Source organism: Haematobia irritans, chromosome 1 (assembly GCF_050003625.1).
Source record: "Haematobia irritans isolate KBUSLIRL chromosome 1, ASM5000362v1, whole genome shotgun sequence".
NCBI lineage: Eukaryota > Metazoa > Arthropoda > Insecta > Diptera > Muscidae > Haematobia > Haematobia irritans.
In genome coordinates, this window is record NC_134397.1 from 105,696,718 (window position 1) to 105,983,592 (window position 286,875).

At 36.6% G+C, this 286,875-nt stretch overlaps 3 protein-coding genes, 8 long non-coding RNA genes and 1 pseudogene across 12 annotated transcripts; 7 read left to right on the forward strand and 5 right to left on the reverse strand.

Annotated features, from left to right (window-relative positions):
• Positions 1-40,840: 40,840 nt before the first annotated feature.
• On the forward strand, positions 40,841-42,615 carry LOC142221566 (uncharacterized). Its single transcript, XR_012718126.1, has 4 exons — positions 40,841-41,180; positions 41,246-41,659; positions 41,724-42,052; positions 42,117-42,615. It is a non-coding gene; the product is annotated as an uncharacterized LOC142221566 (long non-coding RNA).
• A 1,102-nt stretch (positions 42,616-43,717) lies between these two features.
• On the forward strand, positions 43,718-44,620 carry LOC142240890 (uncharacterized). Its single transcript, XR_012723426.1, has 2 exons — positions 43,718-44,349; positions 44,407-44,620. It is a non-coding gene; the product is annotated as an uncharacterized LOC142240890 (long non-coding RNA).
• Positions 44,621-46,640: 2,020 nt separating this feature from the next.
• Positions 46,641-47,945, forward strand: LOC142221568 (uncharacterized). Its single transcript, XR_012718127.1, has 3 exons — positions 46,641-46,969; positions 47,035-47,390; positions 47,455-47,945. It is a non-coding gene; the product is annotated as an uncharacterized LOC142221568 (long non-coding RNA).
• A 758-nt stretch (positions 47,946-48,703) lies between these two features.
• LOC142221567 (putative oligoribonuclease) lies at positions 48,704-49,954 on the forward strand. The gene is made up of 2 exons (XM_075291314.1): positions 48,704-49,203; positions 49,256-49,954. The coding sequence occupies exons 1-2, from the start codon at positions 48,773-48,775 to the stop codon at positions 49,461-49,463; spliced, it is 639 nt and encodes a 212-aa protein (XP_075147429.1). The 5' UTR covers positions 48,704-48,772; the 3' UTR covers positions 49,464-49,954.
• LOC142221569 (uncharacterized) lies at positions 49,839-52,694 on the reverse strand. The gene is made up of 2 exons (XR_012718128.1): positions 50,532-52,694; positions 49,839-50,462 (listed from the first exon to the last, which is right to left on the reverse strand). It is a non-coding gene; the product is annotated as an uncharacterized LOC142221569 (long non-coding RNA).
• Positions 52,695-54,083: 1,389 nt separating this feature from the next.
• Positions 54,084-56,900, forward strand: LOC142221570 (uncharacterized). The gene is made up of 5 exons (XM_075291315.1): positions 54,084-55,122; positions 55,959-56,027; positions 56,088-56,404; positions 56,491-56,650; positions 56,720-56,900. The coding sequence occupies exons 1-5, from the start codon at positions 54,243-54,245 to the stop codon at positions 56,827-56,829; spliced, it is 1,536 nt and encodes a 511-aa protein (XP_075147430.1). The 5' UTR covers positions 54,084-54,242; the 3' UTR covers positions 56,830-56,900.
• Positions 56,901-61,873: 4,973 nt separating this feature from the next.
• LOC142221572 (cytochrome b5-like) lies at positions 61,874-65,384 on the reverse strand (annotated as a pseudogene).
• A 3,740-nt stretch (positions 65,385-69,124) lies between these two features.
• Positions 69,125-221,858, reverse strand: MTA1-like (metastasis associated 1-like). Of its 2 annotated transcripts, XM_075291316.1 has the most exons (13): positions 221,670-221,858; positions 152,251-152,412; positions 80,318-80,425; positions 79,883-80,124; positions 79,427-79,747; positions 79,159-79,347; positions 74,522-74,776; positions 74,297-74,463; positions 73,992-74,242; positions 73,594-73,932; positions 73,401-73,528; positions 73,228-73,343; positions 69,125-70,343 (listed from the first exon to the last, which is right to left on the reverse strand). In XM_075291316.1, the coding sequence occupies exons 1-13, from the start codon at positions 221,695-221,697 to the stop codon at positions 70,211-70,213; spliced, it is 2,439 nt and encodes an 812-aa protein (XP_075147431.1). In that variant the 5' UTR covers positions 221,698-221,858; the 3' UTR covers positions 69,125-70,210. The 2 variants fall into 2 exon arrangements, with proteins under 2 accessions (XP_075147431.1, XP_075147432.1); XM_075291317.1 differs by lacking the exon at positions 80,318-80,425.
• On the reverse strand, positions 87,394-88,383 carry LOC142221574 (uncharacterized). Its single transcript, XR_012718130.1, has 4 exons — positions 88,271-88,383; positions 88,031-88,197; positions 87,693-87,934; positions 87,394-87,625 (listed from the first exon to the last, which is right to left on the reverse strand). It is a non-coding gene; the product is annotated as an uncharacterized LOC142221574 (long non-coding RNA).
• On the reverse strand, positions 92,530-93,627 carry LOC142221573 (uncharacterized). The gene is made up of 3 exons (XR_012718129.1): positions 93,304-93,627; positions 93,134-93,239; positions 92,530-93,068 (listed from the first exon to the last, which is right to left on the reverse strand). It is a non-coding gene; the product is annotated as an uncharacterized LOC142221573 (long non-coding RNA).
• Positions 221,859-277,159: 55,301 nt separating the features above from the next.
• Positions 277,160-277,729, forward strand: LOC142240899 (uncharacterized). The gene is made up of 3 exons (XR_012723429.1): positions 277,160-277,215; positions 277,282-277,495; positions 277,561-277,729. It is a non-coding gene; the product is annotated as an uncharacterized LOC142240899 (long non-coding RNA).
• Positions 277,730-280,705: 2,976 nt separating this feature from the next.
• LOC142240905 (uncharacterized) lies at positions 280,706-281,390 on the forward strand. The gene is made up of 3 exons (XR_012723430.1): positions 280,706-280,808; positions 280,969-281,069; positions 281,135-281,390. It is a non-coding gene; the product is annotated as an uncharacterized LOC142240905 (long non-coding RNA).
• Positions 281,391-286,875: the final 5,485 nt, after the last annotated feature.

Genomic DNA, 286,875 nt, shown 5'->3' on the forward strand with positions numbered 1-286,875 from the left:
TTATACAAACTAATTATGGTATGACAAACAAACGAACTGATTGGAATAACTTTAGACACATAATCACAAAGTCCATTAGTCATTCGCCGATAACTAATTCGAATGAATTTGAAGAAGAAGTGGAGGCGTTCACAAACCTGATATAAAATGCTGCGTGGCATAGTAGACCAGAACCATATAATGTAACTCATATGTGTTCTTATCCGAAACATATAATAAATCAAACTCAAAAGAATGCTTAGAAAAAGATGGCAACAAACACGGTCACCTGAAGACAAAAATATGTTAAATAATGCTACTAAAAAAGTACAATATTAAAAAGGAACGGAAAATGGCCTAAGAGCAGCATTGAACAAGCAGATGAGTTCGCACAAAACCTACAATCTATATTTTCAAATTACTCGCAAATACCAAATAATTCAAATCTAAATCTTCACCAACAATCGATCAATGTCGAAGTTCCTATTGACAACATTTCTTTTAGAGAAGTGTGGAACGAGGTCAAAAAACTCAAAAACAACAAATCTGGTGGTTTCGACCAATTAAAGAGTGATGTCCTTAAAAACTTACCATATCCATTCGAGGCATATTATACCTGACCACCAATTTGGCTTTCGCAAACAGCACTCGACTATCGAACAAGTGCATACGGTAACTGAAAATATAAATAACGCCTTTGAACAAAAAACAAGTTTGTTCCGCTGTTTTCTTGGACATTTCTCAGGCATTTGACGGTGTGTGGCATGAAGGTCTTCTTAGTAAGCTTGAAAGGTTGCTTCCAAAAAATTACTGTGAAATCTTAGGTTCATACCTCACTTACCGCTTTTATAGAGTACGTCATGACGACGAATTTACAAAACTCTACCCAATATGCAGGGGTACCACAAGGCAGCATTCTTGGCCCATTATTATATCTATTATATACTTATAATATGCCTGTAACCGAAAGGTGCTTCATAGGAACATTTGCCGATGATACGGTGTTAATGTCTTCGGGGAGAAATACGGATGAGTCCATAAGCCAACTCCAGGAAGGCCTCAACAAAGTTTATCAATGGACAACTGAATGGGGTCTTAAATTGAACAACAGCAAATCTCTACACGTCGACTTTGCAAAAATCACTACGCAATATAAGCCTCTATACATAAACACAGAGCAAGTACCGCATACAAATTCCGCAAAATATCTTGGATTTATACTGGATTCCAAATTAACTTGGAAATACCATATCGATAAAAAACGTGAAGAATTGGATATCAAATATCGAAACTTACAATGGTTAATGGGCAGAAATTCCGTTCTCTCAAATGATAATAAACTCCTAATATATAAGCAAACACTAAAGCCAACTTTGGGGTTGTGCATCAAGTAGTGCTATAGCAAAAATTCAAAAATTTCAGAACAAAGCAATAAGATCAGCATTTAATGCTCCATGGTATGTCCGAAATAAGGACCTGCATCGAGACTTACAAATAAGTACAGTTAAAGAGGAAATCTCGAGATACGCCCAAAAACATTATATGCGTCTTCAGCAACACGTAAACCGTGAAGCTGTAAAATTACTAGAACCATCATATCAACCTAGAAGACTACGGCGATTTTATCCTCGAGATCTAATTACACGTTTTACTACATAAAACCGAACTACATAACCAAATATTTTTTTTGTTTCCATACATTTTCTTAATTCAATAATTTCTTGAACTAAGATAATTTTACTATTACGTCTATCGACACCAACATATGAACTACTAGTTAGTCCTTTATTAGCTAGGGACTAGTTGTAGTATAAGTTAAGCATGAAGTTTGTACAATAATTGCTTAAATAAAAAAAATTTGAAAAATGAGCTCATGTGAAATGGTATGCGTGTCAAATAAAATAAAAAGCAATGATAAAAAGTCCGTTGACAATATGACAAGATCGCGTCTTTCTAATAAAAATTTAGAAGCCTTGATTTTTTAGTTACTTAAAACCATGAATTACAAAAGGATTAACACAAGTGTACGAAAATATACCTACTCTACTCAAAATCCTTAAGATGTTTTGCTGAGTAAGATAGCGATATGAAATCGCTTTTAATTTATTTTTGTCATAATGTTATGCATTTCTTTGGTTCATATGTTGTGTTGGTTTAACTAAAATGAATTATTAATTTTTAGTCGCTGTAGATTGTTAGATGTAATTCAACCTTGACTGTCACCTACTGACGCTGTTTCACCCCAATAAACACAGGATGAGCGTTTTTCAAATGCAACAAATTTTCAGTTTGAGGGTAAATGTAATTTTCAACATAAATTCAACTTGACTTGAAACAGCTCATCTTCAAATTGTTGGCGAATTTCTTGCAAAATTTGACGAAATTTTTGAAAAGATGTTGAAGATAATATGAGAAAACTTTGATAAAAGACTACCCTAAAATACAACGAAAAAACTATGTGGTTTTCAATACTTCTTTGCGCAACGAAGTTCGTGGACAATTGAAAGAAATAAAAAAATTGGAAAATTTTGGACATATGAATGAATGTACTCCAAACAGTCTTTAATAATTGGTAAGTGAAAATAAAAAATGAAATAATACTTTGAGGAAGTCACTAAATGTATATATTTTTGCCGAAAACTAAAATTATGTATTCTACGTTCTTGAAAACATTAACTGCTTCAAAGAGTTTATAATAATTGATAAGCTAATATGAAAAATTAAATCAACACTTTAGAGAAGTCACTGAATTTAAATCTCTTTGCAGAAAACTAAAATCTTTGGATGCTACATTCTTGCAAACATTAAGAAGCTGACCGATGAAAAATGAGTGGCTTATCGTCAAGAAAAATTTTCCAGAAACATTTCAAAATGCAACCAATTAAAATGTTAAAAACTTGATATTACTCCATATCAACAACTTCTGCTTGAAAATGTGCATCACATCGTCAGTTTAATTTACATCCTATCATCAACTTAAAAAGGATATTTTGTGAATTTCTTCTGCTGGAAATCTATTCTAACATGCGGTCCAACACGTTCAAATTGCCCGCATATTAATTACCCTGCCAACATTTTTTTAATTTGGCGGCGCACAGTGGGTTGAGCGGTAGGCAAAGTGGCGATTAATTCAGGAAAGCCGTAATTTTAAAATATTGTTATTTTTTATTGATGGATAGTCATAAATACATAAAAAGGCATAACTAGAAACAACAAAAAAAATTTTAAAAATTGTTGTTTTAATCTTTTATGGCCTTTTTGTGTATTTTGGAAAAAGTGGATCTTATATCACAACTTTCGCTGTAATTTTTCAAAGAAAAACGATAAATTATGAAAATGCAATTGAAAATTAGAGCATACTTAATGTGCTTTTAGAAAAAAAAAATAATAATTAATAAATATTTAATCTGTATTTATATACCCAAAATTTTAAATTAAAATCCGATTTTTTTTTTCAAATTCCGTAATTCCACATATTTTAAAAAAATTACATTAGAAAATATTATTATATCTTATTGATCAATATTCATAAAAAAAACATAGTATTCAAGTAAAACAAACAACCACTAAAGGAAAAAAATAATTTAAAAAAAATATAATTGTACGGTTTTTTTATTTACTTCATTTCATTAATTTTAAAAGTATTCATAATCATCATTTACTTCACAACCATTATAAAATTAATTTACTTAATAATAATAATTTTCTTCTTAATCATCATACAATTCGTTAACATAATCTGCATCTTCATTATCTTCATCATCTTCGTCACCATTATCATTTTCATTTTGGGTAAGAATAAGTAACTCCAATGCAGTCTGAGGCATTTGCTGCATTTTCATTTTGCAACTCTTCCTCTTGCTCGAAATAAATGGATCTGAACTGAAGAAATCTATTAAAGACGTCTTCTATTGTATTTTCCCGACTGAATTTACGGGAAAAGTGCTCCCTATACCTTTTGAAGTCCTTATTTCTGGCTTCCTGAGATTCTTCAGTTAGCTTACGAAGCTTTGTAAGTAATTTGGAATTAATTAATTATTTTTTTTTCGTGAGTGCGTGTGATTTATTTTTTAGCTTTGCCAATAATAAACTGTACACTCAGTAGCTACAATAACAAATACTAAACGGAATATAAAGACAAAAGCTAATAAGGTCAAAGTGATTTTTTGTTTGTTTTATTTTTTCATATATATTTTTAGCGACTGGAGTTATTTTACAAATTCTTTAATAAGTCAAAAAATGCAACAAAAAGGCAAAAAGAAGTTTTGGAATTTATAAGCTGAAACTTCATATTTTAAGAAAATATAAGCAGTTTTACCAAGTTTCACCGATAATTCAGTTGAAATCCAATACAAACATCAAAAATACCTCATTTTTGGAGCAATTTCCTTATATTTTTTTGCAATATTTCCAAAACATTTATCTAAACAAACAAATATTTATCATATGCTCAAATACCTGAAGTAGACGCTCCATTATAAAATTTTCACTTTTAGAAGTCTTAATTAAAAAAATTATCACTGGAAATATGCAAATTTTCACTTTTAACCAATGCGCGCAAAAATAATAATTATTATTGAACTTTGAAGACACACTGCAAATAAAGTAAACAACTAAGAACTTTTACTTTGGCATGTTGTGATGTAGAATTTTATCTTCTTTCACCCGGTACCAAATACGGTTATTAAAGTTAAAGTTCATCTTTTGAATTAATCGCCACTTTTGATGGATTTCAACCCTCTGTGCGGCGCCTCTAAGAATTCCCACCACGTCGAAAACAATCGTATACGACATCCAAAACTCGTCGGAAAAGCACCGTCGCTATTGAGAAGTTGTACCACGCCAAAAAAGTATCGCATGAGTGCAATTATTAGGTGCCTTTTTAATAAGTTTAGAACGACGCCAATAAGAGCCCCTTCAAACAATCAGAAAAAGTGCATTTTAAGATAGTTGTAACAGAATCATTGTGGTCAAGTAAAACACGATTGTTTAGATGTTTATTAATTTGATTAAACATTTATAAATTCTTATAAATATAACATTTATACCAGAGAACTGCAACCTGTGGCTTGTTTTCGTATTGCAATCTTACCCACAAAATGTCGGTGGCAGTGAGTAAGACACCAATTACCATGCGATCTTTTACATTCGGTTATGTTCTGGGTTTCACGTGAAAGACTTGCGGGGAGTTGTTCCCGTAGGTGTTGTTCTGCATGCAACTTTTCACCTCACAGATGGGAGAACTTTGCACGGACAATTTTTTAGTGGAATCTTTTATATTTGCAAAACGAAGGAATCAAAACAAAGCGAATCATTTATTTTCAATTTTTCATATGTTTTCTATATACTTCATAAATATTGGATGGTGAAGTAACATGAAAGCCATTTAAAAACAAGATTTAAAAATTATCACAAATTGTTCAAGAATCCCCTTTCACATTTTACAAAAAAATTGTGGTTGCTTAAAAGCAGCTGATTTTATGCATGTTCGAAAAGACTTTTGTAATTGAAAATATGTGTGTTAATGTTTTTTAGATTATAATGAATTATGTATGAATATGATAATAGGGCTGTTTTCTTTTTGCACTGGATAGAACTTTTGTATGGCAATCGTTGCACTGGTGTTCTATCCAGTGCAACTATCAGTGCAAGTCGCACCAGAGTCACCATTATATGCGAATTTTGTAGTTGTCAAAATATGAATTGGCAACTAACTAAAATACTGGGGAGGAACACATCTCAAGTGAATGTCACATACTGAAAAGAAGAAGAAACAAAAGCATGTAAATAAACAAAACAGAAGTATTTGTTTAAATTTTGTTTCACTGCAACAAAAACAGGAATATGTATCGAATTATGTAGAAATATCTAGTGGCCCAACTTTAAATGTAGCGTCTCTAACAACTTCCAATAAAGGAACTCTCACGGAAGTGACGATTTCATTTGGACATTTCGTCAAAGGCCTTCTCTGTATTTCGTGAGACTCACAATAATTATGGAGTTCGAAAAAATTTAACCGCGACTTAAATTTTTACAAAAACACCTTAAATGGCATGAGAATCAGTGAAATGTGTTTTATTTTCCTACAAATCAAAGTTTAAATTGCATGGCTCGGGTGGTGGAAGTTTAGTACGAAGGTCCAAAGAAAAGTCTTAATCCAAGAAATAAAAACAGTTCCTTCAATAATGGTGGGGGTAATATTATGGTCTGGGGGTCGTTTTTTGGACATGTTATGGCTCCGATCTATAGAGTATAGAGGGCACTATGCTTTTGGAAATCTTCAAAAACAGTTTGTCCCATGTAATATTACCATAACAATCACGGGAAATACCGTCTACATGGATTATTCAGTGCGATCATGATCTCCAGCTCTCGTATAGTGTGCTAAAACAACTTATTTCTAATGAAAAAGTGTGTGTACTTGTACTCTATGTTTCGAATTCAGGCCAATGTCGTTCGTATGTTTAATAAAAAAATAATGTATTATACCCTTCATTGTGGACCAAATTCATTGATACCATCTCAAGTTTGTTGCGAGCTATATAAAGGTTGATATTCCCATATGCATGAATTTGAATCTGCACCGATTTAGACAAAATTGTATACACTTCAACAAAATCTATGTACTTAATATTTGAATCTAACTTTATGGGACGAAACATAATTTTAGTCAAAAAAAAAAAAAAATAATAATAATAATAATAAGAAAATCTGAAGTCTGGCGGGGCAGACTATAATATACACAACTTTGTATTTAGATCCACATTTTGATAAAATCTCATTCCTTCAATTTTGTTGAGTGCTTTGTATAAAGGTTTATGTTGCTATTTACCTCACTCGATTTGGACAATGTATATTGTAATACTTCTATAACCCTAGAGAGATAACCTACGTCTGAGAGACGTATGCCTTTCTAATTTTTCGCTCTCCCTCTCTCGAAAGTTTGTGCAACACGATGCTGCTTTTGTTTTTCTCAGTCGTCTCCAGTAGCTTGCCGGTGGTGGTTATTTTGTCGTGGTAAGTTCGATACTCTTTGAGTTTTGGCGATCGCATACGTCTCAGAGACGTATGGTTAACTTTTGTGTGACTTTTACACTCAATTTGAATAAATTTGTTTTGTTCGTGATTTTGTATTTTCATTATTTAAACTAAGAACAATGGCCCGAAATAGATGTTTAAATGACACAGAAATAAATGCGTATTTGCAAGATTTATCGGACGATTCGAATTCGTCTGATGACAGTGAAACAGAAAATGAATTATTTGAAGATGATGTTCAGAGCGATGTCGAAGATGAGGAAATCGCCAGTGAAGATCCTGATATCAACACAGCTTTATTGGAGGACCAATTTACAGGATCTTCCAATTGTGTTTCTACTTCAGATAGCCGTATTCTTACGTTTTCTGAACCTACTATTAGAAGCAAAAGTAAGTACTGCTGGACAATGTCGAAAGGTAAAAACGCTGGCAGAGTTTCTTCATCCAACATTGTTCGAACGGCAAGAGGTCCTACTAGACAATGTAAATCATTGCTTGACCCCCTTTCCTGCTTTAACGCATTTTTTACCGACGAAATTATTCTGGAAATTGTAAAATGGACAAATGTGGAAATATCCCTGAAACGTGAAGACGGAATGACGAATGCAACTTATAGGGATACAAGTGAACACGAACTCCGCGCTTTGATTGGAATTCTCGCTTTGACAGCTGCGTTAAAAGATAACCATCTGGCAGCCGATGAAATATTTGATAATACCTACAGCGGAACGCTATATACTTCGGCTATGAGTCGCGAAAGGTTTAAATTTTTGATTCGATGCCTGCGAATGGATGACAAAGCATTGCGAGCTTCTCTTCAACCTACTGACCGGTTTTTGCCTGTCAGAAAAGTGTGGATATGTTCATTGAACAATGCCAAACCAGTTACACACCGGGGTCGCATACCACAAGCCAGACATGATTTTGTATTATAACCAAACAAAAGGAGGAGTCGACTCGCTCGACCAAATGTGTTCAATAATGTCGTGCTCAAGGAAAACTAACCGTTGGCCTATGGCAATATTTTACGGACTGCTCAACATAGCTTTTGTAAATTCATACGTTATTTATTGCCACAACCTGCAGTCTCCAAATCAAAAACCGTCTAGTCGAAGAAATTATATGAAAACTTTATCCAGTTCGTTGACATCGCCATGGATGGAAAAGCGCTTAGAGGCTCCTAGTTTGAGTAACGCTTTAAAGCGAAATATGAAAAATGCATTGCCTCAACAGGTTGAAAGAGACAATAATGGAAACAGAGAAGAACCTGAACCAAAGAAAAAAAGATACTGTTATTATTGCCCCTCCAAAATAAGGCGTATGTCTAAAATGGTGTGTGTAAAATGTACTAAGTCTATATGCGGGGAACATAGAAATGAAGTGTGCAAAACTTGTACCTAATTTGACCATACTTAATATTTTTTTTATTAATCATAAATGTTATATCTAAATAAGCTTAAAAAGCGAAAGAAATGTGTTCATTTTAGTTTTTAAGAAAACGGCAGTTCCTTTTACAAAATACTTGGATTTTTTTTTGTTTATTTTATAAGAATACTGAAAATGTGATTTTTTGTTAACTAATAAAAAAAAGTTTCGCCAATAACGCATTTAAATAATAAAGAAATATATAAAGAATACATGTAAGTACAAAAAAGGTAAAAAATATTTCCAAAAATGTTGTCACCATAAAGAAAAACTATGATACGTCCCACAGACGTATGGTTATCTTTTCCGTAGCTTCCAATAGGGTTATCTTTCTAGGGATAAAGAGTGCGACGCAGGGTATACATTTTTAGGCAATTTCGCAAAATTGAATTTATAATCGGTCGAAAGATTTATATTAGAGGTTTTTTAAGAATCAGTGACCATCAGCACGAAATAACATTATATGAAAATTTACTATAGAAATACATTTTCAATAAATATGCTAAATTCTGAGAAAATTTTCTATAGAAATAAAATTTTGACAAATTTTTCTATAGAAAAACAAGTAAGGAAAGTCTATAGTCGGACAGGGCCGACTATATTATACCCTGCACCACTTTGTGATCTACATTTTCGACACCATCTGAATTCCTTCAAATTTTTTGAGTGGTATATATAAAGATTTATGTTCCCATATACATGCATTTAAATCTGAACCGACAATATATTTAAGACCAAAATTCTATTGACTTAAAATTTATGTCGGCTAATGCCCTGGGGTGGAACACAATGTTAGTAAAAAACAAGTAAGTAAAGTCTAAAGTCGGGCTGGGCCGACTATATTATACCCTTCACCACTATGTATACCAACATTTGTGTTACCACCTTAACTACTTCAAATTTGCTGGGAGCTATGCAAAGGTTTGCATTTCCAGATACAAATACTTATAATGAAGAGAATATTTGTACAAAAACACTAGAATTAAAATCGGCTATCACCATGGGATGAAACACAATGTTAGTAAAAAATATGGGAAATATGAAGCGAGAGAAATTTTAATGCAAGTGTACAAAAGGACATTTATGATTTATCAGGCGATACATATGTATACCAAATATAGGAAAATTTTAGTAATATTTGCAATTTTTGCTACTCACCAGTGGCGATTTTAAAAGGATATTGGTAGATCTCGCCAAGATATGTGGTCAAGTGTGGGTTGTAACATATTATTTGGTCAAGTCGAGCGACTTGGAGCCTTATTTAAAAATCAACTGTTCTGTGGAAATTCTGGCACTACAGGATATGACTAAGATATGAGGAAATCATCACAGAGTTTTGTCTAAAGTGTGGGAATTTTGGTCATATTTGTAATAACTGGAAACACGAATATATGGGGGTTTTATCTAAATCTGAACCAAATCAGATCAAACTTTACACACTTAAATATCTAAAATATTAAAGATTTTAACCAAATTTAACACACATAACGACACCTAAATCTGAATCGATTTCAATCAAATTTACCAAGCATTGCTAGAATGTTAATTCTACTCTCTGTGCAAAACTTCACGAAAATCGGTAGTAAACTTTAGCCTCTGTTGTCATATGAGTCTAAATCGGACGAAAGATATATATGGGTGCTATATCTAAATTTGAACCGATTTCAATCAAATTTTGCACTCGTGACTATATGGCCAAGCGTTATGTTTGAGCAAAATTTCAACCAAATCAGGGTAAAACTCAGGCTGAATCCATATAAGTGCATATCGTACGAAAGATATATATGGAAGCTATATCTAAATCTGAACCGATTTCAATAAAATTTGGCACATTTGACTATACTACCAATTGTACTCCTAGTGCAAAATTTCTACCAAATTTGGGTTAAAATCTGGCTTCTAGGGCCGTATAAGTGGACGAAAGATATATATGGGAGCTATATCTAAATCTGAACCGATTTCTTCCAAAATCAATAGGGTTCTATTCTGACCCAAAACACATACTTGTGCCAAATTCGAAGTCGATTGGGCTTAAATTGCGACATAGACTTTGATTACAAAAATGTGTTCACGGACAGACGGACATGGCTATATCGACTCAGGAGCCCACCCTAAGCATTTTTGCCAAAGACACCATGTGTCTATCTCGTCTCCTTCTGGGTGTTGCAATCATATGCACTAACTTATAATACCCTGTTCAACAGTGTGGCGTAGGGTATAAAAATTTTATAAATTGTTGTTCATTAGGCCGTGAAGTACAAAAATATAAAAGCAGACATCTACTGCTGTTTTTAGCAGACTTTTATATACTCATATACTCGTATACTCATAGATACTGGAATTCGAGTCTGAATTTGGAAAATAAAGTTGTTAACTCGTTTTAAAGGATTTTAATAGCATATGGAGAACAAAAGCTGAAAAAATGAAAACTTAAAATTCCCTTCCTAGAAAGAAGTACACAAAACCGAAATTTAAAAAAAAATGTGTCTTAAAAATATCCTTACTAGTATTCTCCGCTTCTTTGGCTCGGATTAAAAAAAAAAATGAAAAAAAGGAAAGGGAAAAAGTAAATTTTTAAAGTAAAGACAAAATCTTTGTAACAGGACCTGCCTTTTTTTGAGTGTATACTGCTTAATTTTCATAAATAAGGAAATTCGGTTCATCTCCCAAACCTATACCAATGATACCCTTGCTTATGTTTACTAATTCGCATGGGGTGGTTTAGGGTATGATATAGTCGGCCCCGCCCAATACCGATATGGACCAATTTTTGTATGGTTGTTAGAAACCACATACTAACACCACGTACCAAATTTCAACCGGATCGGATGAATTTTGCCCCTCCAAGAGTCTCCGAAGGTCAAATCTGGGTATCGGTTTATATGGGGGCTATACGTGAAGTAATGCGATATGGCCCTTTTCCAATAAGATACGACCTATATCAATAACAACTTCTTGTGCCAAGTTTCAAGTCGATAGCTTGTTTCGAACGGAAGTTGGCGTGATTTCAACAGACGGACCGACCATCATCGGGTCGTATTTTTTCCAAAATGAGGCCGGTCAGGCAGTTACTGTGAATGGTGTTCGCCATCGTAAGATGATAACGAACTTTGTATGGCCCGAATTTGCCCCACAGCTAACGAAACAATGGCTCTTTTGCGCAACAAATTTAATGTCCGTGTTATCTCACGTAATGGCAATGTCAATTGACCGCCAAGATCATGTGATTTGACACCGTTGGACTTTTTTCTTTGTGGTTATTTGAGAGAAAAAGTGTACGTCGATAAGCCAGCAACAATTCAATAGCTAAAGGACGAGATAATTCGGCACATTAACGGCATAGAACCTCAATTATGCCCCAGCGTCATCGAAAATTTGGACCATCGGATGGAGGTGTGCCACCGAGGTCGCGGCGTCTATTTGGCCTATAGTTTGTTCCATACATAATTGAGTAATACGAATATACCATAATAAAATAAAATTACAATAATGTCCTAAATAGTTTGTGTTTTATTCAAAATCAACATCGGCCCTTGAAAATTTAACCACCCTATTCTTTATGGGGTCCTAGAGCAATTTTTCGATCTGTTACAAACGGAATGACAAACTTAAAAAACCACCATCTTATGGTGGAGGGTATAAAAATAGCATTTGGAATAGTATATAATAATAAAATTGCCTTCTTCATCATTATTTAGAAAATATTCACCAAGACAGTATGATTTTGGTTTGGATTTTGCGGTAAAATTTAAAATTTTCATGAATTTTTTAGATATTTACGCTTCATTTGTGTATAATTTTTCTATTCTTTAGTTAACCCTCTAATGCCCAATCCCGCCTTTAGGCGGGCTTCAATAAATAAGGAAGCTTTTAGTAAAACACACCTTAACACAATAAAAATGGGTAAAATAAAAAGAAAACAGTTGGAACTGTTCAAGAGGCTTTGCAGCATATACGGAATTTTACCTATAAAATTTTCTTGTTTAGTTTTCTTGCTTTTGTGTCGTTAACATTAAATATTTATTCAGATGGCCAAAAAATTGGGGCATTAGAGGGTTAATTATACAAACATAATCCAAAAATGAATAAAGTTAAGTTAATTTGCTGAAGAAATAATAATTCCGATAACTAAAATAAACCTAATTTTTTTAATGGTTACATTTTCTTAATACATTTTAAAATAATAAAAACTTTTGTCTTACACTTTTCGACATTTTTTATTTTCACGGCGAAAGCTTAGGGAAACCTTGAAAATAAAAAATGTAAAAACAAGTATAATGAAACTTAGTTTTTATTGATGGAACCATGAACGCCTAAATGTTTTTTAACATATTTAAAAATTTTGAAAGAAAATCTTCACTCCAGCGCCTCTAAAATGGGATTTCGTGATAAAGACTCCTTGCTCCAACAAGCAAACACCTCAAACACACGGCCTGGGATGTGAAAATATGGCTCCTTCACAACACTAAATATCTCAAAACGCAACCACAAAGCCCAGGTAGCAACCCCATTGAAAACTAGGATCTCATTTGGAACCGTGGATCGGACAAAACCAAATTTCATCTTGGACAGCCCTTAAAAAAAGTGTTACAAGAAGAATGGGGCAAAATCTCTCAAGAAACGTGTCGATGCCAAGACGACTGGAAGCCATTTGCGCTAACAAAGGGTACTATTCCAAATACTAAGTGGACCAAAATAATGTCTCATACAATGTGATTACTGATACGACGAATACTTTTGTGAGCTTTTTTTTTGTAGTTTTTTTGATTTAATGATTAAAAATAATACAATAAAATTAATTTCACGATTTTTGTTTACGTTTTGCTGTTATGTATATCCATGGAAACATTTTAATAAAACTTTTTCATATAAATGTTAAGCGGTTTGCGATTTCAAGATATAAAAAAGAATATTTTTGTGAGTCACTGTATATGTTTTGTTTTTGTTTTTTGTATGACTTGTTTTATGGTCTAAAACAGCAAGAAATCCCTTTCTCAACTAAATATACAAATAAACTTGCGATATTTGTTTGTGGCTGGTGGTGGTGATGTTTTTCTCTGCCTACAATTATTGGTATTTCGTTCCAAAGAAAAACTTATAAACCAAGGTGGCTATTAAACCCAAGACAAAAGGCATCAGCCATGACTCCATTACGATTCCTCGTTCTTTTGCTGAGTATTCCATGTGGGTTCGGATTTTTCTGGAACATTTGTACGCTCTTCAGCAACTAGTTAACCGATTTTGTATTGTTGCATCATTTCACGGGCATATGAACTGTGACCAACTTCTTCGAAATTTTCTGTAGCATCTTTACTAGCTTGTTCGATCAAGACTTCTTCACCACCAGGATGCTCATTGAGAAAAGGGGTCACGTCATACACGTTGTTGTGGATTATGAACCAATTCTTTTCTTTTGTAATATTTTTGGCAACTTCGGCGTGGGTAAATTATTTTACATTTTGCGATGACATGGTGTTTAATTAAATAATTTGTGGTATTAAGTTGAATTATATTTCCTGTATATTCTCTCCCTCTTGTGATGGCTGGCCGAAGTCTGTAATTCTACGTTAACTAGGCTTTTGTGATTTTGATGCAATTGGCATATCCATTTCTATACCACACATGCTTGTGGTATTAGCCACTTGTAAATCCACCACTTGAGCAAATTCCCATATTTCCACGCGTTTGGTTGATAAACATGACGCACTGAATCTGTTTCCACGCACGTAGCTGTTGCCAGCAGTCATTTGTTTTTGAAAGGCAAGCAGCAAATCCTTTAAAATTAATAATCACTCTTTCGTTTTTGGTACACTTATTTCTATAAATTGATTATTAAATGTATACCCCCTGTTCAAAGAAGCCACTGTGCCAGCCAAACGATAGAGATGTTTCCAATAGCTGCATTTAGCTACCAAAAGCAAAAAGCAAAAGCAAAGCACTGCATTAAGATCATTACAACTCTCAATTGCATTCTCTCAACATTAATTTGTATGTCAATACGTTAATTGATATGTACGCATCGATATGTACATCAGCTTGTGTGTAGCTTTGCTTTAAATCGATATGTGCATCGGCGTGTGTATGTTTTCACTTGTTGCACAAAATTTGCATATGATGACGTCACTAAGGGCCATAAAACGTAGCGGTGCAAATATTTGACGATCATTGCAAGCATACATATTTGTGTATTTTGTCTGCCTCATATGAATATGAATATTCTTTTTACTTTTAGTTGTTAAGAAAAATTGAAATAAACCAAATCGATTTCGCTAGAAAAAAATTGAAACACTTTTTATTCAAATTCAGCCTGTAAAAAAGCTTATAGGCTTTAACATTGGTGACCCCGACGTGATCCGGCAATCAAATCGAATAGTAACAAATTAATATCAATTCGGATATAATTTATTGATTTGGTTGAAAATCACGTTTATTGCATTGGATTTTCGTTGACTAAAAATTAATTCGAATTTTTGGGAAGAAATAAGAAATCAATTTAAAATCACACCAGCTCGTACCATTTCGTAACACATAGCATACTATCAACATCATGACCGGCAACACATCCTCGTCCACCGATGGAGCTGCAAAATCATCAGATTTGTCCCGATGTATGAAAATAGTAAAATCAATTGGTAAGCAATTAGCCGACATCAATGCACGTCTCACTGATGATGAGGTGACAACTTTGGACGATGCTGATCTCGCTGTTCGTTTGGACTATGTCGAAAGTTTAAACGCACAATTCGACCGGTCCATATCAACTTTGGAAGAGCTAAGTGAAGGTGATTATGACCATAGTATTCGAGCTGACTTCTTGACATCATTTTTCGGCGTAAAAGCAAAAATTAAACGTCAGCTAAATGCAAGTGTTAAAACTCGCTTCATGTTACCATCGTCCACAATTCGGCAATTTTCAGTGGATGAATCTACAAGTGTGCGGAGAAGCAGATTGCCAGAATTGAAAATACCCCAATTTAGCGGCTCTTACACCGATTGGCCCGATTTTTTTGCAATGTTCACAACAGTGGTCGCTAATGATATTGAAATTAGTAAGCTGGAAAAATTCCAGCACCTTCGTGCTAGCTTAGTGGGACCTGCGTTGGACACCATTTCATCGTTAGAACCCTCTGATGCAAGCTATGATGAGGCTATTAAATTATTAAAATCAAGATTTGATAATAAGCTTCTAAATTTTCAGACTCACATCAAGGAGATATTTGCACTTAAGCCAGTTGTGAAAGGTTCGGCCACAAGTCTACGCCAGCTAAGTGATAAGTTAAATGCCCGCATGAGAGCTCTTTGTACAATGTGCAGCAAGGAGGAAATTGCCGACGGCCTTCTAGTCCATTTGGTAACTACGAAACTAGACGTATCAACGCAAGCAAAGTGGGAAGAAAGCCTCCAAAATGAACAACTTCCATCATGGTCCTCGATGGCCACTTTTCTCGATCGTAAATGTAGAATGTTAGAAAATTTGGAACATTCCATGACACCCAAGGTAAATCACATAATAAATAAAAAGTCAAACAATAGCCGAAATGCCCTTGTTGCTTCTGGTAGCACAAACCCAATATGTGTTTTTTGCGATGGTAATGACCATTATATTACAAATTGCTCTCGTTTTTCGAATCTCTCTCCTACATTGCGCTTCAAAGAAGCTAAAAAATTAGATTTATGCCTCAATTGCTTGAGGAGAGGTCATCGCCTAACAAAATGTAAATATAGCCCATGTCGTCATTGCTCAATGAAGCACCATACTTTGTTACATATGAGTAATTCTGAATCGACCCCACCAAATGTACATCACAATCAGCCAGATAGCATACAGCAAGCAATAGCTCCACAGCTTTCTCCAACAACAACAACCACCCAATCGTCTCTTGTTTCGTCCAACACATCATCAAAAGCTTCGCCTTCTATAACTACCAATGATGTATTGCTTGTAACAGCAATTGTTTTAGTGAGAAACAAATTTGGAATTTTCGTCCCTTGTAGGGCTATTCTCGATTCTGCCTCCCAACTTAATTTTGTGACTAGTCGCTTCGCTGCTCAGGCGCATCTGCAACTAAATTCTTCCCAAATTTCAATTTCTGGAATTGGAGAGGGCAATTTCATTGCAGATAAGTGTACCGAAATTACGGTCAAGGCATGCCAAAATGAATATTCGGTTTCGTTTGTTGCTGTAGTAATTCCTACCATCACCGAATATCAACCAAATCCAAATATTGATTTGAATAGTTTCGACATTCCACAAAATATCAAATTAGCTGACCCGGATTTTTATAAACGTGGAAAAATTGATATTTTAATCGGCGCTGGTCTGTTTTTTGAATTGATGAGTGTGGGGCAAATAAGATTTGGAGATAATTCCCCAATTCTACAAAAAACTCAACTGGGATGGGTGGTATCGGGGGGAGGCGCCACCCACTCAAAATCTTGTTCGTTGGCAATCGCGTGCAAAGCTCATTCTGCTACAGATAACGAGTCACTGACAGATGTAATGAAAAGTTTTTGGGAAGTGGAACAAAATTTCGAGACTTTTATTGGCCAAATCGGCAAAGAAGAATTTTGTGAAAATCATTTTAAAGAAACGACTTTGAGATTAAGCACTGGTGCATACTCTGTCTCATTGCCTAAAAAGGAAACTATATCGAAGCTTGGAGAATCGTATGATCGTGCTTTTAATCGTTTTGTGAGTTTAGAAAAGAAACTCAATAAACAACAACAAATAAAAGAAAAATACATTGCATTTATGGATGAGTATTCCATGTTAGGACATATGTCGCTAATTACAAATATCCCCAAGTCTGTACAGACCTACTACCTGCCCCACCACTGCGTACACAAAGAGGATAGTACAACAACCAAGCTTCGGGTTGTCTTTGATGGCTCTGCCAAAACAACTACTGGTATTTCTCTAAATGACACCCTACACTCGGGGCCAACGATTCAACCAAAGCTTTTCGACACGCTATTGAGGTTTCGTTTTTTCAAAATTGCTCTCAGCGGGGATATATGTAAAATGTACCGATGTGTTCGTGTTTCTTACCCCGATGACTACCTGCAATGTATTTTATGGCGAAAAAGCCCACAAGAAGAAATAAAAATTTATAAATTGAACACTGTAACTTATGGTACCAAGCCAGCAGCATTCCTTGCAATACGTGCCATGCACCAGTTAGCTGCTGATGAAGAAGACGCATTTCCCGTCGGGTCAAAAATTCTCAAAAGAGACTTTTACGTAGATGATCTAATATCGGGTGGAAATTCTGTGTGCGGTGGAGGAAGTAATTGAAATAAGAAAGCAGGTAACAGAACTTTTAAATCGAGATAATTTTGAGATAAGGAAGTGGTGTACAAATGATTCTGAAGTTTTGGATGGTGTTCCAGTAGCTGAACGCGAAACATTTTTGAAGTTTCACGACGGGACCGACATTACAAAGACATTGGGTTTAGTATGGGACCCAAATTCTGACAGTTTTATTTTCGCACTGTCGCATATTGTGGATTCGAAACCTATTTCAAAAAGAACTGTGCTATCATCGATTGCTCGTTTGTATGACCCTCTGGGACTAGTGGGCCCAGTGATCACTAGAGCAAAGGTTTTTATGCAAAACCTATGGAAAAGCAATCTGGATTGGGATGAAAGTTTACCTCAGTTATTGCATTCGATTTGGCAAAATTATATATCATCTTTCTCACTGGTTCATAAATTTGTTTTTCCAAGACTTGTTTACATTCCAGGGTCAACAATACAAGTTCACGCATTTTGTGATGCTAGCTTATCGGCTTATGGAACATGTGTGTATGTGAGGTCGGAGTTGCAAAGCAAAATAAAAATCAATTTACTTTGCTCTAAATCTCGCGTAGCCCCCCTGAAAGCTCTCACAGTACCCAAGCTTGAGCTTTCTGCCGCAGCGCTGCTGGCAGATCTGCTAGAATCAATATCAAAATCAATTGGAATGGATTGCGAGTATTATTGTTGGTCCGACTCTATGGTCGTTTTATCGTGGCTACAGGAACAATCGTCAAATTATAATGTTTTTGTTGCTAACAGAGTAAGTCGCATCCAACAGTTAACTAATAATATGATTTGGCATTATGTACCAACGGCGTGTAACCCAGCCGACATTTTATCGAGAGGAGCCACCCCGGAAGAACTCCTCAAATCAAATCTTTGGAAGGGAGGACCAGATTTTTTATATAAAAGCTCAGATTATTGGCCACAACAACCAAACTTTTTGAACGAGCTGCCAGAGCGTCGACGTACTGCTCTAATAATTTCATCTAAATATGACTTAACTCTTCAATCGAAATACAAAAATTCATTTTATAAAATTCAACGTACTTTTGGATACATCTATCGGTTTTTTACTTTGAAAAAACCAACAAGATACTTTGGTGAGCTATCGGAATGTGAAATTAGAAAGGGGACACAACTTATGATTCGAAACATAGAGCTTGTGAATTTTTCATTGGAATATAAGGCCTTGCAGAAAGGGGAAAATATTAATTCTTCAAGCAAACTATTTTCACTTTCGCCCATTATAGATGCTGATGGACTAATAAGAGTCGGTGGCCGTTTGCAAAGCTCATTTTTACCGTATGATGCTCAGCATCCCATCATATTGCCGAAATCTCACCCAATAACTTCATCATTAATAACATATTATCATCACAAATTTTTACACGCAGGTCCACAAACTTTGCTAGCAAACATTCGACAAAAATACTGGCCTATTGGAGGTAGAAAAACTGTAAGCTCAACGATCAACAAATGTGTGAGGTGTTTTCGTTTAAAACCTAAAATTGCGGAGCATATAATGGGCAGCTTGCCGGAAGACCGAGTTCGGCCAACCCGAGCATTTTATATTACGGGCCTCGATTTTTGTGGACCTTTCTTTTATAAATCAGACGTCAGAATGCGACCACCTATAAAATGCTATGTTTGCATTTATGTTTGTTTTACAACAAAGGCAACGCATTTGGAATTGGTAAAGGATCTTTCAACGATATCCTTCCTATCTTCACTTAAAAGATTTATTTCACTTCGGGGAAAACCTAAAACCATTTGGTCCGATAATGCCACGAACTTCGTTGGGGCCAAAAATGAGCTGGCAGAATTGAGACAATTGTTTTTTGACCAATGCCGCATGCAGGAAATCTACAATCAATGTACTGAAGATGAAATAGTTTGGAAGTTTATACCGCCTAGATCGCCGGTGGCCACCGAAGTGCCGGTGGCACTTCGGTGGCCTTTGGGAGGCTGCGGTAAAGTCGGCAAAATACCACTTTTATAGAGCCGTGGGTCAAAATATTCTGAAATTTGACGAATTGCTAACATTGGTATGCCAAATTTCTGCTATACTTAATTCTCGTCCTTTGCATCCAATTACAGAAAACCCAAATGATCTCGAGGTGCTAACACCAGGCCATTTTTTAGTCGGTGGGCCACTTACCAGTTTTTCGGAGCCAGATGTTACAAATCTGAATATAAATACGTTAAGCAGATGGCAAAGGGTTTCCCAAATTCAACAAATTTTTTGGAAGAGATGGAGCAGTTCTTATTTAACTCTCTTGCAAGAGCGAGGAAAGTGGAGAAAATTAACAAATAATATTGCTATTGGAGCAATGGTTATGGTGAAAGATGAAAATCTTCCACCGCTTTAATGGAAGTTAGGTCGAATTGTGGACACAGTACCTGGAAAAGATGGAATTGTTCGAGTTGCTATAGTTAAGACTGCAAGTGGAACTTCTCGTCGACCTGTATCGAAACTGGCAATTTTACCAATAGAAGAAAATGTTGAAAGCCGTAACCTTCCAACGGGGGGAGAATGTTCAAAGAAGCCACTGTGCCAGCCAAACGATAGAGATGTTTCCAATAGCTGCATTTAGCTACCAAAAGCAAAAAGCAAAAGCAAAGCACTGCATTAAGATCATTACAACTCTCAATTGCATTCTCTCAACATTAATTTGTATGTCAATACGTTAATTGATATGTACGCATCGATATGTACATCAGCTTGTGTGTAGCTTTGCTTTAAATCGATATGTGCATCGGCGTGTGTATGTTTTCACTTGTTGCACAAAATTTGCATATGATGACGTCACTAAGGGCCATAAAACGTAGCGGTGCAAATATTTGACGATCATTGCAAGCATACATATTTGTGTATTTTGTCTGCCTCATATGAATATGAATATTCTTTTTACTTTTAGTTGTTAAGAAAAATTGAAATAAACCAAATCGATTTCGCTAGAAAAAAATTGAAACACTTTTTATTCAAATTCAGCCTGTAAAAAAGCGTATAGGCTTTAACACCCCCTATTTTTATTTGTAAACAATAACTTTGATTTTGACATTTGACGACCAAGTGTTGCCAATCAAAATCGAAAATTGAACTGGTTAGTCGTTTTGCGTTTTCTTTTTGCACTGGTTATCAGTGCAATAAGAAAACAGACCTAATGACTAAATTTTAAATAGAAACAAACACATTTTTGAACCAGATAAGACAAATTAAAACAATATTTTGATCATAGAGTCGCTGTAAACGATTGGACAACTTAACTTCTGCAAAGTGCCGCACGCAAGAGTCAGTCAATTATAATAAACTGCATTAAGGGTTGTTGCCGTCGATAGAATAAATGTAAGCTTCACAAAATGATTTGTTTTTATATATTTATAGAAGCATAAAATACATACATTTTTGGATTTTAAAGACGATGAAAATTCCTAGTTCCTCAAAATTAGCGTTGATTCTGAACAATAATAAACAAAAGATGCTTTGCCAAAAATGTAAGAACGATTTAAAAATTTTTATAAGTATTTTACAATCCAGTAGTTTTTCTTTAGATTGCAGAACATGAGTTTCTTCATATTTCCTTTTTACCACAAACTTAGAAATAAAAGAATTGTGCCACATATTTGATTATATGTTTACATTTTCCTCTGCAAATCATATGATTTGCAGACTTTGATTTTTCGAAGACTTTGCGATTTCGAAAAATCTTGTTTCACCGGAATCCAAGAACAACCAAACATATTTGGGGGGAAATCAAAGTGGAAGGTGAAATCTTTTTGAAGGGAAATCCAGAACATAGCCGATTAATTCAAATGCGAGAATAAAAACACCACTAGTATATAACAATGCAGTGTCTTGCAATCTTAAACGTATGCAGTGTCTTGCAATCTTAAACCAATCGACATCGTAACAACGCTCGGTAAACAAAAAACGAGTGTGACACTTAAGTATGATTGAACTCAACAACAACAATTACTAGCAGTTGGCATTAGGTTAGGTTAGGTTAGGTTAAAGTGGCAGCCCGATTAAGATTCAGGCTCACTTAGACTATTCAGTCCATTGTGATACCACATTAACTAAAAGTACCTATTACATATGGGCACTTCTAGTTTTAACCGCTGAACCTTCTTGATTATTTTTCTTTGTTGAACCAACCAGATTGTTCCAAAAACAGTAGCAGACTGCTTAAGTTAACGTTTTCCAGATCCGCCAGTAATCTGAAGCTATATGCTCCTAAAAGTTGCTTGCGCTTTACACAAAATGCAGGACACTCACACAAGAGGTGTTTAATTGATTCTTTTTCCTCCGCATCATGACAGCTCATACAATAGTCATTATACTTCGCGCCAATAGTTTTTGCAAAATCGCCTATCAGGCAGCGACCCGTTATAGCAGATATCAGGAGTGATATCTGACGTCTCGAGAACATTAGCATATCTAGTGTGCGGTTTAAGTTGAAATGGGGCCATATTTGCTTGGTGTCGTTACAACCCTTGCAATTCTCCCATCGAACATTTGCCATCATAACAGCCTTCTCACGCAGCATGAGCTTGCAGGTAGCTAGGGGCATACCAACAAATTCTAGTTCCCCTGGAATATGTAAGGTAGTCCCTAGCCTTGCCAACTCATCCGCTTCGCAGTTCCCCGGTATGTTCCTATGGCCAGGCACCCATATTAGGTGAATATTGTACTGCTCAGCCATCTCATTGAGAGATTTGCGGCAGTCGATGGCCGTTTTCGAGTTGAGGAACACAGAGTCCAAGGATTTTATTGCAGGTTGACTGTCTGAGTATATATTAATGCCCACATTTTTTGGAACATTACTTCTCAGCCAATTCGCCACCTCTCTTATTGCTAATATTTCAGCCTGAAAAACACTACAGTGATTAGGTAATCTTTTCGCTATTCGAAGTTCCAGATCATTAGAATATACTCCGAACCCCACTTGTCCATCCAATTTGGAGCCATCAGTGTAGAAATCTATATATTCTTTATTCCCCGGGGTCTGTGTGCACCACGCCTCACTGTTGGGGATTAGAGTCTCAAACTTTTTGTCGAAAAGTGGACTCGCCAAAGTGTAATCCACTACGTTAGGCACATCTGGCATTGTTTTGAGGACAGAACTGTGACCGTAACCTTTTTCCGACCACAGCGATAGTTCGCGCAACCGCACAGCCGTTGTTGCAGCTGACTGTTTGGCCAAAATGTCTAAAGGCAATAGATGCAGCACGACATTAAGGGAATTTGTTCCTGTCTTGCTGAATGCGCCTGAAATACACAAACACGCCATACGCTGAACTTTATCTAAACAAGTCGGTTTCTGAAGTGCCGGCCACCAGACTACAACACCATATAGCATTATAGGTCTAACCACTGCCGTGTATAGCCAATGCACAATTTTTGGTTTCAGTCCCCACTTTTTTCCTATTGCCTTTTTGCACGAGTACAAAGCTACAGTTGCCTTTCTCGCCCTTTCTTCAATATTAAGCTTAAAGTTCAGCTTCCTGTCCAAAATAACGCCAAGGTATTTTGCACATTCACCAAAGGGAATTTCAATACCCCCTAAGGAAATAGGCCTAACCGTGGGAGTTTTGCGATCGTTGCAGTACATGACTAATTCTGTCTTTGCAGGATTTACCCCAAGACCATTGTCTTTCGCCCATTTCTCAGTCATCCGGAGGGCCCTCTGAATAATATCTCTGATTGTGGATGGGAATTTTCCCCTGACTGCCAGAGCCACATCATCTGCGTATGCCACCACTTTTATCCTTTCTTTTTCTAGAGTAACCAGAAGGCTATTTATAGCAACATTCCAAAGAAGAGGTGATAGGACTCCTCCTTGGGGAGTGCCTCTGTTCACATACCTTTGTATGTTTGCTTGTCCTAGTGTGGCTGAAATACGTCTCTTCATTAGCAGTTCGTCTAACAGCCTGAGTATACATGGATCAACATTCAGAGTTGTCAGTCCATTTAATATCGAGCTCGGATGGACATTATTGAACGCCCCTTCGATGTCTAGAAACGCCACGATTGTGTATTCTTTGACAGATAGTGAGCTTTCAATAAAGCTGACTAGTTCATGTAGTGCGGTCTCAGTAGACCTGCCCTTCGAGTATGCATGCTGTCGTTTCGAGAACAAACTTGAATCGATGCTAGTTCTAAGATAAATATCTATCATCCTCTCCAGAGTCTTAAGTAGGAATGAGGATAAGCTGATTGGTCGGAAATCCTTCGCCCTCGAGTGAGAGGCTTTTCCCGCTTTAGGTATGAAAACGACTTTTGTTTCCCTCCACTTTCCTGGGATATATGATAAGTTGATACATCCTTTATATATCACCGACAACCAGGGGATAATTTTGTCAGTTACAGCTTGTAACTCCGCCGGAGTAATTCCATCAGGTCCAGGGGATTTGAATGGTCCAAAGCTATTTAGCGCCCATCTTATTCTAGTTTCCGATACAATTTCCTCGACAGGAAACGACCGCTGAGCAACTGTGGCACCGCCAGTACATGGTTCAACCGTCTGATTTCCAGGAAAATGTGTGTCCAATAGTACCTCCAGCGTCTCCTTACTGGACGTTGTCCAATTGCCCTCCGATGTTTTAATGAAACCTGGAGCGGAGTTGGTGGATGCTAGAACCTTCCGTAGTCTGGAAGCCTCGGACGTATTCTCAATACTGCTGCAGTAAGCATTCCAAGAGTTATGCTGAGCCTTTCTCAGTTCTCGCTTGTATCCTCTCAGATTCTTCTTGTAAGCGTCCCAGTCCTCAGGGGCTCTGGTGGACTTTGCCTTGTTAAAGAGCTTCCTGCAGGATTTCCTCATATTACTTAATTCCGTAGACCACCATGGTGGTCGATGTTTCCCCCTTGGCTTTCCTCTAGGGCATGCAGCTTTCAGTGAGATGTTGAAGGCCTTAGTAATCCGCTCCACTGCGTGTTCGATATCTTGCACATTTCTCATATTTGTCTCTGTTATTTCCGGTATCATCATATTGAACGATTCCCTATACCTATTCCAGTCAGCTTTCCTAACATTTGGCGGAAATATGATCTTGGTGATATGAACATCAAATTTGAAACTGATGTAGCGATGATCTGAGAAGCTGTGTTCACTTAAAACCTGCCACTCAGATATCATTTCATTTAGTTCTTGCGAGGCCAAGGTGATGTCCAAAACCTCTTGCCTGTTTTTAGTGACAAAGGTTGGGACATCTCCCTTGTTGCAAACTACCAGATTAGTACGCAAAATAAACTCTATTAGCGACTCTCCCCTTGCATTAGTATCACTACTTCCCCATATACTATGATGTGCATTCGCATCGCATCCCATAATGAGTTTCGTCTTTGTTTTCAGTGACTCCTCCACTAAGGTCTTAACGGCATATGGAGGCATCTCCCTGTCATGTCCCATGTAGACCGAAGATACCCAATATTTGCATTTGGCTATTTCTAAACTTGCAACGACAGTGTCTGTATTGCACATTGAAGGAAGCAGAAACAAGTTGAGCTCGTTTTTAGCAATTATACAGGCTCGATTTACATCATTACCAGTATACTGCAATAGTTTGAACCCCGGAGTACTTAATTCACATATTTTGTTTTTGTAAACATATGGTTCTTGAATAAGAACTATATCTATGTCCCCTTTCATCAGGAGAACTTTTAAGGCAGCACATGCAGCCTTACAATGATGAAGATTTATCTGGAGGATCCGTAGGACCATCGAGATTTTCAACAACCGTCACATCAGCCGCTTCGATCGAGTCATCAAGAATGTCCTCTTCAGAGATATCGGTGACTCTCGCAATAACCATAGGTTCGACTTTGGTGAGTTCTGAGGCAATAGAAGCCTCCTCACGCATACGGTATCTATCCATGTCTTCAACTTTGGTATCTCCCTCGACTTCGCAAGAGGATCCGCTTACTTCTGATTCAGACAGAGGCTTGTCCATTTCTGAATCCTTTAGCTGATCGTTTTTATACACCTTCATTTGGATATAATGAAAGCCATAACATACACGGCCCTGGGACTTTGCCAGATGTGGCAAAGACTGAGTGTTCAATATAAACACTGCATGCCGTCTTGGTCCATCCACTTCATCCAAACGGCCAACCTTCCAATCAGCTGTTGGAAGATCTGGATTGCATCGTTTCAGTCTATTTAAAATAGATTCAGGGTCAGAAGGGTTTGCAGGTATCCAGGCATGTGCTCTAGGTCTAGCCGGTATGTCTTTCTTCTCGACTAACTCTAGAGCAGCTCCTTCCCAAACTTCACCAATTAGTATCAGAGCAGCTTTAAAACATTCTATAGACCTCTGGTCCTCAAATGCGACTAGCTTAAATCGTCCTTGATACCAACCAGCCTCTTGGTGTCGAGGATCTGGGCCGGGAAACTTTTCCAGTACCTGTGAGTAGACGACAGATAGAGCATTCTCAATTTCCCCCCATTTTTGCTTTGGAACCATACCGTCCAATGCTCCTTTATTAATGATAGCCATCACAAGGCTATCTTTAGCAACTGAGGCAAACGATCTTTGATCCCTTTTGGAGGATGGCAGCTCATCCGGCGATCGTTCCCTTTTTCCAGTCTCAAGAATTCCTTGAGCCCATTTTAAGGAATCGCTTTGTTTAGCCGACAACGTGCTTGGGTCGACTGATCCTAACTTCTTTAGGATAAACAAAGCATTTCTGCGTTCCTTGAATCTCTTTCGTGAGGGATTACCTCCTTTTGATGTCGTTACCTTAGAAAAAGTTCGACTTGTCAGTGTGTCGCCACCTGTCGACCCGTCTACAGGTCGACTAATTGGGCCTAACTCTTGGTCATTGCCCAGATTTATAACTCCAGTCGATACCCGTCCACTGGGCCCTGAAGTTAGCAACCCAGTGGATGACTTGGAATTTCGCTGCATGGTGGCTTAATATCCCACCACACTTGAAATTCGTAGTAGGTACCTATTACTATGAGTTTATCCGCTATTGAAAAAACACGTCCGTTCCGTTCGACGGTTGAATAGGAAGTTGGCATTAGCTCAAGAGAATTGAGAGAGTACCAAATAAGAGAATACCAAATTGCAGAGTTATGGGTAACCAATTTGTGTGATTGCTTTACTACGATGTTTTCAAGAGACTAACACTCATACTAACAAACACCGACAGTCATCGGTTGCATTAGATATTGGTGGTTGAAATGTTTTTACCAATTGGTGTTTAAAGCTTGCAAATATTGGCGTTTACTAAATACACTGGTCGGTTGCGGTAGATCGCAGCCGTTCTCTCGCTGTTCGTTTGGACTATGTCGAAAGTTTAAACGCACAATTCGACCGGTCCATATCAACTTTGGAAGAGCTAAGTGAAGGTGATTATGACCATAGTATTCGAGCTGACTTCTTGACATCATTTTTCGGCGTAAAAGCAAAAATTAAACGTCAGCTAAATGCAAGTGTTAAAACTCGCTTCATGTTACCATCGTCCACAATTCGGCAATTTTCAGTGGATGAATCTACAAGTGTGCGGAGAAGCAGATTGCCAGAATTGAAAATACCCCAATTTAGCGGCTCTTACACCGATTGGCCCGATTTTTTTGCAATGTTCACAACAGTGGTCGCTAATGATATTGAAATTAGTAAGCTGGAAAAATTCCAGCACCTTCGTGCTAGCTTAGTGGGACCTGCGTTGGACACCATTTCATCGTTAGAACCCTCTGATGCAAGCTATGATGAGGCTATTAAATTATTAAAATCAAGATTTGATAATAAGCTTCTAAATTTTCAGACTCACATCAAGGAGATATTTGCACTTAAGCCAGTTGTGAAAGGTTCGGCCACAAGTCTACGCCAGCTAAGTGATAAGTTAAATGCCCGCATGAGAGCTCTTTGTACAATGTGCAGCAAGGAGGAAATTGCCGACGGCCTTCTAGTCCATTTGGTAACTACGAAACTAGACGTATCAACGCAAGCAAAGTGGGAAGAAAGCCTCCAAAATGAACAACTTCCATCATGGTCCTCGATGGCCACTTTTCTCGATCGTAAATGTAGAATGTTAGAAAATTTGGAACATTCCATGACACCCAAGGTAAATCACATAATAAATAAAAAGTCAAACAATAGCCGAAATGCCCTTGTTGCTTCTGGTAGCACAAACCCAATATGTGTTTTTTGCGATGGTAATGACCATTATATTACAAATTGCTCTCGTTTTTCGAATCTCTCTCCTACATTGCGCTTCAAAGAAGCTAAAAAATTAGATTTATGCCTCAATTGCTTGAGGAGAGGTCATCGCCTAACAAAATGTAAATATAGCCCATGTCGTCATTGCTCAATGAAGCACCATACTTTGTTACATATGAGTAATTCTGAATCGACCCCACCAAATGTACATCACAATCAGCCAGATAGCATACAGCAAGCAATAGCTCCACAGCTTTCTCCAACAACAACAACCACCCAATCGTCTCTTGTTTCGTCCAACACATCATCAAAAGCTTCGCCTTCTATAACTACCAATGATGTATTGCTTGCAACAGCAATTGTTTTAGTGAGAAACAAATTTGGAATTTTCGTCCCTTGTAGGGCTATTCTCGATTCTGCCTCCCAACTTAATTTTGTGACTAGTCGCTTCGCTGCTCAGTCGCATCTGCAACTAAATTCTTCCCAAATTTCAATTTCTGGAATTGGAGAGGGCAATTTCATTGCAGATAAGTGTACCGAAATTACGGTCAAGGCATGCCAAAATGAATATTCGGTTTCGTTTGTTGCTGTAGTAATTCCTACCATCACCGAATATCAACCAAATCCAAATATTGATTTGAATAGTTTCGACATTCCACAAAATATCAAATTAGCTGACCCGGATTTTTATAAACGTGGAAAAATTGATATTTTAATCGGCGCTGGTCTGTTTTTTGAATTGATGAGTGTGGGGCAAATAAGATTTGGAGATAATTCCCCAATTCTACAAAAAACTCAACTGGGATGGGTGGTATCGGGGGGAGGCGCCACCCACTCAAAATCTTGTTCGTTGGCAATCGCGTGCAAAGCTCATTCTGCTACAGATAACGAGTCACTGACAGATGTAATGAAAAGTTTTTGGGAAGTGGAACAAAATTTCGAGACTTTTATTGGCCAAATCGGCAAAGAAGAATTTTGTGAAAATCATTTTAAAGAAACGACTTTGAGATTAAGCACTGGTGCATACTCTGTCTCATTGCCTAAAAAGGAAACTATATCGAAGCTTGGAGAATCGTATGATCGTGCTTTTAATCGTTTTGTGAGTTTAGAAAAGAAACTCAATAAACAACAACAAATAAAAGAAAAATACATTGCATTTATGGATGAGTATTCCATGTTAGGACATATGTCGCTAATTACAAATATCCCCAAGTCTGTACAGACCTACTACCTGCCCCACCACTGCGTACACAAAGAGGATAGTACAACAACCAAGCTTCGGGTTGTCTTTGATGGCTCTGCCAAAACAACTACTGGTATTTCTCTAAATGACACCCTACACTCGGGGCCAACGATTCAACCAAAGCTTTTCGACACGCTATTGAGGTTTCGTTTTTTCAAAATTGCTCTCAGCGGGGATATATGTAAAATGTACCGATGTGTTCGTGTTTCTTACCCCGATGACTACCTGCAATGTATTTTATGGCGAAAAAGCCCACAAGAAGAAATACAAATTTATAAATTGAACACTGTAACTTATGGTACCAAGCCAGCAGCATTCCTTGCAATACGTGCCATGCACCAGTTAGCTGCTGATGAAGAAGACGCATTTCCCGTCGGGTCAAAAATTCTCAAAAGAGACTTTTACGTAGATGATCTAATATCGGGTGGAAATTCTGTGTGCGGTGGAGGAAGTAATTGAAATAAGAAAGCAGGTAACAGAACTTTTAAATCGAGATAATTTTGAGATAAGGAAGTGGTGTACAAATGATTCTGAAGTTTTGGATGGTGTTCCAGTAGCTGAACGCGAAACATTTTTGAAGTTTCACGACGGGACCGACATTACAAAGACATTGGGTTTAGTATGGGACCCAAATTCTGACAGTTTTATTTTCGCACTGTCGCATATTGTGGATTCGAAACCTATTTCAAAAAGAACTGTGCTATCATCGATTGCTCGTTTGTATGACCCTCTGGGACTAGTGGGCCCAGTGATCACTAGAGCAAAGGTTTTTATGCAAAACCTATGGAAAAGCAATCTGGATTGGGATGAAAGTTTACCTCAGTTATTGCATTCGATTTGGCAAAATTATATATCATCTTTCTCACTGGTTCATAAATTTGTTTTTCTAAGACTTGTTTACATTCCAGGGTCAACAATACAAGTTCACGCATTTTGTGATGCTAGCTTATCGGCTTAATCTCGCTCTTTGCTCTAAATCTCGCGTAGCCCCCCTTTGCTCTAAATCTCGCGTAGCCCCCCTGAAAGCTCTCACAGTACCCAAGCTTGAGCTTTCTGCCGCAGCGCTGCTGGCAGATCTGCTAGAATCAATATCAAAATCAATTGGAATGGATTGCGAGTATTATTGTTGGTCCGACTCTATGGTCGTTTTATCGTGGCTACAGGAACAATCGTCAAATTATAATGTTTTTGTTGCTAACAGAGTAAGTCGCATCCAACAGTTAACTAATAATATGATTTGGCATTATGTACCAACGGCGTGTAACCCAGCCGACATTTTATCGAGAGGAGCCACCCCGGAAGAACTCCTCAAATCAAATCTTTGGAAGGGAGGACCAGATTTTTTATATAAAAGCTCAGATTATTGGCCACAACAACCAAACTTTTTGAACGAGCTGCCAGAGCGTCGACGCACTGCTCTAATAATTTCATCTAAATATGACTTAACTCTTCAATCGAAATACAAAAATTCATTTTATAAAATTCAACGTACTTTTGGATACATCTATCGGTTTTTTACTTTGAAAAAACCAACAAGATACTTTGGTGAGCTATCGGAATGTGAAATTAGAAAGGGGACACAACTTATGATTCGAAACATACAGCTTGTGAATTTTTCATTGGAATATAAGGCCTTGCAGAAAGGGGAAAATATTAATTCTTCAAGCAAACTATTTTCACTTTCGCCCATTATAGATGCTGATGGACTAATAAGAGTCGGTGGCCGTTTGCAAAGCTCATTTTTACCGTATGATGCTCAGCATCCCATCATATTGCCGAAATCTCACCCAATAACTTCATCATTAATAACATATTATCATCACAAATTTTTACACGCAGGTCCACAAACTTTGCTAGCAAACATTCGACAAAAATACTGGCCTATTGGAGGTAGAAAAACTGTAAGCTCAACGATCAACAAATGTGTGAGGTGTTTTCGTTTAAAACCTAAAATTGCGGAGCATATAATGGGCAGCTTGCCGGAAGACCGAGTTCGGCCAACCCGAGCATTTTATATTACGGGCCTCGATTTTTGTGGACCTTTCTTTTATAAATCAGACGTCAGAATGCGACCACCTATAAAATGCTATGTTTGCATTTATGTTTGTTTTACAACAAAGGCAACGCATTTGGAATTGGTAAAGGATCTTCCAACGATATCCTTCCTATCTTCACTTAAAAGATTTATTTCACTTCGGGGAAAACCTAAAACCATTTGGTCCGATAATGCCACGAACTTCGTTGGGGCCAAAAATGAGCTGGCAGAATTTAGACAATTGTTTTTTGACCAATGCCGCATGCAGGAAATCTACAATCAATGTACTGAAGATGAAATAGTTTGGAAGTTTATACCGCCTAGATCGCCGGTGGCCACCGAAGTGCCGGTGGCACTTCGGTGGCCTTTGGGAGGCTGCGGTAAAGTCGGCAAAATACCACTTTTATAGAGCCGTGGGTCAAAATATTCTGAAATTTGACGAATTGCTAACATTGGTATGCCAAATTTCTGCTATACTTAATTCTCGTCCTTTGCATCCAATTACAGAAAACCCAAATGATCTCGAGGTGCTAACACCAGGCCATTTTTTAGTCGGTGGGCCACTTACCAGTTTTTCGGAGCCAGATGTTACAAATCTGAATATAAATACGTTAAGCAGATGGCAAAGGGTTTCCCAAATTCAACAAATTTTTTGGAAGAGATGGAGCAGTTCTTATTTAACTCTCTTGCAAGAGCGAGGAAAGTGGAGAAAATTAACAAATAATATTGCTATTGGAGCAATGGTTATGGTGAAAGATGAAAATCTTCCACCGCTTAAATGGAAGTTAGGTCGAATTGTGGACACAGTACCTGGAAAAGATGGAATTGTTCGAGTTGCTATAGTTAAGACTGCAAGTGGAACTTCTCGTCGACCTGTATCGAAACTGGCAATTTTACCAATAGAAGAAAATGTTGAAAGCCGTAACCTTCCAACGGGGGGAGAATGTTCAAAGAAGCCACTGTGCCAGCTAAACGATAGAGATGTTTCCAATAGCTGCATTTAGCTACCAAAAGCAAAAAGCAAAGCACTGCATTAAGATCATTACAACTCTCAATTGCATTCTCTCAACATTAATTTGTATGTCAATACGTTAATTGATATGTACGCATCGATATGTACATCAGCTTGTGTGTAGCTTTGCTTTAAATCGATATGTGCATCGGCGTGTGTATGTTTTCACTTGTTGCACAAAATTTGCATATGATGACGTCACTAAGGGCCATAAAACGTAGCGGTGCAAATATTTGACGATCATTGCAAGCATACATATTTGTGTATTTTGTCTGCCTCATATGAATATGAATATTCTTTTTACTTTTAGTTGTTAAGAAAAATTGAAATAAACCAAATCGATTTCGCTAGAAAAAAATTGAAACACTTTTTATTCAAATTCAGCCTGTAAAAAAGCTTATAGGCTTTAACACCCCCTATTTTTATTTGTAAACAATAACTTTGATTTTGACATTTGACGACCAAGTGTTGCCAATCAAAATCGAAAATTGAACTGGTTAGTCGTTTTGCGTTTTCTTTTTGCACTGGTTATCAGTGCAATAAGAAAACAGACCTAATGACTAAATTTTAAATAGAAACAAACACATTTTTGAACCAGATAAGACAAATTAAAACAATATTTTGATCATAGAGTCGCTGTAAACGATTGGACAACTTAACTTCTGCAAAGTGCCGCACGCAAGAGTCAGTCAATTATAATAAACTGCATTAAGGGTTGTTGCCGTCGATAGAATAAATGTAAGCTTCACAAAATGATTTGTTTTTATATATTTATAGAAGCATAAAATACATACATTTTTGGATTTTAAAGACGATGAAAATTCCTAGTTCCTCAAAATTAGCGTTGATTCTGAACAATAATAAACAAAAGATGCTTTGCCAAAAATGTAAGAACGATTTAAAAATTTTTATAAGTATTTTACAATCCAGTAGTTTTTCTTTAGATTGCAGAACATGAGTTTCTTCATATTTCCTTTTTACCACAAACTTAGAAATAAAAGAATTGTGCCACATATTTGATTATATGTTTACATTTTCCTCTGCAAATCATATGATTTGCAGACTTTGATTTTTCGAAGACTTTGCGATTTCGAAAAATCTTGTTTCACCGGAATCCAAGAACAACCAAACATATTTGGGGGGAAATCAAAGTGGAAGGTGAAATCTTTTTGAAGGGAAATCCAGAACATAGCCGATTAATTCAAATGCGAGAATAAAAACACCACTAGTATATAACAATGCAGTGTCTTGCAATCTTAAACGTATGCAGTGTCTTGCAATCTTAAACCAATCGACATCGTAACAACGCTCGGTAAACAAAAAACGAGTGTGACACTTAAGTATGATTGAACTCAACAACAACAATTACTAGCAGTTGGCATTAGCTCAAGAGAATTGAGAGAGTACCAAATAAGAGAATACCAAATTGCAGAGTTATGGGTAACCAATTTGTGTGATTGCTTTACTACGATGTTTTCAAGAGACTAACACTCATACTAACAAACACCGACAGTCATCGGTTGCATTAGATATTGGTGGTTGAAATGTTTTTACCAATTGGTGTTTAAAGCTTGCAAATATTGGCGTTTACTAAATACACTGGTCGGTTGCGGTAGATCGCAGCCGTTCTCTGGTATGTACTAGCATCCAGTGATACTAATGCAAGGGGAGAGTCGCTAATAGAGTTTATTTTGCGTACTAACCTGGTAGTTTGCAATAAGGGAGATGCACCAACCTTCGTCACCGAAAACAAGCAAGAGGTTTGGACGTCACATTGGCCTCTATAGAACTGTATGATACCATACCTGAATGACAAGTTTTGAGGGAACATAGCTTCTCAGATCATACACGCATCAGTTACAAATTTGATGTTCATACCAACAAGACCATATCCGCCAAATGTTAGGAAAGCTGCAATACCAGATAAAGGATGTATAAACTTAGCATATATTCTAGAAAAGTGGAGGGAAACAAAATTCGTTTTCATACCTAAAAGGGGAAAAGCCTCTCACTCGAGTGCGATGGATTTCCGAGCAATCAGCTTATCCTCATTCCTACGTAAGACTCTGGAGAGGATGATAGACATTTATCTTAGAACTAGCGTCGATTCAAGTTTGCTCTCGAAACGACAGCATACATACTCGAACGGCAGGTCTACTGAGACTGCATTGCATGAACTAGTCAGCTTTATTGAAAGCTCCCTATAGGTGAGTATTAAGTTCGAGTTTAGCCGCTAAAATCGTCATTTTTCACTAAAGTGAAAACTGAATCAGTAAATATACATATTTATTACAAATTTTATTATAACTTGTTGAGGAATAGCCCAAAGCAAATTTTAACAAATTTTGTATTCCTTAAAATAGATTATTAAAGAAAAGTAATCGTGAAAAAATGACGATTTTAGCGGCTAAACTCGAACTCACCTATAGGGAGCTTTCAATAAAGCTGACTATCGTGGCGTTTCCGAGCTCGATATTAAATGGACTGGCAACTCTGAATGTTGATCCAGGTATACTTAGATAGGCGGTAGGCGAATAATTCCCTTTTTCACGCTTCCTAGCGTTTTTGTTGTCAATACAGCATGCTTTGACAATATTAAACAATGAAGTTGAATAAAAACATACAATGGCTTGTTATTTGTTAAGTTATTTCAAGAAAAAATAATCTACACGAGTCCAGGTAATAGCAATTCCTAGTGGTGAGGTAAAAAAAATTGATAAGCGATTGCAACACTATACCAGTTTTCGCCAAGGAGTTAGAATAAGTTTTAATTTAGCGACACGCCGCTAGCCGTCACGGTATTCCGTCGCGGATTTTGGGCTTCCCATAAGAAATACACGTAAATAAAGGTGGAATTACATACCATGCGGTCATGCGTGCGTACGTTATATGCTATTGTCAAAAAAAGTTAAAATGTTGGAACTACAATTATTTGAGTTACACGACAAAAGTAACGTATGCATATGACGCATAAAGTTGACGAACTTTTAACTTTACAATGCGTCGGGTGGGTTGACAACATGTAAACAAATCAAGAAAGGAAAAACAATCTAAAATATGGACGAGAAATTATTGATTGAAGTTAAAATACATAAAGTCCTATGCTATAAAACGTGCGTGGAATACAAAAACATAACAAAAAGCGCAGAGGCAAGGAATGTAAACAGCAAATTCATTGGTGCTCCGACGCATGTTGTGTAACTCAATTGAAGAATCGTATTCGTCAACGCATTCGAATACAACGTACGCACGCATGACCGCATGGTATGTAATTCCACCTTAAGTGTTCGCCTACCGCCTATTGCTATGGTTATATTTACACACTTAGGCTGTTAGACGAACTTCTAATGCGGAGACGTATATCAACAACAATACACCCATAGAAAAATTATTACCATACGGGCTCAAATCGATACCGTACGTTATTGATAGTTAGCCAACCCTGTATGGTACAATATCAATACCGAATGGTACAGGCGGTACGCAAAGCATGAAAGTACCAATATGGTACTGAAAATAATACCTAAGCGGTACTATTATTTATACCATAAAGGTATTGATGTATAAACAGTGCGGTATTATTTAATAAAACACACCTAAAATGTCTTTGTTACGTACTTCATTTAATACATAACATACATACAAAAACCTAATCATACTTTCATGCAATGTTTTTCTCCCAATTCAGCTCCATGTCGCAATTCAGGCACTGCATCACTCAAGATGCAGTGAATAGATCGCAATAGAAATCAATATGATATTTGGAAATTTAAAATTTGCTGGGCTCAGTCTTGTAATAAGTCTGTCAATGGCAATATGCGCTAATTTCCCATCGGAAATTACATTTACTACATTTTTCAACCATAGTGACTTTTCATTATTCAACCGTCGAACTGAACGGACGTGTTTTTTAATAGCGGATTATTTCATCGTAATAAGTACTTATTCAGAATTTCACGTGTGGTGGAAAATTAAGCCACCGTGCGAAATGCAAAGTCATCCACTGGGCTACTAACTTCAGGGCCCAGTGGACGAGTATCGGCTGAAGTTATAAATTTGCAATGACCAAGAGTTAAGCCCAATTAGTCCACCTGTAGACGGGTCGACAGGTTGCGATAATTTGACAAGTCGAACCTTCCCTAAGGTAACGACATCAAAAGGAGGTAATCCCTCCAGAAAGAGATTTAAGGAACGCAGAAATGCCTTTTTTATCCTAAATAATTTATGATCAGTCGACCCAAGCACGTTGTCGACTAAGCAAAGCAATTCCTTATAATGGGCGCAAGGAATTCTTGAAGCTGGAAACAGAAAAAGATCGCCGTATGAACTGCCATCTTCCAAAAGGGATCAAAGATCGTGGTGCCTCAGTGGCAAAGACCAGCCTTGTGATGGCGATTGTGAATAGGGGAGCAGTGGACGGTATTGTTCCAAAGTACAAGTGGCGGGAATTCAGAATGCTTTGTCTGGCGTCTACACACAGGTGCTGGAAAAGTTTCCCGGTCCAGATCCTCGCCACCAAGAGGCTGATTGGTATCAAGGACGATTTAAGCTAGTTGCATTCGAGGACTAGTATAAATTAGTTTAAATAGTATAAATATGCATTGATACTAATTGGTTTGGGAAGAAGCTGCTCTACAGTTAAGGCCGGTATGCACCTCTAGCGAAAAATGTCATTCCCATAAGAAATGCATTGCTATTTATGCTAACGAAATATTCGGTAGCGTTCAATTTCGTAAACTGGTACGCACCTCTAATGAAAATAACAGGATTGTCAAAAGCATATTTTGGCAGCAAACATTTAATTTATTACAATCATTGTGTGCGTAAAAGTTTTAAAAGGTCTGTAAATAATAAACAATTTATTTGAGGAATATTTGGAACATATATTAACAATTTTTAAAAGCGATTAGCTGGTTTAAAAATTGTGTACACAGCCCTGTTTTTTTGTTGTAGACTTAAATAAATTTTTGCTACCGAAAATTTCGCTAAAGGTGCATACCGGCCTTTAGTCGGGAAGAAAGACATACCGGCTAGACGTAGAGCACACGCGTGGATACCTGCAAACTGTAATGGGAATCGATTATTATTCAATAAAAACACAAGTGTATTCTTTAGTGTCTAAATCAATTCTTTAGTCTTAGTTTACTAATACATATTTACATTCTTGATTTGACCAATGATAAATCATGGATTTACACACATTCTTACACACATATATTTTTCATTCTTACTTTTACTTTCTTTTACGTTATAATTGCATTTATGCTGACTGCGCTGCATTGCTGTACTTTGAACCCATTTGCCCATATTCTTGCTTAGTTCAATGTTCTATTTAAGAGTAACAAGAACGGAATATATAGGTCAGTTAGGCATATGCATATGTTGATGCAGTTACCGAATACTAAAGTATGTTGATGAACCAACATAATGAAATGTACAGCAGTTCTTGTACAACAACAAATGAATGGAATGTGTGAATGATCACACTACAAAACCCTCCTGACCCTGAATCTATTTTAAATAGACTGATACAATGCAATCCAGATCTTCCAACATCTGATTGGAAGGTTGGCCGTTTGGATGAAGTGGATGGACCAATACGGCCTGCAGTATTTATTTTGAATACTCAGTCTTTGCCACATCTCGCTAAGTCCCAGGGTCGTGTATGTTATGGCTTTCACTATATCCAAATGAAGGTATATAAAAACGATCAGCTAAAGGATTCAGAAATGGACAAGTCTCTGTCTGAATCAGTAATAAGCAGATCTTCTTGCGAAGTCGAGGGAGATACCAAAGATGCAGACATCGATAGACACCGTACGCGAGAGGAGTCTACTGCCCCAAAATTCACCAATGTTTGTGACGACGAAGGTTAGGTTAAAGTGGCAGCCCGATTACGATTCAGGCTCACTTAGACTATTCAGTCCATTGTGATACCACATTAACTAAAAGTACCTATTACATATGGGCACTTCTAGTTTTAACCGTTGAACCTTCTCGATTATTTTCTTCTGTTGAACCAACCAGATTGTTCCAAAAACATTAGCAGACTGCTTAAGTTAACGTTTTCCAGGTCCGCCAGTAATCTGAAGCTATATGCCCCTAAAATTTGCTTACGCCTTACACAAAATGCAGGACACTCACACAAGAGGTGTTTTATTCCTTTTCCTCCGCATCATGACAGCTCATACAATGGTCATTATACTTCGCACCAATAGTTTTTGCAAAATCGCCTATCAGGCAGCGACCCGTTATAGCAGATATCAGGAGTGATATCTGGCGTCTCGAGAACACTAGCATATCTAGTGTGCGGTTTAAGTTTAAATGGGGCCATGGGGGGTCGTTACAACCCTTACAATTCTCCCATCGAACATTTGCCATCATGACAGTAACCGTAACTTTTTTCCTACCACAGCGATAGCTCGCGCAACCGCACAGCCGTTGTTGCAGCTGACTGTTTGGCCGAAATGTCTAAAGGCAATAGATGCAGTATGACATTAAGGGAATGTGTTCCTGTCTTGCTGAATGCACCTGAGATACACAAGCACGCCATACGCTGAACTTTGTCTAAACTTGTCGGCTGGTGAAGTGCCGGCCACCAGACTACAACACCATATAGCATTATAGGTCTAACCACTGCCGTGTATAGCCAATGTACAATTTTTGGTTTTAGTCCCCACTTTTTCCCTATTGCCTTTTTGCACGAGTATAAAGCTACCGTTGCTTTCCTCGCCCTTTCTTCAATATTAAGCTTAAAGTTCAGCTTCCTGTCCAAAATAACACCAAGGTATTTTGCACACTCCCTAAAGGGAATTTCAATACCCCCTAAGGAAATGGGCCTAAACGTGGGAGTTTTGCGATCTTTGCAGTACATGACTAGTTCTGTCTTTGCAGGATTTACCCCAAGACCATTATCTTTCGCCCATTTCTCAGTTATCCGGAGGGCTCTCTGTATAATATCTCTAACTGTTGATGGGAATTTTCCCCTGACTGCTAGCGCCACATCATCTGCGTACGCCACCACTTGTATCCTTTCTTTTTCTAGGGAAACCAGAAGGTTTATAGCAACATTCCAAATAAGAGGTGATAGAACTCCTCCTTGAGGAGTGCCTCTGTTCACATACCTTTGTATGTTTGCTTGTCCTAGTGTGGCTGAAATGCGTCTCTTCCTTAGAAGTTCGTCTAACAGCCTAAGTATACCTGGATCAACATTTAGAGTTGTCAGTCCATTTAATATCGAGCTCGGATGGACGTTATTGAACGCCCCTTCGATGTCTAGAATGCCACGATTATGTATTCTTTGACAGATAGTGAGCTTTCAATAAAGCTGACTAGTTCATGTAATGCGGTCTCAGTAGAGCCACCCTTCGAGTATGCATGCTGTCGTCTCGAGAGCAAACTTGAATCAACGCTAGTTCTATGATAAATATCTATCATCCTCTCTAGAGTCTTAAGGCCGGTACTCTGTTCGGTTTTCGCGTTGAAACTCCATACAAACCCAAAAAATGCGAAAAATTTGCGAAATTTTTTCCATTTGTGATACTTTGTTTTTTCGTGTTGAAAAACTGACGTTTATAGCACGGCGCCATTTGCAATGTGAATTAAGAAATAATTTATTTATTAAAAACTATTTGTGCGGGTTTATAAATCAAACACGGACCATATTTTTGTTCCGAAACTATACAAAGGATCAAAGGAATAGCAGATCAATTGCCCAAGGAAAAATAAAATGTTATTTTGTAAAAACAAGCAACACCACCAACTTAATCCAATATCGCTCCCTGTAAAATAGCGCTCCAAGCTACCTAAAAAAACGCCGCTTTCTATGTGCGAAATAATGGTTTCCATAAAAATTTTTCGCAAGAATGAACATAGTACCGGCCTTTAAGTAGGAATGAGGATAAGCTGATAGGTCGCAAATCCTTCGCACTCGGGTGGGAGGCATTTCCCGCTCCAGGTATGAAAACGACTTTTGTTTCCCTCCACTTTCCTGGAATATATGCTAAGTTGATACATCCTCATCATTGTGTGCGTAAAAGTTTTAAAAGGTCTGTAAATAATAAACAATTTATTTGAGGAATATTTGGAACATATATTAACAATTTTTAAAAGCGATTAGCTGGTTTAAAATTTTTGTACACAGCCCTGTTTTTTTGTTGTAGACTTAAATAAATTTTTGCTACCAAAAATTTCGCTAAAGGTGCAGACCGGACTTATCTCTGTAACTAAGGTCTCAATTGCGAACGTAGTATTAGAGAAGCTTTGAAACACTCAGAAAAGTCACCAGCATTACTGAAGTGGGATAATCCACCGCTGAAAACCCTTTTGGTGTTCGGTCGAAGCAGGAATCGAACCCACGACCTTGTATATGCAAGGCGGGCATGCTAACCACTACACCACGGTGGCTCCCCTGTTGAGGGGAGCCACCGTGGTGTCTGTGTTTTGTTGAGAACGCGATTTTCTTAACTTGAATAATACCTTAATCCTTTGAAAAAATGTTTGAAAAATTGTTCAAATTCAGCATTTTTCAAACATTTATGTTTATTGGGACTTCACAGTTTTGTTCTCTTGATTTTCATACTCTCTGATTACACCATGGATAGTGTTACCAAGCTTCACAAAGTTTTTAATATTTTCTTAAGGCCTCCCAATAAACACAGGATGAGCGTTTTTCAAATGCAACACCTCTTCAGTTTGAGGGTAAATATCATTTTCAACATAAATTCAACTTGACTTGAAAAAGCTCATCTTCAATTCATCTTCAAATTGTTTGCGAATTACAACCAATTTGGCAAAATGTTGACGAAAACTTTGAAAATGTGTTGAAGATAATTGGAGAAAACTTTGACAAAACACTACCCTGAAATGCAACGAAAAAACCACATGGTTTTCAATACTACTTTTGACAACAAAGTTCGTGGAAGAAATACAAAAATGTGGAAATTTTTTAATAATCAATTGAAATTGCTTATAATAATTGGTAAGTAAAACTAAAACACGAAATTAAAACTTTAAGGAAGTCACTAAACTCAAATCTCTTTGCAGACAACTAAAATATTTGGATGCTGATTCTTGGACACATTAAGAGGCTGGCCGATGAAAAATGGTAGTGGCTTATCGAGAAGAGAAAGTTTCCATAAATCAAAGTGCAACCAAAAAAACTTGGTATTTATGCTTTTCTATATCAACAACTACTGGATGATAATTCGAAATTCACAAAATAACAAATTAAACCGATGATGCGATATAAATTAAACTATCGATGTGATATAGTTTAATTTATATCGCATCATCGGTTTAATTTGTTATTTTGTGAATTGAAATTGCTGGAAATTTATTCCAATTATCTGGACATCAAGTTCCTGAAAATTGCCAGTATTTTAATAACAACAATTTTGTAACACCAACGTTCTTGAGGAAATCACGAAGTACGTGGTCAGTTGGAAGAAATACAAATTGGTAAGTCAAAATAAAAAGTGAAATGAAAACATAATGGAAATCACAAAACTCGATTGTTTTGCAGAAAACTAAAATCATTGAATGGTATATTCTTGGAAGATGTTGGCCGATGAAAAACCGATGAAGGAAACAACAAAGAAAAGTTTTCAGAAAACTTACAAAGTGCAACCAATTAAAACAAAGTGCAACAATTCCTATATCAAGAACTTCTGGATGAAAATGTGCATCATCGGTTTAATTTGTTATTTTGTGAATTGAAATTGCTGGAAATTTATTCCAATTATCTGGTCATCAAGTTCCTGAAAATTGCCAGTATTTTAATAACAATTTTGTAACACCAACGTTCTTGAGGAAATCACGAAGTACGTGGTCAGTTGGAAGAAATACAAATTGGTAAGTCAAAATAAAAAGTGAAATGAAAACATAATGGAAATCACAAAACTCGATTGTTTTGCAGAAAACTAAAATCATTGAATGGTATATTCTTGGAAGATGTTGGCCGATGAAAAACCGATGAAGGAAACAACAAAGAAAAGTTTTCAGAAAACTTACAAAGTGCAATCAATTAAACCAAAGTGCAACAATTCCTATATCAAGAACTTCTGGATGAAAATGTGCATTACATCAATTTACATCCCGTCATCAATTTCATATTTTGTGATTTCCTCTTGCTGGAATCTATTTTAACACACAAGCCAGCAAGTTCCTCGATAGTAATTATTTCAAATTGCCAGCATATTAATGACACCAACATTATGGAGGAAATGGAATTATACATGTAAAAATGTTTAAGATATTTAAAGTTGTATTCATAGTTTTATTTATTAATACGTTTAATAAGATAATTACATTTTGATTGGTATTATATTATTATTTTTATATATTATTAATGTTATTTTTAAGATTATTATATTTGTTAACGAAAAAAATAATAAAATTTACAAAATCCCTAGAAATTTAGTATTGACTTTCAGTTAGAACTAGGATTGACTTTCATACAAATTGTGGTTTGAAAGTATTCGCAATAATGGTAATTTTTTATTTTTCTCACATTGAAAACTGTTTGAGAAATTATTGAGTAGCGATGCATTTCAATTTGAGGATTACAATTGAGAAATTATTGCTATTGTGTTGAATTTTACTGTTGAGGGTAATGTCTGTTTTTTGTTGAGAACGCGATTTTCTCAACAATTTCTCAACTTGAATATTACCCTAATCCTTTGAAAAAATGTTTGAAAAATTATTGAATTTTAGTATTTTTCAAACGTTTGTGTTTATTGGGCTGGTTATGCATCTAAAAATGTAGCGTAGCCGTAGCGTAACGGCAACGTATGATTTTTTGGCGATTAGCCTAATTGAAAAAAACGTAGCATATGATCAGATAGCAAGGCATATTAAAGAGGTAAAGTCATGCAATCAGGTGACTAATATCGACATTCATCTTGTCAAAGGCTTTGTTTACGTTTAGTAGGTTTGTTTACATTCTTTGTGTACATAAATATTACAATACAACAACACTACACATACAAAAAATGTCAACTTAAGTGACCTGCCATTTTAGTTTGACTTTCTAAATATCATGGGGTGTACACACGTTTGCTCGTGACTTTACCTTTAATTAATATGCCTTGATCAGATAGCTTTTAAACAAACTATCAAAAAGGGGCGCAAAAGGTTGATTTTCTTAAAATTCAAAATGAACTGGAGTGATATAGAAGTGAATCTAAGTCTTTTAAACTTGTGGAGACTATATAGAAAAAATAATTCTTTTCCAGGCTGTTGCTTTTTTTTCGGGAAGTCGGTATTCTGCACAGAATGTATTGTAAATACATTCATGCGATTGCACGCATAATATTAACTTCTCTTCATCCATTTTAAACGAACACAGCCCAGTTTTATGTTTTAATTAACTTTATTTTCACTAAATAACTTTTTCCCACTTCTTTCAATTGATGACGCTAGTTTTTTTTCGATCAGCTGATACGACAACGACACGAGGCCTTTATGCATCCAAAAACGGAACGTAAGCGTAGCGTGGCGTGTCAGCAGTTTGTTTTTGCTATACGACAGCCCATACAAACGATTACCCAACTTTTCCACAACGTAGACGTGTCGTATGATTCAGAAAAAACAAAAGTTGGCGTGTCGTTGTCGTATCAGCTGATCGAAAAAAACTAGCGTCATCAATTGAAAGAAGAGGGAAAAAGTTTTTTATTGAAAATAAAGTTAATTAAAACATAAAACTGGGCTGTGTTCGTTTAAAATGGATGAAGAGAAGTTAATATTATGCGTGCAATCGCATGAATGTATTTATAATAAATTCTGTGCAGAATACCGACTTCCCGAAAAAAAGCAACAGCCTGGAAAAGAATTGCGGAAGAAATAAATGTATATTTGGCATCACAAACACCCATAAGTACCACGCTGTAGTGCTTTTTGTAATTATAAAACATCCCTGCCAGCATTTCAAAGTTCCATTTCAACCTCATCGTTACCACAGACTCGTAAATGTCACTTCAACCATCATGAAAAGGTACATCAAAAAGTACATGCAAGTAATTTGCCATCCCTACTGTTAAAAAGCCATTTTTTTGTGAAACGCCAAGCGCAACCAGCTTGTTATATTTTAATTAAATAAAAACGAAAATAAAGTTCTGAAAACATAGATTATACGCTTAAAATTGTGAAAGGTATATTGGTGAACAATTTGGTGATTTTCCAAATGGAATAAAGTGATTGTTTTTCAGATATTTTACAGACACGCTGCCTCCATGGAATTAAAACACTGGTTGATAGACGCAGCAACATGTAACTCGCTACTTGTAACTCAACATCATCATTAATGCCAAAAATTATGTTAAATGTAATGTGATAGTGGTATAAATGTTATATTTTTAAGAATTTGTAAATGTTTAATCAAATTAATAAATATCTAAACAAATGTGTTTTACTCGACCACAATGATTCTTTTACAACTATCTTAAAATGCACTTTTTCTGATTGTTTGGAGGGTCCCTTATTGGCGTCGTTCTAAATTGATCTATAAAGGCACCTAATAATTGCACTCATGCGAAACATTTTTGTAGTAACTTGGCGTGGTACAACTTCTCAATAGTGACGGCTCTTTTCCGACGAGTTTTTGATGTCGTATATGATTGTTTTCGACGTAGTGGGGATTCTCAAAAGAGTCCCCAAATTCAAAAAATGTTGGCAGGGATAGAGCCAGAATTGGCCGGGCATTTCATTGCCACATGTTTTCCATCAATTGCTCCAACACAGTTTGGAATGTCCCACATTGTTTCAAAATCGTTAGCGATGTCTCGGAATTGGCTTGTGGTGGGTTCACTTATATATGTGGGAGACAGAACTCGCCATATAATTTCACACGTTTCTAAAACAATGTTCCGAACGGTGGTTTTCCCAAGTTTATGACTCCAGGCTATAGACTGGAGAGAACATCCATGAGCCAAATATCTGCAAAGTACAAAATAACCATTAGTTTAATTCCAAGATATAAGATGATCTTTGCTTACAGAAGTGTTATCGACAGTCGCTCTTCCGGCCCGATTCTTGCCTTGGGCTTATACAAATCATTTTGAAGTAAAATGAGCAATAAATTGAAAACTTCTTTACTCATACGAGTATGTTTGAAGAAATGGGAGCAACTCTAGTTTAGCTATACCTCGTAAAAAAAAAAATTTTTTTTTTGGGTCGATAGAGAATTAAATTTGACATCGAAATAAAAAGTAACCGGTTGGCGGTCGCAACCGGTTAACCGGTTATTCGAGCCTACAGTGTAAGCAAATAATCGTTAATAAAACCGGTTTTAGTGAACCGATTACTTTAAAATATACATCACTAGAAAGCTAAAGGTACAACTTGAGTTTATCCGGTTATCAGTTTAGGTTTTAGATGAAAAAATACGTGTTTTTGAACCTGTTTTTTTGACAAAACCGGCTTTTAATCCAAAAACGCTCGATGTAAAGGTACAATATTACTAATTGCATTGTGTAGCTAACACTTCTACCTATCCGCCAAAGTCATTTGCAAGCCGATATCTCCGTTAGAACCGGATATATTTGATCTGAAATTTAATTGTAACCGTAAAATTTGAATTTATCGTTAATAAAACCGGTTTTAGTGAACCGATTACTTTAAAATGTACATCACTAGAAAGCTAAAGGTACGACCTTTCAAATGAGGTACAGTTTAGGTTTTAGATGAAAAAATACGTGTTTTTGAACCGGTTTTTTGACAAAACTTGCTTTTAATCCAAAAACGCTCAATGTAAAGGTTCAAAATTACTAATTGCGATTATTTTGAAAATAATTTTCATTTTGTCTTTTCAAACCGGATATGGATAGGATCTTGGTAATATGTCTAATTGTAGGAATAAGAAAGCGCCGCAAGCAAAAATTTTTTCAAAAAAAATCGCGCGATTTTTTTGAAATAATTTTTATTTTTCAAACCGTATATGGATGGGATCCGGGTAATATGTCTAATTAAAGGAATAAGAAAGCGCCGCAGGCAAAAAATTTTTTCAAAAAAATCGCGCGATTTTTTTGAAAAATTTTTTTATTTTTCAACCCGTATATGAATATATAATAGTTAATATCACCGGTTATAGTAAAGATAGCAGCTTGACTTTGACCTTGCCGGAAAGGTAGAAGTGTTAGCTACACAATGCAATCCGTTATTTAGTACTTTTATATGGAGCAGTTTTTGAGATATAAGCTTATTTATAAAAAACCGGTTCCGAAAAATACAAGTTTTTACCCGTACAGCTGGAACGGATGAAGCCGATATAACGGTTCATACATCATTTTAAAGGTCTCTTCAAAACCTTTCTAGTGATGTACTTTCAAAAGTAATCGGATCTCTAGAACCGGATATATTAAGGATTTTTAACTTACACTTTAGAACCGAATAACCGGTTATCCGGTTACGACCGCCAAGAAAAAAAGTTGTTGTTGTAACCCAATAAACACAGGATGAGCGTTTTTCAAATGCAACACCTCTTCAGTTTGAGGGAAAATATAATTTTCAACATAAATTCAACTTGACTTGAAAAAGCTCATCTTCAATACATCTTCAAGTTGTTTGCGAATTACAACCAATTTGGCAAAATGTTGACGAAAACTTTGAAAATGTGTTGAAGATAATTGGAGAAAACTTTGACAAAACACTACCCTGAAATGCAACGAAAAAACCACATGGTTTTCAATACTACTTTGGTCAACAAAGTTCGTGGAAGAAATACAAAAATGTGGAAATTTTTTAATAATCAATTGAAATTGCTTATAATAATTGGTAAGTAAAACTAAAACACGAAATGAAAACTTTAAGGAAGTCACTAAACTCAAATCTCTTTGCAGAAGACTAAAATATTTGGATGCTGATTCTTGGACACATTAAGAGGCTGACCGATGAACAATGGTAGTGGCTTATCGAGAAGAGAAAGTTTCCATAAATCAAAGTGCAACCAAAAAAAATTGGTATTTATGCTTTTCCATATCAACAACTACTGGATGATAATTCGCATCACATCGATAGTTTAATTTACTTCGCATCATCGGTTTAATTTGTTATTTTGTGAATTGAAATTGCTGGAAATTTATTCCAATTATCTGGTCATCAAGTTCCTGAAAATTGCCAGTATTTTAATAACAACAATTTTGTAACACCAACGTTCTTGAGGAAATCACGACGTTCTTGGAAGAAATACAAATTGGTAAGTCAAAATAAAAAGTGAAATGAAAACATAATGGAAATCACAAAACTCGATTGTTTTGTAGAAAACTAAAATCATTGGATGGTATATTCTTGGAAGATGTTGGCCGATGAAAAACCAATGAAGGAAACAACAAAGAAAAGTTTTCAGAAAACTTACAAAGTGCAACAATTCCTATATCAAGAACTTCTGGATGAAAATGTGCATTACATCAATTTACATCCCGTCATCAGGTTGATATTTTGTGATTTCCTCTTGCTGGAATCTATTCTAACACACAAGCCAGCAAGTTCCTCGATAGTAATTATTTAAAATTGCCAGCATATTAATTAGTAGTTATTTGACACCAACATTATGGAGGAAATGGAATTATACATGTAAAAATGTTTAAGATATTTAAAGTTGTATTCATAGTTTTATTTATTAATACGTTTAATAAGATAATTACATTTTGATTGGTATTATATTATTATTTTTATATATTATTAATGTTATTTTTAAGATTATTATATTTGTTAACGAAAAAAATAATAAAATTACAAAATCCCTAGAAATTTAGTATTGACTTTCAGTTAGAACTAGGATTGACTTTCATACAAATTGTGGTTTGAAAGTATTCGCAACAATGCTAATTTTTTATTTTTCTCACGTTGAAAACTGTTTGAGAAATTATTGAGTAGCGATGCATTTCAATTTGAGGATTACAATTGAGAAATTATTGCTATTGTGTTGAATTTTACTGTTGAGGGTAATGTCTGTTTTTTGTTGAGAACGCGATTTTCTCAACAATTTCTCAACTTGAATATTACCCTAATCCTTTGAAAAAATGTTTGAAAAATTATTGAATTTTAGTATTTTTCAAACGTTTGTGTTTATTGGGAATCAACTCAAAGAGTACTACCATCTGTGAAGTTTTGAAAAAAATCTGAGAGGTATAGCTAAACTAGAGTTTAGCCAAGAAATGTTCACCATCATGTAGTTTCATATTCTGGAACACCTTTTTATGGTAACCACTTTTATTCCAATCTCTATTGATTGGGCGAACAGACCACCCTCTTTTTCGACGAGTTTTACATTTTTTATTTTTTCTATATAGTCTCCACAAGTTTAAAAGACTTAGATTCACATCTATATCACTCCAGTTCATTTCGAATTTTAAGAAAATCAACCTTTTGCGCCTCTTTTTGATAGTTTGTTTATAAGCTATCTGATCATATGCTACGTTTTTTTCAATTAGGCTAATCGCCAAAAAATCATACGTTGCCGTTACGCTACGGCTACGCTACATTTTTAGATGCATAACCAGGCCTTAACCAGGCCTTTAGTCAAGAGTCAAAAAGTGCCGTCAAACATTCTTACTACCTATCACGAGATACAAGCCAATGTTTAAAAACAGTTTTATATTCAATCCTTTATACAAGTTAATCTGTAGAAATATTAAAACGAAAGCTTCTATATATAGCATCCAAGACTCGCAAAAAATGAAATCCACAGATATTGTATGGATGGATTTGGAAATGACTGGGCTGGATGTGTTTAATGACAAAATAATTGAAATAGCCTGTTTGATAACCGACAAAGATATGAATATTATAGCTGAAGGACCATGTTTAGCAATAAATCATCCGATTGAAGTTTTTGAAACCATGAACGACTGGTGTAAAAAACACCACAATCAATCAGGACTTGTGGAGAGGTGCTTGCAATCAAAAATAACTACTATTAAGGCAGAAGAGCTAATAATAGATTTTTTCAAACACAACATACCTAGAGGAAAATGTTCTTTGGCTGGAAATTCTGTGTATATGGATAGGTAATTTTGCGTGAATTACATGTGCCGGCTTATATAGCAAATTTATTTTCAGGTTGTTTTTGCGAAAAGAGATGCCAGCAATCGACAATTATATGCATTATCGTATTATTGATGTATCAACGATAAAGGAATTGGCTAGAAGATGGAATCCCGAGGTTTTGGCTGGTGCTCCAGTTAAGGAATTAAAACATCGCAGTTTAGAAGACATACGAGAAAGTATAGAAGAATTAAGATATTACCGTAGAGCGTTTTTTAAGTAATGTATTACTTTAACTGATTCGTACTCCAAAAACTTGCCAACACCAACCAATCACGACACTCGTGGTTTTCACCATTAAGGCCGGTATTAAGTTCAACGTGCTAAATTAGCTATTTTATTGTTTACTAGTTTATTTTAAAGAAAAACTTTCATATGTTGCTTTGGATCATTCACCAAGTTACCAAAAAATAGCGGCTAAACTCGAACTTAATACCGACCTTTAAGAAGTTGTTTCAAGATTATGTGCATATTAGGAAAACATTAAACATAAGAAATCAGGGTCTTAAGAGAATATAGCCAGATATTAACACTGAAGAGTGGCAAATAAAGGTCCGCACTATACATTCTTTTTTTTAATCTTTGGTTATTCATGATATTTATCTCATTGTATTAATTTTAAGGTACAAATTATAGTAGGCTCGTCTAAGATGTTTTTTTTAATAAAAAATCTTAAATCAACACTCCCAAATAAACCACCCTATAATTAAAGAATTTGTATATTCAATTCAAAGATTTAATATCCAAATTTATTTGGTTTAACTTTACACTAATTTGCATAGCTGGCACAATTTTAAAGAAAACACGCACGCAATGCCATAATTTTGGTGTTCTACTCTCCATTATTGACCGAAATTTTCGTAAAATTAATTCACTAGTATAAATCATGGTGAAAGTTCAGTTATGTCCTGGATAGATGTATTACCGGTAATGAATGTATTGCTTTTGAAAGAAATATTGACCTAAAAACTTTGGTTTTATTTAGAGTACGACTTTTTTATATATAACTAAAAAAATATTTTTGTTTTGCACCTTACTGATTTTTTTGGTGATTTCTGCAACCCAGCTGACTACAGAAAAATTCAAAACAAGTATATACGGCCGTAAGTTCGCCCATGCCGAATCTTATGTACCCTCTACCATGGAGGTTACATAAGAAAGACTGTTGTCCACAATCGAATTACTTGGGTTGTGGTATCCTAAAACTTCTTAACATCGTTTTCTAAATTAGTCAATACGTGGTATATATTAGACAAAAAAGGTATGTATACGTAAGTCTACAAATAATTACGAATCGATATGGACTTTTGCACGGTACGTTCGGCCAGGCCGAATTTTATGTACCCTCCACCATGGAGGTTACATAAGAAAGACTGTCATCCACAATCGAATTACTTGGATTGTGGTATCTTAAAACTTCTTAACATCGTTTTCTAAATTAGTCAATACGTGGTATATATTAGACAAAGAAGGTATGTATACGTAAGTCTACAAATAATTACGAATCGATATGGACTTTTGTACGGTACGTAGAGAGCCAGAATTGAAATAAGGGGGTCGCTTATATGGAGGCTATACGTAAAAGTGGACCGAAGTGGCCCATTTGCAATACCATCTGACCTACTCAGATCGACTCAGAATTTCACCACGACCCAGAATATATATACTTTATGGGGTCTTAGAGCAATATTTCGATGTGTTACAAACGGAATGACAAAGTTAATATACCCCCATCCTATGGTGGAGGCTGTAAAAAATCGTGGAAATGAAATTGAAGTGGATATCCGATGTGTGTTAATGTAGTCGTGTTTTTGGCTTGGTCTTTAAAATAAAGTCTTGCAAATCGTTCCTTTTTTTTACTGATTGAGTATCGTGTTCAATAATTCCAAAGATACTCAGATTTATTGAAGTAAAATTATTGAATTTTAATAGATTTTTTATGTTTTATTTTTTGTGGCCACTATGTTTTTATAAAATTGTAAAGTCTAATTTTCCTCCACTATTAAGGGAACATTTTATTTGTACGAGAACTACTCGTAATCCACAATTAGTACTTCCTCATATGGTAACACAACTCGATGACGATCTTTTTTGGTGCGAACCATGCGAGCTTGGAACAATCTTCAACTGGAGTTACGCAACAGTTTACAGTTTAGTTTATTTATTGCCTCACATATAACAAGATTTATAATCTTATAATTACAGTACACTCATAGAAAAAAGTATGTTGTTAATAGCAAACGCTGTTTGCTATTTTCAGCAAACAAAATTCTGCTGTTTTAGCAGTTTTTTGCTAAAACAGCAAACAATCTGTTATTTTGGAACAGCAGACATACTGCAGAAATGTCATTAGTTTGCTGATATTTTCTGCTGATTCGAATAAAATTATAAATTTACTGCCGTCAATTGAACAATAGTAAAATGTTACACATTATATAACTACATTACATTAAACATTAAAAGCAAACTACTACAAACATTAAAAACAATTTGTATTTTTCGTTATGCAAAAACATTTGTCAACAAGCCATCCTTTTTAGTAACTTACATTTTTGTTAAAACGTTTTTTTAATTAATTGGACCCTGGGATTTGTGTACGCCTAACTTCTATGAATATGTAGCTAACATAACCACAAACCTAACATGTCAATGTTTTCGGTAGTCGATATTTTTGTAAAGTATTTTCCAATAAGAGCTGGTATTTTCGTATTCGAAGAAGAATTTAATGTTTTGAGATAAGTCTTCGGATATTTATTTCATAATAAAGCGAAAAGTACGCAGTTGATAATGAAAAGCAATTTCAACCAAATATATTCATGTGAATTCTGGATTGATAGCATTCTTTCACACGGTCCGACCGGAAGGTTTTAAAGTCGCAATATCTTGGTGGCTTATTATGATTGCCCAGCTTGGAAACGTTTTCTGCAAAAGAGTTGCTTATGTGACACGTAACTGTTAAAAGTTAGCGTTGTCCAGATCAACACCAACCAGTCAAAGATAATTGAGAAGAAGATGCAGTCTTGTCATAGCAAAACTGAAGCACCAGAGGACTCTGCCAACAAAATATCATAAAGTTTGCTCGACGTGTCTCTCAAATGTACTGCCGTTTGCGTCGGAAAATATCATTACATTTGTGTTTTTCATAAATTTCTGAATAAAAACCCACAAAAGCAGTACCAAAACGATTGTAGATTGTCATTGAGCTTAACATGGAATCGGGCAGCACTCAGTGATAATAGAGAAGTTCAGCACTGTGGTATCACAATGGCCTGAATAGTCTAAGTGAGCCTGATACATCGGGCTGCCACATAACCTAACCTAACCTATGGTTTTATGTGAATATTGCCGTTTAAATTTATTCTTGGGCAGCGCTGCTTTGGAAAAAATTGCAGCTCTGCCCGGAATAAATTTAAAACGGCAACCCAGCTAGCATTTGGGTGATTGTTTTGACAAAAATCATCTAAATGAGTCATATTCGAGTACTTTAGGAGACCAAAATCTGCTATGTCAGTTACGTGATTATAATACGATACGGAAATGACTCGCGCTAATGGGCGTAAAATGAGTTCGGTATAGAATTTAACAAAAAATAACAAAAATCTGACAAAAATCGTCTAGCGGAGTCATCTTCGAGTACTTTTGGTGATCAAAAACTGCTTAAACAGTTACGGGACCAGAAACTGACACGAAAATGACTCGCGCTAATGGACATAAATTGTGTTCGGTTTAAAATTGTCTAAAGGAGTCATCTTCGAGTACTTTTGGTGATCAAAAACTGATGTAACTGAGTTATTGCAAGTGTTTTTTTTTTTTATTTAAATCAGAATTTTAACGGGGCAATCTCTATAATATTGTCAGAAAATTAAAAAAAAAACTTAAACTTCTGTTCACTCCGAAATAGTCACTGAAAGGTAATAAATCTTTAACAAATTTAACTAAAAAAAGAGCCCAAATAAAAAGATTGGCAAAAAAAGAGGCAAATAATTTAATTTCACCAAAAAAAAAATAAATCTGAAAAAAAGACAGTGATTATTGAAGAGAACATTCAAGAATCTGAAGAGATTTGTGAACATGAGAATAAAAAAAGTGTTGATAGCGACAGTTTTGACAGTGACAGTGACAGTGAAAGTGAAAGTGAAAGTGAAAGTGAAAAAAGTGAATTTAATATATGTGAGGGACTAGCTAAGTGGGCAATTGAATTTAAAGTGAGCTTTGTTGCAATTAATGCTCTATTATTATTATTACTAAAATGTAACATGAAAGTTCCAAAGGACGCAAGGACACTTTTAAAAACGCCAAGTTTTACAGAGGAGAGAAAAGTAGGTGAAGGAACATACATTCACTATGGATTAAAAAATGGACTAACCGATTTTTTGGTTAGAAACAATTGGAAATCGTTGGATATTGTCCTAGATTTTGGCATTGATGGCTTGCCGTTATTTAAAAGCAGCTCTAAACAAGCTTGGCCGATTTTAGGAAGTGTTGTTGGATCAAGCTATGTATTTCTTATCGGTGTCGCAAAATAATATTTTTTCCGTTGAAGACTTCCAATATACACCATCTAGTAATGTTACAGCATGTAAGTTAAATTATAGGTAAATTTTATTGTTAATCTTTATACAGAAAACTTTATTTACAGTGCAACAAGTTTACGTCCCACAATCGGATAACATTGTAAGACTACTAATGGAACTGCGGACTGAAGTGGCTTCATTAAAAACTGAAGTTGTGGACTTAAAAAGAGAATTAAAGGAGTTTAAGGATGGAAACAAGACTAACCGATTTTTTGGTTAGAAACAATTGGAAATCGTTGGATATTGTCCTAGATTTTGGCATTGATGGCTTGCCGTTATTTAAAAGCAGCTCTAAACAAGCTTGGCCGATTTTAGGAAGTGTTGTTGGATCAAGCTATGTATTTCTTATCGGTGTGTTTGAAGGAATTTCAAAGCCCAGTTGCGCAAACAATTTTTTAAAAGATTTTATAACAGAACTTAATGCGCTTATGCAAGATGGATTAATTTTTGCTGATAAGTTTTTTAACATTAAAGTTCGTTGCTTTGTAATGGATGCGCCAGCTAAGTCCTTTGTTTTGGGAACTAAGGGACATAGTGGGTACTATTCCTGCACTCGATGTACACAGAAAGGACAAATGCTCAAGCACCGTTTAATTTTCCCGACCGAATGCGAATGTACGCTAAGAACCAATGACACTTTCAGGAATCGTCTTCAACCCGAACATCATTTGAGGCAGTCTGTTTCACCTTTAGAAACCCTAAATATAGATATTGTTCAACAGTGCTCTCTAGATTATATGCACGTTATATGTTTAGGTGTCATGAGAACATTATTAAATGCTTGGGTAAAGAAAAAAGGTGAAGATTATTCTTTAATGTCATGGAAATGCGAAACAATTTCAAAAGAGCTGTGTTTTAACTCAAATAATGTTACAAAGGAGTTCCAACGAAAACCACGCAGCTTAAGAGACCTTGAAAGATGGAAGGCAACAGAGTTAAGACAATTCCTTCTTTACACAGGGCCTTTTATATTAAGAAATGTTCTAAGTTCAGAGAGATATAACCATTTCTTAAAATTATCCTTGGCTTTGAGAATTCTTTTAGATTGTAATGACTGCAGAAAAAACAACAAATGTGCTGAAAAATTATTAAAATCATTCGTTAACGAAATTCCATTACTGTACGAATCTAGTTTTTTAACCTACAACTTCCACGCCTTGTTACATATTCATGAAGATGCTAAACGTTATGGCAATTTAGATGAAATTAGTGCTTTTAAGTTCGAAAACTATCTGCAAACAGTTAAACGCCAAGTAAGAAAGGGGCAAAACGTTGCAGCTCAAATTTATAAAAGACAGGTAGAAAAAAGTATGTACCTAGAAATGGAAGAAGAAAAAAATCAACAATTTATTGAGAAAATAAACAACGGCAACATTTTAAACGTAAATATAAACGGTTTTTATTTTTCATTACGAGAACCTGACAACTTTTGCCTAGTTCAGGATAAAATTGTTAAAATTGAAGTAATTAATAAAGAGAAAAATCTTTTAGTTCTTGTTGGAAAAGAAATAAACAATCTTAAGTCTCTTTTTTGCTTCCAATTGACTCAAAAAACTTTAACATATACTGTTCAGATGACATTGCCTTAAATAAACCAATTAAATTCACCGTTAACGATATTAATAAAAAAGTTGTATGTTTACGGAATTCTTGCGATAACAGCTACTTCTTTACACCTCTATTAAGCAATGTCGCAAAATAATATTTTTTCCATTTAAAACATTTTTTTAATTAAATTTTATAAATTTTTTTTTAATTTAATATGAATTGTTATTATTATTTTGTTTTGCATTTAAAATTATGAATAACTTTTATGAATTTATTCATTGAATGTAATTTTATATCTATATAAAAAGAAATCGTAAGTTATTGTTAATTGGCTATTGGTTCAATTCTTCAAAAGAGGTAGGTGTTGAGTTATAAACTTAACTCTCCAATAAGTTTTTATTTTTTATGATAGCATGCCATGACTTTGAATGTATATAGCTTTTGAACTAACATTTTCATATTACTCTGTAAATATACTTTGTTATTTTCACTTTACAATTAAGTATCAGTAGGCTGTGGTTATTTTGAAGAGTTTGAAATACATTTTATGAAAATAATTCTTCCGACAACATCTACTTCTTTAACCCTCTATTAAGCAATGTCGCAAAATAATATTTTTTCCGTTGAAGACTTCCAATATACACCATCTAGTAATGTTACAGCATGTAAGTTAAATTATAGGTAAATTTTATTGTTAATCTTTATACAGAAAACTTTATTTACAGTGCAACAAGTTTACGTCCCACAATCGGATAACATTGTAAGACTACTAATGGAACTGCGGACTGAAGTGGCTTCATTAAAAACTGAAGTTGTGGACTTAAAAAGAGAATTAAAGGAGTTTAAGGATGGAAACAAGCGGCAGCTTATAAAATTGACGGAGGAAGTTTTAGAAACAAAATTAGAATGCCGAAAACACCACGGTCAAAATTTAATAGTGGACGAATTGAATGAGGCCCAGAAACTTCCATTTAATAATAAAAATGATTTAAATGAATTTGAAAATTTGCTACAGGAAAATGAAGAAAAGCTAAAACAATTTGTAAGTATGAGAGACGACGAAACAAACTAACAAATAAATTTGATAATTAATTTATAATTTTTCTTAACACTTTTTACATTTTCTAGAAAGAGTTAATAGCAAAAACCGGCGGAGAAGGACCCGCACAATTTTTAAGGTCTTCAGTTCGGAAAGTATATTCCGATGAACTGGCCACATTATATAGCTGGAAGGGAACTAGCACTAAGCCCAGTGCTGAAAAATGTTTCATAATAACTTTAATTAAAAGTAAGTAAATATTTATAATACTAATAATAATTAAATTTTATTACAAGAAAATCTCTTATATATTTTTAGATATATGTCATCTTAAATACAAAACAACCGACAGGGAAATGAATGTCATATTACAAAAACATTTTGTCCATGCTAAGGATCGTCTGACAAAAAGGAAAAGAAATGACTAAATATATATGCATATATATATATTTTTTTTTAATTTTATAAAAAATGGATTGTTTTTGTTTTTCTTTTTTAATTTAAAGGAATATTAACAAATGATTTTTATTTATAATTTTGCTATTAAATAATATGTATTTTAACTAAAATAATAAATATTAATAATATTAAATATTTATATTAATAAAAACCACGTATTATTAATTAAAAGGAAAGGGTTCAGAAAACCGACTCAAAAATTCACTTAGAAGAGTCATTTGCGATTAGAAATATGACTATTAAATGACTCATAAATAGAGTAATATGTGACTCACTAAAGACTCGTAAGGGATTATAATCATAATTGAAAAACGACTCGAAAAAGAATCGCAGATGAGGTGTATTAAGACTAAAACTGATCAAAAAACGATTCAAAAAAGTCTTTAATGCTACTAGAAAATGATTCGAAGAAGTCTCTAAAATAATACAGAAGAAGACTCATAAATGATTTATAAAGAAGAGTCGCGGGTAGTCACGTTTTTCTCCCGACAAAAGAGTCTTTTATGTTCATAAAATGAGCTCATATTCTGCCTTTTTAATCGCCCAGTAGACTCGAAAAAGACTCGAATGTGCTTAAAAAACGACAAAAATGCTAGCTGGGAATATTCACATAAAACCATAATGAATATTCGATTTAAAATACACATACGTTTTATTTTAATTTTCTACAATCGTTTTGGTATTGCTTTTGTGGGTTTTTATTCAGAAACGACGCAAACGGCAGTACATTTGAGAGACACGTCGACGCAAACTTTATGATATTTTGTTGGCAGAGTCCTCTGGTGCTTCAGTTTTGCTTAGTGTTGGGAAAGTAACGAGTATTTGATTACAAGTACTCGTTACTGACTAATTTTTTGAGTACTCGTTACTAGTAAAAGAGTACTCAATATCTTCAATGCCAGTTTTTTTCTTCTGACGGTAAGTAAGTTGGCGGTTTGGAAGTAAAATTCTTGACTTCTTGGAAAATATTAATTGAAGTTTTCGAAAATCGTTTTATCAGTTAAAATAACACGAAAAGGATATATAGCTTCACCTTTGAGCAAAGTGAAAAATTTATCTGATTTCTTAAAAACGTTTGTATTTGAAAAAATTTGCTTTGGGTGTAGGAGGGAGCTATAATTTAAAGCATCACATGGATCACGTCTCATGCGAATAGTATGAATAATAATGTCGTTGACTTCAGCTGGTTCAATCCAATTGTTTTCAGAGAAGGTACCCAAGCTTATTCAAAAACCCTTGGAAAATTTCAATATTCCCAGTAAACACATACTTTTGAAAAATGCAAAATTTCAACAATTTTTCAAACATTTTTTCAAAGAATTAGGGTAATATTCAAGTTGAAAAATTGTTGAGAAAATCGCGTTCTCAACAAAAACAGACATTACCCTCAACAGTGAAATTCAACACATTAGTAATAATATCTCAAGTGTTATCCTCAAATTGAAATGCATCGCTACTCAATAATTTGTCAAACAATTTTCGATGCGAGTCAAATTCAAATTTAACATCGTTGCAAATACTTTTCAACCTAAATTTGTATGAATGATATCCCCACTTCAAATTGAAAGTCAAAGCCAAAATTCTATGAATTTTGTATAATTTATTCATTTTCATCAAAATAAAATATATGATAATACACTACACTACAATACCAATTGATAAATTATAATCTTATTAAACATATCAACAAATAAGAACAAAAAAAAAAAACAAACAACAAAACTTTAAATATCTTAAACATTATTAGTAAACACTTTTGCATTGATAATTCGATTTCCTTCCTTTTGGTGTCATAAAACAGCATTAAAATGTATTAACATGCGGCCAATTTGAAATTAGGAACGTACTGGACCGCGTGTTAGAATTGATTTCCAGCAGAAGGAATTCACAAAATATCCATTTTAAACTGATAATAGCATATGAATTAAACTGACGATGTGATGCACATTTTCATCCAGAAGTTGTTGATCTCAACAATTTGTTGTTTTTAACAATTTTAATTAGTTGCACTTGTAATGTTTCTGGAAACTTTTTCTTGTCGATAAGCCACTCATTTTTCATTTGTCAGCTTCTTAATGTTTGCAAGAATGTAGCATCCAAAGATTTTAGTTTTCTGCAAAGAGATATACATTTAGTGACTTCCTTAAAGTTTTATTTCATTTTTTATTTTCACTTACCTATTTTTATAAACTATTTGGTTATTTGTTTAAAATTTTCCATTTTTTTTATTTCTTGCAATTGACCACGAACTTCGTTGCACAAATAAGTATTGAAAACCACATGGTTTTTTCGTTGCATTTTAGGGTAGTGTTTTGTCAAAGTTTTCTCATATTATCTTCAACACCTTTTAAAAGATTTCGTCAACATTTTGGCAAATTGGAAGTAAAGGTAAGTACTATGTTCGCTTTTCGAGTTGAAATTTTCGCGGTTACTTTATTAAAACAGTTCAATATGAAGCAGACAAATTAACTCAATTGATGCGCAGTTTCTTGTTCCCCTAGATTTCGGCAAAACTTTACAGGAATATTTTGGTTTTAATTTATAATTTTGATTATTTCAGGAAAAGTAATGGCGAAAATAACGTGATTTTCAACTTGAAAACCGAACATAGTACCCACCTTAATTCGCAAACAATTTGAAGATGTATTGAAGATGAGCTATTTCAAGTCAAGTTGAATTTGTGTTGAAAATTATATTTACCCTCAAACTGAAAAGTTGTTGCATTTGAAAAACGCTCATACTGTGTTTATTGTGTTGGGTCTCACGATAAAAATGATCGCTAAATATTTTCATCCACTGTCAATGGTGGATTTAAAAAGTTTGCAAATTGCAAGCATCAGTAATACACAATGCCAGTTAGATATACCCTGACGAAAAAATACCAAATAGTGAATACGAAATTGGCTCTAAAAATTTGAATGATTGGTGAAAATCTTTTTCTAACGAGACCCATATATCTACAACACCACATTTTATAACACTAGAATAAAACTGGATAATGTAATTTGCTTTTCTATACTGTTTTTAAATTTAAAAAAGAGGATGATATTATTAAAAAGTGCCCACAATGTCTTTTTTATTTTTTTTACAAAAGTAACGAGTAGTAACGAGTACTCAATTGAAAAGTAACGAGTAGTCAAAAGTAATCAAAATTTACAACACTAGTTTTGCTATGACAAGACTGCATCTTCTCAATTATCTTTGGAACCAGCTCGAACCAGTGATGCCAGGAAGTTTTTTGAAAATTCCCCAGGCGGCTCCTAAAAATTCCCAAAATTTTTTCCCTACATTTTTCGCTACGGTAAAAAATTGACTAAATTCAAACAAATATGGCAAGAAAACAGCAAATATTTTTTAAAATAATAGTCAGGGATTATATCCTTCAATAAAGGGACCAAATGTGCAATAATATTGATGCTGACATTCTTAATCGGATTTCAAACTTTGCAACATCATTGCTCATTTTTAGCAATACCATCATTTTTTCTTGTGAACTTTAAAGGCTGCTCGTTTCTTCAGGTCAGCTTTTCCACAATTTACAAATTTTCCACAAGCAATGTACTGACATTTAAAATCGTCATTTTCTAGCCAATCCTTTAATTCAACAGTGAGCCAATTTGCACAAAAAGGTTGTTTTCTAAATGTTGCTGAAATGGTTTTTGTCAACTGCAGTTTATGGGCTCCTCACCGAATTGCTTAAAATTAATATATGTTGTGTCATTCGGTGAGCTGATTCCAACAAAGTGACCCATACCCGGGGGAAGTACCCGGGTCTTGAGATATAGCCCTCCAAAGGGTCAATAAAAACTTGATATATCTCTTTTGTTTTTTGTCCAATCTAGGCAAACTTGGTATCATATGAAAGCTTATTCAATGCACTTACCATATACTAACTCCACGTACCAAATTTCAACCGGATCGGATGAATTTTGCCCCTCCAAGAGATTCCGAAGGTCAAATCTGGGGATCGGTTTTATTTGATTTGGGCTATACGTAAAAGTGGTGCGATATGGCCCTTTTTCAATACCATTCGACCTACATCAATAACAACTTCTTGCGCCAAGTTTCAAGTCGATAGCTTGTTTCGTTCGGAAGTTAGCATGATTTCAACAGACGGACGGACATATTTAGACCGACTCAGAAACCACGACCCAGAATATCTTAGAGCAATATTTCGATCTGTTGCAAACGGAATGACAAACTTAAAATTCTACCATCCTATAGTGGAGGGTATAAAAATAGCATTTGGAATAGTATATAATAATAAAATTGCCTTTCTCACCATTATTTAGAAAATATTCACCAAGCCAGTATCATTTTGGTTACTTTTAGGAGGTCAAATCTGGGGGCTATATATAATTATGAACCGATATGGACCAATTTTTGCATGGTAGTTAGAAACCATATACTAACTCCACGTACCAAATTTCAACCGGATCGGATGAATTTTGCCCCTCCAAGAGGTTCCGAAGGTCAAATCTGGGGATCGGTTTTATTTGATTTGGGCTATACGTAAAAGTGGTGCGATATGGCCCTTTTTCAATACCATTCGACCTACATCAATAACAACTTCTTGCGCCAAGTTTCAAGTCGATAGCTTGTTTCGTTCGGAAGTTAGCATGATTTCAACAGACGGACGGACATATTTAGACCGACTCAGAAACCACGACCCAGAATATCTTAGAGCAATATTTCGATCTGTTACAAACGGAATGACAAACTTAAAATTCTACCATCCTATAGTGGAGGGTATAAAAATAGCATTTGGAATAGTATATAATAATAAAATTGCCTTTCTCACCATTATTTAGAAAATATTCACCAAGCCAGTATCATTTTGGTTACTTTTAGGATAATAAACTGTATTACGAACGCCATCAACACAAAAGAAAGTTTCGGCTAATTCGGGAAAATTAATAATTATTTTCAATGGTTAAGGAAAATTTCGTGGTTTGAAAAAAAAAAATTAAGTTCAAAATTGCAAGAATGCCTTTGCGGTAAAATTTTAAAGAATTTTGTAAATATTTACGCTTTATTAGTATATAATTTTTCTATTCTTTAGTTAATTATACAAACATAATCCAAAAATGATTAAGGTTAAGTTAATTTTCTGAAAAAATTATAATTCCGTTAACTAAAATAAACCTAGTTCAAGGCCAATTGTGTCCTAATTTTTTAATGGTTACATTTTCTTAATAAATTTTTAACAAATAAAAACTTTTGTCATAATAAAAAATATATATATAATTATATTCTGCTTTTACTGGATCATTTTCCAAAAAGGATCTTGCCTTTGCTCATTTAAATACAATTTTGATTAGTTTTACTTTAAATTAATCACACATTATATCTAAGCTTCACTGTCGAGTTGTTCTAAGAAACTATCAACATCTTATATTTTGCCACCCAATTTGAAAGCCATGAGTGAAACTGACTTTTGCGATTTTGGTGCAATCGGCTTACCCTTTCTGGTTCTTCACTAAGCCACTATATAATTCTGCAAAACCAGAATGGCGGCAGTCGCTGCATTACCAGTTGAAGCTGGAGTCATTTTTGTTGAGTAATTTATTTAAATATACTTTTCTTTGTTTCCATTAATTACAATTATAAAAAAATTAATGTTGAATAATTTCCTTACAACAAATTAATGTTCCTTACAACAAATTATTATAATTATCATGTTTACATGTGTTTTCTCTCTTTGACAAAGAATTTTCTACGAATTTCTATTGAAGAAATCTGCAAGAAAAATATTTTAAGAAAATTGTTTAAAAACAAAATGTTTTGAATAAAGTTTTCCGCGGTGTTTTTGTGTGTGTATAAATGGGTGCTTTTTTATAGAGGCAATTAAACAATTTAACTATGTATAAAATCATTAATTTTCTTTAGGTAGATTTTTGTTTTAAATTCCATTATACAATAGACACTTTGTAAAGAGTTAGAGAAAGTCAAATACAAAATTAATTTAATTTTACACGATACGATAGATGTATAAGGAAAAAAAAACGTTTAAGGACTTGCAAATAGAAATTATCCAGCAAATCGATTTGATGGAATGAAAGGTATACATGTATTGCAATGTACATATATGTTGTTGTTTTTTGTATGACTTGTTTTATGGTCTAGGTTAGGTTAGGTTAGGTTATGTGGCAGCCCGATGTATCAGGCTCACTTAGACTATTCAGTCCATTGTGATACCACATTGGTGAACTTCTCTCTGGTCTAAAAAACAATAAGAAATTAATTCTTATTGTGCGATTTTGTCACCACCATGATGGTGATGTTTTTCTCTGCCTATAATTATTGGGATTTAGTTCCAAAGAAAAACTTATAGACCAAGGTGGCTATTAATCCCAAGACGAGGGGCATCAGCCATGACTTCATTGACGATTCCTCGTTCTTGCTCAGAATTCCGTGTGGGTTCGGATTTTTCTGGAACATTTGTACGCTATTCAGCAACTAGTTCACCGATTTTGTATTGTTGCATCATTTCACGGGCACCTGAACTGTGACCAACATCTTCGAAATTTTCTTTAGCATCTTTCTCAAGACTTCTTCACCACCAGGATGCTCATTGAGAAAAGGGGTCATGTCATACACGTTGTTGTGGATTATGAACCAATTCTTTTCTTTTGTATTATTTTTGGCAACTTCAGCGCGGGTAAAGTATTTTACATTTTGCAATGACATGGTGTTTATGTTTAATTAAATAATTTGTGGTATTAAGTTGAATTATATTTCCTGTATATTCTCTCCCTCTTGTGATGGCTGACCGAAGTCTGTAATTCAGCATTACGTGAACTAGGCTTTTGTGATTTCGATGCAATTGGTATATCCATTTCAATTGATGGCCCTCCAATTGTCATGCCACCTATATATTTATATTTTATATTTTTATTTACGACAATACAATAAGCCAGAAAGGCCAATAATAGCGCATTGCCTCTATAACTAATTAATTATATAAAATCTAAAGTAAATTTATCATTTAATTAAATAACAATATTAATGAATTTTTAGAAAAAGTGTAGAATATATAAGTGCAAACCAAATAAGCAAAAATAAAGCAAATAATAAAAATAAAAATATGGCTAAAGGTTCAAATAATATCCACCAATACTTATTCCAGAAAATAAGGATAACTACCATTGGCAATGACAGACATTTTTATTAATTAATTTATTATATAAATCATTCATTCAAAAACCTCTGTAACAGGAATTGCTTAAATTGGTAAACAGTAAAGTTGAAGCACCTCAGTGTTAACGGGAGAGAATTCCAAATTCTAGCAACGGACACTATGTACGATCTCTCGAATGTAGAACAGGAAATCTGAGGTATGTTAATCTGTGGGTTCCTAACAGAATGGGAGAAAATAAATTTCGAGAGTAAACATGCTTGTTGTATTAGCATATCCATCTGCGCTAAATCCACCACTTGAGCAACTTCTCATACCTCCACGCATAGTACGACCTTGTTTGGGCGTTTTCATGGATCGTCCTTGTAGCTCTTTGGCTTTTTCTGTCTCACCGCTTGATACAACTTCTCCTCGTGTGCGTCCATCTCAACGACGGCTTTAATTTGCTAAATCAACACTCTCTATAACCCAGGGCCACAATTTCGTTAAAATAAATTAAATTTTCCAAAATTTCTTAAAGGGTTTTATTCATGCGTTTGGTTGATAAACATGATGCACTGAATCTGTTTCCACGCATGTAGCTGTTTGCCTGCCTTAAAAATTAATAATCAGTCTTTCGTTTTTGGTACACTTATTTCTTTAAATTGATTATTAAATTTATACCCCTATTTTTATTTGTAAACAAAAATTTTGTAAATCAAAATCAAAATTTGAACTGGTTAGACGTTTTGCGTTTTCTTTTAGCACTGGTTATCAGTGCAAAAAGAAAACAGCACTAATATTATTGAAAGAATTCTTAAATTCGATGACTTTCTGTATTATGAATACCAGAAAATAGGCTGAGGATTTTTTGTTGTTATAAATTCCTCATTTTTTGGAAATGTTTACAATTTTTTAATTATATTGGAATATCGACCCAATTGATCTTGAAATTGTGCAGACAAATTATTATTCTCATGTGCCAATACTGACTGCATTATTTTCATGCCAAACAAAAGTGTCCTGGTTATGTTTATTCGCAAATCTGTTATAAGCCCATTTCATTTTTTTAAATATTTTTTTTTGTAATTTAAGCTGTAATTATACAATTACAAATAATTCGTTGTATCAGATTAAATATACTGTCCCCAATTTCTGCCGATTATCGTAGGAATTGTTTTATGTAATGATTTAAATAACTGGAAATTTTAATGGGCGAAGGAGTATGGGTGTTTGTAGTGCTTCGTTACCACGGGCGCTTCTGTTATATACAAAATTAGAGCTTTTTCGTTGGTGCTACTAAAGCTTAATAAAGGGTGGTTAAATTGTAATGTGAACCCCACCTAAACGCCAAGTTTTTTTCCGAATTTTATTTGACATTTCTCTCAATTTCAGACTTACTCAATTTGAACCATGGACGTCGTGAAAGGGCAGAATGGTTCCAAGAAATGGCAACAGTGGATGATCAATTTTCGAAGAAAATCATTTTCAGTGATGAGGCACATTTTCACCTCAGTGGATTCGTCAATAAACAGAATTGCCGCATTTGGGCGAATGAGAATCGAAGAGTGATTGTCGAAAAACCAATGCACCCACAAAGAGTGGCTGTTTGGTGCGGTTTATGGGCTGGCGGCATCATCGGGCCGTATTTTTTCCAAAATGTGGCCGGTCAGGCAGTTACTGTAAATGGTGTTCGCTATCGTGAGATGATAACGAACTTTTTATGGCCCGAATTGGAAGATATGTATGTGGACGATATGTGGTTTCAGCAGGACGGTGCCACTTGCCACACAGCTAACGAAATAATGGCTCTTTTGCGCAACAAATTCAATGGCCGTGTTATCTCACGTAATGGCGGCGCCCATTTGGCCGATATTTTGTTCCATACATAATTGAGTAATACCAATATATCATAATAAAATAAAATTACAATAATTTCCTAAATAGTTTGTGTTTTATTTAAAATCAACATCGGCCCTTGAAATTTTAACCACCTTTCTTCTTCTGTAGTCTTGTTTATTTATAGAAGTCTGACCGTTGGCAAATACTTCAGCAGACAAGCGCACAAGCCATGTACCTAATAATTCGCACACGTAAATTATGTTTGTCATTGGCTGGGAATCGGAAACGGCAACCATTTTGATGCGATGCGATTTTTTTAATCTCCGAAAATTTGATCAATGATCAACACAAAAATCTGAAATAGATCTCAAATACAGAATACTTTTCTAAAAATGCAAGACTAACTCACTTCGCCTATGCTTTCGAAGACCACTATTGAGTAATATGTATATCTGGGTTACATTGACCTTTCGAAAGTCAGATATTTACTTGAACTTACCTCCTTATAGACAGCGAAGCATCGTGTCTATATAAATACTTATAAATTGCCTTTTAGACTATCCTTCGTCCTAAACCGTTCGTTCAATATTTTTTCACAGGTGAAAATCAAAACAAAACAAAAATTGCGGTTTCTTTTCTTTACTACGTTATTCTAGAGAATGAAAACTTACTGAATTGATCTTTACCGCCAAATTATGTTTAATTTTGACAAATGTCAACAAGCCAATGGTTTTATCATAAAAGATGTAAATAACAAAAATTGTACGCTTTGTATTTTCATGTTGAATGTTTTACATTTAAAATTACTTTTATTTTTAAGATGATAATGCTATACTAACTCTTCTGATTTTTCTTGCATTATGTTTCGAATAATCAATTGAAATTCTTAGATTCACTTTCAAGTTGTCTAATCTTATGTGTGTTTCTTTTCTTTTTTTTTATAATTACTTTAAAAAGTAAACGTAATTATATTGTAAAAGTGTTTTTTTTTTGAATTCTTATATAAATTTTGTTAATATTTTATTAATGTGATTTTTAATGCTATATAATATTAAGTTACATTTTACAACTATTAAATATATAAATATGTATTTATATTATATAAATTTAGTATTTTCTTTAATAAAAATAAAAGGAAACGGAAGAATAGACAAATGAGTCAGGGAAGGAGTGAGTGTGCTTATTTATTAAATATCTGTACATTTATAGTTTTTTTTTCTTGTGTTGTTGTGTATTCTTATGTTTCTTTTTCAAAGTTATTAATTTTCAATATATATAAATTTATTTTTTTGTTTTTCTATGGATGTGATTCTAAGACATTGTCCTAAAATTACGTATTTTAGGTGTGTGTTTGTTCTTAACTAGATATCGCCTGCTGAAATGAAATTCCATAGTATTTATATATACACACATATATATGTATGTCTGTATTTATAGCAAAAATCAGAGGAAGACATTGAACGGAAAAGTGCTGCGTTGCAGAATTAATAACAAACCAATTTGAAGCAGAGAGAATTTGTATGCAAATATATAGCAAGGAATATAAAAACAAGAGTAATATTTCTTCAATGTATTGTGATCTCGATTTGATTTAATTCTTTATATATTGGAAAATGTGTGGGAGTTCGTTCCTTGGCTATGTTAATGTATTTCATTTGTAATGAACTTTTAAATTGTTGTTACTCTATTTCTTCCGAGTTTTGAGATTTTTTATTTAAAAAAAGTACCTATTATATTGTGCAAATGAGCATTTTGACATGCTGTACCCTCTCCTGTTTTCTTAGATGTATATACACATGTGGTCAAAATAATAAGTACACGTTGGCATTTTTTCTTTTTTGTCCTAACTCTAACACATTTTTTGATTTGTATGTAAATAAAGTTCAATATTGGCAGTACTGTCATTGTCATTTATTTTTGTTTCCTGTGTTATATTTGTGATGAAGCGATTGGTCAAAAAATAAGTACATTATGCGTTTTTATATGAAAATTTCCAAATTTTGCAAAACGTTTGTTATTGTGTTTTTAGTGACGATGAATTGAATGCAAATAATAAAAAAATAATACAAATTAGTTACTAGATAAACCGAAAAAGTCATTGTAGTAGAAAAGAAAAAGACTGGTTTTAGCTCTAAGAATTGAGGGAATATCTCTTTGAACGACCGTCAAATCTTTTAAGAGATCGTTATTTTGTGTTCAAAAAGCCCTACAGAAAAAAAGTTCTGCGAAAACACGTGGAAAACCAAGCAAGACACTTCGAAGAACAGATAATATTTTTGTCACTCTTCCAAAAAAAGAACCTCTCGCTTTTATTTATTTGAACCTAACGTAACTTGTTATTAAATTACTAAGAGGAAATACTTTTTAATGAAAATTCCTGTACAGTAAATATAAGTCGTAAGTCTTGTTGTGCAGGATAAATAAATTAATAAATAAATAAAACATCCAGACAAGTTTCTGCTGAAATAGGCAATGATAGGTATGATCTATTTGGCAGCGATTAGTGCATGCCAAATTACCCGGCCGAACAGTCAGAAAAGTTCCTATGCTACGGAAAAAAAATTGTAAGATGATGGTCAGGAAGGGTAGGTGAGAGAAAACGGAGCGTGTGGAGCGATGGCACTAAAAAAAAAATATTCCGAAATGGTAGTAGTCGTAATGTTCGTCGACCACAAGGAAAAGAATTTCATATGCGCTTCACAAAAATGACGGTCAAGCATGGGAGCGGGAACATAGTGGTATGGGGCTGTTTTCTCTGGTATGGCCTAGGTCGAATTTATCGCATTACTTATAAAATGGCCGTTTTCGAATATAGAAATATATTGGAGAACACAATGATGCCGTACGCAGAAGAAAACATACCTCTAAGGTGGGTGTTTCAACAAGACAACGATTCAAAACTCACTTCTCGCTTTATTAAAAATTGGGTCCAAGACAATTGAAAACCTTTGGGGAGAGTTAAAACACAGAATTAGGAATGAAACATTTAAAAATAAACAACAACTTTGGAATTTTGTGAAGATTACATGGTAATGAAAACTTAGATGGAACCAGTCGGAAGCTTGTAAGCAGTATGTCAAAGCGAGTATAAAATGTTATCAAAATAAAGTTGGATACACTGGTTATTGATAATGTAACAAAATTATGTTCAATTTATACCAAAAAAATTCAAGTAGACCTGTATATTTCACGACTTTGGAAAATGTACTTATTATTTTGTCTATTCATTATTGACTCTTACTTTGCCTTATTTGGATTAGCTTTTCATTTCACTTGTCTTTTCCAGAAATTTATTTACTTTCAAGTTAAATGTATGTCAATAATATGAATTATAGACTTTATTTTGCTTTTCAATAAATATATATCTTAAATTTACCATGCAACATAAAAAACTCTACTGTACTTATTATTTTGGCAGCATGTGTAGTTATTTTGTTTGTAGATTTTGAAAAGAAAGAATAAATACATGTTATATTTAGACTGTCTGTGATTAGGCGGTTCTCAAATGTGCTTATTTTGGTAGATTCTCTTAATTGACACTTGCAATAATAATGACAATTATAATGATACGTGCAATAAAACAAATAAAATTCTCTGTCTAATTGTATATAAAGAGGAAATGATTATAAATGTTGACAAGCAACAGTAAAAAAGAATTTACTGAACACAATTCGAAGATGCAAAATCATCTAGAGTCAAAATTACAAAAACAACGAAAGACATACAAAAAAACCTAATAAAAGCAAATAAGACGTTTTCTACAATTATAAAATAAAATAACAACGATCTTTTAATTAAACAAATTTCTTTTAGAAATAAAAATGTTAAATCTCCAAACCCTATTAATTGTCTACCTGAACAATAGGTAATAGCGGGATTGAGCGATTAAATGTTTTCGGAATTATTATAATAAAATGTAGAACTAATTATATCTTTCTTACAAAGAATTATATAGCGTATGAGAAAATAATGGATTAATGTTGAATCGTATTGTTGGTGTATGCAAATATAATTCACGTGTAAAAAACTATACTCGTCGTTGTCCTTCAAGTTCATTATTTTATCATCTCTAAAATATGTGAAGCTCATCTTTATGCGAACAACTATACCATTAAATATTCCAAAAATATATATACAAATAGCAAGTTTTAATAGTCAAAAGAAAAAACTTCCAATGTATTGATATTGTTAATATCAATGTAGTTTCGTTTTGTGCAATACAATGGCGTTCTTCAATTTAAAAGGGCATCCATTGTGTAACGAAATGATTGGGATGGTAATTGTTGTTTTACGTTTGGAAGCCTTTGATGATGTTGTGAAATTTGCTGTTGCTGTTCAATTAATGATGATGATGTTGATGCATTTGACGTTAAGGACGCTGCTGATGACGGTCAGTCTAATATTACAACCTGTGATTCCATAGACCTAGTCGCCGTGACTAGAGGTTTTGCTAAAGGAATATTCCGCCAAGGTTTGCGAGCAGCTCGTCTTAGATCGGTAGGTGATAAAAATTTTCGCGCTCTCCTAAAATATGAAATTTATGTAAATATATAAGTTCAAATGTAAGTATTTGCATTTTGTTCAAACTCAAATTTTCAGATATAGAATACATAGGGACAAATATGCGGAGTGGAAATATCGTCCACCATAAATACACAAACGTTTCAATATTTTCTATCATTTTTAGTGGATTGGGATGTAGCCCGATTCTATTTTCATCATTATTTTATGAAAACTCATTCGAATAGTACAATCCCAATGAACTATACCAAAAGAAATTTGTCAGTAGACTGAGCATTCACCGTTGCTGAAATAGTAAACATTGTATAAATAAAATTCTATAAAATATAGAATTTTATTTAAACAAAAAAGATCGAATAAGAAACAACATAAATCAAGTAAACCTGTTTTAGTTTGACTGAAATAAACTAAAAGGAGCTAGCTCTCGCACCACGTTAAAAAATACCTCTGTAAAATAAATATATGTGCAAAAATTGTTTCATTCCTCTTTTGGACGAAAATAACGGTACTTAAATTTTTTACTTTTTAACGAGTTTATCACCCTCTATGCTATGATTACCATTAGCGATTTTGTCGCTAGACACCAATTCGATGTACCGTTATATGAATTTTGTAATGAAAGTTAGAAGTTCAATAGAAAATAGTTATATGTTATGTGCGCTGAAGAGTGCACAGGCTCATTACAGTTTCGTTGTGAATAATAAATATAGATTGTGGGTGAGTTCTTTTTATGTATTCAGAAGAAATTTAGTACAAATTTTTAATCTTTAGTGAAAAATGCTTCGAGGAAGTGAACTTTCAGAGGAAGAACTCGGAAAAAATTATCGGAATGGACCTAGCTGGAAAAAAATTGGAGAAATTGCATCGGCGACATATTGACACCGCAATACGATTAGCAATTTAAAACAAAAATCCTACAAACTATGGTTGTGCTAAACACAGTGGGCGCATTCCAACCATTGACCAAAGGACAAAGCGATATATTCGCCAACTTGCTGACAATGAAAATATGGGCTGCAGAGAAATAAAAGTAGAATTGGGTCTGAATGTGACTATACAACGAATGCAGCAAATTATCAAGCACGATATAGGACTAAAATACGAAAATAAAAATCCTAAACCGCGGTTAACACAACACCATAAAAATGTTTATATTTCTTTTGCTGAAAAATACAAGTTTTTTGACGAAGAAACGGTTATATTTAGCGACGAAATGAAATTCGATTTGGATGGTCTGATGGCCATCACAAATATTGGCGAGATTCTCGGTACCCTCATCAAACTTGCTATAAACGCACCCACGGGGGTGCATCTCTTATGGTATGGTCAGCTTTTGGAGCACAAGGAAAATCTAAAATTTGTTTTGTCCCCACTAAAATGAACGCAGAAATATATGTCGATTTATGGGAGAACAATTTAATAGATTTTGCAGATGAGTTATATGGTGAAGTTTGGACTTTCCAACATGATAATGCTCGCATCCATGTTGCACACCTCACAAAAAACTTTTTTAAGTCTCGTGATATACCTTTACTGGACTGGCCAGCGCTAAGTCCCGATCTAAATCCTATAGAAGATCTCTGGGGCATATTATCCGCTAAGGTATTTGCGAAGTCCAAGCAATATACAACACCCAAAGAACTGAAGTCAGCAATTACGGCAGAATGGGAAAAATCGATATGGCAACTCTTAAAAACTTGGTATGTTCTATGCCTCAATTTCTTCTAATTCTATGTCATACCAATTTGCTGGTTTTTCATTTCAAACTAATTAACAATTTCTCCACATTATTTATTGCTACAACATAATATCGAAGAACCATCATAATAACACGCAAAATCACTTTTCACTACGAAAATCTTCAAAACCTTATTAGGTTTTTTTGGTATGGGTTTTTTTGTAACCGTTTTTGTTTGCATGGGTTTTTTTGGAACCGTTTTTTTTTAGTATGCGGTATCGGTTTTTTTTTTGCAAAAAAAAAATTATTTTTGTTTTGTAAAGTGCAGTGGTTGGAAAATCGACTACGGATTTAGTTAAAGAATCGAAAACTTTGTCCTATCGATAGTGGTATTTTTGTTTGTATCAACTGATTTCTATGGTACCACCACATTGAATTTCAGCAAGTTCTAATAAACAACGGCAATACTATATCGTATTTATAAAATATAATTTTGCACATATTAATATTTTCTAAGACTAAAAATGTAAGTATGTATTTTCTGTCAAAGCAAACGTTAAGTAAAGATTAAGTTTATGTAATTTAGTAACGTACAGAAGTGTAAATAAAATAAGAAAAAAATCTTTTCAATTAAAGTTCTTTATAAGACTAGAACATAAATTTACACGTTGAACAAATATTTTTTAGGGTGGTATATTACGAGTAAGTCTTGTATTTATCCAAATTTAATTTAAGGATATTAGTGTGCAGGAGTATACAAGACTATTTTGGATTCTTTAATATGCTTTGGATAACATTTAAAGGCAGTTACAATTAGTTATTCGCTAGACCCTGAATTAGAAAAATGGCAGACGCCGACTGCTATTTTAGTGAACTTTTCTGAGAGTATAGATATACTGCAATATTCGAAAATGCATATACCCAATATTGATATCATTAATTGCTTAATCAAACTGAAAGCAATCATTTAGATTAATTGAATCCAATAAAATTTTATTTGGTTTGGTCTGGAGTGTAGCACATGTTTTTTCTGCTATGGGAGATACTCTACATTTAATTTATTCACATAATAACTTTCTAATGAATGCTAAGACCAAAAGGCTCTTAATGAATAAATAAAACTTATCCAAATTAATTTTTTTCTTAAACGAACAAGTCTCGAAGAGAAATTTTACATATTAGTGCTTCATAACAAATAACGATTCTTACTTGCTGGCTTCTGTTGCCCTAAAATAGACGTCATCCGGGGCATCCATCCAACTAATAACTTGTTTCCGGCCGTTCCCTGTACGGGCCATTTGAGCAATTTTTGGTTTCCCATTAAGCTATAAAATTAAATTTGCATTGAATTTAATGTATTTTTTTGTTTCTTTAAAACTTACATGGTGTCTGGAGAGCGGTTGTCCTGAGGCAGCCATCATAGCGGCAAATTGTTCGGGGCTCGGACAATGTGAAGGCATGGGATCCTTGTTGGGTCTTTTTGTAGGTGGGCCAGCTGGTACAATGGTCACTAAAGCTCCGAGAATACACGTTGATTTATTATTGAAGTTCAAAATGCAAATAAGTAAATGTTACCTTCTGTTCCATTAAGTTGAGTCTCTTCGTGTACTCTCTTACGAATTGCCGAAGGCGCTGGAGCTGGTACTATAGTTAAATCTTTTTCCAAATCTATTATTTTGTTTGGTATTCGATCATAAAGTAAACTACCATCTGGGGCTTTCGGTGGCTTTGGGAAAAAGACTATGTCGGGTTTTGGCATCTTATCTTTGGGTGTAAGTATCAGCCACTCGTGTGGCCCAGAACCGGGAGAACCCAAACGATTTGCAATTTTTGTCACACTTCCACGGTCTTTATTTTTTAGCAAAAGCAAATTCTTAATTTCCGCTTCAGATTTTCCACTCATTCGGTTGCTGACTGTAATAACATTTGGATTTTTTTAATTATCTTATTTTTAAGATCAAGAACAAACTTACATTCCTGTTTTACCAACTGAGTATTTATGGCATAAGATGTTTGTCTGGCCGCTCTTTTCGGCTTAATTAAATTTCTACACATAATACGTGCTAGTCTGGTCATGGCATTTGTGTGTAAATAGAATGCGGTACGAGTCTTCATAATGGGCCTTGGAGAACTTGAACTAATAGCAATACCATGTGCTTGGGCATAATGACGAGCCAAATGTGTTTTGAGCTTAAACTCTTTGCCGCAGTTGACAATCGAACATCTATGATAATAGGTTATAAGTAAGGCAAATATGGGTTTTAATAGCTATACATACTTGTGCATCTGACGATTAGACAAATCGCTGAGTTTTTCTTCGTCTTGATCTGGCATTTTCTTCTTATTTTCATCCATACTGCCATCATTCTTGCTCTTTAAACCACCATATTTTTTCCAATAATCCCAACAACTTTGACACAACCGGCCATTTGTCCAAGGATACCACTAAAACATATAACGAACCAATACTGATTTCGTCCATCGATTAAAATATAATACTAACTTGTGATGATTTTATAATAGCACACGACTCGCACGGCTTCCCCAAGTTTGAGACATCAGCACCTCCATTTGTTGTTCCATTATATAGGCTGTTACTCTTTGGACCAACTTTATTTGAATTATATTGCGGTATATAAACTTGCTTCAATTTTAATTCCGCTTCAACAGCTTTAACTCGTTTTTGTTGCACATATCGATCTGTGGTTTTCCACATATAATAATATTCTATTATCTGCTTTAAGGTTTTCCAGGGAAGCTTAAATAATAGAATAGATAAATAATTAAAACGGCCTTACATTACTTTTGCAAAACAAAGAAGAATGATCAAAATATTTCAACAGACTAATTCCCTACTCCATTATGTCATTCGAAAGTTTATATTCGTATTTTCAAACGAAAAAAAAAAAACATTGATTTCATTTCCCCTATTCAAAAAGCCAAACCAATTTATATCATGGTAACAGTAATTTTCAAGGAGGCTCTACTACCCTGTAGGAATGTCTCGAACTCACTCAAAATCAAACTAACTTTTTACTAACTAATTTGAGGCGACTTTAAGCTAACTCATTATTTATGCAGTCTTGAGTCAGTTGAATTTGGCCCAAACTCACTTTTTCTCGATCAGCAATGAGTTACCTTTTTACTCACTCCAAGCTGATGCATATTTAAGTGAAGTAAAGTCATGGAAACATTTCAAATAAACAAACAAAAAATATGTATTGACTTCTATAACTGTCAATTTGGATTTGGCTTTTTATATTTGTTTCAATTTAGCTTTTATTTTCAGAGAACTTTTGTAATTTTTTGTCACGGTTAGCGGTAAGTAGCATAGAAATGCATAATTCAAACGCAATTTAATAATTAAACTTTCCTTATTTCCACTAGAACCCATCATTATCATTGAAGGAATAAATGGAAACTTCGAATAAAAGTGTTAAATGGCTGTTAGAGGACGAAGATATTGGGAAATACACTTAACCCTTTTGGACTTCCCTGACGAATCCCACCCACTTCCATTCAGTGTGCGTCATTACAAAAGTAGGTACAGCTCCCTCTGAGTTAAACGAGAAAATTAACGCAACACTCAAACTCAAGACAAGATGAACTCAACTAATAATATCCGAATTTTTACTTACGTTATATTTTATTTATTGCAAAATAATTTTAAAAAATCTGAATTGTTATTATTTTTTAATTAATTCAAAATAAAATCAATCAAAAATAATAAAACAAAAACAAAATATTTTATTATCCACAAAGAGCTCACCATAAACTAATCAGTTAAGAGCTAACTCATAGTATGCTCATATATTATCAGCCTAAAGCTAACTCACTTTGAGCTAACTTTTGGTTAGATGAAGCTTATGCAGGTTTGAGTGAGGACTGACTCGTTCGAATGACAACACGTTTTAAAACTGAATAGGATTTTACATGGGAAATGAGTTAGGATTTGAGTCACCTGTGACTCAGTTATGACTAACAATTTGTTAACTTAAAGTCACCTCAATTTCCTACAGGGTAGCCATGAAATAGGAATACAATAACAACTCAGAACGATATCAAACCAATTTTTAGTTTTCAACTGAAATTTATAAACTTTCACTACATTTTGCTGTTATGTTTTGACATTCCCAGGCCAAAAACTTTAATTTTTGGAAATCAATGTACACACATTCGAATGAAACGAACTTTCAAAAATAGAAAAACACAAATTGATTCCAATTCGAGGTTGGTTGGTTGATTCCATACGAAACGTAAGGACTAATATGATAATGCACTTAACTTTTAAATTTGTCTATTACCAGATTTGTGGAGCTATATTCCCCATCTGATATTCAATTTGAGTTGTGCGAGCGACATAAAATTTCTATGACTATCGAAATATTCCGCCAATCCGCGTAAATCGCGGTGGAAATAAAAATGCAAATGGAATTTTTTGTGGCACCCTCTGCTTACATCCTTTTATAATTGTTTTTAACCATACACACAAAGAATAAAAACCAACTAAAAAATGATTGATATTTGTTACGTTTCCAATTAAAATATTAATTGATTTAATCGGAAATAATTTTCAATTACAAACGTATTTGAAAATTATTCCGTTTCCAATTACACATGTGATTGATCCAATCACCTTTGTGATTGAAATTGAGCGATGTAAAGAGCGAAAAGAGAACAAGAGAATGTGTATTTATTCAACAACGTATGATGGAGAGATCAGCCTGTGAAAGTAACTCGTAACGAACGGTTGGGTTTTTTCGCATAAATTGAAAAACATGATTGGCGACATTCTGTCTGCTGCGTTCGAAATGTGTGCATAAATATTTTGAACGCAACAACAAATCATAGCAAAGGGTTGAAATAAATAAAATGTGCAATAACAAATGTCCACGTGGTAAAGGTTTGAAAAAATATATGGCAGAACGCATTTGAAATTACCTGTGTTTTGCGGTATTGTAAAAATGGAAAACAATCTACATTTGTTGAAGGTAAGAAATTGTGAAATGTGAATACCGTTTTCCATTGAAGCCTGTTTTCATTAAACGGACTAAAATATTATATTTTGTGTTCATTTCTTTTAGTGAGCAATTTTATTTCGTGAAATTGATCAATCAAACCCATCAACTGCATCATTTTATTATATAGGAATATAAGAATATGTTTGCAATCAAAAGGTGGGTACCGTATTGATCTTTTAAAATTGTAAAATTTTTTCACTCCTAGTTTTCTGAAAACCTAGAACGGTATGGCCACGTTGGAATTTTCACCATGAAGTTGCGAAGTAGCGTTGGCATTAAATTGCTTTTATGTTTTACCTGCCTTTTTCGGTTTGAACTCAAGTAGAGAGCAGTATATCTGATATATAAACTAATGTAATGGTAAAAAAGTTCTTTCTTTTGGATTTAAAAATATGAAAAATATTCAAAAATAATAAAAATATGTATTTTCCATTTATATTTTTTTATTTCCAGAATTTGTAAAGTATCATCAATATAACACCAAAAATTACATTGTTTTGCCATTAGCTACAGAAGAAGAATATAAATCTGCAACCTGGAAATAAAAATTGAGCTTGATATCCTATGCAGGTAATGTTTAACAAAGTTAACTTTTAATTGAACAAAATTAAATTCGAGTTATTCAGTTTTCTTTCAGAAAAACTAATTTAGTTTACAGGCTGCTGATTTATTGGAAATCATGCTGACATGGTTATTATGATAAGGAAGATAATGATTTATATACTTTATATTTTAACCCTTTAGTTGTTATTGATCATAATTGTATGTCTAAGTTATTTTAGAACAAAACACACAAATAACAAAAACCAAATTCTTTAGTCTATAGCATAATTCAGAAAAATAAAATATTGAAGATGTTTTATAAGAAACGCATATTTTCAAATAAAACTAAATAATACTTCGGGGGCGCAATATATACATTGCCAATACCAATTATTAATTTAATTGAATCAATTAAATAGTTGATTGATTTTTGTCGCGAAATTAATTCAAATTTTAATTGAATCTATTAAAACTGTTTTATGTCAAAACCAATCATTTTTTTAATTGATTCAATCACACAATTAATCGATTGTGTGACAAAATTCATTTAAATTTGTAATTGAAAATCGTGGTGATTTTCAATCCAAATGGGTGATTGATACTATCATTTTCGTGATTGAAGACATTTCAATTTAAAAAATGATTGAATCCGCGAATTTTGTGATTGAAATAAAAAAAAAAATTTGTGTGTAGTTAGTAACTCTTGCCCTTGAATATCCTTTATTCAAATTTGACATTACCACCATCATCGTGTAAAGTACCTTAGTTCGGTTAAGGGAACTTAAGTTTGAAAGTCGATATTTTTATCGAAACACCCGAAAGCCTATATCAGTACTTATGCCTTTTCGAGGCGATCGTATGACATTTTCATTATAATCCATTATGGGCACAAAATTCTGAGTACTATTTTTAATATGCTTTTATTATAAGCATTATGCACATGTTTTATACCTATTGTGATTAATCGGTCGCTACGTGGATCAAATTACAAAATTACGCTCATTGAAAAAAGACTCTAATCTCTGGAGTTGGTATTATGCACACAAAATTATAATAAGAACAGAATAAAGTTCAAAGTTAACAGAATCGTACACTTTGTGCTTGGAATTCGTAGGTTCGATCATGTTAGTATGTAAATTATTCCTTAGACACAGTTTTGAACTGTATATTTTATTGCGAAGAAAGTACTCAGGTGATTAAATTTTACTATTTATGAGTTCAAGCAACGCTAGTACAGATATTTCTAAATGCACGATTTCAAAAAATGTCTGCCATTGTAGATTGGTGAATGTTATTTGAACATATAGGCATATTTTTGAACATTTTTTAATTTTTATTTTGCTATGAGGTGTGCCTTCCGTGTGAGAGTTTTTAACAATCAAATTTTTATTTTCCCTTATCGTATTGTTTTTTTTTTACATGTAATTAAATTTCTTATATAATTAAATTAGTTTTAGTGACAATGCGCTATTATTAGTCTACTGGCTTTTTGTCTTAATAAATAAATAGAAATGAAAAAACTAGCGGCCTTTGCTATGAATCAATGATGGGCGATTCAGCACACATTAATACTTACAAAATCTTGTCGGATATCATTGAAATCTTTGCCATATTTATCTAATGCTTCTTCGAAGAGATTTGCTTCTGAAGCACTCCAGTCTTCTATTTCATCTCGACATAAAACTGGACCAGTGGAAGGAACTAAGGAACACATTGCTTCTTCTATGGAATAATTATGTTTGTGCAAAGTGTCCATGGCGTGAAACTGTAGAGAAAAAAAGGTAAAGAAGCGAATGACAGAAACCATAAAAAAGGAAAAGTTGAAGAATTGTTTTTCCACACACCAATGTTATGTCTCGACTGGCTGCGGCCGCTGACATATGCAAGGATGGTTGTTTAACTGAACTACTACAGTCCAAAGCTCTTGCGAATGTACCAATAGAACGGGACACAACCAAAAATTGATCAATTTTTCGATCGTTTAGACTATGACGCGGAGTCCATATCAACGTCTCCAAATCTTCCAATTTACGATCATCCGTATGAGTGTCTTTAAGTTTAGCCGGAATTTCACTTTGATAACGGCTGCCAACACGTATTTCTCCCTTGTCGGCTAAGAGTGTTTTTTGTGTGGGGTCAAATACCAAGCAATAGAAAAAGGTATCCTAAAATAATTGGTTGAAAAGTTTTTAGTTTTATTGCAATCGTTGAATACAGAATAGGAGTCTTATTTATCACTACTTTTCACAACAACAAGATTGTTGTGGAGCAACTTGGAACATTGGAAATTTACGACTCACGTCTTTATTTATATAACTTTGCAGAGATTCCGTTTCATTTAACAATGTCACTGAACATTTTCCTCGGATTTGTGTGGCGGGTAAAGACTCTACTTGTCGTGAAAGAAATAATTCACGATGTTTGATTTGATAACGTTGTTTTACTGTTAAGGGTTCACTCTTTTCGGAGTTCCCACTATTTCCACCAGCAGCTTTATCACCAGTTGCACTTACAGGACTCGTACGTTCCTCATCAAGAGCAGCTAAAAGATAAAACACGAACAATTAATCAAAAATTTCACGAATATGAGGTATGCTACAAAAAATAAAATGAAAATACAGGTCTACGAGTGCTGTTTTGTCTCATTGCCGTTAATCTATTATGATTTATATGAAAATCTTTTTAATTTATGTCTATAATGTGTACAATTTAAAATTTATTTTCGAGATTGATACCTATCGAAGGATCTAACACAGCTTGTGCCGCCTGTTCTTCTCCTACTGGAGTTCTAAGCCATGTTTTCTTCAGCTTCATTGCCAGAGGGGAGTCTTCAGCAGTTGCCACTAAATAATTTGGAAAAAAAATTTATATTACGTTTTTGTAATAAAAGTGTTTGTATAGTTTAAGGAATAAATATAAATAATTTAATATACCAAAGCATAATGAAAACAGTTTTTGCACTGGAAAGCATTTACGTTCAAGATTTAAAACTACCGCTACAGAGTCGCACTGCAAATAAAGGGTTATTGGTTCAACTTATTGCTAGCTGAATACACCAATGTTGGAGCGCCGCCTCTTCATTGTATATCTCTCATTTCGTTGTATCTCGCTACACTACCAGCATTTCAAAGTTCCATTTCATCCTCATCGCTACCACCGACCCGTAAGTGACACTACAACAATCGCCAAATGTGATGGGGAAAGAGTATCAAAAAGTACGAAATGTCATGAAAGTATTTTGCCATCCCTATTTTTTACAAGAGCCATTTAACACCAAGCACAACTAGCTTATTATAATTTAAATAAAAACAAAAATGAAGTGCTGAAAATATAGTTATTACGCTTAAAATTGTGAAAGGTATATTGGTGAATAATTTTCGACTTTCCAAATGGAATAAAATGATAGTCTTTCAAATATTTTTCCAGATACGTTGCCTCCCCCCATCAAGAATAAACACTGATAGACGCTGGACCGTGCCAGCATTTTTTGAATTTGACGGCGCTTCTGAGAATCCCCACCACGTCGAACAGTTGTATACATGTGCGTGAAGATAAATTGTAAATAGCTAAGACAGAAACCAGACAGATTTAGCCGCGCACCGAATGGTTTAATTGAGTTATGCTAAGGCGACCAAAAAATTGTTATATATATTTTGACTACTTTGGACAAATAATAAATTAACTAAGCGACAAATTTGATGCCATAATAAAGGCCTAGGAGCCCACTTTCAGAAAATAAGGTCACATAGATCAAAAACACAATAACGATTGAGATATTGTAGAAATAAAACCGCACTAATGGATCCTTAATTTTTATAAATTCAGGCCACTGTGCAAAACTGGCCAGGATATTTTGGTATCAGGAGAAAGGTCATAACGTGAACTTTCTGGCTATATGGTCGCTATATTCGACAGCAATCCAGAAAATTGTGTTTTATCCAAGTTAATAGGAAATTACGAACTACGATAGAAATATAAAGAAAACTGGCCCACTGTGCATTTTAACATAGTTGTAAAAGAACCATTGTGGTCAAGTAAAACACGTTTGTTTGGGTGTTTATTAATTTGATTTAATATGTACAAATTATTCCATGTATAACATTTATGTGACGAGTTTTGGATATCGCATACGACTGTTTTGGACATGGTGGAGAATCTCAGAAGTGCCGTGAAATTCAAAAAATGTTGGCAAATTACTTGCCAATAATAATAAAATACTTGCAAACACCTAATCGGTATATACAGATATAAATCGATGGTCAATCAACTACGTATATATTTATCAAACTGTAATATTATGGCCTCGATTATCCGTCATTCGAATGATCAAGGCGGTTCGAGAATTTCAACAATTGAAATTGCCTCTTTCGAATGACGATTAAATTGGAAAATAGTCTCTAGATTCCCAATATTTAAGAGTAGTCTATACATAATAGGAGGGATCTACCGGGGTGCGATGGTTAGCATGCTCGCCTTGCATACGAGGGCAGTTCGGAAACTTCTTAGCCTAGCACAAAAAGCGCGGTATAAACAGAAAAAAGTTAAGTGTTTTGGAAACTTCCATCTCTGTTATGAACACATATTAAATTTTGTTTCGATCTGGCAACTCCTTCATATAGTAACAGGTGTTCAAAAAAGACGCATCCGCAATTTTTTTACAATGGAAAAATTAGAAATGCGTGCTGCCATTAAATATTTACATAAACAAGGTTTATCGGGACAAGAAATTCATAATGATATGGTGAATGTGTTAGGTGAAAGTGCTCCTTCATAGGCAACAGTAAAAAATTGGGTTGCTGAATTTAAACGTACAAGCATTGAAGATGAACCACGTAGTGGACGTCCAAAAACAGCAACAACAACAACAATTGTAGCCAAAGTGCATGATTTGGTATTAAATGATCGACGAATAACTGATAAGTCTCCGGTCTAGCAAAGAAAAACAGATTTTTTTGTCAAAATTAGTTTTTATTATTCAACATAGTTCAAGAAAAAGTCGCTGGGGGCCTGATCTGGAGAATACGGTGGGTGGGGAAGCAATTCGAAGCCCAATTCATGAATTTTTGCCATCGTTCTCAATGACTTGTGGCACGGTGCGTTGTCTTGGTGGAACAACACTTTTTTCTTCTTCATATGGGGCCGTTTTGCCGGGATTTCGACCTTCAAACGCTCCAATAAAGCCATATAATAGTCACTGTTGATGGTTTTTCCTTTTTTATCAATCGATAAAAATTATTCCATGCGCATCCCAAAAAACAGAGGCCATTACTTTGCCAGCGGACTTTTGAGTCTTTCCACGCTTCGGAGACGGTTCACCGGTCGCTGTCCACTCAGCCGACTGTCGATTGGACTCAGGAGATGGAGCCATGTTTCATCCATTGTCACATATCGACGGAAAAACTCGTGTGTATTACGAGTTAACAGCTGCAAACACCGCTCAGAATCATCAACACGTTGTTGTTTTTTATCAAATGTGAGCTGGCGCGGCACCCATTTTGCACAGAGCTTCCGCATATCCAAATATTGATTAATGATATGACCAACACGTTCCTTTGATATCTTTAAGGCCTCTGCTATTTCGAACAACTTTATTTTACGGTCATTCAAAATCATTTTGTGGATTTTTTTGATGTATTCGTCGGTAACCAACTCTTTCGGGCGTCTACTGCGTTCACCGTCCTCCGTGCTCATTTCACCACGCTTGAATTTTACATACCAATCAATTACTGTTTATTTCCCTGGGGCAGAGTCCGGAAACTCATTATCAAGCCAAGTTTTTTGCTTCCACCGTATTTTTTCCCCTTCAGAAAACGGTATTTTATCAAAACACGAAATTCCTTTTTTTATTTTTTTACCATAACAAAAGTTGCTTCACAAAAGACGCACTATCTAATAAACTAATTGACTTACAGATGTCGAATTTTGACACGAATCATTTGAAGGTTGGTACTATATAAAAATAATATGCATTTAATACTAGCGACGCCATCTATGTGTCAGACCGGGGACTTATCAGCCAACCTGTTAAAAGTGAGTGAAATTGCTAATATCATGGGCATCTCAAATGATCGAGTCCATTTAATCCTGCATGAAGAACTACAGATGAAAAAGCTTTCTACAAGATGGGTGCCGCATTTGTTAACAGTCGATCAAAAACGCATAAGAATGGATTTTAAGCGTCGTTTCATAACTGTTGATGAGACATGGATCCACCACTATACTCCAGAGACAAAAGAACAATCCAAACAATGGACTTTAGCTGGAGGAAGTGCCCCAAAGAAGGCAAAAACAATTCAATCGGCTGGTAAGGTTATGTCAACGGTTTTTTGGGACTTCAAAGGTATTTTATTGATTCACTATCTGCAAAAGGGTAACACAATAAATTCAGAGTACAATTGCAATATTAATGTACAAATTCGAGAAAAACGTCCTGGCTTACAACACAAAAATAATTTTTTAACAAGACAACGCACAAGAGTGTTTTAACAATGGCTAAAATCAACGAATTAAAGTACGAGTTGCTTGACCACCCACCTTATTCTACTGATTTAGCTCCCAGTTACCTTTACTTGTTCCCAAATCTAAAAAAAAATCCTTGCTGGTAAGCGTTTTACCTCAAATGAAGATGCAATTACAGTTGTAAACCACTATTTTGAAGACCTTGAGGAAAACTATTTTAATCAAGGGATAGAATTGCTAGAAGAGCGTTGGCCTAAGTGTATTGAAGTCAGGAGATTATATTGAAAAATAAAAATATTTTTGAAAAACTAACTATTCTCTTTCATTGATAGGCTAAGAAGTTTCCGAACCGCCTTCGTACACAGGGTCGTGGGTTCGAACCCAGTTTCGACCAATCACCAAAAAGTTTTTCAGCGGTGGATTATCCGACCTCAGTAATACTAGTGACATTTCTGAGTCAAAGCTTCTTTAAGTGGTTTCACTGCAATGTGGAACGCAGTTCGGACTCGGCTATTAAAAAGGAGGTTCCTTATCATTGAGCTTAACATAGAATCGGGCAGCACTCAGTGATAAGAGAGAAGTTCACCACTGTGGTTCACAATGGACTGAATAGTCTAAGTGAGCCTGAGATATCGGGCTGCCAAATAGTAGATTGATTTTTGTCGCGAAATTAATTAAAAATTTAATTGATTCAATTAAAACAATGATCGAATTTTATGTGAAAACCCAATCACTTTTTAATTGATTCAATCACACAATTAATTGATTCCATGACAAAAGGCAATTAAATTTTTAATTGAAAATCGTGTTGGTTTTCAATCAAAATAGGTGATTGATACTATTATTTTCGTGATTGAAGACATTTCAATTAAAAAAATGAATCTGCGATTTTCGTGATTGAAATCAAATTTTTTTACAAGATTTTCGCATGAAAAGTTGATTTTAACAATCTGTTATATATAAAGTATTTGGCACAGCCGCATAAAATAATTTACACCAAAGAAACTGAACATCTATTAGGGCTGTCATTCGGGATCGATTTCTATAAATCCTGGGATTCGGGATTTCCGGGATTCTTCAAATATTTTAAGTAATAACAATCTCCAGCGCTAAAAAATGTTATAAATTAAACCAATTTAGATTAATTCAATTTTATTATCAAAAAAAAAAAAAAAAAACAAAAGATAAGAGTAAACAAGTATATACAGCAGTAAGTTCGGCCGGACCGAATCTTTAATACCCACCATCATGAATCAAATATTATAGTTTCCTTTGACATTTTCGGGGGGGGTTTTATGACTGATATTCTCCCAGGCAGAGCAGTTCAATCAGAACACTTCCCAGTGCGCCTTCTATACCCTCAAGAAGAGAAATCAGTCTATATTGAGGCCTTACCAAATCGACCGATAAAAACTAAATCCGATAAACATTTTTGTGAGTCTAAAATATCAGTATATTTACAATTTCAGGCAAATCGGATAAAAACTACGGTTAGGTTAGGTTAGGTTAAAGTGGCAGCCCGATTAAATTTCAGGCTCACTTAGACTATTCAGTCCATTGTGATACCACATTTAACTAAAAGTACCTATTACATATGGGCACTTCTAGTCTTAACCACTGAACCTTCTCTATTATTTACTTTTGTGGAACCAACCAGATTGCTCCAAAAACATTAACAAACTGCTTAAGTTAACGTTTTCCAGGTCAGCCAGTAATCTAAAGCTATATGCTCCTAAAATTCGCTTACGCCTTACACAAAAAGCAGGACACTCACACAAGAGGTGTTTAATTGATTCCTTTTCCTCCACGTCATGACAGCTTATACAATAGTCATTATACTTCGCACCTATAGTTTTTGCAAATTCGCCTATCAGGCAGCGACCCGTTATAGCAGATATTAGGAGTGCTATCTGACGCCTTGAGAACACTAGCATATCTTGTGTGCGGTTTAAGTTTAAATGGGGCCATATTTGCTTGGTGTCGTTACAACCCTTGCAATTTTCCCATCGAATATTGGCCATCATAACAGCCTTCTCACGCAGTAAGAGCTTGCAGGTGGCCAGAGGCATACCAACAGATTCTAGTTCCCCTGGAATATGTAAGGTAGTTCCTAGCCTTGCTAACACATCTGCTTCACAGTTCCCCGGTATGTTCCTATGACCAGGCACCCATATTAGGTGAATATTGTACTGCTCAGCCATCTCGTTGAGAGATTTGCGGCAGTCTATGGCCGTTTTTGAGTTAAGGAACACAGAGTCAAAGGATTTTATTGCAGGTTGACTGTCTGAGTATATATTAATGCCAATATTTGTTGGAACATTACTTCTCAGCCAATTCACCACCTCTCTTATTGCCAATATTTCAGCCTGAAAAACACTACAGTGATTAGGTAATCTTTTCGCTATTCGAATTTCCAGATCTTTAGAATATACTCCGAACCCCACTTGTCCATTCAATTTGGAGCCATCAGTATAGAAATCTATATATCTTTTATTCCCCGGGGTCTGTGTACACCACGCCTCACTGTTGGGAATTAGAGTTTCAAACTTTTTGTCGAAAAGTGGTTTTGCCAGGGTGTAATCCACTACGTTAGGCACATCTGGCATTACTTTGAGGACCGAACTATGACCGTACATTTTTTCCGACCACAGCGATAGCTCGCGCAACCGCACAGCCGTTGTTGCAGCTGACTGTTTGGCCAAAATGTCTAAAGGCAATAGATGTAGTATGATATTAAGGGAGTCTGTTCCTGTCTTACTAAATGCGCCTGAGATACATAAGCTCGCCATACGCTGAACTTTATCTAAACAAGTCGGTTTCTGAAGTGCCGGCCACCAGACTAAACACCATATAGCATTATAGGTCTAACCACTGCCGTGTATAGCCAATGGACAATTTTTGGTCTTAGTCCCCACTTTTTCCCTATTGCCTTTTTGCACGAGTACAAAGCTACACACAAAAAAAATTTTTTTGATTTCAATCACGAAAATCGCGGATTCAATCATTTTTTTAATTGAAATGTCTTCAATCACGAAAATGATAGTATCAATCACCCATTTTGATTGAAAACCAACACGATTTTCAATTAAAAATTTAATTGACTTTTATCACGGAATCAATTAATTGTGTGATTGAATCAATTAAAAGCGTGATTGATTTTTAACATAAAATTCAATCACAGTTTTAATTGAATCAATTAAAATTTTAATTAATTTCGCGACAAAAATCAATCAACTATTTGATTCATTCAATTAAATAATTAATTGAAATTGGCTATAAATTTCAATCAAAAAATATATATTGCGACCCCAAAATCGTATTTAATTTTATTTGAAATAAAAGAAAATATGTGTTTCTTATAAAACATATTTAACATTTTATTATTTTTTGAATTATGCAATAAACAAATAAATTTGGTTCTTGTCATTTGTGGTTTGTTCTAATATAACTTACAAATACAATTACATAAATTATATAAATCATTATCTTCCTTATAATAATAACCATGTTAGCATGGTCCTTCTAATATGTAGATGCGCCTAGATTTCCAATAAATCAGCAGCCTGTAAGCTAAATTAGTTTTTCTGAAAGTAGACAGAATAATTCGAATTTAATTTTGTTAAATTAAAAGTTAATTTTGTTAAACATTACCTGCATAGAATATCAAGTTCATTTCTTAGTTCCAGGTTGCAGATTTATAATCTTCTTTTGCAGTTGTAGTCTTTTAGCATAAAAAGGTGTATTAAGGAGCTCGATAATTTAATTTTAGTAACAATTCCTTTCCAAAATTTCCGCACATTGAAATCGTCTATTAAAATTTGAACCAATCATAGACAAAAATAATGGGAAAGCAATGTAATATTTGGTATTATATTGATGATACTTTGCAAATTCTAAAAATAGAAAAAATATATAAATGGGAAATACATATTTTTATTATTTTCGGATATTTTTCATATTTTTAAATCCAAAAGAAAGAACTTTTTTACCATTACATAATTCAGCTCATTAGTTTATATATCAGATATACTGCTCTCTACTTGGGTTCAAACTGAAAAAGGCAGGTAAAACAAAAATACAATTTAATGCCAACGCCACTTCGCAACTTCAAGGTGAATCTTCCAACAAACCCATACCGCTCTTGGTTTTAAGAAAACTAGGAGTGAAAAAAATTATAATTTTAAAAGATCAATACGGTACCCACATTTTTGTTTCAAACATATTCTTACATATTTGATAAAATGATGGAGTTGATGGGATTGATTGGTCAATTTCACGAAATAAAATTGGTTACTAAAAGAAATGAATAAAAAATATATTATTTTAGTCCGTTTAATGTAAACAGGCTTCAATGGAAAACGGTATTCACATTTCACAATTTCTTACCTTCAATAAACGTAGATTGTTTTCCATTTTCACAATACCACAAAACACAAACACAGGTAATTTCAAATGCGTTCTCTCATATATCTTTTTCAAACCTTTACCACGTGTCCGTTTGTTGTTGCACACTTTATTTATTTCAACCCTTTGCTATGATTTGTTGTTGCGTTCAAAATATTTATGCACACATTTTGAATGCAGCAGACAGAATGTCGCCAATCATGTTTTTCAATTTACGCGAAAAACAAAAACCCAACCGTTCGTTACGAGTTACTTCCACAGACTGATCTCTCCATCATACATTGTTGAATAAATACCCATTCTCTTGTTCTCTTTTCGCTCTTTCCATTGCTCAAAATTATTCAGTTTCAATCACAAAGGTGATTGGATCAATCACATGTGTAATTGGAAACGGAAAAAATTTCAATCACGTTTGTAATTGAAAATTATTTCCGAATTGATTAATAAATTGATTGAATCAATTAATATTTTAATTGGAAACGTAACAAATATCAATCATTTTCTTAATTGGTTTTTATTCGGATTTGATTAAATAATTAATTGAATCAATTAACATATTAATTGAATCCGTTTCCAAATTCAATTAACTGTTTAATTGAAAAAATTTTGGTGATAATTTTTTGTGTGTACCGTGGCTTTTCTCGCCCTCTCTTCAATATTAAGCCTAAAATTCAGCTTCCTGTCCAAAATAACGCCAAGGTATTTTGCACACTCACCAAAGGGAATTTCAGTACCCCCTAAGGAAATGGGCCTAACCGTGGGAGTTTTGCGATCTTTGCAGTACATGACTATTTCTGTCTTTGCTGGATTTACACCAAGACCATTATCTTTCGCCCATTTCTCAGTCATCCGGAGAGCTCTCTGTATAATATCTCTGATTGTGGATGGGAATTTTCCCCTGACTGCTAGCGCCACATCATCTGCGTATGCCACCACTTTTATCCTTTCTTTTTCTAGAGAAACCAGAAGGTTGTTTATAGCAACATTCCAAAGAAGAGGTGATAGAACTCCTCCTTGGGGAGTGCCTCTGTTCACATACCTTTGTATGTTTGCTTGCCCTAGTGTGGCTGAAATACGTCTCTTTATTAGAAGTTCGTCTAACAGCCTAAGTATACCTGGATCAACATTCAGAGTTGTCAGTCCATTTAATATCGAGCTCGGATGGACATTATTGAACGCCCCTTCGATGTCTAGAAACGCCACGATTGTGTATTCTTTGACAGATAGTGAGCTTTCAATAAAGCTGACCAGTTCATGCAATGCGGTCTCAGTAGACCTGCCTTTCGAGTATGCATGCTGTCGTTTCGAGAGCAAACTTGAATCCACGCTAATTCTAAGATACATGTCTATCATCCTCTCCAGGGTCTTAAGTAGGAATGAGGATAAGCTGATTGGTCGGAAATCCTTCGCACTCGAGTGAGAGGCTTTTCCTGCTTTAGGTATGAAGACGACTTTTGTTTCCCTCCACTTTTCTGGAATATATGCTAAGTTTACACATTGTTTATATATCACCGTCAACCAGGGGATAATTCTTTCAGCCACTGCCTGTAACTCCGCCGGAGTAATTCCATCAGGTCCGGGGGATTTGAATGATCCAAAGCTATTTAAAGCCCATTTTATTCTAGATTCCGACACAATTTCCTCGATAGGAAGTGATCGCCGAGCCTGTTACACCGCCGGAACATGGTTCAACCGTCTGATTTCCAGGGAAGTGTGTGTCCAAAAGTACCTCCAACGTCTCCTCACTGGACGTTGTCCAATTTCCCTCCGATGTTTTAATGAAACCTGGAGCAGTGTTAGTGGATGCTAGTACCTTCCGTAGTCTGGAAGCCTCTGACGTATTCTCAATACTGCTACAGTAATCATCCCAAGAGTTTTGTTGAAACCTTCATCTTGTAAGTGTCCCAATCCTCCGGAGCTCTTGTGGACTTTGCTTTGTTAAAGAGCTTCCTGCAGGATTTCCTCATATTACTTAACTCCGTAGTCCACCATGGCGGCCGATTTTTTCCCCTTGGCTTTCCTCTAGGGCAAGCAGCTTTCAGTGAAATGTTGAAGGCCTTCGTAATCCGCTCCACTGCGTGTTCGATATCTTGCACAGTGTTCATATTTGTCTCCGGCATTTCCGGTATCATCAAATTGAACGATTCCCTATACCTATTCCAATCAGCTTTCCTAACATTTGGCGGAAATATGGTCTTTGAAGTACGAACAGCCAATCTGAAACTGATGTAGCGATGATCTGAGAAGCTATGTTCCCTCAAAACTTGCCACTCAGATATCTTATCATTCAGTTCCGGAGAGGTCAACGTTACGTCCAAAACCTCTTGTCTGTTCCTGGTGACGAAGGTTGGTGCATCTCCCTTATTGCAAACTACCAGGTTAGTACGCAAAATAAACCAGGGATCCGGAGCGGTCCATTTTTTTCGCTCCGCTCCGCTCCCGCTCCGGAGAAAAAAAAACCGCTCCGCTCCGAGAAAAAAAAATCGCTCCGCTCCGCTCCACGCTCCGCTCCTCTTCGAGAAAATTATAGTACAAGCATTGTATTATTTGTTCAATTGAGTTTTATTTTATTTAGAAAAATCGGGCGGTACATACATGGGAGGTATAGCTAAATCTGAACCGATTTCTTTGATTTTTTTGCACATATAGTTAGTGCTATAGAAGATTACATTTCGCCAACTTTGAGTAAGATCGGTTGATAAATAAGGGTTTTATGACCTAATTTGGCAAAATCGGGCGATACATATATATGGGACCTATATCTAAATCTTAACCGATTTCGATGAAATTTTCAGACTTAAAGGGTGATACAGAAGATTATTTTGTGCTAAATTTGACGACGATCGGTTAGTAAAAAAGTGCAACGTGACCCCATTTGTCGAAATCGGGCAATACATACATATGGGAGATGAGTTGTTCTTCAACCGTTGAACTGAACGGACGTGTTTTTTAATAGCGGAGTATTTCATCGTAATAAGTACTTATTACGAATTTCACGTGTGGTGGAAATAATAAACCACCATGCAGCGAAATTCAAAGTCATCCACTGGGTTGCTAACTTCAGGGCCCAGTGGACGGGTAACGACTGAAGTTATAAATTTGGGCATCGACCAAGAGTCAGGCCCAATTAGTCGACCTGTAGACGGGTCGACTGGCGGTGACACTTTGGCAAGTCGAACCTTTTCTAAGGTGACGACATCAAAAGGAGGCAATCCCTCTCGAAAGAGATTCAAGGAACGAAGAAATGCTTTGTTTATCCTAAAGAAATTAGGATCAGTCGACCCAAGCACGTTGTCGGCTAAGCAAAGCGATTCCTTAAAATGGGCTCAAGGAGTTCTTGAAGCTGGAAAAAGGGAACGATCACCGGATGAGCTGCCATCCTCTAAACGGGATCAAAGATCGTTTGCCTCAGTTGCAAAAGACAGCCTTGTGATGGCTATTATTAATAAAGGAGCATTGGACGGTATGATTCCAAGGCAAAAATGGGGGAAATTGAGAACGCGATGTCTGGTGTCTACTCAGAGGTGCGAAAAAAGTTTCCCGGACCAAGTCCTCGACGGCAAGATGCTGGATGGTATCAAGGACGATATAAGTTAATAGCTTTTGCAGACCAGAGGTCTATGGATTGCTTTAAAGCTGCATTGATGCTAATTGGTGAAGTTTGGGAAGGAGCCGCTTTGGAGTTAGTCGATAAAAAAGACATACCGGCTAAACCTAGAGCACATGCATGGATACCGGCAAACCCTCTTGATCCTGACCCAATAAACACAAACGTTTGAAAAATGCTAAATTTCAACAATTTTTCAAACATTTTTTCAAAGGATTAGGGTAATATTCAAGTTGAGAAATTGTTGAGAAAATCGCGTTCTCAACAAAAAACAGACATTACCCTCAACAGTGAAATTCAACACATTAGCAATAATATCTTAAGTGTTATCCTCAAATTGAAATGCATTGCTACTCAATAATTTGTCAAACAATTTTCGATGCGAGTCAAATTCAAAATTAACATCGTTGCAAATACTTTTCAACCTAAATTTGTATGAATGATATCCCCACTTCAAATTGAAAGTCAAAGCCAAAATTCTATGAATTTTGTATAATTTATTCATTTTCATCAAAATAAAATATATAATAATACACTACACTACATAATACACTACAATACCAATCGATAAATAATAATCTTATTAAACATATCAACAAATAAGAACAAAAAAAAAACAACAAAACTTTAAATATCTTAAACATTATTAGTAAACACTTTTGCATTGATAATTCGTTTTCCTTCCTTTTGGTGTCATAAAACAGCATTAACATTTATTAACAAGCGGGCAATTTGAAATTAGGAACGTACTGGACCGCGTGTTAGAATTGATTTCCAGCAGAAGGAATTCACAAACTATCCATTTTAAACTGATAATAGCATATGAATTAAACTGACGATGTGATGCCCATTTTCATCCAGAAGTTGTTGATTTCAACAATTTGTTGTTTTTAACAATTTTAATTGGTTGCACTTGTAATGTTTCTGGAAACTTTTTCTTGTCGATAAGCCACTCATTTTTCATTGGTCGGCTTCTTAATGTTTGCAAGAATGTAGCATCCAAAGATTTTGGTTTTCTGCAAAGAGATTTAAATTTAGTGACTTCTCTAAAGTGTTGATTTAATTTTTCATATTGACGTACCAATTATTATAAACTATTTGAAGCAGTTCCAGTTAATTGTCCACCATTTTTTCATCGGTCAGCTTTTTAATGTTTTCAAGAACGTAGAATCCATAATTTTAGTTTTCTGCAAAGAGATATACATTTAGTGACTTCCTTAAAGTTTTATTTCATTTTTTATTTTCACTTACCTATTTTTATAAACTATTTGGTTATTTGTCTAAAATTTTCCATTTTTTTATTTCTTGCAATTGACCACGAACTTCGTTGCACAAATAAGTATTGAAAACCACATGGGTTTTTCGTTGCATTTTAGGGTAGTGTTTAATCAAAGTTTTCTCATATTATCTTCAACAACTTTTCAAAGATTTCGTCAACATTTTGGCAAATTGGAAGTAATTCGCAAACAGTTTGAAGATGTATTGAATATGAGCTATTTCAAGTCAAGTTGAATTTATGTTGAAAATTATATTTACCCTCAAACTGAAAAGTTATTGCATTTGAAAAACGCTCATCCTGTGTTTATTGGGGAGTCAATACTAGAGAGACTAAAAGAATGTAACCCAGATCTTCCAACCGCCGATTGGAAGGTTGGTCGTTTGGATGAGGTGGATGGACCAAGACGACATGCGGTGTTTATATTAAACATAGAGTCGCTGCCACATCTAGCCCAGACCCAAGGACGCGTAAGTTATGGCTTTCATGATATCCATATGAAGGTATACAAAAGCGATCAGCCAAAGGATTCCGAAACGGACAAGCCTCCGGTAGAGTCAGCAGTGGAAAAAAATCACCAAAACTGAACCGCGGATTGTTGCGAGAGTCACCGAGATCTGTGAAGAGGAAGCCCTTGATGACTCAATTGAAGCGGCTGATGTGACGGTGGTTGAAAATTTGGATGGTTCTACGGTTCCTCCAGATAAATCTTCACCATTGTAAGGCCGCTTGTGCTGCCTTAAAAGTTCTCCTGATGAAAGGAGACATAGATATAGTTCTTATTCAAGAACCATACATATATAAGAACAAGATCTGTGAATTAAGCACTCCGGGTTTCAAACTTTTGCATAATACCGGTACCGATATAAATCGAGCATGTATAATTGCTAAAAACGAACTAAACTTGTTTCTGCTTCCTTCATTGAGCAATGCAGACACTGTCGTAGCCAGTCTAGAGATATCCACATGCAAATATTGGGTATCTTCGGTCTACATGGGACATGATAGGGAGATGCCACCCTGTGCCGTTAAGACCTTAGTTGAGGAGTCACTAAAAACAAAGACAAAACTCATTATGGGATGCGATGCAAATGCACATCATAGTATTTGGGGAAGTAGTGATACTAATGCAAGGGGAGAGTCGCTAATAGAGTTTATTTTGCGTACTAACCTGGTAGTTTGCAATAAGGGAGATGCACCAACCTTCGTCACCAGGAACAGACAAGAGGTTTTGGACGTAACGTTGACCTCTCCGGAACTGAATGATAAGATATCTGAGTGGCAAGTTTTGAGGGAACATAGCTTCTCAGATCATCGCTACATCAGTTTCAGATTGGCTGTTCGTACTTCAAAGACCATATTTCCGCCAAATGTTAGGAAAGCTGATTGGAATAGGTATAGGGAAAAGTTCAATTCGATGATACCGGAAATGCCGGAGACAAATATGAGCACTGTGCAAGATATCGAACACGCAGTGGAGCGGATTACTAAGGCCTTCAACATTTCACTGAAAGCTGCTTGCCCTAGAGGAAAGCCAAGGGGAAAAAATCGGCCGCCATGGTGGACTACGGAGTTAAGTAATATGAGGAAATCCTGCAGGAAGCTCTTTAACAAAGCAAAGTCCACAAGAGCTCCGGAGGATTGGGACACTTACAAGATGAATCTGAGAGAATATAAACGAGAACTGAGAAGGTCTCAACAAAACTCTTGGGATGATTACTGTAGCAGTATTGAGAATACGTCAGAGGCTTCCAGACTACGGAAGGTACTAGCATCCACTAACACCGCTCCAGGTTTCATTAAAACATCGGAGGGAAATTGGACAACGTCCAGTGAGGAGACGTTGGAGGTACTTTTGGACACACACTTCCCTGGAAATCAGACGGTTGAACCATGTTCCGGCGGTGTAACAGAGGCTCAGCGATCATTTCCTATCGAGGAAATTGTGTCGGAATCTAGAATAAAATGGGCTTTAAATAGCTTTGGACCATTCAAATCCCCCGGACCTGATGGAATTACTCCGGCGGAGTTACAGGCAGTGGCTGAAAGAGTTATCCCCTGGTTGACGGTCATATATAAACGATGTGTAAACTTAGCATATATTCCAGAAAAGTGGAGGGAAACAAAAGTCGTCTTCATACCTAAAGCAGGAAAAGCCTCTCACTCGAGTGCGAAGGATTTCCGACCAATCAGCTTATCCTCATTCCTACTTAAGACCCTGAAGAGGATGATAGACATGTATCTTAGAACTAGCGTGGATTCAAGTTTGCTCTCGAAACGACAGCATGCATACTCGAAGGGCAGGTCTACTGAGACCGCATTGCATGAACTAGTCAGCTTTATTGAAAGCTCACTATCTGTCAAAGAATACACAATCGTGGCGTTTCTAGACATCGAAGGGGCGTTCAATAATGTCCATCCGAGCTCGATATTAAATGGACTGACAACTCTGAATGTTGATCCAGGTATACTTAGGCTGTTAGACGAACTTCTAATAAAGAGACGTATTTCAGCCACACTAGGGCAAGCAAACATACAAAGGTATGTGAACAGAGGCACTCCCCAAGGAGGAGTTCTATCACCACTTCTTTGGAATGTTGCTATAAACAACCTTCTGGTTTCCCTAGAAAAAGAAAGGATAAAAGTGGTGGCATACGCAGATGATGTGGCGCTAGCAGTCAGGGGAAAATTCCCATCCACAATCAGAGATATTATACAGAGAGCTCTCCGGATGACTGAGAAATGGGCGAAAGATAATGGTCTTGGTGTAAATCCAGCAAAGACAGAACTAGTCATGTACTGCAAAGATCGTAAAACTCCCACGGTTAGGCCCATTTCCTTAGGGGGTACTGAAATTCCCTTTGGTGAGTGTGCAAAATACCTTGGCGTTATTTTGGACAGGAAGCTGAATTTTAGGCTTAATATTGAAGAGAGGGCGAGAAAAGCCACGGTAGCTTTGTACTCGTGCAAAAAGGCAATAGGGAAAAAGTGGGGACTAAAACCAAAAAGCTTATGTATCTCAGGCGCATTTAGTAAGACAGGAACAGACTCCCTTAATGTCATGCTACATCTATTGCCTTTAGACATTTTGGCCAAACAGTCAGCTGCAACAACGGCTGTGCGGTTGCGCGAGCTATCGCTGTGGTCGGAAAAAATGTACGGTCATAGTTCGGTCCTCAAAATAATGCCAGATGTGCCTAACGTAGTGGATTATACCCTGGCAAAACCACTTTTCGACAAAAAGTTTGAAACTCTAATTCCCAACAGTGAGGCGTGGTGTACACAGACCCCGGGGAATAAAAGATATATAGATTTCTATACTGATGGCTCCAAATTGAATGGACAAGTGGGGTTCGGAGTATATTCTAAAGATCTGGAAATTCGAATAGCGAAAAGATTACCTAATCACTGTAGTGTTTTTCAGGCTGAAATATTAGCAATAAGAGAGGTGGCGAATTGGCTGAGAAGTAATGTTCCAACAAATATTGGCATTAATATATACTCAGACAGTCAACCTGCAATAAAATCCTTGGACTCTGTGTTCCTCAACTCGAAAACGGCCATCGACTGCCGCAAATCTCTCAATGAGATGGCTGAGCAGTACAATATTCACCTAATATGGGTGCCTGGCCATAGGAACATACCGGGGAACTGCGAAGCGGATGAGTTGGCAAGGCTAGGGACTACCTTACATATTCCAGGGGAACTGGAATTTGTTGGTATGCCCCTAGCTACCTGCAAGCTCATGCTGCGTGAGAAGGCTGTTAGGATGGCAAATGTTCGATGGGAGAATTGCAAGGGTTGTAACGACACCAAGCAAATATGGCCCCATTTCAACTTAAACCGCACACTAGATATGCTAATGTTCTCGAGACGTCAGATATCACTCCTGATATCTGCTATAACGGGTCGCTGCCTGATAGGCGATTTTGCAAAAACTATTGGCGCGAAGTATAATGACTATTGTATGAGCTGTCATGATGCGGAGGAAAAAGAATCAATTAAACACCTCTTGTGTGAGTGTCCTGCACTTTGTGTAAAGCGCAAGCAACTTTTAGGAGCATATAGCTTCAGATTACTGGCGGATCTGGAAAACGTTAACTTAAGCAGTCTGCTAATGTTTTTGGAACAATCTGGTTGGTTCAACAAAGAAAAATAATCAAGAAGGTTCAGCGGTTAAAACTAGAAGTGCCCATATGTAATAGGTACTTTTAGTTAATGTGGTATCACAATGGACTGAATAGTCTAAGTGAGCCTGAATCTCAATCGGGCTGCCACTTTAACCTAACCTGTATATAGCCAATGGATAGCCAATGGACAATTTTTGGTCTTAGTCCCCACTTTTTCCCTATTGCCTTTTTGCACGAGTACAAAGCTACCGTGGCTTTTCTCGCCCTCTCTTCAATATTAAGCCTAAAATTCAGCTTCCTGTCCAAAATAACGCCAAGGTATTTTGCACACTCACCAAAGGGAATTTCAGTACCCCCTAAGGAAATGGGCCTAACCGTGGGAGTTTTGCGATCTTTGCAGTACATGACTATTTCTGTCTTTGCTGGATTTACACCAAGACCATTATCTTTCGCCCATTTCTCAGTCATCCGGAGAGCTCTCTGTATAATATCTCTGATTGTGGATGGGAATTTTCCCCTGACTGCTAGCGCCACATCATCTGCGTATGCCACCACTTTTATCCTTTCTTTTTCTAGAGAAACCAGAAGGTTGTTTATAGCAACATTCCAAAGAAGAGGTGATAGAACTCCTCCTTGGGGAGTGCCTCTGTTCACATACCTTTGTATGTTTGCTTGCCCTAGTGTGGCTGAAATACGTCTCTTTATTAGAAGTTCGTCTAACAGCCTAAGTATACCTGGATCAACATTCAGAGTTGTCAGTCCATTTAATATCGAGCTCGGATGGACATTATTGAACGCCCCTTCGATGTCTAGAAACGCCACGATTGTGTATTCTTTGACAGATAGTGAGCTTTCAATAAAGCTGACCAGTTCATGCAATGCGGTCTCAGTAGACCTGCCTTTCGAGTATGCATGCTGTCGTTTCGAGAGCAAACTTGAATCCACGCTAATTCTAAGATACATGTCTATCATCCTCTCCAGGGTCTTAAGTAGGAATGAGGATAAGCTGATTGGTCGGAAATCCTTCGCACTCGAGTGAGAGGCTTTTCCTGCTTTAGGTATGAAGACGACTTTTGTTTCCCTCCACTTTTCTGGAATATATGCTAAGTTTACACATTGTTTATATATCACCGTCAACCAGGGGATAATTCTTTCAGCCACTGCCTGTAACTCCGCCGGAGTAATTCCATCAGGTCCGGGGGATTTGAATGATCCAAAGCTATTTAAAGCCCATTTTATTCTAGATTCCGACACAATTTCCTCGATAGGAAGTGATCGCCGAGCCTGTTACACCGCCGGAACATGGTTCAACCGTCTGATTTCCAGGGAAGTGTGTGTCCAAAAGTACCTCCAACGTCTCCTCACTGGACGTTGTCCAATTTCCCTCCGATGTTTTAATGAAACCTGGAGCAGTGTTAGTGGATGCTAGTACCTTCCGTAGTCTGGAAACCTCTGACGTATTCTCAATACTGCTACAGTAATCATCCCAAGAGTTTTGTTGAAACCTTCATCTTGTAAGTGTCCCAATCCTCCGGAGCTCTTGTGGACTTTGCTTTGTTAAAGAGCTTCCTGCAGGATTTCCTCATATTACTTAACTCCGTAGTCCACCATGGCGGCCGATTTTTTCCCCTTGGCTTTCCTCTAGGGCAAGCAGCTTTCAGTGAAATGTTGAAGGCCTTCGTAATCCGCTCCACTGCGTGTTCGATATCTTGCACAGTGTTCATATTTGTCTCCGGCATTTCCGGTATCATCAAATTGAACGATTCCCTATACCTATTCCAATCAGCTTTCCTAACATTTGGCGGAAATATGGTCTTTGAAGTACGAACAGCCAATCTGAAACTGATGTAGCGATGATCTGAGAAGCTATGTTCCCTCAAAACTTGCCACTCAGATATCTTATCATTCAGTTCCGGAGAGGTCAACGTTACGTCCAAAACCTCTTGTCTGTTCCTGGTGACGAAGGTTGGTGCATCTCCCTTATTGCAAACTACCAGGTTAGTACGCAAAATAAACCAGGGATCCGGAGCGGTCCATTTTTTTCGCTCCGCTCCGCTCCCGCTCCGGAGAAAAAAAAAACCGCTCCGCTCCGAGAAAAAAAAATCGCTCCGCTCCGCTCCACGCTCCGCTCCTCTTCGAGAAAATTATAGTACAAGCATTGTATTATTTGTTCAATTGAGTTTTATTTTATTTAGAAAAATCGGGCGGTACATACATGGGAGGTATAGCTAAATCTGAACCGATTTCTTTGATTTTTTTGCACATATAGTTAGTGCTATAGAAGATTACATTTCGCCAACTTTGAGTAAGATCGGTTGATAAATAAGGGTTTTATGACCTAATTTGGCAAAATCGGGCGATACATATATATGGGACCTATATCTAAATCTTAACCGATTTCGATGAAATTTTCAGACTTAAAGGGTGATACAGAAGATTATTTTGTGCTAAATTTGACGACGATCGGTTAGTAAAAAAGTGCAACGTGACCCCATTTGTCGAAATCGGGCAATACATACATATGGGAGATGAGTTGTTCTTCAACCGTTGAACTGAACGGACGTGTTTTTTAATAGCGGAGTATTTCATCGTAATAAGTACTTATTACGAATTTCACGTGTGGTGGAAATAATAAACCACCATGCAGCGAAATTCAAAGTCATCCACTGGGTTGCTAACTTCAGGGCCCAGTGGACGGGTAACGACTGAAGTTATAAATTTGGGCATCGACCAAGAGTCAGGCCCAATTAGTCGACCTGTAGACGGGTCGACTGGCGGTGACACTTTGGCAAGTCGAACCTTTTCTAAGGTGACGACATCAAAAGGAGGCAATCCCTCTCGAAAGAGATTCAAGGAACGAAGAAATGCTTTGTTTATCCTAAAGAAATTAGGATCAGTCGACCCAAGCACGTTGTCGGCTAAGCAAAGCGATTCCTTAAAATGGGCTCAAGGAGTTCTTGAAGCTGGAAAAAGGGAACGATCACCGGATGAGCTGCCATCCTCTAAACGGGATCAAAGATCGTTTGCCTCAGTTGCAAAAGACAGCCTTGTGATGGCTATTATTAATAAAGGAGCATTGGACGGTATGATTCCAAGGCAAAAATGGGGGAAATTGAGAACGCGATGTCTGGTGTCTACTCAGAGGTGCGAAAAAAGTTTCCCGGACCAAGTCCTCGACGGCAAGATGCTGGATGGTATCAAGGACGATATAAGTTAATAGCTTTTGCAGACCAGAGGTCTATGGATTGCTTTAAAGCTGCATTGATGCTAATTGGTGAAGTTTGGGAAGGAGCCGCTTTGGAGTTAGTCGATAAAAAAGACATACCGGCTAAACCTAGAGCACATGCATGGATACCGGCAAACCCTCTTGATCCTGAGTCAATACTAGAGAGACTAAAAGAATGTAACCCAGATCTTCCAACCGCCGATTGGAAGGTTGGTCGTTTGGATGAGGTGGATGGACCAAGACGACATGCGGTGTTTATATTAAACATAGAGTCGCTGCCACATCTAGCCCAGACCCAAGGACGCGTAAGTTATGGCTTTCATGATATCCATATGAAGGTATACAAAAGCGATCAGCCAAAGGATTCCGAAACGGACAAGCCTCCGGTAGAGTCAGCAGTGGAAAAAAATCACCAAAACTGAACCGCGGATTGTTGCGAGAGTCACCGAGATCTGTGAAGAGGAAGCCCTTGATGACTCAATTGAAGCGGCTGATGTGACGGTGGTTGAAAATTTGGATGGTTCTACGGTTCCTCCAGATAAATCTTCACCATTGTAAGGCCGCTTGTGCTGCCTTAAAAGTTCTCCTGATGAAAGGAGACATAGATATAGTTCTTATTCAAGAACCATACATATATAAGAACAAGATCTGTGAATTAAGCACTCCGGGTTTCAAACTTTTGCATAATACCGGTACCGATATAAATCGAGCATGTATAATTGCTAAAAACGAACTAAACTTGTTTCTGCTTCCTTCATTGAGCAATGCAGACACTGTCGTAGCCAGTCTAGAGATATCCACATGCAAATATTGGGTATCTTCGGTCTACATGGGACATGATAGGGAGATGCCACCCTGTGCCGTTAAGACCTTAGTTGAGGAGTCACTAAAAACAAAGACAAAACTCATTATGGGATGCGATGCAAATGCACATCATAGTATTTGGGGAAGTAGTGATACTAATGCAAGGGGAGAGTCGCTAATAGAGTTTATTTTGCGTACTAACCTGGTAGTTTGCAATAAGGGAGATGCACCAACCTTCGTCACCAGGAACAGACAAGAGGTTTTGGACGTAACGTTGACCTCTCCGGAACTGAATGATAAGATATCTGAGTGGCAAGTTTTGAGGGAACATAGCTTCTCAGATCATCGCTACATCAGTTTCAGATTGGCTGTTCGTACTTCAAAGACCATATTTCCGCCAAATGTTAGGAAAGCTGATTGGAATAGGTATAGGGAAAAGTTCAATTCGATGATACCGGAAATGCCGGAGACAAATATGAGCACTGTGCAAGATACCGAACACGCAGTGGAGCGGATTACTAAGGCCTTCAACATTTCACTGAAAGCTGCTTGCCCTAGAGGAAAGCCAAGGGGAAAAAATCGGCCGCCATGGTGGACTACGGAGTTAAGTAATATGAGGAAATCCTGCAGGAAGCTCTTTAACAAAGCAAAGTCCACAAGAGCTCCGGAGGATTGGGACACTTACAAGATGAATCTGAGAGAATATAAACGAGAACTGAGAAGGTCTCAACAAAACTCTTGGGATGATTACTGTAGCAGTATTGAGAATACGTCAGAGGCTTCCAGACTACGGAAGGTACTAGCATCCACCAACACCGCTCCAGGTTTCATTAAAACATCGGAGGGAAATTGGACAACGTCCAGTGAGGAGACGTTGGAGGTACTTTTGGACACACACTTCCCTGGAAATCAGACGGTTGAACCATGTTCCGGCGGTGTAACAGAGGCTCAGCGATCATTTCCTATCGAGGAAATTGTGTCGGAATCTAGAATAAAATGGGCTTTAAATAGCTTTGGACCATTCAAATCCCCCGGACCTGATGGAATTACTCCGGCGGAGTTACAGGCAGTGGCTGAAAGAGTTATCCCCTGGTTGACGGTCATATATAAACGATGTGTAAACTTAGCATATATTCCAGAAAAGTGGAGGGAAACAAAAGTCGTCTTCATACCTAAAGCAGGAAAAGCCTCTCACTCGAGTGCGAAGGATTTCCGACCAATCAGCTTATCCTCATTCCTACTTAAGACCCTGGAGAGGATGATAGACATGTATCTTAGAACTAGCGTGGATTCAAGTTTGCTCTCGAAACGACAGCATGCATACTCGAAGGGCAGGTCTACTGAGACCGCATTGCATGAACTAGTCAGCTTTATTGAAAGCTCACTATCTGTCAAAGAATACACAATCGTGGCGTTTCTAGACATCGAAGGGGCGTTCAATAATGTCCATCCGAGCTCGATATTAAATGGACTGACAACTCTGAATGTTGATCCAGGTATACTTAGGCTGTTAGACGAACTTCTAATAAAGAGACGTATTTCAGCCACACTAGGGCAAGCAAACATACAAAGGTATGTGAACAGAGGCACTCCCCAAGGAGGAGTTCTATCACCTCTTCTTTGGAATGTTGCTATAAACAACCTTCTGGTTTCCCTAGAAAAAGAAAGGATAAAAGTGGTGGCATACGCAGATGATGTGGCGCTAGCAGTCAGGGGAAAATTCCCATCCACAATCAGAGATATTATACAGAGAGCTCTCCGGATGACTGAGAAATGGGCGAAAGATAATGGTCTTGGTGTAAATCCAGCAAAGACAGAACTAGTCATGTACTGCAAAGATCGTAAAACTCCCACGGTTAGGCCCATTTCCTTAGGGGGTACTGAAATTCCCTTTGGTGAGTGTGCAAAATACCTTGGCGTTATTTTGGACAGGAAGCTGAATTTTAGGCTTAATATTGAAGAGAGGGCGAGAAAAGCCACGGTAGCTTTGTACTCGTGCAAAAAGGCAATAGGGAAAAAGTGGGGACTAAAACCAAAAAGCTTATGTATCTCAGGCGCATTTAGTAAGACAGGAACAGACTCCCTTAATGTCATGCTACATCTATTGCCTTTAGACATTTTGGCCAAACAGTCAGCTGCAACAACGGCTGTGCGGTTGCGCGAGCTATCGCTGTGGTCGGAAAAAATGTACGGTCATAGTTCGGTCCTCAAAATAATGCCAGATGTGCCTAACGTAGTGGATTATACCCTGGCAAAACCACTTTTCGACAAAAAGTTTGAAACTCTAATTCCCAACAGTGAGGCGTGGTGTACACAGACCCCGGGGAATAAAAGATATATAGATTTCTATACTGATGGCTCCAAATTGAATGGACAAGTGGGGTTCGGAGTATATTCTAAAGATCTGGAAATTCGAATAGCGAAAAGATTACCTAATCACTGTAGTGTTTTTCAGGCTGAAATATTAGCAATAAGAGAGGTGGCGAATTGGCTGAGAAGTAATGTTCCAACAAATATTGGCATTAATATATACTCAGACAGTCAACCTGCAATAAAATCCTTGGACTCTGTGTTCCTCAACTCGAAAACGGCCATCGACTGCCGCAAATCTCTCAATGAGATGGCTGAGCAGTACAATATTCACCTAATATGGGTGCCTGGCCATAGGAACATACCGGGGAACTGCGAAGCGGATGAGTTGGCAAGGCTAGGGACTACCTTACATATTCCAGGGGAACTGGAATTTGTTGGTATGCCCCTAGCTACCTGCAAGCTCATGCTGCGTGAGAAGGCTGTTAGGATGGCAAATGTTCGATGGGAGAATTGCAAGGGTTGTAACGACACCAAGCAAATATGGCCCCATTTCAACTTAAACCGCACACTAGATATGCTAATGTTCTCGAGACGTCAGATATCACTCCTGATATCTGCTATAACGGGTCGCTGCCTGATAGGCGATTTTGCAAAAACTATTGGCGCGAAGTATAATGACTATTGTATGAGCTGTCATGATGCGGAGGAAAAAGAATCAATTAAACACCTCTTGTGTGAGTGTCCTGCACTTTGTGTAAAGCGCAAGCAACTTTTAGGAGCATATAGCTTCAGATTACTGGCGGATCTGGAAAACGTTAACTTAAGCAGTCTGCTAATGTTTTTGGAACAATCTGGTTGGTTCAACAAAGAAAAATAATCAAGAAGGTTAAGCGGTTAAAACTAGAAGTGCCCATATGTAATAGGTACTTTTAGTTAATGTGGTATCACAATGGACTGAATAGTCTAAGTGAGCCTGAATCTCAATCGGGCTGCCACTTTAACCTAACCTGTATATAGCCAATGGATAGCCAATTGACAATTTTTGGTCTTAGTCCCCACTTTTTCCCTATTGCCTTTTTGCACGAGTACAAAGCTACCGTGGCTTTTCTCGCCCTCTCTTCAATATTAAGGCTAAAATTCAGCTTCCTGTCCAAAATAACGCCAAGGTATTTTGCACACTCACCAAAGGGAATTTCAGTACCCCCTAAGGAAATGGGCCTAACCGTGGGAGTTTTGCGATCTTTGCAGTACATGACTATTTCTGTCTTTGCTGGATTTACACCAAGACCATTATCTTTCGCCCATTTCTCAGTCATCCGGAGAGCTCTCTGTATAATATCTCTGATTGTGGATGGGAATTTTCCCCTGACTGCTAGCGCCACATCATCTGCGTATGCCACCACTTGTATCCTTTCTTTTTCTAGAGAAACCAGAAGGTTGTTTATAGCAACATTCCAAAGAAGAGGTGATAGAACTCCTCCTTGGGGAGTGCCTCTGTTCACATACCTTTGTATGTTTGCTTGCCCTAGTGTGGCTGAAATACGTCTCTTTATTAGAAGTTCGTCTAACAGCCTAAGTATACCTGGATCAACATTCAGAGTTGTCAGTCCATTTAATATCGAGCTCGGATGGACATTATTGAACGCCCCTTCGATGTCTAGAAACGCCACGATTGTGTATTCTTTGACAGATAGTGAGCTTTCAATAAAGCTGACCAGTTCATGCAATGCGGTCTCAGTAGACCTGCCTTTCGAGTATGCATGCTGTCGTTTCGAGAGCAAACTTGAATCCACGCTAATTCTAAGATACATGTCTATCATCCTCTCCAGGGTCTTAAGTAGGAATGAGGATAAGCTGATTGGTCGGAAATCCTTCGCACTCGAGTGAGAGGCTTTTCCTGCTTTAGGTATGAAGACGACTTTTGTTTCCCTCCACTTTTCTGGAATATATGCTAAGTTTACACATTGTTTATATATCACCGTCAACCAGGGGATAATTCTTTCAGCCACTGCCTGTAACTCCGCCGGAGTAATTCCATCAGGTCCGGGGGATTTGAATGATCCAAAGCTATTTAAAGCCCATTTTATTCTAGATTCCGACACAATTTCCTCGATAGGAAGTGATCGCCGAGCCTGTTACACCGCCGGAACATGGTTCAACCGTCTGATTTCCAGGGAAGTGTGTGTCCAAAAGTACCTCCAACGTCTCCTCACTGGACGTTGTCCAATTTCCCTCCGATGTTTTAATGAAACCTGGAGCAGTGTTAGTGGATGCTAGTACCTTCCGTAGTCTGGAAGCCTCTGACGTATTCTCAATACTGCTACAGTAATCATCCCAAGAGTTTTGTTGAAACCTTCATCTTGTAAGTGTCCCAATCCTCCGGAGCTCTTGTGGACTTTGCTTTGTTAAAGAGCTTCCTGCAGGATTTCCTCATATTACTTAACTCCGTAGTCCACCATGGCGGCCGATTTTTTCCCCTTGGCTTTCCTCTAGGGCAAGCAGCTTTCAGTGAAATGTTGAAGGCCTTCGTAATCCGCTCCACTGCGTGTTCGATATCTTGCACAGTGTTCATATTTGTCTCCGGCATTTCCGGTATCATCAAATTGAACGATTCCCTATACCTATTCCAATCAGCTTTCCTAACATTTGGCGGAAATATGGTCTTTGAAGTACGAACAGCCAATCTGAAACTGATGTAGCGATGATCTGAGAAGCTATGTTCCCTCAAAACTTGCCACTCAGATATCTTATCATTCAGTTCCGGAGAGGTCAACGTTACGTCCAAAACCTCTTGTCTGTTCCTGGTGACGAAGGTTGGTGCATCTCCCTTATTGCAAACTACCAGGTTAGTACGCAAAATAAACCAGGGATCCGGAGCGGTCCATTTTTTTCGCTCCGCTCCGCTCCCGCTCCGGAGAAAAAAAAAACCGCTCCGCTCCGAGAAAAAAAAATCGCTCCGCTCCGCTCCACGCTCCGCTCCTCTTCGAGAAAATTATAGTACAAGCATTGTATTATTTGTTCAATTGAGTTTTATTTTATTTAGAAAAATCGGGCGGTACATACATGGGAGGTATAGCTAAATCTGAACCGATTTCTTTGATTTTTTTGCACATATAGTTAGTGCTATAGAAGATAACATTTCGCCAACTTTGAGTAAGATCGGTTGATAAATAAGGGTTTTATGACCTAATTTGGCAAAATCGGGCGATACATATATATGGGACCTATATCTAAATCTTAACCGATTTCGATGAAATTTTCAGACTTAAAGGGTGATACAAAAGATTATTTTGTGCTAAATTTGACGACGATCGGTTAGTAAAAAAGTGCAACGTGACCCCATTTGTCGAAATCGGGCAATACATACATATGGGAGATGAGTTGTTCTTCAACCGTTGAACTGAACGGACGTGTTTTTTAATAGCGGAGTATTTCATCGTAATAAGTACTTATTACGAATTTCACGTGTGGTGGAAATAATAAACCACCATGCAGCGAAATTCAAAGTCATCCACTGGGTTGCTAACTTCAGGGCCCAGTGGACGGGTAACGACTGAAGTTATAAATTTGGGCATCGACCAAGAGTCAGGCCCAATTAGTCGACCTGTAGACGGGTCGACTGGCGGTGACACTTTGGCAAGTCGAACCTTTTCTAAGGTGACGACATCAAAAGGAGGCAATCCCTCTCGAAAGAGATTCAAGGAACGAAGAAATGCTTTGTTTATCCTAAAGAAATTAGGATCAGTCGACCCAAGCACGTTGTCGGCTAAGCAAAGCGATTCCTTAAAATGGGCTCAAGGAGTTCTTGAAGCTGGAAAAAGGGAACGATCACCGAATGAGCTGCCATCCTCTAAACGGGATCAAAGATCGTTTGCCTCAGTTGCAAAAGACAGCCTTGTGATGGCTATTATTAATAAAGGAGCATTGGACGGTATGATTCCAAGGCAAAAATGGGGGGAAATTGAGAACGCGATGTCTGGTGTCTACTCAGAGGTGCGAAAAAAGTTTCCCGGACCAAGTCCTCGACGGCAAGATGCTGGATGGTATCAAGGACGATATAAGTTATAGCTTTTGCAGACCAGAGGTCTATGGATTGCTTTAAAGCTGCATTGATGCTAATTGGTGAAGTTTGGGAAGGAGCCGCTTTGGAGTTAGTCGATAAAAAAGACATACCGGCTAAACCTAGAGCACATGCATGGATACCGGCAAACCCTCCTGATCCTGAGTCAATACTAGAGAGACTAAAAGAATGTAACCCAGATCTTCCAACCGCCGATTGGAAGGTTGGTCGTTTGGATGAGGTGGATGGACCAAGACGACATGCGGTGTTTATATTAAACATAGAGTCGCTGCCACATCTAGCCCAGACCCAAGGACGCGTAAGTTATGGCTTTCATGATATCCATATGAAGGTATACAAAAGCGATCAGCCAAAGGATTCCGAAACGGACAAGCCTCCGGTAGAGTCAGCAGTGGAAAAAAATCACCAAAACTGAACCGCGGATTGTTGCGAGAGTCACCGAGATCTGTGAAGAGGAAGCCCTTGATGACTCAATTGAAGCGGCTGATGTGACGGTGGTTGAAAATTTGGATGGTTCTACGGTTCCTCCAGATAAATCTTCACCATTGTAAGGCCGCTTGTGCTGCCTTAAAAGTTCTCCTGATGAAAGGAGACATAGATATAGTTCTTATTCAAGAACCATACATATAAAGGGTGATTTGTTAAGAGCTTGATAACTTTAAAAAAAAAAAACGCATAAAATTTGCAAAATCTCATCGGTTCTTTATTTGAAACGTTAGATTGGTCCATGACATTTACTTTTTGAAGATAATTTCATTTAAATGTTGACCGCGGCTGCGTCTTAGGTGGTCCATTCGGAAAGTCCAATTTTGGGCAACTTTTTCGAGCATTTCGGCCGGAATAGCCCGAATTTCTTCGGAAATGTTGTCTTTCAAAGCTGGAATAGTTGCTGGCTTATTTCTGTAGACTTTAGACTTGACGTAGCCCCACAAAAAATAGTCTAAAGGCGTCAAATCGCATGATCTTGGTGGCCAACTTACCGGTCCATTTCTTGAGATGAATTGTTCTCCGAAGTTTTCCCTCAAAATGGCCATAGAATCGCGAGCTGTGTGGCATGTAGCGCCATCTTGTTGAAACCACATGTCAACCAAGTTCAGTTCTTCCATTTTTGGCAACAAAAAGTTTGTTAGCATCGAACGATAGCGATCGCCATTCACCGTAACGTTGCGTCCAACAGCATCTTTGAAAAAATACGGTCCAATGATTCCACCAGCGTACAAACCACACCAAACAGTGCATTTTTCGGGATGCATGGGCAGTTCTTGAACGGCTTCTGGTTGCTCTTCACTCCAAATGCGGCAATTTTGCTTATTTACGTAGCCATTCAACCAGAAATGAGCCTCATCGCTGAACAAAATTTGTCGATAAAAAAGCGGATTTTCTGCCAACTTTTCTAGGGCCCATTCACAGAAAATTCGACGTTGTGGCAGATCGTAAGTCTATTCATGATGAAATGTCAAAGCATACTGAGCATCTTTCTCTTTGACACCATGTCTGAAATCCCACGTGATCTGTCAAATACTAATGCATGAAAATCCTAACCTCAAAAGAATCACCCTTTATAAGAACAAGATCTGTGAATTAAGCACTCCGGGTTTCAAACTTTTGCATAATACCGGTACCGATATAAATCGAGCATGTATAATTGCTAAAAACGAACTAAACTTGTTTCTGCTTCCTTCATTGAGCAATGCAGACACTGTCGTAGCCAGTCTAGAGATATCCACATGCAAATATTGGGTATCTTCGGTCTACATGGGACATGATAGGGAGATGCCACCCTGTGCCGTTAAGACCTTAGTTGAGGAGTCACTAAAAACAAAGACAAAACTCATTATGGGATGCGATGCAAATGCACATCATAGTATTTGGTGAAGTAGTGATACTAATGCAAGGGGAGAGTCGCTAATAGAGTTTATTTTGCGTACTAACCTGGTAGTTTGCAATAAGGGGGATGCACCAACCTTCGTCACCAGGAACAGACAAGAGGTTTTGGACGTAACGTTGACCTCTCCGGAACTGAATGATAAGATATCTGAGTGGCAAGTTTTGAGGGAACATAGCTTCTCAGATCATCGCTACATCAGTTTCAGATTGGCTGTTCGTACTTCAAAGACCATATTTCCGCCAAATGTTAGGAAAGCTGATTGGAATAGGTATAGGGAAAAGTTCAATTCGATGATACCGGAAATGCCGGAGACAAATATGAGCACTGTGCAAGATATCGAACACGCAGTGGAGCGGATTACTAAGGCCTTCAACATTTCACTGAAAGCTGCTTGCCCTAGAGGAAAGCCAAGGGGAAAAAATCGGCCGCCATGGTGGACTACGGAGTTAAGTAATATGAGGAAATCCTGCAGGAAGCTCTTTAACAAAGCAAAGTCCACAAGAGCTCCGGAGGATTGGGACACTTACAAGATGAATCTGAGAGAATATAAACGAGAACTGAGAAGGTATCAACAAAACTCTTGGGATGATTACTGTAGCAGTATTGAGAATACGTCAGAGGCTTCCAGACTACGGAAGGTACTAGCATCCACTAACACCGCTCCAGGTTTCATTAAAACATCGGAGGGAAATTGGACAACGTCCAGTGAGGAGACGTTGGAGGTACTTTTGGACACACACTTCCCTGGAAATCAGACGGTTGAACCATGTTCCGGCGGTGTAACAGAGGCTCAGCGATCATTTCCTATCGAGGAAATTGTGTCGGAATCTAGAATAAAATGGGCTTTAAATAGCTTTGGACCATTCAAATCCCCCGGACCTGATGGAATTACTCCGGCGGAGTTACAGGCAGTGGCTGAAAGAGTTATCCCCTGGTTGACGGTCATATATAAACGATGTGTAAACTTAGCATATATTCCAGAAAAGTGGAGGGAAACAAAAGTCGTCTTCATACCTAAAGCAGGAAAAGCCTCTCACTCGAGTGCGAAGGATTTCCGACCAATCAGCTTATCCTCATTCCTACTTAAGACCCTGGAGAGGATGATAGACATGTATCTTAGAACTAGCGTGGATTCAAGTTTGCTCTCGAAACGACAGCATGCATACTCGAAGGGCAGGTCTACTGAGACCGCATTGCATGAACTAGTCAGCTTTATTGAAAGCTCACTATCTGTCAAAGAATACACAATCGTGGCGTTTCTAGACATCGAAGGGGCGTTCAATAATGTCCATCCGAGCTCGATATTAAATGGACTGACAACTCTGAATGTTGATCCAGGTATACTTAGGCTGTTAGACGAACTTCTAATAAAGAGACGTATTTCAGCCACACTAGGGCAAGCAAACATACAAAGGTATGTGAACAGAGGCACTCCCCAAGGAGGAGTTCTATCACCTCTTCTTTGGAATGTTGCTATAAACAACCTTCTGGTTTCCCTAGAAAAAGAAAGGATAAAAGTGGTGGCATACGCAGATGATGTGGCGCTAGCAGTCAGGGGAAAATTCCCATCCACAATCAGAGATATTATACAGAGAGCTCTCCGGATGACTGAGAAATGGGCGAAAGATAATGGTCTTGGTGTAAATCCAGCAAAGACAGAACTAGTCATGTACTGCAAAGATCGTAAAACTCCCACGGTTAGGCCCATTTCCTTAGGGGGTACTGAAATTCCCTTTGGTGAGTGTGCAAAATACCTTGGCGTTATTTTGGACAGGAAGCTGAATTTTAGGCTTAATATTGAAGAGAGGGCGACAAAAGCCACGGTAGCTTTGTACTCGTGCAAAAAGGCAATAGGGAAAAAGTGGGGACTAAAACCAAAAATTGTGCATTGGCTATACACTGCAGTAGTTAGACCTATAATGCTATATGGTGTTGTAGTCTGGTGGCCGGCACTTCAGAAACCGACTTGTTTAGATAAAGTTCAGCGTATGGCGAGCTTATGTATCTCAGGCGCATTTAGTAAGACAGGAACAGACTCCCTTAATGTCATGCTACATCTATTGCCTTTAGACATTTTGGCCAAACAGTCAGCTGCAACAACGGCTGTGCGGTTGCGCGAGCTATCGCTGTGGTCGGAAAAAATGTACGGTCATAGTTCGGTCCTCAAAATAATGCCAGATGTGCCTAACGTAGTGGATTATACCCTGGCAAAACCACTTTTCGACAAAAAGTTTGAAACTCTAATTCCCAACAGTGAGGCGTGGTGTACACAGACCCCGGGGAATAAAAGATATATAGATTTCTATACTGATGGCTCCAAATTGAATGGACAAGTGGGGTTCGGAGTATATTCTAAAGATCTGGAAATTCGAATAGCGAAAAGATTACCTAATCACTGTAGTGTTTTTCAGGCTGAAATATTAGCAATAAGAGAGGTGGCGAATTGGCTGAGAAGTAATGTTCCAACAAATATTGGCATTAATATATACTCAGACAGTCAACCTGCAATAAAATCCTTGGACTCTGTGTTCCTCAACTCGAAAACGGCCATCGACTGCCGCAAATCTCTCAATGAGATGGCTGAGCAGTACAATATTCACCTAATATGGGTGCCTGGCCATAGGAACATACCGGGGAACTGCGAAGCGGATGAGTTGGCAAGGCTAGGGACTACCTTACATATTCCAGGGGAACTGGAATTTGTTGGTATGCCCCTAGCTACCTGCAAGCTCATGCTGCGTGAGAAGGCTGTTAGGATGGCAAATGTTCGATGGGAGAATTGCAAGGGTTGTAACGACACCAAGCAAATATGGCCCCATTTCAACTTAAACCGCACACTAGATATGCTAATGTTCTCGAGACGTCAGATATCACTCCTGATATCTGCTATAACGGGTCGCTGCCTGATAGGCGATTTTGCAAAAACTATTGGCGCGAAGTATAATGACTATTGTATGAGCTGTCATGATGCGGAGGAAAAAGAATCAATTAAACACCTCTTGTGTGAGTGTCCTGCACTTTGTGTAAAGCGCAAGCAACTTTTAGGAGCATATAGCTTCAGATTACTGGCGGATCTGGAAAACGTTAACTTAAGCAGTCTGCTAATGTTTTTGGAACAATCTGGTTGGTTCAACAAAGAAAAATAATCAAGAAGGTTCAGCGGTTAAAACTAGAAGTGCCCATATGTAATAGGTACTTTTAGTTAATGTGGTATCACAATGGACTGAATAGTCTAAGTGAGCCTGAATCTCAATCGGGCTGCCACTTTAACCTAACCTAACCTAACCTACATATGGGAGCTATATCTAAATTTGACCCGATTTCTTCCAAATTCAATAACGTTCGTCCTTGTGCCCAAAAAAACTCCCTGTACAAAATTTCATCAAAATCGGTTAATAATTGCGACCGAAATCCTGTGAACAACAAATACATGGACAGACGGACGGATGGACAGACGGACACCAAGCGCTAGATCGACTCAGGAGGTGATTCTGAGTCGATCGGTATATATTTTATGGGGTCTAAATCAATATTTCTTGTAGGCACATTTTTTGGCAGATCAAACTTATTATACCCTAACCACTATGTGGTTTAGGGTATAATGACTTTAAAACAATGTGTTGAAATATTTTATTAATTTTGAAGATTTTTTCAGAAATATTAAATCCATTTTGACTTCATTAAAACGAAATTTGCATTCATGTTAGGATACACATTTTTATGTCGAATCATTTAGCTATAAGGATAAATAGACTTCATTGAAAAGTTTAGAGACTTTTGACAAGGAAAAACTTTTTTTCAGAGAAATACGTCTTCTATTCTAAGCAAAATTCGTATTTGAAGCATGTGAAGTATTTGGCCTCCCGACAATATTCTTTGCGGTGCACCATCTACTATTTAATATGTGATAGAAACCAAATTTATGAAAATGGACCAAAATGGACCAAATTCTGTTTGGTCTGACCATCGGACCAAATTCAAAAATTAGAAATCTTTTGGACCAATTTTGGTCCGATCGGACCAAAACGGCAACGCTGATTGGAATTGAAAGTCTATACACAGAGTACACTGAAAAAAAGCATACTCGGTTCCAAAGATTTTGTCTTTACTTTAAAAAATTTGGTATTGATTCCGAGCCAAAGAAGCGGAGAATACAAGTAAGGATACTTTTAAGACACAATTCTCTTTGAAATTTAGGTTTTGTGTACTTGCTTCTAGGAAACAAAATTTAATTTTTCACTTTCTCAGCTTTTTTTCTTCATATGCTATCAAAGTCCTTTAAGAACGAGTTAACGGCAACTTTATTTTCCAAATTAGGACTCGACTACCAGTAGAAATTATGCTATGTTTGAAGTAAAAAACTTCTTTAAAATAAAGTATTGAAAAACATGTCCTATATTTGAACGATTTTTTGCTTTGTAGTCAAGATGCCAAAAGACAACAAATTTAAAGACAATTTCATTAAATTTAAAGAATTTTTCTGAATTATTAAAGTCAAGTCGACCTTAGCCTATACATTTTTTCTTTCATGTTAAGATACCCATTTTTAAGTCAAGTCACTTAATTATAAGGACAATTCGACTTCATTGAAAAGTTTATCGACTTTTGGACAAGGAAAATAACTTTATTTTAGAGAAATGCGTCTTCTATGCTAAGCAAAATTTGTATTCGTATTTTAAAGACATGAAATCTTTGACCTCACGACAATATTTTTTTCAGTGTAGAAGTAACTACTCTCCGAAAGTTTTTTTTTGTTTTGCAACAGACGTAGAGAAGAGGTTTTGTTATATTTGTAATGTGTGTGTGTATGTTTATGTTTGCAACAACATCCATCGACATCAGTCCGTGGTATACCCACGAATATTCTTACTCAGATATAGTGTTACCTAATTTCGCTTTTTTCCCCTTTATTGTATAATAAATGTATATGCGCACATTTTTCAATCAAAATTGAAACTATCCATAACTTTAATTAAATTTTCGAGAACTAATATCAGAAATAAGAGAATGCTATGATATAGTACAATAGTAAAGCAAATATGAATGTCCTTACACTGAAAAAAAGCATGCCCGGTTCCAAAGATTTTGTCTTTACTTTAACAGTTTGGGTATTAATTCCGAGCCAAAGAAGCGGAGAATACAAGTAAGGATACTTTAAAGACGTAATTCTCTTTTAAATTTGGGGGTTATGTACTTGCTTCTAGGAAGCAAATGGCAATTTTTCATTTTTTTAGATTTTTTCGTCAGTTGTTATCAAAATCCTTTAAAAACGAGTTAACGAGTTATTTTTTTTTTTTCATATTAAGACTCGACTTCCAGTAGAAATTATGCTATGTTTCAAGTGAAAAGCGTCTTTAAAATGAAGTGTTGAAAAACATGTCTTATTTTTTAACGATTTTTTGCTTTGTAGGCAAGATGCAAAAAGGAAACAAATTTAAAACAATTTTATTAATTTTAAAGAATTTTTCCTAATATTAAAGTCACGTTGACCTTACCTCAAAAATTTTATCTTTCATGTTATGATACACATTTTTAAGTAAAATCACTTAATTATAAGGACAGTACAACTTCATTCAAAAGTTTATTGCCTTTTGGACAAGAAAAAAAACTTTATTTTAGACAAATGCGTCTTCCATGTTAAGCAAAATTTGCATTCTTATTCTAAGGACATGGAATCTTTGACTTCACGACAATATTTTTTTCAGTGTAGAAAACTAAAAAATTAAATATAAATAAGATCGTTTAATTGCATTTATATGACGTTCATTACAAACATCTTTGTAGTAATACGGGATGAAATTGATCGAAAGTACTGTTGTTACTTTTACAACACATACTAGATATATATTTTGACATTTGCCGTTTTTGAAAACAATTACTAAAAAACACGTTGTGTTTTCCCCAATGTACATACGTACAAAAATACATATCGTACATTTTAAACGTTTACTCACACTACGCTAAGTACTAGCTAAATTTGAAATTACCTACACAGTGTAATTTCAAAGTTACACATTTCATTCAAGTAATATTTTATTCGGAGCGGAGCGGTTTTTCATTTGGAAACCGCTCCGCTCCGGATTTTAGAAATGCCGCTCCCGCTCCGCTCCCGCTCCGGCAAAAAAGGGCTTGCTCCGCTCCGCTCCACGCTCCGCTCCGGATCCCTGAAATAAACTCTATTAGCGACTCTCCCCTTGCATTAGTATCACTACTTCACCAAATACTATGATGTGCATTTGCATCGCATCCCATAATGAGTTTTGTCTTTGTTTTTAGTGACTCCTCAACTAAGGTCTTAACGGCACAGGGTGGCATATCCCTATCATCTCCCATGTAGACCGAAGATAGCCAATATTTGCATGTGGATATCTCTAGACTGGCTACGACAGTGTCTGCATTGCTCAATGAAGGAAGCAGAAACAAGTTTAGTTCGTTTTTAGCAATTATACATGCTCGATTTATATCGTTACCGGTATTATGCAAAAGTTTGAAACCCGGAGTGCTTAATTCACAGATCTTGTTCTTATATATGTATGGTTCTTGAATAAGAACTATATCTATGTCTCCTTTCATCAGGAGAACTTTTAAGGCAGCACAAGCGGCCTTACAATGGTGAAGATTTATCTGGAGGAACCGTACAACCATCCAAATTTTCAATCACCGTCACATCAGCCGCTTCAATTGAGTCATCAAGGGCTTCCTCTTCACAGATCTCGGTGACTCTCGCAACAATCCGCGGTTCAGCTTTGGTGAGGCTTGAGCCTGTAGAAACTTCCCGCATATGATTTTCGCCATAGTCTGCAGGTTTTATGTCTCCTTCGGCTTCGCTAGGAGATTTTTTCACTGCTGACTCTACCGGAGGCTTGTCCGTTTCGGTATCCTTTGTCTGATCGCTTTTGTATACCTTCATATGGATATCATGAAAGCCATAACTTACGCGTCCTTGGGTCTGGGCTAGATGTGGCAGCGACTCTATGTTTAATATAAACACCGCATGTCGTCTTGGTCCATCCACCTCATCCAAACGACCAACCTTCCAATCGGCGGTTGGAAGATCTGGGTTACATTCTTTTAGTCTCTCTAGTATTGACTCAGGATCAGGAGGGTTTGCCGGTATCCATGCATGTGCTCTAGGTTTAGCCGGTATGTCTTTTTTATCAACTAACTCCAAAGCGGCTCCTTCCCAAACTTCACCAATTAGCATCAATGCAGCTTTAAAGCAATCCATAGACCTCTGGTCTGCAAAAGCTATTAACTTATATCGTCCTTGATACCATCCAGCATCTTGCTGTCGAGGACTTGGTCCGGGAAACTTTTTTCGCACCTCTGAGTAGACACCAGACATCGCGTTCTCAATTTCCCCCCATTTTTGCCTTGGAATCATACCGTCCAATGCTCCTTTATTAATAATAGCCATCACAAGGCTGTCTTTTGCAACTGAGGCAAACGATCTTTGATCCCGTTTAGAGGATGGTAGCTCATCCGGTGATCGTTCCCTTTTTCCAGCTTCAAGAATTCCTTGAGCCCATTTTAAGGAATCGCTTTGCTTAGCCGACAGCGTGCTTGGGTCGACTGATCCTAATTTCTTTAGGATAAACAAATCATTTCTTCGTTCCTTGAATCTCTTTCGAGAGGGATTGCCTCCTTTTGATGTCGTCACCTTAGAAAAGGTTCGACTTGCCAAAGTGTCACCGCCAGTCGACCCGTCTACAGGTCGACTAATTGGGCCTGACTCTTGGTCGCTGCCCAAATTTATAACTTCAGTCGTTACCCATCCACTGGGCCCTGAAGTTAGCAACCCAGTGGATGACTTTGAATTTCGCTGCATGGTGGTTTATTATTTCCACCACACGTGAAATTCGTAATAAGTACTTATTACGATGAAATACTCCGCTATTAGAAAACACGTCCGTTCAGTTCGACGGTTGTTAGTTAAAAACTACGGTTTCTAGAAACCCAAGGAGTTAAATCGGGAGATCGGTCTTATGGGGGCTATAGTAAAACATGGACCGATACTATAATATATATTTTTAGATTTCAAATTTGGATAAAAACCACGGTCTCTAGAATCTCAAACAATAAAATCATTTCTTGCACACTACTTATAGTTTTAAGAAACTTCAACATTTTAGGCAAATTGGATAACAACTACGGTTTCTACAAGCCCAAAAAGTAAAATCGGGAGATCAGTCTATATGGGGGCTATACTAAAACATTGACCGATGCTCACCATTTTCGGCGCACCTCTTTATTGTTCTACAATACCTCTAGATTTCCAATTTCAGACAAAATGGATAAAAACCACGGTTTCTATAAGCCAAAGAAGTAAAATTTGGAGATCGGTTTATATGGGGCTATATAAAACATGGACCGATACTCACTATTGCAAGCATACATTTTTATGGTAGTAAATTACCAAATTCAGACAAATTGGATAAAAACTACGGATTCTAGAAGCCCAAGAAGTAAAATCGGGGGATCGGTCTATATGGGGGCTATAACAAAACATGGACCGATACTCACCATTTTTAGCACACCTCTTTATGGTCCTAAAATACCTCTAGATTTCCAATTTCAGGCAAATTGGATAAAAACCACGGTTTCTATAAGCCAAAGAAGTAAAATTTGGAGATCGGTTTATATGGGGCTATATAAAACATGGACCGATACTCACTATTGCAAGCATACATTTTTATGGTAGTAAATTACCAATTTCAGACAAATTGGATAAAAACTACGGATTCTAGAAGCCCAAGAAGTAAAATCGGGGGATCGGTCTATATGGGGGCTATACCAAAACATGGACCGATACTCACCATTTTTAGCACACCTCTTTATGGTCCTAAAATACCTCTAGATTTCCAATTTCAGGCAAATTGGATAAAAACTACAGTTTCTATAAACCCAAATCGGGAGGTCGGTTTATATGGGGACTATCTATATCAAAACCTCGACCGATATACCCCATCTTCGAACTTGACCTGTCTGCATTCTTCATTATTGAAGACTGTAGCGTGATTATAACAGACAGACGGACATGGTTATATCGTCTTAGAATTTCTCCCTGATCAAGAATATATACACAGTCTTACAAAAGTTTACATACCCCGGATTTTTTACGTTTTTAACTAAATAATTTTTATAAATTAATACGCAGAGATTTATTTCCTTTTAAAATAGATAAAAAACTTTTCGTATCTTTCTGTTAATTTACGTAAGTTTACATACGGTTAAATATATCATTGAATCACTCTTAATTAATATCTTGTGTGGCCCCCATTGGCTTTTATGACAGCAGACAGTCGAGATGGCATAGATAAAGCCAACTTTTGGGTTATTTCAGGTGCGATACTATTCCACTCGTCCTCTAACGCCTCCTTCAATGTTTGAATTGATGTTATTCGACGTTTCCCATAAATGCTCAATAACATTTAAATCAGGCGATTGTGGGGCTAGAACGATTTTTTACATTGTTGAGAAGGTACTCCTTTACAATTTTCGAAGTGCGCTTCGGATCATTATCCTGAAGAAATATAGAATTTTTTCCTAGATCCAACATTTCAACACTGGGTAGGTAGCTATCTTTCAAAATATCTATATAACAGGTTGGCTGATAAGTCCCCGGTCTGACACATAGATGGCGTCGCTAGTATTAAATGCATATTATTTTTATATAGTACCAACTTTCAAATGATTCGTGTCAAAATTTGACGTCTGTAAGTCAATTAGTTTGTGAGATAGAGCGTCTTTTGTGAAGCAACTTTTGTTATTGTGAAAAAAAATGGAAAAAAGGAATTTCGTGTTTTGATAAAATACTGTTTTCTGAAGGGAAAAAATACGGTGGAAGCAAAAACTTGGCTTGATAATGAGTTTCCGGACTCTGCCCCAGCGATTGGTATGCAAAATTCAAGCGTGGTGAAATGAGCACTGAGGACGATGAACGCAGGGGACGCCCGTAAGAGATGGTTACCGACGAAAACATCAAAAAAATGGACAAACTGATTTTGAATGACCGTAAAATGGAGTTGATCGAGATAGCAGAGGCCTTAAAGATATCAAAGGCACGTGTTGGTCATATCATTAATCAATATTTGGATATGCGGAAGCTCTGTGCAAAATGGGTGCCGCACGAGCTCACATTTGATCAAAAACAACAACGTGTTGATGATTCTGAGCGGTGTTTGCAGCTGTTAACTCGTAATACACCCGAGTTTTTCCGTCGATATGTGACAATGGATGAAACATGGCTCCATCTCCTGAGTCCAATCGACAGTCGGCTGAGTGGACAGCGACCGGTGAACCGTCTCCGAAGCGTGGAAAGACTCAAAAGTCCGCTGGCAAAGTAAAGGCCTCTGTTTTTTGGGATGCGCATGGAATAATTTTTATCGATTATCTTGAGAAGGGAAAAACCATCAACTGTTACTATTATATGGCGTTATTGGAGCGTTTGAAGGTCGAAATCGCGGCAAAACGGCCCCATATGAAGAAGAAAATTTGTTGTTCCACCAAGACAACGCACAAGTCATTGAGAACGATGGCAAAAATTCATGAATTGGGCTTCGAATTGCTTCCCCACCCACCGTATTCTCCAGATCTGGCCCCAGCGACTTTTTCTTGTTCTCAGAACTCAAAAGGATGCTCGCAGGGAAAAAAATTTGGCTGTAATGAAGAGGTGATCGCCGAAACTGAGGCCTATTTTGGGGCAAAACCGAAGGAGTACTACCAAAAGGGTAGGTCGTTATTATCGTTATATCGCTCTTGAAGGAAACTGTTGAATAATTGGGAATGTTGAATAATAAAAACGAATTTTGACAAAAAAATGTGTTTTTCTTTGTTAGACCGGGACTTATCAGCCAACCTGTTACATGGTCTTATCCATAGTGCCATCAATGAGTCTTAATTTCCCAACCCCGTTTGCGGTCATGCATCCCCAGACCATGATTGATCCACCTCCATGTTTCGCCGTGGAATTAACATTTTTCTGTGAAAATTCGGCATTTGGCTTTCGCCACACTTTTGCTCGGCCTTCACTTCTAAAACCATAAATTTACATTCATCAGTGAATATTACCTTCTCCCAAAATTGAGAATCATTACGGGACGGCCGGGACGTGCCTTACTTTCAAAATTTCCATTTGCTTTGAAATTTGTTATTATGGTTTGGACTGTAGGCTTCGCTAAATTTAATATAGTTCCGATTTCATTGGGAGATTTGCCATCATTCCGCAATTTAACGACAAGTTTTTTAATTGGCTCCGAAATTTCTTTACCCATTTTATAACCGTAAGTGATACCTTATGATCTTTATTTTTCACGTATGACCACATTCTTTAAGATAACAAGCTCTACTAATGATTCGAGTCAAAAATTGTGAAATTTGCATCGGTAGTAATAACGGTACATCATCTTCTTATAATTTATTTAAATAAAATCGATAATGAAGTGCTGAAAACATAGTTATTTCGCTTAAAATTGTGAAAGGTATATTGGTGAACAGTTTTTGACTTTCCAAATGGATTAAGTGATAGTTTTTCAGATATTTTACAGACACGCTGCCTCCATCGAGAATAAAAACACTTGCTGTTAGACGCTGCAACATGTAACTTGCCACTTGTACATCAACATCATTCTATTATTATTGAAAAAAAAAATTATGTTAAATGTGTTGTGATAGTGGTATAAATGTGTTGTGATAGTGGTATAAATGTCATATTTATAAGAATTTATAAATGGTTAATCAAATTAATAAACAAACAATCGTGTTTTACTTGACCACAATGATTCTTTTACAACTATCTTCAAATTCATTTTTTCTGATTGTTTGAAGGGGCTCTTATTGGCGTCGTTCTAAATTTATTAAAAAAAAGGCACCTAATTAATAATTGCACTCATGCGATACTTTTTTGTAGTAACTTGGCGTGGTACAACTTCTCAATAGTGACGGCGCTTTTCCGATTAGTTTAGATATATTTTCGTAAACTTGTGTTAATCCTTATGTACATGATTTTGTCAAAAATTTATTTCTATACTCGTGTAAAAATTGGAGGATCCAATTCTATCTAATAATATCAAATTGGAGCTAATTGGATCTGTTCAGATATTGGTTCAGACATAATTATATCTGCACAGATATGCTATATATGGTGCTATATCTGGTTAGATATAATCGCAGATCTCATCATATATAGTATAATATCTAATATCTCGCATATCTAATAATATATGCTTGGATAGGACCACATATAGCACCATAACTAATAAGATATGGTCGATATAACATCATATCTGACTATATGGGGTTAAATACGGTCCAAAATATAATAAAAAATTCATGAACACGTTAAAAAAGTTTTTAAAATACACCTCTAAAACACTATTCGAGATATATGCACAAAGTTACAGATGGAAAAATAACTTTTACTTTATTGAACGAACTTACATAATACATTTTAAAGTATTTGGCATTCTACAAACATGTTTTTTGAGTTTCAGAACTTGGTTGAGCTCCTTCGCGTGGGTTAGTTTTATCAATCTAAAGCAGTCAGTTTTGGAAAGGGATAAACTACACACAAAAAATTGTCACCAAAATTTTTTCAATTAAACACCTAATTTAATTTGAAAACGGATTCAATTAATATGTTAATTGATTCAATTAATTGTTTAATCAAATCCGAATAAAATCCAATTAAAAAAATGATTGATATTTGTTACGTTTTCAATTAAAATATTAATTGATTCAATCAAATTGTTAATCAATTCGGAAATAATTTTCAATTACAAACGTGATTGAAAAATTTTCCGTTTCCAATTACACATGTGATTGAAATTGAATAATTTTGAGCAATGGAAAGAGCGAAAAGAGAACAAGAGAATGGGTATTTATTCAACAACGTATGATGGAGAGATCAGTATGTGGAAGTAACTCGTAGCGAACGGTTGGGTTTTTGTTTTTCGCGTAAAATTGAAAAACATGATTGGCGACATTCTGTCTGCTGCGTGCGACATGTGTGCATAAATGCATTGAACGCAACAACAAATTATAGCAAAGGGTTGAAATAAATAAAGTGTGCAACAACAAATGGCCACGTTGTAAAGGTTTGAAAAAATATATGGCAGAACGCATTTCAAATTACCTGTGTTTGTGTTTTGTGATATTGTAAAAATGGAAAGCAATATACGTTTATTTAAGGTAAGCAATTGTGAAATGTGAATACCGTTTTCCGTTTAAGCCTGTTTACATTAAACGGAGTAAAATAATATATTTGTATTCATTTCTTTTAGTGAGCAATTTTATTTCGTGAAATTGATCAATCAATCCCATCAACTCCATCATTTTATCAAATAAAGGGTGATTTGTTAAGAGCTTGATAACTTTAAAAAAAAAAAAACGCATAAAATTTGCAAAATCTCATCGGTTCTTTATTTGAAACGTTAGATTGGTCCATGACATTTACTTTTTGAAGATAATTTCATTTAAATGTTGACCGCGGCTGCGTCTTAGGTGGTCCATTCGGAAAGTCCAATTTTGGGCAACTTTTTCGAGCATTTCGGCCGGAATAGCCCGAATTTCTTCGGAAATGTTGTCTTCCAAAGCTGGAATAGTTGCTGGCTTATTTCTGTAGACTTTAGACTTGACGTAGCCCCACAAAAAATAGTCTAAAGGCGTCAAATCGCATGATCTTGGTGGCCAACTTACCGGTCCATTTCTTGAGATGAATTGTTCTCCGAAGTTTTCCCTCAAAATGGCCATAGAATCGCGAGCTGTGTGGCATGTAGCGCCATCTTGTTGAAACCACATGTCAACCAAGTTCAGTTCTTCCATTTTTGGCAACAAAAAGTTTGTTAGCATCGAACGATAGCGATCGCCATTCACCGTAACGTTGCGTCCAACAGCATCTTTGAAAAAATACGGTCCAATGATTCCACCAGCGTACAAACCACACCAAACAGTGCATTTTTCGGGATGCATGGGCAGTTCTTGAACGGCTTCTGGTTGCTCTTCACTCCAAATGCGGCAATTTTGCTTATTTACGTAGCCATTCAACCAGAAATGAGCCTCATCGCTGAACAAAATTTGTCGATAAAAAAGCGGATTTTCTGCCAACTTTTCTAGCGCCCATTCACTGAAAATTCGACGTTGTGGCAGATCGTAAGTCTATTCATGATGAAATGTCAAAGCATACTGAGCATCTTTCTCTTTGACACCATGTCTGAAATCCCACGTGATCTGTCAAATACTAATGCATGAAAATCCTAACCTCAAAAGAATCACCCTTTATATAAGAATATTTTTTTTCAATCAAAAGGTGGGTACCGTATTGATTTTTTGAAATTGTAAATTTTTTCACTCCTAGTTTTCTTAAAACCTAGAGCGGTGTGGGTTTGTTGGAAGATTCACCTTGAAGTTGCGAAGTAGCGTTGGCATTAAATTGCAGTTTTGTTTTACCTGCCCAAGTTTCAGTTTGTACCCAAGTAGAGAGCAGTATATCTATCTCATATATAAACTAATGAGCTGAATTATGTAATGGTAAAAAAAAGTTTTTTCTTTTGGATTTAAAAATGTGAAAAATATCCGAAAATAATAAAAATATGTATTTTCCATTTATATATTTTTTCTATTTCCAGAATTTGCAAAGTATCATCAATATAATACCAAATATTACATTGCCTTCCCATTAATTTTGTCTTTGATTGGTTCAAATTTTAATAGACGATTTCAATATGTGAAAATTTTGGAAAGGAATTGTTACTAAAATTAAATTACCGAGCTCCTTAATACACCTTTTTATGCTAAAAGACTACAACTGCAAAAGAAGATTATAAATCTGCAACCTGGAACTAAGAATTGAACTTGATATTCTATGCAGGTAATGTTTAACAAAATTAAATTTTAATTGAACAAAATTAAATTCGAATTATTCTGTTCACTTTCAGAAAAACTAATTTAGCTTACAGGCTGCTGATTTATTGGAAATCTAGGCGCATCTACATATTAGAATGAACATGCTGACATGGTTATTATAAGGAAGATAATGATTTATATAGTTTATTTTTTTAAGTTATGTTAGAACAAAACACACAAATGAGAAGAACCAAATTTATTTGTCTATTGCATAATTCAAAAAAGAATAAAATATTGAATATGTTTTATAAGAAACACATATTTTTTTATTTCAAATAAAACTAAATACGATTTTGGGGGCGCAATATATAAATTTTTTGAATGAAATTTATAGCCAATTTCAATTAAATAATTAATTGAATGAATCAAATATTTGATTGATTTTTCTCGCGAAATAAATTAAAATTTTAATTGATTCAATTAAAACTGTGATTGAATTTTATGTTAAAAATCAATCACGTTTTTAATTGATTCAATCACACAATTAATTGATTCCGTGACAAAAGTCAATTAAATTTTTAATTGAAAATCGTGATGGTTTTCAATCCAAATGGGTGATTCATACTATCATTTTCGTGATTGAAGACATTTTAATTAAAACAAGTATATACGGCCGTAAGTTCGGCCAGGCCGAATCTTATGTACCCTCCACCATGGATTGCGTAGGAACTTCTACTAAAGGCTGTCATCCACAATCGAATTACTTGGGTTGCGATAACACTTGCCGATGGCAAGGTATCGTAAAACTTTTTAACACTGTCTTCTAAATTGTAAGTTAGTCCATAAGGGGTATATATTAAACAAAAAAAAAGGCCGATTAAATACGTATATAATTCAGTTTGACAAAATTTTCTATAGAAATAAAATTTTGACAAAATTTTCTATAGAAATAAAAACTTGACAAAATTTTCTATAGAAATACAATGTTGACAAAATTTTCTATGGAAGTAAAATGTTGACAAAATTTTCTATAGCAATAAAATTTTGACAAAATTTTCTATAAAAATAAAATGTTGACAAAATTTTCTATAGAAATAAAATGTTGACAAAATGTTCTATAGAAATAAAATGTTGACAAAATTGTCTATAGAACTAAAATGTTGACAAAATTTTCTACAGAAATAAATTTTTTACAAAATTTTCTATAGAAATAAAATTTTGACAAAATTTTCTATGGAAATAAAATGTTGACAAACATTGCTATAGAAATAAACTTTTTACAAAACTTTCTATAGAAATGAAATTTTGACAAAACTTTCTATAGTAATAAAATTTGACAATTTTTACATGGCTGTTAGAGGCCATATACTAACGAAATGTACCAAATTTCAACCGCATCGGATGACTTTTGCTCCTCCAAGAGGCTCCGGAGGTCAAATCTGGGGATCGGTTTATATGGGAGCTATATATAATTATGGACCAATATGGACCAATTTTTGCATGATTGTGAGAGACCATATACTAACACCACGTACTAAATTTCAATTGGATCGGATGAATTTTGCCCCTCCAAGAGGCTCCGGAGGTCAAATCTGGGGATAGGTTTATATGGGAGCTATATATAATTATGGACCGATATGGACCAGTTTTTGCATGGTTGTTAGAGACCATATACTAATACCACGTACCAAATTTCAATCGGGTAGGATGAAGAGGCTCCGGAGGTCAAATCTGGGGATCGGTTTATATGGGAGCTATATATATTTATGAACCGATATGGACCAATTTTTGCATGGTTGTTAGAGAACGTATACTAACATCAGGTACCAAATTTCAACCGGATCGGATGAATTTTGCCCCTCCAAGAGGCTCCGGAGGTCAAATCTGGGGATCGGTTTATATGGGGGCTATATATAATTATGGACCGATATGGACCAATTTTTGCACGGTTGTTAGAGACCGTATACTTAGACCACTTACCAAATTTCAACCGGATCGGATGAATTTTGCTGCTCCGGAAGGCTCCGCAAACCAAATTTGGGGATCGGTTTATATGGGGGCCATTAGCGTAGTTAGACAATTTTCCTAGGGGGGGCTATAGCCCACCTAGCTAAAACTTTATAGACTGAACTTATAGGTTCAACTAATGTTTTATTTCATAAAATTGAATACAAAAATAGACATCAAAATAACTCGACAATCAATTTATAATAAAGCAACTAAAAGTACCCTACGGGGAAATTGGTGAAAATTGCCACTGACGGACCTATCACAGAACTGGTACCTGTGCTCCAGTTAGTTGCAATTTTCACATTTAGTGAAATAAAATTATCAGAATAACCTTTTGTTCGACGTATTTCAAAAGTTTTTTTTTCATTTCGGGTTCGATTAGGAGCCCAAATTGAAAGAGATTTCTAAGAGTTTGTCCGAGACTGGTTCCTGAGGACCTGTTTATGGGTTGCTTCTGCTAAATTGTCCCAGGACGTGTCCTTTGGGATGAGTCCAAGACGCGTCCTAAAATGTAAGTTTACTCCGTCAATGACAAACCCATGTTAAAGTTTTGATCAGAACTGGGACTGGTCCATACACACCAGGGACTAGTCCTGTACCAGTTCTGAGGTTGATCCATTTCCCGTAGGGTAGTTCCACACTTTTCCCAGCAAAAAATTGGGAGTTGTTGTAAAGGCACAACTTTAAAAACACTTCCAAAAATGTCTTCACAAAGAAGTTAACTATTTTAACTACACAGGAAGTTTTTTTACTTCTTTTTTTTTATAAATCCATTATAGAAAAATCGATAATATTTGAAAATATTCGAGGGAAAACGTTTCAAACTAGCGTTAGAATGCATTAAAAATCATAAAAAAGTATAAAAATTATTTATTTAGGAAAATATCACAAAATTTTTAATTCACATTCAAAACACTGAATTCGGATCACACCTTAAGAAGTGATGCAAATTCATTGCAACGGTTGTTGAAACGGCGGACATTCGTTCATATTACATTCATCGCTTCTCCGCCAATTTTGTACCACTTCCAGACCCAAAAAGAACATTTTCACTTCTTTTTTGGCGACGCTTTTTTGCAGCAATATTAAGATATTAATTTATGAAAGAATAGTTTTAATATCAATTACTATTTTTTATTCAACTAAATCATAAGTTCAACCACAGCTTTATTTCATAAATATCAGACTTCTACCACAAACCAAAGTAATTCGATTGTGCATGAAAGTCTTTAGTGGAACTTTGTGCGTTGTACGAGTATATACTTGTTTAATTTTTATAAAAATGTAAAATCGTAAATAGGTTTTCAAATTCTGGGGGGGGCTAAAATTTTTCTGGGGGGGTCTAAGCCCCCTCCCCAGAGGCCTTCCTACGCTTATGATGGGGGCTATACGTAAACGTGGGCCGATATGGCCCATTTTCAATACCATCCGACCTACATCAATAACAACTACTTGTGCCAAGTTTCAAGTCGATAGCTAGTTTCGTTCGGAAGTTAGCGTGAGTTCCACAGACGGACGGACAGCCGGACAGACGGACGGACATGCTTAGATCGACTCAGAATTTCACCACGACCCAGAATATATATACTTTATGGGGTCTTAGAGCAATATTTCGATGTATTACAAACGGAATGACAAAGTTAATATACCCCCATCCTATGGTGGAGGGTATAAAAATTATTGAATCCGCGATTTTCGTGATTGAAATCAAAAAAATTTTTTTGTGTGTATGAAAACGAAAGTTTTTAAATGTTTTATCGCATACTGCTGGTTGACGTCAAAAAGATTAATAACAAGTATATACAGCCGTAAGTTCGGGCAGGCCGAAGCTTATGTACCCTTCACCATGGATTGCGTAGAAACTTCTACTGAAGACTGCCATCCACAATCGAATTACTTGGGTTGCGCTAACACTTACTTGGGTTGCGCTAAACTTCCTAACACCGTAATATATACCACATAGTCCATACGTGGTATATATTAAACTAAAAAAAAGGCCGATTAAATACGTATATAATTAAGTTTAAAGTTTCTATAGAAATAAAATTTTGACAAAATTTTTTATAGAAGTAAAATTTGGAAAAAATTTTCTATAGAAATAAAATTTGGATAAAATTTTCAATAGAAATAAAATTCTGACAAAATTTCCTATAAAAATAAAATTTTGACAAAATGTTCTATAGAAATAAAATTTTGACAAAATTATCTATAGAAATAACATTTTGACAATGTTTTCTATAAAAATACAATTTTGGTAGATTATTTTTGGCTCGAGTAGCAACCATGATTATGAACCGATAAGGACCAATTTTTGTGTGATTGGGGATCGCTATATATAACTATAGACCGAAAATCTGGGGATCGATTTATATGGGGGCTATATGTAATTATGGACCGATATGGACCAATTTTTTGCATGGTTATTAGAGACCATATTCTAACACCATGTACAAAATTTCAGCTGGATCGGATGAAATTTGCTTCTCTTAGGGCAATCGCAAGCCAAATTTGGGGGTCCGTTTATATGGGGGCTATACGTAAAAGTCGACCGATATGGACCAATTTTTGCATGGTTATTAGAGACCATATACTATCACCATGTACCAAATTTCAGCCGGATCGGATGAAATTTGCTTCTCTTAGGGCAATCGCAAGCCAAATTTGGGGGTCCGTTTATATGGGGGATATACGTAAAAGTGGACCGATATGGCCCATTTGCAATACCATCCGACCTACATCAATAACAACTACTTGTGCCAAGTTTAACGTCGATAGCTTGTTTCGTTAGCGTGATTTCAACAGACGGACGGACATGCTCAGATCGACTCAGAATTTCACCACGACTCAAAATATATATACTTTATGGGGTCTTAGAGCAATATTTCGATATGTTACAAGCGGAATGACAAAGTTAATATACTCCCATCCTATGGTGGAGGGTATAAAAATACAATTGTTGAAAATGCGTAAAAAAAGAAATTAATAGAGCCAAATAGAATATCTACACAATAGGGATGTGTAGATATTTTATCTATTTGACACCTCGAATAGAAAGAAGAAGTGTGGGTTTCATCAAAGCACTCATTTAGTATTTGTCGTTCCCATGCGTTTGGAGTACATTTAAGCACCCAAAGTATTATTTAGTATCCTAAGTAGATTACAAAATGAATTTGGTTTTTATTAGAGCTCGACCGAAGCGGATTTTTTTTGGCTGAAGTCTGTGTCTATCAGATATATTAATGAAATTACCCACCAAGATATTGCGATTTAAAATTTTTTAATCGCAATATCTTGGTGAGTAATTATGATTGGAACAGGAAACGTTTCCTGCGAAAGAGCAACGGTTTCGTTGCTTGTGTAGCATGTTTCCACTAAATTCGACAAACTAATACGGCCTTTAGTGTGAACGATCCATCAGTTTTAACAACCCCAATGTCATTATGCGAAATGTCAACGCCGTCAGATGTATCACTTCTAAACGAATTTAAGCTTAATATTGCAGGGGGAGAAAAGCAACGGTAGCTTTGTACTCGTGCAAAAAGGCAATAGGAAAAAAGTGGGAAGTAAAGCATTGGCTATACACGGCAGTGGTTAGATCTATAATGCTATATGGCGTTGTAGTCTGGTGGCCGGCACTTCACCAGCCAATAGGCAATAGGAAAAAAGTGGGGACTAAAGCATTGGCTATACACGGCAGTGGTTAGATCTATAATGCTATATGGCGTTGTAGTCTGGTGGCCGGCACTTCACCAGCCAACAAGTTTAGACAAAGTTCAGCGTATGGCGTGTTTGTGTATCTCAGGCGCATTCAGCAAGACAGGAACAAATTCCCTTAATGTCATGCTGCATCTATTGCCTTTAGACATTTTGGCTAAACAGTCAGCTGCAACAACGGCTGTGCGGTTGCGCGAGCTATCGCTGTGGTCGGAAAAAAGTTACGGACACAGTTCGTTCCTCAAAATAATACCAGATGTGCCTAACGTAGTGGATTACACTTTGGCGAGTCCACTTTTCGACAAAAAGTTTGAGACTCTAATCCCCAACAGTGAGGCGTGGTGCACACAGACCCCGGGGAATAAATATATAGATTTCTACACTGATGGCTCCATATTGGATGGACAAGTGGGTTTCGGAGTATATTCTAATGATCTGGAACTTCGAATAGCGAAAAGATTACTTAATCACGGTAGTGTTTTTCAGGCTGAAATATTAGCAATAAGAGAGGTGGCGAATGTGAAAAAGATGTGGGCATTAATATATACTCAGACAGTCAACCTGCAATAAAATCCTTGGACTCTGTGTTCAACTCCAAAACGGCCATCGACTACCGCAAATCTCTCAATGAGATGGCTGAGCAGTACAATATTCACCTAATATGGATGCCTGGCCATAGGAACATACCGGGGAACTGCGAAGCGGATGAGTTGGCAAGGCTAGGGAATACCTTACATATTCCAGGGGAACTAGAATCTGTTGGTATGCCCCTGGCTACCTGCAAGCTCATGCTGCGTGAGAGGGCTGTTATGATGGCAAATGTTCGATGGGAGAATTGCAAGGGCTGTAACGACACCAAGCAAATATGGTCCCATTTAAACTTAAACCGCACACTACACACAAAAAAAAATTCACGAAAATTTTTCCAATTAAAATTTTAATCGAGTTGTAAAAATATTCAATTAAAAATTTAATTGATTCAACAAATTTTTTAATTGAAACAAAAATCAATCACAAAAATAATAGTATCAATTAAATTTTTAATTGGATCAATTAACGTTTTAATTGATACTATCATTTCTGTGATTGAAGACATTTCAATTAAAAATTAATTGGATCAATTAATTTCGTGATTAAATCAGAAAAAAATTGTTGTGTGTAGATATGCTAGTGTTCTTGAGACGTCAGATATCACTCCTGATATCGCGGCCTGATTTTACAAAAACTATAGGCGCGAAGTATAATGACTTTTAGTTAATGTAGTATCACAATGGACTGAATAGTCTAAGTGAGCCTGAATCTTAATCGGGCTGCCACTTTAACCTAACTTAACCATGCATATACTTTTTGTTTGTATTGTTGAATAAAACAATTGATCTCATTTTATATACAAATTATGGGCTTTTATTATGATCATGTATCCTACACACAAAAATATTTCACGAACATTTTTCCAATTAAAATTTTAGTTTAGTTTTAAAAAATATTCAATTAAAAATTTAATTGATTCAACAAATTTTTTAATTGAAACAAAAATCAATCACAATAATAATAGTATCAATTAATTTTTTAATTGATACTATCAATGCTGTGATTGAAGACATTTCAATTAATAATTAATTGGATCAATTAATTTTTTAATTGATACTATCATTTCTGTGATTGAAGACATTTCAATTTTTTTGTTTTTCGCGTAAATTGAAAAACATGATTGGCGACATTCAGTCGGCTGCATTCAAAATGTGTGTGAACGCAACAAAAAATCATAGCAAAGGGTTGAAATAAATAAAGAGTGCAACAACAAATGGCCACGTGGTAAAGGTTTGAAAAATATATGACAGAACGCATTTGAAATTACCTGTGTTTGAGTTTTGTGGTATTGTAAAAATGGAAAACAATCTACGTTTAAGGTAAGAAATTGTGAAATGTGAATACCGTTTTCCATTGAAACCTGTTTACACTAAACGGACTAAAATAATATAGTTTTTATTCATTTCTTTTAGTGACCAATTTTATTTCGTGAAATTGACCAATCAATACTATCAACTCAGTCAAAAGGTGGGTACCGTATTGATCTTTTAAAATTATAAATTTTTTCACTCCTAGTTTCCTTAAATCTAAGAGGGGTATGGGTTTGTTAGAATACTCACCTTGAAGTTGCGAAGTAGCGTTGGCATTAAATTGCATTTTTGTTTTACCTGCCTTTTTCAGTTTGAACCCAAGTAGAGAGCAGTACATCTGATATATAAACCAATGAGCTGAATTATGTAATGGTAAAAAAGTTCTTTCTTTTGGATTTAGAAAATGAAAAATATCCGAAAATTATAAAAATATGTATTTTCCATTTATATTTTTTTCTATTTCCAGAATTTGCAAAGTATCATCAATATAATACCAAATATTACATTGCTTTGCCATTATTTTTTTCTTTGATTGATTCAAATTTTAATAGACGGTTTCAATGTGTAGAAATTTTGGAAAGGAATTGTTACTAAAATTAAATTACCGAGCTTCTTAAAGGGTGATACGGTCAAAATTTGGTCAAGGGAAAACGCGTGTAAATCGGTGAAATCGTTTATTTAAAAAATCAAATTAAATTTCTTTTTCAAGTTCAATTAGTATAAAATTCAGTTAGGCTTTCGCTTTTCCAAATCCGAATTGCCGGGCCTCACGCTTGACACCTGCCATCAGATTTTGTACAGCCACCTTGTCCACCTTCTTCGCCGCAGAAAGCCAGTTTGCCTTGAACTGCTGCTCGTCCTTAGCAGTTTTTTTTTGGTCTTCTTTAGGTTCCGCTTGACAATAGCTCAGTATTTCTCAATTGGGCGGAGCTCTGGCGTGTTGAGATTTTTCTTGTCCTTGGGAACCACCTGCACGTTGTTGGCGGCGTACCACTCCATGGCCTTTTTACCGTAATGGCAAGATGACAAATCCGTCCAAAACAGTACGGAACAACCGTGTTTCTTCAGGAAAGGCAGCAGACGTTTATTCAAACACTCTTTCACGTAAATTTAAATTTGGGCAGCGACCAAGAGTCAGGCCCAATTAGTCGACCTGTAGACGGGTCGACTGGCGGTGACACTTTGGCAAGTCGAACCTTTTCTAAGGTGACGACATCAAAAGGAGGCAATCCCTCTCGAAAGAGATTCAAGGAACGAAGAAATGCTTTGTTTATCCTAAAGAAATTAGGATCAGTCGACCCAAGCACGTTGTCGGCTAAGCAAAGCGATTCCTTAAAATGGGCTCAAGGAATTCTTGAAGCTGGAAAAAGGGAACGATCACCGGATGAGCTACCATCCTCTAAACGGTATCAAAGATCGTTTGCCTCAGTTGCAAAAGACAGCCTTGTGATGGCTATTATTAATAAAGGAGCATTGGACGGTATGATTCCAAGGCAAAAATGGGGGGAAATTAAGAACGCGATGTCTGGTGTCTACTCAGAGGTGCGAAAAAAGTTTCCCGGACCAAGTCCTCGACAGCAAGATGCTGGATGGTATCAAGGACGATATAAGTTAATAGCTTTTGCAGACCAGAGGTCTATGGATTGCTTTAATGCTGCATTGATGCTAATTGGTGAAGTTTGGGAAGGAGCCGCTTTGGAGTTAGTTGATAAAAAAGACATACCGGCTAAACCTAGAGCACATGCATGGTAGAGTCAGCAGTGAAAAAATCTCCTAGCGAAGCCGAAGGAGACATAAAACCTGTAACGATATAAATCGAGCATGTATAATTGCTAAAAACGAACTAAACTTGTTTCTGCTTCCTTCATTGAGCAATGCAGACACTGTCGTAGCCAGTCTAGAGATATCCACATGCAAATATTGGGTATCTTCGGTCTACATGGGACATGATAGGGATATGCCACCCTGTGCCGTTAAGAGTTGAGGAGTCTCTAAAAACAAAGACAAAACTCATTATGGGATGCGATGCAAATTCACATCATAGTATTTGGGGAAGTAGTGATACTAATGCAAGGGGAGAGTCGCTAACAGAGTTTATTTTGCGTACTAACCTGGTAGTTTGCAATAAGGGAGATGCACCACCCTTCGTCACCAGGAACAGACAAGAGGTTTTGGACGTAACGTTGACCTCTCCGGAACTGAATGATAAGATATCTGAGTGGCAAGTTTTTGAGGGAACATAGCTTCTCAGTTCATCGCTACATCAGTTTCAGATTGGCTGTTCGTACTTCAAAGACCATATTTCCGCCAAATGTTAGGAAAGCTGATTGGAATAGGTATAGGGAATCGTTCAATTTGATGATACCGGAAATGCCGGAGACAAATATGAGCACTGTGCAAGATATCGAACACGCAGTGGAGCGGATTACGAAGGCCTTCAACATTTCACTGAAAGCTGCTTGCCCTAGAGGAAAGCCAAGGGGAAAAAATCGGCCGCCATGGTGGACTACGGAGTTAAGTAATATGAGGAAATCCTGCAGGAAGCTCTTTAACAAAGCAAAGTCCACAAGAGCTCCGGAGGATTGGGACACTTACAAGATGAAGGTTTCAACAAAACTCTTGGGATGATTACTGTAGCAGTATTGAGAATACGTCAGAGGCTTCCAGACTACGGAAGGTACTAGCATCCACTAACACTGCTCCAGGTTTCATTAAAACATCGGAGGGAAATTGGACAACGTCCAGTGAGGAGACGTTGGAGGTACTTTTGGACACACACTTCCCTGGAAATCAGACGGTTGAACCATGTTCCGGCGGTGTAACAGAGGCTCGTGCAAAAAGGCAATAGGGAAAAAGTGGGGACTAAGACCAAAAATTGGGCATTGGCTATACACGGCAGTGGTTAGACCTATAATGCTATATGGTGTTGTAGTCTGGTGGCCGGCACTTCAGAAACCGACTTGTTTAGATAAAGTTCAGCGTATGGCGAGCTTATGTATCTCAGGCGCATTTAGTAAGACAGGAACATACATGTGTGTGAAGATAAATTCGAATGTGAAATTTGCAGCAAAAACTTAGCCGAGACACAAACCAGCACCAAAAATATTTTTCAAATTCGGATTTAGGATTTCAAATTCGAATTTGGATTTTTAGTATTTGGCTTATTTTTTAAAAACTAAGCCGATATAGAGAGTAGGCTCATTGGAAAGGGCTTGAGCTCAGCTTTCATAATCACAAAAGTCTTCATTAGAAAAGTATTTGTGAAAAGCGGAAACTTGAAAATGCTTTTTCAACAAATTTTTACAAGGGAGCCCACTGTGCCAAAACTAAGCCGCGTGCGGTATAGAGACTAGGCTCGTTGGAAAGGGCTTGAGATCAGCTTTCATAATCACAAAAGTCTTCATTAAAAAAGTATTTGTGAAAAGCGAAAATTTGAAAACAAAATTTTCAACAAATTTTTACAACGGGCCCACTGTGCCAAAACTAAGTCGCGTGCGATATAGAGACTAGGCTCATTGGAAAGGGCTTGAGCTCAGCTTTCATAATCACAAAAGTCTTCATTAGAAAAGTATTTGTGAAAAGCGAAAATTTGAAAACAACATTTTCAACAAATTTTTACAGCGGAGCCCACTGTGCCAAAACTAAGCCGCGTGCGGTATAGAGACTAGGCTCGTTGGAAAGGGCTTGAGCTCAGCTTTCATAATCACAAAAGTCTTCATTAGAAAAGTATTTGTGAAAAGCGGAAAGTTGAAAATGCTTTGTCAACAAATTTTTACAACGGAGCCCACTGTGCCAAAACTAAGCCGCGTGCGGTATAGAGACTAGGCTCGTTGGAAAGGGCTTGAGCTCAGCTTTCATACCAACGAAAGTCTTCATTAGAAAAGTATTTGTGAAAAGCGAAAATTTGAAAACAAAATTTTCAACAAATTTTTACAACGGGCCCACTGTGCCAAAACTAAGCCGCGTGCGATATAGAGACTAGGCTCATTGGAAAGGGCTTGAGCTCAGCTTTCATAATCACAAAAGTCTTCATTAGAAAAGTATTTGTGAAAAGCGAAAATTTGAAAACAAAATTTTCATCAAATTTTTACAACGGGCCCACTGTGCCAAAAACTAAGCCGCTTGCGATATAGAGACTAGGCTCATTAAAAAGGGCTTGAGCTCAGCTTTCATAATCACAAAAGTCTTCATTAGAAAAGTATTTGTGAAAAGCGGAAATTTGAAAATGCTTTGTCAACAAATTTTTACAACGGAGCCCACTGTGTCAAAACTAAGCCGAGTGCGGTATAGAGACTAGGCTCGTTGGAAAGGGCTTGAGCTCAGCTTTCATACCAACGAAAGTCTTCATTAGAAAAGTATTTGTGAAAAGCGAAAATTTGAAAACAAAATTTTCAACAAATTTTTACAACGGGCCCACTGTGCCAAAACTAAGCCGCGTGCGGTATAGAGACTAGGCTCGTTGGAAAGGGCTTGAGCTCAGCTTTCATAATCACAATAGTCTCCACCATATAGATGTAATTAAATTTTAAAGTTTTATTTAAAGGATAAACAATTTCTCAGTATTGTCAATATTCTTTTTTGTATACACACAAAAATGTTTTTTTTTCTGTTTCAATCACGAAATTAATTGATACATTTAATTATTTAATTGAAATTTCTTAAATCACGAAAATGACATTAAAAAAATTAATTGATGTCAAGAGCAAATTTGAATTAATTTTTTAAATGACTAAATTAAAAATTTAGTTGATGTTGATTGCAAAACTCAATTAATTTTTTCATTAAAAAGTTGATTGTATCAATTAGTTTTTTACTTAAAAATTTTAAGATTATTAATTAATGTAATGTTTCCATCTTGTTTAAAAAGTTAATTGCATCAATTAATTTATTAATTGGAAAATTTTTCAACTCCTATAAACTTTTTCAAAGGAAATGTGTTGAAGATATGTTTTCTGCGTAGGACTCACACTTTGGGAACAGCTGATATTTATCAATAAACTTTTATGTTCACTGCGTTTTGATATATCGCAAAATTAATTGCTCCAATCAATTTTTAATTAATTTTTTTTCTATCACGAAAATGATAATATCAATCATCTATAACAACTAAAAAATTAGTTGTTCCAATTCAATTTTGCAATTGATTTTTGTTTTAACTAAATAAATAATGAAATCAATTAAATTGTGATTAAATAGATTTTAAATTAAATTATTAATTAAAACTTTAATTTAAAATATATTGGTGGTATTTTTGCTGCGTGATGAAGATTTTGTTGATTCGCGGCTCCGAATCATTTTGTCCGCAAATTTAATTAATTCAATTAAATCCAATTGATTCCATTAAAAGTGTAATTGATTACGATAGCAAAACACTATTTTTTCACTGAAGCAATTTTATTTTTATTGAAATTGCTTACATAAAGAAGTAGATAGCATCAATCACAAATTACAAAAATAGTTAATTAATTCGGAATGTACAATCAATTGTAGTGTTGATTCAATTAATTTTTAAATTATGCCAATAAACTGTTTATTGTATCATTACTCATTTATAATTAATTAAACTACAAATAAATAATAGTGTCGATTAATTTTTTAATTGGTTCAATTAATTTCGTGATAAAAAAGTAAACAAAATTTTTTGTGCAAAAACCTAAAAATTAATTAAAAACTAATAGTAGACCATACACAGAAAAAACTACTACCAACGTATTTCCAATTAAACTTTTAACTGATCAATCACGATAGTATTAATCATAGAAGTAATTATACATAAAAAACATTCTTGGTTAAAAAAGCAATTGTTTTCTTCGGCACTTTCACTTAATTTTTAATTGCTTCACTTAAAAATTTGATTGATTTTGGTAGAAAACTAAATTTTTTTATTAGAGACAATCAATTGTATAATTTTCTATTATTTATTTATTTATAATTATTTTACCAGTCGAAGAAATATTTTTTTGCAATTGTTTAAGAGTTTATATTTTTTATATTTATTATTATATAATAGGCTTAAATTATTTAATGAACTGCCAATTGAATTAAAAAATGAAAATAACACACATTTCTTAAAAAAGCGCTCATTTTGTATGTAAAAGGAAATGTTGAACCTGCTTCGTAATGTAAAATTACCAAATTAAATAAACAAAATTATATCAAATTTAATTTAATAATTTAACGAAGTATTGTTTAAAATTAGGCATGCTATGCTAAATAAATAAATTGGATTTATTTATTTTCAATATGATATTTCTTTTTAAATTTGATTTTCATATTTGCGCTCTTCACAAATACTTTTCTAATGAAGACTTTTGTGATTATGAAAGCTGAGCTCAAGCCCTTTCCAACGAGCCTAGTCTCTATACCGCACGCGGCTTAGTTTTGGCACAGTGGGCTCCGTTGTAAAAATTTGTTGAAAAAGCATTTTCAAATTTCCGCTTTTCACAAATACTTTTCTAATGAAGACTTTCGTTGGTATGAAAGCTGAGCTCAAGCTTTTTCCAATGAGCCTAGTCTCTATATCGCACGCGGCTTAGTTTTGGCACAGTGGGCCCGTTGTAAAAATTTGATGAACATTTTGTTTTCAAATTTTCGCTTTTCACAAATACTTTTCTAATGAAGACTTTTGTGATTATGAAAGCTGAGCTCAAGCCCTTTCCAATGAGCCTAGTCTCTATATCGCACGCGGCTTAGTTTTTAAATAATAAGCCAAATACGAAAAATCCAAATTCGAATTTGAAATCCTAAATTCGAATTTGAAAAATATTTTTGGTGCTGGTTTGTGCCTCGGCTAAGTTTTTGCTGCAAATTTCAAATTCGAATTTATCTTCACACACATGGAACAGACTCCCTTAATATCATGCTACATCTATTGCCTTTAGACATTTTGGCCAAACAGTCAGCTGCAACAACGGCTGTGCGGTTGGGCGAGCTATCGCTGTGGTCGGAAGAAATGTACGGTCATAGTTCGGTCCTCAAAGTAATGCCAGATGTGCCTAACGTAGTGGATTACACCCTGGCAAAACCACTTTTCGACAAAAAGTTTGAAACTCTAATTCCCAACAGTGAGGCGTGGTGTACACAGACCCCGGGGAATAAAAGATATATAGATTTCTATACTGATGGCTCCAAATTGAATGGACAAGTGGGGTTCGGAGTATATCCTAAAGATCTGGAAATTCGAATAGCGAAAAGGTTACCTAATCACTGTAGTGTTTTTCAGGCTGAAATATTGGCAATAAGAGAGGTGGTGAATTGGCTGAGAAGTAATGTTCCAACAAATATTGGCATTAATATATACTCAGACAGTCAACCTGCAATAAAATCCTTGGACTCTGTGTTCCTTAACTCAAAAACGGCCATAGACTGCCGCAAATCTCTCAACGAGATGGCTGAGCAGTACAATATTCACCTAATATGGGTGCCTGGTCATAGGAACATACCGGGGAACTGTGAAGCATATGTGTTAGCAAGGCTAGGAACTACCTTACATATTCCAGGGGAACTAGAATCTGTTGGTATGCCTCTGGCCACCTGCAAGCTCTTACTGCGTGAGAAGGCTGTTATGATGGCCAATATTCGATGGGAAAATTGCAAGGGTTGTAACGACACCAAGCAAATATGGCCCCATTTAAACTTAAACCGCACACAAGATATGCTAGTGTTCTCAAGGCGTCAGATAGCACTCCTAATATCTGCTATAAAACGTTAACTTAAGCAGTTTGTTAATGTTTTTGGAGCAATCTGGTTGGTTCCACAAAAGTAAATAATAGAGAAGGCTCAGTGGTTAAGACTAGAAGTGCCCATATGTAATAGGTACTTTTAGTTAAATGTGGTATCACAATGGACTGAATAGTCTAAGTGAGCCTGAAATTTAATCGGGCTGCCACTTTAACCTAACCTAACCTTCACGTAAATTTCTTGGTTGAGTCCCGGAAGCTATGAAAATTCTGCTTTTCACGCCACAGGTACAGATGGCTTGCCAAACCAGATATTTCTTTGCGAACTTTGACAGCTTTATGTGCTTGAAAATATCTGCTACCTTTCCCCTTCCTTTTGCAGTATAAAACTCCTGTCCCGAAAGCTGCTTGTAGTCGGCTTTGACGTAGGTTTCGTCGTCCATTACCACGCAGTCAAACTTCGTCAGCATCGTCGTGTACAGCCTCCGGGATCGCGCTTGGCCGTCGTATTTTGTTTATCATCGCGATTTGGAGTCACTACCTTCTTGTAAGTCGATAGTCCGGTTTTTTGGCTCGATGCACGGTTGTAGACGATACACCCAGCTTATTTGCGGCATCTCGGAGAGAGAGGTTAGGGTTTCGCTTGAAACTACCGGCAACTCTCTTTGTCGTCTCAGCGGCTTCCGGTTTTCGATTTCCCCCCGATCCGGACTTCCTGGCTGTCGACAAACGTTCCCTAAACACTTTAATTACATTTGTAACGGTTGATTTGGCAACTTTTAGCGATTTTGCCAGCTTTGCGTGCGAGTAGCTCGGATTTTCGCGATGCGCGAGCAAAATTTTGATACGCTGCTCTTCTTGCTTGGACGGCATTTTGACAACTGAAGAGTGAATTCCAAGATCAAAATAGGAGCAACATTCTACACACACACACCTTCAAAATGAGGGGTTTTTTAAATGGAAAATTGAAAGAAATACGTCAAGTTTATATTGACCAAATTTTGACCGTATCACCATTTAATACACCTTTTTATGCTAAACGACTACAACTGCAAAAGAAGATTATAAATATGCAACCTGGAACGTGATATTCTTTGCAGGTAATGTTTAACAAAATTAACTTTTAATTGAACAAAATTAAATTCGAATTATTCTGTTTACTTTCAGAAAAACTAATTTAGCTTACAGGCTGCTGATTTATTGCAAATCTAGGCGCATCTAAATATTAGAAGGAACTTGCTGACATCGTTAATATGATAAGGAAGATAATGATTTATATAGTTAAGTTTTAAACCCTTTAGTTGTTATTGATCATAATAGTATGTCTAAGTTATGTTAGAACAAAACACACAAATTACAAAAACCAAATTCTTTAGTCTATAACATAAATCAGAAAAATAAAATATTGATGATTTTTTATAAAAAACGCATATTTTCTTTTATTTCAAATAAGACTAAATAAGATATTGGGCGCAATATATACATTTTTGATTTAAATTTATTGCCCATATCAATTAATAATTTAATTGAATCAATCAAATAGTTGATCGATTTTTGTCGCGAAATAAATTAAAATTTTAGTTGATTCAATTAAAACTGTGATTGAATTTTATGTCAAAAATCAATAACATTTTTAATTTATTCAATCACACAATTAATTGATTCCGTGACAAAATTCAATTAGGTTAGGTTAGGTTAGGTTATGTGGCAGCCCGATGTATCAGGCTCACTTAGACTATTCAGTCCATTGTGATACCACAGTGGTGAACTTCTCTCTTATCACTGAGTGCTGCCCGATTCCATGTTAAGCTCAATGACAAGGGACCTCCTTTTTATAGCCGAGTCCGAACGGCGTTCCACATTCCAGTGAAACCACTTAGAGAAGCTTTGAAACCCTCAGAAATGTCACCAGCATTACTGAGGTGGGATAATCCACCGCTGAAAAACTTTTTGGTGTTCGGTCGTAGCAGGAATCGAACCCACGACCTTGTGTATGCAAGGCGGGCATGCTAACCATTGCACCACGGTGGCTCCCAATTATTAAATTATTAAATTAAATCTTTAATTGAAAATCGTGTTGGTTTTCAATAAAAATGGGTGTTTGATACTATCATTTTCGTGATTGAAGACATTTCAATTAAAAAAATGATTGAATCCGCGATTTTCGTGATTGAAATCAAAAAAAAAATGTTGTGTGTATGCTGTTCAAATAGCTCGAAAGGTATAAAAGTATCAAATAATATACAATTATATCGAATTGGATCTGTTTATATCTGATTAGATGTGTCTCATTTTTGATATCCAATTCCATAGTATTTAGATCTGACCAGCTACAACCATTGTTCAATTTCTAACTGATGTGGCAACCTGATCCTTTCATACAAATGTAAACAAATGTCAATTGTTGTTGTTGCGTAATGATCTTTACTTATTCCTTTTTCTATTGTCATTCTGATCTCCATTTTGTCATTCGATAAAAAGGCATCGTTTGGTGTACAATTATTTCTTAAAATAAAGTGATTAAGGAATAAACATCCAATATTCTTTTTTATTTCGGCCATAAACTAAGTACGGGTTACAACAGTTTGGCAACGAGTGTAAATCAATGAAATAAATAAAAAAAATATAAAAAAACATTCGATATTATTAAAGCAAGTACACGCTTTAATTGTAAAGTTACAATGAATGCCGAACAATTTGAAAGCTTCTTGCAAACACAGGTACTGATTCCATAGGGGGAAGCCAAAATAACATCGTTGGTAATAGCAGCAGTATCAACACAGCTCTTGTGCCTAATTTCGATGTTTTTGACCCCGGAAAGGAAACTTACCAAAATTACATCCAAATATTCTCGAATTACTTAACTATGAAGGGGGTACAAACCAACAAAAGCTACTGCACAAAGTTGTTGTTTAATTCAATTGGCGCAAAATTTTTCAACATGGTGGCCTCGCTTGCTGCACCAAAAGTTGCGACAAAATTACGAGTACGACGAGCTAATAAAACTTTTGGAAGAACATTTGGCACCAAAAAGGAACATTCTTGTGGCTCAACACAAGTTTCTATCAAAATATCAGTCGGAAGGTCAATCAGTGGCAGATTTGTTGCTACCCTTCGTTCTCATATTAATACGTGCTAATTTGTGTCACCGTGTCAATTTGGAGTTTCTATTGCAGATGTCTTTCTGAGGGCTCAGTTCATCAGGGGCATAAACGACAATAACATCAGAGAACAGCTCCTACAGGCAAGTGCAAGTAAGTCTGAAGATATTGTATCAAAAGCGTTGGCTTTAGAGGCGGCAAAATTGGACGCAAAGGAATTGTCACAAGCTTCAGCTACGTGTTCCAGCAAAGCAGCAGATATCAACAAAATTTTCAAGAAGCACAATAAAACAAAAACCCGACATGTAAGTCGACGGGGACAAAAAGGTAAAATAAATTATGAACAGCTGGGCATTGCGGATTTATGTTTACGTTGTGGCAAAAAAAAGCCATTACGCAAAAGATTGCCGATCCAGCAAAAATCTAAAATGCAATTTATGTTTCAAACATGGGCATGTAGGCAGACTTTGCATTGCTTCTATTTTGGCGAATGGTCCTAATGCCGGACAAAACACAAAGCAGGATACGCGAGGAAGCACCACAAATCAAATTCATTCCGATGAATCCGATTACGGAATTTTCAAAATTGTGGACGTTTATCAAAACGAGTATTCGTATTCCGGACGCTATTACGCTAATCTCAACATAGAAAGCCAAGTGGTACGTTTTGAGGTAGACTCAGGTTCAGGCTATTCATTTTTGCCCAGAAATGAATTTGAAAATTTACGTCTTCCAAAGAAATTAATTCCTACAAATATTGTCTTCAGATCGTACACTCAAGATACATTTGTACCGGACGGGAAAGTGAAGTTCAACGTTCATTTTAAGAATTGTTCTGTATGTGAAGATTTGTATATTGTACAGAATGGGTGTGCCGCATTAATTGGTCGAACTTGGATTAGACGTCTCGGTATTAACCTGAATGAACTAGATGACATTTCGAATAATTTTACGAACGCTGTAGAAGCTTTAAATGATACACAAGAGTTCATTTCAGAGTTTTCTAATGTTTTTCAACAAAAAGATTGGGTGTATCTCCAATTATAAAGTAGCATTGAAGCTACGAGAATGCGCCACACCTGTGTACACAAAGGAACGTCAGATTCCTTATGCATTGACCGAACGCGATGATCGAGAGCTTGATACACTGGAAAAAAGAGGGGATTATAACAAAAGTACCAAATAGTGATTGGGGATCCCCATTCGTTGTAATACCAAAGGCAGACGGAGGGGTGCGTTTATGCGTCGATTACAAAGTCGGCGTAAACCAACGGCTTGTTGACGCACACTACCCAATTCGAAAAATTGATGAAATATTCAATAGTTTGAGAGACTCTAAATTTTTCTGCCGTTTGGATTTATTCAAGGCGTACTTACATGTTTCAGTTGATACAGAGTCAAGTAATTCCTTTGGAATTAAAACGGCCCCAGCAGAGTTCAACAGAATCATAGACCAAATTTTACGCGAAGTCCCAAAAACTGAATCTTACCTTGATGACATTGTGGTACATGGTGAAACGTTATTGGAGTGCAAACGAAATTTAAGGGCATGTTTGAATCAATTACAAAAATATGATCTTCATTTGAACATTTCAAACTGAAAATTTTTCGAAAACCAGATTGAATTTTTGGGACATGTGATTCAATACAATAATATTCAAAAGTCGTCATCAAAAGTTAAGGCTATACTTGAAAATGTAGATGACGTTCGTCGATTTTTAGGTATGGTGACCTATTATTCTAGGTTCATACCGAATGCTTCTACAATTACAACACCTTTAAGACACTTGCTTCCGAAAAATACAACATTCAAGTGGACAAATAATTGTGAAAAAGCCTTCGAAAGCTTAAAATGGGAAATTGCAAGTGATCAAGTTTTGATGCCGTTCAGCCCAACCATACCAATACAGCTTGCCTATGATGCTAGCCCCATGGGTATTGCTGGAGTATTATCTCACTTGATTAATGGAGAAGAAAGGCCAATCGCTTTCGCCTCACGATCACTAACCCAAGCAGAGCAGAATTACTCACAATTAGACCGTGAAGCTCTTGCAATTATTTTTGCCGTGCAACATTGTCATGAATACGTTTTTGGACGAAAATTCAAGTTGGTGACTGATAACCAGCCGCTCTCCCGTATTTTTATCAGAATTCAAAAATTCCTTAGATGACTTCTTCACGTCTTCAACGATATGCAGCATTTTTGACCAGATACAATTATGAAGTTGTCACAAAAATCAGCGAGGAAAATGTGAATGCAGATTGCTTGTCCAGAGCACCGTCAAAAGCAGGTATGCATTTGATTAATTTTATCGACAAGGAAGTTCATGCATTATGCTTTGGCTGCTGTGCAACAAATTAATTCAAAAAATGTAACTTTCAAATCAATCCGTCAAGCAACGAGTGAAGATGTCCATTTGTCAAAAAAATTTTTGGTGCCATCTTCTCTTCAAAAATGTATATTGGAAGAATTACATTATACTCCCATCGGTATCACTAAGATGAAGCGCCACCTATATGTGAAAAATGAGTTATATACGAATAATTTTTTGTGATATAATCCTCCGTAGAAATTGGCATAAATTGGCCAAGCGGGAAGACAAATTTTAACCAAAGATAAACTGAAACGATAGCTTTCGATTGGAATTAAAACCTTTTGCCAGAAATCTTCCGAATCGGAGTAACGTTGCATATACGAAACAGAGAGAAAAGTGACCACTGTGGCCAAATGGGGTTCCAGATTTATATGTGAAAGATAGATCTTTTAGTGCTCTATCCGATGGTAAAAACGGATACAGCTAAATGTGTTTGGGAGTCTCAATATATGGCTTGAAAAAAAGTGGACGCACTGCTCCTCAAGAGAAAAGTGACCACTGTGGCCAAATGGAAAAAGATGGGATTCCAGTTTTATATGTGAAATATAGGAACTTGTTAATTAATATTCTATTTGAATTAAAAATTTTATTGATTTTGGTCGAAACATTCTATACCTAGGCAGATACGTTCCAAAAAACACGACGCAAAGTGAATTATGAGTTTTTATGGCAAACTGTTCAAAGATTGGAGATAGATAATAACGCAACTTTGAAAATCTAACGACGAAAAGTGAAAACTAGTACTAATTCAACAGCGACGCAAATTCGAAACAACGCAAAACGAAACGACCCAAACCGAGGTCTAGGTGTATTAAGTTTTTAATTGAGGCAATTATTTGTTTTTTGTTCCACTGTTAATTTATTTATAATTAATTGTCTGTTAGATAAATTAATATTCTTATAATCTTACAAAAGTTTAAATTTTTTATAAAATTTGCGATTTTAATTATTCTTTAGATTTGCGTCAAAATTTTATTAAAAAATGTGTAGTACACGCAACCTTTTAGGATGCGAAATTTACAAAATATTAAGGACAAATTTCTTTTAAATAATGAAAGTTTAATTAAAATAAAGTGGATAATATTTGCTTCAAAATTTTTTTTTTCATAAATTTGCGTTCCTCCGTTGAAGTATCATGTCTTTGAACTAAGGCAAAATTTCCTTAAAGTAAAGAAACGCATTTTTGATTTAAAGAAATTGTCCTTAAATTAACTGAAATATTGAAACTCTACATTTAAGATAAAAACGCTTCAAATAAAGGCTAAGACTTATTTTGAGGATTTAACGTCTTTGGTTTAAAGTTTTTGGATTTATAATTTGGATTTTTTAACTGGCATTTGTTTGTACGTGAGTACTTTTATTAATAAACCGCGAAAAGAGAATGAAAATTTGATAAATGAGATCTGTATCCTAATTTTAATTTTATTGGTTCTAGATTTAAACCCAGATAGGTCGCTAAAAAAATTCTTTATTTTAAAGAAACCGCATCTTTGGCTCGGAATCAATACCAAAATCCTTAAGGGAGGGTCAAAATCTTTGGATCCAAGTAAACTTTTTTTGAGTGTATGTACGTAGAAAAATTGTGTTTATTGAATTAAAGTGTTAAAAAACATTCACTCATTTTGTTTACAATATTTTTGAATTTTATTAAAAAGTTAATTTTTTTAAATGAATGCGTTTTTAATTTAAAATATTTTAGTGATATTTCTGTGACTGGAACCCCATCTTTTCCATTTTTCTCTAGGAGCAGTGCCCCCATTTTTTTCCAACCCATATATTGAGACTCTAAAACACATTTCACAATATCCGTTTCTACCATCGGATACAGCACTAAAAGATCTATATTTCACATATAAATCTGGAACCCCATCTTTTTCCATTTGGCCACAGTGGTCACTTTTCTCTCCAGGAGCAGTGCGTCCACTTTTTTCCAAGCCATATATTGAGACTCCCAAACACATTTAGCTGTATCCGTTTTTTACTATCGGATAGAGCACTAAAAGATCTATCTTTCACATAAATCTGGAACCCCATCTTTTTCCATTTGGCCACAGTGGTCACTTTTCTCTCCAGGAGCAGTGCGTCCACTTTTTTTCAAGTCATATATTGCGACTCCCAAACACATTTCGCAATATCTGTTTCTACCATCGGATAGAGCACTAAAAGATCTATCTTTCACATATAAATCTGGAACCCCATCTTTTTCCATTTGGCCACAGTGGTCACTTTTCTCTCTCTCTCGTATATGCAATGTTACTCCGATTCGGAAGATTTCTGGCAAAAGGTTTTAATTCCAATCGAAAGCTATCGTTTCAGTTTATCTTTGGTTAAAATTTAGCTTTTCTATCTCTTCCCGTTGGCCAATTTATGCCAATTTCTACGGAGGATTATCTGGAAGACAGAAATGTATCTGGAAGACAAATAAGAATAAACCTAGATGCTTTGAAACCAGCAATATTGACAAAATCCCCAGATCAAATCGAACCTGTACGGGGTCTTAGTGAGGGTGATCGTGTACAAGCAAGATATTATACAGCGAACAAGCCCTCCTGGAAATTTGGCCTCGTGCTGAAGAAATTAGGCAAATTGCATTACATCGTGAAATTAGACAATGTGTTTGTTTTCAAGCGCCGCATAAATCAGCTAAGATATACAAATGTTCAAAGTCAGATCCCTTCAGAAGTTCCGTCTTCAGAAAAGAATGCGGATAATACAACTCAAGAAAAATCGAATGAGCTTTTACCACTTGTAGCATCTTATTATTATAACAATTGCCTTGGGAACCAGTTTTCGTCTACCAACGCAGCACTTCCAGCGGCTTCTCAAAGAAGTGAGCAACAGCCAACTTTTGTAACACCAGGGAATGACACCACACCAAGTCGTCGTGCTTCACAAAGGCAGCGAAGAGCTCCTCAACACTTTGGAGATTATATAAGACATTAAATTTTATTAGTTTGAAATTAAGTGAGGGGGAATTGTTGTATTTCTAACTGATGTGGCAATCTGATCCTTTCATACAAATGTAAACAAATGTCAATTGTTGTTGTTGTGTAATGATCTTTACTTATTCCTTTTTCTATTGTCATTCTGATCTCCATTTTGTCATTCGATAAAAAGCCATCGTTTAATAAAGTAGTGGTTAAGGAATAAACTTCCAACATTATTTTTTATTTCGGCCATAAACCAAGTACAGTTTACAACAGCCATTTTTCGGATCTGCTCAGATCTGATCATATCTTGGCTCATATCTTTCCATATCAAACCAGATCCCCCAATTTTTACACGGGTAGAAAATTTTGTCAAAATTCTATTTCGATAGAAACTTTTGCCAAATTTTATTTCTATTGAAAATTTAGTCAAAATTTTAATTCTATAGAAAATTTTGCCAAATTTTATTTCTATAGAAAACTTTGTCAAAATTTCTCAAAACTTTATATCTGTAGAAAATGTTTGCACATTTTTATTTCTATAGAACATTCTTGCAAAAATTTATTTCTACAGAACATTTTTGGCAATTTTTTTCTATAGTAAATTCTTGGAAAACTTTATATCTATGAAAATTTTTGCAAAACTTCATTCTATGGAAACGACTTTTTATAGAAAATTTTGTTAAAATTTTATTTCTATAGAAAATTGTACCTCTTATTTGGAGAGTCAACCAATAAGAGTTTTATGGTCAAATTTTGGAAAATCGGGAAACACGTACTTAATATTAAAGATCTTTGTTTTTATTTTTAAATAAAAATCTTACTGAATTAGTAACTATATATTAAAAAATTAATTGTTATATTACTTTTGGAATTGCAGAGCATTGTATAAAAATGTTGTTTTTATGTTATATTTATACAAAACTGAATTCATTGGGCTTGAGTTACTGAAATGCATACTTACAGTCAGCAAAAAAGGTGTACACCTATCAATTTGAAATAAATTGTGAAACGACAAGAAAAATACGAACTAAATATATATGTATTATACCTTAAATTAACGCTTGAGATCCGGGCTATAATATAGAAAGTAAATAAAATCAGATTTAAATCTGTTCAGGGAATTGTATAACGTATCAAAACGTATCAACGTACACGTAACGTATTAAAAAGTACGAAATGTACATGAAAGTATTTTGCGATCACCATTGTTACAAAAACCATTTTATATTTTGAGAAACAACAAGCGCAACTAACTTATTATAAATTATTTAAAATTGTAAAAGATATATTGGTGAACAGCGATGCCAATTTAGCTCTTTTCCCACTAGATCTAGCTTTTTTTGAAATCGTTTGGTGGGGAAAAAATGCATTTAGCTTTCTTCTGGTTTCTTCCCATGAAATTACATGGGAATTGCGTTGTACACTGAAAAAATATTGTCGTGAGGCCAAAGATTTCATGTCCTTAAAATACGAATGCGAATTTTGCTTAGCATAGCATTTGTGCGTTTCACTTATATAAAGTTTTTTCCTTGTCGAAAAGTCGATAAACTTGTCAGTGAAGTCGTTTTGTCCTTATAGTTAAGTGATTCAACTTAAAAATGTCTTTAAATGAAAGAAAATGTTGTTAGTTAATGAAATGTGTGGACTTTTTTATCTTGACCACATAGCAAAAAAGCGTTCACAAATAGAAGATGTTTTAAAGACGTTTTTTACTTGATACATAAAATAATTTCTACTTGAAGTCGAGTCTGAATTTGGAAATTTAAGTTGTCGTTAGCACTTTGATAGCACATAAAGAAAAAGCTGAGAAAACGAATAAATTCAAATTTGAGCCGGAATTCACACAAAAATAATTAGTATAAAGACAAAATCTTTGAATCGGGCATGCTTTTTTCAGTGTAAGCTAAAAAATTAAGAAAATAAAGTTTTGAATGTGGTATTATTTTTTAACATACAAAAATACAATAAAAACATCGTATTGATAGGATCAAAAATCTGCATATTGTTCATAGAATGGAATTGCATTTACGAAAATTGGACAACAATAGGTTTGTTTGCGTAATTTTCCAATAAAAGTTACTCAGTATAAACTTGCAAGACAGTTAGAATGGGTTTTACTCTCTTGGATAAAATTATGATTGTAAATATACACGTTCACAAATTTATCATTAATTCAGCGGTTTTAATCCAATTAAAATGAAACATATTGATATGTTCTAATACACAGCTATGTGACATAGTGCAATTAATAAATAAAATAATTAAAATGAATATAATTAAATAATTATGCATTTTAATTGAACTCTAGCGGGTTTTGGTGAAACAATTCTGACAACGTTTTTGGTTAACCAATTTCTACTTTTCATATGGAATAAATAGATAGTTTTCAGTTATTTTTCTAGACACGCTGCCTCCATCAAGAATAAACACTGGTAGACGCTGGAGCATCAGCCGAATATAGTAGAATTGCAACTTATAAATCAACATAATTCCTTTGTTAAGACTATGTTCAATGTATTTTTATTCGTATACCTGGAATTATTTATAAATTTTTACTCAAATTAATAAACATCTAAACAGTCGTAATTTACTTGACAACAATGATTCTATTACAACTATCTTAAATTGCACTTTGTCTAACTGTTTGAAGCGGCTCTTATTGGCGTCTTTCTAAATGTATCTAAAAAGGCACTTAATAATTGCACTCATGCTATGCGTTTTTGTAGTAACTTGTCGTGGTACAACTTCTCAATAGTGATGGTACTTTTACGCCGTTTTTTTGTTTTCGAAATGGTGAGGATTCTCAGAATGTTGGCTGGCATACTTGGACACCCAATTTTCGAATTATTAAGGAAACTGCATTGTGGTAGAAAATTATAAAAGGAGAAAAACGCTACGAGTCAGCTACCCTGTGTACGTTGATTTCCTCCAAGACTAATCTTTGTTTTGTGCTGAAAACCATTTGAATAGGCAAACAAAACAATCACTTGAAGTTCATAAAGTTTCACTACTCTCGGCTGTGGTATTGCTCAGCTGTAGGTATTGTACTCATAGAATCCGACCACATTCTAACTATTGTTTAATAGTGATTTCGATTGGTATATACACCTTACCCCCAAAATTAAAATAAATAAAAAATATTTGTTCGATTGCAAAATCCAGTGCAGCTAGCCCAAAATGTGCACGTTCGATTGACGGGGTGTTACCCAAGACCAAAAGTGTAACCCGATAAAAAAATTGATATTAAATATTTTTAATATAATAGCAAAATGCAATTCCGTTTTTTTAGATTTTTTTGTTTTGATTTTGTATCAGTGTTGCAACTTTTTTGTTAGTTATCAAACGCAAACGGTTTGGTATTTGCAGAGGGTTTCGGCAAAATTGTGGTAACACCATAAAATGTTGTACCATTTTTATGCAACACTTTTTTCCCAAACGAAATCACCATAAATGATAAGGATTTGTATGCAAGTGTGTAAGTACAATAATTAAAAAAATCCATAAATATTGTCACCATGATGAAAAACTATGATACGTCCCACAGACGTAACTTTCAGTAGGCTAAGCTTTCTAGGGTTAAACATATCCCCCATGTTCCGAATTTCGCAATCGCAATTTTTTTTCGTTTAACGAAAAAATAGTGATACTCTCGAACTCCAATATAATTTTAATTTGAACTTTCTCATTAAAGAGAACTATATTACGAAGATTTAAGTTTAAAAGTTTCAGGGTTAAGAAATTATGACCAAACGAAAATTCGGAACATGAGGGATACTGTTTTCGTTTTATGCTTTAGACGTCATGAATGGTTTTACACGAAAAATTAATTTCATACTAAATCGCTTTTATTCTCTTCACTTAGTAGTTAATACACATTTTTCTTAAAGGATGAACGAATTGTAATGATTTATGTCTCTATGTTTACTTACGTTGGTGTTTGTCAGCTAATTGTACCAAGGGATTTGGAAGATCACGCCTTCTGTAGAAGCACATTACTTTTGCTTCGACATTTCCTGTTTGATTTTTATTTAGCTCCTCTATGCGTCGTATAAGATACGGACTATTTGGAGATGTCTCCACGTAGACATAATCTATAACCGATATATAAAATAAGAAATTTTCATTAGAATTAAATTGAGAAATTTAACAATGCGTATATATATTTTAGAAATATTTCAATATTTAGGTAATATGTAAATTATGACTTGTTTTGAGGTTTGACTCCTTAGTTGTACTTTTAATAATTTTGTTTGTATTAGAAATTTGTAACAGTTTTCGGAAAGTAGGCACATTTGTTTGCTTAATTTTAGTAGACGAACTTTGTCATTCCCAGATAAAGTTTTATATTAGAAAAATCGTTTCCCTGGGGGTTAAGCCCCTTTCTGTACTTTTCAATTTAAATTTATTGAGACAATACAATAAGCCAAACGAGGCCAATAATAGTGTACTGCCATTTAAGTAAATCTTAATTCTATACATCACTAGAAAAATACTAAATTCAGATATATACATATTAATTCTATTAATATTATTATTAATATGGCCAATTATGGCTATTTATATATTTTTATGGCTTAAGGTTCGAACGATAACTATATATCCCTATTAATGGGCTACTATAAGCAATGGCTACTATAAGCAATGGCTACTAAAGGGTGATTTGTTAAGAGCTTGATAACTTTTTTTAAACAAAAAACGCATAAAATTTGCAAAATCTCATCGGTTCTTTATTTGAAACGTTAGATTGGTCCATGACATTTACTTTTTGAAGATAATTTCATTTAAATGTTGACCGCGGCTGCGTCTTAGGTGGTCCATTCGGAAAGTCCAATTTTGGGCAACTTTTTCGAGCATTTCGGCCGGAATAGCCCGAATTTCTTCGGAAATGTTGTCTTCCAAAGCTGGAATAGTTGCTGGCTTATTTCTGTAGACTTTAGACTTGACGTAGCCCCACAAAAAATAGTCTAAAGGCGTCAAATCGCATGATCTTGGTGGCCAACTTACCGGTCCATTTCTTGAGATGAATTGTTCTCCGAAGTTTTCCCTCAAAATGGCCATAGAATCGCGAGCTGTGTGGCATGTAGCGCCATCTTGTTGAAACCACATGTCAACCAAGTTCAGTTCTTCCATTTTTGGCAACAAAAAGTTTGTTAGCATCGAACGATAGCGATCGCCATTCACCGTAACGTTGCGTCCAACAGCATCTTTGAAAAAATACGGTCCAATGATTCCACCAGCGTACAAACCACACCAAACAGTGCATTTTTCGGGATGCATGGGCAGTTCTTGAACGGCTTCTGGTTGCTCTTCACTCCAAATGCGGCAATTTTGCTTATTTACGTAGCCATTCAACCAGAAATGAGCCTCATCGCTGAACAAAATTTGTCGATAAAAAATCGGATTTTCTGCCAACTTTTCTAGGGCCCATTCACTGAAAATTCGACGTTGTGGCAGATCGTTCGGCTATTCATGATGAAATGTCAAAGCATACTGAGCATCTTTCTCTTTGACACCATGTCTGAAATCCCACGTGATCTGTCAAATACTAATGCATGAAAATCCTAACCTCAAAAGAATCACCCTTTATAAGCATTATCAATTTCTCATTTTGGAATCTAAGAAACAATTCATTCCTGAACTGAACAGTGAAATTGAAATTCCTGAGCACTATCGGCAAGGCATTCCATATCCTGGCTATGAATACCACATATGATCTCTCGAATGTGGAACAATGAATAAATGGTATAATAATCTGCGGGATCCGTACAGAACGTGAGAAAACAAATTTAGATATTAGATCCGAAGGCATCGACCTTTTTATTACCCTGTAAAAAAACAGCAATTTCCAATTTCTTTGGATGCAAAACCGATCTACGGCCCATATGATCGCCTTGGTTTTGTTGGGATAAGCTACAAGATCATTATTATATAACCAGTCAGAAAGATTGGCGTTAATGATAACTCCTAGAGAATGAGACACAGACCTATCACAAGAAAAAACCAATTGGATATCATCCGCGTAAACAAATGGTCTCACTATGTCCCCATCTAAACAGTCAAGTAAGTCATTTATAAACAATATAAAAAAAATAGTGGGTCCAACACAGACCCTTGAGGTACACCACAAGTTAGATTCACAATATGTGAATCTCTACCACCAAACGAACAAATTGTGATCTATCCCGTATATATGAAAGTACCATTCTTTTATTTTTACTTTTCAAGTTTAGGTTAGGTGGCAATCCGATGTATCAGGCTCACTTAGACTATTCAGTCCATTGTGATACCACATTGGTGAACTTCTCTCTTATCACTGAGTGCTGCCCGAGTCCGAACGGCGTTCCACATTGCAGTGAAACCACTTAGAGAAGCTTTGAAACCCTCAGAAATGTCACCAGCATTACTGAGGTGGGATAATCCACCGCTGAAAAACTTTTTGGTGTTCGGTCGAAGCAGGAATCGAATCCACGACCTTGTGTATGCAAGGCGGGCGTGCTAACCATTGCACCACGGTGGCTTTTCAAGTTTACTTTTCTTTAATAATTATTTTTCAAGAACCTAAACCTTTTGAATTGTGGCTTTCCATCTTCCCTTGCGAAAATAACAATATTTCAGTTTTCTTATCAAATTGCTCTTTCTGGTAAATTTCCATTTGCAACCTATCGAAATATCCGCATTTAAACCGTCGAACTGAACGAACCTATGTTTCATATGTATATCGGATTAAATAAACTTACCGTAATAAGTATGTATTACAATTTTCAAGTGTGGAGGTAGACTAAGCCACCTTGCAACAGAATTAAAAGTCATCCACTAGGCTGTCAACTTCAGGGTTCAGTGGAAGGGTTTCGACTGAAGTTATAAATTTGGGCTATGACCAAGAGTTGGGCCCACTCTTATGGTGATTTCGTTTGGGGAAAAACTGTTGCATACAAATGGTACAACATATTATGGTGTTACCACAGTGTTGCCGAAACCCCTTGCAATGACAACACCGTTTGCGTGTGACAACGAACAAAAAAGGTGCAACACTGATATAAAATTAAAGAAATTTGGCGGAAATATTTCGATTATTAATAACAACTATTACTGGAATCTCGACTAACACGCAAATTTTTCTTGAACTAAGGGAAATTGTTAAAACTTTTGATTTTATATATTTTTAATGATCTTACTTCTACTGCAGAGTACAAATTAATTACATCCTCAACAAAGTTTTTAACTCGCCGTTGGTCATTTCGTCCAAGCAATGATGTTGTAACTTCTTCATCGTCGTCAGAAGAACTACTCTCCAATAGCGCATCTACAATGGTGTTGGAAAAAAAAACGCCTTTGCTTTTTGCATTTTGCTATTATATTAAAAATATTTAATATCAAATTTTGTTGTCGCGGCACTAAACAATCGATATGCTTCTTCATGGTAAATTAATCAGCTGTGTTGAATAAATTGGAAAGCAACCACAATACACGCATCACGTACTTTCTTTTGTATTTGCAACGACGCTATTATTTAGGTCGAAGAATAAAAGCGTCTTCAACATCTGATTGAAAGTGTAAACATCTGCACCGTAGACCAGCTACGGTGTAAAATGGGTTGGACTTTTGCTCTTGCGATGGGTAACACCTCGTCAATCGAACGTGCACATTTTGGGTAGGCTACACTAAATTTTCCAATCGAACAAAAATTTTTGATTTATGGGGGTAAGGTGTAAAATATGCAACATATTTTTTACCAACCGAAATCACCATTACTCAACCTGTAGACGGGTCGACAGGTGGCGACACAAGTTTAACTTTTTCAAAGATATTGACATTAAAAGGAGGTAATCCCTACAGAAAGAGATTCAAGAAACGCAGAAATGCTTTGTTTATCCTAAAGAAATTAGGATCAGTCAACCCAAGTACGTTGTCGGCTAAGCAAATCGGTTCCTTAAAACAAATCGGTTCCAGGGAATTCTTGAAGTTGGAAAAAGGGAACGATCGCCGTACGAGCTGCCATCTGCCAAATGAAATCAATGATTGTTTCCCCAGTTACAAAATATAGCCTTGTGATCACCATAATTAACAAAGGAGCATTAGACGATATGGTTCCAAAACAAAAATGGGGGGAAATTGAGAACACGATGTCTGGTGTGTACTCACAAGTGCTAGAATAGTGACGAACCCCATTAGCGGGAAGTTTCTACAGTCTCAAACCTCAACAAAGCTGAACCGAGAGTCATCGAGATTTGTGAAGTGGAAATTTTTGATGACACAATCGAAACGGTGGTTGAAGACTTGGATGGATCTACGGTTAATCCAGATAAGTCTTCACGGATAGCACAAGCCTTAATAGGGGAGATGCCCCAACCTTCGTCACTAAAAACAAGAGGTTTTGGACGTCACCTTGGCATCGCAAGAACTGAATGAAGAGATATCTGAATGGCAAGTTTTAAGTGAACATATCTACATCAGTTTCCAATTTGAAGTTCGTACCACCAAGACAACATTTCGCCAAATGTGAGGAAAGCTGATTGGAATAAGTATAGCTATACGTTCAATGATACTGGAGATAACAGAGACACATATGAGCACAGCGCAGGATATCGAACACGCTGTGGAGCAGATTACTAAGACCTTCAACATCTCACTGAAAGCCCTGGAGGAAAGTCAAGAGGGAAAACTAGACTACCATGGTGGTCTACGGAGTTAGGTGATATGTTCCTGCGTTTTAATAATTCGATATTGAAGAGGTTGATCGATAACTCTTATCTTTACATCATTTCGTGACATTCTTATATTTATCATCTCTATATAACGGTTCATTCTCTCGATGTAATTGAAAAGATCGTTTTAGTCAGTCATTGATTACATAATGAAATAAAACTTTTGTTTTTGCAAAACAAGACATTTTTATTTATTGAACTTGAAAATATAACACCAGTGTGGTCAGAAGTGGGATAGGATGAGTATCTCACAGGAGCAAATGAAGACAATTTCCGAAATACTCGCAGAAGCAGTTCGGACTGCAATGGGCGGTGTTACTACTGCTAACCCAACACAAGTAACACAACCAGGTGCCATGTCCAAAGTGCCTCAATTTTCAATTGTGGATTACAGGCAAAGTGAAGAAGGAACAGTTCACCAGGTTTGATTGCGGTTTGCAGCTATCAAAGGTTCCCGAGGACGATCATGCAAATTATGCACGTGTTTACATGGGAACGCATTTGAACACCGCACTTAAAATTTTGGTTAGTCCTAGATCACCTGGCGATATTTCATATGCAGAAATTAAAAGTAAACTTTACACGCTGAAAGTGTAAAGTTTAGAGCACCGAAGCAAGATCCAGATGAGTCTGTGGACAGTTTTAGCCTACGGTTAAAACAGGCAGCGGTGTTCTGCGAATATGGAGAATTCTTGGACCGCATGCTTGTAGAACAATTACTTTGTGGCCTACATTCATCTGCCATGTGTGATGAGCTGATGGCAAAAAAAAACCAGATTCATTTGTAGACGCATATGAGATTGCATATGCCAGGGAGCTGATGCAACAAGCAGCAAGACAGGTACAGAGTGATGTAGTGACAAATATGTAAATTAGGATTTTCGCGGGTCAAAATGAAGAACAATGGAACAAGGGGTTCAAATACAATGTGTTTTTCCTGTGGCGGTAATCCCTTTAGGAAAGGGTGTAAGTACAGAGGTGCAAAATGTTACTCATGTGGAAGGTCGGGCATATTGTTAAAGTTTGCCAGAACAGAGCTGATAAGGTAGCAATCGAAGACGACAATAACGGCTCAGTTGAGCAGCTAAAAATTGTGAACAAAGCCAACAGCAGCAGATCTCATGAAAGGAAGCTAATTGAAGTGCATATTAACGGCAAGTCGTTGATGATGGAGATAGACACTGGCGCTCCCTGCAGCATTATAAGCCGGAGAAATTGGAACAAAATTCGAGGCGGTTCTAAACTTTTAAAATCCGACAGCAGATTTTCTAGTTATACGGGACACAAGATAAATTGTATTGGTAGGGTGGTAGTGTCCGTATCGATGGGGAAAACGAAAAAGTATCTCAACCTGCACACACAAAAAATTATCACCGACATTTTTTCAATTAATCACTTAATTGCATTTGGAGACGGATTCAATTAATATGTTAATTGATTCAAATCATTATTTAATCAAATCCGAATAAAACCAATTTAAAAAAAATGAGTGACATTTGTTACGTTTCCAATCAAAATATTAACTGATTCAATCAACGGTTGGTTTTTTTGGTTCTTCACGTAAATTGAAAAACATGATTGGCGACATTCTGTCTGCTGCATTCAAAATGTGTGCATAAATATTTTGAACAACAAATCATAGCAAAGGGTTGAAATAAATAAAGTGTGCAACAACAAATTGCCACGTGGCAAAGGTTTGAAAAAAATATATGACAGAACGCATTTGAAATTACCTGTGTCTGTGTTTTGTGGTATTGTAACAGGTTGGCTGATAAATCCCCGGTCTGACACATATATGGCTTCGCTGGTATTAAATGCATATTATATAGTACCAACCTTCAAATGATTCGTGTCAAAATTTGAAGTCTGTAAGTCAATTAGTTTGTGAGATAGAGCGTCGTTTGTGAAGCAACTTTTGTTATTGTGAAAAAAATAGAAAAAAGGAATTTCGTGTTTTGATAAAATACTGTTTTCTGAAGGGAAAAAATACGGTGGAAGCAAAAACTTGGCTTGATAATGACTCTGCCCCAGGGAAATCAACAATAATTGATTGGTGTGCAAAATTCAAGCGTGGTGAAATGAGCACGGAGGACGGTAAATGCGCCCGAAAGAGGTGGTTACCGACGAAAACATCAAAAAAATCCACAAAATGATTTTGAATGACCCTAAAATGAAGTTGATCGAGATAGCAGAGGCCTTAAAGATATCAAAGGAACGTGTTGGTCATATCATTCATCAATATTTGGATATGAGGAAGCTCTGTGCAAAATGAGTGCCGCGCGAGCTCACATTTGACCAAAAACAACAACGTGTCGATGATTCTGAGCGGTGTTTGCAGCTGTTAACTCGTAATACACCCGAGTTTTTCCGTCGATATGTGACAATGGATGAAACATGGGTCCATCACTAACTCCTGTGTCCAATCGACAGTCGGCTGAGTGGACAGCGACCGGTGAACCGTCTCCGAAGCGTGGAAAGACTCAAAAGTCCGCTGGCAAAGTAATGGCCTCTGTTTTTTGGGATGCGCATGGAATAATCTTTAGCGATTATCTTGAGAAGGGAAAAACCATCAACAGTTACTATTATATGGCGTTATTGGAGCGTTTGAAGGTCGAAATCGCGGCAAAATGGCCCCATATGAAGAAGAAAAAAGTGTTGCTCCACCAAGACAACGCACCGTGCCACAAGTCATTGAGAACGATAGCAAAAATTCATGAATTGGGCTTAGGTTAGGTTAGGTGGCAGCCCGATGTATCAGGCTCACTTAGACTATTCAGTCCATTGTGATACCACATTGGTGAACTTCACTCTTATCACTGAGTGCTGCCCGATTCCATGTTAACCTCAGTGATAAGGGACCTCCTTTTTATAGCCGAGTCCGAACGGCGTTCCACGTTGCAATGAAACCACTTAGAGAAGCTTTGAAACCCTCAGAAATGTCACCAGCATTACTGAGGTGGGATAATCCACCGCTGAAAAACTTTTTGGTGTTCGGTCGAGGCAGGAATCGAACCCACGACCTTGTGTATGCAAGGCGGACATGCTAACCATTGCACCACGGTGGCTCCCATGAATTGCTTCCCCACCCACCGTATTCTCCAGATCTGGCCCCCAGCGACTTTTTCTTGTTCTCAGACCTCAAAAGGATGCTCGCAGGGAAAAACTTTGGCAGCAATGAAGAGGTGATCGCCGAAACTGAGTCCTATTTTGAGGCAAAACCGAAGGAGTACTACCAAAATGTTATCAAAAAAAAAAAAAATGGAAAGTCGTTATAATCGTTGTATCGCTCTTGAAGGGAACTATGTTGAATAATAAAAACGAATTTTGACAAAAAATGTGTTTTTCTTTGTTAGACCGGGGACTTATCAGCCAACCTGTTAAAAATGGAAAACAATCTACGTTTATTGAAGGTAAGAAATTGTGAAATGTGAATACCGTTTTCCATTATTTATTTTATTTTTTATTCATTTTTTATAGTGACCAATTTTATTTCGTGAAATTGACCAATCAATCCCATCAACTCCATCATTTTATCAAATATATAAGAATATGTTTGCAATCAGAAGGTGGGTACCGTATTGATATTTTAAAATTGTAAAAATTTTTCACTTCTATGTTAGTTTCTGAAAACCAAGAGCGATATGGCTTTGTTTTTGTTTTACCTGCCTTTTTCAGTTTGAACCGAAGTAGAGAGCAGTATATCTGATATAAAGGGTGATTTGTTAAGAGCTTGATAACTTTAAAAAAAAAAAAACGCATAAAATTTGCAAAATCTCATCGGTTCTTTATTTGAAACGTTAGATTGGTCCATGACATTTACTTTTTGAAGATAATTTCATTTAAATGTTGACCGCGGCTGCGTCTTAGGTGGTCCATTCGGAAAGTCCAATTTTGGGCAACTTTTTCGAGCATTTCGGCCGGAATAGCCCGAATTTCTTCGGAAATGTTGTCTTCCAAAGCTGGAATAGTTGCTGGCTTATTTCTGTAGACTTTAGACTTGACGTAGCCCCACAAAAAATAGTCTAAAGGCGTCAAATCGCATGATCTTGGTGGCCAACTTACCGGTCCATTTCTTGAGATGAATTGTTCTCCGAAGTTTTCCCTCAAAATGGCCATAGAATCGCGAGCTGTGTGGCATGTAGCGCCATCTTGTTGAAACCACATGTCAACCAAGTTCAGTTCTTCCATTTTTGGCAACAAAAAGTTTGTTAGCATCGAACGATAGCGATCGCCATTCACCGTAACGTTGCGTCCAACAGCATCTTTGAAAAAATACGGTCCAATGATTCCACCAGCGTACAAACCACACCAAACAGTGCATTTTTCGGGATGCATGGGCAGTTCTTGAACGGCTTCTGGTTGCTCTTCACTCCAAATGCGGCAATTTTGCTTATTTACGTAGCCATTCAACCAGAAATGAGCCTCATCGCTGAACAAAATTTGTCGATAAACACATTTCGAACCGAACACTGATTTTGGTAATAAAATTCAATGATTTGCAAGCGTTGCTCGTTAGTAAGTCTATTCATGATGAAATGTCAAAGCATACTGAGCATCTTTCTCTTTGACACCATGTCTGAAATCCCACGTGATCTGTCAAATACTAATGCATGAAAATCCTAACCTCAAAAGAATCACCCTTTATAAACTAATGAGCTGAATTATGTAATGGTAAAAAAGTTCTTTCTTTTGGATTTAAAAATATGAAAAATATCCGAAAATTATAATTTGCAAAGTATCATCAATATAATACCAAATATTACATTGCTTTGCTATTATTTTTGTCTTTGATTGGTTCAAATTTTAATAGACGATTACAATGTGTGGACATTTTGGAAAGGAATTGTTACTAAAATTAAATTACCGAGCTTCTTAATACACCTTTTTATGCTAAACGACTACAACTGCAAAAGAAGATTATAAATATGCAACCTGGAACTTGATATTCTATGCAGGTAATGTTTAACAAAATTATCTTTTAATTGAACAAAATTAAATTCGAATTATTCTGTTTACTTTCGGAAAAACTAATTTAGCTTACAGGCCGCTGATTTATTGGAAATCTATGCGCATCTAAATATTAGAAGGAACATGCTGACATCGTTAATACGATAAGGAAGATAACAGGTTGGCTGATAAGTCCCCGTTCTAACAAAGAAAAACACATTTTTTGTCAAAATTCGTTTTTATTATTCAACATAGTTCCCTTCAAGAGTGATACAATTATCAATAATTACCAAAAACTTTTTCGTAAACCGATTTTTAAGTAACACTCGCTATAAAACAAATTTGCAGCAGCAAACTCATTTCTATGAAGAAAAAAAATATTGTCAGCTGGCCAGCCTTTAAAAAGTCGATCTAAATTGCAACAACTTTTTCCATTCATCACTGATGGAATAATTCGTGTAGGGGGACGTTTACAAAAGTCATCAATTGCATTTGCAACAAAACATCCTATGGTGCTTCCCCCAAGTCACCCATTCGTTAAAACTTTAATAAATTATTTTCATAGAAAATTTCTTCATGCCGGGATGTTGTGGCTTTAACAAATTACACTATTTCCTAAAGGGTCATCAAAGCAAGAGCAAATAGTTACTCCCAATTGCTATTTCTGTTCTCTTTATTTCTGGTTGTTATACTAGTAACGATATGCTGCTAACTTGGATGGTGTTATAAACTTCGACTATGTCTACTGCTGGTCATAAAATTATTTACATTGACCATATCAATTCTAACAAACGGTTTCTGCCAAAGAGTAAAACGAAAATAAATAAGTTGAAGGTAGAGAAAATAATTTTTCGTCCATCGTCTATCATCAGCTCGCTGTGTATATGAAAAAACTTCGACGGACAGTTATCGATCATAGTACAAGCTAAGCACATTACTTTTTACGCAATAAAGCATAGTCAATTGAATTTGGATTTAGACTCGCACTTTACAAGTAGGAAAAAGCTCCTGCTTCATCAACGATTACAACGACCTTCCAATTTTTTGATACCATTTTTGTAGTACTCCTTCGGTTTCGGCGATCACCTCTTCATTGCATCCACATTTTTTCCCTGCGAGCATCCTTTTGAGGTCTGAGAACAAAAAAAAAGTCGCTGGGGGCCAGATCTGGAGAATACGGTGGGCGGGGAAGCAATTCGGAGCCCAATTCATGAATTTTTGCCATCCTTCTCAATGACTTGAGGCACGGTTCGTTGTCTTGGTGGAATAACACTTGTTTCTTCTTCATATGGTGCCGTTTTGCCGCGATTTCGACCTTCAAACGCTCCAATAACGCCATGTAATAGTCACTGTTGATGTTTTTTCCCTTTTCAAGGTAATCGATAAAAATTATTCCATGCGCATCCCAAAAAACAGAGGCCATTACTTTGCCAGCGGACTTTTGAGTCTTTCCACGCTTCGGAGACGGTTCACCGGTCGCTGTCCACTCAGCCGACTGTCGATTGGACTCAGGAGTGTAGTGATGCAGCCATGTTTCATCCATTGTCACATATCGACGGGAAAACTCGGGTGTATTATGAATTAACAGCTGCAAACACCGCTCAGAATCATCAACACGTTGTTGTTTTTGGTCAAATGTGAGCTCGCGCGGCACCCATTTTGCACAGAGCTTCCGCATATCCAAATATTGATGAATGATATGACCAAAACGTTCCTTTGATATCTTTAAGGCCTCTGCTATCTCGATCAACTTCATTTTATGGTCATTCAAAATCATTTTGTGGATTTTTTTGATGTTTTCGTCGGTAACCAACTCTTTCTGGCGTCCACTGCGTTCACAGTCCTCCGTGCTCATTTCACCACGCTTGAATTTTGCATACCAATCAATTATTGCATACCAATTTTGACAAAAAAATGTGTTTTTCTTTGTTAGACCGGGGACTTATCAGCCAACCTGTTAAATAAATCATCCCTGATGAGGCTGGAAATAATCCCAGCGAAACGTTGGATGGAAATAATGGAATAATTCAATACTTGTTTTATTCGCATTTTAAAGTGACCTTGAAAGCCCATTAGAAAACATACCAAAAACAAAAACTAATAATAAAGAAAAAATGTCAATAAACTAAATAAACTTGTTGTGAAAGATGTTTAGAAGTTGGCAATATCCAAAAAGGCCGTGGGAAAGAGTACATTTAGACTTTGCGGGCCCCGTGGAAGCTATGATGTTGTTGATTGTTACGGATGCCTACAGTAAGAGGTTGGATGTTAAAATTACGAAGGCGACAACTGCACATGCAACTATTGGACTAGTCGACGATGTGTTTGCGGGATAAGGGTCCCTACGAGGGTGGTTACAGACAACGGTAGCAATTTTGCGTCAAAAGAACTCAACGACTATTTAACGAAGGTGGGTGTGAAATATCATAAGTATACTGCTCCGTACCACCCTGCCACAGACGGACAAGCTGAACGTGGTGTCCAGACCGTTAAAAATGCGCTAAAGGCAATGGGGACAACCGCACAAACGTTAAGGCAAAACCTGAACGAGTTCTTAAGGCAAGAACGCTCCCACAGCACAATCAATGAATCACCATCGCAGCTGTTTATGGGACGTCTAATTCGGACAAGAATGGATCTTCTTCGACCGGAGGATATCGACAAAAAAGTAATGGGAAAGCAATTTCTTAAAAGTGAAAAATCATACAGAACTATTGATGTTGGATCCTTGGTGTACTTCTTATCAAGAAATAAACCGGCGGAAAAGTGGTTAAAGGGTAAGGTCATTGAACGAATAGGCGATTTGCATTATCGAATTGATTATGGTAGTCATATCGTGAAGAGACACATCAATCAAATACGGGTAGCTGGAGGTAACGCGCCATTCGAAAACATGTATATCCCCTCAACAGTGATTCAACGGGACGAATTTGATAGCTGCTTATTGCTAGCGGATCAATACAGCCAATGCAGCTGGGACCAACCAGTGAACAGACATGTATGGAGCACGGAGCAGTAGTGACACCATCGTCGTTCAGTATTCATTAGCCCCGCGCCGATCAACTAGGATCCGCAGAAGGCCATTGATGTTCTCCCTTTAAACTGCTCAGAGGAGGGAAAGATGATATGTTCCTACGTTTGAATAATTGGATATTGAAGAGGTTGATCGATAACTCTTATCTTTACATCATTTCGTGACATTCTTATATTTACCATCTCTATATAACGGTCCATCCTTGGAAATATAACAATAGGAGGAAATCCTGCAGGAAGCTCTTTAACAGGGAAATATCCACCGGAGTATTGTGACGCTTACAAGATTAAGATCTTAAATCGAAAACGATCATACACTGCCGCAAACCTATGAACGAAACGACTGAGCAATACAATATGAGTGCCTGACCGCTTCGAAGTTACCCGGTATGAACTACCTTACATATTCGAAGTTGGGTTATATCGACGCCGATATAGCGGCCATATGATTTTACTTCTTGGGGGTATAGTATAGTAGAGTAATTTTAAAAAATCTAAACTTCAACATTGCAATGAAAGAGACCTGGCCTTATTCATCGGATTTTCTTGAACGCTTGACGGAAAGTTTAAGATTCCTCTAGAATTTAAGCAAAAAACTTTTCTTTAAATACAGAATCTCATGGAGTCTCCAAACATACAAATGTTATCGACTCCCGAGACGGAAACATATTTGTGTTTTTATATATTTATATCGAGAGTTTATAATTGCAAGCGTGTTCACGACTCACGTGGTGCAAGATCAGATTTAGTGAAGATAGACCAACAATAATATAATCAACTAAAATTTTATTAAATATCCCAGTAAAGTTTATATCACACCAATTGTAGAAGTTATCAAGATCGATTTGAAGATAATATTATTCATCGGGATCATTAAGTGAACGAAATATTTGCATTACCTATTGCTCTTAAGATATTTAAATGTTCCTCAACTACATTTCGTAAGTATACTCTCATTTCTCTAATTCACGAGTCTTTTATTTCCAAATTATAAGTTATATATGTCAAGGTAATGGCCGTTTGATGAAAACAATCACCAAATTTAATAAACGTGGATTCCCAAATGTATTTATAATATAAACTAATGGTTTTATTTAAGTAAAACAATTCATAAAGTATTTCAATTTCACAAGAATAAGTGTACGTGACTCATTTCGTTGTTGACGCTCTCGTAGCTTCTTTTCTTTTTTAATACTGACGGTTTTATTCATATTTGACAGCACAGAGTTGCACCATCACAGCGATGATTATTTCATAGTTGACAGTTCGGCCAATCCCGACATAAAGCTGTCCTCAGCTTCATCATCCTCCTGGAAGTCAAATTCAGGAGCATCTTGACACCTCCGTTTCATTTTATCAGAGCTAAAGACTGAACAAAACTTTCGTGCTCTGATCTGCATTCCAGGGATATCTTCGACGAGGTATCTGTCGTTCTCAAGCACCCGAGAAATAATGTAAGGGCTACGATACTTCGGCTCAAGTTTCCTGGAGTCACCAGTCGCTTGTGGCTCGTTCTCTAACACGTTAAGATTTCCTTCTTTATAAATGGTTGGTGATCGATGTCTTTCGTCAAATCGTTGTTTCCATTTCGATCATTCTTTTTTGATGTTGACCATAGCATGTCTTCTCTTTTCTTCGATTGGGACCTTGATCTCATTAGGCAAATCGTCTTGAATAGCAACAATTCGGTTTCGTACTAAATTGATCGGCTCAAAATCAAATATTAATTCGTTTGGACTAAATCCGGATGTAGTTTCGTTGAGAATCCACTGTCCACTGTAGATTGTGCAAATCTATATCCCAGTCCCTCGGTTCATTATCGGCAGTTGTAAGATACGAAAGAATTATCTGATTGGCGCGTTCTACTTGTTCATTCGACCTCGGTGTACGCACAGCTGTCTTAATATACCTTATATCGTTGCAGTTGCAATATTCCTCAAAACTCTTGGAAGTGAAAGCTGTGTCGCAGTCCGTTACTACACATCGGGTAAGGCCAAAATAATTTGATAATTCATTTAAAACTTTGAGTACAGGAGCTGTCTTTGTACTTCTAATTGCTATTACCACGAGATATTTTGTAAATGGATCTGAAATCGCTAATACCTGTGTACAACCCCATTTACTCTTAGTAAACGGTCCTAGATCGTCAATATGTATTTTTCGAAATGGAAGAGGCTCTACTTCACCACAATGCAACTCTCCCTCAGGTTTACCTCCTTTTGTTTTGTTTTAACAACATTCCGTGCAAGCGGCAAAGTATTCTCGTACACATTTTCGCATTCTTTCAAACCAAAACGTCCGTTGAATTCTTTCTAACGTTTTCTTCAGACCAATGTCATCATGACAAGCTTTATATTCTTATATTCTTCGGTATTACAAATCGTAACCCATTTGTGGTTTTTCGATGATTTTGTAGATAGTAATCGGTTTCGAATTGACTCGCTTGGTCCGATTTCTTTATACCTTTCAAAACACCAATTATTTTGCTTAATTTCGAATCTTGTAATTGATTGCTCAGTAGCCAGTCATCGCTTCCACATTCGATGTTCATTATAACCCTGCTGTATCTATTTCCTTCGGAGGTTCGTTTGGCGATCGGCTAGGGCATCAACGTGTGTCATTCGAGAACATTCGCGATGTACATACTCACAATCATATTCCATCAATCTCATAAACCAACGTGCGATTCTTGGTACCAATTGCTTTGTCGTTTTGGTCTTCGTTATGGCGGCGCAATCAGTTATGAGACGGAATCTTTTCCCAAGAAGATAAATTCGGAATCGTTCCAACGTTTCGACTACGGCGAGAATTTCGAGCTCATAACTGTGGTATTTACTTTCTGCCTCAGTGCAGTGACGACTTATAATAGAACACTGGGGGTAATCGCTCGTCTATACAACGTTGCAATAAAACGCCTGTAAGTCCAACGCTACTCGCATCGGTGTGAGCCTCATGTTCAGCATTAAAATCAAAAATTGCCAATACTAGCGCATTACAAAGAACGAAGATTAATTTGTCAAACGCCTTCTCATGTTTTGAGTAGAGGTGTGTACGTGAGTAATAGTTTACTCACGCTCACGCACACCCCCGACTGAAAAATCATACTCACGCACGATATTTTGTGGTAGGACTCACGCTCACGCACACCCACGAAAAGAAAATTTGTACTCACGCACACTCAAGCACGAAAACGTCGTTACTCACGAAAAATACCGTGACTCACGAAAAATATCGTGACTCACGAATAATTTTATGATTAAGTTACCTTACCTATTCAACCGTCGAACGGAACGGACGTGTTTTTTCAATAGCGGATAAACTCATAGTAATAGGTACCTACTACGAATTTCAAGTGTGGTGGGATATTAAGCCACCATGCAGCGAAATTCCAAGTCATCCACTGGGTTGCTAACTTCAGGGCCCAGTGGACGGGTATCGACTGGAGTTATAAATCTGGGCAATGACCAAGAGTTAGGCCCAATTAGTCGACCTGTAGACGGGTCGACAGGTGGCGACACACTGACAAGTCGAACTTTTTCTAAGGTAACGACATCAAAAGGAGGTAATCCCTCACGAAAGAGATTCAAGGAACGCAGAAATGCTTTGTTTATCCTAAAGAAGTTAGGATCAGTCGACCCAAGCACGTTGTCGGCTAAACAAAGCGATTCCTTAAAATGGGCTCAAGGAATTCTTGAGACTGGAAAAAGGGAACGATCGCCGGATGAGCTGCCATCCTCCAAAAGGGATCAAAGATCGTTTGCCTCAGTTGCTAAAGATAGCCTTGTGATGGCTATCATTAATAAAGGAGCATTGGACGGTATGGTTCCAAAGCAAAAATGGGGGGAAATTGAGAATGCTCTATCTGTCGTCTACTCACAGGTACTGGAAAAGTTTCCCGGCCCAGATCCTCGACACCAAGAGGCTGGTTGGTATCAAGGACGATTTAAGCTAGTCGCATTTGAGGACCAGAGGTCTATAGAATGTTTTAAAGCTGCTCTGATACTAATTGGTGAAGTTTGGGAAGGAGCTGCTCTAGAGTTAGTCGAGAAGAAAGACATACCGGCTAGACCTAGAGCACATGCCTGGATACCTGCAAACCCTTCTGACCCTGAATCTATTTTAAATAGACTGAAACGATGCAATCCAGATCTTCCAACAGCTGATTGGAAGGTTGGCCGTTTGGATGAAGTGGATGGACCAAGACGGCATGCAGTGTTTATATTGAACACTCAGTCTTTGCCACATCTGGCAAAGTCCCAGGGCCGTGTATGTTATGGCTTTCATTATATCCAAATGAAGGTGTATAAAAACGATCAGCTAAAGGATTCAGAAATGGACAAGCCTCTGTCTGAATCAGAAGTAAGCGGATCCTCTTGCGAAGTCGAGGGAGATACCAAAGTTGAAGACATGGATAGATACCGTATGCGTGAGGAGGCTTCTATTGCCTCAGAACTCACCAAAGTCGAACCTATGGTTATTGCGAGAGTCACCGATATCTCTGAAGAGGACATTCTTGATGACTCGATCGAAGCGGCTGATGTGACGGTTGTTGAAAATCTCGATGGTCCTACGGATCCTCCAGATAAATCTTCATCATTGTAAGGCTGCATGTGCTGCCTTAAAAGTTCTCCTGATGAAAGGGGACATAGATATAGTTCTTATTCAAGAACCATATGTTTACAAAAACAAAATATGTGAATTAAGTACTCCGGGGTTCAAACTATTGCAGTATACTGGTAATGATGTAAATCGAGCCTGTATAATTGCTAAAAACGAGCTCAATTTGTTTCTGCTTCCCTCAATGTGCAATACAGACACTGTCGTTGCAAGTTTAGAAATAGCCAAATGCAAATATTGGGTATCTTCGGTCTACATGGGACATGACAGGGAGATGCCTCCATATGCCGTTAAGACCTTAGTGGAGGAGTCACTGAAAACAAAGGCGAAACTCATTATGGGATGCGATGCGAATGCACATCATAGTATATGGGGAAGTAGTGATACTAATGCAAGGGGAGAGTCGCTAATAGAGTTTATTTTGCGTACTAATCTGGTAGTTTGCAACAAGGGAGATGTCCCAACCTTTGTCACTAAAAACAGGCAAGAGGTTTTGGACATCACCTTGGCCTCGCAAGAACTAAATGAAATGATATCTGAGTGGCAGGTTTTAAGTGAACACAGCTTCTCAGATCATCGCTACATCAGTTTCAAATTTGATGTTCATATCACCAAGATCATATTTCCGCCAAATGTTAGGAAAGCTGACTGGAATAGGTATAGGGAATCGTTCAATATGATGATACCGGAAATAACAGAGACAAATATGAGAAATGTGCAAGATATCGAACACGCAGTGGAGCGGATTACTAAGGCCTTCAACATCTCACTGAAAGCTGCATGCCCTAGAGGAAAGCCAAGGGGGAAACATCGACCACCATGGTGGTCTACGGAATTAAGTAATATGAGGAAATCCTGCAGGAAGCTCTTTAACAAGGCAAAGTCCACCAGAGCCCCTGAGGACTGGGACGCTTACAAGAAGAATCTGAGAGGATACAAGCGAGAACTGAGAAAGGCTCAGCATAACTCTTGGAATGCTTACTGCAGCAATATTGAGAATACGTCCGAGGCTTCCAGACTACGGAAGGTTCTAGCATCCACCAACTCCGCTCCAGGTTTCATTAAAACATCGGAGGGCAATTGGACAACGTCCAGTAAGGAGACGCTGGAGGTACTATTGGACACACATTTTCCTGGAAATCAGACGGTTGAACCATGTACTGGCGGTGCCACAGTTGCTCAGCGGTCGTTTCCTGTCGAGGAAATTGTATCGGAAACTAGAATAAGATGGGCGCTAAATAGCTTTGGACCATTCAAATCCCCTGGACCTGATGGAATTACTCCGGCGGAGTTACAAGCTGTAACTGACAAAATTATCCCCTGGTTGTCGGTGATATATAAAGGATGTATCAACTTATCATATATCCCAGGAAAGTGGAGGGAAACAAAAGTCGTTTTCATACCTAAAGCGGGAAAAGCCTCTCACTCGAGGGCGAAGGATTTCCGACCAATCAGCTTTTCCTCATTCCTACTTAAGACTCTGGAGAGGATGATAGATATTTATCTTAGAACTAGCATCGATTCAAGTTTGTTCTCGAAACGACAGCATGCATACTCGAAGGGCAGGTCTACTGAGACCGCACTACATGAACTAGTCAGCTTTATTGAAAGCTCACTATCTGTCAAAGAATACACAATCGTGGCGTTTCTAGACATCGAAGGGGCGTTCAATAATGTCCATCCGAGCTCGATATTAAATGGACTGACAACTCTGAATGTTGATCCATGTATACTCAGGCTGTTAGACGAACTGCTAATGAAGAGACGTATTTCAGCCACACTAGGACAAGCAAACATACAAAGGTATGTGAACAGAGGCACTCCCCAAGGAGGAGTCCTATCACCTCTTCTTTGGAATGTTGCTATAAATAGCCTTCTGGTTACTCTAGAAAAAGAAAGGATAAAAGTGGTGGCATACGCAGATGATGTGGCTCTGGCAGTCAGGGGAAAATTCCCATCCACAATCAGAGATATTATTCAGAGGGCCCTCCGGATGACTGAGAAATGGGCGAAAGACAATGGTCTTGGGGTAAATCCTGCAAAGACAGAATTAGTCATGTACTGCAACGATCGCAAAACTCCCACGGTTAGGCCTATTTCCTTAGGGGGTATTGAAATTCCCTTTGGTGAATGTGCAAAATACCTTGGCGTTATTTTGGACAGGAAGCTGAACTTTAAGCTTAATATTGAAGAAAGGGCGAGAAAGGCAACTGTAGCTTTGTACTCGTGCAAAAAGGCAATAGGAAAAAAGTGGGGACTGAAACCAAAAATTGTGCATTGGCTATACACGGCAGTGGTTAGACCTATAATGCTATATGGTGTTGTAGTCTGGTGGCCGGCACTTCAGAAACCGACTTGTTTAGATAAAGTTCAGCGTATGGCGTGTTTGTGTATTTCAGGCGCATTCAGCAAGACAGGAACAAATTCCCTTAATGTCGTGCTGCATCTATTGCCTTTAGACATTTTGGCCAAACAGTCAGCTGCAACAACGGTTGTGCGGTTGCGCGAACTATCGCTGTGGTCGGAAAAAGGTTACGGTCACAGTTCTGTCCTCAAAACAATGCCAGATGTGCCTAACGTAGTGGATTACACTTTGGCGAGTCCACTTTTCGACAAAAAGTTTGAGACTCTAATCCCCAACAGTGAGGCGTGGTGCACACAGACCCCGGGGAATAAAGAATATATAGATTTCTACACTGATGGCTCAAAATTGGATGGACAAGTGGGGTTCGGAGTATATTCTAATGATCTGGAACTTCGAATAGCGAAAAGATTACCTAATCACTGTAGTGTTTTTCAGGCTGAAATATTAGCAATAAGAGAGGTGGCGAATTGGCTGAGAAGTAATGTTCCAAAAAATGTGGGCATTAATATATACTCAGACAGTCAACCTGCAATAAAATCCTTGGACTCTGTGTTCCTCAACTCGAAAACGGCCATCGACTGCCGCAAATCTCTCAATGAGATGGCTGAGCAGTACAATATTCACCTAATATGGGTGCCTGGCCATAGGAACATACCGGGGAACTGCGAAGCGGATGAGTTGGCAAGGCTAGGGACTACCTTACATATTCCAGGGGAACTAGAATTTGTTGGTATGCCCCTAGCTACCTGCAAGCTCATGCTGCGTGAGAAGGCTGTTATGATGGCAAATGTTCGATGGGAGAATTGCAAGGGTTGTAACGACACCAAGCAAATATGGCCCCATTTCAACTTAAACCGCACACTAGATATGCTAATGTTCTCGAGACGTCAGATATCACTCCTGATATCTGCTATAACGGGTCGCTGCCTGATAGGCGATTTTGCAAAAACTATTGGCGCGAAGTATAATGACTATTGTATGAGCTGTCATGATGCGGAGGAAAAAGAATCAATTAAACACCTCTTGTGTGAGTGTCCTGCATTTTGTGTAAAGCGCAAGCAACTTTTAGGAGCATATAGCTTCAGATTACTGGCGGATCTGGAAAACGTTAACTTAAGCAGTCTGCTACTGTTTTTGGAACAATCTGGTTGGTTCAACAAAGAAAAATAATCAAGAAGGTTCAGCGGTTAAAACTAGAAGTGCCCATATGTAATAGGTACTTTTAGTTAATGTGGTATCACAATGGACTGAATAGTCTAAGTGAGCCTGAATCTTAATCGGGCTGCCACTTTAACCTAACCTAACCTAAGTTACCTTACAGAAGTGTCTGAAAACATGAGTATTATTAAAATCGAGAGTGTTATTAAACTCGTAACATCTCAGGCGTCACTAAAATTGTAATTGAATTTAACTCTTAAGCGTTTTATGTTGGTAATCAGGAATATTTTCGTGAGTGTAATTCGTTACTCACGCACACTCACGAAGATATTATTTTCGTGACTCACGCTCACGCACGACATTTTGGTTTGTTAATCGCGCTCACGCACACTCGCATGAATCACGAAAATTTTCGCGAGTCACGACTATTTCGTGTCACGTGCACACCTCTAGTTTTGAGTTCCATTTAAAAATCACAGAATTCTTCTTTGTTAACTCGGTTAAAGGACGAGAAATTTGGGAATAATTTTCCACAAATTTTCTGAAGAATCCAGTCAATCCCAAAAAGCGGCGTACCTCGGTAACGTTCGTTGGAATCTTAAAATTCTTTACAGCTGTCGTTTTAGCTTCACCAGGCTCGATTCCAAATTTACTTATTTTGTGGCCAAGATACAAAATTTCGTCGGACAGGAAAACACATTTTTCCATACGTAACGTGAGACCACATTTCTCAATAATTTCCAAAAAAAATCCAATCGTTCAATTCCTTCATCAATCGTTTTGCTTGGAATTACTATATCGTCTAGATAAACTAAGACTTCAATTGTCGATAATCGACACACATACGGTTTTCGTCATGCTTTTTCTCCACAAGTACAATTCCAGAGGCATACGCAGTGTTAGATTGGCTGCAATGAAGAGGTGATCGCCGAAACTGAGGCTTATTTTGAGGCAAAACCGAAGGAGTACTACCAAAATGGTATCAAAAAATTGGAATGTCGTTATAATCGTTGTATCGCTCTTGAAGAGAACTATGTTGAATAATAAAAACGAATTTTGACAAAAAATGTGTTTTTATTTGTTAGACCGGGGACTTAACAGCCAACCTGTTACCTTGCTGGAAAACCCAACGCAATGGCACTTCTTCGGCAGCATATGGAAGCATTACGCCTTGCAAAACGTCTCTGTAGCCCGTAGCATTCATCGTATTTTCTATTCGAAAAATTGGACCTACCCCATTCCATGAGAAACATCCCCAAACCATAATATTTCCACCTCCATGTTTCACAGTTTTTTTAGTGAATCGTATGTGAAATTCTTTTCCCTTAGGACGTCGGACATTTCTCTGGTAGTCGTTTCCAAACATATTTATTTTCGTTTCATCGCTCCAGAGGATATTTCTCCACTTTTTTCCCCTTCTTCACCACTCCACTTTATATGTTCATTCGCAAAATTTAGCCTTATAGCCGTATTCTTCTTACCCATTAGTGGAACTTTTCTTGCTATTCTTCCAGGTAAATTAGAAGACGTCTACGAACCGATGGCGCACTGATTACATTTGCTATTTCGGCAGCAATAACTTTGGAAGATTTAAAAGGAACTTTTTTGGAAATTAATATTATGTTTCGATCAGTAGTGTGAGATGTTTTTTGGGTCTACCTCGCCGTTCTGCAGTTTTTGTCCACTTTAATGCATTTTGGACAAAGTTAACAGAACGTCCTATACTTTTTGATATCTGTCTTAAAGATTTACCTTCATTCCGCATGTTCTTTACTATACTCGCTCATTTGCAGAAAAATGCTTGTTTCTACCCATATTCTGAAAAAATTTACACTTTATTCTAATATCTCATATTGATTTTTTTATTATTATTATCACTTTACGCAAATCGACACAAAAAGTAAGTAGTTAACACTTAAATTTTTTAGACACGTGCTTTTTTACTGATTGTACCTATTATTATGATCAACTACATAAAGCAATTTAATAAAACTATCAAAGATGAAATTAAAGTAGGGTTGCCATATTTTAGCGATAAAGGAAGCATTAACATGACCATCTTCACAAATTGGCAAAATTTTTTTAACGCGTAATCAGATTTTGAAACTTATAATGATTTATAATTTTTTTATTTGGTGTACCTATTATTGCGATCATGGGTGTATACGTCAGCTATATCTAAATCTTAACAGATTTCAACCAAATTCAGTATGCATATTTATACTGTTAGTTCTACTCCTTGTGCAAAAGTTTACGTAACTAGGCGTAAAACTTGGGCCTCTGGGGCCATAGGAGTGTAAATCGGGCAAAAGCTATATATGGGAACTATATCTAAATCTGAGCCGATTTCAACCAAATTCGGTGTGCATATTTATAATGTCAGTCACTGTACAAAATTTCACGTAAATCGGAACAAAAAACTGGCCTCTGTGGCCATAGGAGTGTAAATCGGGCGAAAGCTGTATATGAGAGCTATATCTGAATCTGAATTTGACTGATATTCTGCAAAAATTACGAGACTCACGTCGCCTTTGAGCCGAAAAAAGACCCTATGCCAAATTTGAGGACGATCGGACTTAAACTGCGAGCTGGACTTTGCACACAAAAATACATGAACAGATAGACAAACGGACATTGCTAAATCGACTCTGAATTTAATTCTAAGACGATTGGTATACTAAAAGATGGGTCTAAGTCCTTCTTAGCGTTACATTCAAATGCACAAACTTATTATACCCTGTATCACAGTAGTGGTGAAGGGTACAAAAATATTTTAAGTTTTTGAAACTTTTAATGATAAATGTTAATAGTTTATACTAAAGCTATACCTTTTGATTAATTCTTGCAAGTTTTTGTCATTGGTTAGGATTAAATGGTCAATGATATCCAATGGTTCAGATTATTATTCATTCAACCGTCGAACGGAACGGACGTGTTTTTTAATAGCGGATAAAACCATCGTAATAAGTACCTACTACGAATTTCAAGTGTGGTGGGATATTAAGCCACCATGCAGCGGAATTCAAAGACATCCACTGGGTTACTAACTTCAGGGCCCAGTGGACGGGTATCGACTGGAGTTATAAATTTGGGTAATGACCAAGAGTTAGGCCCAATTAGTCGACCTGTAGACGGGTCGACATGTGGCGACACTTTGACAAGTCGAACCTTTTCCAAGGTAACGTCATCAAAAGGAGGTAATCCCTCACGAAAGAGATTCAAGGAACGCAGAAGTGCTTTGTTTATCCTAAAGAAATTAGGATCAGTCGACCCAAGCACGTTGTCGGCTAAACAAAGCGACTCCTTAAAATGGGCTCAATGAATTCTTGAGGCTGAGGGAACGATCACCGGATGAGCTGCCATCCTCCAAAAGGGATCAACGATCGTTTGCCTCAGTTGCTAAAGACAGCCTTGTGATGGCTATCATTAATAAAGGAGCATTGGACGGTATGGTTCCAAAGCAAAGAAAGGGGGGTGTATTGAGAATGCTTTGTCTGGCGTCTACTCACAGGTGCTGGAAAAGTTTCCCGGCCCAGATCCTCGACACAAAGAGCCTTGTTGTTATCAAGGACGATTTAAGCTAGTCGCATTTGAGGACCAGAGCTCTATAGAATGTTTTAAAGCTGCTCTGATACTAATTGGTGAAGTTTGGGAAGGAACTTCTCTAGAGTTAATCGAGAAGAAAAGACATACCGGCCTGACCTAGAGCACATACGTGGATACCTGCAAACCCTCCTGTCCCTGAATCTATTTTAAATAGACTGAAACAATGCAATCCAGATCTTCCAACAGCTGATTGGAAGGTTGGCCGTTTGGATGAAGTGGAAGGACCAAGACGGCATGCAGTGTTTATATTGAACATTCAGTCTTTGCCACATCTAGAAAAGTTTCAGAGCCGTGTATGTTATGGCTTTCATTATATTCAAATGAAGGTATATAAAAACGATCAGCTAAAGGATTCGGAAATCGACAAGCCTCTGTCTGAATCGGAAATAAGCGGATCCTCTTGCGAAGTCGAGGGAGATACCAAAGATGCAGACATGGATAGACACCGTATGCCAGAGGAGGTTTCAACTGCATCAAAACTCACCAAAGTTGAACCTATGGTTATTGCGAGAGTCACCGAGATCTCTGAAGAGGACATTCTTGATGACTCGATTGAAACGGCTGATGTGACGGTCGTTGAAAATCTCGATGGTCCTACGGATCCTCCAGATAAATCTTCACCATTGTAAGGCTGCATGTGCAGCCTTAAAAGTTATTCTGATGAAAGGGGACATAGATATAGTTCTTATTCAAGAACCATATGTTTATAGCAACAAAATATATGAATTAAGTACTCCGGGGTTCAAACTATTGCAGTATATTGGTAATGATGTAAATCGAGCCTGTATAATTGCTAAAAACGAGCTCAACTTGTTTCTGCTTCCTTCAATGTGCAATACAGACACTGTCGTTGCCAGTTTAGAAATAGCCAAATGCAAATATTGGGTATCTTCGGTCTACATGGGACATGATAGGGAGATGCCTCCATGTGCCGTTAACACCTTAGTTGAGAAGTCATTGAAAACAAAGACAAAACTCATTATGGGATGCGATGCAAATGCACATCATAGTATATGGGGAAGTGGTGACATTAATACAAGAGGAGAGTCACTCCTCTTGTATTAATGTCTAATGGGTACTAATTTGTAGTTTGCAATAAGGGAGATCCCCCAACCTTTGATTCGCAAGCCGATATATCGATATTAAAAATATCTAGTTTAAAAGATAATGTCCCAATATTTCACAACAATGCGGTTAATATCGTGGGTATAACACCAAACACAATAAAATCAATGGGTACAATTGCTACAAAATTGTCTAACTATCTAATACCACAAGTTTTCCACATTGTATCCGATTCTTTTAATATTCCGTCAGACGGAATATTAGGAAAAGATTTTTTAAAGTCGAACGGGTGTAGAATCGATTACAATTCAATGACTGTTTCTTTTTTTATCCATGGTGAAAAGGTAATAATACCAATTTCTCACGGAATTAATCACAACTCATTTTATATTCCACCAAGATGTGAAGTATTTAGAGTGTTTAGATTGGCGAATGCTGTAGAACCAGTTTTTATAGATTCGCAGGAAATATGCAAAGGTGTTCTTATAAGCAAATGTGTTGTAAATTCAAAATCTCCTGTGCTTCGAATTCTAAATACAACCGATGAAACGATCCATGTAGAAAACTATGACGTTACATTTGAAAATCTTTCTAATTTTTACATATATTCCATTAATGATAACAATTTGAGGGAATTAAAAATCTGGAAATAGTCCTGAGTGCCGAGTTATATCAAGCCAGATCTAATGCAAATATGTAGGGATTACTCAGATATTTTCACTTTAGAGAACGATAAAATGACTATAAATAATTTTTATCAGCAAAAATTAAGACTCAAAGATAATGAGCCAGTATATGTTAAAAATTATCGACTACCGTACGCTCAACGTGAAATAAAAAGACAAGTTCAGAGCCTTCTTGATAGTGAATTAATAGAACCAAGCACATCGAATTATAACACTCCTTTAATATTGGTCCCGAAAAAAGTCCTAATAATAAGAAAACATATCGCATGTGTGTTGATTTTAGAGCAATCAATAAGAAATTAATCGCGAATAAGTTTCCTCTACCCGGAATAGATGATATTCTTGGCAATCTCGGTAGGGCTAAGCATTTTTATACCCTGCGCCACACTGTGGAACAGGGTATTATAAGTTAGTGCATATGTTTGCAACACCCAGAAGGAGACGAGATAGACACATGGTGTCTTTGACAAAAATGCTTAGGGTGGGCTCCTGAGTCGATATAGCCATGTCCGTCTGTCCGTGAACACATTTTTGTAACCAAGGGATTAGGTAGTAATTTAAGACCAATCAACTTCGAATTTGGCACAAGTATGTGTTTTGGGTCAAAATAGAACCCTATTGATTTTGGAAGAAATCGGTTCAGATTTAGATATAGCTCCCATATATATCTTTCGCCCGATATGCACTTATACGGCCCTAGAAGCCTGAGTATTACCCCAATTTGGTTGAAATTTTGCACTAGGAGTACAATTGCTAGTATAGTCAAATGTGCAACATTTTATTGAAATCGGTTCAGATTTAGATATAGCTCCCATATATATCTTTCGCCCGATATGGACTAATACGGTCCCAGAAGCCAGAGTTTTCCTCCAATTTGATTGAAATTTTGCACAGGGAGTAGAATTAGCATTGTAGCTATGCGTGCCAAATTTGGTTGAAATCGGTTCAGATTTAGATATAGCTCCCATATATAGCTTTCGCCCGATTTACACTCATTTGCCCACAGAGGCCAATTTTTTCCTCCGATTTAGTTGAAATTTTGCACAGGGAGTAGAATTAGCATTGTAGTTATGCGTGCCAAATTTGGTTGAAATCGGTTCAGATTTAGATATAGCTCCCATATATAGTTTTCGCCCGATTTACACTCATATGACCACAGAGGCCAATTTTTTCTCCGATTTAGTTGAAATTTTGCACAGGGAGTAGAATTAGCATTGTAGTTATGCGTGCCAAATTTGGTTGAAATCGGTTCAGATTTAGATATAGCTCCCATATATAGTTTTCGCCCGATTTACACTCATATGACCACAGAGGCAAATTTTTAACTCCGATTTAGTTGAAAGTTTGCACAGGGAATAGAATTATCATTGTTGCTATGCGTGCCAAATTTAGTTGAAATCGGTTCAGATTTAGATATAGCTCCCATATATAGCTTTCGCCCGATTTACACTCATATGACCACAGAGGCCAATTTTTAACTCCGATTTTGTTGAAATTTTGCACAGGGAGTAGAATTAGCATTGTTGCTATGCGTGCCAAATTTGGTTGAAATCGGTTCTGATTTAGATATAGCTCCCATATATGTTTGTTTTTCTGATTTCGACAAAAATGGTCAAAATACCAACATTTCCCTTGTAAAATCGCCACTGCTTAGTCGAAAAGCTGTAAAAATGACTCTAATTTTCCTAAACTTCTATTACATATATATTGAGCGATAAATCATAAATAAATTTTTGCGAAGTTTCCTTAAAATTGCTTCAGATTTAAATGTTTCTCATATTTATACCCTGCGCCACACTGTGGAACAGGATATTATAAGTTAGTGCATATGTTTGCAACACCCAGAAGGAGACGAGATAGACACATGGTGTCTTTGACAAAAATGCTTAGGGTGGGTTCCTGAGTCGATATAGCCATGTCCGTCTGTCCGTGAACACATTTTTGTAACCAAGGGATTAGGTAGTAATTTAAGCCCAATCGACTTCGAATTTGGCACAAGTATGTGTTTTAGGTCAAAATAGAACCCTATTGATTTTGGAAGAAATCGGTTCAGATTTAGATATAGCTCCCATATATATCTTTCGCCCGATATGCACTTATACGGCCCTAGAAGCCTGAGTATTGCCCCAATTTGGTCGAAATTTTGCACTAGGTGTTCAATTAGTAGTGTAGTCTAGCGTGCCAAATTTTATTGAAATCGGTTCAGATTTAGATATAGCTCCCATATATATCGTTCGCCCGATTTACACTCATATGACCACAGAGGCCAATTTTTTGCTCCGATTTTGTTGAAATTTTGCACAGGGAGTAGAATTAGCATTGTAGCTATGCGTGTCACATTTGGTTGAAATCGGTTCAGATTTAGATATAGCTCCCATATATAGCTTTCGCCCGATTTACACTCATATGACCACAGAGGCCAATTTTTTGCTCCGATTTAGTTGAAATTTTGCACAGGGAGTAGAATCAGCATTGTAGCTATGCGTGCCAAATTTGGTTGAAATCGGTTCAGATTTAGATATAGCTCCCATATATAGCTTTCGGCCGATTTACACTCATATGACCACAGAGGCCAATTTTTTGCTCCGATTTAGTTGAAATTTTGCACAGGGAGTAGAATTAGCATTGCAGCTATGCGTGCCAAATTTGGTTGAAATCGGTTCAGATTTAGATATATCTCCCATATATAGCTTTCGCCCGATTTACACTCATATGACCACAGAGACCATTTTTTAACTCCGATTTAGTTGAAATTTTGCACAGGGAGTAGAATTAGCATTGTAGCTATGCGTGCTAAATTTGGTTGAAATCGGTTCAGATTTTGATATATCTCCCATATATAGCTTTCGCCCGATTTACACTCATATGACCACAGAGGCCAATTTTTAACTCCGATTTAGTCGAAATTTTGCACAGGAAGTAGAATTAGCATTGTAGCTATGCGTACCAAATTTGGTTGAAATCGGTTCAGATTTAGATATAGCTCCCATATATATGTTTTTCTGATTTCGACAAAAATGGTCAAAATACCAACATTTCCCTTGTAAAATCGCCACTGCTTAGTCGAAGAGCTGTAAAAATGACTCTAATTTTCTTAATCTTCTATTACATATATATTGAGCGATAAATCATAAATAAATTTTTGCGAAGTTTCCTTAAAATTGCTTCAGATTTAAATGTTTCCCATATCTTTTTTACTAACATTGTGTTCCACCCTTGTGCATTAGCCGACTTAAATTTTGAGTCTATAGATTTTGTAGAAGTCTATCAAATTCTGTCCAGATCGCGTGATATTTAAATGTATGTATTTGGGACAAACCTTTATATATAGCCCCCAACACATTTGACGGATGTGATATGGTATCGAAAATTTAGATCTACAGAGTGGTGCAGGGTATAATATAGTCGGCCCCGCCCGACTTTAGACTTTCCTTACTTGTTCAATAATAGATTTGTTTTCCGGATTCCATCAGATCTCCCTACATGAAGATTCAAGAGACGTGACATCTTTTAGTACAGATCAAGGTTCCTACAGATGGAAAGTTCTTCCTTTTGGGTTAAATGTGGCTCCAAATTCATTTTCTCGAATGATGTCCATTGCCTTTTCCGGATTAGAGCCCAACAAAGCATTTTTGTATATTGATGATATAATCGTTATAGGGTGCAGCAAGGAACATCATCTGAAGAATTTAGTTAGCGTTTTCGAGATTTTGAAAAAGTTTAACTCAAAAGTCAATCCTTACAAATGCAATTTTTTTAGACTAGACGTCACTTTCCTTGGTCATAAATGTACATCTAACGAACTATTGCAAGACGATTCAAAAATATCTGTAATAAATAATTACACCATACCGACAGACAAAAATGCTGCGAAGAGATTTGTTGCATTCGCAAATTACTATAGAAGGTTTATACCTAATTTTGCGTCTCTCGCAGCACCACTCAATTGTTTAACTAGGAAAAAAAAATCGCCTTTTATATGGGACTCCAAATGTCAAGCCTTTGAGAAGCTTAAAACTGAATTAGTATCTCCGAAAATTCTTCAATGCCCGGACTTTTCAAAACAATTTATGATCACAGTTGATGCATCCAAAACTGGTTGTGGAGCCATTCTGAGTCAGAATTTTAATGGTGAAGATTTACCTGTGTATTATGCTTCTAAAGCTTTTAGCAAAGCTGAACAAAGGAAACCAGGAACTACTTGCAATATATTTTGCAATAACCCAATTTCGACCCTATGTTTATGGGACAGAATTTGTTGTTAGAACTGACCACAGACCCTTAGTATATATCTTCAATATGAAAGATCCGTCGTCAAAATTGACAAAAATAAGACTTAAATTATCGGAATATAGTTTTACCATTGAGTATATAAAAGGGAAAGACAATGTTGGAGCAGATGCTTTGTCTCGTATTTCAGTTGACGAATTGAGAAACGAGAAGAGTGATGAAACCGTTTTGGCCGTGACAACTCGAGCAATGTGTAAGCAAAATGAAACCATCAGAAACCCATTGCCTAACTGCAATATCTATGATAAATTTTCACAAGAGTTCGATAGAAAGGTTTCTAAAATAAAATCAGACATTTTTTATAAAGATGGGAGAATAAATGCTACTAAACTTAAAGTTTATAACAAATTTAAACTAATTTTTTCAATAGATGTTGATATTGTTAACGAAACATTGAATTTGTTGAGGCTGCAACAAAGAGCCAACAGTAACAACATTTATAATGTTGTTACTGTTGTTTCTTTTTTTAATATTTACAGTATACAAAATTTTAAAATCCATGGTAATAAAATATTGAAAACACTTGAAATTATATTGGTAGAGATAGAAACAGTATTCGATAAGGACCAAAAACAGAAGCTTATGGAAATTTATCATAACGATCCAATTTTAGGTGGTCACTGCGGACGTAAGAAATTATATGCAAAACTTAAGACAAAATATTTTTGGAAAGGAATGACAAGAGATATTGCATTGTTCATAAAAAATTGTGTAAAATGTAATCTCAATAAAGTTAGAAAGGGACAACAGAAAAACTTGTTTTAACACCGACGCCTGTTAAACCTTTTGATATAGTTGTGGTTGACACCATTAGTCCCTTGCCAACTTCTAAATATGGTAACAAATATGCATTAACAATAATATGTGATTTTACAAAATACCTTGTTACAATACCTATCCCAGATAAAAGTGCAAAAACTGTGGCACAAGCAATTTTTGAAAATTTTATTTAAATATATGGAAATATGAAATCAATTAAATGTGATCTAGGTACAGAATTTAAAAACGAGATTTTTTGTGAACTATGCAATACATTAAATGTTGAATTAAAATTCTCAACAGCAAATCACCATCAGACTGTTGGTACAGCAGAAAGAACCCACAGAGCCTTTAATGAATATTTAAGGTCTTATATAGGTGAAAATATGTCAGATTGGGATACATATTTAAAATATTTTAAATTTTTTCATAATACCACTTCAAGCTCAGTTTTTGATAACAAATTCACACCATTTGAACTAGTATTTGGAAAACAACCTACAATGTCCAACGAACTTAACCTTGATAGAATTGATCCAATTTACAATGCAGGTAATTATAGTAAAGAAATAAAATTTCGTCTTCAAAAGTCTCATATATTGGCAAAGAAACTTATTGAACAAGATAAAGAAAGAAATAAAAAAATTCTATGATCACTTTGCGAAACCTTGTAACTTAAAAATAGATGGTCTTGTACTAATAAAGAAAGAACCATATAATAAATTTAATAATATCTACGATGGTCCGTACATCATAAAGGAAATAAATGGAGTCAATGTTACAGTGTATAATGATACTTTGAAGAAACAAAAAATTGTGCATAAAGATAGGATAAGGCCATTTTAATGTACATGTGCTAATTAATAAAAATAATAAATTAATAATAGTAATGAATTAATAATACTACTTAAATAATAATTCTTATAATTTAAGGAATTTACATTAAAATTATTTTATGAAATTGAAAATGTAATAAACTTGGACAAAAAAAATATATTGAATCAATCAGCCTGATCAACTGTATTGATTCAACATTTTTTTCCAAAGATGGAAGGTGTAAAGAAATATAAGTTCATGAATTTATTTAGTTGTTAATTAGAGTATTATTCCTAGTTTTGTAAGTAATGTATGGCAACTCTGGTAGATATTTACAAACTAAGACTTGGTACCATTTCTATTACTAGACTTTAGAACTAATGAGATATGATAAATAAATAACTGGAGAGCAGTTACTCTCGAATCGTCGAACAAGCATGAGTGTTTTATTTTTGCAACTACGATCCATCACATGACAGCATGCATACTCGAAGGGCATGTCTACTGAGACCGCATTACATGAACTAGTCAGCTTTATTGAAAGCTCACTACCTGTCAAAGAATACACAATCGTGGTGTTTCTAGACATCGAAGGGGCGTTCAATAACGTCCATCCGAGCTCTATATTAAATGGACTGACAACTTTGAATATTGATCCAGGTATACTTAGGCTGTTAGACCAACTTCTAAGGAAGAGATGCATTTCAGCCACACTAGGTCAAGCAAGCATACAAAGGTATGTGAACAGAGCCACTCCTCAAGGAGGAGTTCTATCACCTCTTCTTTGGAATGTTGCTATAAAAAAGATGTGGCGCTACCAGTCAGGGGAAAATTCCCTTCAACAGTTAGAGATATTATACAGAGAGCCCTCCGGATGGCTGAGAAATGGGCGAAAGATAATGGTCTTGGGGTAAATCCTGCAAAGACAGAACTAGTCATGTACTGCAAGGATCGCAAAACTCCCACGGTTAGGCCCATTTCCTCAGGGGGTATTGAAATTCCCTTTAGTGAGTGTGCAAAATACCTTGGCGTTATTTTGGACAGGAAGCTGAACTTTAAGCTTAATATTGAAGAAAGGGCGAGGAAAGCAACGGTAGCTTTATACTCGTGCAAACAGGCGATAGGGAAAAAGTGGGGACTAAAACCAAAAATTGTCCATTGGCTATACACGGCAGTGGATAGACCTATAATGCTATAAAGGGTGATACGGTCAAAATTTGGTCAAGGGAAAACGCGTGTAAATCGGTGAAATCGTTTATTTAAAAAAATCAAATTAAATTTCTTTTTCAAGTTCAATTAGTATAAAATTCAGGAAAAATATTCAGTTAGGCTTTCGCTTTTCCAAATCCGAATTGCCGGGCCTCACGCTTGACACCTGCCATCAGATTTTGTACAGCCACCTTGTCCACCTTCTTCGCCGCAGAAAGCCAGTTCGCCTTGAACTGCTGCTCGTCCTTAGCAGTTTTTTTTTTGGTCTTCTTTAGGTTCCGCTTGACAATAGCCCAGTATTTCTCAATTGGGCTCTGGCGTGTTGGGAGGGTTCTTGTCCTTGGGAACCACCTGCACGTTGTTGGCGGCGTACCACTCCATGGCCTTTTTACCGTATTGGCAAGATGCCAAATCCGGCCAAAACAGTACGGAACAACCGTGTTTCTTCAGGAAAGGCAGCAGACGTTTATTCAAACATTCTTTCACGTAAATTTCTTGGTTGACAGTCCCGGAAGCTATGAAAATGCTGCTTTTCAAGCCACAGGTACAGATGGCTTGCCAAACCAGATATTTCTTTGCGAACTTTGACAGTTTTATGTGCTTGAAAATAACTGCTGCCTTTCCCCTTCCTTTTGCAGTATAAAACTCCTGACGTAGGTTTCGTCGTCCATTACCACGCAGTCAGACTTCGTCAGCATCGTCGTGTACAGCCTCCGGGATCGCGCTTTGGCCGTCGTATTTTGTTTATCATCGCGATTTGGAGTCACTACCTTCTTGTAAGTCGATAGTCCGGCTCGTTTTTTTGGCTCGATGCACGGTTGTAGACGATACACCCAGCTTATTTGCGGCATCTCGGAGAGAGAGGTTAGGGTTTCGCTTGAAACTACCGGCAACTCTCTTTGTCGTCTCAGCGGCTTCCGGTTTTCGATTTCCCCCGATCCAGACTTCCTGGCTGTCGACAAACGTTCTCCAAACACATTAATTACATTTGTAACGGTTGATTTGGCAACTTTTAGCGATTTTGCCAGCTTTGCGTGCGAGTAGCTCGGATTTTCGCGATGCGCGAGCATGGACGGCATTTTGACAACTGAAGAGTGAATTCCAAAATCAAAATAGGAGCAACATTCTACACACACACACCTTCAAAATGAGGGGTGTTCAGGTTTATTAAATGCAAAATTGAAAGAAATACGTCAAGTTTATATTGACCAAATTTTGACCGTATCACCCTTTATGGTGTTATAGTCTGGTGGCCGGCACTTCACCAGCCGACAAGTTTAGACAAAATTCAGCGTATGGCGTGCTTGTGTATCTCAAGTGCATTCAGCAAGACAGGAACAAATTCCCTTAATGTCATACTGCATCTATTGCCTTTAGACATTTTGGCCAAACAGTCAGCTGCAACACCGGCTGTGCGGTTGCGCAAGTTATTGCTGTGGTCGGAAAAAAGTTACGGTCACAGTTCGGTACTCAAAATAATGCCAGATGTGCCTAACGTAGTGGATTACACTTTGGCGAGACCACTTTTCGACAAAAAGTTTGAGACTCTAATTTCCAACAGTGAGGCGTGGTGTACACGGACCCCGGGGAATAAAAGATATATAGATTTCTACACTGATGGCTCCAAATTGGATGGACAAGTGGGTTTCGGAGGATATTTTAAAGATCTGGAACTTCGAATAGCGAAAAGATTACCTGATCACTGTAGTGTTTTTCAGGCTGAAATATTAGCAATAAGAGAAGTGGTGAATTGGCTGAGAAGTAATGCTCCAGGCAATGTTGGCATTAATATATACTCAGACAGTCAACCTGCAATAAAATCCTTGGAGTCTGTGTTCCTCAACTCGAAAACGGCCATCGACTGCCGCAAATCTCTCAATGAGATGGCTGAGCAGCACAGTATTCACCTAATATGTGTGCATGGCCATAGGAACATACCGGGGAACTGCGAAGCAGATGAGCTGGCAAGGCTAGGAACTACCTTACATATTCCAGGGGAACTAGAATTTGTTGGTATGCCTCTGGCTACCTGCAAGCTCTCGAGACGCCAGATATCACTCCTGATATCTGCTATAACGGGTCGCTGCCTGATAGGCGATTTTGCAAAAACTATTGGCACGAAGTGTAATAACTATTGTATGAGCTGTCATGATGAGGAGGAAAAGGAATCAATAAAACACCTCTTGTGTGAGTGTCCTGCATTTTGTGTAAAGCGTAATCAAATTTTAGTGGCATATAGCTTCAGATTACTGGCGGACCTGGAAAACGTTAACTTAAACAGTCAGCTAATATTTTTGGAACAATCTGGTTGGTTCAACAGAAGAAAATAATCGAGAAGGTTCAGCGGTTAAAACTAGAAGTGCCCATATGTAATAGGTACTTTTAGTTAATGTGGTATCACAATGGACTGAATAGTCTAAGTGAGCCTGAATCTTAATCGGGCTGCCACTTTAACATAACCTAACCTAATGGTTCAGGTTCAAATAGATTGCGTAAGCCTTTTGCAAAAATTTAATACCAATTTTTCGTTTTACAACTTTCCAAAGGTTGTTTTATGACTTTTACATTAGGCGACTGAGCAGGCCAGTCAAGCACCCGCAATTTTTCATCGGAAATCCATTGTTTTACCAAGCGGTGGATTATCCCACCTGAGTAATGCTGGTGACATTTCTGAGGGTTTCAAAGCTTTTCTAAATGGTTTCACTGCAATGTGGAACGCCGTTCGGGCTCGGCAATAAAAAGGAGGTCCCTTGTCATTGAGCTTAACATGGAATCGGGCAGCACTCAGTGGTAAGAGAGAAGTTCGCCAATGTGGTATCACAATGGACTGAATAGTCTAAGTGAGCCTGATACATCGGGCTGCCACCTAACCTAACCTAACCTATTGTTTTACTACCTGACACGTGTGCTGGAGGTCATGATCGCGCTGAATAATCCATGCAATCGGTATTTCACGGAATGCTTACGGCAATATCACATGGGACAAAATATTTTTTTAGACTTCCGACAGCATAATACCCTCGACTCTGTAAATCGGGACAATAACTTGTCAAAAAACACCCCCAGACCATAATATTGCCCTCACCATGATTGACGTAACTTTTTGTATTTCTTGGATAAGGCTTTCCTTGCAGCCTTCGTACTAAATTTCTACCTGTTGAAGTACCATTTGGAAGTGTTATGTGCTGTTGTATATTTTATTGTATGAAGTAGTAGTTTTGAAAATGATTTTGAAGTTTGTGTATAGATTTTTTCCATTCAGTACAAAATAAAATTTAACTACAAAAGGCTATGTGCCCAGGAAGCCCTGCAATAGAATTCAATATTAAAAAAATGTATTTCCCGAAACACATCAAGCCATTAAAAGAGGAAACGGAGTATCCAATTTGGAAGCGTAAGATGCGTGATTTGTTGCATTACCACAAAGGTGCAATCGACGTAATAGATGAAAGATTAAGAAATCCAACACCTCCGCCAAGTAACGCAACAGCCGAAGAGAAGAAGTAGTTCAAGGAATTGCCAGACCTATACAGAAAAGCAAATAGTTATGCAAAATCGATGATTGCCAGCGCGGTAAGTGAGGAAGTGTACCAAAAGATAATGGACAAGGAAACTGCTGCTGAGCCTTGGGAATCATTGAAGATCCAGTTTGAAGCCAGATCAAAGGATCAATTGTTCAAAATATGTATCGATTTCTTCTCGTTTACTTGGAATGCAAAAGGCGATGTTAGTTTGCATATTGCAAAATTAAAAAGCTTGTGGATAGAGTTGAATAATGGACTTAAAGGAAGGAATGAAAATCAATTGTCTGAAGTTTTGTTGGTATGTAAAATTCTTCAAATTTTGCCAAGTCAATATGACACATTCAAATCAAGTTGGATGCTTTTGACGAAAAATGAAGAAAAGAATTTTGAATAAATGTCGGCACAGATCTGTATGTACGAGGGCAGTTCGGAAACTTCTTAACCTAGCCAAAAAGCGCGGTATAAACAGAAAAAAGTTAAGTGTTTTGGAAACTTCCATCTCTGTTATGAACACATGTTAAATTTTGTTTCTATATGAAGGAGTTGCCAGTCCTTCATATAGAAACAGGTGTTCAAAAAAGACGCATCCTCAATTTTTGTACAATGGAAAAATTAGAAATGCGTGCTGTCATTAAATATTTACATAAAAAAGGTTTATCGGGACAAGAAATTCATAATGATCTTTCATATGCAACAGTAAAAATTGGGTTGCTGAATTTAAACGTGGTCGTACACGCATTGAAGATGAACCACGTAGTGGACGTCCAAAAACAGCAACAACAACAGAAATTGTAGCCAAAGTACATGATATGGTATTAAATGATCGACGAATAAAAGTGCGTGAAATTGCTAATATCATGAGGATCTCAAATGATCGAGGTCATTTAATTTTGCATGAAGAACTACAGATGAAAAAGCTTTATGCAAGATGGGTGCCGCATTTGTTAGCAGTCAATCAAAAACGCATAAGAAAGAACATTTCTCAAGCTTGTTTGAATTGTTTTAAGCAAAATAAAATGGAGTTTAAGCGTCGTTTCTGTTGATGAGACATGGATCCGCCACTATTCTCCAGAGACAAAAGAACAATCAAAACAATGGACTGAAGCTGGAGGAAGTGCCCCAAAGAAGGCAAAAACAATTCAATCGACTGGTAAGGTTATGGCAACGGGTTTTTTGGACTTCAAAGGTATTTTATTGATTGACTATCTGCAAAAGGGTAAAACAATAAATTCAGAGTACTATTGCAAACTTTTGGATCAATTAATTGTACAAATTCGAGAAAAACGTCCTTATAACACAAAAAAATAATTTTTCATCAAGACAACGCACCAGCGCACAAGAGTGTTTTAACAATGGCTAAAACGAATTAAAGTACGAGTTGCTTGACCACCCACCTTATTCTCCAGATTTAGCTCCCAGTGACTTTTACTTGTTCCCAAATCTAAAAAAAATCCTTGCTGGCAAGCGTTTTACCTCAAATCGAGATGCAATTACAGTTGTAAACCACTACTTTGAAGACCTTGAGGAAAACTATTTTAATCAAGGGATAGAACTGCTAGAAAAGCGTTGGACTAAGTGTATTGAAGTTTCAGGAGATTATATTGAAAAATAAAAATATTTTTGATAGGCTAAGAAGTTTCCGAACCGCCCTCGTATGAAAGAAATTTCAAGAGTGCTGATGTTGCGAAGAATGGTGAGGCATTGATGTTAAATAATAAAAGAGGCCAGAATTACAGAAATAATCAAGACAAAAAAGATGATGTTTGTAATTATTGCAAGAAAAACGGACATTGGCTGCGTGAATGCCGAAAATGGATAAGTGATGGTAAGTCTAATAATGACAAAAATGCGGATGTTAAGAAAGCAACACATCAGATTCTACCAATATTTTGTGATGAAGTTAATACGATTAAAGAAGATTTTTAAAATAACTGGTTGATAGACAATGGCGCAACTCGTCATGTTACGAATAATATAAATCTGTTCAAAACTTTTGAAAATTTTAACGAATCATGTAAAATCAAAGCAGCTGGGAAAGAATTATTGGACGTAATTGGAAAAGGTACTATAGAGATAAAATCCAAAGTAAATAACAAATATCGTATAATTAGCTTGAGCGATGTTTGTTACGTCCCAAGCATATCGAGAAATTTATTTTCTGTTTTAGCCGCGCATGAGTTCAAGTCGACATCTACAGAATGTAAACTGATTGTTGATAATGAAGTTTTATTATTGGGACACAGGTAGGTAGGAGGATCCCTATACAATGCCGACATAGAGCTATATTTCCAACAAAGTCAAAGGAAATCAATTACGTAGAATCCGATAAAACTTTACAATTGTATCATGAACGTTGGGGACACCAGGATAAACGTCACATTCAAAAGAAACTTAAGACTGAACTTGGCATTGAAGTGAAAATGGACCAAAACGTTTGTGAGCCCTGTATTTATGGATAATCACATCGTTTACCATTTGATGAAATCAAGAAGCCCAGGTGAATTAATGTCAGCTGATATCTGTGGTCCTTTTCCTCCTTCATTTAACAAGTTCAAATATTTAGTTGTGTTTAAAGACACGTATTGTTTTGGCTATTTTCTGAAAGAAAAATCTGGAGTCAAGGATGTTTTAAAGGAAGTCCTGTGCTTAGCCAAGAACCAAGGAAACTCAATTAAAGAATTTTTAATTGACAATGGAGGAGAGTTTGACAATTTTGAGATTCGTCAAATATTGAAAGAATATGACGTTATACAAAGGCTAACTGCACCCTATACACCAGAGCAAAATGGCTCAAGCGAAAGAGAAAACAGAACAATAATTGAGATGGCTCGAACATTCAAGTATTCAAACAAAAGTATTCGAATTTATACGAAGGAGAATCAAAGCATAGTATTGTCAAGAGATGTTCGCTTTTGTGAAGAGATAACAAGTTGTCAAGACAATTATGCCATCATAGAGGACACAATTTCCCAAGAAGATAATAAAGAAGTGAAATTATTTTTCAAAATTTACGAAAAAGCACCGGAAGCAAATTCAGAAGAAGAATATAGCAAAGAGAATATGCCATAGGAAACTGAACAAGAAATCATACCCGGTGAAGATGACTTTGAAGAATGTGATAACGGTGATTTTCACGGATTTGAAACAAATGAAAATTCAAATACACAGAGCAAACATAGCTTAAGAGACCGCTCAAACTTGAAAAATAAAAAAATTGACAATTTTGTGATGGAAGCTCAACATTTCGTCAAAAATATAAAGACTCAATTATCGTATGTAAAGAAAAGCTCCGATGTAAAGAAAAGGTACAATGGATAGAAGCTATGCAAAGAGAAATGGAATCTCTAAAAGAAAATGATACGTGAGAATTAGTCAAATTGCCAAAAGGATTCAAAGCGCTTCCCCCAAAATGGGTTTTTAAAGTTAAGTCAAATCCTGATGGAACTCTGGACAAATTCAAGGCCAGACTTGTCATAAAAGGTTACAAACAGTCTAAAGATATTGATTACGAAGAAACATTCAGTCCAATCGCAAGAATGGAAGCTATAAGGGCATTTTTAAGTATAGCTGCAGTTCAAGGCATGCATTTAGCATAGTTCGATGTATCAACGGCGTTTCTTTATGGAAATCTAGAAGAAACAATTTTCATGAAACAACCTGAAGGTTTTGAAGGTACAGGGGGGTATGAAGATTAAAAAGGAGCTTATATGGATTAAAACAAGCACCACTTTGTTGGAATCAACAAATTGGCAGCTATTTGCAAAAGCTTGAGTTTAAAATAAGCGAAGCTGATCCATGCATCTACACAAAGGACACTAATAGAAACAAAATAAAGGGTGATTTGTTAAGGGCTTGATAACTTTAAAAAAAAAAAAAAACGCATAAAATTTGCAAAATCTCATCGGTTCTTTATTTGAAACGTTAGATTGGTCCATGACATTTACTTTTTGAAGATAATTTCATTTAAATGTTGACCGCGGCTGCGTCTTAGGTGGTCCATTCGGAAAGTCCAATTTTGGGCAACTTTTTCGAGCATTTCGGCCGGAATAGCCCGAATTTCTTCGGAAATGTTGTCTTCCAAAGCTGGAATAGTTGCTGGCTTATTTCTGTAGACTTTAGACTTGACGTAGCCCCACAAAAAATAGTCTAAAGGCGTCAAATCGCATGATCTTGGTGGCCAACTTACCGGTCCATTTCTTGAGATGAATTGTTCTCCGAAGTTTTCCCTCAAAATGGCCATAGAATCGCGAGCTGTGTGGCATGTAGCGCCATCTTGTTGAAACCACATGTCAACCAAGTTCAGTTCTTCCATTTTTGGCAACAAAAAGTTTGTTAGCATCGAACGATAGCGATCGCCATTCACCGTAACGTTGCGTCCAACAGCATCTTTGAAAAAATACGGTCCAATGATTCCACCAGCGTACAAACCACACCAAACAGTGCATTTTTCGGGATGCATGGGCAGTTCTTGAACGGCTTCTGGTTGCTCTTCACTCCAAATGCGGCAATTTTGCTTATTTACGTAGCCATTCAACCAGAAATGAGCCTCATCGCTGAACAAAATTTGTCGATAAAAAAGCGGATTTTCTGCCACTGATTTTGGTAATAAAATTCAATGATTTGCAAGCGTTGCTCGTTAGTAAGTCTATTCATGATGAAATGTCAAAGCATACTGAGCATCTTTCTCTTTGACACCATGTCTGAAATCCCACGTGATCTGTCAAATACTAATGCATGAAAATCCTAACCTCAAAAGAATCACCCTTTAATACTAGCTCTGTATGTAGATGGCGGTCTTGTAGCGAGTTACTTTTGGGGATTGGAAATCAAATGTAATGAAGAGGGTATAGAAATCAGCCAACAAGCATATGCCAGAAAAATTTTAGAAAGATTTAATTTTTCTGAGTGCAGACCGGTATCAACGCCTATGATAAAAGAAGGAATTTGCGAATCGGGGAAAGTAGTAGAAACTGATTCTTCATTTCCTTATCGCCAAGCAGTTGGAGCCCTTATGTACCTAATGTTGGGAACAAGGCCAGATTTGGCGTACTGTGTTGGCTTCCTCTCAAGATCTTTAGAAAACCCATCAAAGGAAGATATAACTCGCATAAAAAGAGTTTTTCGATATATTTCTGGCACTGCAAGCTACTGCATTCAATACAAAAGGCAAATAAAAGGAGAATTACAATGCTTTAGTTATGCGGATTTTGGAGGATGTCTCAAAACTGGAAGATCCACAACAGGAGTTGTAGCTATGTATGGTAACGGTGTGGTATCTTGGAAAAGCCAACGACAAGCAATGGTTACAACTTCCACAAATGAAGCCGAGATAGTTGCTGCCTCTGAAGCTGCTAAGGAAGTTATTTGGCTCAAACGTTTATATACAGAACTAACGCGTTTAAATGATGTTCCGAATTTGCATGTGATAATTCAGCTGCTGTTAAACTAGCACAAAATCTGGAATATCATAAGAGAACAAAGCATATCAGTTTGAAAAAGTCTCTGAAAAGGAACTGAAAGTTCAACAAATATCTACGGAAAAGCAATTAGCTGATTTGATGACGAAGCCTTTGCAACAAACTAAATTGGCAGAGATTTGCTCCCAACTTGGATTACAAACCTCTAACATCACATAACAAGGGAAAGTGTTGAAGTACCATTTGGAAGTGTTATGTGCTGTTGTATATTTTATTGTATGGAAAATGATTTTGAAGTTTGTGTATAGATTTTTTTCCATTCAGTACAAAATAAAAATTAACTACAAAACTACCAACCGATCCATGCAAGTTAAACTTTGAGTCGTAGGAAAATATAACACATTTCCTCTGCTCCTCAGGCCACTTAAGGTATTTTTGTAAAAATTGAAGGCGCGTTAACCTATTTTTCGTGGAAATAAATGGTTTTTGACATTTTTGTGTAATCTCACTCCGGCTTCTAATGCTCTTCTTCTGATCGTTATGGTTGATATATCCAGTTTAATTTAATTTTTGACTTCATTAAATGATATTTAAGTGAATTGTTGCATAGTTTATTTGATTATATGATCTTCTTCTAGGGTAGTCTTAGGTTTTGTTTCTAACTCAGTGCACAGATTTGGTGCATCGTCTGTTTATAACTTGAGACGCAGTTGATTTGTGAAAAATGTACTAATCCGAAATTCATTTTTGTGATTCCCCAACTTTAAAATCATCGATATTTTGCCTTTTTAATATGTGGATTGGAGCATTGCATCGGTCATATATTTTTGTGTTCGAGAACATCTCGAAGCCCTTTTTCGTATAAAAAATAAGGGGCATTCGTATTTAAAGGAAATAAAACATTTTGTCTTTTTCTATAGAAATAAAATTTTGACAAAATTTTCTATAGAAATAAAATGTCGACAAAATTTTCTATTGAAATAAAATTTTGGCAAATTTTTTTATAGAAATAAAATGTTGATAAAATTTTATAGAGAAATAAAATTTTGACCAAATTTTCTATAGAAATAAAATTTTTGATAAAATTTTCTATAGAAATAAAATTTTGATTAAATAAAATGTTAATAATTTTCTATAGAAATAAAATAATTACAAAATTTTTTTTAAGATTTACCCCCATATGCAAAAAAGTTAAAGAAAAATTTAAGCCTACTTTTGCCATACAAATTCATTCGATAAACTGTCAATAAATTGTTTTGCATATGGGCATTATTCGTTTGCGAATAAGTTTATTGTTCTTTACTTCTAAAAAATTTCCGTGAAGACGAACATCGGAGATGTTTCGAAATGTTGGATAATATTAAATAAAAATACAACTCAAAAAAACAACATCTGTTTTTATTCATATGACCTCAAGCCGAACTAAACAAATATAATGTTGATAACATTTTCTGTAGAAATAAAATTTTGACAAAATTTTCTATAGAAATAAAAGTTTGATAGAATTTTCTATAGAAATAGAATTTTGATAAAATTTTTTTATAGATGTTAACAACATTTTCTATAGAAATAAAATTTTGACAAAATTTTCTATAGAAATAAAATTATGACAACATTTTTTATAGAAATAAAATTTTGATAAAATTTTCTATAGAAATAAATGTTAAAAACTACTTGTCTATGTTTTTTCAATTGTATTTACTTTGAAAATTATTTTATAAGAACTACTCTTTGTTTTTTATATTCGATTTGAATTATAGAAAAAACTATTTTTTCCATTCATTCATTTTATCAGTTTCTTTAAATAAAGGTTTATATAAAACGATTCTTGGCGTACGTTTAATAGGTTATGGGCCTATAGAATTCCTAAAAAAAACGCTAAGGAAAAAAGGAATTGCCTGGTTTTTGTGCATATATTATGGCTGAGTCAAAGCTGCTTTTTGCGAAACTGAATCGCGATAATTATGAAATTTGGAAATATCGTATGCAGCTTCTGTTGAAAAAGGAAAAGGTATGGGATGTAATAGAAAATGCTATACCAACATCGCCTGATAGTAAGTGGAAAGAACGCGATACAGAAGCATCTATATTGATTTTTTTTTTTCTTTCAACCGTCGAACGGAACGGACGTGTTTTTTAATAGCGGATAAAACCATCGTAATAAGTACCTACTACGAATTTCAAGTGTGGTGGGATATTAGGCCACCATGCAGAGAAATTCAAAGACATCCACTGGGTTGCTAACTTCAGGGCCCAGTGGACGGGTATCGACTGGAGTTATAAATTTGGGCAATGACCAAGAGTTAGGCCCAATTAGTCGACCTGTAGACGGGTCGACAGGTGGCGACAATTTGACAAGTCGGACCTTTTCCAAGGTAACGGCATCAAAAGGAGGTAATCCCTCACGAAAGAGATTCAAAGAACGCAGAAATGCTTTGTTTATCCTAAAGAAATTAGGATCAGTCGACCCAAGCACGTTGTCGGCTAAACAAAGCGATTCCTTAAAATGGGCTCAAGGAATTCTTGAGGCTGGAAAAAGGGAACGATCACCGGATGAGCTGCCATCCTCCAAAAGGGATCAACGATCGTTTGCCTCAGTTGCTAAAGACAGCCTTGTGATGGCTATCATAAATAAAGGAGCATTGGACGGTATGGTTCCAAAGCAAAAATGGGGGGAAATTGAGAATACTTTGTCTGGCGTCTACTCACAGGTGCTGGAAAAGTTTCCCGGCCCAGATCCTCGACACCAAGAGGCTGGTTGGTATCAAGGACGATTTAAGCTAGTCGCATTTGAGGACCAGAGGTCTATAGAATGTTTTAAAGCTGCTCTGATACTAATTGGTGAAGTTTGGGAAGGAGCTGCTCTAGAGTTAGTCGAGAAAACATACCGGCTAGACCAAGAGCACATGCGTGGATACCTGCAAACCCTCCTGACCCTGAATCTATTTTAAATAGACTGAAACAATGCAATCCAGATCTTCCAACAGCTGATTGGAAGGTTGGCCGTTTGGATGAGGTGGATGGGCCAAGACGGCAAGTAGTGTTTATATTGAACACTCAGTCTTTGCCACATCTAGCAAAGTCTCAGGGCCGTGTATGTTATGGCTTTCATTATATCCAAATGAAGGTGTATAAAAACGATCAGCTAAAGGATTCAGAAATGGACAAGCCTCTGTCTGAATCAGAAGTAAGCGGATCCTCTTGCGAAGTCGAGGGGGATACCAAGACATTTGAAGACATGGATAGATACCGTATGCGTGAGGAGGCTTCTACTGCCTCAGAACTCACCAAAGTTGAACCTATGGTTATTGCGAGAGTCACCGATATCTCTGAAGAGGACATTCTTGATGACTCGATTGAAGCGGCTGATGTGACGGTTGTTGAAAATCTCGATGGTCCTACGGATCCTCCAGATAAATCTTCATCATTGTAAGGCTGCATGTGCTGCCTTAAAAGTTCTCCTGATGAAAGGGGACATAGATATAGTTCTTATTCAAGAACCATATGTTTATAAAAACAAAATATGTGAATTAAGTACTCCGGGGTTCAAACTATTGCAGTATACTGGTACTGATGTAAATCGAGCCTGTATAATTGCTAAAAACGAGCTCAACTTGTTTCTGCTTCCTTCAATGTGCAATACAGACACTGTCGTTGCAAGTTTAGAAATAGCCAAATGCAAATATTGGGTATCTTCGGTCTACATGGGACATGACAGGGAGATACCTCCATATGCCGTTAAGACCTTAGTGGAGGAGTCACTGAAAACAAAGACAAAACTCATTATGGGATGCGATGCAAATGCACATCATAGTATATGGGGAAGTGGTGACATTAATACAAGAGGAGAGTCACTCCTCTTGTATTAATGTCTAATGGGTACTAATTTGGTAGTTTGCAATAAGGGAGATCCCCCAACCTTTGTTACTAAAAACAGGCAAGAGGTTTTGAACGTCACCTTGGCCTCGCAAGAACTGAATGAAATGATATCTGAGTGGCAGGTTTTAAGTGAACACAGCTTCTCAGATCATCGCTACATCAGTTTCAAATTTGATGTTCATATCACCAAGATCATATTTCCGCCAAATGTTAGGAAAGCTGACTGGAATAGGTATAGGGAATCGTTCAATATGATGATACCGGAAATAACAGAGACAAATATGAGAAATGTGCAAGATATCGAACACGCAGTGGAGCGGATTACTAAGGCCTTCAACATCTCACTGAAAGCTGCATGCCCTAGAGGAAAGCCAAGGGGGAATCATCGACCACCATGGTGGTCTACGGAATTAAGTAATATGAGGAAATCCTGCAGGAAGCTCTTTAACAAGGCAAAGTCAACTAGAGCCCCTGAGGACTGGGACGCTTACAAGAAGAATCTGAGAGGATACAAGCGAGAACTGAGAAAGGCTCAGCATAACTCTTGGAATGCTTACTGCAGCAGTATTGAGAATACGTCCGAGGCTTCCAGACTACGGAAGGTTCTAGCATCCACCAACTCCGCTCCAGGTTTCATTAAAACATCGGAGGGCAATTGGACAACGTCCAGTGAGGAGACGCTGGAGGTACTATTGGACACACATTTTCCTGGAAATCAGACGGTTGAACCATGTACTGGCGGTGCCACAGTTGCTCAGCGGTCGTTTCCTGTCGAGGAAATTGTATCGGAAACTAGAATAAGATGGGCGCTAAATAGCTTTGGACCATTCAAATCCCCTGGACCTGATGGAATTACTCCGGCGGAGTTACAAGCTGTAACTGACAAAATTATCCCCTGGTTGTCGGTGATATATAAAGGATGTATCAACTTATCATATATCCCAGGAAAGTGGAGGGAAACAAAAGTCGTCTTCATACCTAAAGCGGGAAAAGCCTCTCACTCGAGGGCGAAGGATTTCCGACCAATCAGCTTATCCTCATTCCTACTTAAGACTCTGGAGAGGATGATAGATATTTATCTTAGAACTAGCATCGATTCAAGTTTGTTCTCGAAACGACAGCATGCATACTCGAAGGGCAGGTCTACTGAGACCGCACTACATGAACTAGTCAGCTTTATTGAAAGCTCACTATCTGTCAAAGAATACACAATCGTGGCGTTTCTAGACATCGAAGGGGCGTTCAATAATGTCCATCCGAGCTCGATATTAAATGGACTGACAACTCTGAATGTTGATCCATGTATACTCAGGCTGTTAGACGAACTGCTAATGAAGAGACGTATTTCAGCCCCACTAGGACAAGCAAACATACAAAAGTATGTGAACAGAGGCACTCCCCAAGGAGGAGTTCTATCACCTCTTCTTTGGAATGATGCTATAAATAGCCTTCTGGTTACTCTAGAAAAAGAAAGGATAAAAGTCGTGGCATACGCAGATGATGTAGCTCTGGCAGTCAGGGGAAAATTCCCATCCACAATCAGAGATATTATTCAGAGGGCCCTCCGGATGACTGAACAATGGGCGAAAGACAATGGTCTTGGGGTAAATCCTGCAAAGACAGAATTAGTCATGTACTGCAAAGATCGCAAAACTCCCACGGTTAGGCCTATTTCCTTAGGGGGTATTGAAATTCCCTTTGGTGATTGTGCAAAATACCTTGGCGTTATTTTGGACAGGAAGCTGAACTTTTAAGCTTAATATTGAAGAAAGGGCGAGGAAGGCAACTGTAGCTTTGTACTCGTGCAAAAAGGCAATAGGAAAAAAGTGGGGACTAAAACCAAAAATTGTGCATTGGCTATACAGGGCAGTGGTTAGACCTATAATGCTATATGGTGTTGTAGTCTGGTGGCCGGCACTTCAGAAACCGACTGGTTTAGATAAAGTTCAGCGTATGGCGTGTTTGTGTATTTCAGGCGCATTCAGCAAGACAGGAACAAATTCCCTTAATGTCATGCTGCATCTATTGCCTTTAGACATTTTGGCCAAACAGTCAGCTGCAACAACGGCTGTGCGGTTGCGCGAACTATCGCTGTGGTCGGAAAAAGGTTACGGTCACAGTTCTGTCCTCAAAATAATGTCAGATGTGCCTAACGTAGTGGATTACACTTTGGCGAGTCCACTTTTCGACAAAAAGTTTGAGACTCTAATCCCCAACAGTGAGGCGTGGTGCACACAGACCCCGGGGAATAAAGAATATATAGATTTCTACACTGATGGCTCCAAATTGGATGGACAAGTGGGTTTCGGAGTATATTCTAATGATCTGGAACTTCAAATAGCGAAAAGATTACCTAATCACTGTAGTGTTTTTCAGGCTGAAATATTAGCAATAAGAGAGGTGGCGAATTGGCTGAGAAGTAATGTTCCAAAAAATGTGGGCATTAATATATACTCAGACAGTCAACCTGCAATAAAATCCTTGGACTCTGTGTTCCTCAACTCGAAAACGGCCATCGATTGCCGCAAATCTCTCAATGAGATGGCTGAGCAGTACAATATTCACCTAATATGGGTGCCTGGCCATAGGAACATACCGGGGAACTGCGAAGCGGATGAGTTGGCAAGGCTAGGGACTACCTTACATATTCCAGGGGAACTAGAATTTGTTGGTATGCCCCTAGCTACCTGCAAGCTCATGCTGCGTGAGAAGGCTGTTATGATGGCAAATGTTCGATGGGAGAATTGCAAGGGTTGTAACGACACCAAGCAAATATGGCCCCATTTCAACTTAAACCGCACACTAGATATGCTAATGTTCTCGAGACGTCAGATATCACTCCTGATATCTGCTATAACGGGTCGCTGCCTGATAGGAGATTTTGCAAAAACTATTGGCGCGAAGTATAATGACTATTGTATGAGCTGTCATGATGCGGAGGAAAAAGAATCAATTAAACACCTCTTGTGTGAGTGTCCTGCATTTTGTGTAAAGCGCAAGCAACTTTTAGGAGCATATAGCTTCAGATTACTGGCGGATCTGGAAAACGTTAACTTAAGCAGTCTGCTAATATTTTTGGAACAATCTGGTTGGTTCAACAAAGAAAAATAATCAAGAAGGTTCAGCGGTTAAAACTAGAAGTGCCCATATGTAATAGGTACTTTTAGTTAATGTGGTATCACAATGGACTGAATAGTCTAAGTGAGCCTGAATCTTAATCGGGCTGCCACTTTAACCTAACCTAACCATCTATATTGATTGGTCTCAGCGTGGAAGAGAGTGAAATTTTTCGTATTTCAAATTGTACGTATGCAAAGGATGCTTGGAATGTTCTTCAATTATACCATCAAAAGTCTTCACTCAGCAACAAGGTAAAGTTAATGAGAAATATATGTGAATTGAAGTTAGCTCCCGGCGAAGATATGGATAACCACATCAACAAAATGAAGATGTTATTTTCGAGATTACAATCTTTGGGAGAAAAATTGTCAGAGTCATGGTTAATTTCGATGTTGCTAAGTAGTCTGCCACAAAATTATGATACTCTCATTACAGCATTAGAAGTAAGAGATGAATCTGAACTAACCCTTACTATGGTAGAGAATAAACTCTTGGAGGAGTTTGAAAAAATTTTTAAGCGAAAGGAAGAGGAAGATTCTGCGATGAAAACTATAAATAAAGGTAAATTTGGACAAGCAAATAAACTAATTTATTACCATTGCCAAGGGGTTGGACATATCCGTAAAGATTGTTGGAAGCTAAAATATAAATCAAATGAACAAAAAGCAAAAATGGTAGAAGAAAGTAAAGATGATGAAAACTATTGTTTTGTTTTGAATGGATGTCAAGGAGAATGGGTTGTGGATTCAGGAGCAACATGCCATATATGTAGTGAGAAAGATGTGTTCATTGAAATTGATACAAATTGGAAGGAGAAGGTTACAGTAGCCAACGGCGATTTTGTTTTTTCAACAGGAAGGGGTATTTGCAAAATACAAATGGCAAACGAAAAAGGAGATGAAGTTCAAATTACTGTGAACGATGTATTATATATTCCATCTTTTAAAGGAAACTTACTTTCAGTTAAGAAATTGTCAGGAAAGAGATAAGCAATTCTCTTCTCTGGAAAAACATGTAAAAATTTTAATGACAAGGATATTGAAATTGGCGTAGCTGATTTAAATAACAATTTATATCATATACGTAGAAGCCAACAAGTTAAAATTTCCATATGTAACATGAACCAATGCCAGCATTACTATCACAATCATTTGATTACGCCACAATCAAATCATTGATTGTGGCGTAAAGAAAACTTGTGATGTTTGTGTAAAATGCAAACTAACCCAAAAGCCATTTCCCAAAAAATCGCTTACGGAAACAAAGGAAATTTTAGAAATAGTACACACGGATATCTGCGGTCCGATGCAAACTATTACACCAGGAAAGAAGAAGTATTTTGTAACGTTCATAGACGGTTTTAGCAGATACACAGTTGTTTATTTGTTGCATGAAAAGTCTGAAGTCTATGAGAAATTGAAGCAATATGTAGAAATGGTAAAAAATAAATTCGGCAAGGTTCGCAAGCGAATAAGATCCGACAATGGCGGAGAATATAAATCAAAAAAGTGTATTGAACTATTAGAACGGTATGGTATTAAATCCGAGTTCACCGTCCCTTATTGTCCTCAAAAGAATCGGGTGTCTGAGAGAAAAAACCGGTACTTGGTAGAAATGGCTCGTTGTTTGCTGGCAGAGGCTAAATTGCCAAAAACCTACTGGGAAGAAGCTGTCATGTGTGCAAATTATTTGCAAAATCGTTTATCCACGTCATCGAAACCCTGTACTCCTTACGGAGAGATGGGAAGAAAATAAGCCAGTTATAAAAGATCTTCATATTTTTGGTTCAAGGCTTATGTTTTAATTCCTCATCAAAATAGAAGAAAGTTTGACGATAAAGCAATTCTCTTGACTTTTATGGGCTATGATGAGGAAAGTAAAGGTCTTCGGTTTGTGGATACAAACACAAATAAACTAACAATAGGCAGAGATTTCAAATTTGTTACATCAAACGAAATTGATGACAAGAGCTCTGCGGAGAGAATCAACAATGAATTCGAAGTTAATATATCTTCAAAATCACTAGAATGTTCTGAAATTTTACATGAATCGATTGACGGGTCAGAGACAGATTCATTCTGCAGTGTTAATGAAGATCTCGAAGGGTTCGAAAATTCCTCTGAGAATTCAGAGTAACGGAACAGGATGCTTTAGAAAACAATATGAGAAGATCTGCAAGATGTAATAAAGGAATTCCGCCTACACGTTATTCTGTACAGAAAGTTGAAGAATGTGTTGTACCAGAACCCAAAACTTATAAAGAGGCTATAATGTCAAATGAGAAGGTTGAATGGGAGAATGCAATGAAAGAAGAAATGGATTCACTAACAAAGAATCAGACGTGGAAACTTGTTGATGCACCACCAAATTTAAATATTGTGGGTTGTAAATGGATTTATAAGGTTAAAAGAAATTTTGATGGCAGTGTGAATCGTTATAAGGCTCGCCTTGTTGCTCAAGGATTCAGCCAGAAATATGGATGCGATTATGATGAAGTCTTCGCTCCAGTAGTTCGTCAGTCTACATTTCGAATATTATTGTCAATTGCGGGAATTCAGAACATGTTTGTAGAGCATATGGACGTTAAATGCGCTTTCCTCAATGGTTCTCTACAAGAAATAATTTATATGAAACAATCTCCTGGATTTATAGAAGACGCCGAAAAGGAAAAAGTATGTAAATTGAATCGAAGTTTATATGGTTTAAAACAAGGGGCAAATGTTTGGAACAAAGTTCTGAATGACACGTTAATGGACGATGGATTTCTCCAGAGTAAATCAGATTCATGCCTGTACCGTAAAGTCATCAAAGGGGAAGATCTATTTGTTCTTGTATATGTTGATGACTTACTCGTTGCATCCAAAAATAAAAGTTATATATCCGACGTTTATCAATTATTAAATTCGAAATAAATAATTTGGGTCCTATATCGCAATTTCTTGGCATAGAAGTTAAGAAAGGAGATAAGTCGCAATTTCTTATTCAACAGAAATCTTATATCGAAAACGTTTTGTTGAAGTTTGGTCTTCAAGATGCTAAAAATGCCAAATATCCTATGGATCCATCTTACGGAAAATCAAATTCTGAATTGTAGAGAACAAATAGCGAGTATCAAAGCCTACATGGATCTTTATTGTATATATCTGTCAACACTCGCCCAGATATAACAGCAAGTGTTTCTATCTTGTCTCCAAAAAACAATAATCCAACTCAAGAAGACTGGAATGAACTCAAAAGGGTGGCGAAATATTTGAAGGGAACATCCGACATGTACCTGAATATGAGTTCCAACACTAATATGCCGAATGTACTGTGTGGCTATGCAGATGCAGATTGGGCTGAATGTCGTGTGGATAGAAAATCAAATTCCGGATATGTTTTCTTTCTAAATGGGTGCGCCATTAGTTGGGCATGTAAAAAACAAACCTATCAACTACTGAGGCAGAGTTCATTGCATTGTCAGAAGCTGCTACACGGATGAAAAAGACTGTTTTTCATATGTTTGGCTATAAACATTATATGTTTGGAACACAAATTTTTAAACACAATATTTTTGAGTGCAAGCATATTATGTTCATAAACTAGCATAACATGTTTGGGACATATATGTTAATATGTTAGAACATATTATGTTTGGGACATAAAATGTTTGTAAATATAATATGCTTGGATGCAAACATATATTAATTTAGAAATAGCCTATAAACATATATGTGTTTAGTAGCTTGAAGCGCTATTTAACAGGGAGCGATATTGAATTAAGTTGGTGGTTGTTGCTTGTTATTACAAAATTAACATTTTATTTTTCCTTGGGCAATTGATCAGCTACTTCTTTGATCCTTACAAACTGTGTGGTCCGCTGTTCGAATCCCCGTCCGGCAAAAGGTAAAATTAAAATAAAAAAAATCATACAATTGAATAATTTCTTCTACAATGTTTGTATTACAGAAAAAGGTGCTAAGAACTAAAAAATCTCGTGGAAGTGAGAAAGATGTGGGGGAATATACAATTGGGCAGAAACAAAATTTTGAGCATTCAGGTCGAAAACCTATGTTGTTAGCACCTATATTACCTGTTTATTTTCATAATTCATTATGATTGTAAATATATAAATAAATAAATAAAATTTTGAGCACAATATTGTTTGGGAGATTTTTTTTAAGCACATAATATTTTTGGGTGCAAAATGCTTCCAAACATATTATATGTTCACATAATAACATATTGTTTTTTGGAAGACAACATTATTGAATTTGGATGCAAAAATACAAAATGTTTGGAACTTAGACTACCCAAACATATATTGGTTAGACCAATATGCTTTCAAACATATTATATATTGGAAGAGATCAAACATATAAATGTTTGGGCAATACCCAAAAATGTATATGCTTGAAGCAAAATATGTTTGGGAGTATATGTTACAAAAGCGATTTTTTGTGAGCGTGTAAGGAGGCAATTTGGCTAAGAAGAATTTTGGAAGATTTTAACTTCAAACAAAATCAGCCAACTTTGATATATGAGGATAACAGGAGTTGTTTAAGTTTAATCAAAGATGAAAAACTAAGCAATCGTACAAAGCATATAGACACAAAATTCCATGTTGTGAAGGATTATGTCGATAAGAAAATTATGGAGTGCCACTATTGCCCAACTGAAGAAATGGTCGCTGACATGATGACGAAACCGCTGTCAATCAAGAAGCTTGAATTTTATCGGTTATTTTCAAAGATAATGTACAATTGAGGGGAAGTGTTAAAAACTACTTGTCTATGTTTTTTCAATTGTATTTACTTTGAAAATTATTTTATAACAACTACTCTTTGTTTTTTATATTCGATTTGAATTATAGAAACAAGTATATACGGCCGTAAGTTCGGCCAGGCCGAAGCTTATGTACCCTCCATCATGGATTGCGTAGAAACTTCTTCTAAACACTGCCATCCACAATCGAATTACTTAAGTTGCGGTAACGCTTGCCGATGGCAAGGTATCTTAAAACCTCCTAACACCATCTTCTAAATTGTATGTCCATACGTGGTATATATTAAATCAAAAAAGATCGATCCAATACGTAATTCAGTTTGACAAAGTAGACATAAAATTTTGACAAAATTTTCTACAGAATGAAAATATTAAAAAATTTTCTATGGAATTAAAATTTTCACAAAATTTTCTATAGAAATAAAAATTTTGACAAAATTTTCTATAGAAAGAAAATTTTGACAAAAATTTCTACAGAAATAAAATTGTAACAAAATGTTCTATAGAAATAAACTTTTGACAAAACTTTCTATAGAAATAAAATCTTGGTAGATTATTTTTGGTTCGAGTGGCAACTGTGATTATGAACCGAATAAAATTTTAACAAAATTTTCTATAGAAATAAAATTTTGACAAAATTTTCTATAGAAATAAAATTTTGACAATGATGAAAATTTTATTATGAACCGAATAAAATTTTAACAAAATTTTCTCTAGAAATAAAATTTTGACAGGATCTTCTATAGAAATAAAATTTTGGTAGATTATTTTTGGCTCTAGTGGCAACCATGATTATGAACTGATATGGACCAATTTTGGTATGGTTGTTAGCGACCATATACTAACACCACGTTCCTACTTTGAACCGGATCGGATGAATTTTTCTCCTCCAAGAGGCTCCGGAGGTCAAATCTGGAGAACGTTTTATATGGGGGCTATATATAATTATGGACCGATATGGACCATGTTCCAAATTACAACCGGATTGGATGAAATTTGCTTCTCTTGGAGACTTCGCAAGCCAAATATGGGGATCGGTTTATATGGGGGCTATATATAATTATGAACCGATGTGGACCAATTTTTGCACGGTTGTTAGAGACCATATACCAATATCATGTACCAAATTTCAGCCGGATCGGATAAAATTTGCTTCTCTTTGAGGCTCCGCAACCCAAATCTGGGGATCGGTTTATATGGGCGCTATATATAATTATGGACCGATGTGGACCAATTTTTGCACGGTTGTTAGAGACAATATACCAATACCATGTACCAAATTTCAGCCGGATCGGATGCAATTTGCTTCTCTTTGAGGCTTCGCAAGCCTAATCTGGGGATCGGTTTATATGGGGTCTATATATAATTATGGACCGATGTGGACCAATTTTTGCATGATTGTTAGAGACCATATACCAACACCATGTACCAAATTTCAGCCGGATCGGATGAAATTTCCTTCTCTTTGAGGCTCCGCAAGCCAAATCTGGGGATCGGTTTATATGGGGGCTATATATAATTATGGACCGATGGGAACCAATTTTTGCATGGTTGTTAGAGACCATATACCAACATCATGTACCAAATTTCAGCCGGATCGGATGAAATTTGCTTCTCTTAGAGGCTCCGCAAGCCAAATCTGGGGATCGGTTTATATGGGGCTATATATATTTATGGACCGATGTGAACCAATTTTTGCATGGTTGTTAGAGACCATATACCAACACCATATACCAAATTTCAGCCGGATCGGATGAAATATGCTTCTGTTAGAGGCTCCACAAGCCAAATCTGGGGATCGGTTTATATGGGAGCTATATATAATTATGGACCGATGTGGACCAATTTTTGCATGGTTGTTAGAGACTATATACCAACACCACATACCAAATTTCAGCCGGATCGGATGAAATATGCTTCTGTTAGAGGCTCCACAAGCCAAATCTGGGGATCGGTTTATATGGGGGCTATATATAATTATGGACCGATGTGGACCAATTTTTTCATGGTTTTTAGAGACCATATACCAACACCATATACCAAATTTCAGCCGGATCGGATGAAATATGCTTCTTTTAGAGGCTCCACAAGCCAAATCTGAGGGTCCCTTTATATGGGGGCCATACGTAAAAGTGGACCGATATTGCCCATTTTCAATACCATCCGACCTACATCGATAACAACTACTTGTGCCAAGTTTCAAGTCGATAGCTTGTTTCGTTCGGAAGTTAGCGTGATTTCAACAGACGGACGGACGGACGGACGGACGGACGGACATGCTTAGATCGACTCAGAATTTCACCACGACCCAGAATATATATACTTTATGGGGTCTTAGAGCAATATTTCGATGTGTTACAAACGGAATGACAAAGTTAATATACCCCCATCCTATGATGGAGGGTATAAAAACTATTTTTTTCCATTCATTCATTTTATCAGTTTCTTTAAATAAAGGTTTATATAAAACGATTCTTGGCGTACGTTTAATAATAAAATTTTGATAAAAATTTTTATAGAAATAAAATTTTCACAAAGTTTTCTATAGAAATAAAATTTTGATAAAATGTTCTATACAAATAAAATTTTCTATACAAATAAAATTTTGATAAAATATGGCCCACGTGCAATACCATCCGACCTACATCAATGACAACTTACTTATGCCAAGTTTCAAGTCGATAGCTTGTTTCGTTCGGAAGTTAGCGTGATTTCAACAGACGGACCGACGGACATGCTTAGATCGACTCAGAATTTCACCACGACCCAGAATATATATCCTTTATGGGGTCTTAGAGCAATATTTCGATGTATTACAAACGGAATGACAAAGTTAATATACCCCCTTCCTATGGTGGATGGTATAAAAAACAGACAAAAAATACAAACATAAATTTACTTTTGCTAGTTACATATAAAAACAACAAATTTAAACATTTACCTGGTTAGAATTACTCATTTTATCGTCAATAAGCTTAACTATTAATTACACACTTATATCTAAAGAAGCACTAAAACTGTATGACTTCTTTTCTCATTAAGAATGATTCGATTTTTTGTCATAACATACTCGAGAACTTTGCAAATTCCCGAAACTCACGCTAAATGTTCGAGTATTCTCGATTACCCCATTTCACCAAATGCAATCGAATGTTTGCTTGCGACCGAGAATGGAAACAAATGCACTACTTCAATGATGTGACGTCACAACATTCACTCGATACTGAATTATTGGGTGTGATTCAAACCATGTCTCATTCATACATTTACATTCATTCGAACCGATTCGATCAAGCCAGTGTTCTCATTCTATTCATTCGATCAACGAAGATTATCCAGTCTTCTCGAACCGTTTCATGAGTGCAGTTGTGTGTGCTATGAATGAATGTTCTCATGCAATGCTCTAATGTGGATTATACTTATTGCCGGTCGTTTTATCGAATTATTCGAAAAATAGATCATCGTCTGTTTATAACTCGAGACGCAGTTGATTTGTGAACAATGTACTAATCCGAAATTCATTTGTGTGATTCCCCCAACTTTAAAATAATCAATATATTGCTTTTTAATATGTTGATTACACTTATTGCCGGTCGTTTTATAGAACTATTCGAAAAATAGATCATAAATGTTTTGAACAGCACTGTATGTCTGGAAATTTTCTTTAGCTTGCTAAGGGTGTGAAGATAAATTCGCGAGTTGGTGTTCGGTCGAAGCAGGAATCGAACCCACGACCTTGTGTATGCAAGGCGGGTATGCTAACCATTGCACCACGGTGGCTCCCAAAGAATAAAAGAAAACTTTTACAAAAAATGGCTAGAAACGACTAATAAGCAAGCTAAAGGGTGTGAAGATAAACTCGCAAGTTAAATTCGTGGTTTGTGTCTCGGCTAAGCAAAATTCAAATTTGTGGAACGAGTTCAACTTTGTGGGATGAATTTAACTTGTGGAACGCATTCCAAAAAATAGTTTTCCTTAAAAAGAAGCAACTTTGTGGTGGAAAAACTGCCAAACCCCGTCAGTTATTTTGTTTTTATATATAGTCGAAAAATTGATTCATAAGAGATAAACGCTAATAACTCTAAAGTCGTCAATATATCCTGACATAATATATATCCTTACATAAAATAGTAAAATAAAAATATCTACGGGTACCAAAATAAGATTCTTAAATAATTTCAGAAATCTCTTGCACAGTATTTGAGATATAGTGTCATCAGATTTCGGCAACATACAGCCCTGATATTGGATCGCCCATATCTGGGAAACCATTCGAGAGGAATTGACCAGACAAAATACCAGTGGTAAATTTTGGCCTGGACCAAAAACCAAAATTAAAAAATCAAACATTTCATGTAGGGTATTTGAGATATAGCGTCACCGATATCGGCTATATAGCGCCGATATTTGAACGCCTATATCTACAAAACCGTTCTAGAGGAATTGACCAGACAAAATTCAAGTAATAGATATTGGTTATGACCAAACATCAAAATTAAAAATTCAAAAGTCCCATGTACACTTTTTGAGCTATATTATCGTCAGGTATCGGCTATATATAGCCCCGATATTGGACCTCCTATATCTAAGAAACCATTTGAGAGGAATTGACCAGACAAAATAACGGTAATAGATATTGGTTATGGCAAAAAAATCAAAATTAAAAAATAAAGTCTCGTGTACTGTATTTCCGATATAGATATTTAGAAATATTTTTTAATGTAAGCAAAATATTTTTTCCATTAATTAATACTTTAACTAAAAACATAAATATTACCAATAATTTTCTTAACTAACTTCATTTTGTAATTTGATTAAACCCAATTTTCATTAAGATTAAAGTCAATTTTATCGAAAGTGTATATATTACCTATAATTTCGTTATTTTTGATGGATCGCCACTATTTTCTTACACACTTTGTTACTACAATACTTTCCACTGTGATAAATTTATACCTGAATGCAAAGATTTATGCCAGACACAATCCACATACTGAACAAGTAAGGATGTGGATTTACCACTTTCTGGATCTACCACTTTGTAGATCCACATTTTCGATACCATATCAAATTCGTCATATGTGTTGGGTGCTATATATTAACGTTTTTGTTATCCTATATACATTTAATTCTGACTCGATCTGGACAAAATTTGTTAGACTTCTAAAAAACTGTAGACTTAAAAATTCGGCTAATCTCCTGGGGTGGAACAAAATATGGGAAACATTTTAATCCAAGCAATTAGTAGGCCACTTCGCTAAAGGGTATTTATGATTTATCGGTCAATAGCTATGTAGTACAAGTATAGGAAGATTTAAGTCATTCTTACAAATTTTCGACTTAGCAGTGGCGATTTTACAAGGAAAATGTGCGTATATTGACCATTTTTGCCGAAATGGAAAAACAAATATATGGGAGATATATCTAAATCTGAACCGATTTCTAGCAAATTCGGCATGCATAGCTACAATATTAACTCTACTCCCAGTGCAAAATTTAAAGCAAATTAGGGCAAAACTTTGGTTTCTGGAGCCATATACGTCCATATCGGGCGAAAGATATATATATATATATATATATATATATATATATATATATATATATATATATATATATATATATATATATATATATATATATATATATATATATATATATATATATATATATATATATATATATATATATATATATATATATATATATATATATATATATATATATATATATATATATATATATATATAAATTTTGGAATATCAGATACATATATGGGAGTTATACATAGTACGTTTTAAGGGTGTATATTTATTTTTTCGCAATTGCAAATAGCAAAAAATTAAGAAACGATAGAATGAAAATATTCAGATTAACATTGAACAAAAAAATACATGAACAGGCAGGCGGACATACAGTTAGAATTTGATTCAGATACAATTGGTATAATAAAGTATGGGTCTCACTTCTATTTTGGAGCATTACACATAATTGCTTAATACTAAAATACTGTACCATAATAACGACGAAGAGCATACAAAAAGTTTCATTTTTAGAAAACGCAAAAAAATAAATAAATAAAATAATGAATGTTAAAAGTGCCACATTAATTTATTAAACGTTGTAATTCAAAAAGCATCAAAAGATGAATATTGACAACACTATACTGTTGGCCTCGTACTCTTCGTGTCGTTATTTTGGCCGAATAATTATGGTTTCTTTTCGACGATGTGGATAGCTGCTGCACTTTTTTGAGACTCCAGTGTGTCTATTACCATTTATGTGTGTGCGTTTATTTGTACGGGGTCCATATGAAAAATGTACGTCAGCCAGACAGAAGATATGCCCAGACAGAAATTTTGTAAATTTGCAGCAGTGATTCTGGTTTAAGCGTGCTAATCTCAGACATTTTGTTTTCACTTTACGCTTTAAAATGTGACCATCTAATTTGCTGCCATTATCATTGTAATGTTAATTCCATACACTGTGTAGATCTTATTCTATGAACGTAATATGGAATCCCATGTTTTTCATGCGCTGTTCTATGTTACGGACATCTTTGTACAGTCGTTGGCTATTGATTGTAATGCTGTTGCAGTTGAGTACCATGAAATATAAATTAAATGTTTATTACACAGTAACAATATATTTAAGTACACTTCAACTTCGGCGTTTTATTTAAAAAACGACATTTATCAATTGAAAGGGCATATTTTTCTGTAATTCGGATTTTTAAAGCTTAGTGCAATATATATAACTTCAACAAGGAAACCAGATAGAGCTCTATTGCATTTGCTAAATATATGTAACTAGTTGGCCCGGTGTGTTTCGCTTTATCACCCTGTTATGTAGGCGAATAATTTTAAGAATGAAGGTTAGGTTAGGTGGCAGCCCGAAGTGTCAGGCTCACTTAGACTATTCAATCCATTGTGATACCACATTGGTGAACTTCTCTCTTATCACTGAGTGCTGCCCGATTCCATGTTAAGCTCTATGACAAGGGACCTCCTTTTTATAACCGAGTCCGAACGGCGTTCCACATTGCAGTGAAACCACTTAGAGAAGCTTTGAAATCCTCAGAAATGTCACCAGCATTACTGAGGTGGGATAATCCGCCGCTGAAAAACTTTTTGGTGTTCGGTCGAAGCAGGAATCGAACCCACGACCTTGTGTATGCAAGGCGGGCATGCTAACCATTGCACCACGGTGGCTCCCAAAGAATTAAAGAAAACTTTTACAAAAAAATGGGTAGAAACGACTAATAAGCAAGCTAAAGGGTGTGAAGATAAATTAGCAAGTTAAATGCATGGTTTGTGTCTCGGCTAAGTAAAATTCGAATTTGTGGAACGAATTTAACTGGTGGAACGCATTCCAAAATATAGGTTTTCTTAAAAAGAAGCAACTTTGTGGTGGAAAAACTGCCATACCCCGTCAGTTATTTTATGTGTAGTCATACTATTCATTAGTGGTTTTATATAGTCGAAAAATTGATCCATAAGAGATAAACGCTAATAACTCTAAAGTCGTATAAAAATGTCAATACCCAGCAAAAACTAGGTAACCACATCTCATTACAATTTACATTACCAGGAGTAAAGCTGTCATTACACATTGCATTACATTGCGGTGAGTTATAATGACTAACTTGTAATGACAATAATAAATACTTCTCGGTAATTTTCGAATTGATATTCTCAAAATGTATTGCATGTGGCTGTTAATGACTTAATAAAATAGAATAAATGATGGTACCATTAAGTATAATTATTCACATTATTGAGCATTTAAAAAAACTCAAAAAGAATATGTTATGTAACGGTAATTCTGAAGATTTTTCCGTTAAGGAATATTCTTCACGAATATTTCATAATAATTGTGTTTTAAATTAATGACATTACCATACTATGTTTTAAATAAATGCTTTATTATACCTCATTCACATTACACTTTCAAAATCGACTTCACTAGATTTCAACTGTCATTTGCCTTATAAAAGGGATATATAAAATCCACTTTTAGTAGGTTTCGAACATTATGTGAATCTAACTCCCTTAAACGACAACATTTATTTCTATTTTAACTGTGAAATTAATTTGCCTGTAATCTTATTTAGATGATTTGTTATATTTTTGTTTATTTCTACAATATTCGTTTCTATTCAAGTAATGTTCATATTAAAGCATTACTCGCCATATTTTGATCCATTGTAATCGGCTAGAGAAGTCAATATTTTCGAGATTTGGTTGTCTGAGACAATAAGTGGATATTTTGCAAACTTTGGTATATCTATGAATAAGTGATTACATATTAGGTGATTATATGCTTTAAAAGCACTAATAATTTCATGGCCAAAGGTATGCCTGGGGAGAAGTACTTGCCTCCTAGGACATGCGTATGTAAATGTAATCCGGAGCGATGCCAATTAATAAGTGGTTATTCATTTTTAAACAGGCTTACCTAAAAGATATATATATATATATATATATATATATATATATATATATATATATATATATATATATATATATATATATATATATATATATATATATATATATATATATATATATATATATATATATATATATATATATATATATATATATATATATATATATATATATATATATATATATATATATATATATATATATATATATATATATATATATATATATATATATATATATATATATATATATATATATATATATATATATATATATTTATATCGGGCGAAGAAAGATATATACATTATCTGATGTCACTATATCTCAAATACTGTGCAAGAGATTTCTGAAGTTATTTTGTACCCTTAGATGTTTTTATTTTTTTATTTTACTATTTTATGTCGATTACTTCAGGATATACCCAGCAAAAATTCTCATTACCCGGTAATCTTGTAGGTAAGCCTGTTTAAAAATGAATAACCGCTTATTCATTGGCATCGCTCCGGATTACATTTACATACGCATGTCCTAGGAGGCAAGTACTTCTCCCCAGGCATACCTTTGGCCATGAAATTATTAGTGCTTTTAAAGCATATAATCACCTAATATGTAATCACTTATTCATAGATATACCAAAGTTTGCAAAATATCCACTTATTGTCTCAGGCAACCAAATCTCGAACATATATACTTCTCTAGCCGATTACAATGGATTCGGATATATATATAAGAGAAAGAGAGAAAGCAAAAATAAAAAGCTCCCAGAAAACCATAAAAAATTGAAGTTTTTCGAACATTTAAAAATAATAATTTCACAAATAATTAAAAAATTAGCAATTTCGCATTGCAATTAATTGAAGTTTTTTGTGCAAAATAAATATATTCTATATTTTGTAAAAAGTTTTTTCCACCAGCCGAAATGGCTGAGTGCAATACATACAAAGGCAGTATACGCGGTGAATCCGGCATACACTGCTCTGGTGTTTGCAAAAAAGTTTATCACCAATCGGCAAAATGCTCAGGAATTGATCAATACTCCGTGAAGATACTTGAGTCGAACAATTTTTTGCGTTTCATGTGTGATGATTGTGTCCAATATATACATAATGTTGATCTGGTGTTAAAAGAAGTTCAAGATACAGTGAATGTAAACAAAAACAATTTAATGGAATACAAATATGAATTCGAAGTGTCACTAAAACAAAACGAAGATGAAATCAAACAGTTACTGGAATCTATTGAATGTCGATATGATGAGAGACTGCAAAAACTAATAAAAACACAAGAAATGTGTGAGAACAATGTGAGAGAGCTTAAAAAATTATATGGTTCAGTGGCAAATAATGAAACTAACACAAAAGAGATTTTGGAAGTTTTGCATGATAATAACAAAGCTGTAAACGGAGTTAAAAAAGCGTTAGAAGAAAACAGTGAGAGAGTAAAGCCAAATGTTAGTGGAAATGTCAAAACAAAAAACATGATGTACTCAGAGACTGTAAAACAAGCGTTGCCAGATCTAAAGAAACAAGTGCCGGTAATAGTCAAACCAAAGGAAAAACAAAAAACCCATAAAACGAAAGAAGATTTGAACAAAAAAGTTGATCCAGCGGACCTCAAAATAACAAGTGTACAAAGCGGGAGTCGGGGTGCCATAATAATAAGAAGTGATAATGATGAAGAGCGGAGTAAAATAAAAAATACAATTGAAAAAGAACTAGGCGAAAATTACGAAGTTAAGGTTGCAAATCCAATAGAGTTCTGCGTTAACATAACCGACATATCATTTAAATACTCAGAGGACGAATTGTATACTAAATTAATAAAGCAAAATAAAATACTGGAAGATAGACAGTTTAAAATATGGAAAATATATGAAACAAAGCGAAATAATAAAACCATTTATAATGTCAAACTAAAAGTGAATGGCGAGAAGTATGAAGAAATAATGAAGGATGCAAAAATAAATGTTGGTTGGGAAAGATGCAGAGTCTTTGACGGAACCAGTGTACAGCAGTGTTTCAAATGTAAAGGCTATAATCACAAATCAAATGAATGTACAAATCAGGAAACATGTCTGAAATGTCTGGGAAATCATAAAACAACGGAATGCGATAGAGAGCAAATAAATAAATGTATTAACTGTACACGAGTAAATAAAAAACTAAATCTTGGATTAGATGAAAACCATTACACCAACAGTAAACAGTGTGAAGTATATCTACATAAATTAAATGTCAAAAAGAAACGATTGGGTTTAGTGGAATAACAATTAAAGTCAATATGTGTAATGTACACAAATATTCAAGGATTAACTAATAATTTTAGCCAAGTGGAACTATTAACTACAGCAGAAAAACCTGAGTTTCTGATATTTTCTGAGACACATATAACACAAGATGTGGACAATAGTGAAATCAATTTAGATTGCTATAATCAAATCATAAGTTATTCGAACTCCAGTCGCACGGGGGGAGTTATTTTATATTATAAGCAAGAGTGGACCGTAAACAAAATACTAGAAAATGTTGTAACATCTAAATATTGGTTTCTGTACTGTTTAGCAGTAAGAGGAAACGTGAAATTAATAATAGGTGCAATATATAGATCACCAAGTAGTTCCGAGGTCGAATTCTGTGATAAGTTTCAAGAATCTCTTGAAAACATTTATGAACATAACTGTGATATTATTATTGCGGGTGATATAAATATAGACTGGCTAAAAAATAACACATACAGGAACAAATTAAAAAGTGCTATTTATGACAATAATTTGAACCAAATTGTAAACGAATATACAAGAATATCTAGGACTTCTAAGACACTTATTGATTACGTTCTTACGAACAGCCACAGAATAACTGCAAAAACGGTGAATGAGGTATAATAAAGCATTTATTTAAAACATAGTATGGTAATGTCATTAATTTAAAACACAATTATTATGAAATATTCGTGAAGAATATTCCTTAACGGAAAAATCTTCAGAATTACCGTTACATAACATATTCTTTTTGAGTTTTTTTAAATGCACAATAATGTGAATAATTATACTTAATGGTACCATCATTTATTCTATTTTATTAAGTCATTAACAGCCACATGCAATACATTTTGAGAATATCAATTCGAAAATTACCGAGAAGTATTTATTATTGTCATTACAAGTTAGTCATTATAACTCACCGCAATGTAATGCAATGTGTAATGACAGCTTTACTCCTGGTAATGTAAATTGTAATGAGATGTGGTTACCTAGTTTTTGCTGGGTATTGACATTTTTATACGACTTTAGAGTTATTAGCGTTTATCTCTTATGGATCAATTTTTCGACTATATAAAACCACTAATGAATAGTATGACTACACATAAAATAACTGACGGGGTATGGCAGTTTTTCCACCACAAAGTTGCTTCTTTTTAAGAAAACCTATATTTTGGAATGCGTTCCACCAGTTAAATTCGTTCCACAAATTCGAATTTTACTTAGCCGAGACACAAACCATGCATTTAACTTGCTAATTTATCTTCACACCCTTTAGCTTGCTTATTAGTCGTTTCTACCCATTTTTTTTTGTAAAAGTTTTCTTTAATTCTTTGGGAGCCACCGTGGTGCAATGGTTAGCATGCCCGCCTTGCATACACAAGGTCGTGGGTTCGATTCCTGCTTCGACCGAACACCAAAAAGTTTTTCAGCGGTGGATTATCCCACCTCAGTAATGCTGGTGACATTTCTGAGGATTTCAAAGCTTCTCTAAGTGGTTTCACTGCAATGTGGAACGCCGTTCGGACTCGGTTATAAAAAGGAGGTCCCTTGTCATAGAGCTTAACATGGAATCGGGCAGCACTCAGTGATAAGAGAGAAGTTCACCAATGTGGTATCACAATGGATTGAATAGTCTAAGTGAGCCTGACACTTCGGGCTGCCACCTAACCTAACCTTCATTCTTAAAATTATTCGCCTACATCACAGGGTGATAAAGCGAAACACACCGGGCCAACTAGTTACATATATTTAGCAAATGCAATAGAGCTCTATCTGGTTTCCTTGTTGAAGTTATATATATTGCACTAAGCTTTAAAAATCCGAATTACAGAAAAATATGCCCTTTCAATTGATAAATGTCGTTTTTTAAATAAAACGCCGAAGTTGGAGTGTACTTAAATATATTGTTACTGTGTAATAAACATTTAATTTATATTTCATGGTACTCAACTGCAACAGCATTACAATCAATAGCCAACGACTGTACAAAGATGTCAGTAACATAGAACAGCGCATGAAAAACATGGGATTCCATATTACGTTCATAGAATAAGATCTACACAGTGTATGGAATTAACATTACAATGATAATGGCAGCAAATTAGATGGTCACATTTTAAAGCGTAAAGTGAAAACAAAATGTCTGAGATTAGCACGCTTAAACCAGAATCACTGCTGCAAATTTACAAAATTTCTGTCTGGGCATATCTTCTGTCTGGCTGACGTACATTTTTCATATGGACCCCGTACAAATAAACGCACACACATAAATGGTAATAGACACACTGGAGTCTCAAAAAAGTGCAGCAGCTATCCACATCGTCGAAAAGAAACCATAATTATTCGGCCAAAATAACGACACGAAGAGTACGAGGCCAACAGTATAGTGTTGTCAATATTCATCTTTTGATGCTTTTTGAATTACAACGTTTAATAAATTAATGTGGCACTTTTAACATTCATTATTTTATTTATTTATTTTTTTTGCGTTTTTTAAAAATGAAACTTTTTGTATGCTCTTCGTCGTTATTATGGTACAGTATTTTAGTATTAAGCAATTATGTGTAATGCTCCAAAATAGAAGTGAGACCCATACTTTATTATACCAATTGTATCTGAATCAAATTCTAACTGTATGTCCGCCTGCCTGTTCATGTATTTTTTTGTTCAATGTTAATCTGAATATTTTCATTCTATCGTTTCTTAATTTTTTGCTATTTGCAATTGCGAAAAAATAAATATACACCCTTAAAACGTACTATGTATAACTCCCATATATGTATCTGATATTCCAAAATTTTTACCATTTTAAAAGTGAAAACTAAATCAGTAAGAAAAATGCATGAAATTATACATATTTGTTGCAAATTTTATTATAACTTGATGGGGAAAAGCCCAAAGCAAATGTTCACAAAGTTTGTATTCCTTAAAATGGATGATTAAAGAAAAGTAATCGTGAAAAAATGACGTTTTTAGCGGCTAAACTCGAAATTAATACCCACCTTAAAATCGTAATTTTTTCACGATTACTTTTCTTTAATACTCTATTTTAAGGAATACAAACTTTTTAAAAATTTGCTTTTGGATATTCCCCATCAAGTTATAATGAAATCTGCAACAAATATGTATAATTTTATGACTTTTTTTACTGATTTAGTTTTCACTTTAGTGAAAATTAGCGGCTAAACTCGAACTTAATACTCACCTTTACAAGTTATCCGCCAATCTTATTTAAATTTAATATTTTTTGGTATCTTTTAGTCTTGCAAATTTTCCTTCAAATTCATTCATTATTATATATTGCAACACTGATTTATTACGAGACCTATGCACCTATAATACAGGCTAATAGAAGTCCTTAAGAAAAATATCATTTACATATAGCACAATTATTGATCGTTCTTTGTCAAATGTAGGAAAAGATAGACCTGAAAAATGATATTCCTAGCCACGATTTTTTTCCCACAATCAAACAAAAAATTATTCCCAGTTGTTGGACAAAACATATTACGTTAGTAGGATGACGCGAATGGTTACAGTTTTCATTGAAGGCTTTATATTATTTATTTATTTTTATTACAATCAATAAAAATTACGAATTTTTCCATTGTGATATTAAAAATAACAATGTCATTTATTTTTCATTAGACATTTAAGTTTTTTTTAAACATTTTTGATACACATTTTACAACCCTACGGGAAGTAGGTTCAAATTGCCACAAATGGACATATTTGTCGTAGTTTTTAATTTTTTTATACTCTTTTGATATTAGTATCTTATTGGATCCATACAATTGCTGAAATAAATGTATCAGCATAGTCCATTGCTCTGCCCAGACTGTTTCATGAGGACCTGGCTATAGGGTAGTTCTACTAAGCTATCCTAGGACGTGATCTGTGGAATATTCGAGAAGTCGTGCCCTTAATTGTAAATTTACCCCCCGTCAATGACAAATCTCTGTTCAAGAGACCAGCCCCAGTTCTGGCGAGAACTGGTCCATACACACCAGAGATTAGTCTTGTGCCGGTGCTGGCTTCACAAACCAAATAATATTATAATACTATCATCCCCATTTTAACTTTATTTTTTACACATTAAACTAGGTTTCAGTTCATTGCAATATTGACTATATTTATGAAGATAAAAGGACGAAGGACCCACTAAATTTCTTCAAAGTCCGTATTGTTCACTTCTGATTGTGGACAGTTCCCCATTGGCCCAACACCAATTTTTACATTTGTAGCATTCATGTTTTAACTTAGGCACATGTGGATTTACAAATTTAAATAAAATATGTTAAATCAGAGTAAAGAAAAATATTAAGCAGAAGTGTAAAGAATCCGATAAGGCATCAATGCTTTGGTATAAAATTACATGATTTTCAGTTGTTTTTTAATAGTTTGCGAAAAATCACAATTTGCATTGACAACACTGGAGAGAATTTCAACAGATAAATTGAAACATACGGATTTATACAGACAAATAATACAGATCAATAAAAATACCGCAGCCGGAGAAACCAGATATTCTTGCAACAGTGGTATCTCCTATAAATTCTGCAAGTAACAGAAAAGATGCTCACAGCAGCATCGCCGCCGCTGCAGGGTTCTGCTGCGTGCAACGAATACAATACAAAAGAAGAAATGAAAAAATGAGAAATTTTTCATCACATCTCACCTCCGACACGATACATATTTGTAGACATTTTGTCTTGTTTTGCATACACAATTTCACATGTATTTGTTGCACTTTCCGTTTGTTAAAGTTTTTAAAAAATTTTCGTAGGCTTTTAAACACATTTATTAACAAAAATCACAATTTGTTATGATTACATTCACACAAGACGCGTTTTCTCGTCGCCATCTTAGAAAATTATCGATAAATAATCATATGGATATCGATAGCGAGCAAATCAGGGTATATTTCGATAATTAACAAAATGTATATCGGAATGAGTTCTGTGTTGCCAGTCGTAAATAACACAAGAATATGTTATACTCCGTTCACAACATAAGATTACTCGTACGATAATGCTTGTCTCCAACTATTCGACATATTCGACAACATAAGGTCTGTTCGCGTACTTTTCCCGTAAAAACTAGCAAGAGAGTAAGAGTGTATAACGGTGTCCAGTAACTAAAGGGTGATTTGTTAAGAGCTTGATAACTTTTTTTTTTTTAAAAACGCATAAAATTTGCAAAATCTCATCGGTTCTTTATTTGAAACGTTAGATTGGTCCATGACATTTACTTTTTGAAGATAATTTCATTTAAATGTTGACCGCGGCTGCGTCTTAGGTGGTCCATTCGGAAAGTCCAATTTTGGGCAACTTTTTCGAGCATTTCGGCCGGAATAGCCCGAATTTCTTCGGAAATGTTGTCTTCCAAAGTTGGAATAGTTGCTGGCTTATTTCTGTAGACTTTAGACTTGACGTAGCACCACAAAAAATAGTCTAAAGGCGTCAAATCGCATGATCTTGGTGGCCAACTTACCGGTCCATTTCTTGAGATGAATTGTTCTCCGAAGTTTTCCCTCAAAATGGCCATAGAATCGCGAGCTGTGTGGCATGTAGCGCCATCTTGTTGAAACCACATGTCAACCAAGTTCAGTTCTTCCATTTTTGGCAACAAAAAGTTTGTTAGCATCGAACGATAGCGATCGCCATTCACCGTAACGTTGCGTCCAACAGCATCTTTGAAAAAATACGGTCCAATGATTCCACCAGCGTACAAACCACACCAAACAGTGCATTTTTCGGGATGCATGGGCAGTTCTTGAACGGCTTCTGGTTGCTCTTCACTCCAAATGCGGCAATTTTGCTTATTTACGTAGCCATTCAACCAGAAATGAGCCTCATCGCTGAACAAAATTTGTCGATAAAAAAGCGGATTTTCTGCCACTGATTTTGGTAATAAAATTCAATGATTTGCAAGCGTTGCTCGTTAGTAAGTCTATTCATGATGAAATGTCAAAGCATACTGAGCATCTTTCTCTTTGACACCATGTCTGAAATCCCACGTGATCTGTCAAATACTAATGCATGAAAATCCTAACCTCAAAAGAATCACCCTTTATTTGCACATTGAAGATTGCAGCTGCTAAAACATTGCAAACAAAAAACGAATCCTGTATATTTAACTTCCAATCGTAGTTGCCGAACATGTACATTGTATTGGTACTTTGTTTGTTATCAATAACCAGCTGGCAACGTATGCTATGGTTTGCAAGATTTTACTGGGAAAAAATCTCTACCAAAAACTTCTCCGGCTCTCTTTTGCTGTCGTTTTGGTGTAAACGAACGACTTCCAGTAAAACTTTGTAATAATTATCAAAAATTATCGGGTTCTCGAACGGAGCTATATTCATACTCATAAAAACGAAATATCTAAAGGTGAGTATTAAGTTCGAGTTTAGCCGCTAATTTCCACTAAAGTGAAAACTAAATCAGTAAAAAAGTCATAAAATTATACATATTTATTGCAGATTTCATTATAACTTGATGGGGAATATCCCAAAGCAAATTTTTACAAAGTTTGTATTCCTTAAAATGGAGTATTAAAGAAAAGTAATCGTGAAAAATTACGATTTTAAGGTGAGTATTAAGTTCAAGTTTAGCCGCTGAAATCGTCATTTTTTCACGATTACTTTTCTTTAATAATCCATTTTAAGGAATACAAAGTTTGTGAAAATTTGCTTTGGGATATTCCCCATCAAGTTATAATGAAATCTGCAACAAATATGTATAATTTTACAAATTAGCGGCTAAACTCGAACTTAATACTCACCTTTAGCGGCTAAACTCGAACTTAATACCCACCTTAAAGGCCGAAACACAATGAAAAAAACGCAGGCGTATGCTCTAGCTTCTTTCTTTGTGTGTAAATATAACCAATGCGATAGGCGGTAGGCGAAACATTTTTGCCGCAATGGCAAATACAATAAGCTTGACGGCGAATAATTCCCTTTTTCACGTTTCCTAGCGTTTTTGTTGTCAATACAGCATGCTTTGACAATATTAAACAATGAAGCTGAATAAAAACATAGAATGGCTTGTTATTTGTTGAGTTATTTCAAGAAAAAATAATCTACACGCGTCCAGGCAACAGCAATTCCTAGTGGTGAGTTAAAAAAATTGATAAGCGATGGCAACACTATACCAGTTTTCGCCAAGGAGTTAGAATAAGTTTTAATTTAGCGACACGCCGCTAGCCGTCACGGTATTCCGTCGCGGATTTTGGGCTTCCCATAAGAAATACACGTAAATAAGTGTTCGCCTACCGCCTATCGCTATGGTTATATTTACACACTTTGCTTTACAGCGGCTTTATTTTTTTCAACACACATAGAAAAACGCAATGCTCGCTTAATAAACATAAAAAAATTTATATGTTCAATCACAAACCTGGAAGCAACCCTGCCAGCATTTCAAAGTTCCATTTCATCCTCATCGCTACCACAGACTCGTAAATGTCACCACAACCATCGCGAACTGTGATGGGGGAAGCATATCAAAAAGTACAAAATTTACATGAAAGTATTTTGCCATCACTACTGTTAGAAGAGCCATTTTATTTTTTGTGAAACGCCAAGCGCAACCAGCTTGTTATATTTTATTTAAATAAAAACGAAAATAAAAGTTCTGAAAACATAGATATTACGCTTAAAATTGTGAAAGGTATATGGTGAACAATTTTCGACTTTCCAAATAGAATAAAGTGATCGTTTTTCAAATATTTTTCCAGGCACGCTGTCACCATCGAAAATAAACAAACTGGCTGATAGACGCTGCAATATGTAACTTGCTACTTAAAACTCAACATCATTCTTTTATTAATGCAAAAAATTATGTTAAATGTGATGAGATAACCCGAAAAATGTTATATTTATAAGAAATTATAAATGTTTAATCAAATCAATAAACATCTACACAATCGTGTTTTACTTGACCACAACGATTCTTCTACATTTACCTTAAAATGCACTTTTTCTGATAGTTTGCAGGGGTTCTTATATGCGTCCTTCGAAATTGATCTAAATAGGCACCTAATAATTGCACTGATGAGAAACTTTTTCGTAGTAACTTGGCGTGGTACAACTTCTCAATAGTGACGGCGCTTTTCCGACGAATTTTTGATGTCGTATATGATTGTTTTCGACGTAGTGGGGATTCTCAGAAGCGCCCCCAAATTCAAAAAATGTTGGCAGGGAACAAATGTTTTTACGTCAAAAACAAAACAGCCTACACCCTCACAAAAAATCGCTTCTGTAACATATACTCCCAAACATATTTTGCTTCAAGCATATACATTTTTGGGTATTGCCCAAACATTTATATGTTTGATCTCTTCCAATATATAATATGTTTGAAAGCATATTGGTCTAAACAATATATGTTTGGGTAGTCTAAGTTCCAAACATTTTGTATTTTTGCATCCAAATTCAATAATGTTGTCTTCCAAAAAACAATATGTTATTTTGTGAACATATGATATGTTTGGAAGCATTTTGCACCCAAAAATATTATATGCTTAAAAAAAATTCTCCCAAACAATATTGTGCTCAAAATTTTATTTATTTATTTATATATAAAGGGTGATTTGTTAAGAGCTTGATAACTTTAAAAAAAAAAAAACGCTTAAAATTTGCAAAATCTCATCGGTTCTTTATTTAAAACGTTAGATTGGTCCATGACATTTACTTTTTGAAGATAATTTCATTTAAATGTTGACCGCGGCTGCGTCTTAGGTGGTCCATTCGGAAAGTCCAATTTTGGGCAACTTTTTCGAGCATTTCGGCCGGAATAGCCCGAATTTCTTCGGAAATGTTGTCTTCCAAAGCTGGAATAGTTGCTGGCTTATTTCTGTAGACTTTAGACTTGACGTAGCCCCACAAAAAATAGTCTAAAGGCGTCAAATCGCATGATCTTGGTGGCCAACTTACCGGTCCATTTCTTGAGATGAATTGTTCTCCGAAGTTTTCCCTCAAAATGGCCATAGAATCGCGAGCTGTGTGGCATGTAGCGCCATCTTGTTGAAACCACATGTCAACCAAGTTCAGTTCTTCCATTTTTGGCAACAAAAAGTTTGTTAGCATCGAACGATAGCGATCGCCATTCACCGTAACGTTGCGTCCAACAGCATCTTTGAAAAAATACGGTCCAATGATTCCACCAGCGTACAAACCACACCAAACAGTGCATTTTTCGGGATGCATGGGCAGTTCTTGAACGGCTTCTGGTTGCTCTTCACTCCAAATGCGGCAATTTTGCTTATTTACGTAGCCATTCAACCAGAAATGAGCCTCATCGCTGAACAAAATTTGTCGATAAAAAAGCGGATTTTCTGCCACTGATTTTGGTAATAAAATTCAATGATTTGCAAGCGTTGCTCGTTAGTAAGGCTATTCATGATGAAATGTCAAAGCATACTGAGCATCTTTCTCTTTGACACCATGTCTGAAATCCCACGTGATCTGTCAAATACTAATGCATGAAAATCCTAACCTCAAAAGAATCACCCTTTATTACAATCATAATGAAAATAAACAGGTAATATAGGTGCTAACAACATAGGTTTTCGACCTGAATGCTCAAAATTTTGTTTCTGCCTAATTGTATATTCCCCCACATCTTTCTCACTTCCACGAGATTTTCTAGTTCTTAGCACCTTTTTCTGTAATACAAACATTGTAGAAGAAATTATTCAATTTTATGATTTTTTTATTTTAAATTTACCTTTTGCCGGACGGGGATTCGAACAGCGGACCACACAGTTTGTAAGGATCAAAGAAGTAGCTGATCAATTGCCCAAGGAAAAATAAAATGTTAATTTTGTAATAACAAGCAACAACCACCAACTTAGTTCAATATCGCTCCCTGTTAAATAGCGCTCCAAGCTACTAAACACATATATGTTTATAGGCTATTTCTAAATTAATATATGTTTGCATCCAAGCATATTATATTTACAAACATTTTATGTCCCAAACATAATATGTTCTAACATATTAACATATATGTCCCAAACATGTTATGCTAGTTTATGAACATTATATGCTTGCACTCAAAAATATTGTGTTTAAAAATTTGTGTTCCAAACATATAATGTTTATAGCCAAACATATGAAAAACAGTCTTTTTCATCCGTGTACCAAAGCCAAAAAAGTTAAAATATGTTAAACGTTTTTTGAAGCTTCGGCGCCAAGCTTACATTTACTGTGTACAGGCTCATATAATATCGTGTGCATCAACTTTTTTTAAAGCAAAGAACATAACGTAGAATTAAGCGGCGTGTTCTTTGTGTGTCGGCCTTAATGGTGTTTTCTTTTCTGCAAAATTGCTTTTCCTTCATTTTGTGTGTACAGCCCATTTTTAAAATGTTTGCCAGCAACCTTAAAAATTCTAACATTTCAGCGGGCAGAAAAGAATTCAAAGGAGCAAACAGGGCAATTGCAGCACTCTCGTATATCGGCAATGCTGAAAATGCCCGCAATTTGCATCTACACGTGACACTATTTTCACAATAGAATTCGAAGCCTTTTCGCACTTTTGCCAGTCTTTTTTAGAAAAGAACCTAAAAAATACATTTTCCAGACAAAATGCAAATAAGTGCGCATATTTTCAAGAAAAGAAAACACCATAAGTTGACTTGACCACAGACTGGAATGCGCCGGTCAGACTATAAGTAATTCCGCTGCCAGCATTTTTTGAATTTGACGGCGCTTCTGAAAATTCCCACCACGTCGAATACAGTCGTATACAATATCCAAAACTCCTCGCAAAAGTGCCGTCGCTATTGAGAAGTTTTAAACGCCAAGTTACTACAAAAAAGTATCGCATGAGTGCAATTATTAGGTGCCTTTTTAGATAAATTTAGAACGACGCCAATAAGAGCAGCTTCAAACTATGACAAAAAAATGAATTTTAAGATAGTTGCAAAAGAATCATTGGGGTCAAGTAAACACGGTTGTTTAAATATTTATTAATTTGATTAAACATATATAAATTCTTATAAATATAATATTTATACGACTATATGCCGGTACTATGTTCATTCTTGCGAAAAATATTTTATAGAAATCATTATTTCGCGCATAGAAAGCGGCGTTTATTTACACAAATAGTTTTAATAAATAAATTATTTTTAATTCACATTGCAAATGACGCCATGTTATAAACGTCAGTTTTTCAACTAGGAAAAAAACAAAGTACCACCCACAAATGGAAAAATTTCAACGCGAAAACCGAAAATAGTCTTTAAATCGTAACTTTTTCACGAGTATTTTTCTTTACCCTGCCAACATTATTTAAATTTGATGGAGCTTCTGAGAATCCCCACCACGTCGAAAACAATCGTATACGACATCCAAACCTCGGCGGAAAGCGCCGCCACTATTGAGAAGTTGTACCACGCCAAGTTACTACAAAAAAGTATAGCATGAGTGCAATTATTAGGTGTCTTTTTTAATAAATTTAGAACGACGCCAATAATGCCCTTTATGTGCATTTCAGATTATCAGTTATTCCGGACGGAATGTCGGTGTTTGTAAAGAATCTTACAGTGTGTCGAATCGATACGACATGTCGGCGATGACTAAATAATCGGTAAATGTGTTATCGATCCCATAAACATGCAGCAGTATCGATTATGCCTTCACAAATTTTGATTGAAGACATTTCAATTAAAAAATTAATTGGATCAATTAATTTGGTGATTGAATCAGAGAAAAAAAATTTTGTGTGTGGCGAGCTCATTGGGTGTAGCGCCGAATATCAAATCTCCAGGCAACTTCAATTCCGTTCCGAATAGGACCTTGGCCGGTGTTCGTGACGTAGAATCATGTATGGCTGATCTATACTACAGCAAAAACTTTGGTATATGATCGTCCCAGTCTCGTTGGCCGTTATCACCACCTTTAGAAGATGTTCTTCCAGAGTGCGATTAAAACTTTCTACCATGCCATCAGATTGCGGATGCAATGGCGTAGTCCTTGTTTTCTTGATACCAAGGGAGTCATACATCTCTTGAAATAGGGCCGATTCAAAATTTCTTCCTTGGTCTGAGTGTATCTCGGACGGCACACCGTAGCGACATATCCAGTTCTTGTCGACTACGTCTACAATCGTCTTCGCCTCTTGGTTTGGAATGGCATAAACTTCTGGCCACTTGCTGAAGTAGTCAATGACCACAAGGATTTCCAGAATCACTTACTGGGAAAGGCCCTGCAACGTCCATTGCTATTCTTTCAAATGGCGCTTCTGCCCTATACTCTTGCATAAGACCTCTACTTTTTCGTCTTGGCCCTTTCGCCTTTATGCACTTTTCACAATTTGCCACCCATTCAGTAATTGATTTCTGGCATCCAACCCAGTAGAATCGTTGCTTCACTTTCTCTGCTGTTTTGGTTATTCCTAAGTGACCTCCACCAGGTCCATTGTGGAATTCCGTCAAAATATCCTTTACCTTGGAATCTGGCACGATTAGCAAGTTACGGCTATTCTTGCCATCTTCACTTTCCCACTTAGGTTGTAGGGTTCCGTTGACTAGACATAGACTGTCGCATTGAGCCCAGTATGATTTCATTAGTGGACTTTCGGCTGCGATGTCTTTCATGCTAGGTTTCTTATTTTCCTCCTTTGCCGAAATAATTTTTCTCAAGGTTGGGTCTTTGCGCTGTTCTGTTGGCCAGTCCGCTCCAGATTCGACGTGCAACAGCTGGATATCAACGATTTCTTCCTTATGTTCAGCTTTCGAGCAGTGTTTGCATTCGACATTGCAAGTTCGACGTGACAAGGCGTCCGCGTTGCCATGTTTGCCACCTTTCCTATGCTCGATACTGAAATCATAGCTTTGGAGTCTTTCGATCCACTGTGCCAGCTGAGCTTCCGGATTCTTGAATTGAAGCAACCATCGTAGAACTGAATGGTCAGTTCTTAGCAAGAAATTCTGTCCATACAAGTATTTGTGGTAATGCTTTACGCTTTCTATGACAGCAAGCAGTTCTCTTCTTGTTACGCAATAGTTCTTCTCGGGCTTGGATAACGTTCGGCTAAAATATCCGATGACCTTTTCTTTACCGTCAATCTGTTGAGATAGCACACCACCAATTCCGTACGCACTAGCATCTGTATCCAAAACAAAATTTTCGCCAGGAAAAGGATAGCCAGAATAGGAGTTGAACATAAAAGTTCTTTTAGATGATGAAATGACTCTTCCTGTTCTTCACTCCACTGGAACTTCTGCCCTTTTTGCGTCAATTTATGGAGACTAGCTGCTATGCTGGCGAAGTTTGGCACAAATCCTCTATAATAAGTGCATAACCCAAGGAAGCTGCGCAATCCGTGGAGATTTTTGGGACGTGGCCAATCTTTTACTGCTTGAATTTTGTCTTCATCGGTGGATATGCCCTCTGCTGTAACATGATGACCCAGGTACTTAACTTCTCGCTGGAAAAGCGATCACTTCTTAGCGTTAAGTCGTAGACCAGCGGCTGACAGTTGCTGGATAACCTCCATCAAGTTCTTAAGGTGCTCGTCAAATGTTTTGCCCATAACTATGATATCGTTGAGGTACATCAAGCAGGATTTCCAAGCCAACCCCTTTAGCACCCGTTCCATCAAAATGGCATTACATTAAACTGCCAAAGACCGCCATTAACGCCAAAAGCTGTCTTTTCTTTGTCTTTCTCGGCGATCTCTACTTACCAGTATCCACTCTGCAAATGAAGCATGGAAAACCATGTTGTTCCGGCTGGTGTGTCCAACGTGTCATCAATGCGTGGAAGTGGATAACTGTCTTTCTTTGTGGCATCACTTAACTTTCTGTAGTCCACGCAAAATCGGGTACTTCCATCTTTCTTTTTGACCAGCACAACTGGCGAGCACCAAGGATGATGGTTCGATCACACCACTTTCCGCCATTTCCTTAACGAGCTTTTGAACCTCATCTCGTTTTGCTAGAGGGACACTTCATGGTGCCTGTGGTGCAATGGTTAGCATGTCCGCCTTGCATACACAAGGTCGTAGGATCGATTCCTGCTACGACCGAACACCAAAAAGTTTTTCAGCGGTGGATTATCCCACCTCAGTAATGCTGGTGACATTTCTGAGGGTTTCAAAGCTTCTCTAAGTGGTTTCACTGCAATGTGGAACGCCGTTCGGACTCGGCTATAAAAAGGAGGTCCCTTGTCATTGAGCTTAACATGGAATCGGGCAGCACTCAGTGATAAGAGAGAAGTTCACCAATGTGGTATCACAATGGACTGAATAGTCTAAGTGAGCCTGATACATCGGGCTGCCACATAACCTAACCTAACCTAACATGGTGCCTGTTTTAGGGGTCTTTCTTCTGTGGTATTTATTTCATGCTTCACCACAGATGTTCTCCCTTGATTTTTCTTCTCAATGGCAAAGGCGGAGGCATTTTTCCATAACAATTTCCTGGCTTTATTTTTCTCGGACGGTGATAGATGACGTGTCCAAGTTTCGACATAACCTTCCAGATGTTTCATCACTTCATTATGCTTTTTTCGATTTGCTTTCCAAGTTGACTATTGCTTCGGCAGGAGTACATTTGCCAATGTCCGAAAATGTTCCAATTTACTCTTGATGGTCAGATAAATTCAAAACTAGAACTGGTATAAGTCCCTCTTCATTTGTTGTTACCAGGGCATTTGTTATCAAGATGTTGTTGTTTTTATTTTCTGCTGGTTCAACAACCCACAATTTGCCGACTTCACAATCTCACTTCATAGAAACCCATATAATTGTTTCGGCATTTGGTGCCATTGACTCTGGCTGGCCCTTTGTCAAACATCTGACAGGTGTATTCTCACTGTAGCCCACGTTTACCGGTATTTCGATATCGCACCAGGTCATTGCACGACGCTTCATATCCAAGTTGAGACCAAAAGCAATCATAAAATCCGCTCCAATTATAGCTTCGTCCACTATATAGGTCACAATGAATTCATAATTAACGGATTTGTTTGCAATGGTTAACTTTACAGGAACCTTTCCATATACAGTTGCGGGTTCACCTGTAGCCGTGCGTAGTCTGACTCCAATTAGTGGTGTAACTTTTCCTCTTACTAAATCGGATCTAATGATAGATTTCGATGCACCAGTATCCAACGTCAAAGTTCGCTTGTATCCATTAATACCACCCGCAATAGTCAAATTGTTATTTTTCTGTTGAACTATTGATATAGAGATTGTGGGGCCATCACATGTGGGAGCCAGCTCTTGCCCCGCTAAACAAGCTCGATTTAGTTTAAATGTGAAGCACTGGACTGTGGGTTCACCCACATATGGCTATTGTTTGGTGATGAAGGCGTTTTCGATCTTGATCGCTTACGACGTGCTTTACATTGACGAGCAACATGTCCAGGCTTATCACAGTTATAGCACTTTATTCTGAATTTAGTTGTCTCCTGCCTCATTTCTTGCATTGCCTGCTTAACGGCTTCTTTCACTGAGTCAATCACGGAATTTGATTCATCTTGCTCAGCCTCCACTTTGAGTACCTTGTGAATTTGAGGTCGTGCCAACAGTCTCGCAGTTTCTTGTGCAAGTGCAAATGTTACTGTTTCTGCGAATGTAGCCTTTTGTGACGCATATGTTGCACATTTTATGTCAGGGTTTCTAATTCCATTCACAAAGGTCTCGATCTTGATGCGGTCCACAAGTGGATGACTTTCTCCTGGATATGTCAAAAGCACCAACCGCTCTGTTGCAAAATCTTGTAGACTCTCATTTGGCTTCTGGACTCTTCCTCTTAATTCCATTCTGAAGATGTCTTGCTTATGTTCTCCGCCGTACTTACGTTGAAGTGCCGCTATTACTTCATTACAATTATTTCTAGAGGCAGCGGGAATGCTTTGTATCACATCAGCGGCATTGCACTTTAATGCCAATAGAAGTTCAATTGCTTTGTCATTGTCGTTCCATAAATTTCTAGAAGCAACCATTTCGAATTGGAATTTGAATACATCAAATGAAGTTGAGCCATTGAAAACAGGAGGTTTGGTTTTCGAGCCCTCGACAACGCGCACTGGTCCACCTTTAATTTCCAGCTCTGACATTTTTCTTTCAATGTGTAGAAACTTCTCATCATGAACCATAATTTTTTCATCCACAGAAATAATCTTCTTATCCAGCTCCCCAATTTGGCTTTCGATATGGTCCACACGTTTTTCCATGCCTTCAAAAATTTGTTGAAGATTCTCATTTAAGATTCTAGAATTTTCGTCCATCTTTTTTGAATGTTCGTCGAATTTTTCTTCCAATTTTCTAGAATTAGCTTCCATCATTTTCCTAGAATTCTCTTGAATTTTTTGAGAATTTTCTTCCATCATTTTGCTCAAAATATTGACCATTTTGCTCAATTCCTTCTTCAAGTCTTCCACTCGAAGCTGATTAAACTTCATTGTAGATTTTTTTCCGTTATTTCACTTCCGACACCAATTGTTACGTTTTTATATTGAGGCGTATTTAATTACCCGAAAATTAACACACAGTTCTTTTCAAATAACGACTATCTACAATTTATTTGTTTAACTGATTGGTTTCACTTATTTGCTCTACGATGTGTACTGTATAAACTTTAGCTTACGACTGACTTGACTGCTCTCTCCGCTATGGGTTTATATACCGAGATATAACGATTTCGAATGTTCTCGTTAATTGGCCTATAACCTTCTAGATTAATCTACTACTTGGTAGATGTCGCACAGGCGACATGGCACATATTTATCGACTTATGTTCATTGTCTAGAACTTTCTATGGGGCGTTATTGTACAGGTGATATGGCACACATACTTTTAGGCTTATTCTCATATTGGCTAGTGCATTCTACCATCTGGTAGATGTCGTGCAGGCATAAGGGATTATGGTCATATTACCGATAATTATAACAGTAAAACAAACGGCGTTACTTTTACAATGAACGATGGGAAAACTAAGAACACAAAAGATGTTTAGGAAAGTACTAGAAAATAAAGAAATGACTCAAAGAGGTTATGACGTAATTTTATCGTTACAATTTGAAATTTAAATTAACGGAAACGAATTTAAATAAACTTAAATCTAGAAATATCAAATTCGTAACAGTATTTTAAGATAGTTGTAAAAGAATCATTGTGGTCAAGTAAAACAAGATTGTTTAGATGTTTATTAATTTGATTAAACATTTATAAATTCTTATAAATATAACATTTGTACACTATCACAACACATATAACACAAATTTTTTCATTAATAATAGAATGATGTTGATTTACAAGTGGTAAGTTACATGTTGCAGCGTCTATCAGCCAGTGTTTTTATTCTCGATGGAGCCAGCGTGTCTATAAAATATCTGAAAAACAATCACTTTATTCCATTTGGGAAGTCAAAAATTGTTCACCAATATACCTTTCACAATTTTAAGCAAAATAACTATGTTTTCAGCACTTATTATCGATTTTATTTAAATAAATTATAAGAAGCTAGTTGCGCTTGGTGTTTCACAAAATATAAAATGGCTCATGTGACAGTAGTGATGGCAAAATACTCCCATGTCCATTTTGTACCTTTTGATATGTTTACCCCATCACAGTTGGCGATTGTTGCAGTGCCACTTACGAGTCTGTGGCATCGATGAGGATGAAATGGAACTTTGAAATGCTGGCAGGGTAATAATCCATTTTATGGAATACAAACTTTGTGAAAATTTGCTTTGGGCAATTCCCAGTTATAATAAAATTTAAGTTATAATAAAATTTTCAACAAATATGTATAATTTTATTCTTTTTTACTGATTTAGTTTTTACTTTAGCGGCTAAACTCGAACTTAGTACTCACCTTTAGTTGGAAGTGGCGGAGTCGATGCCAAACTCCCTATGGATGGGTCAATGTAAAATGCAAACCCCACTGATTCGTTTTCCTAATTCGTTTTTCCAAAACATTTCACCGTTCACACCGAGTTGAGATGTTTTAGTTTGACAGTTATGCTATGTTCCCACCGACTCGTTTTCCTCATTCGTCTCAATGACAAGGGACCTCCTTTTTATAGCCGAGTCCGAACGGCGTTCTACATTAAAGTGAAACCACTTAGAGAAGCTTTGAACCTCTCAGAAATGTCACCAGCATTACTGAGGTGGGATAATCCACCGCTGAAAAACTTGTTGTGTTCGGTCGAAGCAGGAATCGAACCCACGACCTTGTGTATGCAAGGCGGGCATGCTAACCATTGCACCACAGTGGCTCCCTTTTTTCTATGAAATTTATATCAATAATTTGACATATATTTTGAAATGGGTATGTTATTCGGGGTATATTACGAATTAGGTGGGTTCACATTCTAAAATAGACGTGTTTTTGAGGAAAACTTGTGTTTTGGACTTGATTTTTATATTTTTTTATATGGGGAAAACGACTCGTTTTGAAATGCTTATAAAGGGAAAACATTTCAAACCCCAAAACATGATTGGTGAGAACGCCGTATTAGGTTAAAGTGGCAGCCCGATTAAGTTTCAGGCTCACTTATGCTATGTTCCCACTGACTCGTTTTCCTCATTCGTTTTTCCAAAACATTTCACCGTTCACACCGAGTTGAGATGTTTTAGTTTGACGGTTGCCATGGAATCTCGAAATTCCCATTTACTCTAAATTCACATATATGCAACGTATGTCTAAATAATTACCGCGAGCGCAGAGGGAAACAATTTTTTAAGTTATTTTCACATGTCCATGTTCTTCAAAGCCTTTGTTTATTCCTTATTTTCTATGAAATTTATTTCAATATTTTGATATATATTGTGAAAAGGGTATGTTATTCGGGGTATATTCTAAATTAGGTGGGTTCACATTCTAAAATTGACGTGTTTTTGAGGGAAACTTGTGTTTTGGACTTGATTTTTTATATGGGAAAAACGACTCGTTTTGCAATGCTTATAAAGGAAGAACATTTCAAACCCCAAAACATGCTTTGTGAGAACGCCGTATTAGACTATTCAGTCCATCGTGATACCACATTACATAACTAAAAGTACACACGGGCACCCTTCTCGATTATTTTATTCTGTCATGCGCTTTACAGACTATCAGTTATTCCGGACGGAATGTCGGTGTTTGTAAAGAATCTTACAGTGTGTCGGATCGATACGACTTGTCGGCGATGACTAAATAATCGGTAAATGTGTTATCGATCCCATAAACATCCAGCAGTATCGATTATGCCTTCGGACTTAACTTATAATGTGCACAATATGTGGGATATGTTCGACACGAGCACTGTCGTCTGGAATAACTGATAATCTGTAAAGCGCATAAAGCGCATTACACACAAAGTATCATGGATTCAACACCAGTTTCGACAAAACAGCAAAATTTTTTTCAACGATGGATGCTGAGTGTTTTAAAACTTCTCTAAGTACTTCACTGCAATGTAACCGCCGTTTGAACTCGGCTATAAAAAGGAGTTCCATTGTAATTGAGCAACACATAAATAGGGCAGCACATATTAATAAGAGAAAAATTAATCCCGTATTGTACCACAATGGACACCAATCGTACACTGTGTTCTGGTTTGTTCAATCGTTGTGGTATCACCATCAGAGAATGAAGCCGCCGAGTCGCGCCGCTAATTTCAGTCGCCGCCATTTTTTGCCTGTCGACGCCGCCGCCGAATATATCGACTCATTTCGACTCAAATTAAGCCGCCAATTAATCAAAAATATCGATTTAAATCAGAAATATATAATAATAATTGTAGTATTTTTTCCAAAATGTTGAACCTTCCATCCACAATCAATCAATTTCAAACTGCTATAACATTTTTGCAAATATTTAGCTCAGAAAATTTTAACTAAATGTAAATTTGATTGTAAAATTGGTTGTACAACTAATCTCATTACCATTCGAATAACTTCAAATCGATTTTATAATGGATGATTGTGCGCCGCCGAATGGACAAATTTATATCGGCTTAGCCGTCAAGCCGCCGCCGCCAGAGGTAAAACTTTAGTGTCAGCCGCCGACAAAAATGAGTCGGCTTCATTCTCTTATCACCATGGACTGAATAGTCTAACTTTTCGTCCATCTTCATTGTTTGTGTTTATGCTTCTTCTTATTTATTCATGTTGTTATCATAATTGTTCGTGTAGTGTGAGGGTAACGGCCTTATTCATAAAAAATCATTAACGCGCATTCTAAACCAGTGATAGCTATCACGCTCTTTTTATTCTATAAGCCTTATATAAAAATGGGTATTCATTAATCATTAGGGCTGTTTTCTTTTTGCACTGGATAGAACTTTTGTATGGCAATCGTTGCACTGGTGTTCTATCCAGTGCAACTATCAGTGCAAGTCGCACCAGAGTCACCATTATATGCGAATTTTGTAGTTGTCAAAATATGAATTGGCAACTAACTAAAATACTGGGGAGGAACACATCTCAAGTGAATGTCACATACTGAAAAGAAGAAGAAACAAAAGCATGTAAATAAACAAAACAGAAGTATTTGTTTAAATTTTGTTTCACTGCAACAAAAACAGGAATATGTATCGAATTATGTAGAAATATCTAGTAGAAATATCTAGTGGCCCAACTTTAAATGTAGCGTCTCTAACAACTTCCAATAAAGGAACTCTCACGGAAGTGACGATTTCATTTGGACATTTCGTCAAAGGCCTTCTCTGTATTTCGGTTAGTGTGGTGTCACAATGGACTGACTAGTCTAAGTGAGCTTGAATCTTGGTCGGGCTGCCACTTTAACCTAACCTAACCTAACCTGTATTTCGTGAGACTCACAATAATTATGGAGTTCGAAAAAATTTAACCGCGACTTAAATTTTTACAAAAACACCTTAAATGGCATGAGAATCAGTGAAATGTGTTTTATTTTCCTACAAATCAACGTTTAAATTGCATGGCTCGGGTGGTGGAAGTTTAGTACGAAGGTCCAAAGAAAAGTCTTAATCCAAGAAATAAAAACAGTTCCTTCAATAATGGTGGGGGTAATATTATGGTCTGGGGGTCGTTTTTTGGACATGTTATGGCTCCGATTTATAGAGTATAGGGGGCACTATGCTTTTGGAAATCTTCAAAAACAGTTTGTCCCATGTAATATTACCATAACAATCACGGGAAATACCGTCTACATGGATTATTCAGTGCGATCATGATCTCCAGCTCTCGTATAGTGTGCTAAAACAACTTATTTCTAATGAAAAAGTGTGTGTACTTGTACTCTATGTTTCGAATTCAGGCCAATGTCGTTCCTATGTTTAATAAAAAAATAATGTATTATACCCTTCATTGTGGACCAAATTCATTGATACCATCTCAAGTTTGTTGCGAGCTATATAAAGGTTGATATTCCCATATGCATGAATTTGAATCTGCACCGATTTAGACAAAATTGTATACACTTCAACAAAATCTATGTACTTAATATTTGAATCTAACTTTATGGGACGAAACATAATTTTAGTCAAAAAAAAAAAAAATAATAATAATAATAAGAAAATCTGAAGTCTGGCGGGGCAGACTATAATATACACAACTTTGTATTTAGATCCACATTTTGATAAAATCTCAATCCTTCAATTTTGTTGAGTGCTTTGTATAAAGGTTTATGTTGCTATTTACCTCACTCGATTTGGACAATGTATATTGTAATACTTCTATAAAGAGTGCGACGCAGGGTATACATTTTTAGGCAATTTCGCAAAATTGAATTTATAATCGGTCGAAAGATTTATATTAGAGGTTTTTTAAGAATCAGTGACCATCAGCACGAAATAACATTATATGAAAATTTACTATAGAAATACATTTTCAATAAATATGCTAAATTCTGAGAAAATTTTCTATAGAAATAAAATTTTGACAAATTTTTCTATAGAAAAACAAGTAAGGAAAGTCTATAGTCGGACAGGGCCGACTATATTATACCCTGCACCACTTTGTGATCTACATTTTCGACACCATCTGAATTCCTTCAAATTTTTTGAGTGGTATATATAAAGATTTATGTTCCCATATACATGCATTTAAATCTGAACCGACAATATATTTAAGACCAAAATTCTATTGACTTAAAATTTATGTCGGCTAATGCCCTGGGGTGGAACACAATGTTAGTAAAAAACAAGTAAGTAAAGTCTAAAGTCGGGCTGGGCCGACTATATTATACCCTTCACCACTATGTATACCAACATTTGTGTTACCACCTTAACTACTTCAAATTTGCTGGGAGCTATGCAAAGGTTTGCATTTCCAGATACAAATACTTATAATGAAGAGAATATTTGTACAAAAACACTAGAATTAAAATCGGCTATCACCATGGGATGAAACACAATGTAAAGGCCGGTATGCACCTCTAGCGAAATTTTCGGTAGCAAAGATTTATTTAAGTCTACAACAAAAAAACAGGGCTGTGTACTCAAATTTTAAACCAGCTAATCGCTTTTACAAATTGTTAATATATGTTCCAAATATTCCTAAAATAAATTGTTTATTATTTACAGACCTTTTAAAACTTTTACGCACACAATGATTGTAATAAATTAAATGTTTGCTGCCAAAATATGCTTTTGACAACCCTGTTATTTTCATTAGAGGTGCGTACCAGCTTACGAAATTGAACGCTACCGAAAATTTCGTTAGCATAAATAGCAATGCATTTCTTATGGGAATGAAATTTTTCGCTAGAGGTGCATACCGGCCTTATCGAAAATTGGCGACGTAGCTAACTTCAAGGAGGTACATTTCTGTGAAATCAACGTAAACGTAAATTTATGAACATAGCGAAGCATAGCGAAGCGGTTGATCTTAATAAAAATAAAGTCTCAACATTTTAATGATGTTGTGGCGAAACATAATTTTCCAGGCTAAATTAATATATACAGAATGCATTACTCACAATATACAATTATTTTATAATTAGTCAATATGTTAGTATCAATATTAGTATTAATCGAACCGGATTGTATTCGAATGTAAAGTCTATTGTTATTCAAAACACATTAGTGGAATTCATCTATTTAATTTCTCGAGCTAATTTTCGACGCATTTTTCATTAAAGTAACAAAAGGAAGTTTAAGATGACGTTAAATTTACATAATATTAGTAGGAATGCATTTTGTACGTCTATTTCTGCAGTTCTCTTATTTGGATTAGTATTTTGAAAAATGGTATAAAAATAGGGTTTTTATAAGAAAAGATCGCCCATTTTATACGCATTGGCATATAATGATATACAAAATAGCATAAAACAGCGATACATTAATAGGTATTGCCCAAAAAAGCATTTTGCAATTTTATCAATGAGTTAAAGAAGGGTACATCCTACAATAAATTTTTACAATTTACCAAAGACTTGTTAAAGGTTTGGTAAGCTATTAATCGTTTATGAATGCTATTTTTCACGAAATAATTTATCAATCGTTCATAAACTTCAATTAACTTTTTATGAATACGGCTGTAAAACTTTATCCGGACGACAGTGGTCGTGTCGAACATATCCCATATATTGGCCACATTATAAGTTAAGTCCGAAGGCATAATCGATACTGCTGCATGTTTATGGGATCGATAACACATTTACCGATTTTTTAGTCATCAACAAATTGTCGTATCGATTGGACACATTGTAAGATTTTTTACAAACACAGACATTCCGTCCGGAAAAACTTATATTATTTAAGACGCTGCCACTATTCCTAACCTATCCTAAAGAAACAACTTATTGAGTCCAAATCATGACCATTTTAACCACATTGTAGTTCATTCATACCATTTTTGGAAATCGCACGAAAAATTTATTTTGGTTTAGTTCATAGTGATCTTATGTGTACGGTCATTGAACTCTATACCCATGTTTAATTCATAAAATGTTTGAGACGTACTTAACAAAAGGAAAATTTTATTTAAATGTGGAAAATTTTGAAAAAGTTAACTGCAAACAAAATGTTTTGTATAGAACATTTTTTACAATAAAAAGGCTTTACAAATGTAAGCGACTTTTTATCATTATGCGACTTTGTTGTGCTAGGTTTTCTGCGACTTTTTCAAAATTTCCAACGGTAACAGTAATGCAGGACACTCACACAAGAGGTGTTTAATTGATTCCTTTTCCTTCGCACCATGAAAGCTAATAAAGTATAGCAAATATCAGAAGTGATATGTGACGTCTTGAGAACACTAGCATATCTAGTATGCGGTTTAAGTTTAAATAGGGCCACATTTGCTTGGTGTCATTACAACCCTTGCAATTCTCCCAATGAACATTTGTCATCATAACAGCCTTCCCACGCAGTAAGACCTAGCAGGTCGCCAGAGGCATTCCAACAGATTCTAGTTCCCTTGGAATATGTAAGGTAGTTCCTAGCCTTGCTAACGCATCCTCTTCGCAGTTATCGGGTATGTTCCTATTACCAGGCACACATATCAGGTTAATATTGTACTGCTCAGCCTTCTCGTTGAGAGATTTGGGGTAGTCCATGGCGGTTTTCTAGTTAAGGAACGCAGAATCCAAGAACTTTATTGCAGTTTGACTGTCTGAAAATATATTAATGCCAACACTTCTCAAAACATTACTTTTCAGCCAATTCGCCACATCTCTTAATGCTAATATATCAGCCTGTAAAACACTGCAGTGATTAGGTAATCTTTTCGCTATTCGAAGATCCAGGTCTTTAGAATATACTCCGAAACCCACATGTCCTTCCAATTGGGAGCCATTAGGGTAGAAATTCATATAACGTTTATTTCCTGGGGTCTCTGTGCACTACGCCTCACTATTGGGAATTAGAGTTTCAAACTTTTTGTCGAAAAGTGGTTTCGACAGAGTGTAATTTACTACGTTTGGCACATCTGGCATTAAGGTATTTTACACACTCACCAAAAGGAATTTCTATGCCCCCTAAGGATATGGGCTTAACTGTTGCGATCTTTGCAGTACCTGACTAGTTCTGTCTTTGCAGGATTTGCCCCAAGATCATTCTCTTTGGCCCACTTCTCAGTCATCCGGAGGGCTATCTGTGTAATATCTTTGATTGTGGATGGGAATTTTCCCCTGGCTGCTAGAGCCATATCATCTGCGTATGCCACCTCTTTTATCCTTTCGTTTTCCAGGGGAAACCAGAAGGTTGTTTATAGCAACGTTAGAAAGAAAAGGTGATAGATCTCCTTCTTGGGGAGTCCCTCTGCTCACATACTTTTGTATGTTTGCTTGTCCTATACGGTGTTCTCACCAAGCATGTTTTGGGGTTTGAAATGTTTTCCCTTTAAAAGCACTTCAAAACGTGTCGTTTTCGCCATACTAAAAAAAAGTTCAAAACACAAGTTTTCCTCAATTTTAGAATGTGAACCTACCTAATTTGGAATACATCCCGAACAACATACCCTATTCCCAATATGTTGCTATTGTTACGTTTTTATATTTAGGCGTTTTTAATTACCCGACAATTAAAACACAGTTCTTTTACATAACGACAATCTACAATTTATTTACTATGACTTCACACTTTACAATTCGTTCACACCGAAGTTATTCGTTTGACGCTTTAATTAAGACTGACTCGTTAGCAGCATGCGAGCGCTTTTATATATGACGGTGTGGCAATACGAGAACATTCTGGTAGCACTACAATATTCTGGCAACGCCAGAACATTCTTAGACAATGCTAGAAGGATCTACGACCATTAAGTTATTCGTCTGGTGGCTGCCAAACACATACACACTCACATAGATATATGCTCGCATTACTACAACAACAATGACAATAGACAATGAGATGAAATGAGAAAGCAAAATAACAAAGCAAAGGGGTTGCTATTCTATGAGAGAGTAAGAACTAACATTTCGATAAGCAAACAAAAGAACATAAAAGAAATTCAGGAAAATACTAGAAAATGAATAGATGATTCCAACAAGTGATAGAGAAATTTTATCGTTACAATTTGAAATTTTAAATTAACGGAAACTAATTTAAATAAACTTATATCTATAATTATCAAATTCGTAACACTGCCTCCCGCTTAAGCCTGTTCGTCCCGAACAGGCACAGAACCTGTTCCGTAAGGAGCCAATCGTTCCAGATGTACAACTTTCATCTTTGATCTAGGGCTGTCGTCCTTCTGAATCCGGTATACAACATCATTGATCTTCTTGATGACTTTGTATGGGCCTTCCCACTGTGTTTGCAGTTTAGGACACAATCCTTTCTTTCGTTGCGGGTTAAATAGCAGAACCAATTCTTCTTCTTGGAAGCCCGCAGTATTTACAGCACGATCGTATCTCGCCTTCATTCTGTTGCTGACCATTTTTATTTTGTTGCGCACTGATTCGTGAACTTCACCGAAAGTATTTGGGATGTCGTTTCTGTTTTCTTCCATGGCGAGCTCATTAGGTTTAGCGCCGAATATCAGATCTCCAGGCAACTTCAACTCAGTTCCGAATAGAACATTGGCCGGTGTTCGAGAGGTGGAATCATGAATGGCAGATCTATACGACAGCAAAAACTTTGGTATATGCTCGTCCCAGTCCCTCTGGCCGTTGTCCACAACTTTTCGAAGATGTTCCTCCAGGGTGCGATTAAACCTTTCTACCATGCCATCGGATTGTGGATGTAATGGCGTAGTCCTCGTTTTCTTGATACCAAGGGATTCACACATCTCTTTGAATATGGCCGATTCAAAATTTCTTCCCTGGTCTGAGTGAATCTCGGACGGCACACCGTAGCGACATATCCAGTTTTTGTTGACCACATCCACAATCGTTTTTGCCTCTTGGTTTGGAATTGCATACACCTCCGGCCATTTGCTGAAGTAATCCATGACCACAAGGACATAACGGTTTCCAGAATCACTTACTGGGAAAGGGCCTGCCACGTCCATTGCTATTCTTTCAAACGGGGCTCCTGGTCTATATTCTTGCATACGACCTCGACTTTTCCTTGTTGGACCTTTCGCCTTCATGCACTTCTCGCAATTGGCTACCCATTCAGCAATTGATTTCTGGCATCCAACCCAGTAGAATCGTTGCTTCACTTTCTCGGCGGTTTTGGTTATTCCCAGGTGACCTCCACTGGGACCATTATGGAACTCCGCCAAAACGTCTCTTATTTTGGAATCTGGAACGATGATCAAATTTAGGCTGCTCTTGCCATCTTCGCTTTCCCATTTACGTTGCAGGGATCCATTGACTAGAACTAAACTATCCCATTGAGCCCAGTATGATTTCATAAGTGGACTTTCGGCTGCGATGTCTTTCTTACTGGGCTTCTTATTCTCTTCCTTTGCCGAAATAATTTTGTTCAAAATGGGATCTTTACGCTGTTCTGTTGGCCAGTCCACTCCAGATTCGATGTGTAACAGCCGAATATCAACAATCTCCTCCTTGTGTTCAGCTTTCGAGCAGTGCTTGCATTCTATACTGCAAGGTCGACGTGACAAGGCGTCAGCGTTACCGTGTTTTCCACCTTTTCTATGCTCGATACTGAAATCATAGCTTTGGAGCCTCTCGATCCAACGTGCCAGTTGAGCTTCCGGATTCTTGAATTGGAGCAACCATCGTAGAGCTGAGTGATCAGTCCTGAGCAAGAAGTGTTGTCCATACAAATATTTATGATAATGTTTTACACTCTCTATGACGGCTAGCAGCTCTCGTCGCGTTACACAGTAGTTCTTTTCGGGCTTGGACAACGTTCGGCTGAAATATCCGATGACCTTCTCCTTGCCGTCTATCTGTTGGGATAGCACACCTCCAATACCATGCGCGCTAGCATCTGTATCCAAAACAAATTTTTCGCCCGGAATAGGCTACGCTAGAACAGGAGCTGAACATAAAAGTTCTTTTAAATGTTGGAATGAATCCTCCTGTTCGTCGCTCCACTGGAACTTCTGACCTTTTTGCGTCAATTTATGGAGACTAGCGGCGATGCTGGCGAAGTTTGGGACGAATCGTCGGTAATATGTACATAACCCAAGGAAACTTCTTAATTCGTGGAGATTTCGTGGTCGTGGCCAATCTCTGACAGCTTGGATTTTGTCTCCATCGGTGGATATGCCCTCTGCAGTCACATGATGACCCAGGTATTTAACTTCCCGCTGGAAAAGGGAGCATTTCTTTGCGTTAAGGCGTAGACCAGCGGCTGACAATTGCTGGATAACGTCTTTCAAGTTCTTAAGGTGCTCGTCAAATGTTTTGCCCATCACTATGATGTCGTCCAAGTATATCAAGCACGACTTCCAGTGCAACCCCTTCAGTACCCGCTCCATCAATCTTTCGAAGGTAGCCGGAGCGTTGCAGAGCCCGAATGGCATTACATTGAATTGCCAGAGACCGCCATTAACGCCAAAAGCCGTCTTTTCCTTGTCTTTCTCGGCGATCTCTACTTGCCAATATCCACTCTGCAAATCAAGCGTAGAAAACCATGTTGTTCCTGCTAGTGTGTCCAACGTGTCATCAATGCGTGGAAGCGGATAACTGTCCTTTTTGGTGACATCATTCAGTTTTCTGTAGTCCACGCAGAATCGGGTACTTCCATCTTTCTTTTTGACCAGCACAACTGGGGAACACCAAGGACTTGATGATGGCTCGATCACTCCACTCTCCGCCATTTCCTTTATGAGCTTTTGAACTTCGTCTCTTTTTGCCAGGGGAACACTTCGTGGTGCCTGTTTTATGGGCCTTTCTTCTGCGGTTTTAATTTCATGTTTCACTACAGATGTTCTTCCTTGATTTCCCTTTTCAGAAGCGAAAGCAGAGGCGTTTTTCCACAACAATTGCTTGGCTTTATTTCTCTCTGACGGCGATAGATGACGTGTCCAAGCCTCGAAATACCCTTCTAGATGTTTTCTCACTGCTACATGTGTCTTTGATGAGTTGCCTTCCAAATTGACTATTGCCTCGGCTGGTGTACATTTTCCAATATCAGAAAATTTTACAATTTGCTCATGATTGTCAGACAAGTTCAAGACACGAACTGGTATTAGTCTCTCTTCGTTCGTTGTTACCAGGGCATTTGCTATCAAGATGTTGTTGCTTTTGTTTTCTGCTGGTTCAACAACCCACAATTGGCCGACTTCACAATCTCCATCCATAGAAACCCATATAATTGCTTCGGCATTCGGTGGTATAGACTCTGACTGGCTCGTTGTCAAACGTCTGACAGGTGTATTCTCGTCGTATCCCACGTTTACCGTTATTTCGGCATCGCACCATGTCATTACACGAAGCTTCATATCCAAATTGAGACCAAAAGCAATCATGAAATCCGCTCCAATTATAACTTCGTCTACTATATCGGCCACAATGAAATCATAAGTAACGGATTTGTTAGCAATAGTTAATTTTACGGTGACCTTTCCATATACGGTTGCGGGTTCCCCTGTAGCCGTGCGTAGCTTGACTCCAATCAGTGGTGTAACTTTTCCTTTTACTAAATCAGATCTAATGATAGACTTTGATGCACCAGTATCCAATGTCAAAGTACGCTTGTCGCCATTAATAACACCCGCAATAGTTAAATTGTTATTTTTCTGTTGAACTATTGCTATGGAGATGGTGGGGCCATCGTCTGTGGGAGCCAGCTCTTGTCCCGCTGAACTAGCTCGATTTAGTTTAAAGGTGACTCACTTGACTGTGGCGTCACCTTCTTATGGCTATTGTTTAATGGAGATGGTGATGTGGACCTTGACCGTTTGCGTCGTGCTTTGCATTCTCGAGCTAGATGTCCAGGCTTATCACAGTTATAGCACTTCATTCTGGATTTTGTTGTTTCCTGCTTCATTTCTTGCATTGCCTGCTTAACGGCTTCTTTCACTGAATCAATCACGGAATTTGATTCGTCATTCTCAGTCTCCACCTTACGTACTTTGTGAACTTGAGGACGTGCTAGTACTCTCGCTGTCTCTTGTGCAAGGGCAAATGTTACAGTTTCCACAAATGTAGCTTTTTGTGACGCATATGTTGCACATTTTATGTCTGGGTCTCGAATGCCATTCACAAAGGTCTCAATTTTGATGCGGTCCACAAGTGGGTGACACTCTCCTGGATATGCCAAAAGCACCAACCGCTCAACCTCTGTTGCAAAGTCTTGTAGAGTCTCATTTGACTTCTGGACTCTTCCTCTTAATTCCATTCTGAAGATGTCTTGCTTATGTTCTCCGCCGTACTTACGTTGGAGTGCCGCTATTACTTCATTATAATTATTTCTAGAGGCAGCGGGAATGCTTTGTATCACATCAGCGGCGTTGCCCTTTAATGCCAATAGAAGTTCAATTGCTTTGTCATTGTCGTTCCATAAATTTCTAGAAGCAACCATTTCAAATTGGAATTTGAAGACATCAAATGACGTTGAGCCATCGAAAACAGGAGGTTTGGTTTTTGTGCCCTCGATGACGCGCACTGGTCCACCTTTAATTTCCAGCTCTGACATTTTTCTTTCAATGTGTAGAAACTTCTCATCATGAACCATAATTTTCTCATCCACAGAAATAATCTTCTTATCCAGCTCCCCAATTTGGCTTTCGATATGGTCCACACGTTTTTCCATGCCTTCAGCAATTTGTTGAAGATTCTCATTTAGAATTCTAGAATTTTCGTCCATCTTTTTTGAATTTTCGTCGAATTTTTCTTCCAATTTTCTAGAATTAGCTTCCATCATTTTTCTAGAATTCTCTTGCATTTTTAGAGAATTTTCTTCCATCATTTTTCTAGAGTTCTCTTGCATTTTTAGAGAATTTTCTTCCATCATTTTGCTCAGAACATTGAGCATTGATGTGTAATCCACAACACTCGAAGCCACTGACGGAGTTTCTACACTGCTGGTATTGACTCACCAATGTCTTCCTTATAATCAAATTCGTGCGTCGCAATGTCCATATTACGCCGTTCAAACTCTTCCAGTAGACGCTTTTGAAGCTGGGCCTTATTGCCTGTTGTCGGCAGCTCCAGTTTGCTCAATTCCTTTTTTTAAGTCTTCCACACGAAGCTCATTAAACTTCATTGTAGATTTTTGTTCGTTATCTCACTTCCGACACCAATTGTTACGTTTTTATATTTAGGCGTTTTTAATTACCCGACAATTAAAACACAGTTCTTTTAAATAACGACAATCTACAATTTATTTACTATGACTTCACACTTTACAATTCGTTCACACCGAAGTTATTCGTTTGACGCTTTAATTAAGACTGACTCGTTAGCAGCATGCGAGCGCTTTTATATATGACGGTGTGGCAATACGAGAACATTCTGGTAGCACTACAATATTCTGGCAACGCCAGAACATTCTTAGACAATGCTAGAAGGATCTACGACCATTAAGTTATTCGTCTGGTGGCTGCCAAACACATACACACTCACATAGATATATGCTCGCATTACTACAACAACAATGACAATAGACAATGAGATGAAATGAGAAAGCAAAATAACAAAGCAAAGGGGTTGCTATTCTATGAGAGAGTACGAACTAACATTTCGATAAGCAAACAAAAGAACATAAAAGAAATTCAGGAAAATACTAGAAAATGAATAGATGATTCCAACAAGTGATAGAGAAATTTTATCGTTACAATTTGAAATTTTAAATTAACGGAAACTAATTTAAATAAACTTATATCTATAATTATCAAATTCGTAACACTATGTTCCATGGCTGAATAAGGAGGTTGAATCACGATAACAAAAACAACAAATTTCAATATGTTGTTTACAATTTTAAGAAGTCAAAATCAGCTGATAAAAGAATCGTATGTCATTGGTAAAAGTGGCAATTATTTATTGTTTCAATTGTCCTGAAAAAATAATTCAAATCCAGAGAAAAATAAAGGTTAAAATTTAATTGCGTCACCTATGAGTTATTGTGAAGTGGATAATTCATCCGAGCAACGCCGATATGAGACAAATAAGACTATAATACCCACCAAAGTTAAGAATGGAAGTCAGTCAAATTGATCTTCGCAATCTATTAACAAAAACGGTTTATGATGCAGTTTAAAAACTGATGTGCGTGGTATTTTGGGCCTGGAATATGTTATCAAGATACTCAAGCCATCTTCGAACAATTCTCCAGTTATGAATGCGCGAGTTTGTTTGAGATGCATTTGCTATACAGTGTCATTTGGAGAGCTGCAATCACCATAAACATATGATTTGACATCTTAAAATTTTGTCGAAACAAAAAATTGTAATCATATGGGCCCATGACTTAACCTTCTTGTTCAGCCATGCTATGTTCCCACCGACTCGTTTTCCTCATTCGTTTCGAGATGCCTCCATGTGCCCTTAAGTCCTTAGTTGAGGAGTCACTGAAAACAAAGACAAAACTCATTATGGGATGCGATGCAAATGCACATCATAGTATATGGGGAAGTGGTGACATTAATACAAGAGGAGAGTCACTCCTAGAGTTTATTTTGGGTGCTAATTTGGTAGTTTGCAATAAGGGAGATGCCCCAATCTTTGTCACTAAAAACAGGCAAGAGGTTTTGGACGTCACCTTGGCCTCGCAAGAACTGAATGAAATGATATCTGAGTGGCAGGTTTTAAGTGAACACAGCTTCTCAGATCATCGTTACATCAGTTTCAAATTTGATGTTCATACCACCAATACCATATTTCCGCCAAATGTTAGGAAAGCTGACTGGAATAGTTATAGGGATTCGTTCTATATGATGATACCGGAAATACCAGAGACAAATATGAGCACTGTGCAAGTTATCGAACACGCAGTGGAGAGGATTACTAAGGCCTTCAATATTTCACTGAAAGCTGCATGCCCTAAAGGGAAGCCAAGGGGGAAAAATAGACCACCATGGTGGTCTACGGAGTTAGGTAATATGAGGAAATCGTGCAGGAAACTCTTTAACAAAGCAAAGTCCACCAGAGCTCCTGTGGATTGGGACGCTTACAAGAAGAATCTTAGAGGATACAAGCGAGAACTTAGAAAGGCTCAGCATAAATCTTGGAATGATTACTGCAGCAGCATTGAGAATACGTCCGAGGCTTCCAGACTAGGGAAGGTGCTAGCATCCACGAGATCCGCTCCAGGTTTCATTAAAACATCGGAGGGCAATTGGACAACGTCCAGTGAGGAGACGCTGGAGGTACTATTGGACACACATTTTCGCGGAAATCAGACGGTTGAACCATGCACTGGCGGTGCCACAGTAGCTCAGCGGTTGTTTCCTATCGAGGAAATTGTATCAGAATCTAGAATAAAATGGGCGTAAAATAGCTTTGGATCATTCAAATACCCCGGACCTGATGGAATTACTCCGGCGGAGTTACAAGCGGTGGCTGACAGAATTATCCCCTGGTTGTCGGCGATATATATAGTATGTATCAACTTAGCATATATTCCACGAAAGTGGAGGGAATCAAAAGTCGTTTTCATACCTAAAGGTAGGTACTATGTTTATTGGCACGAAAAAAGTCCCTAAATCATTCTTTAGCGTTGAAAAATGAGAGTGATGACAATAGATTTCGAAGGAAGAAAACAGCCATTTTGGAAATATTTCGCGTTTATTTCTCCGAAATTTAATTGACAACATCGCCAAACGTCATAAAATTATTACATATGTATAAGCAGCAGCTGATTAGATTGTTTACACACACGCATTCATGATAATTGTTTTGAAAAGTTTTTTCTACCAGTTTTTAAATTGTTTTGCAACCAAACCTCACACAGCACTGGACATTAATAATTGTTAAGAATAAAACGCCAGCCGCTCTACTCTTGGTGTCTTACCACATTCGGCAACAGCTTTAACGACATGTGGTACATTGTCGTCTTCTTCAGCTTTTCCAAATGGATACCGTCAATTTGTAACGCCCATCTAACAAACATATAATTCCGGTGTTATGCTAACTTTTACATCATGCGCAGCAATGGACTCATTCATCAACAAACTTAATTCGTTGGTGTCTACAATATCTACACAATCGCATTTCAATACCAGCGGACAAGAGTGTACTTATTAGAGGTCTGCATCGAATAACTTTTCACTACATGTATGCAATTCGCTGTCGAATATAGTACATACACTGTCTTTCTCTCAGAGCGCAAGTAGTGAAGTGAAGAGAACACTTGCTTGTCAAATACCACCAAGTACTTATCCGAAACAATATGTGTTCCGAAAAAAAGGAACAATAAAAATGTAAGTACTTGAGAAAAAGTACAACATGGATTCTATTTACTTCACGTGGTACCACAAGTATTTCTCAGTTATGTGCGAAGCAAAACTTTCCATTATTATTAATCATAGATATGTATGTATATCACATATTTCATATATTTATGTATGTCACACACTTACCTTAACGTTTGCCGTTCTTTATAATAAACCAAACCATATATTATGGAGATTAACTGTTTTTTTGTATTTCTGAAACTGCACTTGGTACATGGAGTACTCTATGAAGTTTTGTTCTCGCAACATACTCGACGTGATCACTCTGAGTACACTTCAATAAGAGAGAAAGAGGAATATGTGTTTGTTGGTAGTGAAGACATCAGAGTAGCAACAAGAAGTTACTCGTGGCTTTTGGTGTTCATCAAAATGTGTACCAATAGTTTTGCGACTCTTTCAAATAGATGTACTCATGTAGCAAGTACACGTGTACTCTGCATTTACAACTGGTATTGTGCAGACCTCTAGTACTTATGCCCATGCTGTTGCCGGCTCACTAGCAATTTCAAATCCAGTGGTCACCACCACGGTTCCCACAAAGGATAATAACGCCATTTCATTTGCCAATGTTGTTACCTCGGGGGGAACAACATCATGAGGTGACCAGTTAAAACACGTACACCATACAATAGCTATAGTCAAAGTGAAACTTTTTGTTCAATCAACATAAGCCTATAACTCACGTTAGGGTAGTTCCTAATCAAAAGTCACTGTTCCCGACTTATATTTCGCAAGATAATTCGTCACAAAGGGATGTTAGTGTTCTATACCAGGAACTCTTCGTTGACTGAAATTAATACATTGAGATGCAAAGTGGCTGGTTTACTGAAGAATGTTTCTTGTTATACTCACCCAATGTATAATTGTATAACTATTTCAGTCACGTTATAAAATTCAACCAGTGTTTTGTATCGATAAAATGCAAGATATATGCATAATTAATTTTTGCATTTTATTTTTGGAACATATCAATTTATTCTTGTGATTCCATTCGTAGCTACCATAGTACTGCAACATCAATCGCACTGCCTTCTTTATAATTACGATGCACGGCCAGCATTTGTGTTTATTATCCCTATACCCAGTAAAAAGAAACGATTGTAAAATGAAATTCACTAAATAGAACTTTATTTTGTTAACACTTTCGTATAAATTTCATGTTATGTACATTGTTTCTATTCTATCATGTAGTAGGGAGCCGCTAGATCGTGGCTTTATTACGAAAATACCACTCCAAGTTATTTTTATTTTGTCAATCGATATTATTGCATTTTTAAATAACAATCCGAACCACATTTGTATTGTAATTTCACACAAATCATTTGAATAAATAAATTATTTCTTAATTCACATTGCAACTGGCGCCATGTTTTGAAATCCAATAAACACAATCGTTTGAAAAATGCTAAATTTCAAAAATTTTTCAAACATTTTTTCAAAGGATTAGGGTAATATTCAAGTTGAGAAATTGTTGAGAAAATCGCGTTCTCAACAAAAAACAGACATTACCCTCAACAGTGAAATTCAACACATTACCAATAATATCTCAAGTGTTATCCTCAAATTGAAATGCATCGCTACTCAATAATTTGTCAAACAATTTTCGATGCGAGTCAAATTCAAAATTAACATCGTTGCAAATACTTTTCATCCTAAATTTGTATGAATGATATCCCCACTTCAAATTGAAAGTCAAAGCCAAAATTCTATGAAGATTGTATAATTTATTCATTTCCATCAAAATAAAATATATAAAATACATTACACTACATAATACATTACAATACCAATTGATAAATAATAATCTTATTAAACATATCGACAAATGAGAACAAAAAAAAAAACTAACAACAAAACTTTAAATATCTTAAACATTATTAGTAAACACTTTTGCATTGATAATTCGATTTTCTTCTTTTTGGTTCCGCGTGTTAGAATTGATTTCCAGCAGAAGGAATTCACAAAATATCCATTTTAAACTGATAATAGCATATGAATTAAACTGACGATGTGATGCACATTTTCATCCAGAAGTTGTTGATTTCAACAATTTGTTGTTTACCAATTTTAATTGGTTGCACTTGTAATGTTTCTGGAAACTTTTTCCTGTCGATAAGCCACTCATTTTTCATTGGTCAGCTTCTTATTGTTTGCAAGAATGTAGCATCCAAAGATTTTAGTTTTCTGCAAAGAGATTTAAATTTAGTGACTTCTTTAAAGTGTTGATTAAATTTTTCATATTGACGTACCAATTATTATAAACTATTTGAAGCAGTTCCAGTTAATTGTTCACCATTTTTTCTTTGGTCAGCTTTTTAATGTTTTCAAGAACGTAGAATCCATAATTTTAGTTTTCTGCAAAGAGATATACATTTAGTGACTTCCTTAAAGTTTTATTTCATTTTTTATTTTCACTTACCTATTTTTATAAACTATTTGGTTATTTGTCTAAAATTTTCCATTTTTTTTTTATTTCTTGCAATTGACCACGAACTTCGTTGCACAAATAAGTATTGAAAACCACATGGTTTTTTCGTTGCATTTTAGGGTAGTGTTTTGTCAAAGTTTTCTCATATTATCTTCAACACCTTTTCAAAGATTTCGTCAACATTTTGGCAAATTGTAAGTAATTCGCAAACAATTTGAAGATGTATTGAAGTTGAGCTAATTCAAGTCAAGTTGAATTTATGTTGAAAATTATATTTACCCTCAAACTGAAAAGTTGTTGCAGTTGAAAAACGCTCATCATGTGTTTATTGGAAACTAACTAATCTCAACATATGGAAGGATTTAACACGATCTAATTAGGGACTGTGCGCTTTACGTCAGTTTTTCAACTCGAAAAAAAACAAAGTACCACAAATGAACAAATATTTCGGTAGTTTTTCGCATTTTTTGGTTTTGTATGGGATTTCGCTGCGGAAACCGAACATAGTACCTACCTTAAAGCGGGAAAAGCCTCTCACTCGAATGCGAAGGATTTCAGACCAATCAGCTTATCATCATTCCTACTTAAAGGCCGGTACTCTGTTCGGTTTTCGCGTTGAAACTCCATACAAAATCAAAAAATGCGAAAAATTTGCGAAATTTTTTCCATTTGTGATACTTTCTTTTTTCGTGTTGAAAAACTGACGTTTATAGCACGGCGCCATTTGCAATGTGAATTAAGAAATAATTTATTTATTAAAAACTATTTGTGCGGGTTTATAAATCAAACACGGACCATATTTTTGTTCCGAAATTATACAAAGGATCAAAGGAATAGCAGATCAATTGCCCAAGGAAAAATAAAATGTTATTTTGTAAAAACAAGCAACAACCACCAACTTAATCCAATATCGCTCCCTGTAAAATAGCGCTCCAAGCTACCTAAAAAAACGCCGCTTTCTATGTGCGAAATAATGGTTTCCATAAAAATTTTTCGCAAGAATGAACATAGTACCGGCCTTAAGACTCTGGAGAGGATGATAGATATTTATCTTAGAACTAGCGTCGATTCAAGTTTGCTCTCGAAACGACAACATGCATACTCGAAGGGCAAGTCTACTGAGACCGCATTACATGAACTAGTCAGCTTTATTGAAAGCTCACTATCTGTCAAAGAATACACAATCGTGGCGTTTCTAGACATCGAAGTGGCGTTCAATAACGTCCATCCGAGCTCGATATTAAATGGACTGACAACTCTGAATGTTGATCCAGGTATACTTAGGCTGTTAGACGAACTTCTAAGGAAGAGACGCATTTCGGCTACACTAGGACAAGCAAACATACAGAGGTATGTGAACAGAGACACTCCTCAAGGGGGAGTTCTATCACCTCTTCTTTGGAATGTTGCTATAAACGGCCTACTGGTTTCCCTAGAAAAAGAAAGGATACAAGTGGTGGCATACGCAGATGATGTGGCGCTAGCAGTCAGGGGAAAATTCCCATCAACAGTTAGAGATATTATACAGAGAGCCCTCCGGATGACTGAGAAATGGGCGAAAGATAATGGTCTTGGGGTAAATCCTGCAAAGACAGAACTAGTCATGTACTGCAAAAATCGCAAAACTCCCAAGGTTAGACCCATTTCCTTAGTGGGTATTGAAATTCCCTTTAGGGAGTATGCAAAATACCTTGGCGTTATTTTGGACAGGAAGCTGAACTTTAAGCTTAATATTGAAGAAAGGGCGATGAAAGCAACGGTAGCTTTATACTCGTGCAAAAAGGCAATAGGGAAAAAGTGGGGGCTAAAACCAAAATTGTACATTGGCTATACACGGCAGTGGTTAGACCGATAATGCTATATGGTATTGTAGTCTGGTTGCCGGCACTTCACCAGCCGACAAGTTTAGACAAAGTTCAGCGTATGGCGTGCTTGTGTATCTCAGGTGCATTCAGCAAGACAGGAACAAACTCCCGTAATGTCATACTGCATCTATTGCCTTTAGACATTTTGGCCAAACAGTCAGCTTCAACAACGGCTGTGCGGTTGCGCGAGCTATCGCTGTGGTCGGAAAAAAGTTACGGTCACAGTTCGGTCCTCAAAATAATGCCAGATGTGCCTAACGTAGTGGATTATACTTTGGCGAGTCCACTTTACGACAAAAAGTTTGAGACTCTAATTCCCAACAGTGAGGCGTGGTGTACACGGACCCCGGGGAATAAAAGATATATAGATTTCTACACTGATGGCTCCAAATTGGATGGCCAAGTGGGTTTCGGAGTATATTCTAACGATCTGGAACTTCGAATAGCGAAAAGATTACCTGAACACAGTAGTGTTTTTCAGGCTGAAATATTAGCAATAAGAGAAGTGGTGAATTGGCTGAAAAGTAATGCTCCAAGCAATATTGGCATTAATATATACTCAGACAGTCAACTTGCAATAAAATCCTTGGACTCTGTGTCCCTCAACTCGAAAAGGGCCGTCGACTGCCGCAAATCTCTCAATGAGATGGCTGAGCAGTACAATATTCACCTAATATGGGTGCCTGGCCATAGAAACATACCGGGGAACTGCGAAGCAGATGAGCTAGCAAGGCTAGGAACTACCTTACATATTCCAGGGGAACTAGAATCTGTTGGTATGCCTCTGGCTACCTGCAAGCTCTTACTGCGTGAGAAGGCTGTCATGATGGCAAATGTTCGATGGGAGAATTGTAAGGGTTGTAACGACACCAAGCAATTATGGCCCCATTTAAACTTAAACCGCACCTAGATATGCTAGTGTTCTCGAGACGCCAGATATCACTCCTGATATCTGCTATAACGGGTCGCTGCCTGATAGGCGATTTTGCAAAAACTATTGGTGCGAAGTATAATGACTATTGTATGAGCTGTCATGATGCGGGGGAAAAGGAATGTGAGTGTCCTGCATTTTGTGAAAGGCGTAAGCAAATTTTAGGGGCATATAGCTTCAGATTACTGGCGGACCTGGAAAACGTTAACTTAAGCAGTCTGCTAATGTTTTTGGAACAATCTGGTTGGTTCAACAGAAGAAAATAATCGAGAAGGTTCAACGGTTAAAACTAGAAGTGCCCATATGTAATAGGTACTTTTAGTTAATGTGGTATCACAATGGACTGAATAGTCTACGTGAGCCTGAATCTTAATCGGGCTGCCACTTTAACCTAACCTAACAGCCTAAGTAAACTTGGATCAACATGCAGAGTTGCCAGTCCATATAATATGGAGCTCGGATGGACATTGTTGGATACCCCTTAGATGTCTAGAAACGCCACGATTTTATATTCATTGACAGATAGTGAGCTTTCAATGAAGCTGACTAGTTCGTGTAATGTGGTCTCCGTATACCTGCCTTTCGGGTATGCATGCTGTCGTTTCGAGACGCTAGCTAGCTATATAAATATTTATCATCCTCTCCAGAGTCTTTAGTGGGAATGAGGATAAGCTGATTGGTCGCAAATCCTTCGCACTCGTGTGAGAGGCCTTAGGTTGAGTTATGCTATGTTCCCACTGACTCGTTTTCCTCATTCGTTTTTCCAAAACATTTCACAGTTCACACCGAGTTGAGATGTTTTAGTTTGACAGTTGCCATGGAAACTAGAAATTCAAATATATGCAACGTATGTTCAAATAATAATCGCGAGCGCAAAGGGAAAAAATGTTATGTTATTTTCACATGTCCATGTTCTTACAAGCCGTTGTTTATTCTTTTTTCTATGAAACTTATTTCAACATTTTGACATATATTTTGAATAGGGTATTTTATTCGAGGTATATTCCAAATTAGGTGGGTTCACATTCTAAAATTGACGTGTTTTGGAGGAAAACTTGTGTTTTGAACTTGTTTTTTAATATGGCGAAAACTATATGCCCCTACAATTCGCTTGTGCCTTACACAAAATGCAAGACACTCACACAAGAGGTGTTTAATTGATTCCTTTTCCTCCGCATCATGACAGCTCGTACAATAGCCATTATACTTCGCACCAATAGTTTTTGCAAATTCGCCTATCAGGCAGCGACCCGATATAGCAGTCATAAGGAGTGATATCTGACGTCTTGAGAACACTAGCATATCTAGTGTGCGGTTTAAGTTTAAATGGGGCCGTTACAACCCTTGCAATTCTTCCATCGAACATTTGCCATCATGACAGCCTCCTCACCCAGTAAGAGTTTGCTGGTTGCCAGATACATACCAACAGATTCTAGCCTTGCTAATTCATCTGCTTCGCAGTTCCCCGGTATGTTCCTATGGCAGGCACCCATATTAAGGCCGGTACTCTGTTGGTGCGAAAAAAGTTCCCCTCAATCATTGTTTCGCGTTGAAAAATGATAGTAGTGACAATATATTTTGAAGAAAAGTATTTTCATAACATGGCGCCATTTGCAATGTGAATTAAGAAATAATTTATTTATTAAACTGATTTTTGTGAATTTATAATGCAAAAGTGTATTGGTGTAACACGGCCATTGAATTTGTTGCGCAAAAGAGCCATTGTTTCGTTAGCTGTGTGGCAAGTGGCACCGTCCTGCTGAAACCACATATTGTCCACATCCATATCTTCCAATTCGGGCCATAAAAAGTTCGTTATCATCTCACAATAGCTAACACCATTCACAGTAACTGCCTGACCGGCCTCATTTTGGAATAAAAACGGCCCGATGATGCCGCCAGCCCATAAACCGCACCAAACAGTCACTCTTTGTGGGTGCATTGGTTTTTTGACAATCACTCTTGGATTCTCATTCGCCCAAATACGGCAATTCTGTTTATTGACGAATCCACTGAGGTGAAAATGTGCCTCATCACTGAAGATAATTTTCTTCGAAAATTTTCATAATAAGTCTGGATAACTTTAACTCGTTGTTGGATTGTGGGTCTCTCCATGGTTCAAATTGAGTAAGTCTGAAATAGAGAAATGTCAAATAAAATTCGGAAAAAAACTTGGCTTTTAGGTTTGGTTCACATTCAACATCGGCCCTTACAATTTAACCACCCTTTATATGTAATCATTTCGTGACATTTTGCTATGTTGTCAATACATTTCGATGAAATAAACGCGAAAAAGTCCCAAAATGGCTGTTTTTTTCCTTCAAAATATTGTTACGTTTTTATATTTAGGCGTTTTTAATTACCCGACAATTAAAACACAGTTCTTTTGAATTACGACAATCTACAATTTATTTACTTTGACTTCACACTTTACAATTCGTTCACACTGAAGTTATTCGTTTGACGCTTTAATTAAGACTGACTCGTTAGCAGCATGCGAGCGCTTTTATATATGACGGTGTGGCAATACGAGAACATTCCGGTAGCACCACAATATTCTGGCAACGCCAGAACATTCTTAGACAATGCTAGAAGGATCTATGACCATTAAGTTATTCGTCTGGTGGCTGCCAAACACATACACACTCACATAGATATATGCTCGCATTACTACAACAACAATGACAATAGACAATGAAATGAGAATGCAGAATAACAAAGCAAAGGGGTTGCTATTCTATGAGAGAGTAAGAACTAACATTTCGGTAAGCAAACAAAAGAACATAAAAGAAATTCAGGAAAATACTAGAAAATGAATAGATGATTCCAACAAGTGATAGCGAAATTTTATCGTTACAATTTGAAATTTTAAATTAACGGAAACTAATTTAAATAAACTTATATCTATAATTATCAAATTCGTAACACTGCCTCCCGCTTAAGCCTGTTCGTCCCGAACAGGCACAGAACCTGTTCCGTAAGGAGCCAATCTTTCCAGATGTACAACTTTCATCTTTGATCTAGGGCTGTCGTCCTTCTGAATCCGGTATACAACGTCATTGATCTTCTTGATGACTTTGTATGGGCCTTCCCACTGTGTTTGCAGTTTAGGACACAATCCTTTCTTTCGTTGCGGGTTAAATAGCAGAACCAATTCTTCTTCTTGGAAGCCCTCAGTATTTACAGCACGATCGTATCTCGCCTTCATTCTGTTGCTGACCATTTTTATTTTGTTGCGCACTGATTCGTGAACTTCACCGAAAGTGTTTGGGATGCCGTTTCTGTTTTCTTCCATGGCGAGCTCATTAGGTTTAGCGCCGAATATCAGATCTCTAGGCAACTTCAACTCAGTTCCGAATAGAACATTGGCCGGTGTTCGAGAGGTGGAATCATGAATGGCAGATCTATACGACAGCAAAAACTTTGGTATATGCTCGTCCCAGTCCCTCTGGCCGTTGTCCACTACTTTTCGAAGATGTTCCTCCAGAGTGCGATTAAACCTTTCTACCATGCCATCGGATTGTGGATGTAATGGCGTAGTCCTCGTTTTCTTGATACCAAGGGATTCACACATCTCTTTGAATATGGCCGATTCAAAATTTCTTCCCTGGTCTGAGTGAATTTCGGACGGCACACCGTAGCGACATATCCAGTTTTTGTTGACCACATCCACAATCGTTTTTGCCTCTTGGTTTGGAATTGCATACACCTCCGGCCATTTGCTGAAGTAATCCATGACCACAAGGACATAACGGTTTCCAGAATCACTTACTGGGAAAGGACCTGCCACGTCCATTGCTATTCTTTCAAACGGGGCTCCTGGTCTATATTCTTGCATAGGACCTCGACTTTTCCTTGTTGGACCTTTCGCCTTCATGCACTTCTCGCAATTGGCTATCCATTCAGCAATTGATTTCTGGCATCCAACCCAGTAGAATCGTTGCTTCACTTTCTCGGCTGTTTTGGTTATTCCCAGATGACCTCCACTGGGACCATTATGGAACTCCGCCAAAACGTCTCTTATTTTGGAATCCGGTACGATGATCAAATTTCGGCTGCTCTTGCCATCTTCGCTTTCCCATTTACGTTGCAGGGATCCATTGACTAGAACTAAACTATCCCATTGAGCCCAGTATGATTTCATAAGTGGACTTTCGGCTGCTATGTCTTTCTTACTGGGCTTCTTGTTCTCTTCCTTTGCCGAAATAATTTTGTTCAAAATGGGATCTTTGCGCTGTTCTGTTGGCCAGTCCACTCCAGATTCGATGTGTAACAGCCGAATATCAACAATCTCCTCCTTATGTTCAGCTTTCGAGCAGTGCTTGCATTCTATACTGCAAGGTCGACGTGACAAAGCGTCAGCGTTACCGTGTTTTCCACCTTTTCTATGCTCGATACTGATATCATAGCTTTGGAGCCTCTCGATCCAACGTGCCAGTTGAGCTTCCGGATTCTTGAATTGGAGCAACCATCGTAGAGCTGAGTGATCAGTCCTGAGCAAGAAGTGTTGTCCATACAAATATTTATGATAATGTTTTACACCCTCTATGACGGCTAGCAGCTCTCGTCGCGTTACACAGTAGTTCTTTTCGGGCTTGGACAACGTTCGGCTGAAATAGATGACCTTCTCCTTGCCGTCTATCTGTTGGGATAGCACACCTCCAATACCATGCGCGCTAGCATCTGTATCCAAAACAAATTTTTCGCCCGGAATAGGATACGCTAGAACAGGAGCTGAACATAAAAGTTCTTTTAAATGTTGGAATGAATCCTCCTGTTCGTCGCTCCACTGGAACTTCTGACCTTTTTGCGTCAATTTATGGAGACTAGCGGCGATGCTGGCGAAGTTTGGGACGAATCGTCGGTAATATGTACATAACCCAAGGAAACTTCTTAATTCGTGGAGATTTCGGGGTCGTGGCCAATCTCTGACAGCTTGGATTTTGTCTTCATCGGTGGATATGCCCTCTGCAGTCACATGATGACCCAGGTATTTAACTTCCCGCTGGAAAAGGGAGCATTTCTTTGCGTTAAGGCGTAGACCAGCGGCTGACAATTGCTGGATAACGTCTTTCAAGTTCTTAAGGTGCTCGTCAAATGTTTTGCCCATCACTATGATGTCGTCCAAGTATATCAAGCACGACTTCCAGTGCAACCCCTTCAGTACCCGCTCCATCAATCTTTCGAAGGTAGCCGGAGCGTTGCAGAGCCCGAACGGCATTACATTGAATTGCCAGAGACCACCATTAACGCCAAAAGCCGTCTTTTCCTTGTCTTTCTCGGCGATCTCTACTTGCCAATATCCACTCTGCAAATCAAGCGTAGAAAACCATGTTGTTCCGGCTAGTGTGTCCAACGTGTCATCAATGCGTGGAAGCGGATAACTGTCCTTTTTGGTGACATCATTCAGTTTTCTGTAATCCACGCAGAATCGGGTACTTCCATCTTTCTTTTTGACCAGCACAACTGGGGAACACCAAGGACTTGATGATGGCTCGATCACTCCACTCTCCGCCATTTCCTTTATGAGCTTTTGAACTTCGTCTCTTTTTGCCAGGGGAACACTTCGTGGTGCCTGTTTTATGGGCCTTTCTTCTGCGGTTTTAATTTCATGTTTCACTACAGATGTTCTTCCTTGATTTCCCTTTTCAGAAGCAAAAGCAGAGGCGTTTTTCCACAACAATTGCTTGGCTTTATTTCTCTCTGACGGCGATAGATGACGTGTCCAAGCCTCGAAATACCCTTCTAGATGTTTTCTCACTGCTCCATGTGTCTTTGATGAGGTGCCTTCCAAATTGACTATTGCCTCGGCTGGTGTACATTTTCCAATATCAGAAAATTTTACGATTTGCTCATGATTGTCAGACAAGTTCAAGACACGAACTGGTATTAGTCTCTCTTCGTTCGTTGTTACCAGGGCACTTGCTATCAAGATGTTGTTGCTTTTGTTTTCTGCTGGTTCAACAACCCACAATTGGCCGACTTCACAATCTCCATTCATAGAAACCCATATAATTGCTTCGGCATTCGGTGGTATAGACTCTGACTGGCTCGTTGTCAAACGTCTGACAGGTGTATTCCCGTCGTATCCCACGTTTACCGTTATTTCGGCATCGCACCATGTCATTACACGACGCTTCATATCCAAATTGAGACCAAAAGCAATCATGAAATCCGCTCCAATTATAACTTCGTCTACTATATCTGCCACAATGAAATCATAAGTAACGGATTTGTTAGCAATAGTTAATTTTACGGTGACCTTTCCATATACGGTTGCGGGTTCCCCTGTAGCCATGCGTAGCTTGACTCCAATCAGTGGTGTAACTTTTCCTTTTACTAAATCAGATCTAATGATAGACTTTGATGCACCAGTATCCAACGTCAAAGTACGCTTGTCGCCATTAATAACACCCGCAATAGTTAAATTGTTATTTTTCTGTTGAACTATTGCTATGGAGATGGTGGGGCCATCGACTGTGGGAGCCAGCTCTTGCCCCGCTGAACTAGCTCGATTTAGTTTAAAGGTGACTCACTTGACTGTGGGGTCACCTTCTTATGGCTATTGTTTAATGGAGATGGTGATGTGGAACTTGACCGTTTGCGTCGTGCTTTGCATTCTCGAGCTAGATGTCCCGGCTTATCACAGTTATAGCATTTGATCCGGGATTTATTTGCCTCTTGCTTCATTTCTTGCATTGCCTGCTTAACGGCTTCTTTCACTGAATCAATCACGGAATTTGATTCGTCATTCTCGGTCTCCACCTTACGTACTTTGTGAATTTGAGGACGTGCTAGTACCCTCGCTGTCTCTTGTGTAAGGGCAAATGTTACAGTTTCCACAAATGTAGCTTTTTGTGACGCATATGTTGCACATTTTATATCTGGGTCTCGAATGCCATTCACAAAGGTCTCAATTTTGATGCGGTCCACAAGTGGGTGACTCTCTCCTGGGTATGCCAACAGCACCAACCGCTCAACTTCTGTTGCAAAATCTTGTAGAGTCTCATTTGATTTCTGGACCCTTCCTCTTAATTCCATTCTGAAGATGTCTTGCTTATGTTCTCCACCGTACTTGCGTTGTAGCGCAGCTATTACTTCCTTATAGTTATTTCTGGAAGAAGTTGGGATACTTTGTACTACATCGGCAGCATTACCCTTCAATGCCAACAGAAGTTCAATTGCTCTGTCGTTGTCATTCCACATGTTTCTGGATGCCACCGTCTCAAATTGGAATTTGAAAACATCAAATGAAGATGAACCATCAAAAACAGGAGTTTTGATTTTTGGGCCCTCGATTACGCGCAGTGGACCACCTTTCATTTCTAGTTCTGACATTTTTTTCTCAAGGTGTAGAAATTTTTCATCGTGAACCACAAATTTCTTATCCAATTCCACAATTTGACTTTCAATGTGGTCTACGCGTTTCTCCATACCTTCCGAAAGTTGTTGTAACTTTTCATTAAGAATTCTAGAATTTTCGTCAAATTTCTCCACCAAAAGAAGAGAATTTTCTTCCATCATTTTTCTAGAATTTTCTTGCATTTTTAGAGCGTTTTCTTCCAGCAATTTTCTAGAATTTTCTTCCATTTTTAGAGAATTTGCTTCCAGTTTTCTAGAATTCTCTTCCATCATTTTGCTCAAAACATTGAGCATTGAGGTGTAATCCACAACACTCGAAGCCACAGATGGAGTTTCTACACTGCTTGTATTGACGAGTATTGATTCATCAATGTCTTCCTTATAATCAAACTCATGCGTCGCAATGTCCATATTACGCCGTTCAAACTCTTCCAGTAGACGCTTTTGAAGCTGGGCCTTATTGCCTGTTGTCGGCAGCTCCAGTTTGCTCAATTCCTTTTTTAAGTCTTCCACACGAAGCTCATTAAACTTCATTGTAGATTTTTTTTTCGTTATCCCACTTCTGACACCAATTGTTACGTTTTTATATTTAGGCGTTTTTAATTACCCGACAATTAAAACACAGTTCTTTTGAATAACGACAATCTACAATTTATTTACTTTGACTTCACACTTTACAATTCGTTCACACTGAAGTTATTCGTTTGACGCTTTAATTAAGACTGACCCGTTAGCAGCATGCGAGCGCTTTTATATATGACGGTGTGGCAATACGAGAACATTCCGGTAGCACCACAATATTCTGGCAACGCCAGAACATTCTTAGACAATGCTAGAAGGATCTATGACCATTAAGTTATTCGTCTGGTGGCTGCCAAACACATACACACTCACATAGATATATGCTCGCATTACTACAACAACAATGACAATAGACAATGAAATGAGAATGCAGAATAACAAAGCAAAGGGGTTGCTATTCTATGAGAGAGTAAGAACTAACATTTCGGTAAGCAAACAAAAGAACATAAAAGAAATTCAGGAAAATACTAGAAAATGAATAGATGATTCCAACAAGTGATAGCGAAATTTTATCGTTACAATTTGAAATTTTAAATTAACGGAAACTAATTTAAATAAACTTATATCTATAATTATCAAATTCGTAACAATATATTGTCAACACTATAGGTTAGGTTAGGTTATGTGGCAGCCCGATGTATCAGGCTCACTTAGACTATTCAGTCCATTGTCATACCACAGTGGTGAACTTCTCTCTTATCACTGAGTGCTGCCCGATTCCATGTTAAGCTCAATGACAAGGGACCTACTTTTTATAGCCGAGTCCGAACGGCGTTCCACATTCCAGTGAAACCTCTTAGAGAAGCTTTGAAACCCTCAGAAATGTCACCAGCATTACTGAGGTGGGATAATCCACCGCTGAAAAACTTTTTGGTGTTCGGTCGTAGCAGAAATCGAACCCACAACCTTGTGTGTGCAGGGCGGGCATGCTAACCATTGCACCATTGTGGCTCCCAAGTCAACACTATAATTTTTCAACGCGAAACAATGATTGAGGGGTACTTTTTTTTGCACCAACAAGCAGAGTACCGGCCTTTAAGCCATATTAATATTTATACCATTAAAGTATTGATGTATGAACTGTGTGATATTACCAAATAATACCAAAATTGTATTGGGTTTAATACAAGACCGGTATTTATTGCTGGAATACATATTTAGTTTAATAAAACAAGGCCGGTACTCTGTTCGGTTTTCGCGTTGAAACTCCATACAAACCCAAAAAATGCGAAAAACTAGCAAAATTTTTTTTCCATTTTTGGTACTTTGTTTTTTTTCGAGTTGAAAAACTGACGTAACTTGCGTAGTCAGTTTTTCATAACATGGCGCCATTTGCAATGTGAATTAAGGAATAATTTATTTATTAAACTGATTTTTGTGAATTTATAACACAAAAGTGGATCTGATTATTATTTAAAAATGTAATCTGATCGATTGATAAAACAAAGTATAACATGGGGTTGTATTTCCATAATAAACTAGCAACCAAAATCCCTACTATATGGTAGAATATAAATAATGTATATAACATGAAATTTAAACACAAATGCTAACAAAATAAAAGCTTTATTTCGTGAATTATATTTTACAATCGTTTCATTTGTACTGGGCATCGGGATAATAAACACAAAACATAATTTAAACAAAAGGAGGCACTGCAATTGATGTTCCAAAACAAGCATTAGCACTTCAACCAACATGTATATCACCGAGGTAGCAATGAATGGAATCACAAGAATTAATTGCTATGTTCCAAAAAATAATATGCAGCATTGTAAAATTAGTTTTTTAATTCCAAAGATATTTGTAAAATAATTTCGCCTGCTTCTTCTTTTTCAAATTAATTATTTTGTATGCGTGTGTGTGTAAATCGAGCCACTAGTTTCGTATGTATATGTAATCACTTCGTGACAGTCTGCGATGTCGTCAATACATTTCGACGAAATAAACAAAAAAAAGTCCCAAAATGGCTGTTTTTCCCCCTCAAAATATATTGTCAACACTATCATTTTTAAACGCGAAACAATGATTGAGTGGACCTTTTTCGCACCAACAAACAGAGTACCGGCCTTTATGCCGAAATAAATTCGTACAAACATATCTCTTTTCCTATGCCACTGTCAAATCATCGATTTGAGTGCAGTTGATTGGGTTTATTTTGGGCGTGCTTTCCATTTTGTTTCCCATTCGTTTTGTTTTGTTATAGTTGGTTTTGTTCTTTAAGCATTGTTGTTGTATTTTTTATTTCAGCTTAAAACCATGCATTGACTAAACTACCAACAACAGAGGAAAAGAATACCGACGAGTTTTGTATGTCGTATACGATTGTTTTCGACGTGGTGGGGATTCTCAGAAGCGCCGCCAAATTCAAAAAATTTTGAAAGGGTAGTTGCGTATGTTTATGTAATCATTTTGTTACATTTTGCTATGGTGTCAACAACATTTCAATGAAATAAGCTGAGTACTATGTTCAGTTTTCAAAACCAGCTTATTTTCATATATATATATATATATATATATATATATATATATATATATATATATATATATATATATATATATATATATATATATATATATATATATATATATATATATATATATATATATATATATATATATATATATATATATATATATATATATATATATATATATATATATATATATATATATATATATATATATATTTATAAAAGTTTCAAAATATCTGTTTTTTCCTTTAAGGCCGGTACTCTATTTGTTCGAAAAAAGTTCCCCTCAGTCATTGTTTCGCGTTGAAAAATGATAGGGTTGACAATATATTTTGAAGGAAAAAACAGCCATTTTGGAACTTTTTCGCGTTTATTTCATCGAAATGTATTGACAACATCGCAAAATGTCACAAAATGATTACACAAACGCATACATAATAATTGATTTGAAAAAGAAGAAGCATGACCATTTATTTTACATTTGGATTTTTAAAACTAATTTTACAATGCTGCATTTTATTTTTTGTAACATATCAATTAATTCTTGTGATTCCACATGTTGGTTGAAGTGCTAATGTTTGTTTTGCCACATTAATTACTGTGCCTCCTTTTGTTTACATTTTGTTTTGTGTTTATTATACCGATGTCCAGTACAAATGAAACGATGTAAAATGTAATTTACCAAATAAAGTTTTTATTTTGTTAACATTTGTGTTTAAATATCATGTTTTATACATTACTTATATTCTACCATATAGTAGCGAGCGGTTAGATGTTGGTTGCTAGTTTATTGCGGAAATACCCTGCCAACATTTATCGAATTTGGGGCGCTTCTGACAATCCCCACTACGTCGAAAACAGTCGTATACGATATCCACAACTCCTTGGAAAAGCGCCGTCCCTATTGAGAAGTTGTACCACGCCAAGTTACTACAAATAAGTATTGCATGAGTGCCATTATTAGGTGCCCTTCTGGATACATTTAGAAGGACGCCAATAAGAGCCCCTTCAAACAATCAGACAAAGTGCATTTTAAGATAGTTGTAAAAGAATCATTGTGGTCAAGTAAAACACGATTGTTTAGATGTTTATTAATTTTATTAAACATAAATATTACATAAATAATAAATATAACATAAATATAACATAAATATAACATAATATAACATCATAAATATAACATTTATACGACTATCACATCACACATAACATATTTTTATGCATTAATAAAAGATTGATGATGAGTTACATGTTGTAGCGTCTATCATCCAGTGCTTTTATTCCCAATGGAGGCAGCGTGTCTGGAAAAATATTTGAAAAACTATCACTTTATTCCATTTAGAAAATTGTTCACAAATATACCTTTCACAATTTTAAGCAAAATAACTATGTTTTCAGCACTTCATTATCATTTTTATTTAAATAAATTATAAGAAGCTAGTTGTGCTTGGTGTTTCACAAAATATAAAATGGCTCTTGTAACAATAGTGATGGCAAAATACTTTCATGTACATTTCAAACTTTTTCATACGCTTTCCCCATCACAGTTGGCGATTGTTGCAGTGTAACTTACGAGTCTGTGGTAGAGATGAGGATGAAATGGAACTTTGAAATGCTGACAGGGTAGTGGCTCGATTTGCACACAAAAACATACATAATAATTCATTTGAAAAAGAAGAAGCATGACCTTTATCTTTCGCTCTATCCATTTATTTAAAAATTTAAGTGCCAGGTGGAAATACTATTTTTCTTTTAAACGTTGAACAATGGACGGTTACACAAATTTGAATTTGAAATCTAAACTAAAACGGACGGACGGACATTCTAGAAAAGAATAACACAACTTTGTTGGAATTTGGTTACACGCGCGAATTGCCTTTGCAAACCAGATGTAATTGGTTTGCTGGGCTGCCCTCCCTCTTCATTGTCCCATATGACCACCCTGTTACCAGAATCCCCCTTACAGTGGCTCGCAGCACTTCTCTCACAGTAGCTACATTCCCGAACCTTTCAAAAAAAAATCAACACATTGTGTTTCAAATGTAAATCAATTCACATTTCATACATATATTCGAGTGGAAAAAATATAAAATTATTTAAAAAAAGGTATGTATAAAAAGGTAACGCATAGGTGAGTATATAAGGTAGTGGTAAATAAATAAAGTAAGTAAGTATATAAAGTAATTCTAAGGTAAGTATATAAGTTTTTGAAATAGATAAACACAATGAGATGGTAAGTATTCGAGGAGAAATAACCTAACCAAAATTTATTTATTGCTTTAATTTACTTCTACTCTTTTTAAGTTTTGTGATCAAATTTTCATGTTTACGTTAGTTCAGTTGTGCTTTGCTATTTTTTATTTTTTAATTATGATTATTTTTCCTCTCACAACAACAAATTTACTCGGTAATAATTCATAATTTATAATTCAGATTTTCTCTTCTTCTTTTACGATTTCTAATTATTTTTAGTTTCTTTCTTTTCGATTTTCTAATTTTATATTACTATTATTTTTTTTAAATAATATTCAAAGCCGGTTTAATAATTTTCTTGAAATATTTAGTTTGATTTTTGAATGAATTGAATTTTAAGAATTTTTGTTGATTTTTCTCAGCAAACAATTAATTTCAATTTCAAGAAATAATGAATGATTCTTGGTCAAAAAAATTACACACATTTAATGAGAACTTAATATCAGTCAAAACTTTTCAAGTAAGGTAACTTCGTTTTTCTTTGTTAAATACAAAATAGTTGAACTTCTCTTTTTGAATTTCTCTTCGAACTTAATAATTGACGTCAAACACGTTTTTTATAGGCTACCATGAGTCTAATTGATTTTGTAACTACCAATTTAGACTTTATTACTTTATAATTTAGTTTCTGCGGCCATTATTAGCCTGTGCACCGAAACCAGAGATGGATTTCGTCCACCAAGAAAATTTTGCTTAACTCTTGTTCCTACTGGGTACTTGTAGTCACTCAGCTGTCTGGGATCACTTTTAATTACACCAGTCTACCATATGGAGGTGCAGTATTGCCAACCTCGGGATAATTGTGGTGCATCTATTGACGTACAGGTGTCTCGGGTCTCATTTGCACATCACCAGTAGATGCATCCGATGACCAAACTCATACTGGAACTGCATTACCACAAAATCCCGAGTTCCTCAATATCACACAAAAAAAATAATTTCGGTTTCACCAAACAAAAACTGCATAAGGTTTCTCTCTTTAGCTAACCGTGAGTACAAAACAACAAAAAAACCATATGTCCAAAATTCACAAAAGCTCTCTCGTTACAAAAATGGGCCCGATCACTGGCAGTTCACTATTGGCAATGAGCCAAACGTTTTTGCATTGTCATGACAATGTCATCGATCGGTCACGGTGTCCTTTAACAAGGTCATGTCCAGTTCTGTCAAATTTAGTAAAACAAAAAGGGTTCATTTGCTCCTTTCCATAGGCACTCATAAAAATGTCAAAAGACACTAGATGGCGCTAGTAATTTAGAAAAGCATTCCATGATATTACAGTACCGGTAGTAAACACTCAACAGAAACTATATCTTGATTATCCGATCATATATCATCCCACGATCAGTAACACACAAAAACAGTACCTGTCGTTCAATGTCCGAGCGTCACATCCCATTCATTCAAAATCGTTCGTTTACAATTCGTTCACACTATGTGTTTAAATGTCGACAGCCACCTTGTAAGTGTGTAAATATAACCATAGCGATAGGCGGTAGGCGAACACTTATTTACGTGTATTTCTTATGGGAAGCCCAAAATCCGCGACGGAATACCGTGACGGAATACCGTGTCGCTAAATTAAAACTTATTCTAACTCCTTGGCGAAAACTGGTATAGTGTTGCCATCGCTTAACAATTTTTTTAACTCACCACTAGGAATTGCTGTTGCCTGGACACGTGTAGATTATTTTTTTCTTGAAATAACTCAACAAATAACAAGCCATTGTATGTTTTTATTCAACTTCATTGTTTAATATTGTCAAAGCATGATGTATTGACAACAAAACCACTAGGAAACGTGAAAAAGGGAATTATTCGTCGTCAAGCTTATTGTATTTGCCGTTGCGGCAAAAATGTTTCGCCTACCGCCTATCGCTATGGTTATATTTACACACTAACCCCTGTCTTATAAAAACCATTAGTCTGACGCTTGCCGAACATATCCCAATAAACACAAACGTTTGAAAAATGCTAAATTTCAACAATTTTTCAAACATTTTTTCAAAGGATTAGGGTAATATTCAAGTTGAGAAATTGTTGAGAAAATCGCGTTCTCAACAAAAAAACAGACATTGCCCTCAACAGTGAAATTCAACACATTAGCAATAATATCTCAAGTGTTATCCTCAAATTGAAATGCATCGCTACTCAATAATTTGTCAAACAATTTTCGATGGGAGTCAAATTCAAAATTAACATCGTTGCAAATACTTTTCAACCTAAATTTGTATGAATGATTTCCCACTTCAAATTGAAAGTCAAAACCAAAATTCTATGAATTTTGTATAATTTATTCATTTTTATCAAAATAAAATATATAATAATACACTACACTACATAATACACTACAATACCAATTGATAAATAATAATGTTATTAAACATATCAACAAATAAGAACAAAAAAAAAACAAACAACAAAACTTTAAATATCTTAAACATTATTAGTAAACACTTTTGGATTGATAATTCGATTTCCTTCCTTTTGGTGTCATAAAACAGCATTAAAATTTATTAACATGCGGGCAATTTGAAATTAGGAACGTACTGGACCGCGTGTTAGAATTGATTTCCAGCAGAAGGAATTCACAAAATATCCATTTAAACTGACAAAAGCATATGAATTAAACTGACGATGTGATGCACATTTTCATCCAGAAGTTGTTGATTTCAACAATTTATTGTTTTTAACAATTTTAATTAGTTGCACTTATATTGTTTCTGGAAAAATTTTCTTGTCGATAAGCCACTCATTTTTCATTGGTCATTCATGTTCATGTTTGCAAGAATGTAGAATCCAAAGATTTTAGTTTTCTGCAAAGAGATTTAAATTTAGTGACTTCTCTAAAGTGTTGATTTAATTTTTCATATTGACGTACAAATTATTATAAACTATTTGAAGCAGTTCCAGTTAATTGTCCACCATTTTTTCATCGGTCAGCTTTTTAATGTTTTCAAAAACGTAGAATCCATAATTTTAGTTTTCTGCAAAGAGATATACATTTAGTGACTTCCTTAAAGTTTTATTTCATTTATTATTTTCACTTACCTATTTTTATTTGGTTATTTGTCTAAATTTTTCCATTTTTTTTTTTATTTCTTCCAATTGACCACGAACTTCGTTGCACAAATAAGTATTGAAAACCACATGGTTTTTTCGTTGCATTCTGGGGTTCAAACTGTTGCAGTATACTGGTAATGATGTAAATCGAGCCTGTATAATTGCTAAAAACGAGCTTAACTTGTTTCTGCTTCCTTCAATGTGCAATGCAGACACTGTCGTTGCCAGTTTAGAAATGGCCAATTGCAAATATTGGGTATCTTCGGTCTATATGGGACATGACAGGGAGATGCCTCCATGTGCAGTTAAGACCTTAGTGGAGGAGTCACTGAAAACAAAGACGAAACTCATTATGGCATGCGATGCGAATGCACATCATAGTATATGGGGAAGTAGTGATACTAATGCAAGGGAGAGTCGCTAATAGAGTTTATTTTGCGTACTAATCTGGTAGTTTGCAACAAGGGATATGCCCCAACCTTTGTCACTAAAAACAGGCAAGAGCTTTTGGACATCACCTTGGCCTCGCAAGAACTGAATGAAATGATATCTGAGTGGCAGGTTTGAAGTGAACATAGCTTCTCAGATCATCGTTACATCAGTTTCAAATTTGATGTTCATACCACCAAGACCATATTTCCGCCAAATGTTAGGAAAGCTGACTGGAATAGTTATAGGGATTCGTTCAATATGATGATACCGGAAATACCAGAGACAAATATGAGAAATGTGCAAGATAACGAACACGCAGTGGAGCGCATTACTAAGGCCTTCAACATCTCACTGAAAGCTGCATGCCCTGGAGGGAAGCCAAGGGGGGGAAATCGACCACCATGGTGGTCTACGGAATTAAGTAATATGAGGAAATCGTGCAGAAAGCTCTTTAACAAGGCAAAGTCCACCAGAGCCCCTGCGGTCTGGGACGCTTACAAGAAGAATCTGAGAGGATACAAGCGAGAACTGAGAAAGGCTCAGCATAACTCTTGGAATGATTACTGCAGCAGTATTGAGAATACGTCCGAGGCTTCCAGACTACGGAAGGTTCTAGCATCCACCAACTCCGCTCCAGGTTTCATTAAAACATCGGAGGGCAATTGGACAACGTCCAGTGAGGAGACGCTGGAGGTACTATTGGACACACATTTTCCTGGAAATCAGACGGTTGAACCATGTACTGGCGGAAATTGTATCGGAAACTAGAATAAGATGGGCGCTAAATAGCTTTGGACCATTCAAATCCCCCGGACCTGATGGAATTACTCCGGCGGAGTTACAAGCAGTAACTGAAAAATTATCCCCTGGTTGTCGGCGATATATAAAGGATGTATCAACTTGTCATATATCCCAGGAAAGTGGAGGGAAACAAAAGTCGTTTTCATACCAAAAGCGGGAAAAGCCTCTCACTCGAGGGCGAAGGATTTCCGACCATTCCTACTTAAGACTCTGGAGACGATGATAGATATTTATCTTAAGGGCTGTTTTCTTTTTGCACTGGATACAACATTTGTATGGGCTATCCAGTACATCATTGCACTGGTGTTCTATCCAGAACATCTCATCAGTGCAAGTCGCGCCGATCTTGCCAGATTGTGTTTTGATAAAGTGACGCTTCATCGATTCACAATAGCACTTTATTGTGAATAATTTATCGAAAAACATGTAATTCAAAGTGGTATAGTGTCATAAATAATCGCAGCAGTAAATATTTATTACTAATTGGAGCATTTCATACATTAAAAATGCAAGATTTCACTTCTTTTCTGTGATTGTTTTTAAACAGCTGATGACAGTGTTGCATATTTTTGGAGATGTCCTGGATAAACGAGTACTCTGTTTTCTTTTAGTCCTTCACGACTTAGGGTATCCAGTGCTAAAAGAAAACAGCCCTTTAGAACTAGCATCGATTCAAGTTTGTTCTCGAAATGACAGCATGCATACTCGAAGGGCAGGTCTACTGAGACCGCACTACATGAACTAGTCAGCTTTATTGAAAGCTCACTATCTGTCAAAGGATACACAATCATGGCGTTTCTAGACATCGAAGGGGCGTTCAATAATGTCCATCCGAGCTCGATATTAAATGGACTGACACCTCTGAATGTTGATCCATGTATATTCAGGCTGTTAGACGAACTGCTAATGAATAGACGTATTTCAGCCACACTAGAACAAGCAAACATACAAAGGTATGTGAACAGAGGCACTCCCCAAGGAGGAGTTCTATCACCTCTTCTTTAGAATGTTGCTATAAATAATGTTCTGGTTACTGTAGAAAAGGAAAGGATAAAAGTGGTGGCATACGAAGATGATGTGGCTCTGGCAGTCAGGGGAAAATTCCCATCCACAATCAGAGATATTATTCAGAGGGCCCTCCGGATGACTGAGAAATGGGCGAAAGACAATGGTCTTGGGGTAAATCCAGCAAAGACAGAATTAGTCATGAAATTCCCTTTGGTGAGTGTGCAAAATACTTTGGCGTTATTTTGGACAGGAAGCTGAACTTTAAGCTTAATATTGAAGAAAGGGCGAGAAAAGCAACGGTAGCTTTGTACTCGTGCAAAAAGGCAATAGGAAAAAAGTGGGGACTAAAACCAAAAATTGTGCATTGGCTATACACGGCAGTGGTTAGACCTATAATGCTATATGGTGTTGTAGTCTGGTGGCCGGCACTTCAGAAACCAACTTGTTTAGATAAAGTTCAGCGTATGGCGTGTTTGTGTATTTCAGGCGCATTCAGCAAGACAGGAACAAATTCCCTTAATGTCATGCTGCATCTATTGCCTTTAGACATTTTGGCCAAACCGTCAACTGCAACAACGGCTGTGCGGTTGCGCGAGCTATCGCTGTGGTCGGAAAAAAGTTACGGTCACAGTTCGGTCCTCAAAATAATGCCAGATTGTGCACACAGACCCCGGGGAATAAAGAATATATATTTTCTACACTGATGGCTCCAAATTGGATGGACAAATGGGGTACGGAGTATATTCTAATGATCTGGAACTTCGAATACCGAAAAGATTACATAATCACTGTAGGGTTTTTCAGGCTGAAATATTAGCACTAAGAGAGGTGGCGAATTGGCTGAGAAGTAATGTTCCAAAAACTGTGGGCATTAATATATACTCAGACAGTCAACCTGCAATAAAATCCTTGGACTCTGTGTTCCTCAACTCGAAAACGGCCATCGACTGCCGCAAATCTCTCAATGAGATGGCTGAGCAGTACAATATTCACCTAATATGGGTGCCTGGCCATAGGAACATACCGGGGAACTGCGAAGCGAATGAGTTGGCAAGGCTAGGGACTACCTTACATATTCCAGGGGAACTAGAATTTGTTGGTATGCCCCTGGCTACCTGCAAGATCATGCTGCGTGAGAAGGCTGTTATGATGGCAAATGTTGGGAGAATTGCAAGGGCTGTAACGACACCAAGCAAATATGGTCCCATTTAAACTTAAACCGCACACTAGATATGCTACACCCAAAGAAATTTGTTAGTAGGGACAGCAGAAAAGTCTGTCAAACCAGCAGAAAGTCTGCTGAACTATTGCTGCTATTTTTTAAGCTCGATTACACTCAAACATATTTTAGATCGGCTGAAACAAATATTAATGTCAACTTAGGAGCTATCCTAACATAATTAAAACAATATTTTATGAATATCTATAGTATTTGCCCAAAAATCTGAATATTTATCAAATTGAGAAATAACAGCAAACAAAATGTTTGCTGATCGTATTTAGGAGCTTGTAAGTATATTACAGGGCAAAAATATACCAAAAACTACTTTTGGTTCTTAATTATGCTTTGGAGAAAATTTATAACGTAAAAATTGTATAATTTGCCGTTCGTTGGGCCCTGAAGTACAAAAATATAACAGCAGACATCGACTGCTGTTTTTAGCAGACTTTTTTCTATAAGTGTAGTGTTCTCGAGACGTCGGATATCACTCCTGATATCTGCTATAACGGGTCGCTGCCTGATAGGCGATTTTGCAAAAACTATTGGCGAGAAGTATAATGACTATTGTATGAGCTGTCATGATGCGGAGGAAAAATAATCAATTAAACACTTCTTGTGTGAGTGTCCTGCATTTGGTGTAAAGCGCAAGCAACTTTTAGGAGCATATAGCTTCAGATTACTGGCGGATCTGGAAAACGTTAACTTAAGCAGTCTGCTAATGTTTTTGGAACAATCAGGTTGGTTCAACAAAGAAAAATAATCAAGAAGGTTCAGCGGTTAAAACTAGAAGTGCCCATATGTAATAGGTACTTTTAGTTAATGTGGTATCACAATGGACTGAATAGTCTAAGTGAGCCTGATTCTTAATCGGGCTGCCACTTTAACCTAACCTAACCTAACACGGAGTTGTATTTCCGTAATAAACTAGCAACCAACATCTAACAGCTCGCTACTACATACATAAATAATGTATAAAAAATGAAATTTAAACACAAATGTTAACAAAATAAAAGCTTTATTTGGTGTATTATATTTTACAATCGTTTCATTTTTACTGGGCATCGGGATAATAAGCACAAAATAAAATGTTAACAAAAGGAGCACAGCAATTGATGTTGCAACAAAAGCATTAGCACTTCAACCAACATCCCAATAAACACAGGATGAGCGTTTTTCAAATGCAACAACTTTTCAGTTTGAGGGTAAATGTATTGTTACGAATTTGATAATTATAGATATAAGTTTATTTAAATTAGTTTCCGTTAATTTAAAATTGTAACGATAAAATTTCGCTATCTATTCATTTTCTAGTATTTTCCTGAATTTCTTTTATGTTCTTTTGTTTGCTTATCGAAATGTTAGTTCTTACTCTCTCATAGAATAGCAACTCCTTTGCTTTGTTATTTTGCATTCTCATTTCATCTCATTGTCTATTGTCATTATTGTTGTTGTTGTAGTAATGCGAGCATATATCTATGTGAGTGTGTATGTGTTTGGCAGCCACCAGATGAACAACTTAATGGTCGTAGATCCTTCTAGCATTGTTGCAGAATATTCCCAATAAACACAGGATGAGCGTTTTTCAAATGCAACACCTCTTCAGTTTGAGGGTAAATATAATTTTCAACATAAATTGAACTTGACTTGAAAAAGCTCATCTTCAATACATCTTCAAGTTGTTTGCGAATTACAACCAATTTGGCAAAATGTTGACGAAAACTTTGAAAATGTGTTGAAGATAATTGGAGAAAACTTTGACAAAACACAACCCTGAAATGCAACGAAAAAACCACATGGTTTTCAATACTACTTTGGACAACAAAGTTCGTAGAAGAAATACAAAAATGTGGAAAGTTTTTAATAATCAATTGAAATTGCTTATAATAATTGGTAAGTAAAACTAAAACACGAAATGAAAACTTTAAGGAAGTCACTAAACTCAAATCTCTTTGCAGAAGACTAAAATATTTGGATGCTGGTTCTTGGACACATTAAGAGGCTGGCCGATGAACAATGGTAGTGGCTTATCGAGAAGAGAAAGTTTCCATAAATCAAAGTGCAACCAAACAAACTTGGTATTTATGCTTTTCCATATCAACAACTACTGGATGATAATTCGCATCACATCGATTCTAGAAAAATGAAGAAAATTCTAGAAAATTGCTGAAAGAAAATGCCCTACAAATGGAAGCAAGTTCAAGAAAATTGAAAGAAAAATTCGACGAAAATTCAAGAATTCTCAATGAAAAACTACAACAAATTTCTGAAGGCATGGAAAAACGTGTGGACCATATAGAAAATCAAATTGTGGAATTGGATAAGAAAGTTATTTCTGTGGATGAGAAAATTATGGTTCATGATGAGAAGTTTCTGCACATCGAGAAAAAAATGTCAGAGCTGGAAATTAAAAGTGGTCCAGTGCGCGTCATCGAGGGCTCAAAAATCAAAACTCCTGTTTTCGATGGCTCAACGTCTTTTGATGTCTTCAAATTCCAATTCGAAATGGTTGCTTGTAGAAATTTGTGGAATGACGATGATAAAGCAATTGAACTTCTATTGGCATTAAAGGGCAATGCTGCTGATGTGATACAAAGCATTCCCGCTGCTTCTAGAAATAACTATAATGAAGTAATAGCGGCCCTTCAACGCAAGTATGGTGGAGAGCACAAGCAGGACATCTTCAGAATGGAATTGAGAGGAAGAATCCAGAAGTCGAATGAAACCCTACAAGATTTCGCAACAGAAGTTGAGCGGCTAGTGCTTTTGGCATACCCTGGAGAGAATCATCCTCTTATAGATCGTATCAAGATTGAGCCTTTTGTGAATGGCATTCGAGACCCTGAGATAAAATGTGCAACATATGCCGCACAAAAAGCTACATTCACAGAAACAGTAACATTTGCACTTGTACAAGAGACTGCGAGATTGCTGGCACGGCCTCAAATTCACAAAGTACGCAGAGTAGAGACCGAGTGTGAAGAATCGAAATCGGTCATTGAATTGGTAAAAGAGGCTCTAAAGCAGATAATGCAAGACCTAGAATAAAATGCTATATCTGTGATAAGGCTGGACATCTTTCCCGGGAATGTAAAGCGTGGCGTAAAACGTCGGGGTCAATCTCGCCATCTCCATTAAACAATAATCAGAAGAAGGCGACCACAAAGCCAAGCGACTCAAATTCAAATTTTGCGGATAATAGAAAAGGTGGCAAACAAGTTATTGATCAAGCCTTGACACGACGGCATTGCAATGTAGAAAGCAGACGCTACTCGAAGGCTGAACCAAAGGAGACAGTTGTAAATGTCAGGCAGTTACACATCGAATCTGGCACAGACTGGTCAACAGAGCAACGTAAAGATCCCATTCTGAGAAAAATTATTTCGGCAGTACAAGAAAATAAGAAACCCAGCAAGAAAGACATCGCAGCCGAAAGTCCACTTATGAAAGCATACTGGGCTCAATGGGATAGTTTAGTTCTAGTCAATGGATCCCTGCAACGTAAATGGGAAAGCGAAGATGGCAAGAGCAGCCGAAATTTGATCATCGTTCTAGATTCCAAAATAAGAGACGTTTTGGCGGAGTTCCATAATGGTCCCAATGGTCATCTGGGAATAACCAAAACCAAAACCGCCGATAAAGTGAAGCAACGATTCTACTGGGTTGGATGCCATAAATCAATTGCTGAATGGGTAGACAATTGCGAGAAGTGCATGAAGGCGAAAGGTCCAACAAGGAAAAGTCGAGGTCCTATGCAAGAGCCCCGTTTGAAAGAATAGCAATGGACGTGGCAGGCCCTTTCCCAGTAAGTGATACTGGAAACCGTTATGTCCTTGTGGTCATGGATTACTTCAGCAAATGGCCGGAGGTGTATGCAATTCCAAACCAAGAGGCAAAAACGATTGTGGATGTGGTCAACAAAAACTGGATATGTCGCTACGGTGTGCCGTCCGAGATCCACTCAGACCAGGGAAGAAATTTTGAATCGGCCATATTCAAAGAGATGTGTGAATCCCTTGGTATCAAGAAAACGAGGACTACAACATTACATCCAAAATCTGATGGTATGTTAGAAAGGTTTAATCGCACTCTGGAGGAACATCTTCGAAAAGTAGTGGACAACGGCCAGAGGGACTGGGACGAGCATATACCAAATTTTTTGCTGTCGTATAGATCTGCCATTCATGATTCCACCTTTCGAACACCGGCCAATGTTCTATTCGGAACTGAGTTGAAGTTGCCTGGAGATGTGATATTCGGCGCTAAACCTAATGAGCTCGCCATGGAAGAAAACAGAAAAGACATCCCAAACACTTTCGGTGAAGTTCACGAATCAGTGCGCAACAAAATAAAAATGGTCAGCAACAGAATGAAGGCGAGATACGATCGTGCTGTAAATACTGAGGGCTTCTGCTATTTAACCCGCAACGAAAGAAAGGATTGTGTCCTAAACTGCAAACACAGTGGGAAGGCCATCACAAAGTCATCAAGAAGATCAATGATGTTGTATACCGGATTCAGAAGGACGACAGCCCTAGATCAAAGATGAAAGTTGTACATCTGGAACGATTGGCTCCTTACGGAACAGGTTCTGTACCTGTTCGGGACGAACAGGCTTAAGCGGAAGGCAGTGTTACGAATTTGATAATTATAGATATAAGTTTATTTAAATTAGTTTCCGTTAATTTAAAATTTCAAATTGTAACGATAAAATTTCGCTATCACTTATTGGAATCATCTATTCATTTTCTAGTATTTTCCTGAATTTCTTTTATGTTCTTTTGTTTGCTTATCGAAATGTTAGTTCTTACTCTCTCATAGAATAGCAACAACTTTGCTTTGTTATTTTGCATTCTCATTTCATCTCATTGTCTATTGTCATTATTGTTGTTGTTGTAGTAATGCGAGCATATATCTATGTGAGTGTGTATGTGTTTGGCAGCCACCAGATGAACAACTTAATGGTCGTAGATCCTTCTAGCATTGTCTATGAATGTTCTGGCGTTGCCAGGATATTGTAGTGCTACCAGAATGTTCTCGTATTGCCACACCGTCATATATAAAAGCGCTCGCATGCTGCTAACGAGTCAGTCTTAATTAAAGCGTCAAACGAATAACTTCAGTGTGAACGAATTGTAAAGTATGAAGTCATAATAAATAAATTGTAGATTGTCGTTATTTAAAAGAACTGTGTTTTAATTGTCGGGTAATTAAAAACGCCTACATATAAAAACGTAACGGTATTTTTCAACATAAATTCAACTTGACTTGAAAACAGCTCATCTTCAATACATCTTCAAATTGTTTGCGAAAAAAAAAATTAAATAAAATTTTAAGGAAGTCACTAAATGTATATCTCTTTGCAGAAAATTAAAATTATGGATTCTTCGTTCTTGAAAACATTAAAAAGCTGCCCGATGAAAAAATGATGGACAATTAACTGGAACTACTTCAAATAGTTTAATTGGTAAGTCAATATGAAAAATTAAATCAACATTTTGGAGAAGTCACTAAACTTAAATCTCTTTGCAGAAAACTAAAATCTTTGGATTCTTGCAAACATGAAGAAGCTGACCGATGAAGAATGAGTGGCTTATCGACAAGAAAAAAAGAAATATTTCAAAGAGCAACCAATTAAAATTATTAAAAATTTGATATTATTCCATATCATTAACTTCCGGATGAAAATGTGGATCCCATTGTCAGTTTAATTTACATCATATTTTCAGCTTAAAATGGATATTATGTGAATTCCAATTCCAATAGGAAGGAAATCGAATTATCTATGCAAAAGTGTCTATAAATAATGTTTAAGATATTTAAAGTTTTGTTCTTATTTGTTGATATGTTAAATGAGATATTTACTTGTCAATTAGTATTGTAGTGTATTATGTAGTGTAGTGTATTATAATATATTTAATTTTGACGAAAATAAATATATTATACAAAATTCGTAGAATTTTGGCTTTGACTTTCAATTAGAAGTGGGAACTGTGTTTTGATTGTCGGGTAATTAAAAACGCCTAAATCTAAAAACGTAACAATTGGTGTCGGAAGTGAAATAACGAAACAAAAATCTACAATGAAGTTTAATGAGCTTCGTGTGGAAGACTTAAAAAGGAATTGAGCAAACTGGAGCTGCCGACAACAGGCAATAAGGCCCAGCTTCAAAAGCGTCTACTGGAAGAGTTTGACCGGCGTAATATGGACATTGCGACGCATGAGTTTGATTATAAGGAAGACATTGATGAATCAATACTCGTCAATACAAGCAGTGCAGAAACTCCATCTGTGGCTTCGAGTGTTGTGGATTACACATCAATGCTCAATGTTTTGAGCAAAATGATGGAAGCAAATTCTAGAAAAATGGAAGAAAATTCTAGAAAATTGGAAGAAAAATTCGACGAAAATTCTAGAATGGTCAACGAAAAATTACAACAAATTTCTGAAGGCATGGAGAAACGTGTGGACCATATAGAAAATCATATTGTGGAATTGGATAAGAAAGTTCTTTCCGTGGATGAGAAAATTATGGTTCATGATGAGAAGTTTCTGCACATCGAGAAAAAAATGTCAGAGTTGGAAATGAAAGGTCATCGCGTCATCGAGGGCTCAAAAATCAAAACTCCTGTTTTCGATGGCTCAACGTCATTTGATGTCTTCAAATTCCAATTCGAAATGGTTGCTTGTAGAAATTTGTGGAATGACGATGATAAAGCAATTTAACTTCTATTGGCATTAAAGGGCAATGCTGCTGATGTGATACAAAGCATTCCCGCTGCTTCTAGAAATAACTATAATGAAGTAATAGCGGCACTTCAACGCAAGTATGGTGGAGAGCACAGCAGGACATCTTCAGAATGGAATTGAGAGGAAGAATCAAGAAATCGTATAAAACCCTACAAGATTTCGCAACAGAAGTTGAGCGGCTAGTGCTTTTGACATACCCAGGTGAGAGTCATCCTCTTGTGGACCGCATCAAGATTGAAACCTTCGTCAATGGAATTCGAGACCCAGATATAAAATGTGCAACATATGCGTCACAAAAGGCTACATTCGCTGAAACAGTAACATTCGCACTTGCACAGGAGACTGCGAGATTGCTAGCGCGGCCTCAAATTCACAAGGTACGTAAAGTAGAGACAGAGTGTGATGAATCAAATTCCGTGATTGAGTCGATGAAAGAGGCCATGAAGCAGGCAATGCAAGACCCCACAGTCAAGTGAGTCACCTTTAAACTAAATCGAGCTAGTTCAGCGGGGCAAGAGCTGGCTCCCACAGACGATGGCCCCACCATCTCCATAGCAATAGTTCAACAGAAAAATAACAATTTAACTATTGCGGGTGTTATTAATGGCGACAAGCGTACTTTGACGTTGGATACTGGTGCATCAAAGTCTATCATTAGATCTGATTTAGTAAAAGGAAAAGTTACACCACTGATTGGAGTCAAGCTACGCACGGCTACAGGGGAACCCGCAACCGTATATGGAAAGGTCGCCGTAAAATTAACTATTGCTAACAAATCCGTTACTTATGATTTCATTGTGGCCGATATAGTAGACGAAGTTATAATTGGAGCGGAATTCATGATTGCTTTTGGTCTCAATTTGGATATGAAACGTCGTGTATTGACATTGTGCGATGCCGAAATAACGGTAAACGTGGGATACGACGGGAATACACCTGTCAGACGTTTGACAACGAGCCAGTCAGAGTCTATACCACCGAATGCCGAAGCAATTATATGGGTTTCTATGAATGGAGATTGTGAAGTCGGCCAATTGTGGGTTGTTGAACCAGCAGAAAACAAAAGCAACAACATATTGATAGCAAATGCCCTGGTAACAACGAACGAAGAGAGACTAATACCAGTTCGTGTCTTGAACTTGTCTGACAATCATGAGCAAATTGTAAAATTTTCTGATATTGGAAAATGTACACCAGCCGAGGCAATAGTCAATTTGGAAGGCAACTCATCAAAGACACATAGAGCAGTGAGAAGACATCTAGAAGGGTATTTCGAGGCCTGGACACGTCATCTATCGCCGTCAGAGAGAAATAAAGCCAAGCAATTGTTGTGGAAAAACGCCTCTGCTTTTGCTTCTGAAAAGGGAAATCAAGGAAGAACATCTGTAGTGAAACATGAAATTAAAACCGCAGAAGAAAGGCCCATAAAACAGGCACCACGAAGTGTTCCCCTGGCAAAAAGAGACAAAGTTCAAAAGCTCATAAAGGAAATGGCGGAGAGTGGAGTGATCGAGCCATCATCAAGTCCTTGGTGTTCCCCAGTTGTGCTGGTCAAAAAGAAAGATGGAAGTACCCGATTCTGCGTGGACTACAGAAAACTGAATGATGTCACCAAAAAGGACAGTTATCCGCTTCCACGCATTGATGACACGTTGGACACACTAGCCGGAACAACATGGTTTTCTACGCTTGATTTGCAGAGTGGATATTGGCAAGTAGAGATCGCCGAGAAAGACAAGGAAAAGACGGCTTTTGGCGTTAATGGCGGTCTCTGGCAATTCAATGTAATGCCGTTCGGGCTCTGCAACGCTCCGGCTACCTTCGAAAGATTGATGGAGCGGGTACTGAAGGGGTTGCACTGGAAGTCGTGCTTGATATACTTGGACGACATCATAGTGATGGGCAAAACATTTGACGAGCACCTTAAGAACTTGAAAGACGTTATCCAGCAATTGTCAGCCGCTGGTCTACGCCTTAACGCAAAGAAATGCTTCCTTTTCCAGCGGGAAGTTAAATACCTGGGTCATCATGTGACTGCAGAGGGCATATCCACCGATGAAGACAAAATCCAAGCTGTCAGAGATTGGCCACGACCCCGAAATCTCCACGAATTAAGAAGTTTCCTTGGGTTATGTACATATTACCGACGATTCGTCCCAAACTTCGCCAGCATCGCCGCTAGTCTTAATAAATTGACGCAAAAAGGTCAGAAGTTCCAGTGGAGCGACGAACAGGAGAATTCATTCCAACATTTAAAAGAACTTTTATGTTTAGCTCCTGTTCTAGCGTATCCTATTCCGGGCGAAAAATTTGTTTTGGATACAGATGCTAGCGCATGGTATTGGAGGTGTGCTATCCCAACAGATAGACGGCAAGGAGAAGGTCATCGGATATTTCAGCCGAACGTTGTCCAAGCCCGAAAAGAACTACTGTGTAACGCGACGAGAGCTGCTAGCCGTCATAGAGAGTGTAAAACATTATCATAAATATTTGTATGGACAACGCTTCTTGCTCAGGACTGATCACTCAGCTCTACGATGGTTGCTCCAATTCAAGAATCCGGAAGCTCAACTGGCACGTTGGATCGAGAGGCTCCAAAGCCATGATTTCAGTATCGAGTGAAGCAACGATTCTACTGGGTTGGATGCCAGAAATCAATTGCTGAATGGGTAGCCAATTGCGAGAAGTGCATGAAGGCGAAAGGTCCAACAAGGAAAAGTCGAGGTCCTATGCAAGAATATAGACCAGTTTGAAAGAATAGCAGTGGACGTGGCAGGCCCTTTCCCAGTAGGTGATACTGGAAACCGTTATGTCCTTGTGGTCATGGATTACTGTATGCAATTCCAAACCAAGAGGCAAAAACGATTGTGGATGTGGTCAACAAAAACTGGATATGTCGCTACGGTGTGCCGTCCGAGATCCACTCAGACCAGGGAAGAAATTTTGAATCGGCCATATTCAAAGAGATGTGTGAATCCCTTGGTATCAAGAAAACGAGGACTACGCCATTACATCCACAATCCGATGGCATGGTAGAAAGGTTTAATCGCACTCTGGAGGAACATCTTCGAAAAGTAGTGGACAACGGCCAGAGGGACTGGGACGAGCATATACCAAAGTTTTTGCTGTCGTATAGATCTGCCATTCATGATTCCACCTCTCGAACACCGGCCAATGTTCTATTCGGAACTGAGTTGAAGTTGCCTGGAGATCTGATATTCGGCGCTAAACCTAATGAGCTCGCCATGGAAGAAAACAGAAACGACATCCCAAACACTTTCGGTGAAGTTCACGAATTAGTGCGCAACAAAATAAAAATGGTCAGCAACAGAATGAAGGCGAGATACGATCGTGCTGTAAATACTGAGGGCTTCCAAGAAGAAGAATTGGTTCTGCTATTTAACCGGCAACGAATGAAAGGATTGTATCCTAAACTGCAAACACAGTGGGAAGGCCATTACAAAGTCATCAAGAAGATCATTGATGTTGTATACCGGATTCAGAAGGACGACAGCCCTAGATCAAAGATGAAAGTTGTACATCTGGAACGATTGGCTCCTTACGGAACAGGTTCTGTGCCTGTTCGGGACGAACAGGCTTAAGCGGGAGGCAGTGTTACGAATTTGATAATTATAGATATAAGTTTATTTAAATTAGTTTCCGTTAATTTAAAATTTCAAATTGTAACGATAAAATTTCGCTATCACTTGTTGGAATCATCTATTCATTTTCTAGTATTTTCCTGAATTTCTTTTATGTTCTTTTGTTTGTTTACCGAAATGTTAGTTCTTACTCTCTCATAGAAAAGCAACCCCTTTGCTTTGCTATTCTGCATTCTCATTTCATCTCATTGTCTATTGTCATTATTGTTGTTGTTGTTGTAGTAATGCGAGCATATATCTATGTGAGTGTGTATGTGTTTGGCAGCCACCAGATGAACAACTTAATGGTCGTAGCATTGTCTAAGAATGTTCTGGCGTTGCCAGAATATTGTAGTGCTACCAGAATGTTCTCGTATTGCCACACCGTCATATATAAAAGCGCTCGCATGCTGCTAACGAGTCAGTCTTAATTAAAGCGTCAAACGAATAACTTCAGTGAGAACGAATTGTAAAGTGTGAAGTCATAGTAAATAAATTGTAGATTGTCGTTATTTAAAGGAACTGTGTTTTGATTGTCCGGTAATTAAAAACGCCTAAATATAAAAACGTAACAATATTATGGACGAAAGTATAAGAACAAAGCAGATTGGAGCTCTGATTCCGAAGCTTGTCTGATGCATGTGTGGAGGGATAATGCATCCAAGTTACGAGGTGCCAGAAAACACAGCCACACATTGCATGACATGGCGAAGGAAATGGAAACGTTTGGATAGGAATTGTCAAAAGATGAAATAAAAATCAAAACTCATAATTTAACCAACAAATACCGGTGTGAGAAAAAAAAGGTTGGTCCTTCTGGAGGTACACCATCAAGTTGGAGTTGGTTTGAGGAAGTACATGTCATTATAGGATCACAATCCA

What these genes read in the sequence shown, in the direction of transcription:
- LOC142221567 (XM_075291314.1), top strand. Translation starts at nt 48,773, where the DNA reads ATGTTTAAAAACAGTTTTATATTCAATCCTTTATACAAGTTAATCTGT. An exon ending in AATTCTGTGTATATGGATAG is followed by an intron (nt 49,204 to 49,255) that starts GTAATTTTGCGT and finishes ATTTATTTTCAG; the next exon opens with GTTGTTTTTGCGAAAAGAGA.
- LOC142221570 (XM_075291315.1), top strand. Translation starts at nt 54,243, where the DNA reads ATGCAAGATGGATTAATTTTTGCTGATAAGTTTTTTAACATTAAAGTT. An exon ending in TAAAAGACAGGTAGAAAAAA is followed by an intron (nt 55,123 to 55,958) that starts GTATGTACCTAG and finishes CCCTCTATTAAG; the next exon opens with CAATGTCGCAAAATAATATT. An exon ending in ATCTAGTAATGTTACAGCAT is followed by an intron (nt 56,028 to 56,087) that starts GTAAGTTAAATT and finishes CTTTATTTACAG; the next exon opens with TGCAACAAGTTTACGTCCCA.
- MTA1-like (XM_075291316.1), bottom strand. Translation starts at nt 221,697, where the DNA reads ATGTCTACAAATATGTATCGTGTCGGAG. An exon ending in TGTGTTAGATCCTTCGATAG is followed by an intron (nt 80,125 to 80,317) that starts GTATCAATCTCG and finishes TTTATCTTTTAG; the next exon opens with CTGCTCTTGATGAGGAACGT. An exon ending in CCAGTCGAGACATAACATTG is followed by an intron (nt 79,348 to 79,426) that starts GTGTGTGGAAAA and finishes TTTTCTCTACAG; the next exon opens with TTTCACGCCATGGACACTTT.